Source organism: Podarcis tiliguerta (genome assembly GCF_965153285.1).
Source record: "Podarcis tiliguerta genome assembly, chromosome: 9".
NCBI lineage: Eukaryota > Metazoa > Chordata > Lepidosauria > Squamata > Lacertidae > Podarcis > Podarcis tiliguerta.
This window is the reverse complement of record NC_139542.1, coordinates 31,797,248-32,085,605: the sequence shown is the minus strand read 5'-3', so window position 1 is coordinate 32,085,605 and position 288,358 is coordinate 31,797,248. Positions and strand designations below refer to the sequence as shown.

General features: G+C 41.3%; 1 protein-coding gene and 2 long non-coding RNA genes across 13 annotated transcripts; 1 reads left to right on the top strand and 2 right to left on the bottom strand.

The window, feature by feature from the left end:
- Nucleotides 1-53,610: 53,610 nt before the first annotated feature.
- PCDH10 (protocadherin 10) lies at nucleotides 53,611-108,970 on the bottom strand. Of its 9 annotated transcripts, XM_083457160.1 has the most exons (7): nucleotides 105,389-108,970; nucleotides 103,126-103,184; nucleotides 102,389-102,495; nucleotides 90,026-90,331; nucleotides 68,513-68,534; nucleotides 65,475-65,550; nucleotides 53,611-56,247 (listed from the first exon to the last, which is right to left on the bottom strand). In XM_083457160.1, the coding sequence occupies exons 1-6, from the start codon at nucleotides 108,044-108,046 to the stop codon at nucleotides 65,508-65,510; spliced, it is 3,195 nt and encodes a 1,064-aa protein (XP_083313286.1). In that variant the 5' UTR covers nucleotides 108,047-108,970; the 3' UTR covers nucleotides 53,611-56,247; nucleotides 65,475-65,507. The 9 variants fall into 9 exon arrangements, with proteins under 9 accessions (XP_083313286.1, XP_083313287.1, XP_083313288.1 ...); XM_083457161.1 differs by lacking the exon at nucleotides 65,475-65,550; XM_083457162.1 differs by lacking the exon at nucleotides 68,513-68,534.
- A 4,841-nt stretch (nucleotides 108,971-113,811) lies between these two features.
- Nucleotides 113,812-122,693, top strand: LOC310685437. The gene is made up of 3 exons (XR_014515256.1): nucleotides 113,812-113,904; nucleotides 118,790-119,017; nucleotides 119,448-122,693. It is a non-coding gene; the product is annotated as an uncharacterized lncRNA (long non-coding RNA).
- On the bottom strand, nucleotides 117,699-248,600 carry LOC310685454. Of its 3 annotated transcripts, XR_014515281.1 has the most exons (4): nucleotides 248,512-248,600; nucleotides 192,294-192,329; nucleotides 187,275-187,449; nucleotides 117,699-117,759 (listed from the first exon to the last, which is right to left on the bottom strand). It is a non-coding gene; the product is annotated as an uncharacterized lncRNA (long non-coding RNA). The 3 variants fall into 3 exon arrangements; XR_014515282.1 differs by lacking the exons at nucleotides 117,699-117,759; nucleotides 187,275-187,449 and adding an exon at nucleotides 152,193-152,331; XR_014515283.1 differs by lacking the exons at nucleotides 117,699-117,759; nucleotides 187,275-187,449 and having other exon boundaries at nucleotides 192,137-192,329.
- Nucleotides 248,601-288,358: the final 39,758 nt, after the last annotated feature.

Below are 288,358 nucleotides of genomic sequence, written 5' to 3'. Positions count from 1 at the left end.
TAGCAATGATGGCTATACACTGCCTCCACAGATGAAGGCAGCAATGCTTCTGAATGCACAAGCAGGGAGAGTGAAGTTGCACTCAGACCTTGATTTCAGGCTTCCCGTAAGCAACTGGTGTTGTAGAAGAGCAGAGCAAGCATTGGCGAGATACGTATGTGTTTGTGTATATATGCACACACAACAAACAGAGCATATCATAGAAACATAAGTATGAACAATGGACTTACTTATATGTGATTGTTCCAAGGAAATGTTTGGCTGGTAGTAATTAGGTACACGGTAAACCACATGGCCCATGTAGGACTCATGTAAAATGTATTTAATCCCATCCACACATCTCTAGGGCTTCTGCCCAAGTTGATCCCTTCCTCATCTTCATGGCAAATTGGCATGGTGGTGAGATTAAAGATCTTTGCAAACCAAAGGGTTATTGTACTTTGCTATCCACCCACGACAGTTATGGGAGCTGTTGTCCTTCAGATATTGTTGGTCTACAACTCACGTTATTCCTGGACTGAATGTGGATCACCCCAATCCTAATTTGACCCTCTAGTAACAATACCATGCTGGAAATATCCTGTGTAGCCAGTATATTCTCATAGCTGACATATAACAAGAAATAATTGAATAGAACTTGGGGAGAAGATAAGCTAAGAAGACACCATTCCATGATTTTAGCAACACAGATTCAAACAGCCAATATCTAGATTGCCCAGTCCTGTCATATTTATACTGATGCTATATTGTCCAGGAATTACAGTAGGGATACCTTTACCTATTATTTTTCAAGCATCATTTTCTGGTTCCTTATTTTTCAATCCACTCAAAAGAGCATATCTACTAATGGTGTTCTTTTAAATAGCAAAAAGAGATAATGGTTTATTATTTAAGTAGACCAAAGCACAGGCAGTTATAGTTTGGAAACATTTCTTGCTCTTGTTTTGTTAGGAGACAGCAGCAATTTTAGTTGACATGGATTGTTGTGGCCCATGGAGCTGGAAAGATGTATTCCGCAAAATGTGCATATACAGTTAATAGCAGGATACAGCTGGATTATAAAATGCCATTGCTGTTCGTTATTAATAGAAGAAATAAAATAATAGCTTTATTTATTTGCAATATGTTTCTCCCACTTCTGTGCACAAAAAGAAAAGATGTCCAAAGTAGCTGCAATCATGAAAACAACTGTTCAAGAACAAATAGCTACAAAAATAATGTACAGCAGAGCAATAAAGAAATAACTCCACACAGGGCGGCTGCTTGTGTATCACCAAAATAAAAGAAAATACATCAGCATAAAGGAGGACAAAAGAAAACATAGGTTTACATAAAATGTGCATATGGTAATTTCTATGTATAGATGCACATTTAAAAATGTTATCCCATTGTAGTGAAGATTGTCCTCAGATGGCCAGCATGTCTGCTACGGAGGGGGAAGAAATTCAGTGCCGCTTGCATTTAAAGGCAAACTCACCTCATTTGCACCTTATTTAGTTCTTCAGCTAAATGATGTGCACAAAAATGCATACCCTAGAATAAACTCTGCATAAAAAGGAATAAAAAGGTAAAGGACCCCTGACAGTTAAGTCCAGTCGAGAACAACTCTGGCGCTCATCTCGCTTTACTGGCTGAGGGAGCCGATGTTTGTCCACAGAAAGTTTTTCCAGGTCATGCGGCCAGCATGACTAAGCCGCTTCTGGTGCAACGGAACACCAAGACCAGAGCAGCACATGGAAACACCGTTTACCTTCCCACCGGAGTGGTACCTATTTATCTACTTGCACTTTGACATGCTTTCGAACTGCTAGGTTGGCAGGAGCTGGGACCGAGCAACGGGAGCTCACCCTAAGGCTCAGTGCCACCCGCGTCCCTAAAAAGGCATATATCAGTGAAAATTGCACACAAGCATGTGCATATTATGAGAGACTTGCACTCAAACCCTGATGTTTCTTTTTTTAAAAAAAGAATGCAAACTGATGTGGAAAAGTGGAGAATTAAAGACTGGAAAGATAAGAAACTGAAATGGATAGATTTGCACATCCATCATGCCTACTCAGTCTGCTATTGATTGTTAGGCCACTTCAAGGTCCTACTCTCCCTTTTTAAGGCTCTTCATCTTTTAACCAGGACAGCCCATCAAATCAAAGACTGGTTATCAAAGAGAAGTGTATTCTGTAAGGTAGGACACAATGCCACTCCAGCTCCATGTCAGATTGGCTATGGGGCAATTCTTGAAGCATCGGCTCTCCCTTATTTTTCTAACCGCAACTCATGCCTGCAATGGAGTTCTTTCATTGCCTTATCTTTGGGGGTGAGGCTTGAGGAATAAAAACAGAATTGAGCTTTAAAAGGCCGAAAAACATACTCCTGGTTCTGCTGTTACAATTTAGAAGCTGATCGGCACTGTGCACAGTCATCTTCAGCTGCAAACGTATCCAAGTAGTTTCCTTGGCCCTATCCAAGGAGAGAGGACTAGGTATGTTTGACAGCAGAGGAGAGAGAATTGCCTGTGTGGGGATGCAGCTCCATCACTACTCTGACTCCTTTTTTATGCCTGTCTCTCTACATATCCTTAAGCTTCAGAACTGGGATTACTCGGGACTGAACAAGTTGTGATCAGGTCTCCTGGGAAAGAAGGGAGATTGAATGATTGACAGTTGAATCGGCAGCACATTCTTTCCCCCATGTATTGCAAAGGCAGGGCTGGCCAGCCTTGCTCTGCGGAAGGAGAAACCACTGTGACCCCCTGTTTTTGTAAAAAAAAAATATAATATCTGTTATGCACTCTAAAAACGGCTCTCTTCTGTTGTGGCTTAGGCACTCTCCTGCAAACTGAGATGTATGATAACATTTTATAGCTAAGCTCCTTTAGGATAGAGCCTGTCACAACAGCAGCTCCTGAGTTAAGAGGATGCCTTAAAGGCACAACTGCTGCCCGAGCCATGTCACCACTTATATACTCTTTGCCGCTGCAAGTATATGGATAGCTGGAACTTGGTACATGTTGCCCGTTGGGATATTTTTAGACGATTTTCATGCAAAAGTGGCAACGTGTTTCTACTTCGGAAGCCGAGCAATGCGCTGGGAGGAGAAAGAAAGCATGCTCAATTTACAAGCAAACTATGCTAATGCCTGCTCCGTGGAAAGGGAAAATACAGCAAAAAAAATGTATCCATTTTTAAAAATCTGTTCTGAATGGGAAGATCAGGAAGTCCTGAGGTGATCTGCTGAATAAATGCCAACCACATAGGTGAAAGCTGCCCAGTGGCCACTTTCAATTACGCTTTCACTTTCTGCATTCACAACACGCAATTAAAGGATCCCACAATAATTCTTTGCACAAATCAATGCATCAACTCTCAAACCCTCCCCCAAAATGACTATTCAGAGTTATGAACCCAAGTGCATATTGGGGAAAATATGCCTTGACAGAAGTGTTTTATTTTGTTTTGTTTTTAAAATCTTTTAATTTTGTTACATATAACAATACAAATGTTTGTGAGATACAGAAGCAAACAATAGCTTGCCTGTTTGACATCATATGTTCAACAACTTAAGAAAAAAATGATGCAGAGTGGGGAAATGGTTATTGCAGAGAGATGAAAATAATGCTGCAGATAATAAGATCATGATTTCCTGCAAGCACAATGAAGCAGTCAATAAGTCCTAGAATACCATCAAATCCAGGGGGGGAAAATACTTTGCAGGAACTTGTCAGCCACATGCTTGTCTTTTGACATAAGTCATGAGCAACTACCAGGTAGCTGCAAAGTCCATCGGTTTGGCTTTACCCCTGGAAACGTGTAAAGAATAAGTGAGTTTTTTTCAGATACAGATACAGTGGTACCTCGGGTTACGAACCGTCCTGCTTCAGGTTATGAACTCCACAAACCCAGAAGTGCTCCAGGTTGCAAACTTTGCCCTGGGATATGAATGTAATCCATTTCTGGGGCCACGGGAGGCCTATGTAGGGAATGCGCACCTCTAGTTAAGAATGCTTCGGATTAAGAACGGACTTCTGGAATGAATTAAGTTCATAACCTGAGGCACCACTGTATATAAGACTTTCTTAAACCAAGTATCAAGGGGAAATGCCAAGGTAGCCATCCAATTTGGGCAATGGTTAGTGGCGGGAATAGAATACATTTTTAAAAGAAGCCAGACTCAGCACTGGGAACTGTTTGTGATATAGATCAAAGGAATAAGATGAGGGTGGCCCTGCAAATCAGTGGCTCTTCATGAGCCCAGATGGCGTATTATTTTGTGTGCACAGTTCCTTTGAAGCATAAGGAGACAGGCAGGGGGAAAGATAACTTTAAACCTTGATCCATAGTAGTCTGTTTTATTATGATGTCTTCCGTCAATGCCTTAATGGCTATACTTTGCTATTTTTAAGTCAGGACTTGGCAGAAGAAGCTGCTCCTGCAGAGGCAGTTGATTTCCAGTTGAACATTATGGTGCACAGCTGATAGTTCAGTGAATGAACCTGGAGTGTGGGGGAAGTTATCATTCCCCTATTCCCTCAGGACACTCCCTATTGTGCCTTCAGACTACATAATGCATGCTACTCCCACATCAGGTTGGGTTAACGATGTGGATCAGCCAGGCCAAAAATATCCCAGGTGTCTGAGCTGTTGGTGACTGATGCATCCCTGCAAGGCATCTAGTTACTGACACCCCAGGGCCACTAGGAAAGCGCCCACTACTAAAATCTAACCAAATGTAAATTCAGTGATCTATACTCTATACAGGTTGACAGCAATGACTAGTTGGTAGAGTCAATACAGTCTCATCCTTTAAGCTGCTGTATCAGAAATACAGCTTTTCTGATAGCTTCAGAAACAGCTGAGAGTATTTGAAGAATATAAAGGATGAGATAAATTCTTGGAGAATATGCCATTTATTAGCCATGACAGCTAAAAGGAACTTTTGTGCACAGAGGCAATAGATATCAAAAACAGCATGCGAAGGCTGCAGCTGAACCATAGGAAAGCAGACACTATTATGCATGGCTTCTGATCAGAGCATCTAGGCATCTGTCTGACTGGCTACAAGCATGACTGCTGGGCAGTGCTACATCTCTCTTAGATCACAATGTCGCTGCTCATTTCTACCAGGTGGAATCTGGTTTGAAATGATTTTAACTTTCCCCAAAGAACCTGGGGAGTGGTAGTTGATGAAGCTGTAGTATGCAAAGGAGTGCTAAATTCCCATTAGAGATCCCACAGGGCTAAATAAGAAGTTATGTTTACTGTGTGAATGCAAGTAAGGCACATAATTTTTAAATAGCAGCCGTAGAACAGCAAGAGATGGAGAGGCAGAATTTAGCCCTTTCTTTCACTGATTGGGTCCTGATGAAAATCCCACCACCAGCTCAATGAACAATTTCCCCCCAAACTGCTATTTACATTGTAAAAAGCATGCATGTTTAATTGCAGTTATGCAATTAATCTCACATCTAATTTAAGCCATTTTAAAATTATAAATCCAGAGACTTCCTTGTTTGGGAACCATGGTCTAGATTACTGTTTATTGAGCAGTCATCATGGCTGGCTTGAACAAAGCAGAGGTTATACAAGGCCTATTCCTTACTTATCATTCATTTGGATTTGTTTGAGGGGAAGTTATATGTCTTTCTGACAATCAATTGTTATCCCAGCCATTTTAGTGTAGTTCTCCATCACTTTCCTAACTACAGAAGTCCACTGTTTGGATAGAGAAAAAAAGGAATTTGTTGTAGCAAAGCCCTCTAATGCGCCTTAACTGCAGAAAGATAAATATCCATTATATGATTTGATCTCTCCTGTGAAATAGTGACAGTATGGAGGCAATCCATAACAATGAAACAAGTATGAAACTGGTTTAAACGTGTAGCATCAACATGCCCTTCCTTGTTTGTTCTTGCATTTCAGATACTGGAGCAGAAAACATTGCAAGAGCATCATAGTGTGTGCTGGGTCTTTCCCTAGATGAGACAAGGACCATCTAGTCTAGCATCCAGTTCTCACTTTTGGCCAACAAGACCCAGAAAGTGGGACCTGAATCCAAGAGCACTCTTCCTACCTATTGTTCCGAACAGCTGGTATTCAGAGACATACTGCTTCCAACTATTGAAGAAGAACATGACCTTTGTGGCTAATAGTAGCCTTTAACCTCACTGACTTAGTTTAATCCTCTTTTAAAGCTTGAGAGCCATCACTATGTCTTGGGGAATCAAATTCTATGATTTAACAGTGCACTGGGTGAAGTAGTACCGTACTTTCTTTGTCTGTCCTGAATCTTTCAACATTCAGTCCACAAGTTCTAGTACTATGAGAGGGGGTGGACTTTTCTCAAGCAACTTTATCACTTCACGCACAGTTTTATTCATGACATTGTCTGCCCAGTTTCCTTTCTTTGAGTATCCCACATCCTTTCTTGCTTACTTAAGTTTCAATGCCTTTGTGCTGCACATCTGCCTGTGGTGGATGCTACGGATGGTGACTTCTCTTCAGAGATATGCGGCAGTTCATGCTAGCTTTACAGTATTGTTCTCAGGAGCTCATATAGCACCACTTTCCTGGCTGTTTGTTCTTTCTCTCTCTCTCTCTGTCTTCACTTCTCAAAATATATCTGCATTGTCCTGCATTTTATCTGTGTCTGTTTTATTATTTGAATGCAAAACACCGAATAGTTTTGTCTTTTCTTGTTTGTTTTCAGTAAATGCTGAAATGTTGTGCACCAATAATTCTTTGAATTTCTTCTTTTAAACCTAGTGGACTATCATTGGAACACACTCAGAAAATAAATGGGACACCACTGATATACTTACAAAGTTTTGTTCCATAATGTCAGAGGTGGAGGACCTCTGGCCCAGTGGAAAAGGTGGACCTCCAAGCCTCTATATCTGGTCCTCAGAACTCTTCCTACATCATACCGCCTCCCCAGCCACACTGCCTCTCCCAAGACCACATCCCATTATTGGCCCAATAGCAACAGAAACTTTATTCGCCTCAGCCGATGGCCATAGTAACAAGAGAACATTACAATATACAAGGAAGTAAATGGAAATTAAATATAAAAACACAGTTTAGGGTCATGAATCAACGGTCAGATAATGGAACTTATTCTGATTGGATTGGCCCAATTTTGCATCTGGCATGAGCGGTTTTGACTAGCTGGAATGTGTCCTTGATTTCTGATAATGCCTCTTGCTTGCCTGAATGGAGGACAAGGAGAGGTTTGTGGGTCTATTCACTATTAAATATAAATTTAACTATCAAATATAAACCTTCACCAGTGATGCAGGTTACAGAAGAGGGAGGCAGAAGTATGTCGTTTGGGTGGGATGCATGGGGTGCAGCACACAAAGCCCTGAAGCTGCAAGGCAGAGTGAAGTGGCATGAAAAGGGCTTTGTAACAGCCTTGATTCTGAGTGAGGCAAAACAAAGAGCCTTTTAGGTGAAGAGTCTGTGTGCTCCACCCCTCATGCCCCCCCATGACACAATTCTGTGCCTCCCTTCGTGCTCTTCCTCCTCCTTCTGTGGAGGGGAAAGAGAGGGAAGCAGCCCCAGACTGGTGGCAGTGGCCTTAGCATGGCGGGAGTCTTGCCCCAAGAAGAATATTATTTGGGGAGGCACAACAGGCCTGAGACCCCTACAGTTGGCGCCTATGAAATCTGCCCTTTTGTCCTCAACATTGCCCCCCCCTAAAAAAAACCCCACATTTTATTGGATGGGAACGAAGGAACCTGCTTCCTTAGAGTTGGCATCTATGAGCCAAAACGTGACAGATTTTTTATAGATACCTAATACCCTTTAGGTGTAGATTTTCTTAAACGCAAAACAAAACTTTAAAAAAGAGACTAAACAGCCTGATCTGAAATATATTTATGCAGAAGTCCCAGTGTGTTTTCAGTAGATTTTACTTCCTAGTAAACAGCCCTAGGATTGCAGTGTTAAATGTGACTTCTAATAATATCTCCCATTCTCAAATGCCTTTGTTAGTTTCGCTGCTCAGTGAGGTGGAAATATCCCTGCAGATGGTCTTTACAAAGAATGAAAGCACTGAAGCAGCTCTGAGGTGCTTGAGCTTCGTCAATTGCATATGTTGCCTGATTAGTGAGTGTATCTAGCAGATACATATTCAAATAGTGTCATTTATCCCTCCCAGAGAGCTGTGCACTGGATGACACCAATGGGTTCTCATGCCATCATTGCTTTAACTAAGCAGAAAGTTAGCCTCCACAGTGCACAAATCTTTCAGTAATTTCCTGTAATTCAGCCTGGTGGCACTGGCATTTGGGAGAAAACAGCTGAAAACGAGATGAGACACAATGGTATGGGTGAACTGTAATGTACTAACTGTTTACAAAAGAGCTGCAGCTGAAACAGGGATGGGTCGTCACTCTCATTATAATTGGTATTGAGTAAGGTGGCGCTGTGGGTTAAACCACAGAGCCTAGGACTTGCCGATCAGAAGGTCGGCGGTTTGAATCCCCGCGCTGGGGTGAGCTCCCGTTGCTCGGTCCCTGCTCCTGCCCACCTAGCAGTTCGAAAGCACGTAAAGTGCAAGTAGATAAATAGGTACTGCTTCAGTGGGAAGGTAAACGGTGTTTCCGTGTGCTGCTCTGGTTCGCCAGTCATGCTGGCCACATGACCCAGAAGCTGTACACCGGCTCTCTCGGCTAATAAAGCGAGATGAGCACCGCAACCCCAGAATTGGTCACGACTGGACCTAATGGTCAGGGGTCCCTTTATTTTTTTAAGGTAAACCAAGCTTGGTCTCTGAGTCTGGAGAAGTTATGACTACACTTTCCCCAGAAGCCACAACTTCTCAGGCAATGAAGGGGCCTTCCTGAGTCATCCTCTGTAGGCCCCACATCTCTAGCTTGGTGGCCATGATTGACACCAAAGGGAACCCTTACTCTGCTCCCCCCACATCCCAAAGCCTTGAAGGGCAAGCCTCCTTAAAGGTGCCCCAGATTCTGTTTCTCCAAACGATGCCCAAATTGTCACCATATTAGCCTACAGCAGCTGCTCAGATCTGATTGCTATCAACAAATATAAAAAAAGATGAAAAATCCTGCAAACATAGGCCAGTACTGCTCATGAACCAATTTTTTCTCCTCAGCACAGAGTGACCAGTGAGCCTATACTACTACCATGGGAGGTTCAGCAGACTCAGGAAAACTGGAGAGATGGGGCCATGGGGTGGCATAGAATCAGGGCCAGCCCACCCATGAGGCAAGGTGAGGTGATCACATCAGGTGGCAGGATCCACAGGGGCAGCAGATCCAACCTCTAAGGAACACATTGCCTGCTGCTGCTGCTGCTGCTGCTGCTGCTGCCGCTGCTGCTGCCACAGTCACTGCCACAATGGCAAGCAACAGATGCAGTGTGCTCCTTGAAGACTGGATCTGACACCTCCTTGGCATTCCCCAATGCTGCCTCTATAGCAGTGTCTTGATGAATTGGAGGTGCTGCTCATCGTCTCCCATCCTTGTTCCCATTTAGATCTTTAATCTCCATTCCACTTGTTCCTGATGTAGTTTTTCAATCACCCCTTCCCAGGTGGAGGGGATCATTTTTTGGTTTGCCTCAGGTGCCAAAAATGTCTTGTGTCGGCCCTGCATGGAATTACAACTTAGCCACACTTTTGCTTGACCTATATTTTGATTATTGCGTGAACCAATTAATTTCCCTGGGTCCGAGAGCTTTCCTTATCATTCCATGGTTGTGCCTTGTGAAAATCCAGTCTTATCCGCTGAATTGAAGGTCCATTAGGCAAAATCTCTCTTTGGATTTTCCACATATAGGTTCTGATTTAGCAGGTAAGATTGGATTTTCACATTGAACAATGAGAAAACCTCTCTGATCCAAGAGAGATTTATAGAGAGACAATGTGGTCAAAATATGAGTCAAGTGGAAGAGCCCCTCCTCAAGCCCCTTTCTTCACAGGTGCGTATTGGCATTACATACATCTGCATGTTTCCTCAACATGGCTTGTTCATGGGTACACAGACACACCCTGATACATGCAACTTAACCCTCGCCTTTCACTGTGGTTTGTGGATGGGAAAGAGGGTAGCCTGCATTCTTCTCGTGCTCTTTCTCTCATGCACACTTTACTTTATAAACATCGAACTGTGAACCCAAGCTTAGTCAAAATTAGGCTGCGTGCATGACTTCCCCCAAAGAATCCTGAGAATTGTTGTTTGTTAAGGGTGCTTGGAATTGTCGTTCTGTGGAGAATAGACTATAGTTCCCAGGATTCTTTGGAGACAGCAGTGTGCTTTCAATGCATTATGTGTACACAGCCACAGCATATGCCCATTCAAATTTATAGAACGTATGCTAGTTATTGCCTAATTTAGCCCCACTGTTTTCAATGGCATAGTTATAACCACTTTTGTTTTCAATATTTTAAACAATGAGTTTTTTCCTGATATTTTGTGCATGTGGATTCTCTTTAAAATAGGAACCGTAAGTTAGAATGTATTTGTTCTTTGTTATTCTTCTCCAGCCTCCCAAACTTACTAATGCATCTAAGTGGATACTTCCCCTGTGACCCATATACAACCACCATTTTCAAACATAACCATATAAAATGTTCACTGCAGAAGAAAGATGTATAAGTTTGTATAATGTTACTTAAGACTATACCTCCTACAAACAGCAAATGCATAGGTTAAGAGAATAGAGCGATTCAAATGGATTTCAAGAGCTCTCTGTGTCAACCGTCAATATAAATCCAAAAATGCTACTGTTGACAGTAATAGCAAGGTATTTTTTATAGAAATAATGCACCAGGGCTTTGGGCATGCCACTTTCAGCAAATATAACTATACATTCTTAAATAACTTCAAATTCACATTACTGTTTAGGATTGCCATGGGATACACGCACCAAATAAAAACATACTTTAAAGCATGTGAAGGATGAAGTTCACATTTTATTCATAGCAAGCAGTCGGCTCCCATCATGAGATTTTGTTAAAAGCTTTGCCAAATCTGTATCGGGTTGTTTATTTGTAAGAGCCAGAACAAAGGATAAGAGAGAATATTTGATAAAGACTGAATGTCAACTACAAATGTTTCAGGAAAAGCTCCCGAGCCTACTAGAAAAGGAACATTTTGATGGCTGCCTAACTCACATATGATATGTGAACCGCCCTGAGACTTCCAGGTATAGGGTGCTATATAAATTCAATAAATAACAATAAAATAATTTATAAACAGCAGAGAGAGAAAGATCATGAGATCAGTTGGTGATAGTGGTTCTCTCTTTCCACCAAGGCTTTTCTGCTTCATTATGTGATGCCATTCCATGATCCAAGCCTAAACCCCTGGATTAATTCCATCCCAGGACTTCTGTTACTCCGGAAAGACAAGAGCCATTCCATTGTTAATTGACATGCTAGCAGGAAAAGGGACTTTTGAGAAGTCCCTCACCCCTAATTTTCTATTTTTTATTTGTAGCCAGACATGCCAAGACTTCCACTTGACTTGGAACCCAGATTGTGCAGGGCTCTTGGTCATGAGGAAGTCTTCACAAGGACAGTTTCACATGCAAAGGCTCTGATGCTACAGATGGTCATGATTTCCTTCTGAAGGCTAGACGTTGGGGCTAATTGGCACAACCCCAGTCCTGTGCTGAGAGTTAATGTGGACTTGAACTAAAAGAGATTCTAGAAAGAAGAATAAGAGATTGCTCACGGTTGTATGGAGGAAAGGAACCCAAGCATCAAACATTTACATCTGCATTCAGATTCTTTTTCCTAACGGTCCCAGGTCTTCTGACTACAGTACATTGTCTACTGCGTCATTTTCTGTGTGCAGAATTATTACACAAACACACACACATATGAAATTTTCCTATTAAAATTACATACTGAATACACTACAATTACTTGCACTGCAGGACAGTAGAGAGAAGGAGAGATACATTTCCATAAGTGCTTTGGAAACAAAGAAAAGTGGCAATGCATTCTGAACTGGTATATAAATTTATTGGTTTTTAAGATACTATATATTAGGATACTTTCGAGAGCCTCCCCAACTCTTTTTCAAGCACCTGCCGTTTCAACATTTCAATATTTTCTTTGGAACTGATAATTAGCATGCCAGTGCATAGCAGCAGTGACAGGTAAAATTATCCTTTAAGAGCATTAAAATATTCTCTGGATAAACTATTATATTAAAATATGTCTGAGCAGTATTTTTTTTTCCTTCTGGGTCATAAAATTATTACTTTTAGCCAGCAAAAATTACTATGAATTAAGTCATCATTTGTATTTTTTTATAATTTAGGTACAATATAGTCTTTGGGAAAGGAAAGTGCTTTAAAATAAAATCCCTTTGCCCTTTGAATGCCCTGCAAGCTTCAAAATATCGGCTGACAGACATCCAAATGGAGAAAAAGGATGTTTAGGTTTTTAAGGCATTGCAAAGCCAAGACATCTTCTTAGAATTATGTTTAAGCATGGCTTGGATTTAATAGCATGCATAAACAGGCTGCTTTCAGACAGTGACTCTGTTTGCCTCCCCCAATTTAGATTGTTATGTACTCAAAAGATATAGCACAGGAAAACTACTATCCATGAAGGTACTGTGACACATCATAAAGCATATTAGAGAGAAGGAAATTCTGAGGCCATGGTGAATTGAGTATTCTTATTCATGATGCTTGATTCTCACAGGACATATGGCACCTGTGCACAACCTCACTCACCTGTCGACATGATAGTCAAGGGGATCATGGCAGGACTAAGACAACATAAGAATTATTGAACCGAATCTACATTGTACATTGCTTTCTTAGATGCTGCCTTCCACCCTTCCTGGCTCAAGTGGGCATACAGGAAACAGGCGTGTAGATAAAGTCCAATGCCCCAGTCTGACAGCCACAATTGTCCTCTGAACCATTCTGGGCATATTTCCCAGAACCAAAAGCAGAACTAGATGAAAAGTTAGCAGACGATGCCAGATTTCATAGTTTCATGTTACTACTCACCACCACCACTGTGGGCATGCCTCCGCAGACATCTTTGCCTGCACCGCTTGGGAGAAGCCCCTCCCAGTGCATTCCTCATCTGGACACCCAGGAGACATACACATGTTTGGGGAGTCCGAGCCTGCATCCGAGTCCAGACTCCACTGCCCTCCTGTCAGCCCAGTGGACAATGCTATCCAGACATGCAGGGCAGATGGACCTAGGAATGAACAAAACAATATTAATAACTGCACCTCAGTGCCGCTTCCGCACATAACCCCTGTATTCATCAGACTTCCAGCGACCCAGATCCTTAATCCTGTCAATGGACAGGCCCAATGCGCAGCAGTAGTGGCCACACCAATACGGAAGGAATGAGGTGCTTAATCACTGGCCAGCAGGCCACATGCTGCAATTGCCTTATGCATCACTACAGCAAATTGATGCCTCTTTAACAAGGTCATGTCCTCATGAAGCAGGAAGGGACCATCCCCAGGTGGGCGAAGTGACAATATCTCTTGGCATCTTTCACTTGACAAGGGAGGTGCTTACCAGTGGCATGCAGCCTCTCTTGTCCAAAAAAAGATCTTAGGTAAGGAATGGTGGAACTCTGGCCCTGAACATATTGTTGACTACAATTCCCATCATCCTTAACAATTTTCTATGCTTACTGGCACTGATGTTGAAGTCCGGCAACACATGGAGGCACACAGGTTCTGTATACCTGTCTTTGACAGATCTGAGATCTTATAGATGGACTTGTTGGAGATTCAGCCTAGGACTATTATACATGCTAAGAATATGAGCTCTTTCTGTATCTGTCTGTCGGCCTGACTGTCTCCCTCTCCCTTTCTGAACGATGATAAAGATAAGATTGTTTTTCATACAGGATTACATACATGCTCACCAATGAAGCCTTTACCATTGAAGAACCACACGGAATCCTTTCACACCTGGAATTATGGCAACATGCTCCTGCTCACAGAACATGACTTCCAAACAGGTTGACATCTTCGCCTCTCTCATTTTGCAAAATCAATTATTGTTTTGTGTGATTACTACTTGAAGCCACTCCAGCCATTCACTTCTTCTACATAGACAATATCCAACACTGACACATTTTTCAATTTCAGTTTGCAGCATTTCAAGGCATCCTGGTGATTTGAAAGACATAGCACAAGATTAGATTTTTGGCTGTAATATGCCTTTGCCTAGGTGTCAGGGTCACGAAATAGCATGATATGCCTTTCAGAAGCATTGCTATACATCACAAAATGCTGCTGACTTTTTTATGCTGGCTTGCAATACATACAGTTTTTGTTCTACGTTGCACTTTTATACCATAATAGCCCTGAAAATGCTGCTAACATTTAATTAGGTAAGTAAATGATTACTATTGGAAATGGCAATGCAGATAGAGAACATCTGGGGCTTAGATGATTCAAATGCTTTTAAAGCAAACTTGTAACTCACACAGATTTCTTTACATTACATATATATATATATATATATATATGCTTTCGTAGATTTTCACGGGTACAGGAATGCAGGTTTTGGTGTCCTCGGGTGTCTTCCCGTGTAAAAGTTGGGGTGTCTAGGCGACGTTTCGACGAGGTCTCACTCGTCATCTTCAGGCTGGTGCTTTCGGCTTCTTGTTACTGGAACAGAGCAGGATCTCAGTGTTTGAGTTCCTATAAATACTGTTGAGGAGGTGTGGTGTATAGCCTCCAATGTTCTGGGCAGAGAGGAGGTTCCCAGGCTAGTGTGCCTTTTCTTCTTTTGTTCCTTAATTACTTGAGGGATATCTTGAGTGATTTCTTGAGTGATTTCCTGAATCCCACTTAGGTGGGTCATTAGGTGTGGATTAGTTGCTAAAGCCTTCGTGTCTTGAACTCTTGAACTTTGTGAAGAGTTTTTCTGAGAAGATGGCTGTACTGCACTTGGTTGTGCTCTGGCTTGGCTTCGTGTATAGGGGCGAGCTGTGGTTTTGTGGCCTGTGCCAGCCAGATCTGTGTAGGGATTGCAGGGGGGTGCAGCATCCGGAGGTGCCACCCTGGTTTGGCTACTGGATGGTGTCTGTAATTTATCTGTGGAGAGGGTCTGGGTTTGGGTCTGGTGTGGTTGATTGGTGATGGCGTTCTGTGTGCCTCTGGATCTGGTGTCAGATTTTGTGGGGAGGGCTAATTTCCAGATGTCTGGCAAGCGGGATGTGTCGTCACGCTTGTTCATGTTGTGAGGGTGTTTCTCTATCTCGATGGCTTCCATGATTATTCTCTTGTGGTGATGTTCCATGTTAAAGAGCAATTTGGAATCTGCAAAATTAATTTCGTGTCCTGTTTCTTTCATGTGTTGGAAAAGAGAGGAAGTTTTTTCTTCTTTTTTGACGGCATTCTTGTGTTCTGCGATACGTGCATTTATTCGTCTGTTTGTTTGTCCAATGTACGTGGCTGGGCAGACTTTGCAGGGTATTTCATAGACCCCTTGGTTTTCCAACTGAATTTTATCCTTGACCTGACCAACCACTGCCTAACCAACACGTACTTCATCCACAATGGACAAAGATACAAACAGATAGAAGGAGCACCTATGGGATCACCCCTCTCACCGGTCATCGCTAACCTGTACATGGAACACTTTGAAACCAATGCTTTAGACAAGTCAGAACACAAACCCAAACTTTGGCTCAGATATGTTGACGACACCTTTGTAATTTGGCCACACGGGAAGGAAAAACTGGATAGCTTCCTCACACATCTCAACAGCCTACACCCCAAAATACAATTCACTATGGAAATAGAAGCCAACAACCAACTTCCCTTCCTTGACGTCCTAATCTACAAAAAACCTGATGGCTCCCTAGGACACACTATCTACCGGAAAAAAACACACACCAACCGCTACTTACATGCACAATCACACCACCACCCTGCACAAATAAACTCCGTAGCCAAGACTCTCATCTCCAGAACCAAACGCCTGGCTGACGAAGACCACTTGACAACTGAGTTACAGAATCTCTCAAATGTGTTAATTGCCAATGGATACCAGCAAAACAGGGTTACGAAGCTAATCCAAAAAGAAACACCCCCCAAAAACCAAGACACAGAAGAAAACAATGGCATAGCCCTCCTTCCTTATATCAAGGGCACTACAGATAAAATTAGCAAAATCCTCCATAAACACAATATCAAAACAGCCTTTTGCACCAACCAAAAAATAGCCAATATCCTCAGAAACCCCAAGGATAAAATTCAGTTGGAAAACCAAGGGGTCTATGAAATACCCTGCAAAGTCTGCCCAGCCACGTACATTGGACAAACAAACAGACGAATAAATGCACGTATCGCAGAACACAAGAATGCCGTCAAAAAAGAAGAAAAAACTTCCTCTCTTTTCCAACACATGAAAGAAACAGGACACGAAATTAATTTTGCAGATTCCAAATTGCTCTTTAACATGGAACATCACCACAAGAGAATAATCATGGAAGCCATCGAGATAGAGAAACACCCTCACAACATGAACAAGCGTGACGACACATCCCGCTTGCCAGACATCTGGAAATTAGCCCTCCCCACAAAATCTGACACCAGATCCAGAGGCACACAGAACGCCATCACCAATCAACCACACCAGACCCAAACCCAGACCCTCTCCACAGATAAATTACAGACACCATCCAGTAGCCAAACCAGGGTGGCACCTCCGGATGCTGCACCCCCCTGCAATCCCTACACAGATCTGGCTGGCACAGGCCACAAAACCACAGCTCGCCCCTATACACGAAGCCAAGCCAGAGCACAACCAAGTGCAGTACAGCCATCTTCTCAGAAAAACTCTTCACAAAGTTCAAGAGTTCAAGACACGAAGGCTTTAGCAACTAATCCACACCTAATGACCCACCTAAGTGGGATTCAGGAAATCACTCAAGAAATCACTCAAGATATCCCTCAAGTAATTAAGGAACAAAAGAAGAAAAGGCACACTAGCCTGGGAACCTCCTCTCTGCCCAGAACATTGGAGGCTATACACCACACCTCCTCAACAGTATTTATAGGAACTCAAACACTGAGATCCTGCTCTGTTCCAGTAACAAGAAGCCGAAAGCACCAGCCTGAAGATGACGAGTGAGACCTCGTCGAAACGTCGCCTAGACACCCCAACTTTTACACGGGAAGACACCCGAGGACACCAAAACCTGCATATATATATATATATATATATATATATATATATATATATGAATTTATAGCAACCATTGCTTAATTTATACATAAAATATATAAACTGAACTGGTGAACAGCCTAGACTAATTAATTGGTTTTCTCATCATGAACTGCAAATTGAGAGCTTGGTTTCTTATGACAACCATATTTTTAATTCCAAACTTAAACAGAGGAACATTAAACAGAGGAAAGGGCAGAAGCAAATGAGATGGCACAGAATTAACAAAACTGCTAAAGGGGGTGCCAGTAATGGAACTGTTCATGTTTCAGCCTCATATACACACCTGAAGCTGCCTTAGAATGAAGGAGACCACTCTGAACTGAAGAGACTGACTTACGGGCCTTTCCTATAACCTCTCACCATACCAGTTAGCTGGAGATGGCCTCTGGACTTCCTGCACATGGAGCAGATGCTCTGCCACTGAGCTATGAACCTTTTCCCATCCTCTAAAGCTGCAGCCCCCATTCCAGATGTATGACAACCCTAGGCACAGGTCTCCTGCAGTTGGTTGTGACCTTCCTTCACACGCCGCACAGCCCACCTGGAGACCTGATTGCCACAAAGGCCATGTTCACACCATACATTGAAAGCACTATGATACCACTTTAAACACTTATGGCTTCCCCCAAAGAATTCTGGGAACTTTAACATGTTGCGAGTGCTGAGAGTTGTTAGTATACCTCTTTTCCCCTCCCAGAGCTACAATTCTCCGAGTTCTCAGTAAAGAAGGATTGACTGTTAAACCACATCTATGTAGCTTTCTAGTAAGGATTTCATTTTTTCAGATTTTCAGCTGACCATAGACACCCTTAATAAACTGCAGCTCCCATAATTATTTGGGGGAACCTATGGTGTTTTAGGGTTGCAGATGGCACTATGGTCTAAACCACTGAGCCTCTTGGGCTTGCCGATCAGAAAGTCGGCAGTTCGAATCCCCATGACGGGGTGAGCTCCCGTTGCTCGATCCCAGCTTCTGCCAACCTAGCAGTTTGAAAGCAAGCCAGTGCAAGTAGATAAATAGGTACCGCTCTGGCGGGAAGGTAAACGGTGTTTCGGCTCGCTGTTCTGGTCTCGGTGTTCCATTGTGCCAGAAGCGGCGTAGTCATGCTGACCACATAACCCAGAAAAACTGTCTGTGGACAAACGCCAGCTCCCTCGTCCAGTAAATCAAGATGAGTGCCACAACCCCAGAGTCGTCTGCAACTGGACTTAACTGTCAAGGGTCCTTACCTTTACCTTCTATGGTGCTTTAAGGTGGTAACATAGTGCTTTTAATGTAAGGGGTGAATGTGGCCAAAGTAAGAGAACATATGAGAAAACTACAGAGGGAGAAACACAACAAGGCATGGCTGCCTTTTCTCCCCCTTTTCTGCAAGATGGGTAAATGCTAAATGTTGATTCAGGAAAGGCAGCTACATGGAGTGCAGGAAACTGACTCCTTTGTTATGTGCAGAACTCTCAATAGAGCTAGTCAATGTACATTCCATCTTTGATGTGTGATAATTTTCAAAGGAGAGTTTGCATGGATTTATAGAGATAAGAAAATCAGAACTCTCCTCATTTAGTTTGCTACAAATCACATCAGCACCTACAGCTCTCTGTGATTATTTATCTGCAAGCGACAGCATGCATTGTTTATTACACAGCCTGCTCATGAGGTATATTGCATTTATGAATTATATCCCCAATTAACCAAAGCCATGGAAAGTGCATCAGTAACATATGCATGGTTAAAGCTTCTAATCTTCAGCCACATGGCTGCACAGTATATTTCAGGTCATGCTGAAACCTTGAAAGTGCTGCAACTAAGGGATGCTCATTGAAATTGGCCAATTCGGAGCTTTGTAACGCACCCAACAATTGGGAACACGGTAACAACTTGCGATTCTTGTACCTGTGATTCCTCTACTTGCGATTCCTGTACCTGTTGTCTTTCAGCCTATGACCAGACAGCTGTTGTACATCTGCTTCTGAGCAGAAACTCTGAGTAGTGGAGGCAGAAGGAAATGGAGTGGCCTGATCAGTAATGGTATTCAACCTTTCTGTTGAATAGACAGTGTTCAGTTAATCAGCCTGGGTAAGATTTCCTTAGGCCAATCATAGACAGTGGCTTTGACAGCTTTCTGATTCAAGAAATCCACTACTTACAACATCCTTGATAGAAAGTCATCTAGACTCTGCTTAACAATATCTAATGAAAGGGAGACCACCCACTTCTGGGGCATTCTTCCTAATGCTTATTCAAAATCATATTTCTTGTAATTTGAACCCATTGTGTCAGGTTTTACCTTCCAGAGCAAGAGAAACCAAATTTGCTCATAATCTATGGGACATCCCTTTAAATACCTGAAGATTTCCCCTCTTAATCACCTCTTTCCGAGGCTAAAAATACCCAGCTCCTTCAACCTTTTCTCACAGGATTTATCCATTTCCATCTTTATTACCCTCTTCTGGTCATGTTCTTGGGTCCATATCCTTTTTAAAGTAATCCAACCAGGAAAGAAAGATGCCTGTATGCTGATTTCAGGGAACCATATGCAATACAGAGGAGGCTACATTCACAACGTAGGTTGAAAGCACAAATATGCTACTATTAATATGCCTGCTATGTGGTGTTGTGGTTAAGAGCGGTAGATTTGTAATCTGGGGAACCGGGTTCGTGTTTCCGCTCCTCCACATGCAGCTGCTGGGTGACCTTGGGCTAGTCACACTTCTTTGAAGTCTCTCAGCCCCACTCACCTCACAGAGTGTTTGTTGTGGGGGAGGAAGGGAAAGGAGAATGTTAGCCGCTTTGAGACTCCTTCGGGTAGTGATAAAGTGGGATATCAAATCCAAACTCTTCTTCTTCTATTATAAATATTGCCAAAATCTCAATGTATAGTACTGAATATTGTCCTTCTGCCAGCAGGTGAAGACTGTTTTTTATTCTGACAGACCTATGGGAAATGACTGGGTTTTTTTAAAAAAAGAAAAGAAAAAGAAAATGGCTTTTAATAAAGTTGTTTTGTTGTTTTTCTTTTTATTATCTGTAATTTAATAGTTTCATTTTATGTTGTTTTAATTTTGTTACAGTTTAATTATGTTTAATGACTATCTGTTATATATTTTTAGCTTTTTGTACTTTAATCTCTCTGCTTTTAATTTGTGTAAACTACATTGAGTCCCAATCTAGGAGAATCACATTGAATAAAGAAGAATACCATTGGCCCCATTTCTGTTAGTCTTCCTATGTAAGTAAAATCCCACAGAAATTCTTTCAGATTACTAATTTAATATGCACAAGCACTAATTGGTTTGTATTCCAAGAGTGTGGTGAAAAGCTGCAGTCTTGTCCCCCCCCCTCCATTTTTTTAAATGTCAAACCTGAATCTTCAGTAGCATCCTTGCTATGTTAACACTTGGCAGAAATTCTGTAGTGTTCAAATAAGGTTTTAAGTCAAATATCTAGAAACAAATGAAAGCTAGAGTTGAGCAAACATCCTACTGTTTGCCTTGATAGTTCAGCCGCTTTCCCAATGATAAATGGTTATTCACAGACTAATGATAATTCTCTGAGCATGAATTCCCAACTTTTCCGCAGCGGAGTGGAAATTATTTTCTATTAACTCTGAAACGGCATCTGTTTCTTTTACGTCAGTTGCAAAGATCTCTAGAGGAGTAGGTTCAATGTCCTGCTGAAAAGATACGGTTCTGTCTCCTGCAGGGCGCCCCTCTGTACAAGTTATTACTCTCCCTGAGCACTTTGGGAGTAGGGTGACTTAAAAGTCTAGGGAAATTTTTTGCAGAGAGTAGCACTTCTGATGCAGAACTGAGGAAGAACAAAGGGATACAGTGAATACTAGGTGACTCTCGGGGGAATCCAGCAGCAGTGAGTAAGCTTAAGTGTAGCTAGTGAAGTACAGATGAGTGAGAAGCAGCAGAAGTTGAGATCTAGCTTCTAGATGCCCTTTACCTGGATTGTGGAAATGAGTTATTGACAGGCGAGCTATTCTTCCCCTCATTTTCTTAATGGCTCTAGATTTTTCGATGCAATGGAAACCATTTTAGAAGTTATCATTTTAGATTATTAAAAATCTTAGGCCCACCTTCATGTGCCCCTATTTACAAACATTAGGCAGATGTGCACCTGAAGAGTCTTTTTGGAGGTAGTGTCCCAGCTTGGTGATGGCATCCAGAGCTCACTTTCATGTTTTCTTTTGAGGCAAAGCTAGACATGACACTAATTTTTCATTTGCAGTTGCACATGGTTGCTATAAATCCCAGGGGAGAAGCTCCCATTTACACCAGTGGGGACTTCTGTCCTAGAACTAGTTGGTATTTTGGAGAGAGGGATTTTTTTTCAAGACACAGGTTACTGTCAGGGATTGGGCAGAGGAGGAAAGGTGGAGACCACCTCCCCATCCTCACCCTTCCAGGGAAGAGGGAGACATTACAGATTTACAACAGGGGTTTGAGGGAGGTCACAGCTCAGAAGCAGATGAGGGGAAAGTTGGGAAATTGTGGGAAGCCAGAGCAGCTAGCTGACACATCATTAGAAAGCATTCCAGACCCACCATCTCCCAGAACCCAGCAGGTTTTAAAAGTAGAAGAGCAAAGAGCTCAAAGACAGAGGGCACTTAGCAGCACCCGTAGAGGAGGTGATGATGATGATGATGAATGAGGAAGTGGGAGAGACAGGGGTGGAGATTATCCAAGAGGCTGGGTTCTATAGCATCTCTCTGTAAAGATTGGAATAAAAAAAGATGGTAATAAACTTTTCCTTGTCTTTATACTTTCCTGGGCAACCAGCCGGGAGCCGCTGACAGCATCCTGCCAGTTACCCTTCCTCATCATATGCCTCATTCCTTATGGAAACTGGCCCACACTTACTCAGCCCATAAAAGTCATCCAAGCAACTGATGTCATGGTACTTCACCTACAAACCTTCAAAGATTCTTAATCTGAGCAATACGATGCACAGGGGGATAGAACTAAGTAATGCTCTGTTACCTTCCATCTGTCCTGTACCTGTCTTCCTCTTGTAGCTATTACCACCTTCCCTTGTTCCCTATATTTTGCTTAGCTCACTTGGACTCACTTCTTGCCTTCTCAATTTCACTTTGGACTATGCTGTTAGTCAAACCCTATGACGGCTGAACTTTCCATTTTGACAGCCCTGGGTCTGTTCCACTGGAGGAACCTGCCAGACCTGCCAGACCTTCCAAGGGGAGAAATGTAGCTAAATCATCTTCTAAATAGACCTTCAGGTCAATGTGACATTGAACTGGCTTGTGGACACATAAACATGCAGAGAAAGGATTGTCCAGACAAACATAACGTTATAAAAGGAGTAAGTTAAAATATGAAGGGAAAGTTGCCTTCTGACCTTTATCTTCATAAGTGATAACTTTCATATAATGACCCAAAGGTTAGCTGAACTGAAAAGGTCACCTGTCAGTTCTCACTATGAAGACCCCTTTTCTAGATGTTCGGCTCCTGTTCGTTCTAAACACCTTTTCACTGTACTGTGGTGTGTGTGTAGTTTATTCCAAAGTAAAATTTCCCATTCTGCTCTTTAAAAGAATATGGTTGAATGACACCCCAATCACTGAGTGAGGGAAGGACATTTGCTGCTCCTCTTCCAAACATGAAGGATCACTGACTTCAGATGGAGGACAGTACAAGAAATGATCAGAAAAAGGCTGCAGTGAAGTGGGTAAAAGAAAAGTAGGTGGCCTTCTGGCGATATGCTTTAAAGTGTTGAAAACTCCTTGGGGATAAGTCAGTGCTGTGTGTACAAAAATGACGTTCCAGAATTAGGCGTTCAAAAAAAGAAGAAGAAATAGCTGGTGCCTGGGTTAGGAACTGATAGATCACTACAGATGGTTTAGGTTGTTTGGTTTAATGGGCCGAATGTTGCCAGATGGCCAAAGAGGTCCATGAAGTGAGACAAATGTTAGTTGTTACAGGGGTGTTCCACTATTCTCTCAGTAGCAGTAGGTAATGGAGTGATATTGAACCTAGGAAGAGAAACCAACTGGTTCAATTAGTGTTGCATATAGGAAAGCAATAAAAGCAACATGGCAAGAAGACAAGGAGTAAAGAGGCCACGTTTTGCACCAGATGGTTGGTTAGTGGCATATCTAACCTGAAGCCATGTTTCCACAATTTTTTTATATAAAAAAACCCCTCTAATACATGTTATAACTAATGCAGCGCTACAGACTGCTTCAATTATTTTTCTCAATGGCCAAGGGTTCTATTATATTAATATTAGTATTTGCACAGACTACTGAATTCCAAATTCATTGTACGTTGTCCAGGATGCGAAATAAATAGATAAATAAGAATAAAAATGAATTCATGACAATTGAAAGCACATCCTTCACTTTACATTGCTGAAAAAAAAATACTTTATTTTATATGTTACCTGAATTATTTATTCAGTTTCTAGACAACCCAAGTATGCAACAACACAGCACAATATGTAAAGACTGAAATTCAGATAGCTCCTAGATACTGTCCTGTTACAGTTAATTGCTGCTAATTTTTATAGTGTTCACATTCCCCCACAGCTGCCCCCATTCCCACTTTTTTAAAAAACGCTTTCTTAAATTCCTGCTCATTCCGTGTGGAATTCCTGCTCCTCAGTAGGAATTGAGTAAAAAGATTCTGGAGTAAAAATGCCTGTGAGAACATAGCTACAAACAGATGGCTGTGCTGTGGCCATAACTGAAGGGGCTGACTACATATTACACACAAATGCATGTCTCAGACGTTAGAAGAAGAGAAATATCTTGGCGGAGATCAATTTGGAACCAAGGAGGAAAGGGATTACAAAGTCTTTCCCCAGTGACTATTTCCCTGTTCCTAGCTTCTAAGGCTGTTTTTCTTTCTTTAATTTATTCAAGTATCACATAGGTTTCTCTCACATAGGTATGTGTGTAATGTGCAGTAGCCATGAAACAGTGATGGGAAATGACTTTTTGTTTCAAAATGACAATATAACTAACTTTGTTCTGCACTATTAGTCATTGTTGCTAAATTGAGGCCTCATATTAAGAAGCAATATCAGTGGTGTGGCCAGAGCTTCAGCCTCAAGATTGAAGAACAGGACCCTGCAGACTAGGATGCCTCCAAATGGCCATTCAGAGAAGAGCAGGTGATGGGGGAAGTGGCAAACAGGCCTTCTCCTAACACTTCAGCTGATGCTTCTCACAACACCCTTTCTTCTCATTTATAAAAGCATGATATACCGTATTTTTCGCCCCATAGGACGCACTTCTTCCCCTCCAAAAATGAAGGGGAAATGTGTGTGCATCCTATGGGGCGAATGCAGGCTTTCGCTGAGAGCGAGAGGGGTCGGGTTGCGGAGAGTTGCCTGTTCTGGGGGCTGGGGTCGGGGGAAGCTTGGGCTTCCCCCGCCACAGCCCCACGCCTGAGGGGGAAATAATTTCCCCCCCTTTATTTCCCCCCCAAAAAACTAGGTGCGCCTTATGGGACGGTGCATCCTATAGGGTGAAAAATACGGTAGTTAGGAGTCAGCCAGTTGGGCTTTTACATGGTTACAGATGCTCATCTGTATTGTTTTTCTTTACAAATACTGCAACAAAATGGTGCTTATTCCCAAGTAAGTGTGTTTAGTGTCAGGGTAGTAGAGATTAAAATGTGGAACTGTATGCATTCAGAGCATTTTTTCAAAAAAGCAATACAAAAGGTTGGCAAACTGTTTACTTGCTTGTTTGTTTGATCTATGTATGCCAGATGTTGGGACAAGGGCTTTCATGTCCTCCTTAAAAGCTTCTGGAACCATCTGGCTGGACCCTAATGGGGACAGAATGTTGGATAAGGTAGATCTATGGTCTTATCCAGGAGGGTTCTTCTTATATTCCTACACAAGGCCCCTCAGAATGAAAACTGGGACAAATTGATAAGACAATGTAACCAACTGATGTTGAAGAAGCTGCCATGTCTGCTATATTGAAAAGGCTCAGAATGTGTTAGTGGTTCCATGAAAATATTACCCAGCCAACACTAGAAAACACTTTTTTTTCAGGAAAATATTCATCTGTCTGTCTTTACAGCATGTAATGTAATTCTCCTTCAGTCTAGAATGTTGATAACACCTTAAATGTGAGGGGAAACTGACAGTATGAAAAGCTCTTCTGATCTATGCGGCAGATTTAGTTTGTTGTGCCACATGAAAGGGCCAAGCCTTAGAAGCAAATGAATTCCTTTCAAAGTACCAGGCCATGTCTTGTTTTGTTTTCATACCCTTTTTAAAAAGATGCCCATGCTCCCATTCAGAAAACACTTCAAGGCATTTGCACTCTCTAGACAGAACAGATGGGTATTGATGGACATGTTTTTTCTAGTGAATGTGAGGACTGTGAAAGGTTCAGTTTCACTTTGAATAGAATTAAATCAATGGAAAGGGGCCCATTTGGTTGAAGGGCATTGGCAAAACAACTTCAGACTGTGCTAAGCCACCGCCACCCACCTTCTTACTTGCAAGTTATCTGTGTGGTGGTGGCACTGCCTGTCAGGTTCCTCCTCTATGGTCTCAGCGTTGCCCTTGTAGAACTCAGCCATAAGGTATATAAAGGCAAAACTAGAATTTGTTGGCTCTGCCTGTCATTGGCTATGGCACCACCTACTGTTGATTTCCCTCCATTCTGTCCTACCAATCCCAATGAGCACCAGCTACCACTGAATGCGCTTGGTGCTGTTCCAAAGCTTACACCAAAGCAAAGAAGGTTACACTTCTGAAGAACTCCCTATCCAGCTTGGCTCAAAAACTGAGAGTGAATTTATTGCCTAATGAACCAAAGGTTGATGCATAAGACCAATCTTAGCACACATACATACACTTCTGAGACTTTTTCCAGAACATCTGCCAGAGCACCAGAGTAATCAATGGACCTTCCTTGCCCTGAATGAATATGTATCTCTGCGAGATTTCTCTGATGTCTTCTCCCTTCCACCCCTTACACTTAGGGCTGAATCACTTCAGCATGCGATGAGACTTTGAATATCACTAAGTTCACTTTCTCACATCACTTGATGACTCACATATGATTGTTTCATCTGTCTCCACTGATAACTGTTGTGTTTGAACTAAGATGATGCAGCAGTAATACCCTATGGCAGTAAAAAGAACATTATTTGACCTCTAGAGATTAACATGCGTATGTGAGCCTGTCATCAATAGACCCATATTTCTCCCCTTCGCTCCAAACATCATGTGTTGTTATATTTTCTGCTTGTTCCTTTCACTCTCAGAAATAGGAGGTCCTTTGCTCAAGCTACAGGACAGGCCTGTACATTCTGTGGTCTTTCAAGCAAGGAAGCACCAGCTCAGCTGCCATGGCAGCTGGGCAGCCATCTCCTTAAACTGGTGTACCTTTAAAAAAAGAAAAGTGTGACAAATCATCCATAGAGTACAAGAATGTTTCTGAAGCATCCCACCCAGCTTGGCTCAACATTACTATAAGTAGATAGCAAATGGTCTACAAAATTATGTTCTGAGAGCTGTGATTTTCATGTCACCCTATGTCGAAATCCTCTCACTTAATCTCTTTTCATTCCCACAACAGTCCACATATACAGGCTGTTTCAGCTTGCATTGTCCCCTGTCAGCCCATTTCAGAGGCCAGGACAACATGTGCAGCTGCATAGCTGTTTTCAAGCTATCAAATTAATTTAGGGAGCCTTTCTCCACAGTGTTTCCCTGCAATCTTGCCTGTGTGGTACAGAAGAGAACCAAAGAAAGCATGTGGCAAGCTAGTATTCAGAGCAGGTGCCCAAGCTCCACTGTGGGGCATTCTGCACAATGACATATGTTTTCAGGAAGACTTCAATTTATAATGGTAGCAAATGGGTACACTAACAATACTTGCACAGGTCACCTAACTGAGGCAAAGCATAGATGTTAGAACCAGTCTTTAAATGTCATTTTACTGTTTCTCTTGCACCTCTAACCCTGCTTTCTAGAGAGAAGTCCTAACACAACTCATAAAAAAGATTCTCACACAGCTAGGGATCACAAATACAGTGTAAACATAGAGTCATTCCTGACCTGTTATTTACCCTGCCATTGTGTTTGTGTGGCTTTGGTTCTTGAACACTCCTGTTGGAAAGAAAACATACAATTCTCAAAAAAAGTACTGTAGTGAAAGTGTGTGTGTGTGTGTGTGTGTGTGATTAAGGGACTTTTAGTCCCAATAGAAACCACTTTACAAGTAGCTGCATTATTGTGTGCAACAACATAACCATTTTCTGTAAAAATAGAAGCCTGCAGAGAAACCTCTTTAAAGTTATTAAGTGAAGTTACTTTGATCAGACAATTTCAGAATGCTCTGCAAGACAGTTCAGCATGCGGGGAGTCCTGTTCCTTTCAAAAACTGATGTGTGCCTTCCTTTTTTCAAATGTGTTTGAGCATTCTGGAACTTTCTGTTCTCTGTCTCTCTCTGCATCCAAAGGAAGATGTCAATGATGAATTTGGGGAGCTAATCCAATGGGTAAAGTGTGTGTGTGTGTGTGTGTGTGTGTATCTTCACACACACAGGTCTAGCCAATGCCTGTTCCACCCTTCTGTGACACCAGAGCAGATAAGCCAATGACAGCCAGAGGACTTGTCTGCTAGCCCCGCCTTTGCTTCAACAGACAAAAATGTTGTTGTTGTTGTTGTTGTATACACAGGCTTTTGACTATTAACTGATTTGTAACTGTGTTCAGTTGGCTAGATTACAGATGCAACTTTATACGTATTATTAATTGACATAACAAAGTTATATTAGAATACTCTTCGAGAAAAAATAGAAACGAACCATAATTACAATAAAACAGTAGTGTATAAAGACATTATTGTATTTAATGATATAAATTTCTGGTTTGGTTGTTGGGGTCCCACTTTCAGAGGCATTTGGCAAGTACATAACAAATACACAAGTAAATAATTTGCCGTAAGTTCTGATGAACCAATGTAGGAAGATTTCAAAGAAAATGCAGAATGATTTAGGAACTTCTTTAATTATAGAGAAGAAAAGTAGATTAAATATTTTCTCATATTAGACTTTCTCACATCCCATCTGCCTCTCTAGAACCAACGCGGCAATCATGCTTCATGCCAAAGTCTTAATGACTCAGTTACTTCCCTCTTTCATGCTATGAGTCATCACAGGACCAATTCAGTTTCAAGTATTATCAGTCACTAATTGGAGGGTTAGTCTTACAAATGAAATATAAAGCAACATCTTCAGCATGTGGGTCATGCAAGAAGCTGAACAGAAAGTGCCTTCAAAAAGAAGGACCAGTGCTGCGATATACACAAAGTCTCAGCAACTGTAACAATTAACATTATATAGTTCCTATGATGTAGTCTGCAGGCTTCTTTCATTCTATAACTTCAAAACACCACAACTCATATTGCTCGTTATTAGCTTTGAGCATAGTGTGACAACTTCTGAACTGCCACAATATAAATAGGTGGGAAATTATTTCAAGAGCCTGATCTATGCTCTGCAGTGCAGTATCAGCACTGATATTCAATTCAGCAATTGCCAAAGGAGTAGTGGTAAGGCTGTAAGTATGTACTTCTTTTTTTGGCAAGACAGAGTTTTCACTGCACAAAGCAGATGAAATTTCAGAGAATTTGCAATGTGTATATTTTGTGTGTGTCCTAATATACATTTCTATAGACATTCACATATAGAGAAAGACTGGGAAAACTTGCCAATGCACTTCAAGTTTCAGATGCTGTAAGTATTAGCTATTGGTTATAGGCAAATACTTCTGAGAATAGCCACGGTGTATTAAATGCATTGTGAAATTAGTTTTCACTAGCCAGATACTTTCCTAGACACCCATCCCATCCCATCCCATCCTAGAAGCAGTGTTGTCCAATGCCCATTGGGAGTGGTAGGGTAGAAAGCATAGAAGCTAACAGCAGTTGCAGCCTTAACCAGTGATACACATCTAAGTCTACCATTGTACTCCATCCTTGCCCCATGCAGAATTCTATAAAGGTAGCTCTGAGATGAAGGAATCATCCAGTCATAGAACTGTATAGTTGGAAGGGGCCACAAGGTTCATCTAGTTCAGGAATCTTTTGCCCTGTGGGGGCCTCAACCCATGACCCTGAGATTAAAAGTCCCATGCTCTACGAACTAAACTACACCCTTGAGTAGTTTGTAAGCAGGCAAGTGGGGCTGGCTGATGGCAGACTGAAGTTAATGGGGCATTGCCCTGTTCACCTTAATAGACCAGCCTCCACTCCCTAGAAGATGAACATACAATGTTTTTTTCCATCATTTGTGCATTGCTGTGCATCATCATCATCATCAAAATCATTTTCATTATTTTATGCAAACTTTAACAGTGCCAAAGTAAGTTGATATCGAATCCAAAAGTCATAATTATTACCCACACTAGCTTTTCTATTTAAAGTTAACACCACTTTGAAATAATTAAATGTTTTGCTTTAGTGTTCTTAGTAAGTTCACACTGCTATATAGTTCTTTTTTCTTTTTGCTATTCTTGTTGCATGGATATTTGGATACTTGAGGATTTAATCTGGTCTGTATTTTGAAATGAACCGATCTGATCAACGCATAATGGGCGGATTGCACTGCAGCTGCAGCTGTCCTTTGGATATCACACACCACCTTTTTCAGTGTAGTTCTCACTTCAAAATATGTATTTTTAGATTGATAGATTTGGAAACGTCTGTTTTGAGAGAAAATGCATTTAGAAATCCGTATTTTGTGGGGAAATACATTGAAAATATGTATTTCAATAAAATGGATTTTTTTAAATTTCACCTATCCCCCTTTGTTTCCCACCCCATTTCATTGTTAAATTTGCTTTTTTAAAAAAATAAACATGAATTTTCATGTGGATTTAAAGCAGAATCAGTACTGTATAGACATGGACTCATGAAACCAACATAAACAGGAAATGGGTGGATTCATCCACTCTTAGTTTAACTATCAGCATACTGTACCCTCAAATCTCTTAATTAGTCTGGGGAATTGGTCTTGGGAATGCATTCAACCTACATACCAAATAAGCAATGAAATGTGCTGGTTGAATATATGTGGATACCAATTTATGTATGATTTGCCGAATCTTCACAACCTTTTCTTCCAACCCTTAACAAGCAGAAATGTGTTCTCTGTGATATCGGTTGCTTCCACCATTGCTCACAAGCCGGGAGGCACTTTTATCCACTTATTCACAAGCCAGGAGGGACTTAAGAACTACAGGATATCTTGGGAGGAAAGAAATAAGACTTCTCAAGTCTGCCAGCCCCTGTCACTTCTGCGGCTGTATACCAGGTAAGTCTATCTCAGTCTTCCAATTCAAAATATGTACTTGAAAGTTTCAATATAAAGCGAGTAGAGGAAATAGCTGTTACATTAAATACATCGCTGACTTTTCTAGATAACACTGTTACAATCCTGAAATGCAGGTGTGGCTATAGGAGGGTAGCATTGAGGGAAGGAACAGTAGTGATTGCTGTGATAATTGTGCACAGTGACAAGCCTAGGAGAAGGAAGTGGGATAAGCCTAAGCAGAGAAAATAGGAGAAGCCCATAGGACAGGTTCCTGTGATGAAGAATGCAACCTATGCCAGCCATTTTTCTCTCGACAGGTTTGTGAGGGCCTTTTAAGTTGTGGTGCCTTGTATGTGGACTCCTCCCTCAGAGGTGGCTTGCTTTTCACCAAACCTTTTCTGTCACCAGGAAATGCCTTTTTAGGTGTCCAGGCCTTTCAGAACACACATGAAACGCTTTTCAAAGCATGTTTTTTTTCTGATCTTGCTTCTGTTGCCCTGTTGATTTTATTGTCTCTCATATTTTTAATGCCTTTTGCAAGCTGCAATTTATAAACTCATAAATTGTTTAAATAAATAAATGGTCAGGAGAGGCTTAATTTTTTCATGGCTTAATTTAGGATCTTTATAATTGTCATTTACATTTTTAATGTATTCAGTTATGTGATAGATGCGTTAAAAGAGTAGAACACTGCCAAAATAGACAAGGGAAAGAAAATGGAATGGGCAGTCTGGGAAAATGAGAAAACAAAATATCAGCCAATTCCAAAATGTTTTTGATCAAGATTCCCTTGCTGAGTTTCATGTTATACTATACTTCAAAAATCTTCCAAAAAAATTGATATTCTGGGTGACTTGAGTCCTGACTGTGACAACATTTTTAAGACCATTGCAAAACATATCAGTTGAGTCAATATTGCGTAGTGGATTGAGTGCCAGACTAGGAGTGAGGAGACCAAGGTTTATATCCCCACTCAGATATGAAGCTCACTGAGTTACCTTGGCTCAGTCACAAACTCTTAGTCTAACCTGTCTCACAGGTTGCTTTGAGGATATAATTGTGAGCAGGGAGGCTTGTGTGCTACCTTTTGCTCCTTGGAGGAAGGATGAGGTATAAATGAAATGAATTAGTAGTAGTAGTAGTAGTAGTAGTAGTAGTATTTTGCCACCCATCTGACTGGGTTGACCCAGCCAATCTGGGCAGCTTCCAACAAAATATTTAAAACACAATAAAACATCAGTCATTCAAAGCTTCCCTGAACAGGGTTGTCTTTAGATAAATAACACACACACACCCCTTGGCAAAAGAACTAAAATAACTATTTCTGTTTTCTGCTCAAGACAAAAGATTGTGCTGCAACTCCTCTGAAATCCATGATGCCTGTTTTTGCCATTACAGGAGACAAACTCATATTTACGGACACGCAGATGTGACGGAAAACCACTTACAACACCTCAGGGGGCTTGTACATGCTTCAAAATATATGTTTTCCTCACCCGTGCTAGTGGGCTCAAAATGGTGAGACTCAAGTTATGCAGGAAGCATCATAGCTCAGTGGTAGAGCATCTACTCTGTATTCAGAAGGTCTCAGGTTCCATCCCTGGCATCTCTCAATAGGGCTGGGGCAGAATCTCCCTGCTTGACACCCCAAAGAGCTACTGCAAGTCAATGAAGAGAATACTGAGCTTGATAGACAAATGGTTTGACTTGGCATAAAACAGCTTTCTATGTTCCTAATTTGTAGTGTTACAGATTTATACAGAGTGTGATGTTTTAATAATTTTGGTCAGTTATGTATGATTTCCATTTGCAGTACAAGTTGATACTATCCAAAAATGTCTATAATATACATAGCCATTCTTCTTGTCATGTGTCTCTTAGCTTTCTTGTAAGGATTTCTTTCTTCAGATTATCAGCTGATTTTTATTATTTTATAAGTCTTTCTTTCTTTCTTTCTTTCTTTCTTTCTTTCTTTCTTTCTTTCTTTCTTTCTTTTGAGTGGTGCTTTGTACTCATCACTCCCCTGCTCCCACGAAAGTGTTATCATTAAAAATAAGTAAATGTCAGCATTTTTTTCTGGTAACAGCATCCGTTAGAAAGAGGAGGAAAGGACAAAGTGTTGGTTAAAAAAGAAGTGTCCAATACATAAAAGGGATGAAGAATTTAAACAGATGGTATCATTGGACTATATATATATATATGTAAATATATATTGAAACAGCCTCCAACTCGGATTGTGAATATGACTCTCAAAGCATAACTGCAGACAGTTATAAAAATAAAGTGACTGTGAAGAACAGTTGCTCGGTTTCGTTTTGTGATAATGTGCTGTGCTGGTCCTTTAAACCTACAATTGGAAGTGAGGAGAGAGCAGAGGAGTTTTTAAACAGGAACTTGGCCATAGCACAAAGAGCGATAGAAACTTTCATGCTCAGTTTGTCAGCTTGCCAGTCCTGCTAAACTGCAAATGCAGTACAATGCAGTACACCCACTCCAAAGTAGTACATCTACAGCAATGTTGGATTTGGGCCATTAGTGTCATGGCAGCTATCCTTTGGAATTTTCTCCCTTTATATATCAGGCAGGCGCCTTCTCTAGTGTCCTTTTGGTGTCTATTCAACACATTCCTCCTTCTGCAAGCCTTCTAAGTGGAGACTTTTAATTTCAGTGGGTATCTGTATTGGATTTGAATGTAGATATTTATTTTTTTATTGCAGGGATTGGGGACCTGTGGCACATCAGCCTTAGCCAGCATGTCCAATGATCAGGAAGGATGGGAGTTGTAGTCCAACAAATATCTGGAGGCCATCATGTTGGCTACCCAATTTAGAAGTACTTGTGCACGACCTCTTTGCATGCTTCTCAGCTTGTAAATGGGAGATGTACTCTAACAACTGAAGGGCCAAAGGTTCCCCATCCCTGGTTTTTTATTGTAGAATTAACCTGTGGCCAAAGTATAATGCTTCTTTCTTGTGTCTCTTTTTGCACGTTTTACATAGAGTCTACAAAAAAGAGAGGGTGATTTCATGGAGAGAGGCAAAACAGATTTCAAAAGAAGGTGTGGGGGTTCAATCTCATAAAATGATTAAAGAACTGCCTTGTAAAGATCCCTTTGCTAATCATCGGTGGGAACAAACACTGCTCACTCTACTGTTTGGATTAAACTTAGCATATGCACAGGAGAAATATGGTACTATATCAGGCAGGTGTAGATGCTTGGTTGTACTTCTGCAGGGCCAGCTCAATGCATTTTGGCACCTGAGGTGAACCATAAAATGATGTGTGTGTCCCACCCACCTGCCAAGGAAGAAGGGGGGAGCAAAGGTGTACATTGCAAACAAGAGCAGAGTGGAGATCTGCATTGGGAACAGGGGAGGGGCAATCACATTGACATTACCTGATGGTTGAAGTGGGAATCAAAGGCTGTCATGGGGTTGTGGGGAAGAAGCCAGCTGAATAATGCCAGGCATGTGCAGAGCCCAGGAGACACCAGAGGGCAGCCCCTGCTATTTCCTCCCTGGAGATGGGAGAAGACCAGCAGCGCCTCCTGTTCTCCTTGAGGTTGCTGTAGAGGTGGCATTCTAGGGGGTGCTGAGGAGGAGGCAGATCCAGCGTCCAAGGTGTGTGCCACAGCTGTCATTGATACAGGGACAGTGGCGGTGGCAGTGCATTCCTTGTTGGCTGGATCTGCTGCCCCTGTGGATCCTGCCACCTGAGGCAGTCACCTCACCTTGCCTCATGGGTGGGATGGTCCTGCACTTCTGAATGCAACAGAAGCTGGAAAGGCAACCAGTGAGGTACAGTTGGCATTGCCAATGATATATACACAGTAAACACAAATGACTTACCTACAATTGAGAGTGAATCCACGGGGTAGATTACCTTTGGGTGCACATTGGTGTTATGCTATGGATGCAAACTGCATTCTGCCCTATTCCATCTGCAGTGTGGAGAGGTAAGACTGAAGTATCAGCATGGTGTTTCTTTCTCCCTTTTTAAAGCCATTCAATTTAATTATTTGGTTGTTAACACCTAGAGAAAAATGATGTGGCCTTCCCTTTGTTCAATAAAGTGCATATAAGTCTGATTTCTTCCCCGCTGACATAGTGATCCCTGAACACTTCATAGTATATTTATGCCTTCATTTCGGCAAGCCTGTATGGAAAAACACAGTATGACTCGACATGAGTGGCTACTTTTTAATTGGCATTTATTCAGCTTTCTCTCTTTTCACACCTCTGGTTTATAAGTCTGTGTTAATAATTTCATTCCTTGCATTCAAAACACTTGACTTTGCTCTCAAGCTAACACACCTTGAGTTAATCAGGTTGTTCTCAACACAGGAGGGACCTTCTGGTCTGGATATCATGGGGAATTGATAATAAGCAGCATAATGGTTTCATTCATTATCCAAATATTAAAAAAAATTCAACAGTGAAATGATCAGACTGTCCCCATTCCAGTTTCTATGACACCTGCCCAAATAATACACAGACTCCAGCAAAATATTTATTTATGACCTTGCTTATTTATTCAGGTCATGTCACTGAGTCCTACAATTGTTAAAACATTCCCTTCGAAAATGTGACACTGGTTCACTTCCCATCAAAATGCATGGGTCTCAGGCAGGCAAAGCATTTTGAAGATCATGACCAAAGCATTTTAAAAGAAAACTGAAGTTAATGTGGGTTATTCTTGGAAAACCAAGCCTGCATTCCTATGCACCCTTTTGCTATGAACACAATGGAACTTACTCTTGAGTAGACATGCATAGGATTTCACTGTAAGCGACAGAGCTCTGGCTTTACACATGGTGGCGAGTACAGCACGTTTCTGATGCACCTAACCTCCTTCCATCACATGTGAACCAAAGCATCCAAATGCATGCAAAATCATGTCCCACCTGTGCAATCCATCTGCCTGCTCTTGGTAGCCAGTGTTTAAGGTTGCAGCCTAGAGCTTATGCACATACAGTGGTACCTCGGGTTACATACGCTTCAGGTTACAGACTCTGCTAACCTAGAAATAGTGCTTCAGGTTAAGAACTTTGCTTCAGGATGAGAACAGAAATCGTGCTCTGGCGGCGCGGCAGCAGCAGGAGACCCCATTAGCTAAAGTGGTGCTTCAGGTTAAGAACAGTTTCAGGTTAAGTACGGACCTCCGGAATGAATTAGGTACTTAACCCGAGGTACCACTGTATTATGTTTAATTTAATTTATTTCAAAACATCCTGTGCTGATAAGTGTCATTATATACTTTAGCTGCTAGGTGGCATTGGACACTGTTGTGTCAGGGTAGAGTCAACTAATCTCTGTCGTTTCACAGAATCATATAACTGTAGCATTGGAAGGGACCCAAAAGCTCTTCTAGTCTATCATCCTGCAATTCAGGAATCTCAGCTAGTTCATACATGACAGGTGGCCATCAAACTTCCGCTTAAAAACCTCCAGTGAAGGAGAGTCCACCACCTTCCAAGGGAGTCTGTTCCACTGTCGAACAGCTCTTACCATCAGAAAGCTATTCCCCTCAACGCTTCTGTAAAAGAGGAATGCAACATTCGTCCCGGCTAACCTAAATAGCCAGAACTATTTACATTTTCAAGAGGCATAAATTGCCTTTGTTGTATTCTGTTCCCTTTTTTATGTTGTTGCAAGTCTGCATGCATTAAACAGATGCTTGATATATGTGACAGCAGAACAACGATCTCGCCCCTCTGAGCTGGGGAGCCAGATGTCTGTCATGTGGATCTCAATGGACATGAAGCCTTGGCTCTGGAGCTTCTCTCTCAGTCCCCAGATGGAGGCCCAAGTGGAGATGCCATTCCTTGCTTGACAGCTTAGCTAGATGATTCTATCACCAGACCACCAGGCCTGAATTCCCCCCTGGGGCCAGGTGCCATTCTTAAGGGAAGAAAGCTAAACATGTGGGAGAAGATCAAAGGGAGTGGACATGCTTTATTATTCTTGTTTCACTAAACATCCATTCAGCTTCTGGTATAAAAAAGGCAAGATAAAAATTGGTAAGGCTATCCATAGGCAGAGGGGTGTTTTCTGTGTGCGAGTGTGTGCTACTCAAGACAACCTTTGTGATTGTATAGCTCCTTCAATAATCTGTCAAAAGCTGCCATCACTGGGTAAAGAAGAGCTGTTCATTTCTGTATCTCATCTTGGATTGATGTATGTGCCACTTCCCTCCCCCCCCCCCTCCTTCAGCTCAGGATAACATTTGCCCTTTCATGTTCTCAGTTTAAGCCACTGGGAATTGAGAGAATTTCAAAGGATAATTATACCAATCTGCATATAAAAGGCTGGATGTCCTACAGAGGCTTCAGTCGAAAAGCAAACTCTTCCCAAAGATGAAAATGAGAAATGAGAAGTAAATCCCAAAACTAAAGATTCAATAAAGTTAATGCATTTTTCATCTGATGGGGTGAATGTGGGTTTGTAAAATGACTGGGAGATTTGCTAAGCCACTGCCTTGAGTCAGTCTTCTGACATAAAAAGGGAGCTGTAATGGGGCCCCCAAACTCAATCTCTCCCTTGGTTTGCGCTAGTTTATTGACCTTCAGGGCATGCTGGAAGGCATACTTGTTAGCATTAGATGAGAATGAGAATGGAGGGGTTCTGTTAGAGATCCTAAATGGGATACCCACCCCCACCCCATTGAGATATTGTTAGGTCTCCTGAAGGGAGGCTAAAGAGTAATGTGATCAAGCTTGAGTTATTTAAGAATTGCTAGTACACATCCATACTAGGGAGCGCACATTCTTGTGATTTAAGTCTTGTTGATAATTTTAATAAATAATACATTTTAAACTTGCATTTACTATATCTATGCTATCAGAAGTACAGGAACACCCCACATTTTATAGTAGCAGCTGCAAAATGGCATTCCAGCATATTGGATTAGGAGACAGGCAACCTATCGTATGACTTGAGAACCTCATTTTCACCTCTAGGTTTGATCTAGGGCCCCAACCTTGCTTTTGGCTTTATTTTTTTATTTATTTAAAAGCACTTAATATTTCAAAAACCCCTAAGTGTTTTTAGTCTGGTCAATATCATCTAGCGTTAGCAAATATTTTCTTTCCATTTCATGTAAAATAAGCAGGCTTTGTTTTACATGAACTGAGCTGCTGGGCTATTACATTCCATGATTTAAGTCACAGGCTTGGACGGGCTTTGGGCTTGTGTGATCTGCTGTGTGTGTGTTTGCTGCTAAAACCTCAAGATCCACCAATCAGAGCATGGTACAATAGAAGCAAGCTTACGATTAAAGAATTCTCCATCCATGAGTTTGCTACAAGTCCTAGTAGAACTAACCTGACCTCAACGTCCTTCTGTACAAAAATCTCCTCCTTGTTACCAGCAAGAATCCTTCATTTCAGCAGTATAATTTAGGGACAGTGGAAATCATTTCCCCCAAGTCAACTATTGTTAAACAATTAAGAATATGAAATCCTTGACAATCTATAACAATTCTACCAACTACCGTAATCCGATCTGCCTTCTGTTCTCACCTGCTTTCAGATCACCTGCTGAGATCCTCCTTTGTGTGGAGGGTTTCCTGCTTGGCAGGGGGTTGGACTCGATGGCCCTTGTGGTCTCTTCCAACTCTATGATTCTATGTGTGCTGCTTCTTCCAGAAGTAGGGTGGATGCTAGTAAAGGGCCTTTTCAATTTTGGAATTTCCTCCCCAAAGAGACCTGCCTAGAACTAATATTGTTCTTTTCAGTACCAGGCAAAACCTGGTGACCTTACATTTACAATTCTAACATGTGGTATAGTCTTGCTTTTATTCTGCTGAGTACATTACACTATACTTTATTGTGTTTTAATTGTGGAATGCCCTAGAATGTAGATATAGGTACCTAAATGTTTTAAATATCTTCATCTGAGAGTCCTGCCCCATTATAAAGGGCTTCAATTTCTATGAGCAGAACAAAATATTAATATAGCAGAAAATAGTAAGTTCTCTTTCTCCTCTTTAATAAGAATATGGAAAAGATGCTGAAGCTAATTACACTGGCATTGTTTTCAGTGTGGTTGGAGACAAGAATAGGCAGATCTATAGATGTGAATTTTAGCTTTGCATAGTACGCTACACACCACTCATGCAAAAGTCAAGTGTTTCTATAACCACCTACATCTTTCCATACGGCATCCAAGCAACCAAGCAGCAGTATCACACCTCAAAGACACATTGCCACAAAGCAAAAGCATTTAAGGAGGGTGCAGAGCAGGGTCAAGAAGGCGTGCAGCCTGGGGAGAATCATATGGGCTGAATAGAGGTCTGGCAGACCTGAAAGTCCCTACTCTTGCTAGAAAGCCTGGTCTGTGAATGCAACAGAATAAAGTGGGAATGAAGAGGTAGGATTTTGAGGTATCAGAATGACAGGTAGAACTTCAGATTGCAAGTACCCTAGTATGACATGCATTTCTTTCTTTTTGGAAAAAAACAATTTCCCCTTAGCAGTAGAAAACTAGTGCAGTTGGGGCTGGACAGGTCTAGAAGTTTCCCCACCTTGCAAATGTGCTAGTGTTTTAGTTTTACTCTCAATGATCCCTCCCCCTTATTGGTAATGATCATTCAAAACAGCTATTTCACATTTTTATAGAATTTGAAAGTTTCGGATTGCTCTTGAACCTCTGTTCTGAAATGTGTTGATGAGCTGTAATAGATGTTGACTGTCATTTCTGAGAGCTATTTTTTGCATTCTTTTTGGGAGGAGCCTCTGAGCCTGTTTTGCAGTTGGTTTAGTCCTTGTACAACTCCAGCAGAAGACATCTGTCCGTGATCATGCAAAGGAGAAAGGGCATTAACTCTGTCTCTTTTGATGTCTGTTGGTTCTGTCTAATTGTGGAGTGATTTTATTATGACCCGAGACCTGGGTCTCTTTCTGGCACTGAGCGGAATCTAGCACAGGGGGCATCCAATATTAATTAAGCCTTTGGGGTAGATTACCATCTGAAGCCATTAACCTTTAAACAAGCTTTAAAATGCAAAGTTGAGAAAAATCAAAACCAAGCAAAATAATCCAGTGCTCAGAAAATGTTTATGATGGTTCTGTTCCTCATGGGAGGCACAGAATTGTTTAGTCTGACCATCAGAAAAGCAGGCTTTGCAAATGAAATATGTTTATATGTCACAAACCTTGTATATTCCAGGAACTATATAACTGAAGGCTGTTAGCACAAACGTGATGCAGCACATGGTGATCCCAGTCTCCAACATGAAAATGTGCCTGCCTGTGCCAGCTCTTAATTACTAGCTCATTAACACTCAGGTGTCAATTGCTGGTGGCAAAGGCAATACCCAAATGGCATGGTTGCTGTCATGCACAATGTAATTAAATTGACCTCAGCGAAAGGAGCCCAGCAGTTCCCTGATACTATTTGGACACTGGTTTCAGGCACTATTCACAATAGTGTAATTTGGTGAATCACAAAGTGTAATGAGGGAATGACTCTGGAGAGCAGAAAATTGTACTTGCATATGTAATAATGACTTTAAGGACAATTAAAGGAATATAATCACTGCTGTGTTTTGTTCCAAGCTAGTAAGTGCAGTAACTAGTTGATTTTGCATTGTTGATTTAAAGCTCTCGATGCTATTGGGGAGTGACTTTTTAAAGTCATTTTAAACCCTCAGGATTAACATTAAATGTTTTAACACTAATTGAAAAAGTCTTTAGTGGTTCCACTATAGGCCCTGGCTTCTAGTGGGTTATCATGAAGCACTTTTATTTGCCCATCACCTCCTAATTGATAGTTGTGGTGTGTGTTTTTTCAGACTATGTGCACTGCACTTATTGAGGATGACTTTTTAAAATAAAAAATGCATTATTGCACACATGCACATCGCTGAGAAACGTTTTCAATTGAAACACAGTTTACATCCGTCTTCTTTGGCAGGCTGGAAACTGATTCCAGTTACATTCCAGCTAGATCTATGGAGAAGCTGCCTTGTGATTTGTGTCCTATGGAGCAGGCAATAACTGACCACCTGGATGAGCCTGATTTAATTCCCAAAAGCTTATGGGTGGGGCAAACCCAGGTGGAAACTGGAGTTAATTCCTGATTCCTTAATCAGGCTGGGCCTTGGCATTATATACAAAGGATGTAGAACTGGCCAAGAAGGAGAAGGATCTTTCACTGTAGCTGTAGCTCTGAGCAGGCAGGGGTGAAGCAAGCACACTATTCTATCCAATGGCTCTGTTAGGGTTGGACAGAAGTCCAGGGCCTTGCAATGCAAGGGTGCCAAATGACTATCAGAGGAGGCAACAGCAGAAGCTCATTGGGCAAATAATGTGACATTGCCATCGGAATCAGAAAATGGTGCACCAGGGTTGATGTCAATGACTGCTACATATCTTCCTTAAACATTTAGGCAGGTTTGTGCACTACATTTATTGTGCAGCTCCTCTGGCAGGGAAGAGGCAGAGGCTGGACACGGCACCTCCCGGCTCAGCTGGCCGTTTCATGCCACGGTGGCCACAGCAGATGGAGGCTCCAGGCACTTTGGCACGGCATGGAGGAGGCGGGCAAGGGCGGCGAGCTGATGCTGCATCCAGCCTCCACCTCTTCTCTGGTGCCCTCCAGAACATGGCGCCCTGTGCCACTAGCCTCTATGGGTAAGATGCTCCTGACTACACAGCAAAATGCTGCCGCTGCATGCCAGAGGCACCACGGGTAAAGGAAGGTGTTTGGCATGGCTGGATCCTCAACAGAGGGCTTTGCTGAGGAGTGCAGCCTCCTAAATAGCTGTTTCTTGAAAAAAGGGACTATGGACAAAAAGAGTCTGATACTCATTTCACATCACTACCTGGGAATCTGTGGGAGGGAAGCAACCAGGTGGCAGCAGCAGAGCAGCCAGGGTGGGACATGATGGGGCAGCAGAGGGTAGAGAGGATGCCCAAAGAGCACCTTGCCCACTTTCACTCCAACCCAGACAGCTACTTACTCCCCGAGTTAATTTCCCTTTGACTTCATGTGGATGTTTGGGCAACAGGCCCCTCCTTGATCATGCCATGATAGCACTGCATTTACACTAGTGTTTATTACCAGGTTGATATTGCTACTAGTGTTGTGGTGATTGTTTGATGACAAAATGAAAGGGGGGCAGTGAAGTGCCCCCTGAGTGGGGCATACAAATATACCTTGTTGTTGTTGGTTTTTTTATGTGTTTACAGCTGGACTTGGTTACTTCTGTTCGTTGCCTTTTCAGGGTCACTTTTTCCCTTTCACCATGTGGCACTAACCCACTTAGGCAGATTCTAGTCCTTTCGAGATATTATTTAAATGTGGTCATGTGGTGCAGGGCAGGTATGCTGGTCTCTCCCCCCCCCCCCACCGCCCAGCTTTGAGCATGCTTACAAGCAGTGCTTTTTTCTTTAAAAATGTTGAGGGGTACTCTCATTTTCCTACTCATATTGAAATACTGCCCCTCAATGAGGCCAAATTTAGATTCACAAAATGTTTAAGTGTATGCGTACCCCTGCGTCATCCCAGAAAAAAGGACTGCTTGCAAGCCTCTCCCTGGGAACTTCCTTCTTCACTGATCTGAGTGGAAAATCCTGCTCCTACAGGAATTCTGTGTATGGTTTGAACCCCCAAAATAATCTGGTTTGGGAGCATGGACTATAAGACATGCTTGGGTTTTTACACATTACATTCAACAGGTGTACAATCTGTGTACCTGTGTACACAAGTAGTTGAGCTGTACACTTATACATTTATTCACATGTACTTGGAAGCCCTAAAAGGCACTCCCAATCATGCTTTGACAGTGGAATGAAGCCTGCTGCACCAGCTGTTCAAGCAAGCTCCCAAGGGAAAAGCAGAAAACATCTTTCTACTCTACCACCTATCAGCTCTGCCCACCTGTTAAATTTGGGCTACAAGGCTGTGACTGGATAAGGATCTGACCTACAGAGCCAAAAAGGTTCTCTTTCCCTGCCATACAATCATTTAAAATCTGGTTCTGCATGCTTCTATTTCTCTCACCTAAGAAAAGAATTCCTCTCTACCGGGTGCAGCATGGCTTGTAGTACCAGAGTGAATACAAGCAGAAAAAATTATTATCCTTGAAAAAAGTGCAACCCATCTCATAAAGTGTTTCTGAGCTGGAAAATAAATAAAAGAGCCTTTGTTTTCCTTGTGAATGATGTAAACAGATTTGCTGACAAGTTTATGCAAAGGGAGAAGTCATTTCCAGAGGCATTACAAAAATCTAATGAATAGATGAAAGCATTTTCTTGATTATGTATTTATTAAATATTGAGAAATCTGGGGGGGAATGATCTAAAAGAGGGAAGGCAGGGAACAAAAGGAGAGCACTCCCTTGAAGAGTGACAAGCAGTCACACAGAGATGGTTTCCACTGAAGTGCTAACAGCTCCTGCAGGTGGGAATGAGCATGCTGAAAGGTACCCAGCCTAAAAACAGGAGGAAATCAACACCTTTTGGTTTTTCCCTGGAGAAAAACTGCTTAGGTTAGCTTCAATAAACAGTGCTAAGCGAGAGAAGCAGAGATGAGAAGAGAGGAGGGGTCAACACACACACACAAATCAAAGTTAGGATATTATGAAGATGGGAATCTTGTGGGGATTTTTTTTCATTTCTACAAGAATGTACAAATGAGCCCTTTCTCTACCCATCTCCAGGGCTGGCATAGTCCCCACTCCCACCCCTTATGGGAGCATTTGGATCCTATGTACTCACAGCAACTTCTGCAATGCCTGCAAAACACCCACCTTTTTGCCCTCTCCAACATCAGAGCCTGACACAGCTTTATCGCTGAGGTCTGCAGATTTAGACCTCCCTAAGAACAGACCTCTTTCTACACCTTCAAAGAGGGAGATCTGAAGAATCTTGTGTCCCTGGGATGCCCTCCTGAAGACCACCAGCTTGCAGCCTAATGTATGTTTTTAACAGATGTATGTTGGGGGGAAAGGGACAAATTATATAGCAATTTTGCTGCCATCTTTTAAGGTATATTATTTGTTTGTTTATTTACCTGCTTGTCTACTTACTTAGTTGCTTGGATGGTTATCGAAATCTGTATTGCTTCCTGGCCAGATTCCCTGAAGCAGCTTACAACAAGTCACAAAAGACAATCTCGTTGAAATGTTACAATTTGAAAACTGAAATGGAAGGCCTCATTTTGGAAAGATTCTTTTGCAGAAGGACGTGATAAAGTAAACCACTAAATGAGAGCTTCTCCCAAGATTGTGCTGGTTTTATTGGATGTATTTAAAATGATACAAGGACTGCAGAGAATGTGTGATTGGTTGATTCACTTATAATGACAAGGACTGAGAAAAAGGCAAGGACTAAATGGAAAAGGGAAGGAGCTCTCTATTGATGATTGACTGAGGGTAATGTGGGGCCCCGGGTGGCGCTGTGGTCTAAACCACTGAGCCTCTTGGGCTTGCCAATCAGAAGGTCAGTAGTTCGAATCCCCACAATGGAGTGAGCTCCTGTTGCTCTATCACAGCTCCTGCCATCCTAGCAGTGCAAGTAAATAAATGCGGCGGGAAGATAAATGGTGTTTCCGTGTATTCTGGTTTCTTTCATGGTGTTCTGTTGCACCAGAAGCGGTTCTGTTGCACCATGACCCGGAAAGCCGTCTGTGGACAAACCTCGGCCTGAAAGCTAGATGAGCACCACAACCCCATAGTTGCCTTTGACTGGACTTAACCGCCCAGGGGTCCTTTACCTTTACTTAACCTTTTATTGTGGTGCACCATGCATGAAGGCTAGAACTTGATTAACAAATAATGGAAATTTATTTCTAAAGTTTTGGAATAGACAATTTAGTTAAAATAGATCATGTTATATGAAATTATATTGGCATTGCTTGGAGATATATTCTTAATGGGAAATGTGAAAATAATATATTTATTTATTTATTTTAAAATGGTGTTTTTTTTTTGGGGGGGGGAATCACTCATGGATAGAAACTGGGGAGCAGAAAAAGAAAGAACAGGTAGAAAAATAAAAATTAAATGCTGAACACCCAACAGCTACAAAACAAAAGCAAACAAAATCTCATCTGCCTTTAATGTCCACACTTTCAAAACTGTATATAGCAGTTTAAAGTTCTAAGAGGCCCACTTTATGGTCATTGCTGTTTTGTCCTCTAGTGGAATATTTTATTGCTTTGCTTTTACTGACTCAGTATCTGTCCATGCTGTTCTAAAAGGTGAAAGTAACTGGAGCTGCATCTGCAATATGGCCTGGAATTATTATTCTCCATGGAAGAGCAATTCCCAATAAGTGGGTCATAAAACAATAATGCTTAAGTATTTTTAAAGAAATATTTCTGTTCCCAAGATTGCATTAGAATTTTGGTCCATGCTACACTCCTCTATTCCAAGCCTCCCCTATCACCTCAAGGTTGCGATTTTATAAATGCTTACATGATGTGAGCTAATCCCACCAAACTCAATAGCATTTACTTTTGAGAAGACATGCATAGGCTTGCACTGTTACTACAATTTTCTAACTAATCTATTTGCAATTATCTTTTAGAATGTCTGGACAATTGTCTTTCAGAATAACCTATCAGGATGATAGTTGGGTATCTTCTCTTGCATTCTCAATTTTATGCAACTGTTTCAAACTCCACAGATTGTTTGGTAGGGTAACTTTTTTTTTTTTTTTACAATGTTTTCATTGCTGATAAGCAAAAGCCTACACATGGCAGCTAATAGTACCTAGGGAAGTAAACAAAACCCGAACAAATGGTTAACTTCGCTTGTTACTATACAGTTTAGTGCTACATTTGTTTCCACACAGTGCGCTACTATATGGCACCATACAGTTCCTTGGCCAATTTATCACTATGCCTATATAATGCATGGATTTTAGATTGTCTTCTAATGCAGTTCAGGCACAAATAATGGAAACCATTAGAGCAGCTAGATCAGTGATGGTGAACTGGTAGCTTTCAATATGGTGCTGAACTGCAACTTCCATCATCCCTGAACACTGGGCTTGCTGGATGAGGCCAGTGGGGGTTGGAGTCTAAAGCCACATTCCCCATCCCTGAGCTAGGGTGGAAGAATACTGGTGCTTTGCTTTCCTGATTTCACAAGCTTTAGTTAGCAGCAGCTGAGTGAAGGATGTATGGAGATAATCATAGGTAGGTATCTGTGGAACTGAAATCTTTTTGAATTCCTGGCCTAAGAAACTGATCATTGCACAACAAACATGGAGAAAGGTAGATTTGTCATAGTGCTATCTGGACTAGCTTTACTAGTCTGGTTGTCTAAACAATCATGCATCTCTGTGGCAAGGCAACTTTGTATAATTACCCAACTCAGTTGAATCTTCAGTTTCTAACCCATTGGTAGAAACCTTGGCCTCAGTCTCAAGCCTTGTCCAAAATGTATATTTCAAACTTGCAAATTGTGCTGTCTAGATTGGCTCTGGGCAGATGACTCTTGCTCAGAACTTCACTGAGGCAATCCAAATGCATTTCTTGTGCATATCATGACCCTGTTAACCCAATGGATTGATAACTTGGACTTAATCTGCAGTCTGAATCCATATTTTGTCTCAGCCTTCATGGCCGGAATCCTGACAACACCATCATCATCATGTCTCTTATCCATCAGCCATTAGCAGAACAAAACCAGCCACAAGGCTTTTCTCGAACTTGTTCTCGACTCTTACTGTTCCCAGGTGGAAAAGCATAGTTTAGCTTTGTCTAAGGAAAAAATGATCTTCAGTCACACACACACACACACACACACACACACACACACACTGTTTTAATCATTTCAGGGAAGGTGAATGAATCTGAATAAAATATGATTGTGGGAATTGCACACTGAACTTGTGTGTTTTTGAGTTTACATATTTTAACAGCACACAGTGCACACGGTATGTTAAATATGCTCTAAGCTCTGAGAAGAATTAGTTAGCAAGTCCCTTTCACATAACTTAAACATTCCTGGGGAGAAGCTTGGGAGCTGCATAAGGTGAGCACCCGCAGAGAGACAGACAATCATTTCTTCTCCTCTGCACATCAACAGACACTTGCCCATTAACACTCACAGTGAGAACAATCCAATCTTAATAAAAAGTTAAAACTGTGCAATCAATCACACCAAGAAATAAAGCTAAAGGTGATGTGACCACAATACATTCAGCTCTATGCTAATTTAAAAGCCTGTGTTCTACTTTAGGCTGCAAGCCTATGCCATTTACCTTGGAGTAATTCCCTTGAAATTCAATAGGACTTCAATAGGACTGGATTATGTTGTGAAGAAACCAACAAACAGTACTGTCAAGTCTCAAGAAGCTGTTCGAAGTGGATTAATGCTGGCATAATGAAGTGCTATCTTTATTCCTGGCAACAGCACTTCCACAATGACATGGAGATTTTTATTTAAAAATACTACTTTAGACAATCTGCAAACTCAGGCAGATGTGTTTCTATTGTCCCAAATTATTGAATTTTGAAAATAGTTCCTCTGACCCCGGATGCTAAAAAAATTCCCTGGTGCTTTCTCTCTGAAATATTGGTAACTCATCCCTGCAACGTCAACACATACATAGAACTGTGCAACTGTCTGTATACCACAGTTCAAACATTTTGTTCTTTCACTGCAAACCTTAGGGATGCTTCAAACCTAACAGATTTCCTGCACAGATGTTACTTATGTGTAATAAGAAAAATATGCATACATATGTCTTTTCTGATATACATTATATATGCAGCCAAACAGAGAAATATACAAACATCACACATACTCTTTGCTAATACTCTAAACACTCAAAAGGAAGATCTGTGCAGGGAATAATCTGTTACTCATTATAATGCATAGCCACCTCCATAGGCCTAACATGCTTCTTCCTACACAGATGTACTTTCCAGTTAGTAAATTGGTCATGTGTGAAGTAGCCCCTAGGGTCAGGACAGAGATTAATCTAGGGGAGGAAATATTAATATAGAACCAAATAAATATAGAACCAAATAAATGTAATATGGCTTCTACATGTGCATGTCCCACTACCCCTCAATTTCCCAGGTGCAGCTCCCTGTGGGTCCAGGGACCCCTCGAGAGCAGCTCTGGCATAGCATCAGGAGCTGAAGCCAGAAGCAAAAATAAGCAATGTATTGAGAGCACTCAGGAGAACAGGCATTGATAGATAGATAGTGTCTATGTGATGCAGGTGAACATTATAAGCAGCCTGAAATTCCTGTGGCCCATGGTTTTGATGTATCTTGAGACTGTTTCTACCTACATGCAGGAACATACAAAAACTTCTAATTTCTGGTAATAAAGAAAAACATAACAGAAACACCCATTATCTGCCGCCCCCCACCCATATACATATACACCATGCACTCTGGTTATCTGTAGGACCACAGTGAGCTTGCTGGGGGGAAATGATTGTGTGCACAGCCGTCATTGCTAGGCATTTGTTCACTGTGATTCAGAATGCTTAGGACAGAGATTAGGAACCTGGGTCCCTCCAGATGTTGAACTAGAGCTCCCATCATCCTTGACCATTAGCCATACTGGCTGTGGCTAATGGAAATTGGAGTCCTAAAACATCTGAACAGTCACCAGTTCCCCACCCCTGGTTTAGGATAAAAACTCTGGCTAAATTGAAACAATGGAACATGATTTCTTACAATTGATATTTTACAGAGAGCTCGGTTCTATTTCACCTCAGTAACCTAGATCCTAAAAAAACAAACATCATCTAAATAAAGAATTCCATTGTTGACGAGATTACACTAGATTAACTGCTTGTTTTCAGTAGACCTTTGACCTAGTAAGCCAGAAATGACAATATAACAATATAACTATCCCATGGACAAATGCATTGTCCCTGCTCATACTTATTCTTAAAAGTGTATATCATTTCTACCTTTGAAGTCGTTGAAGAGAACTGTACACAGAGACCATTGATTTATATGCCCATAAGACTGTGATGGCCAAACTTGGCCCTCCAGATTTTTTTGGGACTACAATTCCCATCATCCCTAGCTAACAGGACCAGTGGTCAGGGATGATGGGAATTGTAGTCCGAAAACAGCTGGAGGGCCAGTTTGGCCATCACTGCCATAAGAGGACACACAGTTTCATGGACTTTATTAACAAACTCAAATGCTAAAACAATTTCAATTTGAGAAAGCTGTCAAAATATACTTGTGCATGTGGCACAGAAGAGCATGTACAAAGACACAGATAATTAAGGCCAGCCCAATACATTTGGGCAGATGCTGTGAACAACAAAATGAAGCCAGCTTCTGCCAGGGAAGAAGGGGTGCGTGAAGATCTGCATCAGGAACAAGGAGATAATAAAGATCTGGGTTGGGAACAAGGGTGGGGGGAGACCAGCAGTGACTCCTATTCACCCAAAGGCTGCTGTACAACAAGGGTGTAGGAAGGGGGTTGTGGGAGGTGCAGGGGGTGCAGGTCATTCCGGGTGTCATCCCTGAGGGGGTGACAAAATGGCACACCATAAGGGGGGGGGCACGTACCGCGGGGCCTGGCCTGCAGTGTGCCCGAGCCACACGTCTCTCCTGGGAGTGACGCAGTGGCTCAGCCCCCACACTGTTAAAAACGGCAGTGTGGGGCTTGCGTACGGCAGGTAGACTCTGTGGGCAGCTCACTGCAGCGCCCCCATGGGCAGCTTGCCCCGCCCCCATGTCTGGATCACCCTGCTCCTGTGAGTGCCGGAGCAGCTAGCTACGTCCCTGCTGTACAGATGGCATTGCAGGAGAGAGCTGCTGAGGAAGTGGCAGATTTGGTACGTAAGGAGCATCCCACAGTTGTTGCTGCCACCATGGAACAGCATCCCTTGGAGACCGGATGTGCTGCCTTTGTGGATCCTGCCACCTGAGGTGGCTGTCTCACCTGCTGGTAATCAGCAATGGACTGTGTGTGTGAGGAAGACAGTATTTATGTGCACACTTCCATTTATACCAGAGGCATATTAGCAGACACGTGGGGTGCAGGATAAGATGGGAGAGCTCTTGAAAAGATTTTCCATCCCTGGTTATATGAAGTCTTATTGGAATACTGGACAGATTACACCATTTTTATACTCCATTTAATCCACAACTCCCAGATACATTTGGTCCACCCCTGAAGTTTATTATTAATTTCAGGATTGTGAACACAACCCATTAGAAGCTGCTGTTGACCAAGGCACATCAAACTTAATGGGAATCACACCTTTTGTTGGGATGTAACAGTATTTCATTTCACTGAGGCTCACATGTAAAGCCTACAACCAGGACTTCGCTGTTCCTTTCAAGAATGGTATCTATGTGTGCATGTTGCTTTCACAAGAGTCCTGCAGGTACATGAATCTGTGTGTGCAACAGGTCACTTGGATATGAATTGATGGATCAAGGTGCTTGGCCAGTAGCGGCCTTCAGGAAACTTTGCAAATTTTCCATAGTGTGTTAGAAGACCACCTGCCACAATGGTGTTGCTTTACCTCCACAGTTGGGATGCAATATGCCTATAAATAGCAAGAAACACATGTGGCGGAGAGTTTTACTACACTCAGGTCCCGAATGCAGGTTTTCTAAAACCATCTGGTTGGTCACTGTGAGAATAGTATGCTGGATAAATTTGTCTTTGACCTGATGCGGCAGAGCCCTTATGTTCATGGAATAATGACAAGGGCCAGTTAAATCAGATCATTGGTGCTTCCAGCCCATTGCTGTCCAAACTGAATGGCAGCATTTTTATAGGGTTTCATACAGGCATATTTCCTGTTGCCAGGGTATGAACCTGGAAACTTCTGTATGCAAAGCCTGTGCTCTGCCACCGAGCTAAGATCCTTCCCTATATATGCTGTGTGTGTGTGTGTGTGTGTGTGTGTGTGTGTGTGTGTGAACCATGAGTGAGGCAGTCCTAAATAAGAAAAAGAATGTGTAGATGGGCGATAACTAAAATAAATAAATTAAATTAAAGCTTGACTGTGCTTAGCAAGAAGCATATTGAAGTGTGTTCAATTGTATTTAGGCTGCAATCCAAACTCCCTGCAACCCCTGACCTTGTGCCTTTTTGGAGAGATGGATCCACAGCTGCTTCTGAAGTCTCATGGGTATGATTACCATCTTTCTTCTGGCAAAATACAGGGCGGGACATCTTTTTTTCTTCTAGTGCTGAGGTGGTTTCAAAGCAATCCATTAAGATCTATTGCAGCCTAATAGGATGGCTCCTCTGGAATTTGTCACACACGCATGCACACATGCGCAGATAAACATGAATTTGTAAATCTGTCTGTGCTCGACTACCCAGAGCTTAAAGACATGACCTTTCACACACGTTTTCAAACACATGCATTTGGAGAGGATCCTTAACTGGGCAGAGAAAGAGACCTGAAATACAGGACAAAACTGTATCACTATAGGACACAGCATTTTACATTGAAATATGGGACTACCCTGTATTATACAAGACATGTGGCAACTCTACTTATGGGAGCCGCAATGGAATGTGTGAGGCAGGACCATCGGGTCCAGACTGGGCCCAATGTCAGTTTGCAAAGCTGTGAGACCGGCTTGGGAGTCAGCAGGTCCTCAGCCAGCTCAGTCCCTTCCCTGCCCCAGAATGCCCTATTTGGGGCCTCTTCACTGGTTTCCACTGGTGGGGGTGCTGCCTGCCCACAGATCTGGAAGCCAACTTGCTTCTGCTCAACCCAATCCTGGCATAAGTGGTGGTGATGGTGGTTGGATTGTTCTCAATTAACTGAGGTTGCAGTTGCAGCTTAAGCTACATAACATAAAAGGGCTAAATCTTGTTTTCCACCTATTTGTTGGACATTTGAACTATTTGTTGGACATTAAAACCATGATATTAAACGAAGTTAAAAAAATTGCAAAGAAAGTATAGTTTGGAAAATGTTGCAATGAGAACTTTTGCTACTGACTTAACATTACGGTGAATGACCACAGATCCGTGTTAACAGCAGAGGCTTTGAAAGCTAAAGGTCCAAGGGTCTTTACCTGGCATCACAAGTAGGGCTTGGAAAGGATGAAAGCCTAGAGAGCCACTGCAAGTCAGTGTAGACAACACTGAGCTAAATGGACTAATGATCTGATTCATTATAAGGCAGCTTTCCAGGGTTCCTAACATGTCAGGCTGCATCTGTTTACAATCTCGGTGACATAACCAAAAGCAATTATAATTTAATTGTGTTGGCAGGCTCAAGGCAACCTACTCAGGCTTTAAACCTGGACCTGCTCAATTTTTCACAGCTGAAATCTCCTCACATTGCACTGGAGGCTTCTGTGAAATTTCTGGCAAGGTGCAGGAGAATCTTGCCGGACAATCAGATCAGATCAAATGCAGATCCTATCAGGGGCTTGCTGTTGAAAGGAGGAAGCTGAGGTTCTGTGCCATATGCAGCTCTGTGAATCTGGGGCTGAAATACTAAATGCCATTTTACATACTTCATCAATATTGGAAAACTTAAACATCGTTCAGAAACTCAAGGAATTGTTTAAATTGTTTATTTTTACTCTAGGGCAAGATCCTCAAAGTAAAAAGAGAACAAAATAAAATATATTGGCTTTTAAAACCACCCTTCTGTTATGGGATTTGGGGCCCATTCATGTAATTTTGATGAAAAATCCAAACCACACACACACACACACACACACACACACACCTTGATATGCTATCTAATAAGTGGATGCAAACTATTCTAAAAGTAGCTGCATGTTGTCATTCCAATATCCCCCTCCAGGCTGCATTGTTGTCTACCATGCCAGAGAAACTGACATCCTGTAGTTCCTTCAAAGAGTCCACAACATACTTTTCTCTTGTACTTGGGTGGTTTCCCATCAGGCAGCTTACAAGTCTTAAACCTGCTTAGCTTCAGCTGCAGAACTGCATTTGTACCACGTCAGATATTCTATACCTGTGCAGGCATTTGGCATGCAGAAAGCTAGACGGATCCGTTCTCTTTAAGCAGATGTTTGGTTTTAGTTGTGTTGGATAAGTCCTTTAGGATCATACCTGAAACTTCTATATCTTTCACAGCAACTTCTCATACTGTATTGGAAGCTGCTGTGAATGTTTCCCCAAGAGCCTTGGGATGAGTGAAAGTGCAGAGAATTAGGAGTTTTGAAAGAAAATCAAATTTCACATTTGATGGTTCACAAGGAAATCAGAAAGAAAAAATCCCAGTTGCCTTTATGCCTACAGCAAAAGTGCATCAAGTCAACAAACTTAGTATTTAAGCTATTTGAATATTTTACACTCTTGTCTATGCAATAGCTACAGCAGAGGGGGCCAGCATGATGCTGTGCTAGTGAAATTGGACTACGACTTCCTTCTAACCCAACCTGTGCGGCCAATGGTCAAGAATTATTAGAGCTGAAATCCCATAGATCTGGAAGTCACCTCATTGGCTGCTGCTGAGCAGGAGGAATATGCTTAATTTCTCCAGCAGGTCAAATTTCTCTAAAATTGTTTCTTCAAAATGAAGGGGTTTTCCCACATCAGTCCATGTGGTGAATTGTTTCACTTGCATAATGTGCTATTGGTTTTTAAAAACATATGTTGGGTTGCCACCAGGCCACAAATACCAGAAAACACTCTGCTAGGGACACATACCAGAAGACACCTTGTAGTAGCAAAACGTAATCACTGACAGTAGTAGATCAGGCTACCCCACAACCAGATGCCCTCCAGTCGCTGTTGGACTACAAGACTTATCTTCCATGAATGACCCTTGGTCATGCTGGCTTGAGCTGATGGGAGTCCTAGGCCAAAACATCTGTAGGCAACCAGGTTGGGGAAGGAAGTTGTCCTTGAACCATTCCCCTTTGTAGTAGTTAGCATCTTCTGTTTAGGCATCTAAAAGCCCAGCTTGATCATGTTTCCATGCACAAGTCTCCCACTGACCTCAGTTGCATTGAGCATATACAGAAACAAGAGGATAAGGAAAGGCGAAAGCATGAAATGAATTGATGCATGCCTATGTCTTCTACTCATAATCCATTATAGAGAGAGAGGGAATAAATGCACTAGAAAAGACAGATGAAATAACAGCATTATGAATACTTTCCCCAAAAAAGTTGCGGGCAAAATGTGAGGGAGATTTTCAGTAAATAAAAACACCTTTAATAGTCTATAAAAAAGAAAAAGAAAAAGTGATATTTTTTTTCTCCACAGGACTAGAAACAACCCTAATTTACAGTATACACCTCTGTATAGAGAGGCTATAAAAATAAAGCAAAACCAGTTCCAGGAGGGGCAGTCCATTTCTTGCCTTAAAACCACGCTCAAGTTGACAGATTTCTTCAAATGAGATATTCTTCACACATTTCATTATTCCCCCCTCCCCACCATAAAACTTAACAAGGCATATAGGTGACCAGAACTCCCATTACCTAAAGCTAAAGAAGAATTTACGGCTGTGTTTGCTCAAATTAATAGTTAATTTGTGTGCTTTCTTCTTCTTCTGTGATTCATATATAATACACATTGTTAAATGGATCCCAAGAAATCCCTGTCAATATATAAATAATTTAGAAATATGCACTAAAAGTATTTAGCAGGAATATTTTGTTTCGTTTCGTTACGAGTTTGGAAACTAACATTGCTTATAAGTCAACAACTTTTGTACACACAGTTCCCATTCACACAATGGGAATACGGCAGAAAATAATTGGCGGAATAAATTCTTGTAGCTACTACTGGTGTCAGTCTGCTCTGCAACAATTTGCAGCTATTGGGACTCTGATGCACTTACACACCTGGAAGTACAAAGATATGCTTGCAAACAGTTACCCCCGCCACAGAAGTGAATGAGGACGTCTCCCTGCAGGGAAGCTTCATGTGTGCATTGCTGTATACACAGACTCAATAATAATAATAATAATAATAATAATAAGTGTAATAGTATTTTCACTCCCCCCACCCTTACTTATACCGAGTCATATATACCCTGTGAACAGAATTCATTGTCAGCAAGGAAGCAATTTTATGGTCCTAGGGTATGAACCAAAAGCTTCCAAAATAAAAAGAGTGGATTCTTATCCTTCATTCAAAAGGGCACTGCATCCATTACCTCCAACTGAAACACAAGACATGCTTTTATGGTTGTTGTTTTCCTGAACATTTGACAGGTAGTCATCAGAGAGAAAGAAAAAGACAGTAGCATTACGACAGAAAGAACCAACGAAAAACCTCACTATATTTGACCTTTCTTTTTTCAATGGTACTTGTAATCAGAGGCCATGAAAGTAAAGGAAGCCTTTACTTTGTAGCATTTTGAATTTTTGACAATTTATTCTTTTTCTGATAAAAATATCCTTTCTGAGACGCTTCAAACCATCCAAACTACAAAACGATAACACAGGCAGGACTAACCTGCTTACCACTGAAGCTGGTTCTGACTATTCCTAACTTCAAATCGCTTTTATGTTAAAGAGAAATTAATCAAATTAATGGCTTGGCAACATGTATGACTTTGTGGTTGGTCTTTCTTTGAAAACCACTGCAAGTCAGCATGAAAAGATGTATTTGTGCAAAACAAGGTTAAAGGATGATATATGTTGTCAGCTATGAGTCTGGTGGCGCATGTGTGTGGGGGGAGATTGCCTTAAAATAGTTATCTTCACTTAACATCATATCTTACATTGCAAAATGTACAGACACCCAGTGTACTCTTTAACAACATATACATGTGAGTTTATAGAGCCTTTATAAAAAGTTTTTTGATTCCAAATTAAAAACCATAGAAATAGAATCAAAATAATGGAGGTTGATATATATACTTCGATAGTACATAGTCAGTGCTCATTTTCATAATTATTGACAGCTGTATCTTTGGCATTGAAAATTCAGTACAACTTTCAGAAAAAAAATGTTGTTGCTTACAGCTTTTTTTTTTTTTTAACAAGGACAAACAGGATTGACCAAAGTACAAAAATTTGGGAAGTATTATTAAAGATTTATTTTATTTTTAGGCAAGGATAATTTAAGGACCCTGAATTACCTTCTCGCTTTAGTGTATGGTGCGGATTGTATGAATTCATTTAAAAATCAACTAAATGGTACCACGTTTCCCGGAAAATTATATGTAATATAATATATATATTTTATATTTATTTAGAAGCTTTGAAATAGTACAGTAAACACTTTGCAACACGGTGTATAAACTACAGAATGTCTTTGATATTTTGTGGGTCTGCAGATTAACAACATTTCCATGACCCACAGGTGAAAAGAACATGATTCACAATTTCTTTTGTAAAGTTGGAATAGTCTGGGGGACACTTGATCACACAAAAATAATATAAAACAGTCAAGTTTAAAACAGTGATATTGCATTTATAATGCACGTTTCCTTTTTTAAAATCTGTACGATTGGCTTCTTGTGGCGAATATAAACATCTAAAGGGCTCAGTGACATTTTGGAGAGAGAAAGAGAAACAGAGAGCGATATAGTGCTGTAAACAGGCACACACTGATCAGGGAGGCAAAGTCAGTTGCCCCTTGAAGTTTCTACAGTTCCATACATTTCAACTCATTTCTCAGGCCTGCTGAGAGCAATTAGGTCCTATTATTGGCCAAGATGTCTCCAACAGCACAGTAAATCTTCAGTTTTACACAGAATCGGATGGCCAAGATAATGACGTTGAAAAGTTGATGCTTTTGTTGGTCGACTTTTGTGCAAATCATGCTGCTTCAGGTAAGTCCCGTAGAATTGACTAGCATATCCTTTTCCGTGCTGTGGGGGGAAAGAAAGAAACTTCTGAGAAAACAAAGAATAATTCTGTGGCATGTTAACACATAGCTGGTGCTCTATATTAAACAGAAGAAACAGCAGTGGGCAGAGTTCAGTACTCCATAGGTAGCAGTGATAACTGGGCTTTAATGTTCTCTTTCAGTAGTTTTCCATTTTGATAGGCAAATAGTAAAGTTGTTACAACAAAGTGGATGTGGTTTAGCAAAGCTACAGTGTTTTAAAGTCCCATTTGTAAAACTGAAGATATTTGAGCATGTGCTTTCTTCCCCACTGAAATCAACAGGTCATGCAGCATAAATCTAGGTAAATTCTGTCCAATTTCCATGGGGGTTTGCTCCCAAGTATATTGAAGCATCACAAATTTCTTGATCTGTATCAGATCATGCTGAATTTTAGATTTAGCAGAGGAGAATTACTGTGATTTTACATTACTGAAACCCAACTGCTTGTTATGACTTCTCTGGTAGCCCTGGTTATAGCTACCTATGTAGAATTGTAACCTAGACTGAAGAACATGGACAATCTATACAATGTATTGTTCCAATCACAATCTATTTCTGCATGATAGTTCTACTATTTCTAGAGCAGCTTGCCTCATCAATCTATCATATTCAGAGCTGGTAGTGCCAAAATTGCACACCAGACAGACAAGGGGAGAGTGGCCTGGTTCACATATAATGCTCTTGTTTATCCCAAGATTGCATTATTGTATTCCAGATCCTCTTGTTTCATGCCTTTATAGCTTGATTACATGTCTGGGATGGGGTGGTCTAGCATACTATGGTTAAGGATGTGTACTGGGTTTGCACAAAACACCAAGAAATAGTTAAAGCAAACTACGGTCTGTATGCCAGCAACAAACCATGGCTTTATACTGTGGTTTGTTCACAGTAAAGAAACCCTAGGTAAGTTGCTGGACAATCAAACAAACCATAGTTTAAAGAAACAAAGCTTAGCATTATGTGCAAACCAGGCTAGAGAAAGCTTTTACAGTGGTATCTCTGGTTCCGAACTTAATTCGTTCCAGAGGTCTGTTCTTAAGCCGAAATTGCTCATAATATGAGGCACGCTTTCGCTAATGGTGCTTCCCACTGCTGGCGCGCTGCTGGCGCATGACTTCCGCTCGCATCCTGGGGCAAAGTTTGCAACTGGGAGCATCTACTTCCAGGTTAGAGGAGCTCGTAACCCGCAAGCGTTTGCAAGAAGGACCGTACGTAATGCGAGGTTCCACTGTACATCAACCACATTCACCTTGAAGACACTAAAAAAAATTTCAATGAAAACACCAATTCAAGAGATATCAGGTATAGGATATCAGGTATAGGAACCTACACTGGAACCAGGACTGGCTGGCTAACCAATAGCAGTTCTCTAGATTTACGAGTCAAACTTTTCCAAGAACTGCTATCTTAGGTACTTGGAGTCACCTGAGATTGATAGTGGGATACTATAACTTCAGAGCCAGTGAGCCAATGTCTCTCCTAAACCTACAATCGTTGGTTTAGGAAATGACTGCTGGAATCCAAGTGAAATGGCCAGTAGGATTATACGGGAATGCAAATGAAACAAATGGACTTGAGGAACAAACTCCACTTGTTGTAGGCTCTGTGGTACTCTATTTTTCGATAAATAATCTGGTAGGCCATGACAAGGATTCAGTAATGCTTTTTGTACATTTTGGATGATGAAGAAGCGCACTTTCACTTCAATATAGCATTATAAAAGTAGCACTTTGAAACCAATTTGCTTTCTCCTTTCTCCTATTTGCTAAAGCTAAAGATCCCACAACAATCTTAAACTGGTTTTCCCTTCCTTTTCTAACTGAACCATTATCGTAGTCACCAACAGATATATGTATTTTCTGGGACTGACAGAAAACGAAAATATGTTGCACTAATCCCACCATTCAAATCCAGGCATTTACTGTCATGCTGAAAATTGACCTTCTTTTTTGTAGGTGAAAAGGGCCAGCGCATTAGCAGACGGGTATCCAAATCTGCCAGCTATGCTGGCTGTGTATTGTTAGCACCAGACATCAGCTATTTTGACTGTAATTGGGAGCAAAGGTAACAAACAATTTGTAGCGGCATTCAGAAAAGACACCAAATCAAATTCTCATCTGAGTCGCATGCCTGCAGCTAAGATGAGAAAGAAACTTGCTCTCTTGAAGTGTTCTTTTTGAAAATATTACACTTGTGTCAATACACGGTTTGCCATCAAACTATCAAAGGCCACATGGAAGAATCATCATTAACATGTTTTATGGGGTGAAATTTAACCTCCAAGGTTTCAGTGTCTTCAGATTATAAGGTGTGGGTTAAAAAAAACCCAGCTTCATTATGAGGGAAGGAAATACAAAGAAAACCCTAAAACTGCTTTAATGAAACATTGCTACATGGCAATAAGTTATAACTTTTTTCAGAAATATTGTTGAACACTCTAGTTTGTTTTAAACCTAAATTGCTTTGAACCCTAACTTGTTTCAAACACATTTTGATATTGTGTTTTAATTGTTGTAACCCACCCTGGGACCTTGGGGTGAAAGGCAGGTAATAAATTGTAATAATAATAATAATAATACAAATATGATCCTATCAATAATTTTAAAAGAAACTATGGCAAAATTATACAAAACACACTAAAAGGTTGGAATAATATTTAGTCCTAAGAATATGCAGCTTTAGTATCTATTATGTTTATACTTGTTTATTTATTTTACCTATGTCTTTATTTGCATTTTACTTTTATGTAGCCTGTTATTATTTTTTACTGAAGGGCAGTATAAAAAAATACATATCTGCATATTTTTATTTATTAAAAATAAACAACAAATTTACATACATCCTTTCCCCCGAAAGGCTTACAATATATTTTGATGTTATCCTATTGTAAACTAACAATAAACACAATCCAAATAAAAACTAAAATAAACAACGAAAAGCAGGAAACTCTTAAACCTATATAGGATGCTCTATCAATGTTTATCACTTGATAAACTTGATACTTTATGGACTGCAGGTGAAAGAATGAAACTCTTCCACTGAAAAGCAATAGGATGAAGATTCCCTTCCTTCAACAGGAGCTTTCTGGCTATTTTGGAAGGCATGATTGGATGTAGTGGAGACACCATTGGGCTTTCAAAAAGGCATTGTTTAAACATTTTATATTGAATTTTAAATGAACAAAATACATGATGATACTAACTGCCTAGAATCCAATGAAATCAGTTCTATGAGGACAACCCTATTAGCAACAGTCCTCCATCCCACATGGTAGCAAGTTTTGAAAGTAAGGGGAGTTTTAAAAGGAGTTTGTGATATGGTGTGAGGATCAGTTGCTCAAACAAAGAGAAAAGACCCCACTGAACTTGCAGAACTGTAAACTGCAGTTTGGATTTCAGTACTATGTGGTAAGCTACTAGAATTGGAAAACTGAATGTAGACTCTGTTCACTATGTATTGGAATACAAAGTATGAAGCAAACTGAGATACAGTTTCCTCTTTGGTGTGGCTCTACTTTACATTTTAAAAAAGAAAGAGAATGCCTATTTTCTTGAAGTGTTACTTTTTGCAACATCCTACAGCTAGTGTTGACATCACAGTAGCCAAAGCCATATGGAGAATCTGTTGTTTAGGTGGTTTGTGAGATGGAGGTGTTGGGATCAAAGTAAAATGTGTTTTCATAACCCACAGCTGAATTAATACATGCAAATCATGTATTTGCAGAAGCAGAGACATCAATAAATCAAGTTGTCAGTGGATGTTATTGTTGTGTCCAGTTGTAGTCCCCCAACCCCTCACTCACACCTCATGGAAAGCACTTTGATCCTGGAAAGGCCAGATATAGAAAGTGATTCTTCCAATTTCCCTCTTCTCCATCCTACCTCACACTGTGCCAGTTGGTCTCTGGTCTACAGTCTTTGTGCAGGGTTTTGGGGGTATGAGTGCAGGGGCCTGAGAAGGGAAATTAGCAAAAAAAAATCCTTCCCCCTCCAGAAGAGGAGAGCCAGGGAAGGATGTAACCCATAATATCTGATCTGAGCAAAATAAAACAGGAGGAGATCCATGATCTCTATTTTTTTAAAAAAAAACTATTAAAAATACCAATGCAGGAGAAAAAGAATCAGGGCATTGGGAATTGGAGGTGCGAAACCATTCCTCCAGATGTTTGCTTAAAGGTAAATGTAAAGGTACCCCTGACCATTAGGTCCAGTTGCAGACAACTCTGGGGTTGCGCGCTCATCTCGCTTGCTCTATAGGCTGAGGGAGCCGGTGTTTGTCCGCAAACAGCTTCCGGGTCATGTGGCCAGCATGACTAAGCCGCTTCTGGTGAACCAGAGCAGTGCACGGAAACACTGTTTACCTTCCCACTGCAATGATACCTATTTATCTACTTACACTTTGATGTGCTTTCTAACTGCTATGTGGGCAGGAGCTGGGACCAAACAATGGGAGCTCACCCCGCCATGGGGATTCAAACTGCCAACCTTCTGATCAGCAAGCTCTAGGCTCTGTGGTTTAGACCACAGCGCCACCTGCATCCCTCGATGTTTGCTTCCTAAAGCTCATATTGTGCCCCCTGGAATGACACGTAACAGGTTCCATGTCTTTTCCCCATTGGGGAAATTGGCAGCTTGTAGGGGACATTATATTGGGAAAACAACACAAGTTCTAAAAGCTGATGTAGCCCTGAACAACGAAGTCTCTTCTGCCATGTCAAAGACTGATAGTAATTATGGCATAAGCATTTAAGGATTACCATTCACCTTGTCTGATGAAGTGGACTCTGCTTCATGAAAACTTGTGCTGTAATTAATTTGGCAGTTTTTAAAGTACCGCAAGACCCTGTTGTTTATGTTGCAACACATTAACAGCTATCTCGCTGGAAACTGCACCCCTGAACTGATTTACCACCCTGGCTGCTTTTAAGATTAAAAACAAACAAAACCAAGAGGCCCTCACAAATAAATAGCACAGAGGCTTTGATCCAGTCTCTGTACAACTTTCCTTGTGGCCACTTTTATCCTCACCTAGTTCAGCTGCTGCTGTAAAGCTAAGTCATTGTGAAGCTTCATTCCAAACAAACCACAAGCTGTAACCAAGGTTTGTTTTATGGCTTACCTCTCTTAATTTGTCTTGGGGAGACAAACCATGATCTTGGGTTTGGATGGGATGGTTTAGTTTACGGAAGCACAGTGGCAGCAAAACAAGAGGAAGAGCAACACGGTTTGATCTTCTTTCTGGAAGACTCACTTGTGCTAAGTTATGGTTTTGCTTAGTGTTATGTGCAAACTGGACAACTATTTGCTGTTGGGGAAGCCACTTATAAAGCACTGACCAAATCAAGCTTTATCTCTATCTTCTATCTATCTATCTATCTATCATCTATCTATCTATCTATCTCTCTATCTATCATCTATCATCTATCTATCTATCATCTATCATCTATCATCTATCATCTATCATCTATCATCTATCTATCTATCTATCTATCATCTATCATCTATCTATCTATCTATCTATCTATCTATCTATGATCTATCTATCTATCTATCTATCATCTATCTATCTATCTATCATCTATCTATCATCTATCTATCTCTCTATTCACACAATTTCATTACAGCAGTGTCATGACAATGCTGAATATCCCTTTCCAGGGGGCACTATCAATTAAAAACCAATTTAAACACTCATTAGAGTATGCAGTTATTAAACTAACAGACTGTAGGCCTACTTGATCAGATCCTGGGACAACAATTCCTGAACTCACTTAATCCTCTGGAATTTAACAAAGTTAGCATGTAATCCAAGGGTGAAGACTGTGACTCTACAAATATTGCTGAAGTCACATCATCCCTAAGCACCGGGCCTGCAGACTGGAGCTGATGGCAGCTATAGGTTCTCTATCCCTGTTATAAAACAATGCTTGCGTAGAGTTGGAAGACAGACAATAATCCCAACAAGAACACTCCCTTGACATCATGGGATGAAGATAATGTTAAAATGATCATGTGGGCAAACAGCAGGGTCAGTATTACTTGAAGAGATGGGGGTGGAGTTCTGTATAGTTCAGAGAATGATTAAAAAGCTTCTGGAAACCAGCCTGACCATATGGATGGGGCCTGATTGTATGGGTCTTTCCAATGAAAATTGGCATCATGGAAGAAGAGACGGGCTGAAAGTCTCACGTAGTTGAATCCAGCCCACAAGGTTAGGGCATTTGAACATTCTGCCAGTCTGCAAGAGCTGCTTATAAATAAACAGCTCCCCCACAACTGGGAGAATCTCTAAAGATTCAGAAACTCTATGAATCCTGACAGTGTAAAACAGTATCTGATTTATTATCAAAGAAAGAGAGACAAAAAAAATATTATTTAGTTAAAAACCAGCATACTCTATTTAATACTACAAGTACCAATAGGGATAAAATAAAGTAAAACAAAAAGGTAAGTAAGTAAAACTGAAGGCTTAATAATTTAAATGAGAGATAAGAAGTCTATATATATATCCAGTAGGTAAAAGTGACTGATTTTATAGGCTGACGTGCAAAATTTTGTGACTAATATTGTAATCTCTGGTTTTCTATCTTCTAGAAGTAAACTAGACAATTCAAATTAGAACTTCTGGACAGTCTTCTAAGCAATGTGGCAATAATCTTTCCACGAGCATCCTGGTAGTAGGGGCAGAGTAAAATGATATGGTCTTAATTACGTGAATGTTCTTAATTACTTATGTGGTCTTAATTAATTACGTGAATCACCAGTATCTGTATAAATCTGATTAAAGACAAGTACAAGCTACACATGTGTTTTGATCTTGCATGTTTTTGCTGTGAACCACCCTGAGATACTCAGATGAAGGGTGGTATACAAATTAAATAAATAAAACAAATAAAAGTAATTGTAAGATATGGGGAAAATGTTAGTTTCAATTAGTGATGCTGTCAAAAGGTCATAAATGGGGAAAGGGAGTTGGGAATCAGTTCTCCCAGTTTTGGACATCTAATGCCAATAACAAACCAAGCCAACACCGCACCACCACCTGAAGTTTGCACTTAGCTCGTAATGGGCTTGGCTGTCATCTTTTAAGCCAATAACTGCTGCCCATTTCTTTCTCTAACCAAGCTTACCAAATAACGCAGGGAAGGAATTGCATCTGAGTCTCCATGTTGGCCTTAATGGCTAATGCACCTACAGCCACCAGGAAGCAAGGGAGATGTAATTGCCTCTGTATCTTTAGCAGAAGTGTAATGAATGCACCTGGCCATGTCTGCACACCCATCCTGCAATACTATGCAGGTTTGGTTTGGAAAGGGAAGAGACAAGAGCAAAGGCTGTCTGGGTAGGGGTTAGTGGCAGAGAACTTCCTGGGTCCTGATGGTAATGAAGTCCAAATTAAGGTGTTTTAGTGAAATCCAGATTGAACTAAGTCTGGGGAAGCTTGCACATTGCTAACTACAACCACATGAAATGTAATACTTAGTGTGTTCAATATATCACTTTGCTTTTCATCAGTTAATGAATGATTACCGTATAGATGTAAGCATCTGCACAAAAATCTTTGAAAAAGAAATATTATTACAAATAGTTTGAAAATGTCAAATCACAATAAAACAACTAACCAGTATTTCCTTACAATTGCAAGAAATAGATGTCAATGGCATGCATTTTGAATATTGTCACTATCTCAAAACCAACTGGGTTCCAGGAAACATGATGTTTACCATTCATTTAGTTGCTGCATGTATACATAGGCAACAACTGCTAAATATTGGAGTGTTTTGGCAGTCAGAGCCATAAAAAGGTAAAGGTAAAGGGACCCCTGACAATTAGGTCCAGTCGTGACCGACTCTGGGGTTGCGGTGCTCATCTCGCTTTATTGGCCGAGGGAGCTGGCATACAGCTTCCGGGTCATGTGGCCAGCATGACTAAGCCACTTCTGGAGAATCAGAGCAGCGCACGGAAACACTGTTTACCTTCCTGCCGGAGCGGTAACTATTTATCTACTTGCACTTTGACGTGCTTTCGAACTGCTAGGTTGGCAGGAGCTGGGACCGAGCAACGGGAGCTCGCCCCGTTGTGGGGTTTCAAACCGCTGACCTTCTGTTCCTAGGCTCTGTGGTTTAACCCACAGCGCCACCCGTGTCCCCATACACACACACAAAAAGCAATTTGGTTTTACTAAACCAATGAAGGATGCGTAGAGAGATTCACACAACAAATGGAGTTGAGGTATGCACATTTAAATCCATTTAGACCAATGGGAATAAACTGGCATTCATCTAAGGATTTTGATTTACCTTTATCATCATAACCATCATAACAAACACCACCACCCCTGCAGATCTTGGGGATTCATGGAGAAGAGATTCTTAGACATAAGCTGTTGTAAGAAAAGTCCCTTCTGAGTCTAATCAATATTGATTTTTTTTCCTCGAGTAATAACACACTTCTGCTGGGATTTTATTTTCCTTTTTGCTTGGTCTCGAGGATTCACTGTTTGCCTGTGGCTTCCATATAAGTAAAAATGCTCTTTGGAATCTTGATTAAACTGCCTAAATTTAACTGCCTAAATTTATCTATATAAAAATATGATGCATGTTCATCTGTTGTAAACTCCTTCACTGCTTCATTAGTTTGGCCATCAATGGGATGATACTGAACAGTTATTTATATTAAAAAAACAAACAAACACCTGTATTTAAATTCTTCCAGTTTTGGAAATTCAGCAGTTCAGAGTACAACGATGCCTCTATCTGACCGTTTCTAAATCACCTCATAAAAAATAATTATGCCGCTTTTTAAACTCTTAATTCACCATACAACGAAAGTTAGCCAATATCCTGCTGAATTAATTCCTTTCCACAAAATTTAAGAGAGCTTTTTTCCACTCCAAACTTCAAGTGGAAGAATATGACCAGCCTCAAAGGTGGGGTCAGACCTAAATGTCTCACTTTTCAGCAGGCAAAGAAATGTGCCTGCACGAATATCTGTCTGAACCTGTATTATTATCCTTACTTTACAGTTGGGGAAATAGAGTCAGAGAGGTTATGTGGAAAGAAGGATTGCCATGTGGTTAAAGCAGGAGATATGAAGACAATATATCTGAGCTATTTCTGGCTTTGTCTTGAGGTTGGGGGAGGAAATCATCACTAAACCTCTCTGTCCATGATTCCCCCATCTGTAAAATGAGAATAATAATGCTTACCTATCTCACAGAGGATCTGCTGGCCTTAAATCACTATTCTTTTATAATCCACTTTGAGATCCACAAATGGCAAGGCCTAGAGAGGCGGAAAGCATAACGGTTATTACAAGAGTTCACATCAGAAATAAAGAATTCTAGCTCACACTATATTGAAGCTTTTTACAGTATCCTCATTATGGTTCGCCGAAAGAGAATCAAGAGGATAGCTTTCTGTTTATCCCTTGAGTCTGATGCCTTTTTTGCTTCGTTTCTTATTATTAAATCATTAGCAAAGTTAAATAAAATTGCTACCATATTTGCACAACAAACTAGGTCCTGTAATATGTGTCTGGGGGGACAAGGGATTAACAATCAGTTACACAGAAGAAGCAGGAGGAGAAAAGGCTTTTTAAATCTGTTCGTGGGTTTTCCACCTTAACACATTTATTCTGAGAAGAGTTCGGATATTTTAAAGGCACAAATCACAGTATGGTATATAAAGCAGTTTCTGTCCCAAAAGGTGATGGATTTTAAGAGCTGCACAGAGAGGACAGGATGTAATATAATACAGCAACCACCAAAAAACATAGCAAATGTATTTATAACAATGTGTTCATTTATTTCTATGCATGTGAGAGTCTGTAAAAAGGCAATGACAATATGGATAGGAGAATCCATCTAATGAATCCCATTATCAGCAGGGAAATGGGGAACCCTACTTTTTATTTAAATGCTTGTATATAGTGATCTGCCAGATTAAAGCTCTATCCCTAGGTACTTACTGGATGTAAGCTTCATTGAACATAGTAGCTGTTCAGATGTTCGGCCATGGCTCCATAAACCACGGTTTATGATGCATGACCACATGCCAGAGCAGTATATTCCTCACTTTCTTTGATTCAGAAATCCTGGCTTGCTTTGGACCAGAGTCACCCATTGCATCTGAATCAGGAAACTCTCATTTAATGTTGTTAAACAAATCAGAATAAGAAACCAAGATCTGATCTTCAGCAGATCCTGCATGCAGCTTGTTCACAACCTGTGGTCCAGAACTGTGATGCTTCACAAATAGACATTTAAATGTCTGGAAAAATAGCCATAGGGATTATTTGATCGAAATTGGCAAGAGAAAAATGCAGCCCTGCTTATGGTAAATGGCAGCTTGTGGCTGTCCTCATCTCAGTAAGTTAGATCAGGGAAAGGCAAAAGATTTCTTCCTGCCTTTGTAGAGTTTTCATACAGCCCATGTTCTAAGCACAGCATGTACAAAAATCAGCTGCTGCAGCTCAAGGGAGTCTATGACTCACAATTAAGTATTTATTCCTGTTCAGATCTGACAGTGCAGTGATGGAGTATTTGGGTCATCCTTTGGGGGCTCCTGGCTGATACTAGCAGGAAAGAACATTGCAACCATCTCTTCCAAACACTGAAGCAGACAACTTGCTACTTGTGCGGAGCCAGCAGCCGACAAGCAGCAGAGAAAGGCTGCTTCAAACCATATTTAAGATCAAATAAAGAGCAGATTTCTTTTTTGAAAATGTTGAAAATGTACAATGGTAAAAGGAAAAGTTAAGCTCCTTTGTACATTCAGGAGTCCCAGGGGACTTGTACCCAGGCTAGGGAGAAGCATATTCAATTGTGAATCCAGGGGAAGGACTTTTGAAGAAATCTCAGTGTATTGAAACCCCAAGGATTTTGCAACAAATGGCAAAAGCCCCGTATCCCATAGCCAATGTTCATTTAAAGTGGGCTCATGATGTCTCAGATCTGCTGGTCACACAAGAAGCTCTCTCTTTCTGCTTTCCACACCCTGGCATTTTCCTTATATGGCAAACTTGGGAAGAAACATTTCATTTTTGGCAGACACGCTGTCTGTAGTGTTGTGTGTTTTTTAACATCTGAGCTTTTAAAGCATCACACAGCATTATGGAGGCCCCCACTTCAGTTCATGGCACCTAGGAGAGATCTTGCTTCAGTCCAAATATGTCCCAGAACTGTCTTAAATAGCCCACTTTGGTTTAGGATTTGTCAGAATCCAATGCACGCCAGATCCCATCCCAAAACACATCAGGGCAAAGATAGGGAGGGAGTGATGTAACTTGGAAGACGTAACCTCTACTTCACAAAACACTAGAAGCAGCAGCCATTCCACAAATTCACTCTTCATTTCTCTTCAAAAGCAGCACAAAGGAAAGCAGTCCAGCCATTTTAAAAGCATTCTGTAGCCAGACACGACAAGACAAGACAAGACCACCCTTTAAGAGAGCATGCAAAAATGTGGAAATGTTTATAACAATAGAGGAATTTTGTCAGCTAAAGGAGCACAGTTCCAAATGTTTAAAAAAAAAAGACATTTTACTATCATGTGTTAGGAACACCAGAAGCTGCCTTACAGCGAGGCAGATCATTGGTTCATTTAGTTCAATATTGTCTACACTGACTGGCAGTGACTCTAGGAGTTCAAGCAAGAGTCACTCCCAGTTGTACCTGGAGACTGAACCTAGGAAGCATGTTCTATCACTGAGCTATTGACCTACATGATGCAAGCGGACAGCCAAATTTTCTTGAATGCCAGCGGTGGTCTCTATAGAATAGATTTCTGGGACAACTGATTTCTATTTTTTAAAAAAGATTCAGGAGCTGATGTCACCGTTATTTCAAAAAAGACATACAAAGGATCTCCTGAGATCTGCATATGGCAGGGATTGTTTTATAGAGACAAGAGAATATTCTAAATTGTCTTGGATGCTTTAACGTACAAACAAACTGCATAGAAGAGCAGCTTGTGTATACTATGTAAGTGATATGAAGTCAAAACCTGGATAATCTCAAATGTGGAGCAACGGCAGAATGGGACTGTGCAAAACAGTGGGATAAATTTAAGGAGGGTTTGGACACCCTGGTCAAATAAAAAGAAATCCTATGGACGTTTTAAGACCTGACACCAAACCATACAGCATGCAAACAGCCTGCAGAACACCCATTCCCTTACTCCACAAGGTGGAAATGGACCTGGATAGGATGGAGGAACATGGCATAATTAAGGAAATCAAGCCTACCTTGTGGTGTGCACCAAAGTTCCTAGTCATCGGGGGAGAGGTGGAAAAAAGAAGAAGATCTGTATTGATCTTTAAAAGCTGAATGAAGACGCACTCTAATAAAAAAATATGTACTTCCAACACTAGTATCTTTCCCAAAAGTGACAGGAATAAAAATATTTGTCAATTTGGATACCTCAAGTGATTTCTGGCAAATCCCTTTGACAAACCAGAGTGCTAAATTGATTACATTCATCACACTCTTTTTGAAGGCTTGCCATTTGGAACAACAAACGCTTCCAAAAATTTTCAAAGAAAGGTGGCAAAACTCCTTAAGAGATTTAAAAGGAGCAATTGCCCCATGGATGGGATCCTAATACATGGCACATCAATGGAAGACTATGACAAAATCCTGGCAATTGTTTAGTATTAGATGCATGAATCCTAGCTAGGAGAAACACGTTATTTTGCAGGATGAAAGAAGAGTCTATACAGAAGCTGTGCTTACAGGTACCATATAGGGTAGGCTAGTTTTGAACATCTATCATTTTAAGAGATTTCTGCCACCATCTCTTCTCTGCATAGAACCCCTGGATAGTCAAAAGAGGTGAAAAGGAATAGGGGGATCATATTCCATCTTTGAGATGTTTAGCTTGAGTGGCAAACAGGTGGGCTCAACCAATTAGATGAGCACCATGTGGCCAGAAAGGAACTCTTGGCACCTTGTGGGGAGCTAGCAAATGAGGTCAAAAAGGTGTTAATTAAAAGGAGATTGCTCAGGCTATTCTCTGGTACTCTGCCATATCAAAGGAGCTCTCATATCAAAGGAGGTCATTTATTTGAAAGTGTCAAGAAATACATGCATCTACAATAGCACTGACTCATAAAACCTTTCTAGGAATGGAAAACTCATTAGACCATTATTCACAAGCCATCTCAACAGAGGACTAGCCACCAATCTATTACTGAAATGTGTAGCAGCCTAGTTTTTGAACCAGATCAGGAAATCTAAAGGAAACAACCTCCAAGTATGTTCCAGGATTTATTCAAGCATTTATTCAACATCATTGGTGGGGAAGCAGGATATACATCTAAGAAACACATAAATAAAGTCATGAAGTCTCAAAACACAAGTAGACACTTAAAAAGTCATTCTGCGCCAATCAAACACCAGTTCTTTTTTCTATCTAGCTGTTAACAGTGCTACTCAGCAGCACGGCATTATGAAATCTACTACTAAATCTGTGCATATTGCTTCCTTGCAGTTTAGTAAACAGTCTGTCCTAAACAGACTCACTTAGTTTGCTAGTACAATTTGGACAGGGAAATACCCAATGCCTAATTTTGGGACTACAGATGATCGCTCATAGCTACAGCAATAAGGCCAGACTGTAAGCAAAACCTAACCTTACATTTCACTACCTGAGAACAGCAAAGTACCCAAGCCAGCTAAGTTAATTTGGCAGTTGAGACAGCAAACACCATAAACTCCGAAGGCATGGTGCGCCTTGCCTGAGGTTAACACCTTCCTGAAGCTAAGCAGGTCTGGGTCTGGTCAGTGCCCGGGTGGGTGACCTCCTGGGAGCAACATGTACACCACCTTGGGTTCTATGAAGAAAGGATCCATAAATGGAAAAATAAATATAAATGTATTAAAGTGAAATATTAAAATAATGAAACAATATAATAATCAATCAATAACAAATTTCTGTGTTTCATGTCACACGAAATCTACTGCCTGAGATAGTAGCCTCATTATGGTTAACATTCACACCATCAGAACCTCTCCATTATCTAACTAGAGTTCCTAGTGTTCCTTGGGGAAATCCGTAACTGTTAAAGTGGTACAAGAGTGATTTAAACTTATGGTGTGGATGTGACCTTTGCCTAAAGGTAGTGCTGCCTCTGTCTGTTGATACCATTTCCATCCAAATAGAAACCTCAGCATTAGTCATTATGTGCTTTACAACTAAAGCACCAAACAATCAATGGCCCAGTACATTACTGTTTCCCAGCATGATGTCCTCTGCTATTGGGTACCTGTTTTCCAAATAGATTTTAAAATCAGCTACCCCCAACATTGCAGACAAACAGATTCCCATTAGTGTTGAGACGTGGGGATGGAAAATAAAATAATACTAGCTACTTATTTCTCTCAGGACAGTAAAGCATATCATGACGAAGGGCAAGATACCTGTAAGAAGGCGTTGCAGAGCCTCACTTGTCTCCAAAATAAAAAATGAATGGCCAGAATCCAAAGACCTGTCCAGGCTTTCACAGGCAGAGAAGCTGTTTCCCTTTTGAACACCACTCGATAAAATGATGTGGCTCAAGGCACATCAAAACATCTCTTCTGATTTTTTGTAAATGTACGTTAGGTGTATTACTTTAGGGCATGCCAAGATGAACATTCAGAACTGCATGAGTGGCATCTACTCTTCAACTTGTTTGTGTACTGGAGTAACTTTCTCGACGGCCCAGAACCCCTACCCAGGGGGTGGGGGCTTGCAGTGGAGAATGAAAGGAAATAGGATGCTATCAACATGGATGGTTGTAAAAGAGGGTTAGATAAATTCAAGGAGGACAAGGCTATCAATGGCTCCTAGCCATAATGACTACACTCTACCTCCACTGGCAGAGGCAACATGCCTCTGAATATCAGCTGGTGGGAATTACAGGTGGGCAGAGAACCACTGTGTTCATGTCCAGCTTATAGGCTTCCCACAGACATTTAGAACAGGATGCTTGACGAGGTGGGCCACTGGCCTCATTCAGCAGATTTGTCTTAGGTTCTTGTGTTCTTGTCATTGAGGGCTATGGATGACTGCTGAGCACTTGAAAAATTATGTATTCTCTTTAAGACTACTTTCCCAAAATAAAAACAGATATGCTGACAACTGGTGATGCTGGAATACGTATACAATGTTGGTCCTTATAGCAACATTATTCAGTGTTTGAAAAGCAGCTAAATGTAGCAGTGAAGAGCCATTTGAAGACTTTTCTTACCGTGACCCCTATGTGCACTGTCACAATGCTAGTTATTTAACAATACATTTCCTGCTACATTTCAAATGAAGAGCAGGAAGGAATTTCCACTTTGGGGCTCATGCTCTGAAGGCAAGGGTGAAGTTAAAAATAGGCATGTTGCCACACTTTGCAGAATTGGTTTTATATGTTTTCTGGGAGCCCTGAAACACACACAAGCACAAAGCAAATTAGCAGAAAAATGAAGCATGATGAGGAAAGGAATGAGAAAGGCATCAAAGATGGCTGCATGATGTCAAACACCACAAGATCAGAGCTGACTATATGAATGCACGCTAACTATGAGATCCGTTGTTGTGCAGCGATTATAGTGTAAGACTTAAGACTGGAGAGACATAAGTTCAAATTCTTGGTTCACTGAGTTACTGGCAGCATAGAGAAATACTAGATAGGGAAGGCAAAGAAGCGCCTTTAGAAATATGCAGTAGGAAAACCTCTCAGGCTGTGATCCTGGATGAACTGAAATATTAAATACCGAAGAAAATTCTTAGTTTTCATCTGGTAAGGCATGAATTGTATGCGTACTGAAGAAGAAGCTATGATACACTTCAGTTTAAATGTATTCATAAATGCTAATGCATACTGGAATGTGACCTCTCCTCCACCTCTCCCCCCCCCCATCTACCCACATATATTGAGGTGCACTGTAGATGTGGATAGATGTGCACTGTCTCATAAAATGTATTAATAAATCAATAATGCATGTGAGAAAAGACAGGGTATAAGGTGTTTTTTGGTTTGTTTTTTTAGGTAACTAGCCCTAGGAAGCATAAACACACACCTCATATACGGTTCTGTGGGCATGCTGGAATTAGTATATTAACAGTTTTCAATGCCTTCCACATTTCGTTTCTTCTTAAAATGGATGTGAAGTATAAGCTGTTAAGGTAAGGTGCCATGTCTTAAAATATACTCGAAATATGGCTTATGTTGCCTCAACATTCTAACAAAAAGTAATTTTGAGCAGTTCTGCAGCTCTGGATTTTAATATTAATTTGTTTTTTTAACTAGCTTCCAATCTGTTGTGGTTTTTTTAATCTGCTCGTACTTGATTGTTCTATTGTTTTCACTGTGGTTCTGACATTACATGGTATTTTACATTGATTTTTCACCCCATTATATTGATTAGTACTGTCTTCTCATTATATCGATTAGTACCAGAGAAGGAATAACCGTTGGGAAGAGCACAGAGAGAAGAAACGACATTTGCACCTTTAGCAGCAAACCTGGAAGCCTTCCTCTGCCCCACCTGTACTAGAACATGTCTCTCCCAATCAGTCTCTACAGCCCCAGCAGGCACTGTAACTCCCCAATAGTTTGACTTTTTCATTGTCTCCTGTGAAAGATGGATGCCAACAACTGTGTACTATGTTATTAGCCGCTTTGGGAATTTTTAATGTCTCTGCATATAACATTTTGTAAGGTCATTTCAAATGTGCATTAGTGGGATTATTTCCTTCGTCAAAAGCTCTGGTTTTGTTTGTTTTGAAAAAAACAACTTTGAGAATTAATATTCTGCAGTTCAGTGGTGAAACACATGCTTTTGTAAGCAAAAGGTAACAGATCTCCTGACATCTCTAGTAGAGCTGGAAAAGACTCCTGTTTGAGAGCCACTGTCAGTATTGAGATTGTTGGTCCAAGGTAGCATCCTATGTTCCTCTGAGCATGTGAGCTATCCACATAACCAGTACTCCTTGCCATCACCTATACTCAAGTTTTCTAGCATTCAAGGCACCTACATGGCTCTGTCTGTTACACACCATTGGCATAGCATAGGGTTCAAACTAAGTATTTGATAAATGTACAGCATGCAGCTATTTTTTCTTATTTAATTATAGGTAGAGGGGACTGAGCAATGACAAACCTAGACACCATCTTAAAAAGCAGAGACATCACCTTGCCGACAAAGGTCCGTATAGTTAAAGCTATGGTTTTCCCAGTAGTGATGTATGGAAGTGAGAGCTGGACCATAAAGAAGGCCGATCGCCGAAGAATTGATGCTTTTGAATTATGGTGCTGGAGGAGTCTCTTGAGAGTCCCATGGACTGCAAGAAGATCAAACCTATCCATTCTGAAGGAAATCAGCCCTGAGTGCTCACTGGAAGGACAGATCCTGAAGCTGAAGCTCCAATACCTCATGAGAAGAGAAGACTCCCTGGAAAAGACCCTGATGTTGGGAAAGATTGAGGGCACAAGGAGAAGGGGATGACAGAGGACGAGATGGTTGGACAGTGTTCTTGAAGCTACCAACATGAGTTTGACCAGACTGCGGGAGGCAGTGGAAGACAGGAGTGCCTGGCATGCTCTGGTACATGGGGTCACGACGAGTCGGACACGACTAAACGACTAAACAACAACAACAAAGTGGGGACTGAGATACTTACTGAAAAGGCTGCATATGGGAAGGGGGGGTATTGCATCCTTCCTCTGCATTATTGGAGTTAAACTCTTTACCCACCTAAACAGTTAGGAGTCTTAAAAGAAAAGGGTTCCACTGACACAAAGGGGAGCATTATTCTTAAGGCTCCTAGCAACATGTAGGGGGTGGAGGTTCACTCTAATCATGCTGAGGTGGTGAGATATAAGCCGTACCTCCCTAGGAGCTGCCTTCCCCATAAGGGTTGACCCACCATGTCTGTAATTGAATAAGAAAAAAACTACGGCAGGTGCTTAGCAGCGGCATGCTACATGTCTAGCAAACATCTAGTTTGTCACGTGGCTTCTAGAGTAGCTGAGAATAAAGTCCAAGACTCACATATGAAACTCTAAAGTAAGCTGGCCATGCTCACCCTGACATGTACAATTATTTATAAGCTGTCTAAAAATCAAATGAGTGCTGTGAGCTCAAATGAGAGCTGTGAGCATCAGCTCTCTGGGTTGTGCAATAAAACAATGATTGAAGTAATTGCTGTTTTCTCCCCCTTTGCAACAAACATCCTTGCTTTCATCTATATAAATATATAAATACAACAGATCATTTCATCTCTATTCAGTGTACCAGTGGTTTTGTCCATACTCAAGAGGTCAAAAAATAGGGGGGGAAAGCACATCCAAAAGCTATCTTGCCTGCAGCAGGAATAAAACCCTGTCCTTCATCTTGCTGCATGTAAGTGCATGTGTAATATTGCTGCCCAAATCAACTCAAATCCATTTTGGTGACACTGATACAAACATAAGCAGGGATGCAAAAGGCACTGATGGACATAGCACTAACCATTCAGAGCTTTTTATCCATCGAAATGACTTTGATGCTGATGCTGTTACCTCCACCATCAAAATGGGGCAGATGGCTCATCTAAATGCAAATAGGTCACTTTTTCTGTCAGAGCATATTTGTGGATACTGGACCAGCAATCAAGTGAATTTGCTAAAAGGGGTTATGAACAAAATTCTGCAGACAGACAGACAGACAGACAGACAGACAGTTTCGTCAATTCCAGCACAGAATACGTCCTAGCAGTCTAGATGAGTCTGGTAGTCTAGGTTATTCAGGCAATCTCATAGAATTCTGATAAGAGACAAGAAGTCCTCTTTATGTTAGCCTTTTTGTAAGAACTACATTCTGGGGCTAAAATCTAATCTGCACTTACCTGCAACTAAGCATCACCGAACTTGCCACTGAGTTAATATTCATTGGTCTATGCTGTTCATATGAATTCATTTCAAACACTTAATACCACTGATTTCCCTTAGGCGAGCTCTTGACAATTAAGCAAGCATTTAATGTTTAGAATATAATTTTGTGTGTGTGTGTGTGTGTGTGTGTGTGAATACACACACACTCTCACACACAGTCATACCTCTGGTTGCGTTCGCTTCATGTTGTTGGATACGTCTGGGTTTCGCCCCGCGAGCACGTGCAGAAACAATCTGCGCACTTTGCATATGGACAGAAGTGCTCTATTGCGCTTTGCGCATATGCAGTAGCGACACTCTACTTATGGACTTTTTGGGGTGCGAATGGCACCCCAAAATGGGTCGCATTCGTAAGTAGAGGTACCACTGTATGTATGTGTGTATGTGTGTGTGTGTGTGTGTGTGTGTATATAATGTGTGTGTGTGTGTGTGTGTGTGTGTGTGTGTGTGAATGAGACAAATCTGATCCTGATATTCCAGATGCAGCATAAAATGTTAGTTTTTTTGTGGTCAGTAGTGTGAAGTAATGTACTTCAACCTATTCCTAAATTTTCAACACCCGGGGGAAGGAAAAAGTTGTGTAAAGAAATACATAAACAATTATCCTGACCATGCTACACATTCCATAAAGTACACCACAAACTCAACAGTATATCGCAAATAATTACTGCACACTGATATATTACTGTACATTTGTATTTGAAATGTCACCTCTGATGTTGATTATCTTGCGACAGCTATCCCATGCTTTCAGAGGCTTTAACTGATTATTCAGTGCTTCTGTTGTGGTGACTTCTTTAAGCACATATTAGCACATATTCAAGATCTCTCTAACTAGCGGCAACGTTTAACTAATTGCCAAGCTTGCATATAACTCCTCAAAATACCTGCTAAAAGAAAAGCTTAAAGAAACTTTCTAGAAGTGAGATAAATGTGACTGCAATTAACTTGGAGTGCAATCTTATGAATATCTATTCAGACTTAAGTCCCACTAACTTTGATGGGGCTTACTCTCAGATAGGTGGGTATAGGATTGAAATCAAAATGTATTAGCATAGCTTTTCTACATCTTCATGTAGCATCATCCCTACCCTTTTCCTAAATGCAGATCTTCCACTCTATTCCCCCAATGTAAACAACACAGGTGATAGGCAACCAACCTTCACCACATCCTCCTCATGTTCCCAGATCCTACAATCCCATGTCCTACCATCTCAGCAGTCTGTCCAGCAGGGGTGATGCATCTCATTTTTCTGCCTGAGGTAAAACAAGAACGTGCTGCTGCATCATTTCTGCAGCCTCCCTTACCTGGATTGCAATGCCTGTGAAACAGTGATGACAATGACGTATTCTGACAAAATTTCGTGAGACCTTGTGTGAGTTCTCATGAAATTTCTGCCACTCAAGGCAGCTGCTTCACATTGACTCATGGGCAGACCAGCCCTGCGGTCCAGATTTCAAGCCAACATGCCTGCATGGCACTTTCCCTTCTGGGCCCTTGAGATTTTTCACTTCAGTCTACCTTCTCTCATTGAAGATGCCAAAGGGCATACTACTACAGTTCTGCCCCTTGGAATTATCAGTCCATCACATTTTTTTGGGGGGGGGGGAGAGGGGAGACACAAGCTCTCATTACTTATAAAGCTGTTGCTATTAATAATATTATTGACTTGGCTCACAAAATTGACTCAAAGTGACTTACAACACAGTATGAACATGAAAACAAACAAATAAAAACTTTAAAAAATCATGCATTTAAATAAAAGACAGGTTTTACAGGACCTGCCCATTAAAAGAGGCCACAAATACTCAAAAACATGTACTAAATTGTGTTTGGAGTTCCTGCTTGTGACCCAATACACACATTGCAGCTACTAAGCAACTTCTGCCAGTTATGAAGCCACCATCCTACCGTATTCTTCTTTATAAATCATCCAATTGGGGCTACATGGTGACCACCTTACATTTTTTTTTTTTTTAATGTATATAGGGATACATATACAGTTTGTGGGACGCGGGTGGCGCTGTGGGTTAAAGCCTCAGTGCCTAGGGCTTGCTGATCGAAAGGTCGGCGGTTCGAATCCCCGCAGCGGGGTGCGCTCCCGCTGTTCGGTCCCAGCGCCTGCCAACCTAGCAGTTCGAAAGCACCCCTGGGTGCAAGTAGATAAATAGGGACCGCATATTGCGGGAAGGTAAACGGCGTTTCCGTGTGCGGCGTTGGCTCGCCAGAGCAGCGATGTCATGCTGGCCATGTGACCTGGAAGTGTCTTCGGACACTGCTGGCCCCCGGCCTCTTTGAGTGAGATGGGCGCACAACCCTAGAGTCTGTCAAGACTGGCCCATACAGGCAGGGGTACCTATACAGTTTGTACAATAAACATGTCATCATCTCTGCTTTATTTCTTTTATGCCATTTATTAAATATAGATTATTTCAGTCAAAGCACACAAATATTTGCCACAAGGCTGCAGAAGAATGCTGAGATACCAATGAAACCAGTATTTCTTTGGCCTCCATTGGCATGGGCAGCTGAAAAAAAGGCCCTCCAGCTATTCCATCTAGTCAATCTAAGATGGTGATCCGGAAGGATCCAACCAGGGCCAACAGTATGCTGATGTGGTTAAGTAGCAGACTCAAGGGAGCTAATAGAGGAAAGAAGGCTTCCTTCAGAAAATGGAAGTCATGTCCAAATGAGAAAATGTATACAAATTTTGGCCAAAAAAAAAAAATGTAAGCAGTCAATGAGGGAAAAGAAAGAAAGAAAGAAAGAAAGAAAGAAAGAAAGAAAGAAAGAAAGAAAGAAATCTAAATACATTAAAGCAGGAAATTGGCTAAGGCTGTGGTTGGACCTTTGGATGAGAAGGCAGTAGAAAGAGGAAAGGTTAACTCACATCCCTGCCTCGCCAACTGATCCACTCTGTCACATAGGAGTAAGACCACCTACAAGCAATAACTCATGGAAAGTGTCCTTGCCCTTGTCACATCCAAAAGAAGCAACCCAGAGGGGTACCATTCCCTTCAGAGTTGATCCTCTGGATGTGGGTTGTCAGTGGGTGTTCTCCAAATAGACTTGTATCCTGGAAATCATCTACCGCAATGGAAGTTCTTCCTTTTCGTGTGTAGGGCTAGTTCACCAAACCATCTGATTACTCCACCAAGCTGTTCTCCAGATGCAGTAGAAAAGTTATGGAAAAGCTAACATTCATAGCCATCACCTGTCCAGCCATAGTCCTGCTACTGTTACCTATATTCTTAAAGTAAACCCCACTGCATTTTACAATGGAAATGCGACGTTTTCCTTGCAGCACTAAGTTTGCTGCTCAGTAGCAGTGAAAATATATCCCAAAGGGTTAGCTGAATAATATATGCACATCAAAAGACGAGTCTCTCATTTTTTTCCTATATTTTGCTGGATATTGGCATGGATCCAACATACCATTGCAGTCGTGCCAGAGAAGATTGAAACATACCCTCCAACATTTCTCCATTCTCTCCCCCTCCCTACAAGCACACACACATCTGGCCACATAAAAATCCTCCCCCAGGCAATCTGAAGCGTCAATAGACATTCAGGTGCAGCTTTGCATGGACTACAGTGCTATAAAAGCCCAATTTCAAACCTAATGTGATAAAAGTCTTAACAAATCAATTCTGACCCTATTCAATTATCAACTTAAAATACAATTTCTGAAATAAACATTAACACTTGGGGGGAATGAAATGAAAAAGCAAAGAGTCGATCTACATATTTGGGGAAAACATGTTGTGCGCTCCTCCAAGAACAGTAACCAATTTAAAATGCAACTGGTACTGATGGTGTCCGTGATTTCAATGCATTTTAAAAATCCCTGTGTATGGAAAGTTAACATGGCAAGGAGAATGTTTTTAGCAAATCCTTCTGTCTGGCACTCAAGTTTTATTCATGCTGCAAGTTCCTTTTTTCTTCTTTTAATCTGCAGGAAGCATCAACCCTGTTCAGGTATGGTGCCTGAAGGACGTACGTGCCAGCCCTCCTTGCAGTGCTCCTGCCTGACCTTCCCATACAGTGGTACCTCGGGTTACAGGCGCTTCAGGTTACAGATGCTTCAGGTTACAGACTAACCCAGAAATATTACCTCGGGTTAAGAACTTTGCTTCAGGATGAGAACAGAAATTGCGCAGTTGCGGCACAGCAGCAGGGGGAGGCCCCATTAGCTAAAGTGGTACCTCAGGTTAAGAACAGTTTCAGGTTAAGAACGGACCTCCAGAACAAATTAAGTTCTTAACCAGAGGTACCACTGTACCATGAAGAAGTTTGAAGGCTCCCATACTCAACACAGGAAGGTGGGACCTGCATGCACCCTTTTCTTAAAGGTACAAAATGAGTTCACATATCCACAATGATGCTTTCCATCCATGCTGGCTGTTATTTATTACAGCACAGATCTTCAGATAACAGCATTATCATAATCCAGCCAGTGTTTCCTTAGACTTCTGCACATTTGAGTTACTCGTCCCTATTTTCTTCTTCTTTTTTTTGTGTCACTTCTTTATCCGCTTTGGTCTTTGATTTTGTGTTCAAAAGCAAAGCAATTATATCGTGTTTTGAAGTGCTATCCTATCAAATTTCAGCCCGTCCTTCTAATTTATCAAGATTATAGAGTACTTAATTGCATTCCGCAAAAGATTTGCAATCCTTTCCAAGCTTGTATTGTTTAAATATGTGATTAGCATACTCTTCACTGCAATGTCTAAGTCACTGATGAGTCATATTATGCCTGAAATAGGCCACTTGTTATCCTCTTCATCGCTGACACTAGGCCATCATAACAACAATTAGTGTGCTTTGTTACCGCAAGCTATATTTCTGAGCTCTTGTTTTATTTAACTACAAAAAGGTACTGACACAATGACTTTGATTTGGAATTGGGCAAACTTAACGCTGTAGATTTCTGTGCCCCACACAGGTAGGCCTAACAAAATGTTTACTGCCTCCTGGGTTTAAGATGACAAAAGGGGCCAGACAGCTCTGAATCTTTGTTAAAGGACAGGCTACTACAAATATAAACAACTCAATTCTTTTTATAATTTATTATTTAAAGGCAGTTTACATAAAAGAATTCAATTCATTTTGCTTCTTGTAAAATCACAAATGAGGAAAAGAGGGTACTGAGTACCAAGAAGGAAAGGAAAACATAGCCACCTGGCATATTTAAGCCATTTAATGTACATTCTGTCCAAGCTAAATTCTGCTAAATACATTAAATTCTGTACTAAATTAAGAAATGATGGGCCAAATATCTCTGCAGCACCTGCCATGTGCAGGCTGTGGCTAGCTAAGTCTCTGTGTTCGCTTGGGAAACCTGACAGGCTAAAACTGTGGCAAAATATTTATTAAATTTATATCCCACCCTTCCACTCAAAGGAATGCAGGAAGAGGCCCATCACTCCCTCCCTCACCTGGTATTTGTTGGTTTAACAATAATGATGCAATTGCTAATCACATAATTAATGCAACACAAGGTGCTTGGTATTTTAAAGTTTTGCCTGAGGGCAACTTTCACCTTTGGCCAGCTTTGCATGGGACACTTGCTAACTATGGGTTGGGGGACACACACAGAGAGGCATATAGCCTCTTCTCTCTTTTTCTGATCCATGCAGATAAACTGTAGATGGGACAACTGTCTCCACCCTGCTCATCATATGGTCAATCTGATGACTGAGGAGGGGACAATTTGCATCTCCATTAGAATTCCCAAGTGCTGTGTCTACTTTGACTTTTTGTGCCAGTTTCTGCCCAAATTGGTATGTTCTGGGTGGGTGGGTGAAAAAAAGTGCTTGGAGTGCCAGATCAGAGCTAGGAATTTACCACATCAAATGCAATGTATAGTATGCTATGTGAAGTTGTCAGTTGGTTCAGAACATGGTAGCTGGAGTGCTAACTCATTCAACGCTTGGGAGTCCCCTATTACAACAGCTGAATTGGCTTCTGGACCACTTCTGGGGACATGTTGAAGTGCTGAATAGTAGTAGTAATAGTAGTCATTAATTAAATTTGTATAATGCCATTCATTGAAAGATCCCCAGGGCGGTTCACAATAGAAAAACATAAAATGAGAATACAAAAATACACAATGCAACAAAAACAAACCAATAACCCCCCCTCCCAAAAACACATTCAAACAAACCCTCCTGCCTTTTAATTAGATTCTGCTTTAGTTCCTACTGTATTCCAGATAGATTGATTAAAAATGTTTTGCTGTAGAATCACAGAAATGGAGGGAATCCAGTAGTCCTCCTAGTCCATCTCATTGCAAGATGAAGGAAATCCAGAGCTAGAGAGCATTCCCAGCAAATGGCTGCACAGCCTCCATTTGAATTTCCCTTTCAAGAGAGCCCACCACTTCCCTCAGTAATCTGCTTCCATCACTGAACTTCTCTTACCATTTCTCCTAGTACTCAACTGAAAACCATTCTCCTGTAAATTCAATCCACTGAATCTAGTCCTTTCCCCTGAGGCAGCAACAAAAAACCCATTTGACTTCACCTAGGTATGACAGCCTTTCAGGTATTTGAAGATTGATATCTGTTGAAGCTGGATGGACAGATCCTGAAGCTGAGGCTCCAATACTTTGGCAACCTCGTGAGAAGAGAAGACTCCCTGGAAAAGACCCTGATGTTGGGAAAGATGGAGGGCACAAGGAGAAGGGGACGATAGAGGATGAGATGGTTGGATAGTGTTCTCAAAGCTACCAACATGAGTCTGACCAAACTGTGGGAGGTAGTGGAAGACAGGAGTGCCTGGCGTGCTCTGGTCCATGGGGTCACGAAGAGTCAGACATGACTAAATGACTAAATAAAAATCTGTTGCAGCCAGCAGAGAGAGGCATGGCCATACACCTGACCTTCCCACAGCAGGGTCACTGCAGCTTAGCAGGAAGAGAGAGAAATGGGTGCAGTGGTGGGTTTATTGAGAGTGCCAGATCGGCTTGGCTGATGTGCCCACACAGTACAGACTTCTCCACCACCTCACTCTAGCAAGTTGCTGCTGCATAGTCAACTTTGCCTTTCTCTCTCCCCACCCCTCACCTCTCTTGGTCTTCTCTTCTTCATGCTAAACCTATGTAGTTCCTTCCATTTTCCCCTCACAGAAACAAAGTTGCTTTGAGAATTTTCTGCTTTAAAATAAATCAAAACGCCAGTTCACGTATGCAAATATGTTTGCCAAGAAACTGCAATGTGTGTGAATATTTAATTCCAATTATGGGAAGCAGTTGCTCATGATACAAGCCAGGTGGGTGGATAGGGCACAAAATGTATCTTTGGTTGTGAAAATGTCCCTGAACGTACCCCAGATCTAAAATACATTTAACTCAGGCACAATCGCCTGCATAACATGCTCATCACAACAGCCCACATGTCAGTCATGAGAGTGAGGCTTTAATGTGGATCAGAAGCAAGTCACAGAGTAGAAAATGCATGGTAGATGAATGACAAATGTAATGCATGTTAAACCTAACAACTTTGTTATATTGAAGACTTTAGTACTGACTTATTCATGTTCTTCATTATGTAATGTAGCACTTAACTATTTTCGTTCTTACTAAAATAGCGTCGGTAGTCATTTAGATAGATAAGCTTCATTTTCTCCTTTTTAGTTTTGACACTACATACATCCTTTCCCATTTTTCTCTACAGGTACATAAACTAAATACACACTTATGGCAAAGTGAATGTTATTTTCATTTGTGCTTTTAACCCCACAGATAAATCTTCTGCTTCACATTTTGAGAAGGCTGCTCTCAATCACTATGCCTCAAATATTATTGTGTGTTCCTCGCCACTACCTTCCCACAGATGAGCAGTAGCATAGCACTATATGATTTACTGTAGAACATTATTAACCAAAACTAACACAAGTATTTTATATGGTGATTACACAGGAAACTGACTTTTACATGGTTAGACTATTTGCCCATTTGGCTGAGCATTGGTTAAAGCAGTCTTTGCCAAACTGGTGTCCTGCAGCAGTTTTTGTCCACAACTTCCATCAGCTCCAAGAAGACCTACTGGCTGAGTTGAGGGAAGTTTTAGTCCAAACCATCTGTGGGCACCAGCGTGACAAAGCCTGGCCTAATTTGACTGGCAGCAGCTTTTCAGGTTCTTCCAGAGATCTTTCACATTTATTGCTGCCTGATCCTTAAAAACAAAAACAAAAGGAATGCCAGGAATTTAACCTATGCAAAGCACATGTTCTACCACTATGATAACATCCCTTTGCTAATGAAGTTTGTGTAACTATTATCTTTGGTATAAAAATGAAATCTAGTTTTGAATAACAGAAACCAGGGGAAGAAGGTTTGGATTCAGATTTAGGACAACTAAATCTCTTTGATTACAAATCATAACCCATTCACAGTATTTTTTTCCTCTCAACCGATTTGTCCAATGCAAGCTTGTATTCCTATGCATGCATAAACAGGGGCCTCTCCAAGAGCTAGTTTAATTCTCTGCTCTTCATACAGTTGCTTCTTCTGCAGATCGAAGGTAGTTGAAAGGAAGTCTTCTTAAATGAAGGTGGATGTTTTGGAACCAGGGACCTTAAGATATTAGTGGCAGAGTATTAGGAAAAACATAACAAATTAAACAAATCAAAAATATGATACCTAGAAAATATTGCTGAGAGATAAATTAACTACTAACAGCTGGGTTTCCTCCTTATCATACAGATCCAAAAACAAGAAAAACATTGCAACAGGAAGCTCTACTGTACACCTTCTTGAGATCAACGGATTTCATACTCCATGAAAGGTGTTCCATGCAGAAAGGACAAAGATAGATGGTATTTATGGGGTTGTGGAATGCTCAATAAGAATCAGTAATGCTAATGCTTAAAAATTTCTAGCTGTTCTACCCTGTTAACTCATGTTCTCCCAAATTAAGAGCAACTATTCCATATCCTAGTTGTGATCTCCACTGCTTGAATTATAGTAAATGAAATCATTATGACAGCCTCATTTTAGTACTATCTCAAAACTGCGGTGCAGTGCCATTTTTCAGTAAGATATATACCTGAAATTCCGAAAAACAACCATAACAATCCATAATATGCTAAAATCATTCTTGCCAATTTACAGAGGTGATGGTAAGCTGTCAGACCACGAGTTATGGAGAATGTGGAAGCTGGCATGCTATTTTGTGATATTTCTGGTTTGCCTAATACAGTTGTTAATTTTCAGTTTCTTTGTGCAACTAAATGGTTTCTTGAACTATTAGCACATATATAATTTCTCCACCTTTTTGTGATGAACTAACATTATCTATTCTTGGTTTTGCAAAGAAGCTTATAGTCATTGTGGTTGAAAGTACTACGCAAATGGCACTGAATCATCTCTGTCCTTGCTGCATTTTATAGAGACATCATACTGCAAAGTTCTCTTCCGCATATTTACCACACAAAGCAGCTCCTGCAATAGCTGCATAAAATAGCTGCTTTTTAAAACTAGAAAAGTGGATATATTCCCCTTCCTGTTTTTCTTTGATTTTTCTTGTTCTTTTTGAGCGGAATTCAAAATATTCATGGAATAAATATTATTTATATGTAATTTTATTCCCAAAATGAAGTTAATTTTCAGGATATTTCAACATAACTATTTCCTCACTGCCCGTTATTCCAACCATCCCATGGCTATGACCTTCTGAGAGGGCAAGTAACTGCTTCCTTAAGATTACTAACAAGAGATAAAATATGAGATAGAAAATCTTTTCATACATTATAAGAGTTTAATAAATGATTTTTACAAGATCACATTATTACAACCCATAAAAATGAACAACAACACTAGTTTGGTATGTGGAATTTTTTTTCAATTTGTTTGTTTGGTTTTTTTGAAAAAAGATTAGTTTATTTATTTAAAAGCAGTGATTTTTAGAACTGCAGGCAGTCCTATGCATGTTTATTGAGAAGAACATCTCAGTATGGTCAATGGGGCTTGCTTCTGCTAGGTATGGTATGCATAGAATTATAGGTTTAATATCTCAAAATGCAGGTGGACTAAATGTGGGAAATTCTGCACATAGTATATCTGGCATAGTAAAAGGTCTCTTTTGCATCCTGATATGGTCCAGACACTTACATGAGTTGTTATTTTGAAAGCTTGTCTTCTCAAAAGTTTTTTTCTGACCATGCCATTATCCATGGCCAAATTACAGGCTGTGGTTATAACATCTGAATTATGTGGTTTCGTCTGAGTAGCATAATATTCCCACTGAAGTCAGCAAGGGTTTGGTTCAAATACAGAGGATCTTTAAATAAAAGCCCTGTGTGGATTCTGCTTGTTGCCATCACAAATTATAAAAGACTTTCTTCATCCTCACTTTTAACTGCAGCCTCTTTAACTGCAGAGGGGCACTGACCTTCAGGAGTGACTTTCAAAACATGTGGCGGCTGTGAGACGGGCGATCTGGAAAGACTCAGCCTATGCTTAACTCAAAGTTCCCCAACCTGGTGCCCACCACTATTTTGGACTACAACTGAAATCACTCCTGACCAATGGCCATGCTAGCTAGGGCTGATTGGAGTTGTAGTTCAACAACACCTGGAGTGAAACCTTTCCTATCTCTTCAGCTGGAGAAGAAGAAGAAAGGCTTTTCAATATATGATTACATTCTACCTGACTTGAACAGACCAGAGCCAAGGCTATATCAAATACTTAGCATCAACTCCGCATCTCAAGTTTTATAGGCAGATGCCAACTTGAGTCTAATAAAACGCCCTTTGGTCACTTTTCCCAAAGGCTGGACAAGCAACCTGAAAACCTTTTTTAAGCCAGCTATCGATCAGCACATCTAGTTTCAAGTTTTGCCATGATTAATTATCTCCTTTAGTGACTGTAGAAAGTCCAATTCAATAGGACTTGCCTCTGAGATAAATTCACAGAACTTCCGTTTTGGTCTCAGTCCAATCTTAGAATCCCATTACTGTACTTGGTTTTTGACTCTTTAATATCATTAAATAACTCCAAAAGAATAAATATCACATTTGCTCTTTTTTTAAGGCTCCAGACAGGAGAGTTTCATAACCCTAGCTGGAGATGTTGGAACTGAGTGCACACCACTGAGCTACAGAGCTTCCACAACATACCGTTATTATCTAGATACTTACAATCTGGGGCTAAAATTATATGTAACAGTCTCAAGATTCTTTCTGTCCATATGGGAGAAGGGGACAACTTCCCTGCCATTTATACACTCATTACTGTCCCCTTTCCCACTCTATTCCCATCTGGTTTTCCACTTCATGTCCTTTAATCCTTTCTGCTGACTGTCCTCTCTGCTTCAAGAGACTATCATTCCTACCATTGCAGGAATAGTGCTTTGCATCTGTATGACCCAGAACCCATTTGCCCACATTTTGTCTTTACAAATGTTGCCAGATAGGAAAAGGACTACTCTTCTCTTAGACATTTCATGTCTCTCAATCCTTATGACGTCTCCTGATTTTTTAGTAGTGCCATTCTAAATGGATGAGATTTGATAACCACAGCAATTATAAAGTATTGCAAACTGAAACATTTTCCAAGTTTAATTTATCTAGAACAAGGGACAGGACTATTTCTGTTGGAAATAAAGTCAACTCCCCCCCCCCCTGAAAATCATATGCAACGGTTGGATGAATACCATCTGGTATAAGCAACTTATTTTTATTTAACGTGTTAGTATGTTCCAGCACTTTGTCACTTGACTTCTTATTCTCAGATGCGGCCTCTTAATTACCTGACATGAACAGATAAAATGAATGCAACTGTCATAACAGCTACTTTGGAATCTGCTTAATCTTATGAGTTGATCTCTGCTAAACTAATTTATTTTTATGCTGTTCCAACTACCTTTTAAACATGCAACTGCTAGGCTTGGGCATTTATTAGTTATGTGAGATATATGCTATATTTTATTGAGTTAGCTGTAATTTTCATATTTTCTATATTCTGTGAAGCTCCATTCTCTATACTCTGTGAAGCTCTATTTAGCATCTTGAAGTTTTGCGGTGCAGAATGTATATGCCGCTTTTACATTTCTGGTTAAGTATACATTCTTTGGCTATCACAGGAGTGGGGAAACCATGGGCCAAATGTGGTCCCTCACACCTCTCTATATGGCCCTACAGCTCTCCTCGTGCCACACAACCTCTTCAACAACAAACAGTCCCGCCAGGCCATTCACCAGCTCTGCTTCACTATCCCTGAGCTTTCATGATGGGATTAAGTCTGCAGCTGCTGCCTGTTGCACTGCAGACCTCCCCGCCCCCTGTTATCATTTCTCCAAATGTATGTTTCACAACAAATGTTTCCCATGTCAAAGGCTGCTCAGGGAAGCATTTTCAATCACACCCAGGGGCTTCTGCACAGGCAGTGTGAGTTTGGGGGCAGCTCTCCCTCAATCCTAGGAACTGGCTTCTTGGGAATTATTAATAGAGTCAAAAGTCCCAGTGGAAATACAGACTGAAGTTCTAGACTTTATCCATTCTGTTTCTGGGATTGCTTTGTTCTTTATCCTTTGAATAATTAAACTTGTTTAATAATATGCAAATAATATATTTCTCTCCTCCCATCCTGAAGCTAAGAAATAACACAATTTAAACAATAGGCATTTTATTTGTAGGGTCAAGTATGGCTGCCCTCCCTCCCCCAGCTGCAGACATGGGTAGAATACCTTGCTTTGTTAAGAGTTTTCTAAATTAGCTTTGTTTGTTTGTTTGTTTTAAATCCCCTTTGTAGCTTTCAACAGCTCCTTGATACTTTTTTGGGGGCACAATTTGCCCCAAGAGAATGTTAAACTTAATTAGCCTGTGGTCACTATAGCTCGACTCTAGTTACCACTTGAATAAACTCGGTTGCTTCTCTTAGAATTGCAACTGAGAATAGGCTCTCTCTCTCTCTGTTGGGTTCAAAAAAGAAATTGTTCATTGTAAAAGATTTTCTCAACTCTATGAAATATCGTGCTCTTCAGTAGCTGGTTTCTTCTCCTTCACCTACCTCTCTCTCTCCCTCTAAAATAACTCTTGCTTGTTATGAAGTTCAAAATCTAACTTTATACAAAAGAAAACATTAATTGCAGGTAGGGGAAAACCTGTCTGATTTTAGATTTAATATAGCTTTAGCCTGAAGTCTAGAAACAAGTCTAGAAGCAAAAAAAAAAAAAAAAAAAAAAAAAAAGCCCTGAATCCTATTCCCCTTTAAATGTCTTTCAGATACCACCAACACATTGCACAGGCTTACAAATCTTCAAATGTGCATCACAACGTATTAGAAAATAAACAAACTAGAGGGGCAGCTATGTAGAGTGGTCTAAGATTTAAATCATAGAATTTTAATCATAGAGTGGTCTATGATTTAAAAAGGCAGAAGCAACAGGAACAGGCTGAATTTGGATGATAAACCTCTTATAGCTGTTTGGCACTGCAAAGTTGCTGTTCATTTTCAGCCATTAGAAGAAAAAAGATACACTACCTTCACTGAACAAGCTCAGGCATCACCTTAAAGAAATGTACAATGCTACAGGTCTGAAACATATGACCTAAAATCATTAAAAGGTTATTAGGAATGCATGGCTGAAGTAGTATCTCTAGAGTGAAGGGTGCATTTGGAATGGCTGATCTGCTGAACAGTGAAAAAAAGATCTGTCAATCCTCCTCTAGATCATTAAGTTCAAAGGTAAGCTAGCAGGTACAAGAAGTACAACCAGATGGTGTTTTGGCTTTTTTCTTTTTCTTTTTGGAACAAGTGATGTGCCTTAACATCAGCTGCTAGAAACTAAAATATACAAAGCTGGAATCAGAAGCTTCTGCTATGTCTGGCTTCTTAGTCTAAAAGCTAAAATAAGCATAAATAAAGCATAAATTCCCACTTTAAGATGGGATCCCTCTAGGACAGAACTGGGGAGGGGAGGGCAGAACTGAGAAAAGGAAGCACTGCTATATTGCATTTCAATGGTGACATTACCACTCTCATCAATTAGATTTGCTTTTCTTTCTTTCAGAAAGATCCCTGCAACCTTTGCAGCCGCTGCACTTCCTAAATGACGGCACTGGTTTTCTTCATTTCCAGACACACAGACTCATCCTAAGCACTTATAATCAAGGGAAGACTTTACGATCTCCTAATAAAACATAATGGGCCGGTAAGCATCGCAATGTAGAATCTCGGGCCAAAGAGTGATTTCAAGGCACTCCACTTGGCAAGGAAATGAATAAGGAATTCTCCTCTTTCACCTAACCCTACGCACCATCTTCTGTATCACACACAAGCACCATCATAGTTACAATGGCCTCAAGAATTCAGAAAGCTCCAGAAAATATTGTTAAAAGTTCATCCCATGAAGGATGGTCAAGAGAACAAAAGGCGATGGCAGCAGCAGCAGCAGAGAAATATGAATCGGAGAATGAATGCCAAGCCTTGCTCAATGGGGAACAAAGCAGCTGTTGGGTACAAAACAAGTTTTGTACCACAAGTAGTCCCAATGAAGATGCACCACAAACAGCTTACAAATGTGAGGAAATACTTGTCTTGCTAACTATTTACTTTTAAAAAATTCATTAGGGCAACAGTTCCAAAAACAGCATTTTAAAAAAAACAAATCCATCTTCAACAGAGTCCTAGAAGTTACAAACTTAAAATGCCATAGGCATTTTCTTTAAAAAAATAATAATAATATATCAACATTGTTCTCTTCAGTGGTTCTTAATCCAAAGGGATTCAGGGCTTCTTCCCCCCATTGCCTCTGGTATACTGTTCTATTCCTAGCAAGCACCCTGGGGAATGGAGTTTTATTCCCATCAAGGGAAAACTCTCTAGCAGCCTTTTGAACAGTACTTACTCAAATATGGTGGTTTGTAAGGCGCTCGTGTATTAGACAGCAGTCCATCCAGTTCCTTCCTCTCCAGAGTGCTGTGAAGGGCCTTCTCTTTGCCAAAGGTGGAGAAGGACCTCTCTGCCCCTGGCTGGGCTTCTGGTGTTTCAAACACTTCAGTGTCTGGAACAGAGTCCATACCGGGCACATGAAGATTGCTGCGGTAATCCGCAGCTTGGCGTCCATCAGAAGGGACAAAAGAGGGCATCCAGCACCGATCCGAGTGGCCCAAGGCTTTACATTCCTCCGTGCAATTAGAGAAGAGATCCATGCCTACAAGCAGGAAAGAGAGAAAAACTGTAGATATAATCTTCAGCATCATGACCAGCTGCTGATAGATGTATGGTGATCAAAAAGGAGCTGGGTGTTTTTTTTCATCACCTTCATTCTCCCAATAAAGAATCTGATCATTCAGTCTTCAAAAGACAGCACCTTCATTTAAAAAGAAAGGAAGTGCTAGAACGCTCCACAAATGGCAAAGCAAGCATAAGATGACAGGAAAGATTGTTATTATATATATAATAAAATCTTGCGAACTTCCTCCATCAAGCTATCTGGGAGCTGGTCCCACTGTGTTTGATGGTAATGGCAGTGGCTTGATGCCCAACAATCGTCAACAAAGGGTTAGTATGACACAAAAAGGGTGGCATAGTGGGGAGGAAAGATGAGAAAGGGATGTAACTAAGTGGAATGAAATTCCACTTGTTCGGCTAGTGGAAAATGTCAATATACAGATAGGCTAAAGATTAAGGACTTTATTTTGGAGGAAGGAACATGACCTAAAAGAGCCAGCCTTTGGCGCCATTTCTTCCAAGTTATTTTTTCTGCTACCATCTACTTTACAGTCCCTTAAGCCACATTAGTAGCTATAAAAAAAGCCTATTGTGAAATTACTCTAATTAGTGGCACTAAGGGTAGCTGAAGCCTGATGCGACACAGATCCAGATACTATTGACAAACGTGTTAATGCTTACTCTATACCAGCAAACACTGGTCCCTGCCAACATGAAACTGTTTGCTTACAAATCCTTTAAAGCTATTAGAATTCTAAATGACAAGTGAGACTATCTTCCGATAGGCATTTCAATAGACTGATTCCTTTAAGGCACTAGGACAGGTTTCTCGAAGGAGCAGTGATGGCTGAAGTCGTTAAGAGTGGAATGGAATAACCAATGTTTGCTCAAGAGTGATATTACTGCATGCTTAAGAATTCAGTGGTCAAAAGTTGTTTTTCATGGCTTTGCTTGGAGAAAGAACTGAAAGGTTTTAGAGCTGAATTTGTACATGTAACAGTGGAAGAAAGCCTCGTGTTGACTTGGCTGGACAACAACAGCAATAAAATCACGCCCCCCCCCTTCCCTAACACAAAGCTTACCGCTCCAACAAAACACCAAAACTCATTAACACTAAAGATACTGTTCAACACCAACAAAATGATCCACACAGCCTGGCCACCATCAGATGTTCATCACTGTAAGCCGCAGATCGTCATTTCCCAAACCTAGAGCCAAGACTCACTGGCATTGCATCATGGCAGCCTTGCAAGTCAGTTGGCAGGCTGCGGACTGCAGAGAAAGGAATAATCTGCCACAAGACCTTTAAAGTGTACAGCTCCTCTGTGTCAGGATTCGAGAATGGCAGCTGGTTCCTACAGATTACATTTTCCTGATGAGAAATGTCTACTATTTTTAATGCAATAGAAAAGACTATGTAGCCACTGTCCTAAGTCAGTATCAGCTATCCCCACCCACACTACCCTCCAAGGAAAGATTCATATTAAGAATTCTGCTGCAGCTTTTATAAGTAGAAGCAGTGTCTTAGCAAATTTTCTGCAAATAAGGTATCCCACCCAATTACCAACAAGTGCTTGATAACTAGAGAAACACAAGGGGATTTGTCTCAAGATTAATCTCACTTTATAATGACAGTTTTATTTTAAATTAAGCTTTGTGCAATACAAAGTCTGGATTTGACTGTAACCTTCTACTGATAATTGCTATGCAGAAGTCTGGAAGTAAATTACTAATCGGTGAGCTGTTGAGGAATGCAAACGTGAACGGCAGCTGGGATTAAAGATTTAGGGGAGGAATAGCATCCGAGACATACAAATGGTTTGTTAAATAAATGGCTAGCTTATTTCTTTGCTGACACAATGGTAAAGAAAAGGGGTGGACAGAAAAGGCATTCTGAGACATTTTCAACATTTCTCCAGCAATATTCCTCTCTTTATATAATAAATCCGACTAGTAACTTTCCAGCAAAGTTACTAGTTGCAATTGCAATTGCAAAGCTGATTTTTAAAACATAGCTTAACATTTATATTTCATAAAAAATGAAGCAAATATAAAGAAATAAGTCATAATATTATCCAGAAGGATTTCAAGTTTCATTACAGTCACAATCTCTGTATTTGTTCAAAAAGGCTTCTGAAAATAAATTTCAGTTTTGGAAACTGACACAAAGACATGAGAAAACAAGTAAAACTATATTATATTCCTTGTCTAGGTCATTCCTCCCCCAATTCAAAACTACCTGTTTGCAGTTGTGAAACATGTATGAAATTGTAAACTCCTTTGATTTTCGCTGCTAAATGCAGTGAATTAAACATGTTGTACAATGCTGTGTAATAATATAGTATAATGCAAAATAGGAAACTATATAATAGCTACTATAAATAGGTATAATCAAACCCTAGTTAAGCACTTTAAGTTCCCATGTCATCAGGTAACTGATAATAACAGGTGCTATCCAACTGAGTGACATTCAGGATAGACCCATTGAAACAACAGACTGAAGTTACTTTCGCGCATTGATTTCAATGGGTCTGCCCAGAACATGACTAATGTTGGATATCAGCAACAGAAACTTTTAAAATGCTTTCTGCTCAGAAAAACTACCATGATTTCAATGGGCCCTACTCCCAGGGGTATAATGTTTGTGATTCAGGTGCTAAACTTTGCCTGAGTCACAGCCTAACACACACACACACACAACGTAAGTTAGGCAAGCATGGATTTAAGGGCTGTAGCCAATGGCAGGTTGCACAACCAAAAGTGATTCTTCAAACCCCGTTTCCACCAACTTCTACTGCCAAATCCAGTGGTGAAAACTGGGTGGCTCTCCTTGTGCTAGCAAATGTGTTTTTGTTAGCATAAAGCCAACAAAACCCCAATTGTTTAGCAATAGGAGAAACAAAATGTCTCTCCCACCCAAACCTTGAAGACTGAAATGATCAGACCATTATATCCTACAATACAATAAAGAGAAATGAAGATTCTGGTTTAGAAATTGCACTGGCAAAAATGCAGACTTTAATTCAAGTTGTGCATTCTCCCATTTTTAAACAGTCTATAACAGGGTGACATTTTACCAAATGGTTTCTAACAGGTGTTTCTTCATGGTGTCATAATGACCTAGAATTGGAGCAATAGAAGCACAGCTGGTGATGCATAGATTCAGTAAACAGAGAGATTGTGAATGGCTCAGTGTCTGGGAATTGAATTGGCTCTGGGGTGTTGTTGTTTTTTTAGTTTTTTTCCAGATCAGATTGCAATGTAGTTTTATGGCAAGCTAGCAATCTTATGCACGTTTACTCTGAAGCATGTCACACTGTATTCAATGAGACCTATACCCTAACCGGTGTGTTTAGGATTGCACATTCTGTCACTCTCATGTAATATTTAATAATGAAAACCTTTTAGAGGAAGAAACAAGATTTGGCTTTGTGCTCTACTTTACAGAAAGAGAGACTGTATCTACCATCAGGGAATGTCTGCTTCCACCTGCTATGTCCCATTCTCCTGCCTTGTTGTTGTTTAGTCGTTTAGTCATGTCCGACTCTTCGTGACCCCATGGACCAGAGCACGCCAGGCACTCCTGCCTTAGGAGGCTTTATCAGAAGATGACAGAAGGACAGAAGTTGGGGAAGGGGGTGGCTAGATACTAATCTCATTGCCTTAGGGTTATTTTCACAGTTTGTCATATGCCTCTTTGTAATTTATGCCAGGAATGTGGAATCTTCTTGCAACCCAAGGGCAACAATATCTCAAGAGTGACCTTCTGGGAGCCACGTACCAGTGGGGTGTGTGGCAATACACGCCACTCTCCACCTTCCATCTAGGCAAGCAAGACGTATTGTCACAGGTAAAACCACAAGAGGAGGATGCAGAGAAGGTTCAGTGAGGGGTGGAGCCTGGGGAAGGGGTGTGGCCTGAATCCCAAGGACCACCTACAGAGGCCCGGTGGGCCACATTTGGTTCCCAAGCACCTGCTTTATATGCTGTCTTAATTTTCTTTGATATATTTTGAATGAATTGTTGCATTGTGTAGTAGGAATATTATAATTGTTGTTATGCACCATGTCTATTGTACTATTGCATTGCAGTTTTGTTTTCTGAAACAGCTCTGAAGACAGATGTAGAAACAATCAGTCATAAAACTGACAGATTTTAAGCGCAGTGGCTTCAAATAAGTGATTTAAAACCACCAAGCACAAAACCAGTTTTTTTTTAGTTTTATAATACCATTTTCAATTTATGCAATGTCTTTTTATGGCATGGAGTGTGTATTTAGGATAGAGGGCAACTGCTACAGTGTTAGGTTGGGTTTCATATACCATCTATTTCATTACATTTATAGCCTGTACCACCCCAAAAGACTGAATGTGGGTAACTTCTCCTCTTGCAAACAAACAAAAACCCAGCAAAACCAAATAAACATGTTTGTGGCATATGATGTTCCGGAAATCATAGTAATTATACATTTCTTTAGACTTGGAGAGCTATTTTGCAAGAAACAAACAACTAGTCAATGAATGGCTGGTGTTATCACCAACACTTGTTGATTTACCACTAAAATACAGCTTGTTCACTATTTGGTAAACTTCAGTGCAAAAGAGGCCTGCTAAGGACTGAAGAAGTGGTTGCTTCCTCTGAACTTCTCAATAAACCAAGAATCCCGTTACTGATTTATATATAAAGGAAATGTTCAGTCACTCAAACACTTCCATCTCAACTTTGTCATAAATCTAACATGATGTGCAGTCTCTCTCTGCTAACTTATCAATTATTCCTGCCAAATCTACATTGGGGGAGATTGAATTAAAAATGGTAATTGAATTTGGAAAAAAGGAAAAATTTCCATTACATGTTAAACTGGGATTTTAAAAGTAAATGAGAGTTATGGATTTTCAATGACTGTGCCAAAAGGGTTCTTCTAACAACTAGTACAAGTTACTTGTCAATAATATCCCTCAGTATATCTCATTTGTTATAAACAAAAAACACGAGCAAACAAACAATTTGTCCCTCACACTCCATCTATATTTCTGAACAATTTCCACTGCCACTAGCCATATCATGGGGCATAAACTAGGGAAACCAAAAAGGCCATGATTATAAAGACTATGGTCAACAGTAGTATTGATTGAAGTAACAAAGGGGTATGTTTGAAACTCCTCCCGCAGTCAACACCCAGTTTGCAAGAGAAGTTAAACAGGGAAGTAGGTTTTAACTATGTGTGGAAGTGCAATCCCATTGAATTCAATGGGGCTAAAGCAGTCTAGCTATTCACAATAACGAAGCCTTTATAAGGCACTCAAGTTTACATGAAATAACATGATTTGCTCTCAAACATTAGGCATTTTTGAGATTTGTTCCTTCTTGATTAAATTAAATTAAGAGGAGAAAGAGAAAAGTATGCACAGAAAGCCTCTAGAGATTTTGAATAATCTTCAAAGTATCAGTCTCTAATTATCCAATTAAAAATTGCAACTGTAAGTAATAAGTATGCCAGACTTTCTTTCCTCCTCCCCTCCTCCCACCCGCCAACTGCACCTACTTTCTCCAAAACAGTTACATTTTTAAATAATAAAAGGCACTTCCCAGCTCTTTGGCAGCAAAAGTAGTCTTCAAAGTTTGTTTTCAACTACATGCATGTTTTTCCATCTGTGCTCTATGTCACCGCAAGGTTTTCTAGATATTACAGTAACGTCATGACAGAATCTAGACCAGTAGATTCTGAACAATCTTAAGGATAGCATCTACAGGAAAACAACTAAAAGATACAAAAGTCTTCCTAGAAAATAAAAGCACCAAAATGATATTCAAATCAAGGAACAACCTGGGATGAAAAATAAGAAATAGCTATCTATGCTCCTTTGGAATTTTGGCATTTTCATTTCTCATTCTCCACACAGTAACAGCAATGCAATTCTCTTTCCAATTCCCAGAATTGAACCCTGTTGGTTCTTATCTGAGCAGCTAAGAATTGTTCCTTAAATCCCTTGACAAGAGAATCCTGCAAAATTAAACACACACACACCTTGGTCATTGGCTTTTTAATGGCAATTCCCTTAAGATGCTCAGATGCAAGCAAAGATTTAAAAACAAAAACTAAACATAAATCCTTGCAGTACAGCCAATCACACACTGGACAGTCACTCTATCCTTGTTTCATTCACATCTGTGCCCAAAAGCAAAGCCATAAATTTTGTCTACAATCCAAGTCCATTTTTTAAAAAAATTCTGTACTGTAGCTATGTTCAAGTTTAAGGAGATCCCTTGCCATTTTCTTTCCCTATGAAAAATCTAGCCTTCTCAAGTCAGCGTACTCTTTGTATGTTTATTTCGTGAACATCTAGACGCAATGAGGTGGTGGCTGAGGTCCAAGTCCTGGCAGACAGGTGCTCATATCACACAGCATAAATGCAAACAAACACAGAGAGTGGTACTTAGCACCTATGCTGGAAGTCTCAGAAGAGGAGCCAAGAACTTAATTACTCATGGATTAAAAAAAACACCACACACACACCAAGAGAGAGGCATACATACACCACTAGATGCACTCCTAAAAAGATTTACCTTCAGGAGATAATTCTACATGCAGAAAGTGTTTCTTTAATGGAGCACATCCTGCCAAAAGCTACCACAATTATGTCACCTGAAGTCACAATCTAGCACCCTTACTTTGTGTCAAATTTATTGTCTACACTAAAATTACGGCATGAAGATTAATTTGTTGACTTTGGGGTCTTTCCCCCCCAACCCTCTCTCTCCTCTTGTTGTACTCTTCCTGTTGGATTCTTTTTTTTACTTTTTATTTTAGACTCTTGAGATTCCTCCCCCCTCTAAAACCCCAATAAAAACATTTATGCGGGGAATATACTGAACAGTCCAATGATTTTCCTGAGCTGTAATTGATCTCAATCAAATAACTTGTCCACAATACTTCAGTGAGTTACAGCAGGGAATTGGACTCTTTTGTTTAGATCATATACCATTCCATCTTTCAGGAAACAAAATACATATAATATTATGTTGTACTGGTATAAAGCCATCGGTGTCCATGATGCTTTACAGAGTACAAGAAGGCAAAGCCATGTCCAGTGAGTTTACAATCTGTAATTCAACACAGAGAGATGGAAATTCAGGCAGTATAAACAGAACGTAAGAAAATAAGAGAAGCCCTGCTGGATGACACACTCTGTTCTCATAGTGGCTCACCAGATGTCTATAGGAAGCCCATAAGCAGAACATAAACACACTGGGAAGATGCTGGTCCTACTCAACATAGACCCATTCAAGTTAATGGCTATAACTAAGTTAGACTCATTAATTTCACTGAGTCTACTTAAATACTTAAATACAAGCAAACAGCACTCTCCTACACATGATCCCTAGCAACTGGTGTTCAGTAGAACAAGTGGCAAGTAGTCACTGACAGTCTTATCTTCCTTGTTGTTGGCACCCTCCTTGAATATGACTAATAGCCTTATCCTCTGCAAATTCCTCCCTTTTCAAGCTGTCCAAAGCCAGATTGGTGGCCATCACTACATCTTGCAGTAGCACATGCCATCATTCAACTATGGGATGTGTGAAGAAGTGCTTCCTTTTGTCCTTCCCAAGTACTGTACAGTGGTACCTCGGGTTACATACGCTTCAGGTTACATACGCTTCAGGTTACAGACTCCGCTAACCCAGAAATATTACCTTGGGTTAAGAACTTTGCTTCAGGATGAGAACAGAAATCGTGCTCCGGCGGCGCGGCAGGAGCAGGAGGCCCCATTAGCTAAAGTGGTGCTTCAGGTTAAGAACAGTTTCAGGTTAAGAACAGACTTCCAGAACGAATTAAGTTCTTAACCTGAGGTACCACTGTATTCCAAAATTCAGGTTTGTTGAAGGGGACTGGGTTGGGTTCCAGCAGCATAAGAGAGTGAGAAAATTTTTTATCCACTTTCTTCCCACCATAAATAATTTGATACCACGAAATCATGTCCCCTGCTGACTCCTCCCTCCCCCCCCCCATTTAAAAGCCCCAAACTTTGTAGCCTGGCTTCATAGGGAGGTTGTTCCAGTCGCTTTCCCTTTCTACATAGGAAAATAATATGGGATTCTTTCAATTACATATACTGAGGAGGCAATCATAGACCCACTTATCTGGAAGCAAGCTCCATTTAACTCAATGACTATACATCTATAGGACGGCACTGTTAAGCTTAGTTGCATTAGGTAATGGGTTGTTGTGCTGAAACACTTAATGAAAAAGGGGGAATCTGGGTATATTTAGTAGCTGTATATAGCACATTCTAAGGGTGGTATTCTAAGGATACCAATTGGTATCCATCAGCTAACAGAAGGCTTCTGTCAGTGGAATGGGGAAGGAGGTAATTTTTGGCCCCCATTTCTCTCCAAATCTTGCTTCAGGGTTTTGGTGGGCCCCATGGAGAAGACCTGGGGACACAGGGAGCTATAGCTGGAATCACCTGCCTCTCTGGTCCACTAACTGCCTTCCATCAACTGCGGGACACCAACTGTATACGACCTTTAATATTTGTATATTATTTCCCAGTGTTTCCAGCACTTCACAAGGATTATCTTGCTGCAACACTTACAGCAATCCTATGGTGTACCTAAGTATACTGTGTGCATATTTGAAGATGAGGAGTTAGATGCTGTGAATGGCTTGCCTAACGCTACCTAGTGAATTCACAGTGCAAGAGGCAGGATTCACACCAGGTCCATTGTTGCTGTGCATCCCTGCTGGCATTACCCTAAGAACCATTTTCTCCAAGCTTGCCACAAACACCTGACATCTCTAAAGTGAACACTACAGCATTTTCGTCTACCTGATGCTAAACACAGGGCATAAACGAAAAGGGCTTGAGGGTTTATGTATTCCCCCCCCCCCTTAATTTGCAGGTGACTTCATTTATTAGCAGTTTTAGATCACTGATGCAGTGCTATTATGCAAGCACTTCTGGAATGAGATGAAACTAAAGAGAATCAGGAAAACAAGCAAAATGTGAAGCGAGAGAGCAGCATTAGGAGACATGTAGAGTGAAAATGAACTATTTTTAAAAGCAAAAGTGGAAGCGGGGATTAGAAAGACATTGTGGTCATTTGCTACGGATAGAACAACTTCTGCATCCATAAATAAATAAATAATGCAAGCACACAAACCTGTATATGTAAATAAGTGGATAAGAAGACGGGAATAGTTAAGTATTCTAGCTTTAGCCTCTTATTTTTTATATTTAGAATACTGATGAAGTTGGAGTCTGAAACACTTAACTGAATTCATTTATTTATATATTACTATTTGGCTGCATCATATATAGAGCCTTCTTCAATGCAGTTTAATTTTGTTGTTTTTCATTCATATATATATATATATATATATATATATATATATATGAGAGAGAAAATATATAGTGCCCTTGAACACTCCTCTAGATCGTTGTTAGCTACTAGAGTTCAAAGAAAACTAGTTCCCTCTCTTTCACAGAATAAACCAGGCAAAATGGACGGGAGTGAGAGTGAAAGCAGGATCCACTTGTTAGAAAGGGTGCTAGGGAAAACGTGACCTATGTGAAGAAAATGAAAGTCTTGCATTAATCAAAGAGCTTAATATATGTATCCCAAAGTCACAGGAGTAAGGTGAGATATTCCGGGACACTCCATGAATACGGATTTACACAGTGTCAGTATACTGCAAAAATCCTTATGCAAAGCAATAGCCATAAATGCCTAGCAGTAATTTCTCAAAACTGGTTATTTCAATTATTAACTTAAGTCAAAGTTTCAATTCAAAATGTTAAATCTAATTAGACTCAAAAGAAATTGTTCAATATAATTTATTCCTCTCCACTTTATTTGCGCAAGCCTGTAATTTAACAGGCAAGTCTACAAGTCAAGAATACCACAGACCATGCGTTTTTTTAAGTAAATGGATCAGAATTGGTTTAAATTCAAGCATTTTAGCTTGTTGGGTTTTTGTGTTAAAATCACAAATAACTAGATTAAAACAAAATGAAGCCTTTAAAGTTTGGACCCTATGTTGTGAAATAAATAGCATCAATGCATTAGGGCAATGCAAGAACAGATAAAAAGTCTCAGGTCATCATAAATACCCTAATTTCAGATAATCCATTAAAAACACACAGAGAACAGCAACAACAAAAAGCTAAGTGTAGTACACTGGTAGATGCTTCTCAACTAAAATGGCTTTTTGCTTGATGTGCATTACGATGATTATATTCCCGCATTCTGCCTCTCCATTCCAGGCCTTTGTACAGATGTTTATTCTTTTCTCTCCTATTTGGTTATTATGGTTCATTATGTTGAGAGAATAAACTGATTGAAATGTTCAGAGAGATGAGTACCGCAATAAAATGTGTGTTGGGAGGGGGTTGGAAGGGGTGGGGAGGAGGCAGACAGGGAGATGAGGGCAAGGGGGGATTTTATCATGCTTGAGCACTGCTGCCTCTGAAATGATGCAAAGGAACTAGGGGTAGCTTGGAGGAGGAAGAAGCCTAAAATGCACATATCTGGAAGTCGGGGGTAGGGGGAACCATATGCCAGATATAGAGACAGAAAAGAGAGGCGGGGGAGAGAGAGCGGCTCTGTGTTCCGATGTAAACTTCTGGCAAGAGCTGGTTTGTTGTCAGGTTCCCAGACACAAAATAGATGCTCTGTTCACTAAGCATGAAGCCCTGCAAGGAGCAGGGAGCTCAGAGGCTCTTGGCTTTCCTCAAGTCTCATTAGGTCTGCATATTAATGACTTGCAGTAATATAAAGCAGCCCTTGAACAGGCTTTCCTCTCTCCCCCCACCCAACCCCATCTTACAACGCGCCCAGGCTTCTCGTAGCAAAGGAAACAACACACTTGGAAGAGCAAAGGGCTGAAAAACCAACCAGCCAGCCTCCACTCAGTCTCTCCGTGCTTCTGAGGAAATTGAGTAGGGTGGGATTCACCTTCGTGTCCTCTCTCCAGATGGTTTGGGCTACAGCTCCCATCAGCTCTGGCCAGCACTGGCTGGGGCTCATGGGAGATGTAGTCCAAAACATTTGGAAGGGACCCAGCTGAGGAAGGCTGTTCTAGCATGAGAGACTTACACGCTTCCTCAGAGGATCACCTTGAAAGGTGTGGCTGTAACAACCAACAGGAGGCCCCTTGAACTTTTGTGACTTGACCGTTATTAATGCAAATATTGGATTCCAAGACCTCAGCTGATGACAATTCAGAAGCAGCTGGCACTGAATACTGTAGGGTGTGCATAACAGCCATGTAAATGCCAAAAGAATCCTTGCTCCTCTCAAACTGGTGGAAGCAGCTCCACCACAAGACTATGCTCTCTATTCATCCAGAAGCCGGTGGAGATCAAATCACCATGTACCACACAATCATGAATCCAAATATCACAATTAGATGCAGCCCACTTATTGGCTTATAAAAGCCAGGTTAACGAGATAGAAAGTAGCATCCTGCAAGTGCATCACATCATCACATATTCAAGATACCCTGTGAGAAGCTACTGATCACCACACACGCACACACACACAGACCTTCACTATCCAACTGTCATTCAATCATGACTCTTTTGCTGCCTCGCTTTTTCTCATTCAAACCCCTAGGGGCACACTCCCTGTGCATCACTCAACAAAGCCTGCTATCCAGTTGATGCTGCAAACTGCTTTGAAATCTTCTCAACAGCTTTTCAGAAGATCTTTTTCTGCCTGCTCCCAAATGTGTCAGTACCTCTGTACCTCTAATAGGCAAGGAAAGTCCACCACACAGATTAACATACCAAAACTCTGTAGCTCTCAAGAACAAGCCAAGGTTATGGTGTGTGTTTTTTTTAAAATCGCACACACATAAATATGTATTAAATGGAACACTCTTAAAACCCATCCATGCATCTGCAGAAAAAGACAACAAACACTCTGTATCCCATTACTTTCAGGCCTATTATTTATTTATCTATCTGTAATTGCCCTTGCTGCCTCGCTTATTAAAAGATCAAATATTTAGATTCCCCCTTATCAGACTTACCAGAGGATTGACCTCGATTAGTGGCGTCATGATCGCTGTCTCCTTGCTCACTGTCTCCATGACCACTGTCCTTAGAGCTTACTATGTCTGCTTCCTGGAATGCAGAACTAGAAACATAAAAAAGCGCTTAATATTTGAACACCCAGGAAAAAGGGAAAGTCATAAAACATTCTTCTGCCATCACATGGCCACATGTGGAGCTGCACTCAGCCAGACCTCCCGCTCACAGCACTGATGTTGCTGTTGCTGATGTTGCTGTTGCTGAGAAGCTCTTTCCATCAGAAACAAAACTTGTACTTCCAGGCATTAATAATCCATCTGGACAGTCAGTAGCCATTATTACACTGCCTGTGCTACAGAGTTGTTATGAATAATTTGGCTGAATTTGCTTAAACTGGGAAGCTAATTTCTGCACAGAGAAGTCAATACTATATGCCAGTTCTTGAAGAGAGGCTCATAAGTATTTGAGGCACGTTTCAGACCAGCACAAAATGAGATTCCACTCTCTTTTCAGGTAATCTCTGCAAGACCCACCAAAAGCCATAATTCAAAGGTGTTCATTCAGGGCCGATTTATTTTGCTTAATGTTCCTGTCTGAACAAATTCATTTTTATATTCCCCAGCTATTATTCGACATCTGCAGTAAACACATTTCCACGTCCTCCTTCATACTTGCTGAAATACATCTCAGGTTGTGCAAAATTAGGGCCATAATTTAGGAAATCAGGAGGTCCTACCTGTTTACCCGCCGTGGTCTATCAACTAGATAACTGAGCTCTGCACGCTGGTGTTTAGTCTAGAAAAATAATTAGAAAAAATAATTGAACTCCCAGTGTGTTTTTTGCAGGCAAAACCAGTTTATGTATCTATAATTATTATAATGGATCTATAAGTGCATTATAGTTAAGCCATATAATACCCAAGAAACAAGTATCACTGGTGTATATGAGTTCCTTACTTCCCTTACATTGGCAAGGACTGAAATATTAGCCCTAAGGCAAATAAACAAAGATTACTCTTGAATCCCATGCCTATACTGAATAGCAGTGGGTGAAAAATGTCAAATGAGGTACTACTTATTCTGAATAATAAACCTACAATTTGAACACCACTGTGTATTTCATTGCAGCATATGGAAAGAAGAAATACAAATTTATTTATTTATTTAAAAAAAAGATGAACAAGGAGAATATTTCTTCTTAGGTTCTAGAAGAACAATTTTTCAAATATTATCAAAAATTCTTCATTGGCTTCTCCAAGGTGCAAAACACTGTTTTCTCTCAGTAATAGACACAGAGAGTATACACTCAATTAAATACCCAGCAGACCACATTTTAATCGAAGAATGTTAAGTCCAGATTATGTGATCTGCAAAAATTCTTTACACACCAGGGTAACACAAAACATGCACAATGTGGCAGAATGTTAAGCTTTGATAGAAGCTTTCAGTTGCATTCTTTTGAGATGGTTCTTTTATAACAAAAAATGCTTCATATGGAACCACTCTGCTAGAGTCATGAAAAGTTAATTAATAAATCCTTAATTCTTGAATTAATTAAAACTGCTGCCTGATAGTTAGATGTTCATAACCACAAGAAACCCCACCACTCTCCCCACAACCTTAATCATACAGGCAGGCACTTTGAGATATAAATGGCAGCTTTTTAATTAAAACACACACACACACAAAAAAAAAAACTTTACTGCATTGAATAGAAGCATCATTACAGAAACTATTTCAGATTTGCTGTTCCTGAAAGGAGCAATAAAATAACTAAAGGACCAAACGAACAGCAAAAAATTCCCTGACATGCATGGATTGCTCTGCACTGAGGGAAAATAAAAACTGGCAGCTGACCCAGGGCTGTGTTGCTTTGATACAGAAAAGGAAGAAGCTAGGCTAGCTTCATTCAAATGCACATAGTGTGGGCGCTTGGCTGCAACCATTTCTAAGATGCTCCCCAGTGCACAATTGCTTCTGCCTCTGAAAAGAAGCTACTTACTGGCTGAAACCAAAAGGTGCCTCAAAACACACAGAGTTGTCCAAGTAGCCTGCCCTGCATCAGGATGGAGCAAGATGGATATTTAGGAGGGTGTGTGTGTGTGTGTGTGTGACTGAGAGAAGGTGGACAAGGCATGTCTACACAGAAGTAAGTCCCCTTATGTTCAGTGGAGCTATTCCCCAGGTAACTGCACATCATTACAGCCTAAATAACAGTGAAGGAATTAGAGATGGTGCAGATGAAGGAAAGCTGCACTGCAGTTTCATGGCAGTACAGTGGCTGGAAATGCATGTGTTGCTGGAGAGAGGGCATAAATCAGCTGACTACTCATCTGCTACTACTTGCCACAACTGTAGTAGTAATCTACAGCCCACTTACGAGAACTGAACTGAGCAGCAGGTTGACAGTCTGGAGACCTGAAAGCATTTGAGCAGGGAGATTATAAGGCAAGTCAATGCTAGTAACACCTAATACCAGTAGTAATACCAGTAGTAACATTAATAATTAGATAAAAATATGCAACCAGTTAAGTGAGAGTTCTATGTGCAGCTGCTCAGGAGTGAGCCCCCTAGAAGGCAATGGGACTTACTTATGAGTAAATATTTGTTTACTCTTCACTTGACCACCTTGGACCTTCCACCTGATTTGTGTATCAGGTTCCAACACTGATAGTTGGTAACTGTTACAGCTCAAGAGCCAGTAAGATATAACAGGGTGTCAGACTAGGAGCAGGTGACACCTAGACTTAAAACTCTTCTCACCCAAGAAGCTCATTTGGTGACCATCATTCAGCCTGGTCTACCTCTAAAGGTTGTTGTGAGGGAAAAATGGGTATGGAGAACAACATGTGCCCCCTGCAGTTCCAGGGAGGAAAGGCAGGCCTGTTGTAAGTCTAGCAAAAGATAGTGAGGGCTACAGCAAAGGGAGGGGGGTAGTGCCCTGGTAGTAAGTGGCTCCTGAGGTTGTGAGAAGCCCCGAGGGCAGCCAGACGCCTTACCTCGCTGGACAATATACTGCCATTGGAGATGATGTCGGGCTGCTGGTCGGTGTATCCCGTGACGATGGCCCCGCAAGGGTTGTGCTCGGCGTCGGTGCTGCGGGAAGGGCTGCAAGGCTTGAGGAACATCAGGTCGGTCTTGGCCGACTCGGGGGTGAGGCAGACCTGGTAGCAGTAGTTCTGGTTGTGGTGGTGGGAGCCGAAGCTGGCTGACTCCTCGACGGGCACCTGGGCCGGGTTGCTGGGTACGTTGGAGCTCTGCACGAGCATGATATCGGACTTGCTGAGCTTCTTCTTGCGCGCCCGCGCTTGGCGGCTGCAGCAGGGGCAGCAGCAGCAGCAGCTGAGGCAGCAGTCGCTGGCCAGGCACGTGTAGATGTTGAGCTTCTTCTCCTTCTGGCAGCGCACGGCCAGCACGATCATGGCCAGCAGGAAGATGAAGGAGACCGAGCCCAGCGCAATGATGAGGATCAGAGTCAGGTCCAGGGATGTCTCGCCGCCGGCGCCGCCCCCCGAGCGGCTGGGCCGGTGCTCTCCGCCGGGGCCCCCAGCGCCCCCGGAACCCAGCCCCCCGCCTGCCCCTGCGCCGCCTCCGCCGCCTCCCGCGCCCGCGCCCTGCCTCTCCACGGCGCTGTCCACCAAGACCACGTGCAGGGCGGCGGTGGAGGAGAGCGGCGGCTGCCCGTGGTCGCGAACCTCGATGACCAGCTCGTAGGGCCGCTGCGCGTCGCGCTTGGCGGGCACCTTGCGCGCGGTGCGCAGCTCGCCCGTGCGCCAGTCCATGCGGAACAGGCTGGCCTCGTTGCCGCGCGCGATGCTGTAGGTGAGACGCGCGTTCTCGCCATCGTCCGCGTCCACGGCCGCCACGCGGGTCACCAGGTAGCCCGGCTCGGCGCCGCGGGGAAGCACCTCCCGCGCCGGCGTGCCATTGCGCCCGGGCAGCGGGCTGACGATGGCGGGCGCGTTGTCGTTCTGGTCCACCACTACGATGTTGACAGTCGCGTTGCCGGCCAGAGCTTGCTCGACGTCGGGGTCGTCGGGTCCTCCGCCTCCGCCCGCCGCGTCGCGGGCTTCCACTTGGAAGCTGAACTCCTTGAGCTGCTCGTAGTCGAAGGAGCGCAAGGCGTACAGGAAGCCGTTCTCGGAGTTGATGGACACGTAGGTGAACACCGACATGCCCTGGATCTGGCTGTCAAGGATGGAGTAGGCCAGCTGCGCGTTGGCGCCCTGGTCGCGGTCGGTGGCGCTCACGGCGTAGATGTACGCGCCAGGCACGTTGTTCTCGCTCACGTACACCTGGTAGACTGGCTGCGAGAAGCGCGGAGCGTTGTCGTTCACGTCGCTGATGCGCACCTGGATGGACTTGCTGGTGCTCAGCGCCGGCTCGCCCAGGTCCCGGGCTACCACCGTCAGCGTGTACGCGTCTCCGCCGGGCTGCTCGCGGTCCAGGGGCCCTTCGGTGACGATGGTGTAGTAGTTCTTGAAGGAGCTCTTCAGGCGGAAAGGCGCGTCGCCCTGCAGCAACTCGCACTGCACTTGCCCGTTCTCCTCAGAGTCGCGATCGGACACGCTAAACAGAGCCACCACGGTGCCCGGCGCGGCAGCCTCGCTCACGGCCTCCTTGACGGTGGAGAAGCTGATCTCCGGCGCGTTGTCGTTGGCGTCGAGCACCCGCACCAGCACTTTGCAGTGGGCGGGAACGGCGTTGGGGCCCAGGTCCTTGGCTTGCACGTACACCTGGTACACGCTGCTCTCCTCGAAGTCCAGCTCGCCGTTCACCTCGAGGCGACCCGTGCGCGGCGAAATGCCGAAGAGCTCTCGCGCACGGGCCGAGATGTGGCTGCTGAAAGAGTAGATGATCTCGCCATTCTGGCCCTCGTCCGGGTCGCTGGCGTTGAGCTGCAGCACCAGCGTGCCCGGCGGCGAGTTCTCGGGCAGGGCGACCGTGTAGACGGGCTGCTCGAAGGCGGGCACGTTGTCGTTGGAGTCCAGCACGCGGATGGTGAGCAGGGCTGTGCCCGTGCGCTGCTGGGGCTGCCCGCCATCTACGGCCGTCAGCACGTAGCGGTGTACCGCCTGCTGCTCGCGGTCCAGCGGCTTGGAGAGCACCAGCTCAGCGAAGCGGTTGCCGTCGGGCTGCGTCTGCACGTCCAGCGAGAAGTAGCCATTGGGGGTGATCTCGTAGGTGCGCAGCGAGTTGGTGCCCACGTCCGGGTCGAAAGCGCTCTCCAAGGGGAAGCGGGTGCCTGGCGTGGCGCTCTCCGAGATCTCCACCGTCAGGTCGGGCTCCGGGAAGGCGGGCGGGTTGTCGTTGATGTCCAGCACTTCGATCTCGACGCGGAAGAGCTCCAGCGGGTTCTCCAGGAAGACCTCGAGGTGCAGCTGGCACGAAGGGCTCTGCTTGCAGATCTGCTCGCGGTCGATCTTCTCGTTCACGTACAGCACCCCGGTCTCCAGGTTGAGGTCCAGGTAAGGGCTCCGCGAATTGGGCACCGTCTGGAAGCGGCGAGCGGAAAGTTTTGTAATGTCCAAGCCCAGATCTTCGGCGATATTCCCCACGAAAGTGCCATGCTCTTGCTCCTCCTGCACCGTGTAGTGAAGCTGCGAAAGGGCTCCCTCCACCATCCAGATTAAGGCAAAGACGAATAGCACGACCATCTCCAAAAGGGGAAAAGAGATTTCCCCCCCTCCCCGACGCTAACACTTCCCCCTTCTCCAGGAAAAGAAAAAAAAAACCCTCCTCCTTCGAGAAACACCGTGTCTGTGCGGGGAGGGAGGGAGGGGAGGGAGGGAGCGCCAGAGATTGATGGGAGCTTTAGAAAGGATTTATGATTCCTTTCCCTTCATGTTCTCTTTCCTCCCCCATCGCCTTCCTTTAAAATAAATTTAAAAATTGAGGTGGGGGTAGCTGGGGGAGGGAGAAATATCACCCAAGATGGGCACGGGAGGGAGCTAAGCCGAGCTCCCACCTCATCGGTGATCTTCGCAAGAAATGACCAACTGGAGGCAATAGGTAGGTGGCTATATAGACACAGGAGCCCGCTTTAATTTATTCCCAGAGTCCTGGCACTGCACCGCGGCAGCCGGAAAGGCGCTGGAGGCAGCGGTAGCCACGGCAAATCCCGAGGAACTGGTCGGTTTCAAGATTGTCCTCCGTTGGGCTTCCTGGTCGGAGCGGGAGCGCGGAAGGCTGCGGGAAGAAGCGATGGGCATGCCCCCTTCCGATGAAGAAAAAAGCATGAGAGACGGGGAAGGTCCTCTCTCTCTCAAAACATTTTTTTAAAGAGAGCTACAAAAATATGACAGCCAGCGGAAGGATGGGGAGAAAAGCGGCAGCCCCAAACTTTAAATTCCCTGAATTTCTCCGGGGCTTTGCTGAGATGCTCTTAAATCTCCAGCTCTTCCTTGCATGCCTTTGCGCTCAGTTTCCTTCCGCCGTCTCCTCCTCGGCTGCTTTGCCTCTTTCTCGCTGACTAGCAAGCACATTCACTAAGCAGTGCTGCTGCTGCTACTGCAGCTCCTCGCGCTAGCTCGCCCGCCCGCCTCCCGTCCCGAGCTCCAGCTCCCGCGATCTCGGCTGGCAGTTTCTGAGCTCGGAGCGCTCGGCTCTTCTGTTTTTGCGCAGCGACCTGCTCCTGCCAACCAATCGCCTCGCCGTCACAGCCCCAGGGCGGCATCCCATTGGATGTGCGGCACGTCCAGCAGCTGTCGTCACGGAGCAAAGAGGGAGGAGGAGGAGAAGGAGGGGGAGGGAGGGAGCCCGGGAGAACCCTGCGCTCCAGTCGACTCGGCGCGAGGGCGCGCGTGCGCGCCGGTCTCAGGCAGAGAGAAGAGCCCTGCCACTCCCGAGGCGCTTGCCGGGGAATCTCTGCCTCGGAAAGTTACTATTCCCCTGTCGCGGCTCCTGAGCGAGGAGATCACCTCTCGTCATCAGTGCAAACCATGACGCTAATAAACAAGCTGCTCCGTGGAGATGGAATTTCCACCTGCTGCCGACTTTCCCTTTCGCCTTTGCCTATTTCGGTACCTTTCTGCTCTGGAAAGCATCGCCAACATGGGAAACTTGACATACATTTCCCTTACTTATTTTTCTTTTCCCCGCGGTTTGATTTTCCTTTGCCGGATCGCCTTTGACGCGCAATGGAGAGCCACTTGGAGTTTCCACCAACTGCCTGCTGTGCCTTTTTTTTTTGGGGGGGGGGGGTCCTTAACAGCAAGCATTTATCTTCTAATCGATTTCACAAAACAAGCGCTCGCAGAGAGATGATGACACTGAATAACAATATATGGTGAACAAATTTATCCACAGGCCACCTATGCTACTATGAACATCGTACCCTCTATGGCTCAGCGGCAGGGCAGAGCAGAAGGTCGCAGGTCCGGCTGGGGGAGTTTCCTGTCTGAAATTCTGAGGAGGAGTTGCCAGTCAGTAGAGATCATCCTAGACCAATAGTCTGACTCGGTTTCTATGTCTAGCCAAGAATCTGACGGGATGTGGTTTTGTTGTTGCTTTAAAAAACAATAATTGTAGATTAGAGAGCCCATCCGATGCAATCAATATTCAAACATATTACAAGATCATACTACAAGGGTAGCCAACATGGTGCCCTCCGGATGTTATGGACTCCAACTCCCATCAGCCTCAGCCAGCCTTGCCAGTGAGCAAGGCTGATGGAAACTGTAGTCCTTAACTCCTGGAGGGCACCACGTTGGCTATCCTGTGTTTCCGAGTTTAAATATAGGTGCTTAAATGGTTATAACCAGTGTCCCGTGCTAGAATTGTAGAAGTGGGGAGCAGGGGTGCCAACTTGAATAAAATATTGGGGGTCTCCCAGGTAAGCCCCACCCTGCATAATCGATCACATGACCCAGTGCGCGCCCCCCCCATTTGAATGGCAATGCTCATCAACTTGAGGAACCCTGAAATATTTTATGGGGGTGCAAAGACCCCTTGCCCCTTAGGAGTTGGCTCCTGTGGCTCATTACCTTGTTAACAGCCATTCTAGTTACTGATGAAAGATTATGGGGCGACATGCTTTGGCTAAAACTTGGAGTGGGAGGAGTGAAACTAGTGAATGGACGGACTACCAAACTTTTTCTCCCACTGTCGACGACTCTAGCCTAAAACAAGTATCCTCAGAAGTTCTGCCGAGTTGAATGGAGCATCTTTCCGAGTTGGGATTTCTGTTTTGCTTTTTTAAAAGTGCTTTGGAGGCAGTGACGGTGGAAGAGATTACGATCAGCGAGGCTAAAAAAGCGAACTGGTGAAATCCCCCGTTCGACGCCCCGCGGGACAGAGTCTGTTTACTACGATTGGCTCTCCTACCTTCGCGCAATGACTAAAGACTCCTTTACGCAGAGGAATTGCACTATAGCAACTGAACGTAGGTGCTCCCTTGGCGCAACGCTGCCTTGCTTTTGCGCCTTATTGTTGCACGTTAATCTTTGAACTTCCCGGAGCCGCGAGAGGCTCCCACTCGCCTCCCTAAAAGCATCTTCGCGCTGGAAGGAAAGGACGTTCCCGGGTCGTTGTGTCTAACACCCCCGCCCCCCCGCCCACTCGCAGAGCGTCATAATTTATTACATTTGGGGAGCGGAATCAAAGAGAAGAGCGGCCAGCGGTAGGAAGTGGCCTGTCAAAGTGCAAAATGCAGCTCAGCAACTAAATGCTCTCACGTCATTTTTACAGTACGATCTTCTATTACAAGGAAGTAAGCCCTTGGGCTCATTCTCCGGTGAACATAGGCTTGAAATCCTACGCTTCCCTTACCTGGGAGGGAGCCCTATTGAACTCAACGCGCTTACTTGCGAGTAGGCGTGCATAGGCTTACACACTGGGTAGTGCTTCAGCGAAGCTCCTCGGTCTGAAGCAAGGGGTTTAGGATTGCAGGGGATGGTTTGACGTCACAGGATGGGAAATGTACCCACCAGTCATTCCTCCAAGTTGCCCTCACGTCTTCCTCTAAAATCAATGCAGAGTCAATCGGAAATGGCCACCGAAACTAGTGCTCTCGGGCTAAAAGTGGATGACCGCTACCCGATTGCTCCGGAGTAAGTGGCTTGTGAACGGCAGCCTCCGTAGACCATTCCCACAGTGCTTCCAAGGGCTACCTTGCTTTCTAAATACACATGCGGGGGCGGGGGCAATGCATCCGTGTGTACACAGATTCGAACGTTCGGCATCTCTCTCGAAGTCGATTCGAATCGGCTTCTCGGTCCCCAGCCGCAGACGCGGAGATGAGGCGGGCGCGCGCGGGCGCTTTTCTTTATGATGCATTATAATTTGGGGCTGGTTGCTTGAAAATGTACAAGCGAGCCCTTTGGCAAAGCATAGCGCACATTATCGGATACCTGGTGTCCTCTGGAGGAGGATAGCCTTTTGATCTGCAGCCGCTTTATGCCTTGGCTATAAGCCCGCTCATTAATTCGGGCCGAGGGTCCATTTGCCCAAGATGGTGTAAAAGCGCAAGAAAGGATTCCGGAAAGGATATTTGAGGAGCAGTGGCAATATTAGATTGGGGACGGGGCTGGTAGTGAAAGAGGCATGACCCTAGATCTGTACAAGCATGACTTCCCCGTGTATAATAGTCCGTCTCCGACTCCAAATAGCCCCAGCCTCCTGGGGAATCTTTCTTTTCGCGAAGACGGCTGCCGCCGCCACGGCCGTCTCCCTCTCCTCCTTTCCCCGCCTCGTCTGCCTATCGCCGCCAGCCACCCATTTCTAAGCATCCTTCCCTGCCTAGCTGCGCGCATCCTTCTCTTCACTGCGGGCTGCTCTCCTCCTCCTCCTCCGCTTCTTTTCACGTGAATGGGTCCTCCTGTCTCTGAGCAGTTAAAACCCTGGGTTGCCTCTCTGCCAGCAAAAGAGGGTGGGGGGAGCGACAGACAAAATGGCTAGTCCTTTCACAGCTGCAGTAAATTTACGGGCGGCCAGACAGAGCCAAAAGGAAAACCGCGGCAGCGTCACACGCTGGCAGCAGGGGAGGAGGGACCGGGGAGCCGGCTGAAAAGGGACCTGTGGCTTATAGCCGGAGAGGCTGGTGGGGTGGGAAGGGAGCCTGCAGGGTGCCTATTTGAACCTCCCCACCGGATCAGAGACTCTGCTGCACCCTCAGCCTCCGTTATGTACTTAACGGGAAAGAAATCGCCGTCGATTTCAACACCCTCTCTCCGGACTGGCAAGGGATGCGCGTGTGCGTTGGGTGGCGAATGCTTATCCGGTTTCCTCTGTCCTGGTTTTAAAACGCTGTCTTATTGTGGCACCTTGGTTGCCCCGAAGAGAACACCCGAGCCGCCCCTGCCTGTGTGTCAGTGTATACACGCGCGCGCGCGCACACAAGCGTGCTCGAAAGCTCAGTGTCTTTGACTCCGACGCTTAAAAGGAGAGGAAAGCGGGATGCGCCGCCGAGAGATGGATTGGACGGGTCTGGTGGTAAATAATCCACGATATCTACCGCCACGACGTTTTAAGTTTCCTCCAGCTCCGCAGGGGAAGTGGCGCGCGCGCTTGGCAAATGTAAGCAGCAGGCTCCTCCTAGCGGCCAGAGCGAGCCACTGCTGCAGACGTGACGTTTCGTCGAAAGAGTTGTGAGTAGCAACAGCAGCAGCAGCAGCAGCAGCAGCAGCAGCAGCAGTGTGGCTCCTCCGTCCGTTTGTGTGAACAACTCCCCTGCCTAGACCTCCGGCTCAAACAACCCTCCTCTTTTCGAAAGAGCCTATTTGCATTTGTAGCTTCGCCTCTTCAGCGGAGAAGCGAACTCCTCCGCGGAGGAGGCCGCACTGCATGAGATTTAGTCCCCTTGGGCTTTATAGCCTCTTTGCTTTGCTTTATAACCATTGCTTTGCCTTGGCTCTGTCTCCCTGTCTGAGCGTCTTCACCTTCCCCTGGTCCCCCCCCCCCTCGCCTGGACGTGACTCTTCCCCCTGTCCCCTTTCTTCCTTTCTTCCCCCCTGTCCCCTTTCTTCCTTTCGCGGGCAGCGCCCGCCGATTTACGAGGAAAGGGGAGTTACATCAGACAGCTGCTCGGGTGGGATAACGACAGCTATAAAGCGTCGAGGTGTATATAGTGGTACCTCGGGTTACAGATGCTTCAGGTTACAGACGCTTCAGGTTACAGACTCCGCTAACCCAGAAATAGTGCTTCAGGTTAACAACTTTGCTTCAGGATGAGAACAGAAATTGTGCTCCGGTGGCGCAGCGGCAGCAGGAGACCCCATTAGCTAAAGTGGTGCTTCAGGTTAAGAACAGTTTCAGGTTAAGTACGGAGCTCCGGAACGAATTAAGTACTTAACCCGAGGTGCCACTGTATTATAAACAGCACGGTGCAACTCGAAGGCAGTTGTGGCCACAGCACAACTGTAAACCCCACGCCCCGGCGGCTCACCAGCATCGTCCTCGAGGGAGCACGACCCTCCAAAAACAGGGCTTGAGGTGCTCCTAAGCTTCACTCGCCTCCTTCAGACCAGGGTAACAGAGTTACTGCGTCACACATGTCCGGATCACTTTTGGATCTTAAGTGACTGATTTGGGTATTATTATTATTATACCTTGATTGACCCTCTCTCTCTCTCTCTCTCTCTCTCTCTCTCTCTCTCTCTGTGTGTGTGTGTGTGTGTGTGTGTGTGTGTGTGTGTTTTAATACTGCCACAAATGTTCCTTTTCAGAGTTCTGGCAAAGCGGTGAGGTGGACTGGAGAACGGACTTTCTGTCTTCTGCAGCCTTTGGGAGAAGGAGGGGGGCAGTTTGTTAACATCTGGATAAATGGCTGCTTGTGGTGATTTAACATGACTTGAAAGCAATCTGTTCCTAAATCCTCTTATTATTGTGGCATGGCTCGGGGCTTGGCGAGAGGCGTTTTTCCGAGCAATTGAGGAAAAATAGGAAATCCAGATGGGATAATAAAAACAGGCATTTTCCAAAGCAAGAAAAAGGAAGAAAGGGGCTGGGGGAGATAGTCCAACTAGGATAATTAACCAATAAACAAGGGGCAAGGAAAACACACAAGCATCTCTTCGGGGAAATTCATGTGGGTGAAGAAAATAAGAAATGTTAGAGTAAAAGATAAGAAAAAGGCTTGAAAGCATACTGCCCGTTGACCATAATGGAGTACCGCACAACAGCATTGAACCAGAGACTGCATCTCCCATCGCCCTAGACCCGTGGTTCCCAATGTGGGGCACATGCCCCACAAGGGGGCAATTTGATTTATAAGGGGGGCAATTTGAGAATGAGTTATTAACAGTCAATGGCCTTTTAGGCTTCCTCCACGTGAATAGGAGTTCACTTTTTGAATAATAAGAATTATACGTCACGGGGCGGGGGGAACACATCAGGATTTTGGGTGGAGCATGGCCCCAAAAAAAGGTTGGGAACCACTGCCCTAGACCCATTGGGCATGCTCATGGCTGGTGCTGATGGGAGCTGGGAGTCCAGCAACATCTGGAGGTTCCCCATCCCTGGCAAAGAGACTCCTGCAGACTTCTTCACTATAATTGCCTCTTCTCTGTTAGGTTGAGGGTGCACAGAAGCAATGTGCACAATCTCAGAGAGCCAGCGTGGTGTAGTGGTTCAGAGCGGTGGACTCGTAATCTGGGGAACCGGGTTCGCTTCCCCGCTCCTCCACATGCAGCTGCTGGGTGACCTTGGGCCAGTCACACTTCTTTGAAGTCTCTCAGCCCCACTCACCTCACAGAGTGTTTGTTGTGGGGGAGGAAGGGAAAGGAGAATGTTAGCCGCTTTGAGACTCCTGAAGGGGAGTGAAAGGCGGGATATCAAATCCAAACTCTTCTTCTTCTTCTTCTTCTTCTTCTTCTTCTTCTTCTTCTTCTTCTTCTTCTTCTTCGAGCTACAGCCCCTACCCAAGGATGAAGGAACAGACTTCCCAGCCAGTTAGTATTATTCATTCATTCATTTTATTTGTATGCCGCTTTTCCACACACACAGACACACAGACACAGACACACAGACACACACACACACACACACACACACTCACACACACAAACGTTCAAAGTGGCTTGCTGCAATAAAGAAACAAGATATATTTTAAACAAACACTACAACATAATTTCATGATAACAGGGCAAAACATAACCGTAACGATTTCATAACATAGCAAAATAATAACTTCTTAAGAACATAGTAAAACAATGGCAAATATAATAACATATAAAGACATATTTCAGTACTATAAATATAACAAGATTACCGGTACTTAAACCACATGCAGCATGCAATAGCAAAAATAACAAGGGAGCATCACAGTTTCACTTTAGTCCTAGAAGCATCCCTCCGGTGATGTTGCTCACAGTCCCTCTCATTTGGCAGCTTCTTATAAGGCTTCCAACTCCTCCCATGATTATAGATGTAGTGCAATTGGTTTTTTATGTTTTGTAAGCAACTTAGAAGCCATCTGGGCACTAAGAGGTAGATAAATTAATTAGTATAGTAATCACAATCCCTTCACAGGTATGCTATAGATCAGGCATAGGCAAACTCGGCCCTCCAGATGTTTTGGGACTACAACTCCCATCATCCCTAGTTTACAGGACCAGTGGTCAGGGATGATGGGAATTGTAGTCTCAAAACATCTGGAGGGCTGGGTTTGCCTATGCCTGCTATAGATCTTGTAGTTGTTGGCATCTGCCTGTCATGGGAGACAATGGAAGTGTGTGCCTTCAGGGATGAATTCGAACCACTGGAGAGTCACAGCGGCCGATATGGGAGAGGCATGTGGGCAGGAAGGACAACCCATATTAATGCAGGGGTGAGTAACCTCAGCCCCTGGCCCCAGCCTCTCTGTCTGGCTTAAAGGATACTCCCCACACCACATCCCCTACTCCAGGCATCGGCAAACGCGGCCCTCCAGATGTTTTGAGACTACAATTCCCATCATCCCTGACCAGTGGTCCTGTTACCTAGGGATGATGGGAGTTGTAGTCCCAAGACATCTGGAGGGCCAAGTTTGCCTATGCCTGCCCTAATAAGCCACACTCACTTGCACCAGGCCCCTTACTAGCCATGCTTCGCACACTCCCTCGCCTGGCTGGAAACCAGTGGCGTAGCGTGGGTTGTCAGCACCCGGGGCAAGGCAAGTAATTTGCGCCCCCTAACCCATGGATTTGCGCCCCTTAACCCTAACCCCCAGATGTTGCGCCCGGTGCGGCTGGCCCCCCCTGCACCCCCACGCTACGCCACTGCTGGAAACTGCCCTTGAAATTTGAATGTGCTTTTGCTTGTTTATTTGGATGGAGAGGTGTGTGTGTGTAGAAAGGTTAAAAAAATACAGTTTTTTCTCTATCTATTTTTGCCTCTCATGCCACCTACCACAGGCTCGTGGCTACCAGAAGGTTAGCCAGAAGATGACCTTCAGGCTGATAAAGGGTTCCTTAACCCTGTATGAAAGAATGCAGTGGCATTGTGTCCCCAGAGAGCATGTTTGGCCATTAGTACTTAGATGCCATCCTGGAGTGAATGGAGGGTAATTTGTGGAATGGAGGATTTTATTTTTACTTTATATATTAAAAAGCTGGGTGTTGTAGGCAGAGAAAATTGAGTCACTTAGCTTTCACTGTACTTTTCTAGATGGTTATAGTGAATTATGTCCTCCAGATTGTTGTCACTGTATCTGCATATTCATCATTACAGTGGTACCTCGGGTTACATACACTTCAGGTTACATACGCTTCAGGTTACATACACTTCAGGTTACATACACTTCAGGTTACAGACTCTGCTAACCCAGAAATAGTACCTCGAGTTAAGAACTTTGCTTCTGGATGAGAACAGAAATCGTGCTCCGGCGGTGCGGCAGCAGCAGGACGCCCCATTAGCTAAAGTGGTGCTTCAGGTTAAGAACAGTTTCAGGTTAAGAACGGACCTCCAGAACGAATTAAGTACTTAACCCAAGGTACCACTGTATTATTATTTTTCTAATTCTCCATAGGAAAGATCTGATTATACCTTAATTCAAATTTTATTTATGATGGAGATAGGTTGGAAAGCTTATAGGTTTTAAACACACACACAAAGTTCTCGTATATAAGCATTTCGTAGGAAGTCGCACAATCTTGTGCACATTGAGCCTAAACACCCAAACTATGGTCTTGTGCAATTCCCTGTCATTTCCATGTAGTTCCACAGGAGGGTACGATCTCAGTAGATTATACCTAATATGCATAAACAAGGCTTCGGGGTCCACGAAGACTCTGGAACTGTAAAGGGCATTCTGCGCATCTCTTATCTTTATTTGTCCAAGCACCATGGTTGGGCACTTCATTCTCATATAGTCTCAGTTGTCAGACAGGGCTGGGCAGCATTTTGTTAAGCTTTAAATAGTGAATTAGAAGCACTGATGATCTGAAGCAGCCCCCTAATGCAAAATGACAAATTGCACTTAGGCAATACATGAACAAGAAAATGATTTATGGATTTTCACGATGGTCTGAGCAAATGAAGGCAATATGAATTATACATCCTAATGCTCACTATATCATTTTCTAATAATACTGTTGCAGCTGCGAGGCTGAACATGGCTCTCTTCAATAGGGGCTATTGATTAATAAGAAGTCCAGGCCTAGTTTTACAGCACATAAGCCTTCTCTCTCCTCTCTCTCTCTCTCTCTCTCTCTCTCTCTCTAAATGCCAGCACCAAATGAGGTTTTCTATTTTATTTTATTTATTTCTTCATTTCTGAGGCAAGTGACGAAAATCGACCCCACCGCCACAGTTCCTGTCAGCTCCTCCATATGTCATCGTTTTAGGCAGCAATTACTTCGACAAATGAAGACTAATCTTTTGCAAAACCACATTTTGCTCCATGCTGCCACTTAGAAATGCAAATAAATGGTTCCAGGCTGGTAAATCCACCTTTCAGATTGAAATGGAAAATTAGCAACAGATTCCTCCCTCCCTTGTAAAGTGCCTTGGTCTTCTTGATCATCATTTATCTCCTTTGCCTCCAGAAAAATGTTTTCTTTGCAATTATCTAAGACTTTGGCATCACGAAAAGATGATTTCAGCACACGGTGTTATTCAACTACCCTTTGTTTTTGTAATGGAACATGTGTGCCAGCCAATAGAATTTCCTCTCCCCTTTATTTTCTGGGAATCATCAATGTCCGCAAGACCTAAATATCCATAATTTTCTGATTATTATCAATGATCTGAAGAACAACAGGTGGAAAATGTCATAATCTCTCTTGATCTTGGATTTTACTTTCAGGGGTATTAAAAATGAAAGCAATTGATTGATCTACCACTGCATTTTCCCACTTCAACAAATGGGTTAATCCATGGAAGAAAGCATTCTTGAGTAATTTATATATCCCTGTATGAAAAAAGTCCTTTGAATACATGATGCTTAGAGAACTTTTTCATACCTTACCATTTTCTTTTTTCAGGAGTCAGCAGTTACTCTGCCTTTATGGTGCCTGGAATGGATGCATCAAACAGATTTAAGTGTGAACACGAAGTAATTCACACCACTATTTTCTAACTACAACATGACCCTTTGGCAATCTTATTTTGGAGGATATCCACATGGAACCCATTTTTGTGACTGAATCAAAATAAGCCCAGCAGCCTGTGCAAACGAGATGTCACACAAACTGGACAGAAATCACTTCATGGTGAGAAAGCAGTTGTAACTTGCTGAAGAATAGTGGCACTGTGGCAGCTAGAGAACAGTCTCTTAATCAACTTTTCACATCCCTTTCATGGGAAAATCTAATTTGTATTAAATCATTGATTCTGAGTCGAGACAAGACAATAGTAATTTGTAATTGTGACTAGTATTAGTGAAAGGATATAAACCTCAATGCCCTCGAGAGACGAAAAGATTTAAGCTTAACCCAAATATTTTGAAATAGATTTTGTTTAAATGGGATGGAAGACAGTATTTTACATCTGTGTATCTTTTGTTGTGAGATAGCTATTCCAATGAAGATCTTTTGTGAGGAGAAAAGGCAAGGGTCGCAAGTAAATCGTACTCAAATGGTTTATTAGTTGCCTAGACATGTTTAATTTGTATTAATTTGTAGCTCTCCTTTCTTCTGGCAGGGCTTTGGAAGAAGCATAAATTCAAGCAGGTAATGGAGATGGTGTGATGGAGAACATTTCACATAAGGACGGAAGATTATCTCTACTAGATCAGATTAAAGGCCTATTTAGTCCTGTTTTCTGCAGGGGCCATCCACATGGCTGTGGGAAGCCAACAGTCATGGGATTCTTTCTCAGGAACTGGTACGCATGCCTCTGATATGTAACTATCATGTCTAGAAACCATTTACCTGCTGTATTTATGCCTATCAGATAAAGGCAGGGACAATCAGACTTTGCTCTTGCATAGATGATGATAATGATTTTACTAGACTCTCCAATGTGTTTCTAATACTGTTACCATGATGCTCTTGGTTAAGCATAACCAAGGAACTGCACTAGGGGTAATAGCCTGTCAGTGATCTCCTCTTTTTATGAACTTCGACTTTACTTGCAAAGCAGACATGACCGGAATCACTGTGAAAATTGGATTGCAAGAAATGATAATACTGAAACTATTTGGCTGTCAAAAGATCGCTAAATGCAGAGACTTTCTCTGCTTGAAGGATCATAAGCAAGCTAATAAAGTTTGCACCAATCATCCTTGAATTTGGACTTTGAAAGCTCTGGCAAATACTTTTCCCCTAGTACGTTCTCTTTAGTTACACAATAATATTGACCAGAGGAGGAAATTACTTGAATTCCCCAAGTGACCATGATGCACAAAAACATGGCAATTCAATTTCAGACTCATGCAACAAATCAGGGGTTGTTTGTTTTCAGTCCTTACAATTTACAGAAATATTGCACCTTATTACTCCTTTAGGTTCAAGACAGGTTCTGATTCATTTGACTGAATAAGTAAATGTTTCTTAGGTTTCTCTTTTTAGTCTGACCTGACAGTCTAGCATGCTACATAAAGTAAGGATTTCAAACTAAAATCTTACTGAATACTCTTTGAAGCATACATGCTCTCAGTTACAATGGGAAATTCTGCTCTCGCTGTAGTTTCTCCATTAACATTAGATGTGGTCTTCCTAGCAGTTCTAAGAGAAATCTCCAGGGTGTCATTACTCAGCTTAATTTTAATTATCTAGGCTTACAAAACAAACAAACAAACACCCTGGTCCTGTTTCAAGAGGATTAATAACTGCTCTTAGTGCAGGAAAGATTACCAAAATCAATGATGTGATTAGGATTGTAAATAAGAAGAACAAGCTGTTGCCATATTTTAAGAAGTTGCCTTCATGTCTAACAGCTCAGTCTACATTTTGCTGATGGGGTAGGGTGATTGGGTGGGCTTGGGCAAACAAACAAAGAAACAAAAACCTTGGTTCAAACCTTGTGGACTGACTGAACAGGAAATTACCTGGAAGGCCAAATTTAAGGTTAATTGTATGAGATGGAAAAGGTTAACTACACCTGTTACCACCTATTCTCCTAAAGTTTTCTTAATTGCCTGTGATGAGACAAAAAGAAAAAGAAAATGGGAATCTACATTCCTCTGCAGTCTTCCAAGGAAGTAGGCCTCATTGACCTGTATGAAGTTTACTTCTGCATAAATAGGCTTATTCAGACTGTACAGCTCAGTCCATTGTAAGGAACTCTATGGTAAATAGCACAGGGTGGGTTGATGTCAAGCTTGTCTGTACATGAGACTGGTCCATTAGAATGATTGAGAAAGTGCCCTATCAAGCACATCTGCCCACTGCCTCCTGACATCAGGAGGCAACATGTGGGTCCAGACGGAAAAACGGTGCCACTGGCAGCCAGCCAGTGGTGAGTGACCCAGGATAGGGGACTCCATTGCACTGCTCCTCTCCTCATCAGCCACCTGAGGCAAAAGTCTCACATTGCCTTTTGATAGATCTGGCCCTAACCCATAGTCACATAATTAATACTGGTCTGGGGTAAATGTTTCCACTTACAAAAAATCCCCTTCCACCTCTGATTTCTTAATGTCTTGCCCTAAACCCTGTCACAATTATAGGGAGTGGAATGATATAACACTTGTTTCATGAGCGGGGCGTGTTCGAGAAGAGCAAATACATTTTCTTCTCTTGAATTTCTAATGAGGGCATGTGTTACTTTAAATCACATAAGGAGACTGTTTGTCTAGTAATCTAGCCAGCTCTTGCTTGTAGCCTCTTTGTCCAGTTTAACTCCACCACTAAACCTGAGCCATTTTTGGGTTTTCTTTCCCAACATGTTGATACCAGATACCTGCCTTTTCTCTCTCTCTTCTCTACACATCCTGTAAATAGTTCCTGTATGAATAATGCCCTTGTACTCCAGAAACTACAAGCAATTATTTCAATCTGATTTACCCAAGATGGTATGTTTCCTGTCCTTACTATTGTGGCCTAGTCAGTAACGCTGTTAGGTTCAAATTTTGGTAGCTTAGGTTCGTGATCTATCTCCTGTTTTAGTGGCAAGGCAAGCCCTACCATTAGAAAGAGCAAGGTGGCTGTCTCAGCCAGCTTGTGCTGAGCACAGGGCAGTGGCAGTGAGGTGCTGAAGGACATACATGGGTTAAGCTAGCTTTCTTCCCCTGGGAATGATGGAGGACACTGCCCTGGCCTCAGCATTAAAGTAAGATTCAACAGCCAGCCCAGTTGGCTTCTGTATATCAACTGGGGGATGAGACACCCTCTTGTCCTTTATTTCAGGTAATAAAACACCTTGTCTGGTCCTGCTTGTGAACTCTGTATACACAGGGAGACTCTCAAAATAGGACTGGAGAAGAAACCTTAATTCCATGCTACAGCTTAAATGTTAGTTAAATGAAGTTAATGATGCTTATCTTTCTCCAAACAGGGGAGTGTGTGAGAGTGCACAATCATATGTGTGTGTGTGTGTGTGTGTGTGAAAGAGGATGTTCTGGGATGTGTGCATCAATATAAATAAGAGTGACAGAACTGGGTTATATCTTTAGTATTCCAAATGACATTTGACGATGCCTGATGACAAGGTGACAAAGGTTTTCCAAAGTGACTAGTCATCTCAGGTTTTGCATTGTTTGAGTGCCTCAATTGAGTCCAGCTTGCCTAGAAATACCTCTGTTCTTTTCTTTTCTTTTCTTTTCTTTTTTCTTTTCTTTTCCTTTCCTTTCCTTTTCTCTCTAGATGAGACCCCGAATGGTTAGTTCTTATCAAAATAGCACTGTAAATAGAAAATAATGAGGCTGATGACATTCAGCCACCCGAGTTTTATAGAAACCCAGCCAGTTGTGTGGGGTATTATTATTATTATTATTATTATTATTATTACTACTACTACTACTACTACTACACTAATCAAAACACAAAGGGATATATATATATATATATATATATATATATATATATATATATATATGAATGAATCATAGAGTTGGCAAGGATCACGAAGATCATCTAGTCCAAACCCCTGCAATGCAGGAATCTTTTGCCCAGCATGGGGCTCTACACAACTACTAAAGATGCAGAAGGCCTGCCCCCTTTTGCATCTGACCACTCTAATCACACAACTGTAGTATCAAATCATATGTATGTTGTCAAAACACTTCATTTCCCCCTATACATCTGCTTTTCAATCTCTCTCTCTCTCTCTCTCTCTCTCTCTCTCTGGCATTGGTGAATTTATAAGGAGAGGAGAAATGAGAGCAATAGAAATACAAGAATAGGATTGTTGCATTCATTTTGTTCTCTTGTATGAAAGTGTTCCCTAACAACAAAATGTTTTTTACATGCCTGTTTCATTAATGCAAATAAGAAATAAAGGAACCTGACTGAGCATGTATCACTGTTTGCCTAATGAACGAGTTTTCCCTTGTGAACCTTGTCTGCCCTGCAGCTAAGTGGCCTGACGTGGTGAATATAACTTTATCCTCGGCAATTAGAGTCCATTCTTTTATTTTCATTTTAATCTTTAGGGTTAATTCATTTTTAATCAGGAAATACTTAACTAAAACACAAAAGCGTATTGTGCATGGACCTGCTCAAGCTCAGTACATGTCACAGCATGGCTTTTATAACCTAATTTAGTTTTGTAGATCCGAGGCAGTATCCTGGCAGCAAAGGGTGTGTCGAGGTCAAGGAGTCAGCAGACAGCAAGAACTGATATCTTTGTTGCTCAGATTGGTGAACTAACCTGACCCAGAAGATCTTACAAAGGTCAGGATGAAGCACTTGTCCTGTGGATTTCCTTGGCTGGTGATCTTTGTTGCCTGCAATTAGGGACGCTTGAGGAACTTTTGATCTTTGCAAATTACAGGACGAACAGATCTAATGTGCACCTCCCAGACTAATGTGCAGATAGCGACAAAGCTATCCATTGGATTTCTCATTTTTCTGAAGGTTGCAACACATGTTTTGGCTCAAAAACACACCAGATATGCAGTTAATATGTGTATTTTGAGATAACATACATTTTAAATTACCTATGTAACTGTGAATTCTTGTGTGTTTAATGAAGAAACAATATGCATGCACGGGTAAACATCCTTTTTATTATAAAGCAGCCTTTCTCAACCTTACTTCCCCAGATTTGTTGGACTACAACTCCCATCATCCTTGACTGCTGGCCCTGCTAGCTAGGAATGATGGGAGCTGTGGTCCAACAATATTTGGAGACACGAGGTTGACAAAGGCTCTTCTAGCCTGTGCTTCATTGGTTCATAGGGTGGGCTACAGTATAAAACATATGCAACAATTACACAAAGAGTCAAAGACAAGTATAAAAATATAAAGCACCGGACAAAGACTTGAAACAGTCAGTAATGGAAGAAGCTGGAAAGCCAGTTATTTAACAACCAGTCTTGCAAGAATGCATGGGTGAATGGTATGGCTTCAGTCAGTACAGAGAAGCAAATGGCATCAGTGCCAGATGCACTTCAGAGAGGAGAGCATTCCACAATCACAGTACCATCATAGAGGTGCCAGCACTGTACTGTGTCACAATATGCTTCACTCAGGGCCAGCCTGACCATAAGCCTTGCTGAGGCAGTCACCTAAGTGGCAGGCTCAGGAGAGCTGGCAGCTGTGACAGACCTGAAAAGAAAAGAGATAGGCATTCTCCTTTACCTTTTCCACTCCTTCAGCTGCAGATGCAGTGCTGCAAGGATCTTGCCACTGCCCGCCTGGTGAGGGATCTGGGCCTGTTGGCTCCACAGGCTTTCTCCAGTTGTCTCAGGCTGTGGCTTCCTACAGGGGCCACCACAGGTCAGAGGAGGAGAAGACACACGAGGGCCCCAGATGCCACCATTCCTGTCACTGTCATCTGTGCTAGCCCCCAGCACTGGCCCCAGCCAATGAGCGAGGGGCTTTCCTGCTGCTGAGTCACCTCAAGTGGCAAAATGTCTTGGAACTGGCCCTGGCTCCTCCCAAAGGTACATCAACAAGTAGGATCTGGGCCAGATATGGAGTGATATTTGAATGTGGCATAGAGTGATATATGTATTGGTATAGTGGATCACTCCAGGTAAGGGTATACAGGGTACGTTTCTCCTGTTTATAACTCAGGCAACCACTTTAGCGCCTGTACAGCCTAATACACATTTCTTTTCCTTTTCTTTTCCACCCACCACCCAATCATGGTTGAAATCTGAACAACATTCAGGTTACTTCATTGAACGTGGAAAGTGCAAATGAGGCTCAAAGGATCATAGAACATTTCAATTGCTTCCTTTTCTTTCAGGGTTCACATTACTCTGTCAAAGATAGCACAAATGAACTCTCATTATTTATCATTATGAAAATTGTTCCCGTGGCTGCGACAGTGTAGGTAGCTCAGGTGCTGATGCAGATCCCTTATGTCAGAAAGAAGTACAGTGCTGGTTTAAGAACTGCTAAGGAGGGGGTGGATTATGGTATATTGTGGCCGCAAGTCCCAAATCCACATCTTCCTATATCTGCTGCTCCCCAGATATCCATCTTCTCTAGGAGTGACCATCTATTCCAGGAGTTGGGAACTGGGAAACTCATGCCTGAAGGCTAAATGTGGCCTTCCATATCTATCTATCATCTATCATCTATCTCTATCTATCTATCTATCTATCTATCTATCTATCTATCTATCATCTATCATCTATTATCTATCTATCATCTATCTATATCTATCTATCATCTATCTATCTATCTATCTATCTATCTATCTATCTATCTATCATCATCTATCTATCTATCTATCTATCTATCTATCTATCATCTATCTATCTATCTATCATCTATATCTAGCCATCTATCTATCTCCATCTCCCTCTGAACTCTTCCTACCCCACTCCCATATCAGGACACGCCCCTTTCACCATACCATACCCCCTTTGGTCCTGATTGACAGTCTCTTCAAGGGTTCTTTCTTGGTCAAAATGTGTCCATCAACTGGCTTGGCTGGATGAAGAGAGGCATGTGTTGCATGTGGGTGTAAAAACCTCTGACTTCTGACTGACTGGAAGGTAGCCCACTCTAAAAAAGCTAGAGACACATTCATTACTTTGCCCACCTTTGCCCTCTGGCCCCACCACCATGTGGCCTCTGGAAGACAATGTGGCCCTCTGGCTTCAAAAGGGGATATATTTGGTGGGCGCTTGTTGATGTCTATGAATTTGTTTGGATTGAATTTCCTGAGAAAATTCCTGAGAACGGTTTGCATTGAGTGGGGCTTAAATGCAGGCTGATAGTTGCAACAAATTTTTAAAATGTTGGAAATGGTGTTGGTGTTGGAAAAGGAAGTTGATGTGTTAGTTTCTTAATTCCTACTGAGAAGAAGCTCCCCACTTCCATGGCACCTTTTTGCCATGTCATATTTTTTACCTCTTCACATATTACCACACAAGGTATTACCACACAAAGTATTTTTCTTTCCTAAGAGTATTGCCTGAATGCCAAATTACCAGCAGCAGTGACATGGAAATCAATATGGTAAAGGTGTAAAACAGCTGAAATGTGCCTGACAGCATCCTTCACAATGTAGAAACTGATCTGTAGAAAATGTAACTTGAAAAAAAGACATTGCACATACTTTTGCAAACCAAGAAATCTTTAATAAAAAATACAGTAAAATAAAAATTAAAAAATGTTTTAACCACTTGGAAAAAAAACTTCAAAATTTGAAGTTAATTTTGGTAATAGGCCCTTTCCCTGTTTTATTGTACTGTATATTCTATGGCAGGCTTCCTCAGCCTTGGCCCTCCAGATGTTTTTGACCTACAACTCCCATGATCCCTAGCTAGCACGACCAGTGGTCAGGGATGATGGGAATTGTAGTCTCAAAACATCTGGAGGGCCGAGGTTGAGGAAGCCTGTTCTATGGCTTGTATTTCTGCTAATACAGAAGTGTCCTTCATGTGCTATAAATGTCAAGGGGGCTCCAGGTGATTAAAAGGAAGTGGGGCGACATTGCTCCCTTTGCCCTGAGCTCATGAGCTTCCTTGCCCCCAGACTTCTGTAAGATGAGCACAGATGCCTAAAAAGAAGAACTCTGGGTGCAAAACCTTCTGTGTGATCTCTTCTTCTATTTAACTATCCACAGTCAATGTGCAGATGTTGGAGGGTATGGGGCAAGGAGGCACATTCTGTGTTGGAGATGGCATACGCAGTTCCACTTCCCCTTAATTATGTGGCATTCCCTGCATGAGTGCAATTGTGGCTAAGAAGTCACAGAATAAGCATGAGAGAAGCAAGGACCAGTTAGAGGTGGGCAGCTCAATAGAGTGCCTAGACGTTGCTGTAGTGTGTTGTCTGGGAGAAAAGAAAGCAGAGACTCTTTCCTGACCAGAGAGTGTTGCATGGCAGTACCAAGCAGAGACATCACCTTGCCAACAAAGGTCCGTATAGTTAAAGCCATGGTTTTCCCAGTAGTGATGTATGGAAGTGAGAGCTGGACCATAAAGAAGGCCACTCACCGAAGAATTGATGCTTTTGAATTATGGTGCTGGAGGAGACTCTTGAGAGTCCCATGGACTGCAAGAAGATCAAACACATCCATTCTTAGGGAAATTAGCCCTGAGTGCTCACTGGAAGGACAGTGAAGCTGAGTCTCCAATACTTTGGCCACCTCATGAGAAGGGAAGACTCCCTGGAAAAGACCCTGATGTTGGGAAAGATTGAGGGCACAAGGAGAAAGGGACGACAGAGGACGAGATGGTTGGACAGTGTTCTTGAAGCTACAAACATGAGTCTGACCAAACTGCGAGAGGCAGTGGAAGACAGGAGTGTCTTGACATGCTCTGGTCCATGGGGTCATGAAGAGTCGGACACGACTAAACGACTAAACAACAAAACAACCACTGCTGCAGTGACACTTTAATGCTTTTTTGTTATTCTTTCATCCAGCTGTTTTTGCCCTGAGCCTCCTGACCAGGCATTCCAATGCAACAGCAGTTCTACAGCTTTGCCTTTCTGAAAGTGGTGGAAAGGCTCATCAATTCCTATTTTATTTTTCTTCCCAGTTCCTGGTACACAAATGTGCTTAAAGACTGTATTTCTTAAACACCCACACCCACACACACTTGAACAGTTAACTAAAGAATAAGAAATATATAATATGTTAGTTCTACCCTTTCCCCTCTGTTACGCGCCCAGAATTGTTTTCAAATAGTTCTAACAGAATTGCTTCTCTCCATTCACTGTCATTGGTGGCTGAGTTAATGGGACTGCTGAGGAGTGGACTCAAATCAATAGAAAACTCCCATTCATGCCAATGGGCTTTTGATCAGCCTCTCATTCTTCTCCAAACTGCTGACTGCAACTGTACCATGGTATGCCTGGTGCTGACTATGCAAGGTGTTTGTTCTTCTGCTTAAATGGGGAGAAGGTGGAGATTTACCAACAGATTGTTTCTTTGGAAATTTTGTTTTAGTCTCCTTGCAGCTGTTTATATAAAGAGGATATAAAAATAATCACACATATATTCCTTAAAAAATAAAATGGTGCTTTTGCATTAAGGCATCTCAAAGCTGAGGCTAGTGCAATTCTTGATGAAAGACGATCAGCTAGGGCTTATTCTGCAGTAAACATCCATTTATCTCCTGTGAATAGGGAGTTAGCATAAAGTGATCACAAGTTGGCAATAAACCAGGGCTTATCTTCTCTTTAACATACAGGTCATATGTTTAAAATGGAATTGGAATATTACCATCTTTCCTTAAATTGACAAATCACTCTCCTGTGTTAATCTTCCATATATTAAAAAGTTGTTTGGTTGGTTATTTACCCACATAATTTAGCATACCCCCCTTCAGCTTAAACTGAGGATAGCATACAATTAAAGAGATAAAAGAGACTGAAACATCAATTAAAGCAAAAACTAAAGGCTAAAAACAGAAGCAAACTAAAAAGGTAAGGCAACTGCAATTTCCAGTAAAAGCAGATGAGATATTTAAAAATCTGGGTAAGGAAAGATCTAGGTGAAGCTGGGTAAATTGAAAGGTCTTTGCCAGGTATCCAAAAGACTTGGCTCCAGGCCTTGATCTTGTGGGAAAGAGTTCCATACATGAGCTGTCACTACTGAAAAGGCCCTTTCCCTGATTGCCACTTTCCTCACTATAACCAGAGAAGGGTCTCTGCACATGATATTAGTACATGGGCAGTTTGTAGGGGGTTAGGCAGACCTTCAGATGTTGGAGTTCCTAGATGCACAAACTTCAAATGTTAAGACCAGTATTTTGAATTGTTCTGTGAAATGGACTGATAGCCGGTAAAACTATTTAAATACTGCAGTTGTGTGTTCTGTCTTACAATGATCTATCAGCAGTGTTCAGGACCAATTGAAATAACCAAGTAGTTCCGAAATGCAGCACCACACATATAAAGAATGTGTGTCTAAACATTCTTTTGTCTAAACAGTTGTCTAAACAGGATCATACAAGAGCACAAGTAAGGTAGAGGCAGCAACTGGCACAACACCCACAGTGCCACAGATGCCAGTTGGGCATCCAAAAACAAAGCTGGATCTAACAATGGGACTCCCAGACCTGAAACTTCATCATTTAGGGAAGTGTACAACTCAATCCAGAATAAGTTGAACACCCCTTCCTTGGTTCACTACCAACCTTACCTCCATCCTGTCTGAAATGAGCTTCATTTTATTGCCCTTTATTGAAGCCATTATGCATATCAGATCTGATGTAATGTTTCAAGTGCATCACCTAAAAAGAAACAGAGCTGGGTGTCATTAGCACATTGATGACACCTCACTCCAGATTCCTGGATGCTCTCACTCACTGGTTTCATGTAGATGCTAAACAGAACGAGATATGAAGCAGAACCCAGTGGAATACAACAGCAGAAGTATCATGGGCAGATCAGTGAAATTCCAGAACCACTTGCTGGAACTGGCTGTCAGTGTGCAACCAATTGCCATCCAATACAACTTCTTCAGAACAATGGGGGGCATGACCAATAGTATCAAAAGCTGCCAAGAGGCCCAGGAGAATTTTCAGGGCTGCATGTTTCGGTTCTTCTAACCTAGGTTATCAGGATAACTAAGTATCAGTACCAAACCTGGGATCCATATAATCCAAGAATGTCTGAAGTTAGCAATTAAGGGTACATGCACTATTGATTAGGTGTTTTGGCATCAAACCAGAAGCTGGTGGAATGGATAGGAAGACTTCACTCATAAACAAAGTGACCTTTTCCCAGGAGGTCCTTTGCTTTGATATGGCAGGAAATAGGTCATGCAGATTTCACAGTCACGTTGAGTTTCAGTTAACATTTCAGAAAAAAGGACTAGTAAGCCCAATAAATAATAAAGTACCAATAATTAGACTCCCCTCCTTCAGTGGGTCACCAGCAACAGGCAGAAAAACAAGCACAGTATTGACTGCTTGATGGGTGATGGTGGTTCTGTATAATGGGATACAAAATTTATCCAGGAAGTGCTTCCAATCCTTTCAAAAAGCACTCAATCTCAGAACGCAGAGGTAAGGACACTGACTATTCAGTACTACTAGCGAGGAAGCCACTTTGAATTCTACGTCAACTGAAGTGCTAAGGCAACTCCTAGTAATTGATACAAGAATTGGACTAATGCATTGCGAAGGACCAAGGTTTGCTTTGCTAAAGAGGAACAAAAATGTTTTGCATAGAAACATGGAAATGGACTCCCTTCAGGTTCAAAGCATAACAGCTGGGAATGCAGATTACTAGCGACTGTGTGGAAAAGTTTAATTTGCTCCTGTAAACTTATGAAATCAGGTGAAATTTAACTTTGCTGTGAATATTTTTCCAGTTCCATAAAACACAGAGACACTCATCACCCACCCCCACACTAACATTGGGCCAAGTGTTTAAGTGAGCAAACATAAGCACATCATCATTAAAGCGTCCACCAACAAACCAAACATTGTGGTGATTCACAATGTGATACACAGTTTACAGCTTTGTAATGGGAAGGGGGAGAGAGACAGAGTGCTGAGAAGATTTCCAAACTCTTTCCATTTTTTTCCACCCAAAAGTCAACTTTACACACAAAAACACCATTGACAATTAATCTCACTCTTTTCCTCAATGTCCTCACCACCCCAGAATAAAAACATATTAATGGATCTATTCAGTAAACATTTACTTAAACTAGACTTCCTGCATTTCCACAACATCAAGAAATATGTTTTTATGGTTTTTCTTTTTGTTTGTTTTGTTATTGTACTGTCTTTGTTTGTTGTTGTTAACTGCCTTGGGCACTGTGTTCAGGAAGGGAGAAAACAAACAAACAAACAATAATAACAAACTCCTCAAAATAATTTATGTAATAACCTTGAAATTTACTCCAAACGATCCCAGATAAATTCGCTGCACAGATAACATCTGCTTCCTGGCCCCAGTCTGGATTCAGACTTAGTCACTGTTAGAATGGGTCTACTCTAAAAGTGACTCAGGCTCCAACCTTAACCCTACCGACCTGGGATTAAGCCCCACTCAGTTCAGTGCACTTGAGTAGACATGGTTGGGATAGCAGTGTAAGTCTGGATCCAATCGATTGACTGTAGTATCAGCTGGGGACCCTATCCTGAGAATCATCATCATCATCATTAGTAGATTTTTACACCACCCTTCATAAAAAGAGCTCAGGATGGTTCACAAGATAAAAATACAATATAAAAGCACAAACAAATAGTTAAAACTTTTCTCCACAAAGGAAACAAAAAATACAAAAAAGGAACAACTGTGTCCCTTTTGTGATAGAATTTCATCCAGTATCTTCTAAACTAAACTTTTGCAATTACAGAAAACTACCCCTTGGCAGCCACTTCACAACATCTTAAAAAAGCTATAGGTATACTTCCTTGCACTGCATTCTCCTTGTCTCCAGATCTATGCAAATGACTTGTTAGAGCTGAACCAAATCTGCCTATCATAAATTCTGAATGGCATCATTATAAATCCAATGGCCAAATTTATCTTAGGGGGAACTTATCTTAGGAAAACGGTCACCTTCAAAAGCAGAATGGCTGGCAAGACCTATTACATCACCTGCAAGCCCAGCATTGTAATATATGTTACAGAGTGCAAATGCCCTGGATGTCGCATGCAGTATGCTAGGAAAACATCTATGGACCTTTGCCCCATCCGGAAATCACAAGTCAGCAATCACAGCATAAATGCTTGAAGAGCCTGTTGCAAGACGTTTTAATATAGGTGACCGTATCCTTTCAGATATATAAAAAAAGCATTCCTAATTGAAAAGTCATCCAATCTTGGACTAGTGACAAATGTGGGGCAGGGGGCACATTTCTTAAACACCCAGTGCCCTAAGCTGGAGGATAATACTTCAACTTTCACATTTTATTTTATTTTATTAAAAAAACCACTTGTATTGTACATGCACACACACACATTTTTTATCCAAGTTGCTCCAGGTGGCTTACACATTACTCCCCTCTCCATTTCACCCTCACAACAACCCTCTAGGGTAGATTAGGTGGAAAGGTCGTGACTGGCCCAAGTTCACCCAGCGAGCTTTACGTCTGAGTGGGGATTTGAACTCTGGTCTCCCAGGCCCTTGTCCGGCACTCTAGCCACTACATCACATATGGCAGATATCACTATCTTGCGTATTATCTCCAGGAGGATTCTTAGAAATATCGCCTTGGTTACCAGTGCTCAGTTTGAAATCCAACTCTAACCCTATTTACATATTATATGTATGTAGGGGTGGGACACCTATCTCAGGGGTCAAATGCAGTTTTTCAGGAAGACGTTTCTATTTGGCCTTAGAGACCCTGCCCACATGTCAGGAGTCCAGTCCCCGGCTTGATAACACAGTGAACATAATTCATTAAAAGGATGATTTATTGTCAAAACAAACAGATAACTCTGGACAGCTCTAACACAGCCTCTGCCATCATCAATCATGATGACTCGTCTAAGGAGTCTTTCCTCTTACACCAACATAAACAGAACCTATGATGCTTACATTTCTGATTCTGTTTCCTGTCATACACCCTCCCCCAGTGACAACTCTCAGGGCTCATTGGATCTCCTCCAACTTCTTCCTGAGAAGACAGACTGTCAATCTTCTCTTCCGTGCCTTTTCCCTCACCCTGAGAGACCTGGCTGAGATCCTGCTCACCCAAGATAGTTCCCTTGCCAACTTGCATTCCAAGGGACGGTGGAGTTACCCCTGTCTGATGTGAACTCTCCTCAGCCTGCATGTGATTTGACTCTCTCTGTTCTTCAGCAGGCTGCAACCTTTCGCTTAGAGCTGTCTCAGTCCTGACACCATGCAATGCCCCTCCCCATGGGTCATGCCATCCTTGAGTACTTTCCCCGGCTGGAGTATGCCCTTGAACTCTTGCTTGCCTGAAAGGGGGATGGAGAGATGGGGAGCATGTGTGCAGAAGCCTCCAACCTGCTGTACAAAGCTAAGAGAGTCACATCCATTGGTCCTCCCACCTGCACCCAACCTTGGCCACCACTAATATGTTGCCTCCAGAAAAAGGTTCTCCATCTCTGATGCTAAGCTTCTGTGTCAATAATGAGAAGGTAGGTTGTGGTGATGGTTCTGCTCCCAGTGCCACAAGCTTTCTTTTATCAGCCACTTATTTACATATACATTTCAGAGTAGGTGTGTGTGTGATTGCATCCCATGAGGATTTAAAATCCAGGTGGATGCAGCACTATTTCATTGTTTTTCACATCATGTATGCATCTATTAGCACATACACACTTTTCTATATTCTCCACTACAGTTGTTATGTGATCATGAATAAGCAGCAAAGCAGTCCCTGCAACTGGAATGGAGTCAGCCAGCTGCTAAGATGTGTTCGAGTTTTTATTAAAAAACCAGAGCACAGCCAGCAGCTGAATCCTAATTGTAGCAATTCACATTTATGGAGTTTAAAAACCTTTCTGGTTTTCATCCGAACAGGTGGATTTTCCACTACTGAGGGAGACTGAGCAGAAATTAACTAGAGCTTAGAAACAGTTGCATTCTTTTAGCTATATTGTATTTTCCTATTGTCTGCAGCGTTTTGATCCAGGAAAAAGCATTATGCTTATGAACTGGTGATGTGCTTCAATTACAGTCTCTTCTCCTCGGCAAATATTGGAAATAATGATTCTTTAAAGAAATAGTTTTCCTTCTCATGTGAAACTCTCTCAAACATAGTCAGATCCTGAGCCAACCCTACATTAGGCAGAGTGAGGAGCACAACTCATGTGGCAAATGCAGAGCAGTTGTGAATTGTGTGTGCACCTTGTTCTGAGCCACCCAAGCTAGCCTGCTGTCATTAGGTGTGGTCCCATAGCCAGAGCTGAAGCATGTTTCAACTACCAGTCTGGTCAGCTTTTGAACACAGAACAGGATATGTTCTACATTATCCTTAGCCCCAGGCAGCATAATATCTTGGGCTAGCCCTGGTGAGGGCCATCTAATCGAGCACTGTCTACGCCAAGATCTCAGATGGAAGACCTTGGTGAAGGGAGATGCTGAAGACTGAACCTGGGACCTTCCATATATAAATGTGTTCGTGGTAGAAATCCTTTCAGAACCAGGGGTGAAAAGATGTCATGCTATGCTCTCCAAGGTTTTTATAAGCATTAAGAAAGGTTAAGAAAAGTGGAGAGAAGCAGCAGCCAGTTTTGTCCTACTGGATAGGAAAAACACCCCATATTCATTTTAAGTCCGTGTAGTCAATATGTTGACTCTAAAATAAGATAATTACTATTTTACTACTTACTTCGTACAAAAATATGCATGAAACTCTTTAATTTTGGACACACCTTGACAGATGAAACTGTTCAAAATGGGGGTATATAGCATAAGGTAAGTTTGGATCTATCTATCCTAGAAGGATATCGTCAATCTCTTAATAATACTGTATGAAAGGCAAGTGAATGTTAAAACTGAGATAGATCAGACACAGGGTAGTTACATGTTTTGGCTTCCACCTTCCACAGCAAAACATTAGGGATTAATATTTGGGATGGAATAACTCTAAGAAGTGTGGTATGTACAAGAAAATTAGACAACATGTGTTGTCTTTAATCTTAAATTCCTGGTTTGATAGGACCCTTTACTCTATACATCTAAAACTTCTATTTTCCTTCTAATACCCCTTGATTTGATGGTTGCTCTGAAGCAAGGATGGGAAATCTGTGGCCCTCCAGAAGGTGATGGATTACAACTTCCACCATCTCTGATCATTGACCATGCTGACTGGAGCTGATGGAAGTTGTAGTCTGAAAATATCTGGAAGGCCGCAGGTTCCCCAACTCTGTTCTGTAGGAAATAGTTCTAAGTCAGATAAGTTGTGTCTATGAGAAAAGTCTTAAAACAGCTTGCACACATGTGTGCACCACACACACACACACACAAACACACACATTTTATATACATACACCCACTTATTCTATCTAAACTATGTATAAATGCCTACTATTGTTTTACCAATGTATTGGGCATGGAACATAGATTAAACAATACTAATAGTATTAATATCATAGTTAGATGTACAGACAGAAAGGAAGTATGTGTACCTATCTGCCCATTTTATCCACTTCTACTAATCTGTACAGTTAGGTTTGTACTCCTGACAACAGTATCATAATGATTCAAAATCTGAAATATGGAATTGATATGAGGGGGAAATGCAATTCCTTCCACTTTGGAAAATTCAAAGGGAGAATAACATTTTTTTTGAGAGAGAAATTAAGTCAGGTCATGTCATTTTACAATGGTGGTATGGAACAAACAGAGCAAAAGAACAGCTGCCATTTTAGTTCAATAGACCTTGAACCCCCTTGTGATACTGTTTGGAGCCTGCAGCGTAGGAAGAGTTGAAAGGTCTATTGTAAACGACTCAAAATTCTATTTATTAATTAGACTAGTCAGAGGCTGCTTTGTATTTGAAACAATGACTAACCTTTATTCCTGGGGTGTAGCTAAGCCCTTAAGCTAATTTGATTTCCTGCTTTTGCTTATATTTAACAATACTTTACCTTTATTTAGTTATTGCTCTGGATTGAACTTTCAGTGTTTAGATTTCCCTTTTATGTTTCAGATTGCCTGCTCTTTGAAGAAGGTGGGGGGGGGGACCCATCTCATTGTAATGGCATTAAGGGTTCGACCAGATGGTTCCAGCCAGGTACACGCCAGAGAGCTATCCAATAAACACATTTCTCTCCATGCCTGTGTTTATCTCAGGTCATTGAAACAGGAGAGGGGAAACAGTTGCATAGCTAACTTACAGGCTAGAGAACAGTTTTGTTTTTTAAAGTCCTATCCCACCATTTATTCCCTTCTGCCAGCTTTTTCTTTCTTTCTGCATTTCTTCCAGCTGGATTGAAGAACAGAAATAAACCACCAGGAGGGAGAATTTTAGGGGTGAATTGTTGTGTGTGGTAGGGAAAGAGTTAAACACCCCCTATTACCTGTTGGTTTGCTCCTATAAATGGCCTGTTGTATTACAATTTTCTAGCAAAGTTGTGGTGAAATATATGTCTGCCAAGTTAATGGGATGTTCAGTACAAAGTGTCAATACAGGGTGTTGTCAGGACATGGTGGGGTTCACAGCATCCTTGGTTATTTCAGGGTCACCTGCTTCTTTAAAGTGGCTGCAGTCCACCTTGGATGCAGAAGAGCAAGAGGCTTTTTCTCACACTCTGCCGGTTGGACATGGACCAGCTGCAGCCATAAAGATCTAATAAAAGGTTCCTGGAGTCAATGGGCTCACATTATCATGTGAAAATAGTTGGGGCAGGAAAGAAAGGAGTGTGAAGGTATCATGAGTCATAGGAGAGACTGATCATAAATATCCATTTCAGAAGAGACTGATCTACATCAGACTCCTTTCTCCTCTCTCCTTGTCCCCACAAAAGCCCATAGCAAGAAGCTTTAAGAAAACCCTCTGAGGACTTTCAAGCCAGAGGCAACACAGAGTTTGAAGCTATTGCTCCAGATCTCTTTCCAAAGACAATATGGAAGAAGACTACACCTCTTGAGAAAGTTTGCCCAAGAGATGAGACCAGATCTACAACATTCCTCACAGCTACTAGTGCAAGAGTGGGCAAGCTGGTCACCATTCTGTGATCCACTGTTGGGTGGGCCCACCTACTTGTCAATCAAGTGACATCATAATTGCATCAGGTAGATCTGAGCCCACCGGAAAGCAGCAGGACTTGCATGGGGTGATGGATTTAAATGGTGTTGAATGCAAATAGTGCACTCCTGAGAGTTCCTTAGCAGCAAAGCCAAATGTGAGCCCTGCTACTTTCAGCAGGGATCAGATCCACTCAGATGGACACCCTACTTCCACCCAGGTTGCAGCTCCCCTGACATGCCACCCGCCATGTGTTTTGAAGTCCAGTTTTCATCATCCCTGGCCATGTCTCACTATAGTTGTAGTCCAAAATATCTGGAGGCATCAAGTTGGAGAAGGCTACTCTAGAGCTTCTTTGTACCATCTTGATCAATGCAGAGCAGACTGTCTGGGTCAGGTTGCCATGCTAATGCTGAAGAGGTGGAGAACATCCCAGAAATATTCACTTGGGTGACTTTTTCATTTGTTTATGCATACACAAGTTGGTGATTGCACTGTGCATTGTTTGCCTTTTCTATTCTATTCCACAATTGCCTTTTTAATTATTGTTTGTTGTGCCAATGAGATCTCATTTCTCCCTTGAATTTGTTACCACAGAATACACACACAAATTTCATACAGACAGAGCAAGCATGCATTTGCAATACCAGCAAGGAAGAATACAAAATGTTATAAAGCTAAAAAGCAATGTTAGAAATGTGTGCTGGGGGGCGGGCGGATCCCATGAGGACTTTGGAAGTAAGGAAAAAGGCTAAAGATACTGTTGGTCCCTTGACTGCTAGAAAAGGTTAGGGTTTTTTTTTTATTAGTTCTGTGCTACAACCTGGCCTCCAATTTCCACAAAATTTTCTTCACCTGTGGAAGAGGCTTCTGTTTTTCTGACGCAGTCCCAGGGTGCTTCTGAATTATTTTAGAATTCTAGTGGGTGTGGGGTTGAGCTTGCATTTCATTGCAAGATGCATAAGGTCACATTCACATCATACATTTAAAGTGCTATGATGCCACTTTAAACAATCATGGCTTTCCCTAAAGAATTCTGTAGTTCATTAAGGTTGCTGGGAGTTGTTAGGAGACCCCCATTTCTCTCACAGAATCAAAATTCTCAGAGTTCGTATGAAGAGGGGTTGGTTGTTAAGCCAGCCTGAGAAATGTAACTCTGGAAGGGTATCTGGGATCTTCAAACAACTCTCAGTACCCTTATTAAAATACAGCTCCCATAATTCTTTGGCGGAAGTTATGACTGTCTGAATTGTGCTTAAATACAGTGGTGTCCAAACTTTTTTCAAAGAAGGCCAGATTTGATGAAGTGAAGGGCAGTGAAACCAACCAAGAAGAAGAAGAAGAAGAAGAGTTTGGATTTGATACCCTGCTTTATCACTACCTGAAGGAGTCTCAAAGCGACTAACATTCTCCTTTCCCTTCCTCCCCCACAACAAACACACTGTGAGGTGAGTGGGGCTGAAAGACTTCAGAGAAGTGTGACTGGCCCAAGGTCACCCAGCAGCTGCATGTGGAGGAGCGGAGACACGAATCTGGTTCACCAGATTACGAGTCTACCGCTCTTAACCACTACATCATACTGGCTCTCCAAGGGGTCGGCCAAAGTTGTTGATGTTTTCTAGGATTGAAGATGTTGAGCCACAGGGGCCTGATTAAACTGACCGGTGGCCCGGATTAGGCTCCCAATAAAGAAAAGGCAAGACTCAAGTACCGTATGTTGGGTTGAACTAGGGTCATATTTTATACAAATGTCATTGGAGGGTAAACCATGTGTGGGAGCAAGTCTAATTCCACAGAACTTGGGCAAGGCCATGACTTGATCATAGCCCCTTGCACAAGGCCCAGCCTCAATAGGGAGACTTTCCAGCCCTAGCCCAGCAGCACATAACTCCTGGTAGGTGAGTCCAGGAAGCAGCACAAGTCACACAACCTGAAAGGGCCTGGTACGTCCCTCATCTCCAAAGGTGCTCATCTGTTCATCTTATCATCCTTCCATCTCTACCTACCTGCCAAAATATGACCAATTTAGCCTGTTTAGCAACACTAACTTCTAACACACTTAACTCCATGATGTAAGCACAAAGGAAGCATAAATTTCCTTTCCACATGAGCCAAATTGCTGATAAACAAAGAATTCCTATTCTGCCTCAATTGCCATACTCCAATAACATCTAGAAGATGCCTTCTTTGCTACTCCTAACTCAGCACAACAAATACTTTTGCCCCAGCCATGATCACTTTCTCTCCTTTATTATTTTTTAATGCAATCTCTTTTCTCATTTATTGATGGGATATGATGAAAAGCACAAAGAAGAAATCAGCAGATATAGAAAAGACCCGGCTGCCCAGTAATTTGCTTGTTTTTTTGTCAGAGGAAAAATAGTTGTATCAGATGATGAGCAGAATTGCTGCACATATTAAAGATGGGTCAAGAATCATGATAGGAAAAGTCTGTCACATAACATGTGGCTACCTTGCATGAGAAGTCATGATAAATCAATCCATCTTTCTAACTCCTGATATGCAATGCATCAACTGCCTTGGGGATATGTGTTCAAAAAGCAAAATATCAATCTAAAAATAAATAGCTACATCCCCACCTCCCTACCTAACCATCCTTGCATGCTGGTGGATGTAGAAATCCCAGAGCCACTAAGACAGCAAATTTAAGCAGATTGAGAGTTTGGCTCTCAGGGATACTAAAAATCATCAGCATAAATTAACCAAGTTATTCATGAGAGATGAGTAAGATGAAGAGCTTTTAGTAAGTAAAGCATCACTTCAATTTGAGGGTTTAATTTTATTTTTAAAAAATGTGTTAGTAATGAAATGAGTGATGTAAGAGATACTTTTCATATGTTATGATTCTATGGAAACCCAAGGTGGGGCAGAAAGGCGGAAATGGGGAATTAATTTTCAAAATGGTGAAGCAAGGCTTGTGAATGGAAGACTGAATAGTGATTATTTGATATCTAATATTATTTCAGTGCTAATGTAAGCATTTATTTTTACAAAAGGAATGCTAATGATCTTATAGAGATGGGGAGAAACAGATAGATATACTAGATGCAGCTACATTTCATATTAGCAGGTATGAGTGATTATATCAACTTCTGCCTTTCTGTTTCTTCTGTTTTCATATTTTCACATCAGTTTGTGATTCTTTTTTTTTAAGTAATCATAAAAATTTGCCAACATTTTAGTGTGAATTTCTCCTAAACTGCAATTTTGTCTAACAGACATATCTTTGCAAAGCAATTTCTCCTAATGGAACACAGGTTTGCATGTTATTTTCACTGATTTATGTATTTCCACGCACATTTACCCTAATATATGTGGGAAATCCAGCCTCATATAACCAGCATGCTTAGCTCTAGTTAATGCAAAAAGGGGTAAAGACCATAGAGTAAGCTGTTTTGCCATACTTGACTAGGTTGACTATGCCCCCTCTTGTTGAATGAGGAAGGATCAGCTAGTTTAGAAACATTTTACCAACTTCTGTAACTAAGGTTTTCTGCTTGAGATCTGTTGCATGGGAAAACACATTAAGCTGACCTTTGACAAGTTTGTAAGTAAATCATTTTGATAGCTTACCAAACTGTGTGGTCTTTTCTATGCTACAGAGGGAGAAAGGGGAAGCCTTGTAAGTGACTTCAAGAGGGGATCTTTTAAAGGTCTAACAGCCTACATTTTCATGCTTTGCTGCATGTTTTGTGCTTTTTAAATATCTGCTGGGGCTCTCTTACCAGAGAGTGCTTGCCCCGTGTCTGGGGCAAACTCTTTTGTTAGCCAAAACCAACCATAACCGACAATATGCAGTATGTACTTTTGTATACATTACTTGGCTGGACAACTGCCTTGCAAAATTCAGAACTTGTTTTTTAAAAATTGCATTTTGTTTTAGAAAGTGTGGATCAGGTAAATTCACCTTTACATGTGAAGTTAATCAAATCCCTCCCCAATCCTGGCATGTTAGCATATGTAACCAATGGCCTGATACCTTAGAAAGGCAAATATCATTTGGGGGATGGATTTGCATTAGTCGAGGTGCTTAACACTTTCACTATCCTGTTTATCATGTTAAATCTACCACAGTGGTTCCCCTGCATCTGGTTTGTAAGGACAAGTTCAGAGTTACTATAAGGTTCCTTATGGCCTTCACCAGTACAACATAAAGGCATCCATGTTCTTCCTAGTATATATTAATTGAACCAGCTACTCCGGCAATATATGAATAGTATGGGAGACTATAGAACACTGCACTCCTGTCTAGATTAATGGGCTACAGAAGATTAATTAATAGATAAGAATTTTTTTGAGAAACAGGTTTGGGTTTTTTGCTGAGCTTGTAGTGATTTTTAACAGATGTTGATCTCCTTTAATATTTTGCACAACAGCTTATTTCTTTCCTAACCACTCAGTAAGACTAAATGAAATTCCCCATCTGTATTTTATTTTTTTCTTCTCATGCAGATTGTCAAGAATCTAAGCTCATGTTCTCTTCTCAGTATTGCTGGATGTAAATCTGCTAATATTTCCAACTCCATGTCAGAAAACTTTAGGGGGTGTCCTGCTCATACCTTTTGTATTTCATCTTTTACTCTGTGACATATACAAGCCAGTCTCATATAATTTATTTGAAGTCTGATATATATATAAAAAACACATGAAACTTAAACTAACCCCCAAAAATGCACCTCCATGTTTGGCACTATGTTGGTCTTTCAAGACTGATACACATAGGCTGCAGATGACCAGTTGTCCTTCTCACTTGGCAAGATGGTACAAAAGGCTTACTAAGGAGCTACATGATCATCTTATTAACTTATTATTTAGCACTTGTTAAATAAATGTCCAACCACCTATTGGATCATCTGACGGATATTGGCATATCTGAACAATGTCATATTTGACCCAATTACCTATACTTGCAGAGATCACAGATGATAGTGGAACATCCGTAGGATATGACCCCATATGCTACAGAAGAAGCCTCATTTGTGCATCATTAGAGAAATCTGAATATTGAATGGACTCTGCAGCCATGCTTATAAGACAAAACCATATTGACTTATGAGATGGATGTGGCTTCCTGGAAGATGTTTATCTGAAAAGTTTTCTTGTTGCATTGACTCCGTTGATTCATCTAAGGTGCGTACATGTCACTCTTCAGATAAAAAGTTCCAGGGCACCTCATGCAATCACATAAAAACAATAAAACATTAATAAATACAAAATAAAACCTAGTAATAAATGCCACAGAAATCAACAGAAGCAAAGCTGAGGCATAAAACAGAACAGAACCAATAAAGCTATAAATTTTAACCAACTGTGGCAGGAGTATGGCAGGAACTGTGTCCCCCAGCTCTTATTAGCCCCAGTCAGTGTGGCCCATGACCAGGGATAACCAGAGTTGTAGTCTTGAGTGCATACACATTCAGTTTAACTACAGTGATATGCTGAATAACCTACACAAATAATAAAAAAGTCATTGCCTGGCAGTGGAAATATATCAGATTTGAAACCAGGCAAACCTCCCTGAGGATGAAGCACCACATATGAAGCATCAGAACTGAGGAAGTACTCTTGCAAGTCACTGCCTGGCAAACTTCAAAGGGCTTGAAGGAGAGTCTCCAATGATAATCATAAAGTTCAAGCATGATTCTGAAGAAGATAGACCTTTAGGTTGCTAAAAGCCCTAAGCCATTTAAGGAATTAAAGGTAATTGCCAGCACTTTGAATAACAGAGAAATGAATCACCAGCCAGTACAAATGTTTAAAAACTGGTGAAATATATATTCTGTGAAAGGTCCCAGTTAGCAGTCTGCAGCTACCTGAAGTTGATGAGAAGTCTTCGAAGACAACCTTGCATATGTTGCAGTAGTCTAATCTGGAGGGTGCCAAGACATAGGTAAATTGTGGGCTGGCTATCTCTGAGCAGAAGCGGTCACTACTGGTGCACCAGTATTGGCTAGTAGAAGATGCTGAGTACCAGAGATTCATTTTGGGCCTCCAGTGGTAGGACTGGAATTAAAAGCACCCCATAATCTGTGAATCTGACATTTACTTATTATATTCACGGGATAGTCCAACTTCATTTCTGAACAAGTTGGACACTAGCTCAATGGTCAGATGAACTACCCACAACAGAACCCCCATCTTCTTTGGGTTGAGTTTGAATTATCTAGTCCACTGGTGTTCTAATACATCAATCTAGCATCCCCACTGCCTCACCTGAATCTATGAAAATGGTGTCATGTATTGAAGTCTGTGCATAGTATACTCTAGTGTCAACATGTTGAGAAGCAAATTGCTATATGGATTAATGTGCATTAGAAAGCAACATGCCTGCAAAATGGAAAACTGGGAGGAAATAGCTTTTGGTGTGAAAATGCAATTACTTCATTTCAATTTAATATTTGAATTTAAGAAGATCTGCTTAATCACCACTGCTGCTTAAATGTGGAGTATCATTGAAATGGAATACATTTGTGTTCATGTGTTCCATGCAATTGATGAAAATATAATATGCTGTTCTTTTTCTAGCAAAAAAATAAAGAAAATCCATTAGAGCCAATAATAATGTGCTGTCAAGGAAAACACTGTCTTTTTGTCTTTTTTTTTTTTGGAAAGAAAATGTTTGGAGTTCCTGTTACAGTAAGCCATTTCAGGCAATCCAGGAAAACAAGTTTTGGAGAGTCATGTGCTTGCTCATGTAACCTTGTAGCCAATTGCCTGATAGGGTCACTCTTCATTGCATGCCTGAATAAGCCCATTAGGTTTGAAGAGACTGCAGAGAATATATTTTTTAAAAAATGCACCAGCAATTCAGCATGAGGAAGCACTGAAAATATTTGCTAATGCAAAAGCTACTGGAGATGTTTTAGACTGACTTTGATCAACACATTGTCACTAACCCTAAGAAAGTGCTAATTTTGGGAATGGAGGAGAAAAACCAACACTACCCAGAGTGAATAGTGATGTTCAGCTTAGTTATTTAGTTATTTTGCAAAAAGTCCACAACAGAGTTTGCTCTGTGGAGCTCTCTCATTGCCCTACATGATCTTTGGCAGGGTCAGGGATTTAGGAATACAGTGGTACCTCGGGTTACATACGCTTCAGGTTACATACGCTTCAGGTTACAGACTCCGCTAACTCAGAAATAGTACCTCAGTTTAAGAACTTTGCTTCAGGATGAGAACAGAAATCGTGCTCCGGCAGCGCGGCGGCAGCAGGAGGCCCCATTAGCTAAAGTGGTGCTTCAGGGTAAGAACAGTTTCAGGTTAAGAACGGACCTCTGGAACGAATTAAGTACTTAACCCAAGGTACCACTGTACTTTGAACAAGCAAGACTTAGCAGTGCTGTTATCACAGGGCAAGAGTCAGCTAGCTAGGCAAATACAGAATTCCAACATGGGTGAACAACTCTTTCTTGATATTCCTCTTCCTTGATATTCTGATTCACTGTATAACCTCAGAGTGTACAGACCATGTTTGCAGTTCAGAGCACCAAATCAGTTGTCCTAGGATGAAGCCTATTTTTACATGCAAGTGATAAATCAGGAGTACCACACTTGTTGGATCTGCACATGGGAAGCATGCACCTGTGGCAGGTAATGACACTGCAGTATGTGCAAACCTAGCCAAGAACAATGGAGAAAGGGAATGTGCTGTAAACTAAATTTCTGGTGGTGCTGCTAACACTTGAAATATTTTTTTCTTAAAAAAAGCATACCTGAACAGGGCATGGTGGAGTGGTTCTATAGCATGATAGGGAACCTGTAGCCCACCAGATGTTGTTGGATCCAACTCCTTTCATGCTTGGTCATTGAACATACTGTTGATGAAAACTGGCATTCAATAACATTTGGATGGATGCACGTTCATCATTCTCTATAGAAAAGGGGCTGCACTGTATTGATTAGGAGGTGAAATGCAGAACAGGCTCAGCATTATTTCCAGGTGGTTGAGCTTAGGAATTTTTAACAATTTTTAACATGGTCATGTGATGTGTAGAGCCTTTAAGAAATGGCTGTTAGAGGAGAAACAGTCTTGCCCTTACTTATCTAGCAAATGATCACAAAGCCTCGCCCATCTACCGCCGGTCTGGAAAATGCTTCTGATGCTTGCCCTCCCCCTTCAGTTGGTAAATTTGGTGCCAGTGTGATAATGGATTTTGTCCTTTGTTTTGCAATATGCAACTCAAATTCTGTGCATGAACCATCAGCTGTATTTATCATTGTACATCCCCATCAGTAGTGAGTATCTGCTTTACTTGGAAATTATACATGCTCTCAAGATTATAATCAGCTAACTTTTCAAATGCATAACTATAACATTATTGCACTGAACATAATGGCCCACTCCTTTCATAGTACCTGATCTTTTCCTTTTATTTTGTCTACTAATTGTGGTGTTCCTCCAACTCTTTAGAAATCAATTATGTTTCTTGATTTAGAGCAGCTGCTAGATTTATAAACCAGTTCCTCTCTAATAAGATTACAAAAACTTCTTTCAAGCTGGCTTTAGCTGAGCACGGTAGACATCAAAGGTCACTTGAGTGCAATTTCTGTACTACATTGAAACCATATGCTACATTTTGACCCAACAGCCATAAATTATGTCCAAACAGGCTATTTATTACTGAATGCCCAAACATTTTCTATGTGATCAGAAAAGTATTAATCTTTCATGTTCTCCATCGTCAGATAAGACAAAATTCCTGCACATATAAGACTATCAAAGGGTTATGCTAAACTACTTATATATGGCAGGTTACTTTTCTTTAAGTAGGAAATAAAACATGGACCTTTGACCAAATTGGTAAACTACAGTGGAAAGCAGAGAACAACCCCAAAGCTGGAGTTTGGAGATAAGCCCATAGCCCCAGACTGGTTTATTAAGGAATTGTCCTGATTTGCTTGCACAAAGCTTTCATGTAGGTAAGATTCTATCTGGTCTTTATCAAGCATACATTCCTATTTGTTTGCAGGGCAATTATAGGACAATGAGCATTTGCCCTGCATCCCTCCTAATTTGCTTCAAAGGGCGTTTAGACATCTTCCTGTTCCTTATTCAACCAACACTTTTCAATGCATTTTCTCGTCACTTTCCAAGCTGCAAAATGCCCAATTCTTTCACAGCAGATTTGTTGCACTAGGGATACAGAACCCTTTAATCCAGGTTAGCTGCAGAAACCCAGCTTTCCAGCTTGCTTGAATCCCTCCCACAAAATAGTGACAAATCTGGATACACCCTTAGAAAGTACTTGAAAAAGGCGTAGCTCAGTGGTAGAGCCTCTGCTTTGCATGGACAAGGTCCCAGGCTCAGTCCCTGCCATTTCGAGGTAAGGCTGGGAGAAATGGCTGACTGAAATCCTGCAGAGCTACTGTCAGTCAGTGTAGGCAAATCTGAGCTGGATGGATGGATGGTCCTCTTCTCCCACAACATGCTGTTATTGGGGGGATTATCCTGACCCCGAGAGCTGATTTGGTGCACATTGGGCATGCACGGGGGGGGGGGAGCAGAGGGGGGAAAACTCTGTTGCAGTAGCAGGACTTGTTTTGGCTCTCATTTGTGAGACTATTTAGATGAATACTGCTCAGTGAACCAAATTTAGTCATGTCTATTACCCCCTGGTCCCATCACCTCCTGGCAAATAGAAGGGGAAGAAGTGGAGGTAGTGAGAGATTTTACTTTCTTGGGCTCCATGATCACTGCAGATGGTGACAGCAGCCACGAAATTAAAAGATGCCTGCTTCTTGGGAGAAAAGCAATGACAAACCTAGACAGCATCTTAAAAAGTAGAGATATCACCTTGGCAACAAAGGTCCGTATAGTAAAAGCTATGGTTTTCCCAGTAGTGATGTATGGAGGTGAGTGCTGGACCATAAAGAAGGCTGATCGCTGAAGAATTGATGCTTTTGAATTATGTCCCGTGGACTGCAAGAAGATCAAACCTATCCATTCTTAAGGAAATCAGCCCTGAGTGCTCACTGGAAGGACAGATAATGAAGCTGAGGCTCCAATACTTTGGCCACCTCATGAGAAGAGAAGACTCCCTGGAAAAGACCCTGATGTTGGGAAAGATGGAGGGCACAAGGAGAAGGGGACATCAGAGGACGAGATGGTCGGACAGTGTTCTCGAAGCTACCAGCATGAGTTTGACCAAACTGCGGAGGCAGTGGAGGACAGAAGTGCTTGGCGTGCTCTGGTCCATGGGGTCACGAAGAGTCGGACACGACTAAACGACTAAACAACAACATTACCCAAAGAGTGAGTTGGACTAGCATAGGCATTTACTTGTGTGTGTGTGAATCTACTTGCTGTTTAGTCTCAGGCAGCAAAATGACTTAGGTTGTCCCTGGATGGATAGTACAAATTGGTTCACAGTTTCATGTATTTGCTGCCAAGGAAACAAAATTATATTTCCTGAAGATTTTGTTTGGGGGTGGGAAACCCTTTAATTTTATACAAAGGGGGGGGGGAGAGAAATCAAATTACTTTTGTTCCCATTGATTTGTGATCTGGAGCCAGACATAATTACCATAAGCACACTAAAGCAAAGTCTCGAAAAAATCAATGCATAGCATAATACATCCCAATGTATTTATATTCTCCATAAGGGGAATTTATTGCACTCTATGATTCCTTGTTAGCTCTTCAAAGGGTAGAACCAAGATGAGGTCCCTATTTAATACTCTGCATGTAAGGAAATTACAGATAGGAAATTGCTAGATAGCTGGTTTCTAATGCTGCAAAAGTCCATTTATATCACCTGTTTGTTTCAGCATTTTTCCTTCCTTCCTCAAGTTTTTTTTTTAAGATATCAAAGGAAATTAGTGTAATGATTGTTATGCAATTAGACAGAAATCCTGAAAATAGTAAGCAAAATGGAAAGCTGCTGTGCTTATAACAGCCACACAATATTACATCACTGCATTTTGGTAAACAGGTATTATTTCCCATATATATGTATATGAAATTATGAACAGCATAATAAAGGAAATAGAAAATTAAATGCACAAAGGAATGGTGGCAATTTGCTTTTATTGTATGGGTTGCTGTCATACAGAAATTGGATCAGGGGAAAATAATTGAACTCAGAGGTTTGTAATTATAAAAAAAAACCAACCCACATACAAATGTGAGACTTTATGTATCCTTTCTGAACAGGTTTTTAAATGACTAATGCATGCCAGGAAATGAATGGAATGCATCAAACATAAATATATCCGAAGCAGAAACCAAAGCAAAGACTCCTGCAGAAATACTGAATTTTGAGGTGTCTTTGTGTGAGGTAGGAGCACTTTAAGACAACATGATTGCGTGGCATGGTTTATGCATGCTTAAAGTAGGGATAGCCAACTTTTGGGTACTGGGAATGGGGTCCGGATTCAGCTGACACTGCCCTTGTTAGCAGCAGTATGGAAGAGGCCACCACTAATCTGACAGGTAATGACCATGGTGGCAGAAATGTGAAAATTGACTTCAGCCCATCAGTTGACCAGTCCTGCTGAAAGCTACTTGCCGCAAACCTTGAGCATTTCTTAGTGGGGAAATTAGAGCATTTCTAGTCCACATTTTACATTGTTTCACAGTGGTGTATAGTCATTTATAAATATGTACATACCAAATGTTGAAATCACAGCACAAAATAAAATTCAGTTCATAATCCAGGGCAGAGTTAAAATTATAAAAATCTGTGGGAATTAAGCACCAGTTTAAGGCCTGGTTCCAATTCATTTCACTGGGCCTTGTGCAAAAGTGTCTAGCATTTGTTAATTTCACTTCACTCTCCACCAAGCAAAGTCTCTGAGTTGAGGTATAGTAGAAGCGGCGAGAATACATATATCACTAGGGTCCAAAAAATATTTATGTTTGATGTAGCTGCCTTTTATGATTGCCACAGCCAAATCAATAGCCTAAACTGATACTCTTGTCTTCACTTTCCAAGCTGCTTACTACACCTGTCAGTTATATGACAGGTGGGGTACCTCATTGCCTCAGGGCAAGATGGTTTCTAGACAGTCCTGTAGTGGTAGGTCAAGGAAGAAGGCACCTGGTCTAGCTCCTACTTACTCCAACAAAGTAGGAGCTAGACCAGGGAGCCTCGATTAGCTGGCTTGGGGAGGCAGTGCAAGGGCTGGGTGGTGGTGGTCAAATGTACAGTAGCTGAGGACCACCCAAAAGGGCCTTGAGGACCTTGTTGGACCACCCTGAGCTGGACACTGGGCATCTGACAAGCTGCCCTGTTTGGGTTTGAACCTAAGTAGAGCAGGAAATTCAGAAGGGAAATTGGATGGTTATGGGGCAAAAAATCCCCCACCCATTTACCTTAATTTTCATTCCTTCAGTGGACGTTCACAGTCACAGCAATCATATCCATTCTGAATTTTCTCATTGTGCTGGAGGGAGCCACCCAATTGCCCAGGCTCTCCCGATCTTCTGGTGTTTCATTCAACACAGTAGAGACTTACAGGAAAGTGCAGCTAGGCAAACTCTTCCCTAAATTCTATTCTCATGCTAAGATCCAATTTAAAATGGATGTGCTCCTCATGATAAGAAAATAAAAAGAATTGTAGGATCAAAGTGGATGGACGCTGCAGTGCTTTATGTCCCAAATACAGTTTGCTTTGCCCTCTTGTGTGCATATTAACCACACATGCATTTCAAGCATTTCTTACCATTTGCATCGTTCACCATCCTTTACAATCAAAAGATGTTATGCTTGTTGTTCTAATATTTTTTAAAAAATATTTTTTATTAAAAAATTTCTTGGTTTACAAAATTATGTGCATTGTCTCTTTTTCAGGTTGTAAAATCTTTTCTACAGATCAGTTACATTTGTTATGAGACATTAGTTTTGAGTACAGTATAAGGTGGGGGAAGAGGGGGGATGGGGTAGTGAAACTTACATTCTTTTATATAGTGTACATGTGGGGTTTGATGTCAGCGTCAACTGGGTCAGTTTTCTTTCTATTCACTTATTACATTTCCTTGGCAGTGAGAGGTATTGGGGGCAGGGTGTGGTTGGTTGTCTGTGGTTGGCTGCAGTGAGGTTTGTTCGCATCTGTGAGAGGGTGGGGAGCTTGTTGGGTCAAGTAAGCCAGATCAATTCATATGCCATCAGTGGGTTCTTGCTGTTGTCTTGTTGTTTCAATATTGAATAAACATTATCCAGAATTTGATTAATTTATCTCTCTGGACGTGTCCATTTCTCATTCTAACACTGCTACTTTGATTTACCAGTCCTATAATCTGCCTCTTTTTAAAATAGCATTTCTCATACCCAAATAATGTATCCTGCCCTTTCCCTCTAAATTGCAATCGAACTGTAGACTAAGTCAAGATACTGTCAACTGAGGGAGACTGTATTTATTCTTGCTTTTCATTTACTCTGTGTAATTTACTTAACATTTGTCTTATCTCCCTGAATACTGACAGCGTTATTGTTCATTTGCAATTATTTAGTAATATTGTTGAAGACTGGGGAGAGATTATTTTGTTTTAAGACCAGGCAGCATCAGAAACAAACAACAACTGGACTCTGTTGGGAACTTCTCCCTACAGATACAGATATTAGATGGTTTGATTAAATGAGGGAAGCTGGAATAAAGTACATCTCCAGTCTACAGTCTTGTTACAGTGAGGTAAGTTAGTGTTTGTTAAGATAACTTAACCATCAGGTCAGTTACATGTCTACCAACATGTGTAATGTCAGACAAAGTGTCCCTCTACAAGTAGCTGCAGTTGGGACTTCTGTGAGCCAGCAATTTGTACTTTTTGAACCAGTTTTTAATCTTATTCACATTAAGAAATAGAAGTACACCACTTAGCTGGGGGTGTTGATCAGGCTGCCCATAGCCTTTTGGCTCTGTGTGTAGGCAGAGAACCTCCTGGAATTTTGATAAATGATATCCCTAAAGAAATCCTTGTGTGTTCATATCCAACTGTTAAAACAATGTTAATAGATGTTTGGCCATGTCTTGCCTTCATATATTCTTGGCAGATGCTAATATCGGGATGTAAATGCGTGGTCACTTCCAGAAACAGCAGCCACCTATCTAGATTACTTCTGCAATGTTTGGTAGAACTTAAAACTTAGCCACACTTACCTGTCCTATGTGCTTTCCTGGTACTGTCCACACTTTAAACCTCCAGTTCAGAGTGCCTGTTTGTTTGTTTTCCTTCAGAGCTTTCCCCATGAAAACCCACTCTTTAAAGCTGAATCAGAGCAAACAGCAATCGACATAAAACCCAAATAGCCATTTCCTCTAATTCAGCTTTAAAGAGTTGGGGGGGGGGGGCTTGGGGGGAAAGCTCTGGAGCAAAAAAAAAAAAGTGCACTCAGACATGGAGCTGTCTTAATATGTGTCTGGATGTCAACACATTCTGCAACTCCTGCTACCAGAAGCAGCCAATTGTATGAAGGAGCAGCATAACTTAACATATTAGAGCATGAAGGTCCCAGGCTTAACTCCTGGCATCTCCAGGTGGGGCTTGGAGAGACCCCACCTGAAAACCTGGAGAGCTGCTGCCAGTCAGTGGAGGCAACGGTCCAATGAGCCCAAAGGGGGAACATGGGGTTCATACATTGATGTCAGAAGGAAGGCTAGATGTATATTCTCATGTTTAGTTTAGTGCACAGAAGAACTTCATTGTCAAAAAACTTTATTTGAAGTTTAGGGTTAACAAATGAACACCTTTCTCCTTTGTCAGAATCTATGCTAGATCACAGGATCTGCATGTGAGGGACTTTGGTATCCTCATTCTTTCAAGCTGAGAACTGAACTGTGTCTCAGCTTGATTTCCAGCACATCAAGCAACATCTTAAATGCCAGCCTTTTGCTCGTTCCTATTATACAAGAACCATTTTCTCCCTTCCTCTGAGTTATTGGAAGACATCTGCACTTTTATACACAAAGCTTTTAAAAAAGCAGAATGGCTTTCAGTAATGTCTCACTTTTATGCAATCGACTCTTTAGTGTCTTCCTAAATCTTTGTTGCCTTTCATACTGGAATAATGTTACAACATCTAATTTTTAAAAGTTCTGCTTTTGTGGCTGAATGATTCATGGATACTTTGGTGTCGATACTGAGCACATCGTTAATACAGCATATTTTTCAGTGACATACAAACAACCAGTTGGCAGTCTCTTAGAAACAGTTCCCATATATTTTCCATTTTCTTTTATTAGTCCTTCAAAAACTCTAAGAAAACAGAATTAATCAGAATGGGGAGGGGAAAACATTTCGAAATGTGAGATATATAGTCCATCAGGATAGGACTGCTTATTATGGACTCTGTAGAAATTCTTGTAGTAGAGGTTCAAAGGTTCATAGCCAAACCATCCTTCAACAATAAGTTCAGCTGTTCTAAAGCTGTAACAGAAAGGGAAATTAAGAACATGGCAGCAGATCATATTCTGGTATCTTGCTGAAATGCAAGACGTTTGCACACATACAAAACCCCATTTGCACACACATAGAAGCCTCTGTGCATAAAACATGGGTACACATAGACTCAAAAAAAAAAAAAATCAATCTGCATAGGCTGGAACAGGGTGAGCAAACATCATCCAGGTTCTTCATTGTGCATTGATTCTACAGTTTTGGTGCATCTGAAAAGAACCAGAAGGTGGTGAATGAGAAGGCATCTCATCATTTCATCAGATTTAAAAGTTTGGTGTCCTGGCTTGGAACTGTTTGTGTGCTGCTACTGAAGACCTTGGATTGTTTAATACAGTGGTGCCTTGGTTCTCAAACGCCTTGGTTCTCAAATGCTGAAAACCTGGAAATAAGTGTCTGGTTTTTGAAAGATTTTTGGAAGCTGAACATCCAGTGTGGCTGTCGGCTATTGTTTCTGGGGCGCTTGCACGAATCAGAAGCTGCGCCTTGGTTTTTTAACATTTCGGAAGCCAAATGGACTTCTGTCATTTTTTGTCTCCAATGTATCCAATAGTAGTCCTACTTAGAGCAGGCCAATTGAAATAGATACATATAATTTACTTATGCATATTCGTTTCCATGGGTCTACTCTCAGCAGAACTGAGCTGACTATAATCCTGTGTTTCTTTCTTTTAAAATACATTTTTGAAGCTTTTTTTTTAGCAGGAAAAAAAGAGCAAAAATAAATAAGGACAATAAACAATAATTATAAACTTGAATCCAAGAGCTCGGTAATCAGTCTGCTGGAATAGATGTGTTAGTGGACCAGTGGTAACCTGTCTGCTGGAATAGATGTGTTAGTGGACCAGGCTTGCCACATATTCCTTATTTCAAAGAAATGGTACTTATTTAGTATTAAAATGCGGCATTCATTTTCATGCTAATAAGGAATGAAATTTATTCCTTTTAATTCATTCTGGCTCAGACTGGTTGCTGTGCACTGTAAACGCAGTTACAAAAGGGTTATTGTAGGTTACAGGACTCCATAAATCAGCCCCCCTAAGTCTATCCCAAAGGATACGGAGCAGATTGCATTGCGGGGTGGGGTAGAATTCATTGAAGTTTTTTTTATGTGTGTTATGTGTGTGTGTGTGTTAAATGAAACTATCAACAACCTTTTGGCAGAATTGAATGAAATTTGCCAGCATAGTAGCTCCTTCTGCAGGGATGAATCCTGCCATATTTCAAAAGGATGTCTGCAAAGTTTTCGTTTTATTTCTTTTCTTCTTTTTATTTGCAAGGGTTATCTTTATGGTTTTTGGTTGTTTATAAAAGGATTGATTATGAAAGAATATTATTCTGTTCACAATTTGTATGGGAATGCTTACTTCATAAATATTATCCCTAGGTACGAAATCTCTGGTATTACATAAAAATATGAAATTCAGGGGTTTTCATGCTGGGCACATTTAAAGCTGGGGAGTGGAGGGGGAGAACTAAAAAGAAATAACTTCCCTCATTGTGAATTTGTGAGCTATGATTTTCATATGAAAATGGCATTATTACATTAGTGCTCCACCATCTTTCCTTTCTGGCATTTTACTTATAAGTCAAGGTTTGAGAGAAATATTTCTATTTGGCCCAGATATGCCTCCTACAGCACTCCAGTATGCTTTGGAGGCTTCCAATTGAGTTTAGAGAAATTCAGAGGTATCTCATTTAAATTGGCACGAACTCCAAATATTTTCAAATCATCCCAATTTGGTTCAGGATTTGATATCTATCCAAATTTTGTACATGCCTCTGCTAGAGAGACCATTGGTATGATTCCACATAAGGCAGTAATTCCATGCTTTCAGCCTCATTTTATTCACTACCAGTTTTTATGGTAGGGAAACGTCAATGTTTATACTGCCAGTGATCTGAATCTCTTTGGATTTATGCCTATTTCCCTTTTATCAATGAATAAAACTGGGCAAGGAATTCCTTCAAATAACTCCCTGAAAATATACAATGCAGAAATGTACATGCAATTTTATTTCCTGTGATATTTTTATTCTTTGTGCATATCTGTTGCCTTCTATCCACCTTTGTTTTGTGTGTCTTTTGTATGTTTTGATGACCCCCCCCCCCAATGGAAACTGACTGAGATTCTCATTTCTCACTAAGATGGCAAATGACTGAATACCAGGAAAGTGCCTGTAGTAAGAGGATGGCAAAAGTTCAGACTGATGACTCAGGGCTCAGCAGGCGAGCATTTCATATACCGCCAGTGCTCTGTGACAATTGATACACTGGCTCAGGGATGAATTGCACTTTTCTTTATCATTGCAGGGCAATGAAGAGTTTTGTTTCAATGATTTTCTGCCACTATATGAGAATAATAGGGTCTGTGACCGCTAGTGCAATAGAAGAATAAGGGTTTCCTCAATAAGTTTCCAGCGATAGAGAGTAGGTACCACATTGCTCTCATTTCACATTTTGAAAGATGAACCTTTAAGGTTCATGGAAGCTTAAAGCAACAAGCAACTGCAGACTGTGAGGGTCATTTCTCTCATAAAGCACTTCAGTTTCACCACAGAACAAGAGCATGTCAATGACCTACCTAGATGAAGGATAGATCAGGTTGAACGACATGTAATGGACAAAATCTTGAATGCTATTTGCACTTACCGCAAAGGGCAGAACAATACTTATTTGGGATGGAAGGTGAAGGGAAGAGGAGAAGGGGTGAAACATCATTACATGGCAGTAATCTGTCAACATAAAGTGGCTTCATGGCTTAGAGCTTTTGATATGCAGAATGACAGAAGGGTAGTGAAGCCACATAGGTATAGCAAGTACTTCTCTTGCTTCAGCACAATCCCCCTTTCTGATCTCCCAGACAGGTTAGCTCATCCCATGCTACTTGCAAGGCCAGTAATAGAAGCTATATGGCAGCCAGCCAGGAGGACAGAGGTGAAAAACTGTTAGCTGAAAGAGAGATGGAGAGAAGCCTTCCACAGGCGCTGAAAAAGAATATTTAAAAAATGTTGGAACAAAGTGTGGAGAGACCATGGCACCAGCACACTATCCTAAATAGCCACGCTCCATTCCAGATCTCACCACATTGAGGTCAAAATGGGATTTGCCACACATTTGACTAAATATATTAGGAATCCTCCCTAAAACTGGGAAGCCTGTACAATCAAGGTTCCCAATCATGGGGGCAATTCTAAGCATGTTCAGCCAAATGAGTAAATAATTCCACTTCATGCCTTTGGTCTCAGTCTACAGAGGTCAACATGAGATGTTGGGAATGGGGATAATGTATGGGCACCTTCCTGCTTTCTCCACATTTTGTTCCTAGGCACCTTCTTTGAACACCTAGAGCAGAAATGGCCAAACCTTTTGAGTCCATTTGCAAACTGAAGTTGTAGACACCTTACGCAAACCACAACAAAGCACTCACTGCAGAATATTTGGGTAACTACAACAGAATGCTTCTTTCAAGCCTTGGTTCAGTGGCAGAAGGGGGCAGCAGAGCGTGCCTTGATGGTGCCATGGAATGCCTCTGTAAATACTTGTGTGCCCTCAGCTAGAGTATTATGAGGGAAAAAAGAACCATTCAAGGGAAGCAAATTTATCTGGATTTAAAAGTCCATTCATTAGTACACTTCGTTTGAGATCCCTGAAATATGAAAGTTTGGCGAAGGTGAATCTGCTGCTGCACAAACTGCAAATACTTTGCAAATCAGGAGAGGAGAAAAGCAATGACCTTTGCAGTTAAAAATCATGAATATATTTTAGAAAGGTAATGACATGTCTATCTATCACTGAAACAGGAGGCAGAACATGGGCACAAAAAAATTAATGATTATTTGTAAACCTCCTTAAAGATTTCCAAGGACACCTCATGTTACTACACACTGTTACTTGGAATATGAATGGCAGAAGTTTAAAAGGAACAACCAATAAAAAGTTATGCTCAAATTACCTTGCCCTTTTGGTGAATATATAATTATCTAGAAAGAGGTTTTGTAATGAACAGTGTGATGAATGTGCTGTGTTCCGGATCATATTTGCTTGTTTCCTATGAGCTTGAATGACATAACTCAAGGCTCTATATTTGCTTATGCTAAAGCCACAAAAGGGAAGAATTCTCATCACAGTGAGAGACTTGCTATACGGTGCTGAAGCTCTGAACAGAAGTAACTCACATACACATGTGTTTATTTAATTGTTTGATTTTTTAAAAAATATTTTTACCTTTTTGTACAATGTTCAGGGTGGCTTAAAAGAAAAGAGTTTAACCCCTCCCCTTTTAAAAGAAAACCACTTTAACATCATTTTAGCTAAAGCTGCAATAGCAAAAATAAGTTCCTTAGCCTACTCTAAATAGGCTTTCCTGAGAAGCCAGATCTTGGATGCATGTTTATTTGGGCTTTTACATCATATGGCAAGCCTGCACAAGGAGAATCGGGCTCCCTGTTTCACACAGTTACCCACCAACTCATTGAGGATGACAGGGATGTGTGATCAGGGCTGGATCTACATTGATCTGGAAAAAGCTATAAAAATGCTATAAAAAAACTCCCAGTGCAATTTCCCATTGGCGAAAGATCGTTGTTCTACAGACCAGGGCTAGCATGCTAATTTCTATACCCTGTACAGATGTTAATTTTACCACTTTCCTGAAGCTTTCTTAGTATTTCCTTGAGCTTTTTTATTATTCTTATTTCTGGGGTACTTCTTTGGTAATTTTGAACTGGGCTGTCCAAAGAGAGGAAATGCATCATAAAAAATTGGATCAAAAGAGGATAAAGATCTGCATAAAATCTGCATATGCTAATTTATAGGTACAGAGGCATATCCTACAATTTAAATTGAAGTACAATACAAGTCACTATAACATAGGGTTACCATACACCCAGGAAATCCCAGACATGTCTTCTTTAGGGGGGCCTACATGCCCATGGGGAGGAGGGTTTGCAATTGTAAGCAAATGTCTGGATTGGGGGGGGGGGAGTTTAAAATGTTTGTGTGTGCATGCAGGCAGTTCGGGTTCAGGCTCTGACTCTGGCACAGGCAGCTCTGGTTCTGTTTCGGGTTCTGTTTCGGGCAGCTCTGGCTCTGTTTGGGGCTTTGTCACGTGTGGGTGGTTCAGACACGGGTTTGGTCTCAGTGGTAATGGCCAGCCGGAGGGGCCTCAACAACTTATTTTGTCCAGATTTTTACCTCTGGAAATACGGCAACCCTACTATAACAGGAAAGACTGTGATGCAGCCCACATTTTCTCAGTGGTTTACAGGCAAGACCTATTTCCAAGGAACTAGGGAATGGTAGTTCTGTGAGAGAAATAAGGCCTACTAACACCTCTCGGCATCCTTAACATACTACAGCTCTCAGAGTTATTTGGGGAACATCATGGCTGTCTATCTGAGAATGCATTTTAATTCACCATGGGTAGAACTGTAACAGCAGATTACATCTTGCTCTTAGGAAGGGCCAATTCTTACTGAAATCTTGGCTTGTACCTCTTGTCATGGGAAATTGTAGAGATTAATAGTGACCCAACAGAATTCTGTAAACAGGAATGAATATTTGAGAAGCAATAGCATGTGGTCCTAATTGGCATCTAAATAAATGCACAGAGGGAGGAAAATAAAACAGGCTATAATAGGAAGTCATTTTTCACCTCTGCTGAAATATCACAACAGCATGGTTGACTTGAAGCTCAAACCTTCAGCACTAGAATATAGCTGCTCTATGAAGTTATTAAAAAACTTGCTCTGTAATTTTTTTAACTAATGTAATTGAAATCTAGTGAAATAAGATGTTAAGATGTTTCCTTGTAGCTGCAACATTTTTTATTTTATGTTACTGGTGGTAAACTAACATTTCTTCTTATTCAGAAACAAAATCCCAAAATGGTAACACAGAGAAAAGAAAGTGAGTGTGTGTGTGCATGACAAGGGGTGGGGTGGAACCCAGCCTTACAAAGGAATTCTCTTTACAAAGATTCCCTGTGTTGAAAGACTTAGTCCACCTTTTGCTCTGCCAATTTACCATCCCTACTACTAAAATTATCTCATAATACTGAAGTTTCTCTTGAGTTCCATGTTTTTCTGTGTTTATCTCACAAAAGCTTTGCCAATGATCTGTGAGGAAGGTAATTGAGGCTGTCAGCTTATCTCACAAATCCAGGAGAAAAGGAAGACATCAAAAGATGAGTTTAAGCAATACATGCTTCTCAGATGATCATTTTCATGTCAGACTGGCTACGCCCCTATTATTTTCTCTTTATTTGCTGTTGCAGAGAGGCTCTATTATAATAAAGTACTTAACACTTTCCTGGTGGCGGTGAGAAAGGACACACACAGATGTCTGAAGTCTTCTGGGGCCTATTTTCAAACTGCTTATTACAGAATTCTGGCATCCCAATGGGAAGTTACCTTTTGAGTCATTGACATGACTCCAATGCTTGACAAGCATCCCTAAGGCAGATGGTAGTTATGGGACCTTTGGTGACTTCTGCTGCTTCCATGATTAAAATGATAGAAGGAAATGGTGAACTGTCATAGTGCTATGGGAATTTCTAATGCATGCTGAAGAGGCAAGACACATTGCAATGTGAACTACAACATGGGAATATAAGAAGCTGCCTTCTACTGAGCCAGACCATTGGTCCATCTAGCTCAGCATTGTCAATTCTGGCTGGTAACAATTCTTAAGGTTTTCATACAGGTATTTCTCCCAGACCTATCTGGGCATGCCAGGGATTAAACTTGGGACCTTCTGCATGCAAAGCTTCTACCCCACAGCTACAGTCTTCCCCTTCTAGTCCATTCAAGGAATGGAAGAATAACTTACAGACCCAAGAGGACAGAATCCAGTTCTATAGTGGACACAGTCCTGCTTCATAGGCCATAAATGTGCTAATTCTCGCATGATCTGCTGTGTTTTCTTTTAGCCTACAAGGAGCCTTGAGGTACACCAATGAGTTTCAAATTTAAAAAACAGGAGGGCAACCTTGGCATCACTTAACATCACGGTATCACTTAACAGTGAAAGTGATCTTGAGTATGCACCATTCCTGAGAAACACTTGACTGGGGACTGACTTTCTTCAGCTTGGTGCAAGTTATTCAACCTCTGAGCATGTTACTAAAGAGAAACAAATAAAACAGAAGGTATACAGACCTCACAACCCCCTTAATGGCTCTATATGTGCTGTGTTCCAGCACCAAAGTGTGGAGTTTGGAGCTAGAACTATTGAGTCCTGTGTTTACCCTCCTATACATGTCCACTGTGCACAAGCTAAAATGGATTGGGTCCATTGGCTGAGATCCATTGTAGCAAGGTTGGATGTTCATGCATGCAATGGGACTGCTTCTTCCTTTTTTTGCCCCTACAGCCCTTGTGCAACTTAAAATTCTGTTGTAGAGGGTTGGGGGCCTATCAGACTTTGGGGGCACACAGGGGGGCTGGAGAGAGGGAGAGACAATAAAATAAAATAAAATGGGGAGTCCTATTGCAGAAGCAGACTTCCATGCCACAATTGTTGTTGTTGTTGTTTAGTTGTTTAGTCGTGGTCGGACTCTTCGTGACCCCATGGACCAGAGCACGCCAGGTACTCCTGTCTTCCACTGCCTCCTGCAGTTTGGTCAAACTCATGTTTGTAGCTTCGAGAACCCTGTCCAAACATCTCATCCTCTGTCATCCCCTTCTCCTTGTGCCCTCCATCTTTCCCAACATCAGGGTCTTTTCCAGGGAGTCTTCTCTTCTCATGAGGTGGCCAAAGTATTGGAGTCTCAGCTTCACGATCTGTCCTTCCAGTGAGCATTCAGGGCTGATTTCTTTAAGAATGGATAGGTCTGATCTTCTTGCAATCCATGGGACTCTCAAGAGTCTCCTCCAGCACCATAATTCAACCATGCCAAAATGGGTAGACATCATTGTTGTCCCTCGTTACACAGCACATAGTGGCATAAAAGTAATAAATATTGATTAATTAAATGTCTTTCAAATATGCAATCATGTTCGTGCTGCTAACAACTTTATTGTGTAGTGCACAATGCATCTATCAGTGAGTCTTTTCCCACTGGTGACGCACCCTTGATGTTCTTGCATTTCCTATTATCTAAACATGTCACAACTTAAAGAACATATTTCTTGCCACACCTTGTCCTTCAGCTCACAAACTAGTTTTTCTTCAGACCACATTACAACTTTACTTTACTTACAACTATCACATTAATTAAAAAGTACATATCCCTAGTACATACTCCTCCAACTATTCCTTTACATAGAAATTAGGTAATTGGTTGAATTAGTTGTAACAAGTCGTTCTCATAATGTCATAATGGCTGTGTAGAGCACAGAGGATTCTAGGGCAATCTCCCATAATGGCACTAATCAGAGTCTGATCTGTTTAGCTTCCTTTGGCATTCTACACATAACTAGCAAGCTCATTTTATGTGCACCATCCATACACTTGAAGGTAGGTACTGGCAGACCTGGGGTAACCTGAAGGCTTGCAGAAGTACAACAAAATCTTTGACAGGAGGAATAACAGTATGAACAGAGAGCAGCTCAATGAGGACTAAGCATGCTCAGTGACCATGGAATTCTGACTTACTATTGGAGGGAGGAAATGAAAAGAAGGTGAAAGAGGAGTGGGATGGGGTATCCTAGAAAAGGGCAGGGCTGGCTGGCATACTTAGGATGAGCTTTACACACCACAACATTTTGCTGCAGGTACCTCTTGGTCATGCTTAGTACATAAATTGATGTAATTGTTTATACAAATATGAAGCTTCAGGTGACCTCTCCAACACATGGTAGAGCACAAGAAGGGGGCTTGGGGGCTCTGCAAACTAGACCTGTGCCCCATTTGTGACATGTCCAATGACCATGCTGTCCCCCCACCCCCACATAGTCATCTGGCATGTAAAGGGATTCTGTGCAGATAGAGGGTTCTTCCTTGAGTGAAGAGTATCAGCATACTGCTCTTTAATATCTCATCCAAATGTATGGGTTCTGTAGGAGTATAGCATCTAGATCAAGGGAAGTAATAGTGCCACTGTATTCTGCTCTGGTCAGACCTCACCTGGAGTACTGTGTCCAGTTCTGGGCACCACAGTTCAAGAAGGACACTGACAAACTGGAACGGGTCTAGAGGAGGGCAACCAAAATGGTCGAAGGCCTGGAAACGATGCCTTATGAGGAAAGGCTAAGGGAGCTGGGCATGTTTAGCCTGGAGAAGAGGAGGTTAAGGGGTGATATGATAGCCATGTTTAAATATATAAAAGGATGTCACATAGAGGAGGGAGAAAGGTTGTTTTCTGCTGCTCCAGAGAAGCGGACACGGACTACAAGAAAGAAGATTCCACCTAAACATTAGGAAGAACTTCCTGACAGTAAGAGCAGTTCGACAGTGGAATTTGCTGCCAAGGAGTGTGGTGGAGTCTCCTTCTTTGGAGGTCTTTAAGCAGAGGCTTGACAACCATATGTCAGGAGTGCTCTGGTGGTATTTCCTGCTTGGCAGGGGGTTGGACTCGATGACCCTTGTGGTCTCTTCCAACTCTATGATTCTATGATTCTACTGTATGTGTGGAAGTGGTGCAGTGACAGGGCTAGCCCATAAAGTCACAACCTCTGTCACATACTCTTTCAACACATAGGGGGTTATGGTAACACGTAATTTGAATTATGGTCAGGGTAGGGCATCCACACAGGACCAGAATCAGAGGTTGGCCAGGCCAGATACTGACCAAGGGTCCCTGGGGCTCAGAATATGTGGGAAATGGATTGAGGATTAAATATGTAGATTTAGATCTAAACCTCTTATCCCTCATGTGTGGGAGAAATACAAAAGGTAATCTGACTGTGAAGCCTTTTCAGCAGAGTAAAACACTTATAAATTTTGTTGTTGTTGTTTAGTCTTTTAGTCGTGTCCGACTCTTCGTGACCCCATGGACCAAAGCACACCATGCACTCCTGTACATCTTATTAAAGGCTGTTACTTTTTTATCCCTTACTTTTGTGGTCTGCTGACCTCCCCTTCTTCACCCCAGTTTCAGAGAACAAACCACACATTTTTAGTTTACTTACATTTCAATGCAAGCAACATATACAACAAAAGTAGTATGAAGAAAAAAATACTTTTAAAGTTACAATAAATACTTCTAGGTTACAAAGAGCTTTAGTCATGCACGTCTGGTCAGCTTGGAGGCATGGTAGAAAGAGAGAACCTCCTCACAGTCAGAAGGAAATTTGATGCATCATCTCCTTTGTTGCTGAGTTCCTGCCCAGAGGAAGCAAAGGAAGTGACCACACACAGAGTGTCATCTCTAGGAACTTCAAGAACTCTCTGTATACTAGCCCTGTCCTTGTCTAACAGAATATGCACCTGTAATTTGGGTTGTAAACCCCAAACAGAAGGGACTCACTGCCACTCAGCACTCGTTGCTGGACCTCTGGACCCATTTCAGCATTGGGAAGGCATCCACCATGTTACCAAAAGCTAAGTAGGCTCAGTCTATAGATTTTATGGATCTACATATGAAAGATAAGCCCAGGTGCGAGGCCCTTTGGCAGCACTGTGCTGGGAGCCCTCTGCACTCTGGCCCTGCATCTATATTATGGTTGAACTAGGGTTGGAAAGAAATGCCTTTAGTCAAATCAAGACTGCATGAAGAACTTCACAAGGCAGCAATGGGAAGTTATAATAGCACAGAAAGCATCTTTAACAATCCAATTTCAAGTTTACGTATCTTGCAAAGGTAGTATAGATTAGCGAACAAGTTAGTGTTAAGTGAATGTATTCAGAAAACTATTACAGCATTGTGACTCTGCAGATATGAATGGCATATATGGGATAATTAGGACACATTCCTTAACATGCTATGGAGCAATTTCATAAAACTTAATGGGACTTAATTGTGAGTAAAAGATGCTTAGGATTGTTCTGCATGATTTCTCTGAAGAGAGAACACACGCAGCGATGGGTGTAACCACCAGAAATGCTAGCATTGTGAAATAGCACTTTTGCTTATAAACAAGGTTTTGTGTTTAGTTTTAATTGCTCAATAGTACACACATCACTGCCAGGATCTGCTAACATTCCTGTGAAATTTTAAATGGCATGTTAAGGCATATTATTTGTTGCCACCCATAAAGCAATTATTTCCTATCCAGTTCAGTCATCTAAATTTGAGCTGCTTACATTGCACCATTAGTCTGAAATAATTTCCCCTGAAACAATGTGATCCTGTGCAAGAGAAACTTACAATTGCTTTAATTGACTATTTAATTAAACTAAATGCATAAGATGGGGGAAAGCCTTTGGACTCTGACTCTCATTTTTTGCTAGAAGGCTAAGCATGTGTTTTATATTACTGCCCCAAGAATTTATTAGATACAAAACTTAGTTCATTTATGTTTAACTGATTTGCAGATTGGGCTGTCAATGGAAGCGACAGGACTATGTCTTTGAATGCACCCAGATCAAGCAAGGGTGAGGATGGTGCATATGAAACTAGACTTTAAGGCATGTTCTATATCTGCAGTAGGTAATGCCTGGGAGTAAGAACAAGTCAACATCTCAGAACCTGGGGTGCACATGTGATGATGTCTTTGTAGGAGGGATGCTGATTCCAGGCACAGACTGAAATGACTAATCTGGGAATATGGGATCAACCTGTGTTGGAATGAGGTAGCAATCCCCTTGAAAGATCAGGTCCAGTGGTATCCTCAACACAACCTTGCTGCTTGTTGCCCAAGTGGTGGCTGTGCCCCGGTGTGTGAGTATCTTTCTTCATCTTAAGCTAGTGTGCCAGCTGGGGCCATTTCTGTGTGGGTTGGATCAAAGTTGACATGCTTTAGTTACACACAGACTGGATGACTGTGATGTATTTTAAAAGGGGCTGCCTTTGAAGAGTCTTTGCAAACACAAGCTGGCCCAGAATTCACCAGCAAGGATATTGACAACGGCTAGTTCCTAGGAGCATGTGACTGACTTCCAGTTTGCTTCAAACTGTTTACTGCTTTTAAAGCCCTAAATGGTTTGCGACCAGGAGACCTAAGGGTCTGCCTCTTTCCCTACGGTATTTTAATTAGTGCTGCTGAAGTTTTCATCAAAAGTAGAAATGCAACTAGCTGGAAAATGGGAGCAGCCCTTAGCTTTTGACATGCCCAGGCTATGGAACTTCTGTCTAGTGAAGTGTCCTCTCCCTGGCCAAAATGTTTGTTTCTGATGGCTTGTTTTGAGTTGCCCCTAAGGTTGCTTTAATCTGTTTTGTCTCTGTGATTTATTATTATTATTATGGATAGAGTGAGTTCAAGTGCTGCCTTTCCACAGTGAGCTGTGCCCACTCTCACCTTCAGAAGATGACAGAAGCAAAGGAGAAATGCTGGGCAAGTCCTCTCCCCCCAGCCTCCTGTAAGTTCCACCACCTGCTTCAGGTCTTCGCTTTATTATTATTTCATACTCTGTGAGCTTCCATATGCATTGTTTTACAATGGTAAGGGAGGATGCAAATACACTGAAGAAACAAACAAACTTGGGGCCACAGGCATGAGGTACAATTAGAATAATTTTGCTAGCTGAGGAGCTCAGAGGGACAGTCACGAGGCCTTGAATGCACCCCAAAAATTATTTTGCAAGGTCAAATGAAGGCTTAGGAAATCCTGTTAGCAGCCTGTAAAGTTTCCCATTTCTCATAAGGTAAACAGATTTGACAGCACTAGCCTTTTCTTTGGCAGGAGATGTACCATTGTGCACAATAGAGAAGTTCCCCAAACGAGATCACATATTTTCTCTCTCTGTTTGTCTTGCTGTATTTCATTATCACAGAAATGGATTGTAAATTCATTTGTTCCCTGTAGAGAACATTAGCTTTACATAATTTCATCAAAATGCAACATCTGAGGTCACTAAAAACAAATGAAACACTCTGGTTACACTCGTGTGTAGTATTAGACACAGATTTCTTTCTGGAAGGCTGAAAGTTGAACATTTCTGTATGTGTATTTCCAAGTAGCTCATACTCACAGTAGATCCATTGACATCAGCAGAGCTAATTCCATTGATGTCAATGAATTTGCTCTGAGAATGATTAACACTGTGTATCACTGAATATGTAGGAAGATCAGATGCCACTTTCACACACCCACCCACATCCACTTTCCTGATTCCACAGAACTACATTATTATACTTGCTTAGGCACAGACCTGAATCACAAGGCTAAGGCGACAAAAAATTCTTAGGCTGCATATGTAATTTGCTAAGGGTACTGGGAATTGTACCTCTGTGAGGGGCAAACTACATTCTCTGTGGGAAGTTGTGTGCTTTAAATGTGTTTTAAATTTGTGGTGTCTACACAGCCTTGCTTTATAATATTAAGTCCAATTAAATATAAGCAATATTATTAATGCCAGATGTGATTCAATTGATAATGATGGCACAATGAAATCTGTAACAACAACAACAACAACAACAACAGACCCCATTAGATCCTAGGGTGGGGTACCACAATAAAAAAAATGCAAATTAATAACAATTTACAATTAGAAAAATAGAATGGGACTAAAAATTACAATATGAAAGTTTAAATTAATAAGGCAATACACTTGGATCTTTGGTGGTGGCGGCGGCATGTGTCACTTTTTTAAAAAGCCAATTATCTTGAGCTATTATCATCTGCATTTCCTAATCAAGAGTTCATAATCTTATATCACACCTAGCAATTGTCAGTTCTGTTTCTACTTATGTGGGTTCTGAGTTCTGCATACCTCTTGAAGCATTTGCTTCATTTACATTGCAGAAAAGTACCGGAGGGCATGATATGTGCATGTATAACCTTTCTCTCAGGCATAGATAGTTCATTCGTGAAATCTTTAGTGTTATGAATGGGTGCTTCCTTGTCTAGGCAAGGCTTTTTGGTTCAGGAAATTAATTATGCTTCAATATATAAAGGAACTTCCACTTTTATAATGGTTGTTTCTTCGTTGAGTGCATTATTCAATATTTACAGCAAGGAAGCCTTTTTAAGAGGAAATTTAATCAAAGAAAGGTGGCATTGCTTAAAAAGATGATTTCAAAACTACTTTTTTTAAAAGTATGAAATTAATTCTCATATTTTATTTTTAAAATATTTATATTTTAACTAAGTTTCTATTTGGGTACTCTCTTAATGCATTGATATACTTCTCAAGCTGATTAGAAAGTGCAACATAAAATGCAGAAGCAACAATGCGTTTTCAAAAATAAAAATAAACATAAGAAACCTGGATAAACATCTTTGGCTAGCATCAAAAGCTGAACAAGGTTGGCACCTGGGGGGCCTTTCTAGAAAGAAAAATCCTACAAACAGAAGACCTTACTGAGCAAGCAAACATTCTTTGGTTTCCATACATCTTTCTGGTTACCATAGATGCCAGGGACACCTGGAGGGACACCTCAAAGCATGAGCAGGTTGATATGAGTGTAGGCATTCCTTTAAGTACCTGTGTGTCCTAATACATAGAAATGGTTTGAATTGTGCTCAGAAATCGACCAGAAGCCATTGAAGTCCTGTCAGTACCAGTGAGCTATGTTCCCACCAATTGTTCTCAGTCAATTGCTTGATGGCTGTATTTTGAACTAACTGATGTTTCAAAGGAGTCTTCAAAGGCAGTTCCACAAAAAGGACGTTACAGTAGCCAGTCCTACATAGTTCCAGAGGCTACTGATGTACAGCAGAGGTTGAAGTTGGAATACCAGCCTAAGCTGATGTAAGGCACATGAAGAGTATCCCATTCTCCAATGACAAGGCTGAATCAAGGAGCATCTGCATACATACTCCCCACCCCTAACAACAATGATAATCCTTTAGGGGGAGCGCAGTTTCATCTGGAAAATACTGAATGCTATCATTTTGAACAAAGGAACCATCTCTGACAGAACCTCTATCTTGCTGGGACTGAGTTTAAGTTTATTGACCCTGATTTATCCCATTATGGATTTCAGCACATCCACTGTGTCACCTGAATCAAGTGAAAAAGAGAGGCAGGGCTGAAACAGAGCTTTGGTACGCTCCCCCCCCCCCCCAAAAAAAAAAACCCCACCAGTTTGGGGGCAGAATTCCTGCTATTGATAGCTGCTTCTGTGATGAGCCAGGATATCCCTTTTAAATATATAATTACTGACCACCATTGCTCCTATAACCATTTTTATCTGGACATGGTATTAAGGTATCATTGTTTTCTCTATCCCATTTATCCCAGAAGAAAGATAGCATCAATATACAGCTTTGGAATACAGCATGTTAGTGGTGTGTCTTGTCATTTGTGCATTACGGGAATGTTTCTGCTGAAGCATTGGCAGGATATACCTGAATAGTCTTTAAATTACCATTGTCACTTAGTAAGATCATTGTCTTTCATATGCAGGTAAACACCCAAGCCTTATCTTCAATCTTTGGGTGTCAACACCCGCTTTCATCAGTAAATCCTACTGCATCCTTGTGAAATAACTGAATCTACTTTAATGTTTTTATTCACTGTCTCTCCTCTTCCACAAGAGATAAACACAGATTAGAAACATTCATTTTATTTCAAAAGTTAGTCCATCATTTTTTTAAAAAATAAATAAATCATGAAGACAACAGAACAAGTTGTTTTTATCTGGGGGGAGGGGTGTTCTGATAATTTTATTGTTTTGTTCTTTTTGTAAACCACTTTGAGGTTGCTGGTTGTTGTTGTTTTTACAATAAATGGTATATCATTTGTGTGAAATAAATAAAACAAAACAAATAAGCATATTAGCAGATCCCTCTGAAGCTACCACTTCTGTTATCACTCTACTATCATAGTTTTGGATGACAGCATTGTAGAATTGTGAAGTTTTGTAACATCCGTTTATTTATAGATGGAAACCCATTTTAGCTGTGAACCTGAACTCAGCGACCAACCTGAATCAAGGTGGAAATAGCAGGTTCTGTATCGATATCTGTATTTATATGAAGTCCCACCTCTGCAGAATGCCTTTTAGAGACTGACCCTTTAACTTCACTACATCAAAACAGCTGTAGGCCTACAGTTTCCACTTGGCAACTGGTGCTTGCAGGCCTGCATCTTTCTTCCAACAGTGCAAAGTACCAGTTATATTTTTATCATTTTATTGCCATGGAATATGGAGGGAGGACCCTGCTGGTTTCAAGATTCACAAACATATAGAAAAAGCAAAGAAGAGCAAAACTTTGCCCATGTTTCCTTTTCATTTCCATCCCATTTGCAAGATCCCAACTTTTTTTGACTTTCCCAAAACTTCTTTTAAGTTGTTTCTAGGGCTAAGCCAAAGTGGTGTTTGTGTACACACACTTTTTGTGAATAACCATTGGCAATTCTGGGGAACTAAAAAAAAGAGAGAGATGGAAATGCTTAGGTGCTGATTATGATCCCATTGCAGAGTTAACTAGACTGGCACCTGCATGTTCAGACCCAGAAACCTCCCCCCCCTAAATAAATTCACACGTGACTCAAATTTTAGTTTGGTTTTTGGCAGAATTTAGGCCACAACTTTATTGATTACAGAAAGTGAGTGGTTGCATAGGCTCTCGTTCGACTAGCTCCCTGACATGAAGGTAGCACTGACCCGGGGTTCCAGCATAGGTCAGCCAAAGGTGATCACCTGGATAGGCAGAAAGTCGGGAACAGACTATGTCCACCACCCAGATGACCTCCTGGACTCAGGCACGGGCACAACCCCCTCTCAAGGGTTGACCAAACCATTTGAGTCCCTGGATTCCTTTAACGGAATACCCTTCACATAGGGATGGCGAGAGTGTTCTCCCATTCCTATCACCTGAACCAGAGCCTATACACCACACGAGCACCTGTGCTCGCCACCAACCACTCACACCTTTAACCAATCGCTTAACCACACTGACATGGAGGTCAGCCACAAATCATTTCCAAGTACAGACAGATGAACCCCATCAAGCCTGTAAAGGGATGCGTCATGGAAGGTAATGCCCGGGTGACGGATCACCGTCCCGCCCAAAGCCAGAACATTCTTGGCCACTGAGCTCTGGACACACCTCCTGGCCCTCTCAGTGGCAGCTGGGCATCAGCTACCTCACCACACACATCGCTGCTGCAGCTGCGACCAGAATATTTTGAGTCCAGGAAGAGCTGCCTTCAACTCTTCCAAGTCCTCCTGCATGCAGGTAAATTGCTCTTTCTCGGCTGTGCAGAGGACACGCTATTGCCATTCCGAATGCACGCACTGAAAGAGGAAGCTCTGGTTCACGTGCATGGGTATATAAAGGTCCCTCGAGCCATTTGGACTGTGCCCCATGGGCCAGATTGAACCCAGTATCGAGGGACCTACCAATCGGGTGTTGTGGCTGACCAATCTTACCCACCCACAACATAGGGGTTCGGTGTCCTCTTTAAGGGAGGACATGATTTCCTATGTTTCCAGTACAGCTTGGCAGTCCCTCACCTTCCCTGACCAATTTAAAGAGAGGTCCTAGCAGCAGAGGTCTAACAGAGCATACAGCCACACCCACAAACAAATTCACAATCAAGTCTTTAAACAGCTCAGACAAGCAACCAGTCTTAATCCGAAAGATACAAGCTCACTCTCTTCAGTCTCCTTCATCAATCCCGCACAAGTACTCCTGTTTACAAGTCCTGGTCACAAGGTCCCAGAGACTGAAAGCAACTAAGTAGAACTACTGTGACTGCATGCGCCCAAACATGATTGGCTGTATAGTTCCTTGATAATGTTATCATTGTGTGTTCCCTGACTGGCTAGGATCATTTGGAAAACAAAACAACAGTATCAAATAGAAATGCAAGAACTGTGGATTGCTTTCAGCTGCAGTGAGATATGGTGCTTTTAGGGGTTTAGAGGAATATTTTAGAGTCCCACCTCTCCAGCAGCCATGTAATCCTGAAAAATTTCCAAGGTAAAAATTCAGCTCAAATCTATTTGCTTCCTACTTCTTAGTGACTCAGGAAATAGGAAGTTCCAGTATGGTTTTCCATGATGGTTTTAAAAATATGCTTTAAAGGTAAATACAGTCCCAAACGCCGCAAACCCGGAAGTGATTGTTCCAGTTTGCAAGCGTTCTTTTGGAACCCAAATGTCCAACAGGAGCTTCCTGCAGCCAATCAGAAGACGCAATTTCGTTTTTTAACATTTTGGAAGTCAAACGGACTTCCCAAACGTATTCCGTTCGACTTCCAAGGTACAAGTGTATACACATTGAACATTACAAATATGCAGATAGCAATACATAGATAGGCAGACCCATACACCCCAAAACCAAAGGAACAATTTTCCACAGCGTCAGGCTTTAAATAAATTATTTCTGTTTCACCATCCAGATCCAAACTCATTCCCCGGTTCTGGGTATGCTGACCTTTAACATATTGTGACTGCTCAAACCATTTTCATAATCTTTTCCCATACTGGAGATGAGCCTGAACAGACCATCCAAATGGCCCAAGTGATCAGTTATTGTGATTGCCCATTAACTAGCAATCATTAGTGGCAAAGCCATGCCAAATCTAAAGGGAGCATTTGACTAATAGGACAGCGCAACACAATGCAACACTTAAAAGACAACCCTCTTGAGATCGGCATTTTAAGATTTGCTTGAAGGAAACATAAATTGATTATAGAGACTTTTATTTCACTGCTGAGCATGAAGCAGGCTCAGAAGAGGAATTCTGAAAATGGGCTTCTGCATCTAGGCGTCTGAAGGCTGTTTCAGTGGGCTGGAGCAATGTGTAAACATACCATGAGAAATCTGTTTATATATAAAATAATAATATTTAATTCAGCTAAAATCCATGTAATTAGCATCGGGGGAGATGTAGCACTGAAAACAAATTAGACCATTATTTTATTTAATCATCTGTGAAGGGTCTAAATAATAAATGGTTTCTGGGGATATCCAGCTGCCCCACATCCCAGTAGGGCTCCCATGTCTTTAACAGCTTCAGAGGTGGCAAATATAAGCAGATGACTTTTTCTTTTCTGGCATAGAGATTTGCTGACTGAGAAAAAAAATCTGGCAGCTATTTTTAATCTCATGCCTTAATACTGTAGTTTAGCGAGGGTTCTCAAAATGAAATTGCCACTTCATGGTGCATTTTGGGTTTACTACATCATTTGCTCATAGCAGGAATGGGGGACACATTAAAATTGTCCTCTCCTAGCGACATATAGGGACACGGGTGGCGCTGTGGGTTAAACCACAGAGCCTAGGACTTGCCGATCAAAAGGTCGACAGTTCGAATCCCCGTGACCGGGTGAGCTCCCATCACTTGGTCCCTGCTCCTGTCAACCTAGCAGTTCAAAAACACGAAGTGAAAGTAGATAAATAGGTACCACTCCAGCGGGAAGGTAAACAGTGTTTCTGTGTGCTGCTCTTCCTCGCCAGAAGCGGCTTAGTTATGCTGGCCACATGACCTGGAAGCTGTACGCTGGCTCCCTTGGCCAATAAAGTGAGATGAGCACCGCAACCCCAGAGTCGGTCACGACTGGACCTAATGGTCAAGGGTCCCTTTACCTTTTAGAGACATATAAATTCCAACAGATTCCTGAATTTCTTGTTGAGGTCCTGGCAGGGTTTTTTTTTTTAAGGGGGAACTCACCAGAACACAGTTCCAGTTGCTCTCAGGTGAGTTCCTGCACTTCTCAGGCAGGTGCCAATTGCAATTTTAAAAGAAAGAGGGAGCAGTTCATGGTGAGTACTGGCACCTCTTTTCCTAGAAAAATAGCACTGGGTCCTGATCTCTCTATGGAATTGTGACATGTGGGTGGTAAACACCATGCAGTACCATTAGGATATGTGAGACTGGATCTAGAAGGGCAATGTCTACATGAGCCATCCTTGCTCACTATTTCACTTTAGTTGGTCTGTTGGAACTGAAATTTGAATTTGTAAGTAACTTGATGCTCACAAGTTTACTGCAGAATCTAACACAGCAGTTTGCAGAAAGCTATGCCTTTAAGGAGAAATTATAAAGTTAATAAAAGAAACCTTTTTAGGGAGATGTTTTGCATTTTTTAAAATATAAAATATGCATTACACTACTTTTTAAAGTACTTTCACTAAGGAAACATATGTCTTGTTTGGAGTAAAAAAACAAACAAACAAACCCAAAAGCTTTGTTAAAAGAAAAACAATTAAATTGTAATTAACCGAAACCATGAATTATGGTGACAAAGAGAGTAGAGATGGTTAATCAAAAAGTAATGAAAAGTGTAGCAATTGTATGTTAATTATTCTTCCATTTCTCTTTATCCACACCAAAAAGAAACAAGTAAATTCTAGAATGACTCATAGCCTTTTCAAAATATAACATTGAAAAAGCTGAGTCTTGGTAAAGTTTGAGTAACCTTCAGTGGTTTTGCTCAGCAAAACTGTAAACAGCCATTATGTTGCAAAGGGAGAACTATTATCCTCATACTTTTTTTACACTGGTAGAGGGAGATCTTGGTGTTAGTAAGTGCTTCACTGTTGACTGGATAGCTGTTCCTGGTATCATTCAGGACCATTCAGGTAGCAACTATTTATTGAACGGTGCTGGCGCCACCTCCATCCTTCACTAAATGTGAAGTTAAGAATTCTAATTTCCTCCTTCTAATTGACACACAGCTACTACTGGCAGTTTCACCTAGTGAACTGTAGCAGCAACCTCTCCTGATAGCCCTTCTATCATAACATTCTCTAGAAAGCTATGATAGTGAATGATAGCCTCTCTTTTCATTGTTAGGCATATTATGTGTATATATGGTTGCTCCATAAGGAACATGTGAGATCACTTAATCACAACCAGGAGCTACAAAACCTTTTGATAAGCAGCAATTCTGACACAAAGGGTCTCTCTGATAAAGCTTGTCAGCACTTGTCTGTTAAATGCAACCAAAGTCAACCACAGCTTGAGATGCTAGACTGATAAACACTACACGTGCTTCTCAATTTTCTCACTTTCAGCACTGCTGCGATGTCCATCTTCTGTTGCTACTTCAAAGATGGCAAAAGTAATCTTCCTGCTTCAGTAGCATTCTAACACCTTGTGATTGCAAAGCTTTGATACCTGGATTTGCCATGTGATTTAAAATTATAAATGGGTAAACATCAAAATGTGCTGCTTCAAAGTAGTCCAATGACACCAAATTCCATGCCATAAACCTAATATCAACATAATATTGCATATATATATATATATATATATATATATATATATATATATATGATTGCATTTCTTTCCAAAGCGGCACTAAAGTCATAACCTATGTGTGTATTCACAGTTCTTCTATGCCTGTGTTGCTGCACCTTGTGGTCCACCAGATATTGTTGATTCCAATTCCCATCAGCCCTAGCAAAAATGACTAATGGACAGTGATGATGGGAGCAGGAGATTAGCAATGGCTGACCTATCCCTGTTCTGTGTATACAGTGGTATGTATACAGACAACAGTTTACAGTGGACAGTAGAGCTGCAGAAGCTCCAGTGACCCAATCCAGGTTGTGCCAACCTGGGTCCAGCCTCAAATCAATTTGCAGGAAAGGCTAATGTTTAATTTGGGAGAGGGGAGGAAACACATTGTCTCCATCCCTGTGTGACTGCACTGCAGAGGAACACGGTGCAGGGAATGCACAGGTGAAGCAGTCCCCTGCCGCCAGCAGGACTGAGTCCTCCACTTGCCAGCAGGAGAGAAAGAAAAATCCAGCCTATTTCCCCAGTGCACTCCCTGCAGAACGCAGCAGAGTTTATTCTCCTGCTCTTTGCAGTGTGGTTGTGGGGAGGGTGTTGGTGCAGGAAATACACTGGGGAAATAGAAATCACTTTTCTTTTTCCATCCTCATGCAGGGCTCAGTAGTGCTCTCTGGCTGCTGCTTCTCAGCAACCATAGTGCCTTTGAACATGGACGTTCTTCATGACAAACAGCCATGGACTCCCATGTCACAGAGAGCACAGTGAAAGCATTCTCATTGAATGGCTGGAGCTGTCTGGGAATGCCATGTGCACACGTAGTGATGGAATATTGTGGATGTGTTTGAGATTAAGATACGAGCAGAGGCATTGAATAAAGCTGGTTAATTTTCTCGGTTTAGGGATACTTAATAGACTCATAGATTGTCACAGCTTTGGGGACTGCATTATTTGGGACTTCTGCACAAGCAAGGCCTGTAGCTATCCGCTTCCTCCAGAGCCATCAGTATATATCATTGCTGCCAGTTTTCCCCCTGCAGACAATGACATATGCAGTTTCTTTGTTCTGGTCTAGGCAGCATCCCAAAGGTTGCTAATCTATGACAAGAGGGAGATGGACTTGGCAGTAATTTGAACTGTATGTGATTTTACAGCAATAATCACATGTTCAGATGCACAACATTTCTGAGAAATAGTGGATTGAATAATATGTACATTAAAATATAATTGTTTAGTCCTCAGTCTATGTCAAGAATCAATTTTTTATTTGAATGGCCCTAATAGTTATTGTTCAAAGAAAGGGGTGTGCGTGTTCAAGCCCATCTTTAAATAGCAGCTCTTGCTCTTGGAAGTTCCAACTCAGTCCTAGCCCAACCTGAGTGGTAAGTGATTATTGGAACCTGCACAAATATACAGACACTTTTACAGGGGTGCTGACCCTCCAGGGCCCTGGGTGCCCGAACACCCACAAATTTTAAATGAAGGGGCTACCCCCCAAAACATCCTCTCAGGTATGCCGCAGGTTGTGCTGACATCACTCACGTATGCCACAGTGAGCCACAGCATGTGCTGGGCATCAGTTGTCACAGGGCCAAGGCAACACACTTACACTTTTATATAAATCACAGAATTATATTGAAGAGTACCTCATGTGTGGGCATCTGTAGTTCATTCGAGGTTTGTTGAACTTATTTCAAATAGCTAGGATTCATACATCAACAATCATTAAAAGATTAGCAATTATTTATCTTAGGGTTTTTGAGGCCCAAACTAGAACTTTGATGCACACCTGTTCACAAATTCAAAGCCAATGACACAATATTTACCTCAAGAAAAAAAAACCCCTTCCAGTAGCACCTTAGAGACCAACTAAGTTTGTTATTGGTATGAGCTTTCATGTACATGCACACTTCTTACCTGTACCTCAAGAAAGTATGCTCATCATGGAGGTGAACTGATATCTTGAATTAGAATTCCCATCAGGAAATGTGCATAGTTGCCTGCTGTCAGGCAAACTGCCACATATACATGGCAATACATTTGTGTAAATACAACTTATCTTCCTGCCAGTACCACCTAAAGGCTGCCATAATTGGACTCCACACAAGTATGCTTATCTATCCTAAGCATTTCAGAAAACTGCTGCTGTACTCAGGTTTTGCTTGTAGGTTTCCTATAGGCAACTGGTTGGCCACTCTGAGAACAGGATGTTGGACTAGATGGGCCATCGGCCTGATCCAGCAGGCTCTTCTTATGTATTTGAAAACTTATTATCCACTGCAGTCTTACATCATGCATATATACAGTCTACTGATGACAGGTTTATGGGTTTATGGTTCAGCACTATTTGAGTTACAGCCCCCTCAATCTAGACATTTCTTTTCTAAAGGGAAAAAAAAATCTATCAAACTGATTCATCTCCAACTGCAATCCCAATGAAAATAATTTATGCTTAATTGCATCAAAATCAGGCCTGCCTTCCATCATTTCGACAAACTAGTACAGAGTTGCCCATTAGACTGTTTATTTTAAGACCCATTACTCATAATTGCATAAAACTTTGTCCCTCTTTCACTCTTCCAGATAGTACAAAATTACTCATTTGATTCAAGAGATATTACTCTCTGTTCTTCTGTTACTATATCACAGTGCATTGTGAACATTAGTATTGCCTTTGGCCTCCATAATTAAGCTATTAGTTAATTGGTTCAGACCTAATCAGAACACAAATTAACATACAATGTTGTCACAACATTGCACCTCTTTTCATAACAATTAATATGTCTCTCTCTTTGATGGTGGTTGTGGAGAACCCTTTATAATTACTTCATGTTCTGCCTCACTGCAAAACAAATCTGGAACCCCACACTTTACCAAACAAAACTGAACATTTACCCTCTGTCCTAGAATTCATCAAATCTATCACTATAATATTAATAATTATTTAACTGAAGCATATAGTGAATCCAGAACATAATAGAAATTCAAAGAAGATTGACACCAGGGCAGCCGTAACTAAATACACTGGTTGTATTTATAATAATTTACACAATGGATATTTATTAGATACTAGATTACAGTGTGCATCGCCTTTCTGGTAGTAATTTTTGCGAGTACCCACTATAGAACACTTGTATCATGTCATGAATGTTCATGCATTAGCAATCTTTTGCGGTTTGTGTGTGCATGCACATGAATGTTGAGGTCATCACACAATAAGCACTTGTGAATGTTATGTTCAAAAATAAATTGTTTTCAAGCAACGTGGAGACAATCCACACAAATATCCCCCATTGCTACTATTAAACGTGTCTTGACTCTCAGTAAATATATATATATATATATATATATATATATTCAAGGTTATCTAAATGTTGATTGCCTCCATGTATCATGTATGGATGGACCGAGAAGCCAAATTCCATTCTACAGTGGTACCTCGGGTTACAGTCTCTTCAGGTTACAGACGCTTTAGGTTACAGACTCCGCCAACCCAGAAATAGTACCTCATGTTAAGAACTTTGTTTCAGGATGAGAACAGAAATTGTGCTCCAGCAGCGCGGCAGCAGCAGGAGGCCCCATTAGCTAAAGTGGTACCACAGGTTAAGAACAGTTTCAGGTTAAGAGCGGACCTCCAGAATGAATTAGTAAGTTCTTAACCTGAGGTACCACTGTATTTCAATTTAATTAGAACTCAGTCATAAATATGTTCCACCTATTTCATTTGGTATTTATTATTATTATTATTAAAACCCATGAAACATATGCATTCAAACTAGGCATTTTTGTGTGGATTTTGTATAGTTTTTTACACTTTTTACATAAAATATGCAGCTATACATAAATACACTTTCCCCAGTGTTTTTCCGATACATCTGCCTCATTTTTGTGTGTACTGTTTGTACAGTGAAATTGCATTTTGATATCTGGAAACATGCATAATCTGACTGTGTGTTTTATTGTGAAAGCAAGTTTCAATCTCAGATTGGTTTGGACTGCTTTGAGAAATGGACTAAATAAATTCCTCCTCCAATGGCATGAGAACACGAAATGAAAACAATTCCCATTCATTCAGAACTGAGTTTATCCAAATATTGTGCGTACGAAGCTTACAATTAACACAGGGCCTTATTGTATCATGTGTATTACAGAGAACATTAGAAACCTGGTAAATGTTGACATTTATTGGCAATGCTTACAATTTTTATGAACCATTGGGAAATCTATAAAAATTCTGACATTTATTTTTGTACACATTGCATTGTTGCAATGAGACTTATAGTTCAGCTTGGGAGGGAACATTTGGCAGTCTTATTGAAGATCTGGATTGAATAGAATGGGATCCCTCTAAGCTTTAAAGGGAATTCTTTCTCTAAAGGAGAATACATGACTGTATATTATGGCTTTGGCTTGTGCTAAAGAAGTGCAGAACCAGATTTTCAAAATTAGGCAAAATATGCATGTATGCAAATCAGGTGTTTTGTGTGCATATGGCAAGTTAACTATCTGGCTTTTGGCCAGGCAGCTGTATGTTGAAAGAAATTAATGTACTGAGTAGTAATTGTTTAGGGCTATATCACTGGAGATCTTTCATGCCAAGAGATGAAATAGCTTATATACTGTCTCTCAAAACAGTTGTGAAATAATGTGATAAGTGAGCAGCCTAGTCTACTATGTATCAGTGTAGATGAAGAGGAAGTCTGTGTTTGAGTCTAGTCTATATCCCAACTGAGATTTATGTTCAAAGTGCAAGAAAACTGAAAATTATTGAATCTGTGACAAAGCAAATATAATGCATGAGTCACTCAAGAAACACACACATTTAAATATGATTATTTTAACTCTCAGAATTCTTGAATTTGAAAGTACATGGAAATAAAAGTGCATTTCGATTGTGAAACTAAACATCTAGTGCAATTAGGGGTTCAATATTTGTAAATATTGAGCCCTAATGACTCTTTTCGGACCTTCTCACAGTCCTCACCAGCCCTGCTTTGTACCCCACTTGAGTACAACTTGAGTGCTTTTACCTGGCTAGAATTTGCTTGGATGAAGGTTAGAGAGGAATGTTTGAATAACTTAACAATTATTACTCTACCTACATTTGATTTTGGTTCCTCTCACCACTGGCATGTGGGCCCTGGGAACTTGCCTAGAAGGGAATACAGCTCCTGGGAAGGAAAATGTTCTATAACTTTAATAACACTAAGTTTAGTTTACCTTTTAGAAACCTATCTTCACCACTTCCTCATAAATAGCTTCTTGTTAGATAAAAGCAACAACAATCCAAATTTGAGGATATATCCTTGTGTGTATATAATATTTGTTGGTACACATAGCCTTATATATAAACTTAGGCTGCCTTCACAGAACAGTTTTATTCCGTTTCCCTAACAGTTAATTTCAGCATTACATTTGAGCTAAGTTTAGCACTCATTTCTGTGTTATTTGATTTTAGGGAAAAATACCTTTGTAAATAACACAGAAATGAACACCAAAATTCTGCCATATTCTGCCATATTTCTGGAAATGGCATTTACATCGTGTGAAGTATAATGCCAAAATGAAGAGTTAGGGGAATGTTAGAGAAAACAGAATAAACTGCAGTGTGAATGCAGCCTTAGATACACAGTGACTTCCACACAAATGATAGGGCATGCTTTAAAAACCATTTTATGAACACACGCCTAAGATAGATTAATCTTTCATGAGTTATGATGTGTAAGCTGCTCAAGCGATTCATTAATTTTTGGGGTAAAGAAAACCAACATTTTCATAGGCAGATGGCACTGTTATTTTGGAAGAGAAAGCTGGAGTCAACGAGAAAAGAGTGTGATCTATTGTTTGCTGTGCATTCAGCACTACAGGGAAAGAAGTATGGGGAAATGTCAGCATCTGCAACATCCACAGCAGCAGGTACTTATTATCACATGAAGTCAAAGTGCTTAGAGAAACCACAGTTTGTATGTCCTTTTAATTGTGCCTTGCAATCGTGATACAGTCAAGAAAACAAAGTTGTTCTCAGGGAGGAAGAAGACTCATAATAGGAGACAATGGCCTAATTGTCTCATTGGTTGGAGGCGGGGTGCTGCAATGTGCGATGGATAAAATTTGCTTGCAAAGAAGCAAACGCTGTGATGTTATTTCAAATGGTCAGCACCATTATTTTAAGAGACAAAAGGAAAAGTTTTTAATAGACGCGGTAAGTCCAGTGCTTTTTTCACCTAGAAAAATAGGTGCTGGTACTCACCACGAAGTTGTTATAGTATGTGCCACACTTTTGAACAACAAAAAAGGGTACTGTGTATCCTTGAGTGTCCCCTGGAAAAAGCACTGGTTATTAGTAATAATAACACAGTTTGCAAATCACTTCCTCGTAACATAATACATTCCTGTATGTTATTTTCAGAAATAGATACATTTTTATGCACACTTTACAGAGTGCATACACCTTATGTACAGAGGTGGGGAATGACTTATAGACCAATCTTGGCCTGCCAGGCCATTTTTCCCAAACCAAGTGCATACACCTATCAGCTGATGTCACTGGTGACATCAGCTGATGGGCAAAAGGTCAGGTTTTTATCCTGCATTGGCTGTGCCACCCTTTTCCTAGCAGGAAACATAATCGTGCGGGTTAGGCACTGGGATGTAATCTCCACTTATCACCCGAGATAGACAGAGAACCCAACAAACTGTCAGACTAAGACCAGAGAGACTCAGGATCAGGTTTCTACTCTGTCATGAAGCTCCCTTGATGTCATTGGGACAGACTAACCTCCTTACATGTTTTGAGGATAAAGTAGAGAGGGTGAACCATATTTGCTGCCTTGAGCTTTCTGGAGAATGAATACGATAAAGTTGAGATGAATTATAATGAGAATCAGTTTTTTATCCAAGAGATAGGATAGAAAATTGTCTGCACAGATTCCTAAGTTGAAGGTTGATTTGCAAATCACTGTCATAGGCAATGCATAAGATAATGTTTCAGAGTTCTAGATCACACCAAGAGCCTCCAGGAACACAGGAGGCTCCCCACTTCAGTAATTTATGGAGGATGATGTGGATGCTGAATAGGTCAGAAGTATGCACATTTTCCAGCTTGTGTGTTGCTTGTAAGTGCAAGTAGAATGCCTGAAGAAGGCTTATAAAAGTGTGTGATCTGAAAGCAGCCTCTACATTCCAGATTTCATCTCTTTCATTTCTTTTTTTTTTACTTCCGATGAAAAATGGAAAGATGACTTTGAAGCCTGCAAATGAAATAAAAGATACTTTCCTAAAGATAACCCACGTTATTTCAAGGCCATCTATCCTTTCAGAATCAAATGTCTCTAGCATACCACCGAAGGTTGAAGACATTAGTCAATTGTGAGAGTTGATGTCACTGGCATCTATCTCAGCTATACATGCAAGTAAATTGCCTGCCTTCTCTCCACAGATAATTGGCATGTGTGCACTGTAAATTATCTTTCTTTTAACACCACTCCAGCTGAAGCTAACTTCAGTAATCTTCTTCACACCTTATGGCCAGTAATTTGTCTTACACTGTGCACTTAACCAAGCTACACTCTGCTTTGGAAAATCCTTATATTCTAAAAAGAGCCATTCATACCCTCTCAGTACAGTATGTAATTTATGTATGATAAGAGTCAGAAGTGAGTCTATAAGTGTTGAGATCATAGAATGGCTTGCAAATCCACATAGATAAATTTACAGATAGATAAATAGATAGATAGATAGATGATGATGATGATGATAGATGATAGATAGATGATAGATATATATACACATATTTAGTAATAGTGCCAACATATTAAAAATCCAGTAAGGCTCCAGTGACAGGTTAGAAAGAACATGTAGCTCCTGCAGACCTTCTAAAATCTCCCCCATTATGTTTAACTCAAGCAAACATGAGGTGAATTGGCATGGTTTTCAAAGTGATGGCACCTTGACCCCACTTCATTGGCTGCTGATCTTTTACAATGAAGAACCTAAAAATCAAAATGTCAAGAGATATGATACCTATAAATGTTACCAAATATATATATATGAAGAAGCGACATGTATCAATGGCATAGGAAAGATCATTTCTGGATCAAACCAAAGCCCTGTGTAGTCTAGCATCATGTGTTCACAGTGACCAACCAGATGCCTCTGGCAAGACCTGAAACAGAACATCAGGGCAACAGCTCTCTCTTGCAGCTGACTAGCTACTAGTATTTGGAAGCATACTGCCTATGATCTTGGTGGTAGCATACTTATTCCGAACGAGAAATATATGCAGCATTCAAAGTTTGCACTGTGGACTATTGAGAGCAAGCCATTAGGGAGCTGTCCTTTGCAAGTTGCCCATTGAAATGAACAAGAGTTGTGCAAGAGCACACTAAATTCAATCAGGGATACAGAGAGGGGGTGAGAGAAATAACAGCAGAACAGGCAAAATCCTTTAGGTCAATCTTTCCCAAATTTGGGTCTCCAGCACTTTTTGGATTACAATTCCCATCATTCCTAACCACTGGTCCTGCAGGCTAGGGATGATGGGAGTTGTAGCCCAAAAAGAGCTGGAGTCCCAAGTTTGGGAAACACTGCTAATAACAGTTTAATTTATATCCTTCCTTTCCTCCCAAAGGAGCCCGAGACAGCACGCAATAAAACAATATAAACATCTTAAAAATATGAGGGGAAATTTCATGTCAACAGGTGTATCTTAGGAAGAATCTGCTGATGAATTTGCATGAAAACATTTTTTAAAAATGCATGGAACACTAGAGACCTGAACTTAAGATTGGGGAGGGGAGGGGGAGAGAAACTGAAATTTATAGATGTGGCCATCCCTATCATCAACTAAATCAGAGAGTGCTATTTCCACCCTAGCAGTTTCTTTGAAATTTCCACCATTTTGCTGAATCACTTTTTATGAAAAATCCATAAGTTTATGCCCTATATTTCAGTGTTTTCTGTGCTGCTGTCCTATCTTTACTTTCATTTAGGGAGGGTTTCCAGGTGATGATCTGGAGAAAAAGCAGGTAGCTTTAACCTCACCAATCAAACCGGAGACAAGGTAGTAGCAGATGTTCCTGCTCATTCCCAACTCTGTTGTTTTTCACCAACTTCTCCACCTCTGATAGGGTGGAGAAAAGCTGTTGAAAGCAGAGGACCAAGGCAGACAAAAGCACCAGAGAAGGATTGGTGGGGGTAGCAGTGATTACTTTGTCTGCCACATCACTGGCATATTTAAAGATAAAGCTCTCATTCTCTTGCTTGCAGCCCATTCTTGCACATCAGTGAACCCCCTGAGTACAGCTCAGATGGAACCAGAAATCAGCCAGTTCATTCTGCAGCGATAGCTTCAAACTACTCACAGCACTGCCAAAAAGCAAACAACACACATACACAAAGCCACCAGAAGGTAAAAAACTGTGACATAAATCATTGTGTGTATGAGTCATCAATCCCTATGCTTTATTTTAATATATAACTGACTAGCATAAAAGACAAAACAAATGACTCTCCACTTGAAGAATTCATTTCTGTTTGTTAGTGCTTACAGTGTGACTGTGACAGTGAATGAGTGTGCATCTTTAATGTAGCCATTCTATCTCCATTTTAAAAAACTCAAAAAAACAGGGATCACATTCAGACAATACTTGCTAGTCATGTCTGATTTGATCCATCTAAAATAAAAGATAAGCCTTTTTTTTTTCTTTTTTTTTGCAATGCCCCATAAATGTCCTGCTGCTCTCTCTGTCAAGTCAACTGCATATCTTGGTGACTTCGATGTAAGCTAATGAAGCTTTTCTTACATTATGGAGAAGCTGTCCCCATAAATATATAATATTGGGAAATGTATGCAAACCCTTTATTTTGCAAAATGTGATGGGATGGACTTTGCTTGCTTTCCTGCTTTCCCCAGGCCTGAAAGAGATGTGAACAGGAGACTTGATTATGAAGGTCAATGCTCATCAATACTTCCAGGGAAGCAAAGGGATTGTCAAGATGAAACCCTGGAAAGATGAATTGTACAAAAATTGTGACCAGAGAGGTTAATAATGAGAGGTCTTATACACTTTAAAACAGGGAGAAGTCATGGCTGGAGATAATCTGTTCTGCAAAGTGTACACTCTTGTTGATGCCCATCTTAGGCTAGAGTCTCTGATGCCTTTTGAAATCAACAACAAAAAGAGATGTTCTCTGTTCATCTAACTTATCAAAGCAAGCCTTGCCTAGGGCCTTATTCCAGAACAAAGAAGAGAAGAAATGATCAAAGAGACTGGACCCAACAGGAACCAGACAGCAACAGACTAATTGGACTTTCTCTTGCCTCCGCTCATGTGGTACTGGCTTTATCCTGGTTCTACTAAATTCATGCACTTTTGCAGCTGTTTTGCAACACTTGGATTAATTAATTAGCATTCTACTTTCAGGCAGTAATTTTTTGTTGTATCACCATCTGAAAAGCAACACCTCCAAATTAGTCCATAGCTGATAGTTGATTTTAGGCTGTAAAGCAGGGGTAGTTAACCTGTGGTCCTCCAGAGGTCACTGAACTACAACTTCCATATTCTCTGCCCATTGACCATGCTGACTGGGGCTCATGGGAATTGAGGACTAGGAACTTCTGGAGGGTCAAAGATTAGCCACTCCTGATGTAAAGCTCTAAATGGCTATTGGCCAGATTATTTATACCAGGGACGTCAAACTCCCAAGAGACTGCAATCTACTCACTGTATAAAAGAATGGCAGTGATCTACCCAGTGTCAGTTTTTGAGCTTTTTTTTAGGGAGCCAGAGTCGTTGATCAAAAGGTCAACCAGGATCAACCAGGGACATCCCGCAATCGACCAGTAGATTACAATAGACCTACTGGACATGCCTGATTTATACCAAGTGAATTACAGCAGTCACAGTAGCAGCCAAGCTATGGGATGACCTTTCAAGAGAGGCTCATATGGAACCCACTTTGTACTATTTTCAGTGTCAGAAAAAGTTTATTTTTTATTTTTAAAGGGGGGGGGGGAGATTACAGGGCATTTTGGAGGTTCTTAATGGCTTTCAAAAGTGTTGAGATCTGCTTGTGAGTCTTGTATTGTTTGATTCTGTTCTCTGATGCTTACAGTTTGGAAAAAACTTTTTTATTTTTATTGAAGGATGGGAGAGGTTTTTGTAAACCATCCAGAGAATCTTGGTTCTGGTTATACCAGGCAAAGGGCCTTCTTGATAATGGTGCCTGCCCTGTGGAACACCCTCCCATCAGATGTCAAGGAAATAAACAACTATCTGACTTTTAGTAGACATCTGAAGGCAGCCCTGTTTAGGGAAGCTTTAAATGTTTGATATTTTATCACATTTTTAACATTCTGTTGGGAGGTGTCCAGAGTGGCTGGGGAAACCCAGCCAGATGTGTGGGGTATAAAATAATAATAATAATAATAATAATAATAATAATAATAATAATAATACATAAATTACCTAGTACCTAGATGAATCTTCCCAAGCAAGAAAGCCAAACTGAGATTGGGAAATGAGGCAAAGGGGAAGGCAGAAAGCCAGTTCCAAGATGTGCTAGAAGTGGAAAAAGGGGAAAGGGATACTTTCATTTGCAGGGGTGGGGGTTGGGAGAGGACATGGGCGTGATTTTATTTCATAAGAACATAAGAGACCTGCTGCATCTAGTCCTCAAGGACTGCTTCTCCCCATATGATCTGACCTGGACTCTGTGTTCATCATCTGAGGTTGTTCTTTGTGTGCCTCCTCCACGTGAGGTCTGGAGGGTGGCAACACAAGAACAGCATCTTTCTGCAGTGGCAGCCCATGTACAGAATCCTCTCCCCAGGGATGTTCTCCTGGCACCTTCATTATATATCTTTAGGTGTCAAGTGAAAACGTTCTCCTTTGGGCTGATTAATATCCCACAGCCTAATAAATGTGTTTGTGGGAAGGGGGTTATTGTTTTGTTGTTTTTGTTTTAACTATTTATTTGTGCTTTTACCTTTTATTTTTATCTTGTGAAGTACTATGAGATCTTGTGATGTAAGGCTTTATATAAATCTATAATCATCACCACCATCATCTAGCATTCTGTTCTCACAGTGGCCCATGAGAAACCTACAAACGAGACCTGAGTATAACAGCACCCCCCACACTTGTGATTCCCAGTACACTGGACCCTCCGGATATGAACTTAATTCATCCTGGGGGTCCATACTTACCCTGAAAAGTCCATATCCGGAGGTGCCGCTTCTGCACACATGCGCGACGTGATAGAGCACTTCTGTGCATGCATGTGTGGCAAACTCTTGCCGCATTTGTAACTCAAAATGATGTTACCCGAAGGTAATGTAACCTGAGGTACCACTGTAACTGGTAATTCATAGGCTTACTGCCTGTGATAATGAAGCTAGAACATGGATGTTAAACTCGCCTATTTCGTCTCGTCCAAACAATTAGGGTCATGTTGTACTAGCATACAGGGAAGAGAGCAATATAGGAAGAATTATCTCATAATTCTAATTCATCACATTTCAGTTGTCTAGTCATTATTGGTATTCACATTCTGTACAGCTATTCCTGTGTTTCGCTGGTTAGCATCATTTTCTCTTTAAGCATTTATGGCTGAGTATGCAATGGCATCTTCAGTGCATATTTAAACAGCTCTCCACTTTTGGGTGCTTGATTGGTTGGATGGATTACAAAAAAAAAAAAAAGAAAACGACAGAAGTGCAAGAAACAATTGATGGCATTTATTTTAAAATCTACAGATGCTTGCTGATATAACATTGACTTTAGCTCAGAGAGGTAATTGCAAACAGCAGGGAAAAGTCTCACAAATAAACTTCGGCTCTAGATTTGATTTAGAATGTGCTAATAAATGTGAATGTAGTGGCTGCCATTAAAGAAAATAATCTGGAGGGATTTCTAAAAATACGAGCTTCTGTAAAGCAATTTCCTGCAGGGTACATAAAATCATAGCTTCTAAAGGGTCTATTTTCCAGGCAGTTCCAGTTAGTTAATATCTGGTAACTAGCACAGGCTTGTTCTCCATAGCCAGACATTTGTCTTTAAAGCAATGATTGCTTCTAAATATGCAATGCAGCATATATTTGGGGTGATTTAAAAGGGTAAATAGCCCATCATACTAGAAGGAAAGCAAACAAGGCCTGTTGAAAAGAGAACCAGAAGTTTAAAATACTTTAAAGCACATGAACATTTTTTACAGGACTTCATTGAAGGGGTTGGGCTGAAACCTGTCTTCCAATTTATAAAAAAGCTTTATTCTCCCATGAAAGAGACTTCTCTTTGTCTATGTTCCATTCACAGGGCACATTTAGAATGTTTTTAGCATTGAGTTTAACTTTATCATCCTGAGACAGCCAAGGGCAGTGTGTAGGTTTTTCTTTCCATTAAACATTTATCCAGCACTCTGCAGCCTCCCTGGCTGCCCTCATTTCCTGATTGGAAAAAGCCCCATGAGAGAAATTACCTCATGATGCTTCCCCACAGGCTTTAATTGAAATGTGGGAGGTTATTGGGGCTGACTACTTAGCACCTGATATCCTTGTACTTACTGGTTTTGTTTTTAAGTGAAGTTCTTACTTCCCTTTAAAAAACCCTAAAAAGACTTTTCTTAAAACAAAACAAAAGCAAGCAATGAACAGCGGTCAGTTGGATGGGATAACTCTGATTACAGGAAAGCCCAGCTGAGGATGTAATGGGATTTTTAGGAAATGCAGATACCTGGGACGGCTGCGGAAAGCAGACCACTGGAGAGATGATTTGTAGAATGAAAGTACACTCACAAAACTGCTCAGTCATCTTGAGCAATAAAAAACCCACTCCTTTGGATGTTTCACCACAATTTCTCCCTCTCTTTTTAAAGTTTCTTTTCTTTTCTTAACCGATGGAGAACAGCCTAGAAAGATACAGAAGAATTTTTCAGTGCAGTAGTAGAAGGAACCTATGGTCATGGAATGTGAATTTCTGTAATCCTACATGTTAAAGGCCACATGGACTTGTTATCCCAGTGGGATGGTATCTGGCCTGTTCAAATAGCAAACATTAACGTTGCTTGTGTGAAGTGGCTTGTATGAAACTGAAGCTCATTGTAACCATGAGGTTCATTCTTGAGGCAGCCCTGCACATGTTGTGCATCACAAGTCCAGTGGCCAGCTCCTTCAGAGCACTCAGACTCCTCCACTGTGTGCAACATCACATGCATGTGATTCACGCCAGGCACCACCCGAGCTTGGGGGCAACCTGGTGCCTCTGGTTATATGGGCATTTTTTAACACAAGTGCTCAGTTGTGCAGGTCAGCCACCTGATGGTTGGGATAATGTATAAATAGGGCCAAAGAAAATTCAGAAAGGTAACAGGGTATATATAATTTTATGTAGTATGGACTGTATTTGGGAGTGAAGAGTGTATGTGATGAATCTGTGATTACACATCATATGCAAAGCATGCATAGTTGTTTCCAAAGAACTTTCCATGTAAATGGCAGGAAATGAAGGAAACACTTAACGTGGGATCAAGGTTACATTGCTACGGGGGGAAATAAAAATTCACTTCAGAATATTTCAATCATTTCATTTCACAACTAGGATAATTTCTTTTCACATGTTTGAATGGAATGATCCTGTCTCTAATTAAACTTTCCACTCTCACATCACATCACCACACCACACAAACACCTGCTGGTGTGTGTTTGTGTGTGTGGTTTTACAAAGTTGCTAGATACTTTTATACTGACAACTTGAATTACATAGAGGAGTGTCTTCTGAAATATTTCAAATGTTAGGAAGAATAGTAAGTCTCTCCTCTGGGTGGACACAGTTATATAAGATGATTAACACTTGCCTCATTCCAAACCTGCTGAAATCAATAGTTGTCTTTCCACCGGGAGTTATATCATGCCCTTGCTGCATACTTTATATAAAAACAGTTGCTCTATTATTATTTTTTCACATTCTTTCAGCAGACAGAAGGGAATGCAAATCAGGATGTTATAAGCATTTTTATTTCTATTTTTAACCAGTGATCACCAACTTATGGCATAACTGAGGTAGAGGCTTGATTCTTTTGTCTTTTCTATATAAAAAAAACATCCAATGGAACATGTTAATTCGTGTTCCTTGTTCTTTCTTTCTTTTAATCATTATTCTTACATTCAGGAAGATCGTTAAATCTCTCTGACAATCTTTCGTGGAAGCCTGACATCAGTTCTAATTACGTGCTCACTATGTGGAAGGTTTTTATGTAATTGGTTCTTTTCCCCCCTTTAAAAAAATGTAATTCTATTGTTGACTCTGCTTCCTGTAACTTCCTTCTTTTCTAGGGTATCAGTTGTCATTACTGCTCTTGAAGGTATTGCAGATTTTAATTTTTTTTTAAAATCCACTTGTATTTCATATAGAACCACACCTTTTCCATTTCAACTGCAAAATTCTATCTGGTTTTCTGAATACAGAGAACAAGACTCTCTGCATACCAGACACACTAGCTTGTCCCTGCTTGCATGCATATTTTTCAAATTCATTATTCATTTGTCTTTTGCTCTCAGGCTAGACAGTGATCTACAAATAGTTTCTAACAAATGGAAACCAATCTGTTTATGGTACCCACTTGATTGTCAACCACTTTGATAGAAGTTTAATTGAAATGAATCAATGGTTTTAAAGAAAATACCAATGGCAAGAATACAAGGCTACATCCAACAAAGTCATATTTTGAGTAGTCCCACTGAAATCAGTAGATCCCTAGCTCCTTTTCACATGTACTGCTAGTAAGCCAGATGTTCCCCCATGTTATATTTGTGCAGCTGGTTCATCCTGCCTAAGTGTAGAACCTTACATTTGTCCCTATTAAAATTCATTTTGTTAGTTTGGCCCAATTCTTCATTCTGTTAAGGTCAGTTTGAATCCCAATTGTGTCTTCTGCCGCATTAGCTACACCTTCCAGTTTGGTGTCATCTGAAAATTTGATAACAAACACTCAAGTCCTTCATCCAAGTCATTTATAAACATAAAAACAGGCTCAGGACAGAAACTTGTGGCACCTCACTTGTAACTTTTCCCCCATGATGACTGAACCAAGCACCCCCCCCCTTAAATCTGCCTTTGCTTCCTCTGTGTGTTGTACACGTTCAATTGAACACAGAATCTCCTATTTGCAGCGAGGCTGATGCAAAAATGCAGTCAGATGTGGATTGCATTTTGTGCCATTGCTTTTCAGTTGGAACTCACAGAATCATCAGGCAATGGCTAAAATGCAGAAGGAGCCCTGTGTATTATCCCTCTGGATAAGTTTTTCAAACAAAAAGAGACCAGGAAAAAGTGAAGAGTAAAAGTTTTACTTTGTAATTTAGATGTGCATACATCTTTTGAGAAAAGAGGCAATATTTTTTTCCTTCTTTCTTTCCAAAAGATTAAATGTTGGTGAATAAAAGTTAACCGAGTACTAGAAAGCAATGCTAGAGGCTGTTCTAGATGTCATTGTAAAGCAGTACAAAGCGATAATCATGTTAGGAGATGTGGAAGCAAACCCTTATCCTACAGGCAAGACTGAATGGCAGCCATTAGGAATGGCCAATACGGAACACAACATTTTCCTTCCTCTCAAATGTTCAAAGCTATGATACTGAGGCAAATAAATATCAGAAAAACAGCATCTTGACCCTTTGCTGTTCCTGCTTCTGGGAAATCTAGGGAGGTCCTTGAATCAGAAGACAAGCTTCTCAAGAAGAGGAACTGCTTGTTTGTTGGCTGAGACTCTACCTTCCTGCCCACTTTATTGCCAGGGTGGTACACACTGGTTATCTCCTGATTGGACCAGAGAAATGCACTCTACATGGGGATATCTTAGAAGGTGACTCAGAAACTACAATTAATCCAGAATGCAGCTGTCACACTGGTGACTGGGAGCAGCTGCTGGGAATATATAGCATGAGTCCTAAAAGAACTACATTGGCCCCCAATCCAAGCACAATTCAAAGTGTTCGTGTCAACCTTTATAGCTCTACATGGCTTCGGACCTGTATATCTGAAAGTGTGTCTCTTCCCCCACTGTTCAGCCTGGATACTGAGGTCCTGTTCCAAGGGCCCTCTAGTGGTTCCCTCATTGTAAGAAGTGAAGCTACAGAGAACCAGACAGAGGGCCTTCTTGGTAGTTGCACCCACTCTGTGGAATGCCCTTCTGTCAGATGTCAAAGAATTAAACAACATCTAAAAGAAGGCCTGTTTCAGGAAACTTTTAATGTCTGATGTGTCTCTCACCCAGACCCTCTGTATCTAGTTGGAAGTCACCCAGATTGGTTAGGGTATAAGAAATGAATTATTATTATTATTATTATTATTATTATTATTATTATTATTATCTGCTACTTGAACTAGTGCAGGGTTAGGGGATCTCAGGAACCAAATGCAATCCTCCAAGCCTCTGTTTGATCCTCATCTCTCATTGTATGCTGAGGATGACCCACTCTGGAACCACCTAGTTAAGGGCAGGCAACAAATATAGCATCATTATTATTACCCATACCACACCTCATTCCTCAGCTATGCACCCTTTGCCCATGCAACACCCCTCACCTGCTTGGCATCCTCCTTGACTATTTCTGGAATGTGTCCTTGAACTCTGATAATACATCAGAAAAGCTGGGAAAGGCTTAACAGTGGTAGAACATGCAGAAGGTGCCAAGTTCAACCCCTGGCATATCTAGGCAGGGATGCAAAAGACTCTTATCTGAAACCTGGATTCACTGTCAAACAATGTAGACAATAATGACCTCATTGGACCATGGGTCTGACAGTTTCATATCTTATGTTCCTCTTGCCTGAACTTCAGTTTTTTGCTCCTGGGATGTCCCACCAGCAAACACTTAACAGTAAGCAGAGTCTGGAAAAGTATGTTTACCCGTGGCACCAACTTGAGCAAAACATTGAGGGGAGCCAGTGTCATTCTCCTTCCCAGTCGGGGGGTGGGGTGGGGTGGTTAGCCTGTCATGCACCCAGACAGGCAGGGCGAGCATCAACAGCATGGTTGGGGCACTCATTCTGCCTTCTTCCCTCCTTCCCTTGGTTGGCTGGACAGGCACACTCTTCAGCCCTTGGGCTCTTCAGCCCTTGGGCCACCATTGCAGTAGTTTCAGGGGTGAAGTCCCCTGAGGAGGTTGCATTTCCCTGCCACGGGAGAGCACCACATCCACTGGCTCACCTGTCTGCATGTTTGTAGGAAGCGAGGGAGGCAGGCAGGCAGGTGGGGGGATAAAAAATATTGAGGGGGCTGTGCCCCCAGAAGAAAAGTATTGGGAGGGCAAATGGACTCTGCCCCCTAGAATTGGGGTCTATGATTTTTACATAGTGCCTCTGGCCCTGAGGTGGCATAGTCTGAAAACTGAAAAAGACAGAATTGCATAACCCTGAAGCTTAATCTATCATGGCCTGCTAGATATTTGGTAACCCTCCTATTTTTTGCAGTCCCAGATAGGAAGTAAAAACTAGTAGCTTTATTGAGTCCCATGAATATTATGGATGGTAACTAGGTTGTGTTCAACTTGTACACCAAAAGTCTTGTAGGCCGAGCTGATATGAGGAAACATAGAGAACTTCAAGGAATATATTTGGATTGATCACATACAAGAGATCAAGAGTGCTGAGAACAGTCCTGCATCCAAAATAATTCTCTAAAATATTCAGTACCATTAGACATCAAACCTCAAACCATTTCTTCACACAGAAAGGAGAACTTTTAAGCTTCACCTTGAATTTCCAGTCCTCCTTGAATTCGGATAAGACCTGCAAGGAAAATGGAGAATGACAACGAATGTTCTTTGAACCAGTCATTTATCTTGGTTTAATAGGCACTAAATGTGTCCTTTCTGTCTCCAAATATCAAGCATTTGAGCTTTTCATTTGAAAGTGATATTTGTGCCCACAGCATATCTCAGTAATTCACTTAGGGCAGTTGAAGCAACATTATGAACATTTCCAGGAGAAAAAAGTCCTACCTAGCTATATTCTAAAGCTGTTCTGTTTTCTACAAAGAGAGTAGCATTCTAAAAACCCATTTATATTCTGTAATATATTTAAGCACAGATGCTCTTATGTGCTGCAGAATTCTGTCAATTTTCATAAAAAAGGCTTCAGTTCTGATGCTTACCATGCTTACCTAGGTCAACATTTTATTATTAAAATTGGATTTTCCTTTCAAATAGTTGCATTCCTAATGCCAGCATCTATTTATATATCTTAAAGAATAATACGTCACCTGTTCAATATAATGTTCAGATATGGTTCAGCTCATAGCTCCTGTTTCCAGTTTTTGCATTGATGACATGCAGATGGTACCTCAGTATTTGAAATGCTGTTTCTCTTTGTAGGAAAATCAGTTTCTACCAGCAACACTGACTGAGGCTTGTAGAGGCTTCTCTCCACACTGTACTTTGTTTTGAGAAACCCTAATCTTCTCACTGGAGAGCAACTGGACATCTCTGCTCAGGAGCCAATCAATGCAGCTTATTAATCAATTTGAGTGATTTGCTGTGAAACAGCTTCTTTCTCCCTAGTGTGATGTGCTTAGTTCACAACACCCCCAGATCCCCTCAGCTAGTCCACAGAGTGAGGCAGCTGAATCCTGATGTGAAGGTAGAAAAGCATGCCCAAGTCATAGTAAATTATATCCTAATGCCTCTGTAATGAATCCCAAATTTGCAAAAACACAAACCACCTACTGTTTGCGAGCTCTGTAGTGATTGAATTGGCTAGCTGGGGATGCATCTCATTTGAAGAATGCTTTGAATAATGTGGCCTTGATTTTATGAAGCCTTCTTGAGAGAAATGGCATAAGAGAATGCAATTAATCAAGAGTAAGATTTTAAGACTTGATGGATTGAGTGGTTGCAGTTTTAAATGTAAAAGGAAGGCTCATTTTCAAGATGTTGCTAATTGTAAATCACACCCTGAGATGTTTTGTTGGAATTGCAACTGCAGTTGAGAATCATTGTTGTTTTCAATTTGGTACTTGTATTTCAATATAAAAACGCTATATATTGTTTTGATGGTTTCTCACAATTTTCTTGATTTTTAAAAATTGAATGCCCCGTAAATGACCACCAGCAAATCTAAAATCAGATATCCTTAATGTCTATCACAATTACTTGCATAAAGAAGTTGTTATACAGTGGCTAACCTAAGTAGCTGCTAAGAATTATTGCTACTCCATAAACATTATTTTCCATGTAGCTTTTGTTACAAATTCAGTTGAAGTTAATGAGTTTTGACTAGTGTTATGCTGGGCACAATCTATTGTGTTTGTGCAGACCTAAATTAAATTGGCTATGCCAAAGAAAAGAGGCCTTACTGATAGACTGTAAGGAGAAAATCCACAGTAGGGATGACTGAATTGGTCAATTTCAGTTTCTTTTTATCAGGGGTGCTTCTAGGCTTGAGGGGGATGAGATGACAGACTATTGTACTCTTTTCTTGTTTCCCAGTATCATTGACTTCTTTTTTTACCTTTGTGGTTGTTGTAATTGACAGTGGCCAAACTATTCCCTCTCTCCCTCGATGGCTGGCTAGTTGGGTGGCAGGTAGGGAAGCTGGAACATGTGAGCAAAGCTTCTGGCTGGTGTGCACTGCAAAGCAAATTGCTGTGCCAGCCAGCTCCTCTGAGGCTCCAATTGCTCCTCATACTCATTTTAAGAATACAGTGGTACCCCTGGTTGCGAACGGGATCCGTTCCGGAGGCCCGTTCGCAACATGAAAAGAGCGCAACCCGCAGCGGTGCATCTGTGCATGTGCGGGTTGCGATTCGCCGCTTCTGTGTATGCACGTGATGTCATTTTGCGCTTCTGCCCATGCGCACGTGGCGAAACCCGGAAGTAACAATTTCCAGTACAATTTCCAGCATAACCTGAAAGAACGTAACATGAAGCGGACGTTACATGAGGTATGACTGTAGCTAACCTTAGTGCAAAAGTGGCAGTGAGCTCTGCCAATGAGACACTAGTTTTGGTATTGTGGGAACAATGATGATGCCAGAGTAGCAGGGGGCAATCAAAGCCCCCCTTAAACCCAGCGTCCCTGCTCTCATTGCCCCTGTGACCCAAATGGTAGTGTCTAATTGGTGTGGTATCACTGCCGCTAGGAGCATAATAATGTAAACAAGAGCCTGCTAGACCAGGGCCAGTCACCTATGTTGTACAGTGGTACCTCGGGTTACATATGCTTCAGGTTACATATGCTTCAGGTTACAGACTCCACTAACCCAGAAATAGTGCTTCAGGTTAAGAACTTGGCTTCAGGATAAGAACAGAAATTGTGCTCCGGTGGCGAGGCAGCAGCAGGAGGCCCCATTAGCTAAAGTGGTGCTTCAGGTTAAGAACAGTTTCAGGTTAAGAACGGACCTCCGGAGCGAATTAAGTACTTAACCTGAGGTACCACTGTATAGGTTCTCACAGTGGCCAACCAAATGCCTGCGGGCAACTCTCAAGCAGGTTTCAAGCAACAGAGCACTCTTCCCTCCCGTAGTTTCCAGCAACTGGTTTCCAGCAACTTCTTCATCTTTACATTTTTGGGCAAGTAACATTCTTGCCGCTGCAGTTGCAAGTTTGTTGTTTAGCATTTTGGGGCAAAGTTTTTTAATTTCCCTGGACTTTTTATTTTTACCAATTTTTGCCAAGACACTGTATTCTGGATATGTTCAGGAAATGTATGGCAGATGCACGGCAACCCTATTCTCTGTTTACCGTTTTTACAACCTTATGTTCAATCTGCCTCATTTCTGCATTAGTTCATGATCACCCTTCCCTCCCCAAAAGTCCATGCAAAATGTTGTTCTTGTTTTTATGCATATTTCTTCTAATATGCATATTTTTGCAAGCAATTTTCCTTAGCATAATCCCATTTTTTGGTACAGTTTTTACTAAGATACACATTTTTGTGTGCATGAATATATAAGCTTGGTTGTTTGTTTGGAGAACTTCACCACAAAATTTACAAAAGTGCACATTTATAAGGGTTTTGGTTTTGGTTCATAATAGTGTTTAGGCAATGCAGTGGAAGTGTGAATGGAATGAGTTTATCTCCCATCCCTAATTCACAGAAAATATTCACTCTTCTGTGTTTTCCATTGGTTCCAATGGCTGGCAAACTACCGAGCTCAAAATGTCAGACACATAAGAAGGCAAATGAGCAAAGCTCTTTTGTTCCAAAAAGCAATAAAATGGGACTTAGAAAGACCTCACTATTTTTCTGTTTCCCCAGGAGAGGATTTTGCCTCAAGTTTTCATTTGCCATAGCACAGGCTCATCAGAAAACAGGAGGACAAGATGTATGGTGATCAAGGCAGGGCAAATTAACCTCTTAATAGGTTCTATAGACCTAGTATCCTTAATTGACTCCATTCTGGCCAATGGGAAAACATAGGAACAAAGGTCGCTGTCTCACTCTAAATCAGACTACTAGTCTGTCTAGGCCAGTATTGTCTACAATGACTAACAATGGCTCTCCAGGATTTCAGAAAGAGTTTTCTCCCAACCTTGCCTGGAGATGATGGGGACTAAACCTGGGACATTAGCAGTTCTATTACCGAGCAACGATCTTTTTCCTAAACTGATGGCGCTGATATACACATATTTCTATAGAAAAATATGTAGGTTTAGGAAGAGGATGGTGGTTGGTTGGTTGGTTGGTTTAAAGATACAGGGAAATTATCCTTCATACCACATCAGTTTGCTTTCAGCCCTCTTTCTGTTGTGAAACAGCACCTTCTGCAAGCCCAATTCAAGCAACCTTATTCAAAGCTATAGACAGATTCTAACCTCTCAGTTAACAGGTCCACAAAATCCTAAGCACCAATTTTTTCAAGTCCTATATAGGCAGGTTAAATTTCACAATATAGCCATTGATTTCTTTATTGAATGCCCTTGCAGCATCATTTTTCAAACAATGATATTCTTAAATGGAGCATGTGCTACTTTTGATTTTAGTTTGGGATCTCAAAATGTGTTAAAACTGTCAGATTTTCTTTTTGCTAAATGGCAGGAAGAAAATGAGACCAGAAACCTCACAGCACAGAAGTCTCAGTTATAGATCACTTTCTTCCATACCTTTAATTTGCTTTACATCAAATTCTTATTTCCCATAGAGAAACGTAAGTGCCAATGTACTCATTAGAACAAAAATGCTGTCTTATTTTGGGGTGTCCTTTTAAAAATGTGCAATTTTACAAGTTGCAGATGGAGCACCAGGCTCAGTCCTCATGAAATCAGCAAAGTTTTGCCTTCAAAGTGTAGGCCTGTAAAGAATGATGTCCTTACTTTGAAGAAAGCATATAAAGAAATTTCTCACAGGTGTGTGTCTGTAACTACTGTAGAATACCACTTTGAGGTTTTAATCTGTGTCTACAGATGGCAATCTATAGATACTCCAGAACATTTATGCTTTTGTACCTTTCACATGTTGCAATCTCTGCACCAGACCTAGAACATGGTGCCAATAATCTCTTCAGAACAAGACAATGGTTAAGGCTTTGGGGAAATGACAGTCACAGATAATACGCTTGCTCATATTTGAAAACTGCAGGCATTAGAAGCTATATATTGGTCGTATTTTTCAAACGATCAAGGTCTTCAGCTCCTGTTGACATTAGCAGAGTTTCTTGGTGCTCATTGCTTTTGAAACTGAAGCCATCACAGTTAGCAAATGTATATATTTAGCTCCTGTGATGCTTCTGTAGTTGAGAAAAGTTAGAAGTGATTGAAAATAGTTTTTATAAAACTAATCTTAACAATGGCACCAGATGTGGATGGGGCGTTTTTTGGAAGTGGGAGAATGAGAGATATCAATTCTTTATTCTATTAAAGGTTTCTAAGAATGACACTTGATATTATCAGAGAGTTTAGTGCCAAGTAAGATAATTAGGTGAGTTGTAGAAGATCAGGTGATAGAGAGATGATTTCATTTTGTATTAAATGCCATTATAATTTCCATGCTCTAAAATCTCTGATGTCCCTTTCGATGGATCTGCTGTATTAATGCAGAAAGGAGAAATGTGCCCAAAGACCAGTTAATGCATAGTTGAATGACACAAAATGATATCCAGTTATCCCTGCCTCAGGGATAAAAACTATGATGTGGTTGTGTAATTTATATCCTTAAACAACAAATCTCTGAGGTGGGCAGGGCAATGCAACTCAATCTATGGAATCTATGTTTGAATTTCTGTATATCTCAGGCACTATCTAGGAAACAGTTCACAATAAGTAAACATTCAGTCAATATTTGTTATTAATCAGACCATTCTGGAAGCTATATTTACTTTTTAACTGTACATCTGAATCTCTATTAACTCCTGTTAACTTTTTTCTATCAATCATGCTCCAAAATATTATTTTCATAGGCTGACATTTTTACTCCTCAGTAAGCCCAGTGGTGTTCAGTGGGATTTTATTGGCTGTGCTAGCATATGGGACGTATCCATTCTTAAGGAAATCAGCCCTGAGTGCTCACTGGAAGGACAGCTCGTGAAGCTGAGGCTCCAATACTTTGGCCACCTCATGAGAAGAGAAGACTCCCTGGAAAAGACCCTGATGTTGGGAAAGATTGAGGGCACAAGAAGAAGGGGACAACAGAGGACGAGATGGTTGGACAGCATTCTCGAAGCTACAAACATGAGTGTGACCAAACTGCGGGAGGCAGTGGAAGACAGGAGTGCCTGGCGTGCTCTAGTCCATGGGGTCACGAAGAGTCGGTCACGACTAAACGACTAAACAACAACAACAAAGCATATGGGACAAGTCAGGTGACCACCATTAAAAAATGCCATACCACTCAGGAGACATAAAAGGGTAAATGAACAAATTAACATTTAAAGAAGAGATAGTCCACATTATAGTGGTAGCTAATGAACACTTGTCTAAAGCAATATTTGCTGCTGTAAATTAGTTGTCTTATGCACATTGTTGACTAAATCATGAAATAAAGTTCTGTTCTTAAACATGTGCAAGTCTTACATGACAATATACAATCCTATGCAAATTTTCTCTGAAGTAAGTGTCATTTCTTCAGTGGAACACATATTGACATAGACAAGTGTAAGAAGTTTCTTTTGTCTTATATGGTACAATTATTCATGGAAAATATTGTTTCTTGATCTATTTTACCAAAACACTTTGAAGCAAATTTGAGGTCTTCTTGCCTTTCCTAAAGACCCGAAGTTGACAGAATCTGATTGCAGTCATCTGCACACTTAGCTGTGAATAAGGATCAGTTGAATAAGATGAGCCTTACAACTCAGTAAACATGCATAGGATTGTACAGTTTAGCTGTGATCCTTAGCACAATTTCTAGGGATTAAGCCCCACTGAACACAGGAGAACTTTTGTTGTTGTTTAGTCATTTAGTCATGTCCGACTCTTCATGACCCCATGGACCAGAGCACGCCAGGCACCCCTGTCCTCCACTGCCTCCCACAGCTTGGTCAAACTCATGCTGGTAGCCTCGAGAGCCCCTCCAGCCCCCTCTCCCGCTAAAAAATAAACAAGAGAGGGAGAAAAGGTTTTTTTATGTGTGGTCAGGGGAGTTTAATATTGCGGGCTAAGAGTGATTAATTTTCATTACTTGATTGTCCTCTGTGTGTACACACTACTTTTTATAGGTCCTACCTTCTTTCCAAGATAGACAGAGGAAGGGAATCAGGTTCTCTTCACAAATCCAGCTTCAAATAATTACAAAATCTTCCACCACTGTGGATTTCCAAATCGGCATGTTGCGTGCATTGCTGTATAATGATTCTCTTACTGGAATTTCTTTCACAGCATGGCTTCTAACCCATAAGTGGCATACTAGTGCTTCTTCATCCTTTTCTTTTCATTTTTTTCTGATGAAAATGGTTGTCATCTCAGTGTCCACAGGTTGAAAGGCTTTCACATTTTTCCTATAACCCCAGTCAGCAGTTTTATATTGCAAAAGGGGTGGGGGGAATTGGCATAGACTTCATATTTCTAGGTCTGCTACTGTGTACCTAGTAGCCAGTTTGAGAAGCATGCTGAGTTTCTATTGCTCTTCCCATGTTTTTTACCATTAGTGTCTTAGAAAAATTTCTCCAGCACAAGAAGCTGTAATTGCAGCTACTTGGTGACCACCTGAGAAAATTACCTTTACCATTAAAAGTGAATGGATGAAAAAGGCTCGGTTCATCCTTCCTCTACAAAAACATATCTCAAGCAGAGCACAAGCATCAAGGTGATCTGGGGAACTGAATGGGGTTTCACAGGGCACTTAGATATCTTTGTGAATGTCAATATTTTTCTGGAACAATATTCATTAAGAAAAGATAAATTTGTATCCAACTAAATTAAGAATGTAAGGGTTGTATCCAACTAAATTAAGAACATAAATAGGACCTGCTGGGTCAAGCCAATGGCCCATTTTGTCTAGCATCACAGTCTCACAGTTGCCAACTAGGTGCCTATGGGAAGCCCAAAAGCAAGACCTGACTGCAACAGAAATCTCCCTACCAGTGATTTCCAATAATTGGTATTCAGAACCATACTGCCTCTGAAGTTCTACTCCGCCCCAATGAAATCAATTTACTTGTTAGTCATGAATTTCAATGGGTCTGCTCTGTGTATGGCTAACCCTGGATACAATCCCCAAAATGAAAAATGCTACTTAAGAAGAAGAAGAAGAAGAAGAAGAAGAAGAAGAAGAAGAGTTTGGATTTGATATCCCACCTTTCACTCCCTTTAAGGAGTCTCAAAGCGGCTAACATTCTTCTTTTCCTTCCTCCCCCACAACAACCACTCTGTGAGGTGAGTGGGGCTGAGAAACTTCAAAGAAGTGTGACTGGCCCAAGGTCACCCAGCAGCTGCATGTGGAGGAGCGGAGACGCGAACCCGGTTCCCCAGATTACGAGACTACCGCTCTTAACCACTACACCACACTGGCTCTAAGTAAGAGACAGGCAGCCTAAATATGTTTTAGAGATTTATGTCCCCAGATTTGCAGTGTCCCTGGCTGTAGTGAAATTATCGGAGGGCATTTCTGCATAGAGGGAGCTTGGCTACACACCATTCTCAAAGCTCTTCATAGCTCAGAGCACAGTCTAATCTGAATAGCAGCCATAAAAAGGGTATTCCATCAACATTTTCAGTTCCCATCGACTGATTGCTGCTCTGAGTCATGTGAAAAGGGAAACACTATACCACGTCTTGTTATATTACAAGATATTGTATGGGCCTCCAGATGTTTCAATCCAGCCATGGTTAAAATAGTTGTGGCATCCAAGTATGGTGGGGAAATGTTTCACAAGGATTGTAACCATTATTGTATCTGGCCTCCCTAAAGACTCCTCCACTCTTTAAATACTTCTGGAGATAATCTAGTATTTGTTACCTAGCCATACAGCAGAATTCCATTCCCCTGGTGACAGTACTGACAATAAGCCCCAGGCAAAAAGAGCATATGCTCAACAAAGGAGTGGGGGAAAGGAACAAAGCCTTGATATACCAGAGTGTAGAAACCCTCCTCCAGAGATTTAATTCAAATTGCTGCAAACTTGTGCAACCTCTGCTGCAGCATCTGCTTTCACAAGTCTCACTTCTCTGCTAGAACAATAGTTTACATCTACTAAAATGAGCAGGTTCTATCTGCATCTTCACTTTTGTTTTGACACAGAGACATGCCAGGTTGAACAGACCCCCGTCACTCCTTGAATGGATGGACACACCGTCTTCAGTTGAGCTGAAGGCATATGAGAGCAGCAGGGAAAAGAATATGCCAAAGAGTTGGGACAAGAACCCAACCCTCTTCCACACCTTTATAGCGAAGGTTTCAGAGGATGAGCTGACTTACTGGATGGTGTCACACATGTTCTTGTGGAAGGACACAATAATATTGTGGAGTTTAGGTGGGCATCCTGTCTTGTTGAGCAGCGTGAAGACTCCTTTATGGCAGATGAGGTCAAAGTATTTCATCAGGTCTATGAAGGGGATGTATAAGGCACAGCTCTGCTGTTGGAATTTCTCTTGCAGCTGGTGCAGCAAGAAAATCATGTAGACTGTTGACCTCTGAGATATAAAGCTGCATTGTGACTCAGGATAGATCCTGTCGGTGAGCAACTGGAATCTCTTGAAAAATACATGGGCAAAGGCTTTACCCACAGTACTCAGCAGGGAGATTCCACAGTAGTTGTTACAATCATGGCAGTTACCTTTGTTCTTTCAGAGGGTCACAATGCTGGAGTTGTGCATGTCTTGTGGCATAGATCCTTCTTCCCAACACGACAAGAGTAGGCCATGGAGGCATGTCATGAGAAAGGAATTGAAGCCAGCTTTCATGTTTTCAGGGGTGCAGTTTTTCTGACTGTTGGTCCAAAGGCTTTCTTCATGCCTTTGTACATTTTGCGAGTATTGCCAGCATCAGCAGCGAGTTGAGTTTTCTCACACAGCTTTAGCCAGTAGTCATTGGCACATCATCTGGCAACCCACAGGGCTTTCTCAGTGTAGCAAATGTATTTTTGCAGGGCGCATGCTTGTAGTTCACAAGAGCCTTGCGCTTTGCATCAATGTTCCTTTTCCCAGCCTCAAACCAGTCAGGGATCTGCTGCTCTTTTTGGCCAAAGGCAGACAGAGCTGTGTTGTAGATTCCCTCTTTTTTGAGGTTCAACCTTACGTTGACGCTATATCTGGGGCAGTTCAGTAGGGCTTGTTTGGCAGAATCAGAGGAGCAGTAACAGAGTTCAAGTATGACAGTTGTCACAGTGTTGATTCAAGTCTGTACTTTCTGCTATTTGCTATGCACCCTCTCTGACTGGAGATGGCTCTTTCTTGCCACCAGGGAGTGATCTGTGTTGCAGTTGGCACTGTGTAGGTCCATGTGACACAAATACAGTTAAGTGCTGATTGCCTGCTGACAATCAAGTCCAGCTAGTGCCAGTGGTCTGACCTTGGATGTCTCCAGGACACTGGGAGTTTTGTCTTAGTAGAAAAGAACATGTTCATGATGCAAGCACAGCTCAAGCAGTCTTAGTTCGTTCTAGGTATTAATGAATATAGTTTTTGCCTATAAGGACATCTGGCAGCTAAGCTTGTGTTTTCTTTGCTGCTCTGTAGAAATACTTTTGCGTGACCAGGCGGTGACAGTCCCAGCCCCCAGGGATCATAAGGATGGAATAATGACTCTGACAACGTATATGGAATTAAAATTAGGCCACAACTTTATTAAACTTCCGAATGTAAGAAGCTGTTTCTCCTCAACATCAGCACTTGCAAAATGTAGCTTCAAAGTGACATTAATCTATCTACTGGTATTTATCAATGACATCACAACAGCACACTCGTGCTTCCTGAAAATCTTGACTGTTCTATTGAAATCAAACCCAACTGCATGTTTCACCACACTTTATCTTGCATAAATAAAATGTTGCTTTATGACAGTCATTATGCCTAAGCAATAAATCTGATTGTGTTTATCTTGCCATACAAGATCTGGCATGGACATTCTAGATGGATGATGTTCTCATTGGAATGCTACAAAACAAAAATGGAGTGAAGGAGGAGCAAACACTTTAAGGGGGGGGTGTTGTATTGAGAATACAGGCTGGCATCTCAAAGGAAAAAGAGTGCATTATGTGCTATTAATAAGTAGAAAGTTTCCAGGTGATTTGTATATCTTTCTTATGACTGAAATATCAAGAATTCACGAAATATCTGTTCTACTTATTCTAAGAGTTCTGGAAGTTGGTCATTTTAGATCAGTGCTAGAGAGTGCTGGCAATATCTTTCTTTCTGATTACAAATTAGACTTACAGTGGAGCTCTTTCTCCATGCCCTCTTCCCATTCTGGTGTTTGCTTCATCCCTTCCCAACTTTATGGTAAGTTTAGCGATATTATTTTCATTTTCAGCAGACACTTACTTCCACTTTATTTTTTAAAAGTCTGGTCTGTCAAGGTGCCACGAAACAGTTCAGGGGCCCTTCCTTGTACTCGTGCAGATTCCAATTTGCTTCTGATAAAATATCTGCAAAGTATCTTGCTTTGGCTCAGGATGCAGAATTCATCCAAATCCAATTTGTACCTCTAGTATAGTCACTAGTTGGGGGTAAACTGTATTATCTGATTATTGTAGGAGTGGAACAGGTCTACTCTTGACTCTCCCATTTATCTTGAGTCTGTATAGGATTGTGAGGAAACATGCATTGCTGACTCTTCCACTTTGTTTTTCAGTCCTACTGTGTAAAACTGGTTTTCTTCCCATCCTTTTAGATGCAATGTTCTCACTAATCTTTTTATTTAGTAGTACATGAATTTGTTGATCTTAAAGGTGCCATAGGATTCTGTTGATGTTTTGGCTACAACAGCACACTTTACCCTTCAGGAATTAATATATTCAGGGAATATGTTGCACGAAACTACTTAACAGGGTACCTTATTTTTCCTTAGGGAGTGTATTTTCATACTCTGGGTTTAGTACTAAAGCACCAGACATACCACATGAGAAGTGCTTGGGTGTATCTCTGTATGATGGATGGGTGTATCCTTAATAGTGTGTCAACAGGATAGGCAGAAATAGTGAAGAATGATCAGTGCAGCAATTTTGAGTCAAAGGAGAAAATATATGCTATAAAGCATACACTTTTAAAAAGAGTTTTCAAATAACCAGCAATATTCAGGAATGGAATTGCAAACTTTCCCTCCTAATGTGCATAACATGCTGGATGAGGTCCTCAGCTGCAGTAAATGGGCATGAAGGTATGGCCATTTACACCAGCTGCCCATAATAAAATTGCACTGTCAAAGAATTTAGCATCATAGAATTATTCCACCAGAATAATAAAACAAACCATCATAGATACCACTTCCCCTCCAGTTAGAATCTGCACTGGCTTCATTGAAAATTTTCTCTTTATATTAGTGATAGAGAACCGTATTGTTAAATACAGTCTCATGGCAGCTAACATGAAGGAGGCTTCATTCCTTGGATGACAACAAACTGGAAACTCCCACATACTTCAAAGATTTCACCAAGTTCTTTACTAACATTTTCAAAAGGGTGCGGCTGTGAGAAATGTTCACAGCATTATGGTTTCAGCTATTAGTAGCTGCTGGTGGTTATCCAAACATTTCACATGCATTAAGATAAAATTAACACCCGCAGCTCTTCCAGCCAACACCCAACTAACTACAATAAATGAAGTCTAGCCACTAATTCCTTCCATACATAATGTTAATATCTTTGCTGTAGAACCTTTACATTTTAATAAGCCTAATGTGACTCTGATCCAAGTTTCTTCTGGCAAATCCTGCAGACTACAACTGTAAAGTAATTACAGCTGATTATTTAACAGGACAAATAATATTTAATATTTGTTGAGTTTCAACAGGATGCTAGGCACTTTAAAGAACACAGATGTCAAACCAGAGCCTTTACAATGTATATTAGGTGGAGAAGAGGAACATAAGAGGCTGGCTTATAGTGGATCAAATTATTTGTCAGTTTAGCCTAGTATAATATACTCTGACTGGCAGGAGTTTTCCAGGAATGCCAGCAAAGGTTTCCCTGAACCTTTTAAATTAGGCTCCAGGAGGGAACATAGGATCTTCTGTATGCAAAGCACACACAATACTGGTAAGCTATGGTCACTCTCAGCAGCAGTCAGGGGTTGACAATAAGGATGGGATGGAAGGAAAACAAACAAACGGTAGTGGATGATAGTTAAGTGTTGCCAGTGAGGAAATAGCCCTTTTCTCCCTTTTACTGAAAAGAAATTTACAAGACATGAGCATGGCTGGAACGATTCAGATGAGGAGCCAACATCAATCACAAGGAGCAGTATTGTAAAAAGGGTTATAAGGCACCCCGATTCCCACTTAGGACAGTTTTAACTATGCCCCAACATCTTGTCCCTAAGAAGCTCCATTGTGACTAGGGAATGTGAACTAAGTGATATCTTAGAGAACCAGGACAAAGACCAACCTTTAACTTCAGGAGTGGTTCTTGCCAATTATGCAAAGAAGCTTGATAACCCCAGAATATGCAGATGCCTGGTTTCTAGTTCAGTCAAATTGCCCAAGTTGTGCCCACTATTCCGACATTTCAAAAGCCCAAATTGAGGACACTGCATACCTGAAACACTGCTATCCCCAGCAGCAAACATATTTATAAGTACTTAGCCACTAGCAGCTATCAAGGTTAGGAACTTCCACCCAATAAATTGCATTTAGTTTTTACTCCAAGCTCCAGCATTTTCTTTGACTTCTAACTCCCCCTCATGTAATCTGCCTCCTGGTGCACAGGGACCCTTAGCTAAAGACTCAGACATGCCAGTTGCATACACATGTACATTTGTGTGCAAGTGTAGATGGGGATGCACAGTAAAAGCAGTATCTATTCTAGCTTCCTTAAGAACTAACAAAACATTCAAAACTCAAAATCCATCAGGATGAGAGAGTTTGGATTTGGTGAACCTTGGCCTTTTCCATCTCAGTCGGGGCTCACAAATTGTAAATTCTTCACCCTGGCTGAACCAGTGGAATTTAAGGTAATGCCAGTCCCTCCCAAAGGGGTGTTTTAAAGGTGTGGCAGGGTCATGCTGGTGCTGGTACAGAGCAAGGAGAGACTTATACATATTCCAAACCCTTTCAGCTCTATCATGTGACCTACTGACCTGACAGAACTAAGCTGGCAAAAAGGTGGTGTAAGGAAAATTCTTCTTATTACAAGCTGGACCTATAAGTCATGAAAGAGCTGCCCCTCCACTTCATGATTCTTGTGTTTTACTTAAGCTAGATACGTAAGATTCAATTTTGCAAGGCTGTTCTCTCTCCCTGCTGACATTTCCCTTAAATGCAAAATATATATTTTACCCTTAGATGGAGTGAGTGGGAGTGGGACACCACAAATACAAAACTGGATAATTTTCATATCATCTTAGCATAGTACTATGAGTCATGCCACATATTCGGCTATCAGTCATGAAATGTACAAAATTCAAGTGGAGGAAAATGAAGTGATATAAGTGCAATACAGTCAGGTTGTGTATCCACAGCAGTGACCAGAGGATGAATGGCCACTGGGAAGAACGCAGAGGGAAGAAATGTCATACACCCAATATAGCAAAACCAGATGCCTTCATCTGCTCCACCTGCAATAAAACATGTCTCTCCTATATCAGTCTCTACAGCCACAGCAGGTGCTGTAACTCTCTAATGATTTGACTTTACCCCCCTAGGCGCATTCTTCCATTGGCTCCAGAAATAGATGGATTTTAACAACAAAAACCACCAGTGTGTTGTTGTAGCTGTCTTCAGCAACAGAAATGTCATTCGAAAAGAGGACCTGATGATACAAAGTAGTTATATACTTCCTTTTTTGGTAAATAGAATGAAAATTGAGCAAATTTGTTTAGTAAACTTACCTAATTATTTGTAGTTCCTTAGCAACAAAGCTTTCTTTCTTTTTTGAACAAGTCCATTTCAAATTGTCACATGTAGTTTAATCCATTTTACTCTATTATTATTTTTAAATAGCATTGCACCCTAGCATTGTACTTTCCTTATGATATATTACTGTGCTATAAACTGAGCTCATGACTCTTCCTCACCCATGCCCCTGTTTTCCCATAATTCAGTCACTTTCTCTAAACATTATCCATCCCCTCCCCTGATGATTTGTTAACTTAGTTTACCAAAATGAAATTCATAATCAAAAAAGACTTCTGAAATAGCAAGAACTCCATCTGTTCTAATGGAGTGTGTGTAATAAAAATGTATGGCGCTGAACACCTCTACCATTTTTTTAAAAGGTCAATTTTAAAAATATTGCAGTAAACATTAGACCAATTAACACTGGTACTGAAATAGTTTCAGGCCTTATGTTCTTGCACTTGCAGATTTATGAGCAGAGATGCTGTTGTTTATAAATTGCATGTATACTTAATTGTATAGAATTCTGCTTCCTCATCAAGTTATGTAAGAATACTCAGGCATCGTTCAGCCTTTATATTGTTAATTTAGGCCATGAGAGGTCTCATTTTGTAACACGTTATTACTTATTTCTCTCAACAGAATTATCTTGTTTAACTTGAAACAAAACAATATTTCCATTTTGCGTAACTTCAATGAGACTTTTTAAATGTTGCAACAGGCATTGTCTATATGATGATCACTTCCAAGTATCCAGTAATGGAATAGTTAACAGACAACATTAAACATGGCACCACCTAATCACGGGAAGAATAATGTAATTTACTGAGTGGAATTTGTCACTGGACTGTCTAAAGAAATGCACACATTGAACTTTGTTATAGTAAGCAAAGCCAAAATGGGGGAAAAAAGTGATTTATTTATTTTGTTTGCAAAACAAAGATGACGTAGTGAAGGATGCTATCAGAACCCCACTCATGCTATGTTGCCATTGCTGCCTGTGGCTGATGGAGTACATTCCACAAGCACTTTTCTTTTGCTACAGGCAACAGTGGGAGAGAACACACTGGCCCCAGAGAATGGTCTTAAGGTGTAAAATGCAGCAGCTTTGCTAAAGTTCAGCAGGTCTGGGTCTGGTCAGTTCCTGGCACAGATGGGCTCATCAACTCAGTGTATAGCATGAATTTTAATCCCCCTTTAAGCCATTGAAGCTAGTAACCATCACCACATCTTATAGCAGCAGATTCTATAAATTAACTATGTGCTGTATGAAGGAGGATACCTCTTCTTGTCTGTGCTGAATCTGCTGCTAACCAGTTGCATGTGATGACCCCCAGATTCCAGCCTTGGGCATCCATGGGATGAATCTGTTGTTGGAAATAACAGTTGATAAATAGTCCTTGCTAGTAGACAAGGGCTCTGAAAGTGCTTGGATTGAATGTTTGCTCAAGCATGACACTGTTCAGGGTGCAGAGGCTAAAAATGCAACAGAACTCTCTTCATAGATGCAAAGTTTTTCTTATCAGTACCATTATTCAAATGTGATATAAATATGTTTTGTTTGTTTTGTTTTGTTTTTTAAAAATCTTGTTACAAATGTCATCATTCACACTTCATTAAGAGGTAAGTCTGTGAATTTTACTGCTCTCTCAAGCCACTCCCCCCCCCAACCCAATGCTAACTTTAAACTATTATTGAGCAAAAATGAGAGTCTCATCTGAATTCCATTCTTTGATAACCCAAAATAACAGATGGTCTGTTCTCCTAACCTAGTTATTATTTATCAAGGTCTCTTGGGCTTTTTAGAAACCTTGCACAATATTCTGAGAATAAAGAATATTTTTCTCAGTCAACTCCTTATGCTATAAAGTGTGGAAATATGTGTACACTAACAACAGATTATGGATTAGCATGACCAGAACGCAAAACAATAGTGCAAATTGCCACACACAGATCCGCAACAGATATATCTGATCATACCTTTGATCATTTTAAAATAATTTCCTGGCTGCATTATGAACCTTCTCAGCAACACCCCTGAAATAATGAAAGCATTGTAATTGTCAAAGTTGAACATCTTTTCCTGTGCTGCTCATGTAGTGAAACAAATTATGTGGGCCATATTGTATTAGGTTTGCACCTTGACTTGGTTATTATTACAGAATTGAATTTTGTGCTAGGTACTGTACAAGGAAAATAAACAAAAGCTATAATGAGACCCTGCCAATGGCTGACAATGTAACAAGCTGTGTTTTGTTTAAAATTGACAGCATTGTCTTCTGCTTCATCCACTTAATTGAACCTGAAAATATGACCTACTGACTAACAAGGAGTAACTTCCATACGGACAGATGTTTTTCTTCTGCTTGGTAGATTAGCAATTTATGTGTTAAGCTTAGTATCCCTTTGAGAACGTCACTGAGAACTTTTGTCATTGCTTAATTTTTTAGCGTATTTGTTTAATGAAGTTTGACGCTGAATAGTTCAGTTGTTTTGCAATAGATTTTTAGATGGGCCATTAAGAAGAATTAAGGAAGTGATTTAGGCAAGTTGCAACATTCCAGCCAGCTAGGCAATTTGAATGCTATTGTCAGTTTATGCTATGTCATTTGACTGTGAGTTTACTGCAACACCTAAATGCTATTCATCTCCTGCTGGCAACACAGAAGATGAAAATAGTTGCTCAGAATTAAAAGCTAGCATGGTTTGAAACCAAAAGATAGCTGATACATTAAAATAATAGCAATCAAAAGTTGTGCATGGAAACAAATATGTGTTTGTGCCGTATGTGTATGGATGGATTATGTTAAAAACTTAGTATGCCATCTATCTTCTACCAAGTGCACAGATCACAGAGGAGTATTCACTGGAGGGAATAGGACCAAGTTCAGGGACTATAGGCTCATCCCTCTCTCTGTTGGTCTCATACTCCACGGGCTGCTGTACTATCCATCAGATATATGCGCAGCCCACCCTATGATCAGGAGCTGTGACTAGGCTACTGCCGGTGGTTCCCCTATTGACCTAGACCCATTTCCATGCATGATTCAGTATATCTGAAGGAGCATCTCCACCCCCATCATTCTATCTGGACACTGAGGTCCAGCACAGAGGGCCTTCTGGCGGTTCCCTCACTGCGAGAAGCCAAGTTACAGGGAACCAGGCAGAGGGCCTTCTCGGTAGTGGCGCCCTCCCATCAGATGTCAAAGAGAACAACAATTACCAGACTTTTAGAAAACATCTGAAGGCAGCCCTGTTTAGGGAAGCTTTTAATGTTTGATGTATTACAGTATTTTAATATTTTTTGGGAAGCCGCCCAGAGTATTATTATTATTATTATTATTATTATTATTATTATTCATGACATGCAACAGATGCTACCCTGCTGCCTATAGAACAACTGTCCAAGCCAAAGGAGCCCTGGTGGGGTGTGCAGTTTACAACCCCATGCATGTAACATTTTCAGGAGCTACTCCATCTCAAAATGCTGATCATGGTTACATGGAGTTGTAGATGGAGATGCTCCCCCCTCCCCCCGCGATTTAATTTGGCTTCAGTTTCCCTGAGGGCAAGACTGTTGGGGGGAAGGAATGATGAGGAAGTGGCAATGAGTACTTTTGTGATGCTCCCTGGCATGTTAGAGTCGTTGCAATGGAATCCGTGATTAGGACCGTGTGCAGAGTAGAAATGAATGTTCTCCACCACAAAGCTTTACAGTGTTAAATCTGTACAAATAAACATTACAAGATGTAGCCCCATCTTTGTTTTTATTCCTTAATGCAGTTCAATACCGTATTTTTCGCCCTATAGGTGCGCACTGACCCCTCTCGCTCTCCAGGCTTCAGGAAGCTATTCACAAGCCTTGGGAGCTCCGCGGGAGTTCCCATCGGGCTCCCAAGGCTTGCGGATAGCAGCCTCCAAACCTGACCTGGTTTGGAGGCTGGCGGTGGGGAAAGCAGCGCTTCTCCCCGCCGCTAGCCCCACAAGCTCGGGGGACAGCAGAAAGGTGGAGCGTGCCTTCCTGCTGTTCCTTGACCTGGTTTGAAGGCTGGTGGTGGGAGCTGCCTGCATCCCGAAGCCTGGGGCGCGCTGAGCCACGCGCCCTGGGCTTCGGGAAGATTCTGCAAGCCTGGGGAGACCGGCGTGACTTCGCACCGGGCTCCCTAGGCTTGCGGATAGCAGCCTGTTCTGGGGGCTGGGGTCGGGGGAAGCTCGGGCTTCCCCCGCCCCAGCCCTGCACCTGGGGGGAGGGGAAATAATTTTTTTCTTCTTTATCCCCCCCCCCCAAAAAAAACTAGGTGCGTCCTATGGGCCAGTGCGCCCTATGGAGAGAAAAATACGGTACTTTCCTTTCTCTGGTCCCAAAGAGAGATCCTAAGCAACTCGCTTGTATCATCATCATGCTTACTTGCTACTACTACTGTTGCTGCTGGCTCCATCCATGGCAAAGAGACTGAATTCTCAGGTTTCACCTTCCTGCTGTGAGAGATCTGTAGCTTGGCTTTCTGGTGACGAGTCATCAATTAGTCTAAAGACTGAAATGGAAAAATGCCCAACCTTTCCTTGCCGCTTTTGCCAGAATGAAACCTCCTTCCTAATGAGAACTTTTCTTCATAGCATTTTAAATGCAATGCACTCAAACCATATCATTTTATGGATATTATATCTTTATATACTTTTGTATCTTTAACATGTTTATTAGGTCAAATAGCAGGAATGATTGATCACAAGAGTTGCCAAGAGAAAGGTGGTCCAAAATGGTTGGTTAGCCCATGAAGGAACCAGCCTATTTGTCCAAGTGGTGCTCCTCTTGATTGGCTCAGCCCAGAACCATAGAATCATAGAATCATATAGTTGGAAGAGACCACAAGGGCCATCGAGTCCAACCCCCTGCCAAGCAGGAAACACCATCAGAGCACTCCTGACATATGGTTGTCAAGCCTCTGCTTAAAGACCTCCAAAGAAGGAGACTCCACCACATTCCTTGGCAGCAAATTCCACTGTCGAACAGCTCTTACTGTCAGGAAGTTCTTCCTAATGTTTAGGTGGAATCTTCTTTCTTGTAGTTTGGATCCATTGCTCCGTGTCCGCTTCTCTGGAGCAGCAGAAAACAACCTTTCTCCCTCCTCCATGTGACATCCCTTCATATATTTGAACATGGCTATCATATCACCCCTTAACCTCCTCTTCTCCATGTCTAGTGGGCATTTATACCCTTGATTTAAAGCTGGGACCCTGTGCATATAAAGCTAGGCTTTGTGCTACAGACATCTATGAATGGGTCTTGGGATAGGAAGACCCCATTATATTCTCTAATGTGCCTGACTCACGTCTACTGCTGGGATGGTTAGAGAACTGCTCTGTGAGTTCCAGGATTTCAATCTTGTTTTGCCACTGAGAATGACTGGCTGCTTTTCCAGGCATGCAAAAAGTGTGAGAGAGGCATATGGCCCTCACTTTCCCCTACTGCAGTTTGAACTCCCATTTTGTGCTTCCTTTCTAGCATTCCCATGTTCTCAGAAGTTTATGGAATACCAAATTAATGGAGGTTAATAAAAAATAATCCCCTAATGCCATTGTCAAGCCTTCACAGCCTTGAAGATGAAGAATTAATTGAAGGTTTGTTTGCTAAAGATAAAAATAAACCTCACAAAAGACACAGTTTCATTTTTCTACCCATGAATAATTTATTGTAAAGGGAATGAACTGTTTGAGGCACAATTGAGCTCAAATTCAGAATTTTTACATCTCATTGAATTTAATGGGGGAAGATTAGGCATATGCATACATTTCTCACATTGTAGTGAATTGAATGGACCTTAAAAGTGCTTAACCTGGCTAGATCATTACTCAACACTAAAATCCTATACATGTTTCATTGGTACCAAGTCTTAATGTGTAAGATAATATTGTTATGCCTTTAGTCCTCTCTTCCTATTGAATAGGCATTTATTTACAGGGTTAACAGCACCAATCCTAAGAACATAAACAATAGTGCTGCTGGATCATATTAGAGACTTTTGTAGGCCAAATTCCTGATTCCCTAGTAGCCAACCAGATGACATGTCAGATGTTCATAAGCAGGGCATGAGGATAGCACCTCTCTCTTGCTGCTGTTCTCCAGTAACTGATATTCAGTGGAATGGTACCTTTAATGGGATGTCAGGTGTATTAGGGGAGGGGTAGTACCTCTGATGGGACACGTCATGCTTCTTCTGGGATAGTCTGTCCACCTTTGGTCCTCCACCCTGCACTCAGCTCTCACTTGTAACTCCTAGATGTAAGCATGGGACAGTGGCTTTGATTGGCTGGCTAAATTAGGTGAGGGTCACGGGTGAGTATATTAGGTGAGGGTAAACCAGTGAGTTAGGGACTCCCCCTGCATGCGAAGACAGGCAAATTAAGCGGACAAGACCAATACTGGGTCCAATAGTCAAGAAGGCGGTTTCTGCACGTGCTCCAGAGGGAAGTGAGGAGCAGGTAGGGCTTGTAAACCTGGAAAGCTAGCTCATATAGGAGAAGGAAAATTTTGACCCTAAACTTCCACTGCCCTGTGGGATATCTTTGGGAGAAGAAAGGGCTAAGGAGTAAATCCTACAAAAAATCCAGAGTGGAGTCCCTAAGATGGTTGGATGGCGCCTTGTATGTCTCCTTTCAGCAATCCCTGCAGCCCAGCTGGTGTCTAATGTATTGCACTGCTTTCATTTAGTCTACATCAGTTAAGCCAAGAGGAATGTCTTATTATCTGGGCAGCCCAGGACCTCCATACACACTGCCCAGGCTTGCGTCCTGGGGATGTCATTTTGGTGCTGCCAACACAGCAGTTTGACTTCATCCCTAGAGGGGCACTCCATTGTCTCTTGAGATGGACAGATGCCAACAAAAACAAAAATGTGCCTCTGATCAAGGAGGTACTATACAGCAGTTAAGACTAGTAGCCACTGGTAGCATTCTTGTCCATGAACTTGCCTAATTTTCCTTCAATTTTGGGACTGTGAGGAAGTGAACTCTACAGTTTAAATATGCACTAAGTGAAGAAGGACTACATTTTATGTGTGCTAAATCTTCTACCATTCAGCTTTATTGACTGACCATGGGTTCCAGGAGAAAAGGAGAGGGAGGGAGGGAGGGAGTAGATACTGTGGTGTAAGTCCTCCTTTGCAGCTCAGCCAGAGCCAACCAAGATGAGGCTGGTATATGTCCTGCAGAAAGGGTGTTCTGGAGTTGGAAGAGAGGGGGACCTATCCCTTTTCCAAACTCTATTCTGCTCAGTCACACATGACCCACTGGACATTACACTAGCAAAAAGGCTGGTGCAAATCAAACTCTAATACAAATGCTTCTTCTTTCTCTGCTAGGCTTGGGCTTGCTTATGTGGTAGTAACCCCCCTCCTGAACCGAGTTTGGAATAGTGGTAAATTACATTGCCATAATTTACTCCAGCTGTATTCCTATAGTTTGGATTACTAAACTGCGGATCTAACATGTGGAAAAACTATGATATGGGATGTGCTGCATTTGTTTTTCCCCCTTGCAGATTTTCTGAACTTGTCCAGCGCAACAGTCACATTATTGTTTTTTCAGAATCATTTGAAACACCCTTATTGAAAATTCACTATTGTCGGTCATTATAAAGGCAGATGAAGAAAAAATAATAATGTTTTGGGTAATTTTTATACTGACTTAAAAATGCTAAAAGATTACTAAAAGGTAATTGTTTCCTTTGTGTTTTTTTCTTAACACAAACATGTTCCAGTGCTAAGCATGGTGTTACTTTTATTTAAATCTCTGAAACATCACTGGCAATCTGGATCAGATTTTCTTACCCATCTCTGCCAGATTTGCATTATGAAAAGAGTGTTACTGCCCTAGGGCAGAGCCTTTTGCATGTTGTGTTTCCAGCTGATCACGGATTGTGATGGTGGATATTTGTTGCTTTAATTGCAGTTTCCAGTTCTCCAACTGAGACCAGGTTTCTACCACAAACATGATCATGCCTGGAGCTTTGGAACAGGGAAAAATGTAGGGAAAAAGGGGAGAAGATACAAATGAATGGCAGCTCGGATTCAGTGAGCACATCTTTCTGGAGAGGATATGCATATTACAGTCTCTGAATCATCTGAGCAAGGACAGAAAAAAACTCAGCAGGAATATCAAGTAGAGTTTAGAAATATTCAAGGCAGTCAGGTATTCAGTTTTCTTTATGAAGGAAATTGCTGGATATTTATGTAATGTTTGTCACTGTCTGCTCATTAAAAAATATCCGTACATGTCAAATAAGTATTAAGAGGGTACAAAAGCAAACATTAGCAGTTCCAGTTCCAAACAAGAGAAAGGGGTGTTTCCTCTCCATCTCACTGTAGTTCAACCAAATGCAACTGAATGTAAAGCTGTTTTAATGAGGCATTTGATGCAAACTTAGGTATAGTCATCCTAGTTATAAAAATACACATTTGTAGTAGTAGCTGTAGTAGTAATATCTTCCAGTTTGCATGGTGAGCTGCTGCCCACAAATGGCACAGTCTGTGACCTGATCTATACATGCAGCAGAACGAACTCTTAGAGGTGGTATGCTGGGATGTATCACACCAAATTGCAGGTGGGAGAAGCACAGTTTTGAATCCTATAATCATTAAATTGTAGAGTTGGAAGGGACCCCGGGCATCATCTAGTCCATAGGTCAGCCAACTTTTTCAGCTGGGGGCCGGTCCACCATCCCTCAGACCATGTGGTGGGCCGAACTATATATATTTTTTTTTTGGGGGGGGGGGAAATGAACAAATTCCTATGCCCCACAAATAACCCAGAGATGCATTTTAAATAAAAGCACACATTCTACTCATGTAAAAACACGCTGATTCCTGGACCATCCACGGGCCAGATTTAGAAGGCGATTGGGTCGGATCTGGCCCCAGGGCATTAGTTTGCCTACCCATGATCTAGTCTAACCCCTGCAATGCAGGAACACATCTCAACATACATACAATTACAACCTCCCCCATACAATTTCAAACCATACCAGACCCTGCTTAGCTTAGGTTTTATTGCTGTACCACTAGGAGGTAATAACCCTGTCGTGAGGGGAGCACATTTTAGTACTATTTTAATGTAAAATTATTATGTGTTTAGAGTTATGAATTATAACAAGTTTTGGATTGTGGTTAGATACCCCAGCATGACATGAAACATGAAGAAAAACTGTGTTGGGATAGATTAGGCCTCAGACCCCTGTGAAGGTCACAGCATAAGGGGTCTTGGCTGCTAGCAGAAACCGTGGTAACACTTACTGTAGAAAGCAGCACCTCTGGAAGTCAACAGCACTAAAAATGAATGACGCTGGTATTTACTGAGCAGGGACTAATCTAATTGGTGTTCTGAGCATCATTTTACAATGCCTATTGGTCTTTGGGTAAAGACCAATAAAAGAAAGTTCCGGAGCAGGGGAAGGGAACCTTTTTCAGATTGACAGCTGGATTACAATTTGGGGAACCATCTGGGGGCAATATCCCACAGTGGTGGGTGGGGTGGGTGAAGCAACTAATGCAAATATTACTTTTGTATACCGTAGGCTCATTTCTACACCAACCCTCTTTATCCTCCACTGAATAAAGCAACTTCATTGGAGTTTAATGACAGATTCTAGCCTGGGACGCGGGTGGCGCTGTGGGTAAAACCTCAGTGCCTAGGACTTGCTGATCATATGGTCGGCAGTTCTAATCCCCACGGCGGGGTGAGCTCCCGTCGTTCGGCCCCAGCTCCTGCCCACCTAGCAGTTCGAAAGCACCCCTAAGTGCAAGCAGATAAATAGGTACCGCTTTATAGCGGGAAGGTAAATGCCGTTTCCGTGTGCTGTGCTGGCTCGCCAGCTGCAGCTTCGTCACACTGGCCATGTGACCTGGAAGTATCTTCGGACGGCGCTGGCTCACGGCCTCTAGAGCAAGATGAGCATGCAACCCTTGAGTTGGACATGACTGGCCCGTACGGGCAGGGATACCTTTACCTTTACTAGCCTGACCAAAAAATGACAGGAGGATGTGAAACAAGGCTAGTGAGGGGATGGCATTGGGAAAGTGGTTGTGACCAGGTAGAAAGGGGTTGGAGAACGACATTTGGCCCCTGGGAATCAGGTTCCCCATCTTCAAGCAACAGATACACACACAATAACTTGCGCTCAGGGTGAGGAAACAAAAGAAACAAAAGAAAACCCCACAAATCAACCCATTGTCCTTCTTTTCCCCACCTGTTTCTGCTTCTTCCTAGTTATGTTTTAACGGTCTCTTACATAGAGAGTAACATCTTTGTGACAATAAATTAGCCCAGAAAGAGAAATCTTCATCTACAACTATCCAGAACCAAAACGGAGCTATACAAAAGTACTTTTTTTTTTTTTTTTTTTTTTTTTTGCAAACCTTCACACAAAATATTGCTAAGATGTCCTTTTCTTTGTGGCATTTGACAAAGAGTGCAAAGTTAATTACTACCAAATACAGTAAATCAAATAGGAACGTTTGAAATAACCATCTGCTGATTTCACCTGAAGCAAAATATACACTATGGAATAAAACAAACAGATTGTGGCCTATAGATTACCCCGCCCCCACGAACAGCAAAGAGCATTAAGTTAATACAGCATTAGTTGGCACTAGTGCTCCAAGAAACAATTAAAGAAAGGAAGATTTTCAAATGTGTAGCTTATGCAAGATTAATAATAAGAGAAGTGAAGTGCTTTGTGAAATTCAGCATGGTGTCAATGACATTTAGGAAGAAACATAAGTCTTTTGGTTTTGGTTGTATTGCACTTGTACACAGGCCTGTAGCTAAGTTTAAAAGATGAACATTGCTCTTCCCCACACCCCAAATAGATGTTTCAGGTTTATCGCTTCAGTTATTTGGATTGGATTTGTTTAGACAAGCATAAAGTGCACCTTTTATTACTTTAAACCTGTCCAAAAATGTCAGAGTTACCAACAAAGCAAATTTTGGGATGCTAATCCAGTTCCTTCATTTTAACATAAATCTTGTTGGGGGTGTGCTGCTCATGAGTAAAGGCTACACCCCAGTATCATTATACTTGTCTGTCTCTATGAGCTGGAGCAGGAAATATGAAGCAGGAAGCCTCCTCTATTTGTAGATGTTCCCTGCCTGGCATGATTTAGAACCCCCGATTTCCAGGGTTATAAATCACATAGGGAAACTCCATTAGTAGAGGAGGCTCCCCACTTCAGACCTTTGCCTCCAAGTCATAGAGGGTAAAGAGGATATCAACACTTTGGGATACTCATTGATCTGTCTCCATCACTTGATGGAGGTCCCATTGGCAAGGCATGCCTGTTTCCAGCACCAGCTGTTTTGCAAACTATAGAACTTCCTGGAGAGGGAATTGGCAACCATGATCCACGCCATGGTAACCTCTCAATGGGACTTCCCCTGAAGATGGTTCAGAAGTTGTAACTAAGTTAGCAGAACAGCCACCATTTTGCATCCTTTATAATCAAGCATCATTCCAGATCACTGTGCGAGTGTATGTGGGGGTGGCGCAACCAGGTAAGATAGTCAAGTCTATTTGGCAAAAAGTCTGGAAAAGGGTAATGTGAGAGATAAAAAACCTGGGTTTTTCTCAGGAAAATCAACTCTTCAGGAAAGTGCTGCAGGAAAAGTATTTGCAGTGGAACCTCTACTCACGACCACAATCCGTTCTGGAGGCCCGTCCTTATGGCAAAATGGGTCACTGGGAGAGGCGCCGTTGTGCGCAAGTGCAGGCAATTGCCGCTCCTGCATGTGCGCAAATGGCGGCAAACCCGCTGGTTACTTCCGTGTTTGCTGTGGTCGCAACTTGGAATGTCTGCAAGTGGAGGTGGTTGTAAGTGGAGGTTCTACTGTATTAATTTATATGCTGCTTACCTGCCAAAATTGCTAATAGGTGGTTTGCAAGTATAAAACCACTTTAAAATAAGGGCTTCGCATAATTCAAATACACTATAAAACAGTTCCATCAAAACATTGGAATAAACACACATAATTAAAATGTGCAATAAACAAGGCCATTAAAACAGCACAGCGATTAAAGCAGCGGTTAAAAGAATAAAAACAAGAGATGAGGAAAATGCTCATCTTAACAGATGCAAGCAAAGAAAGCACTCCACAACACTAGTGCCACCAGTGAACAAGACTGCCTCCATGTTAAAAAGGTAAAGGGACCCCTGACCGTTAGGTCCAGTCATGCCCGACTCTGGGGTTGTGGCGCTCATCTTGCTTTATTGGCTGAGGGAGCTGGCATACAGCTTCCGGGTCATGTGGCCAGCATGACTAAGCCGCTTCTGATGAACCAGAGCAGCGCACGGAAACACCGCTTACCTTCCCGCTGGAGCGGTACCTATTTATCTACTTGCACTTTGTGCTTTCGAACTGCTAGGTTGGCAGGAGCTGGGACCGAGCAACGGGAGCTCACCCCGTCATGGGGATTCGAACCGCCGACCTTCTGATCAGCAAGTCCAAGGCTCTGTGGTTTAACCCACAGTGCCACCCGTGTCCCAGGTGGTAAACATGGGGCTGTGGCTCAACCTCCTACATTTCATTTTTCTTTCTTACACACTTTTCATACTTGGTTGATTTCTACCTATATATCAATTTTTTTCAGCCTATTACAGGGCGTATAAAGTTCACCATGTCCCCTGATGCTGTTAACCCTTGCTAGAAAAACTTACAAAAAGGAAATATTTACTTGGGTTGGCCATTATAATGGCCACTTAACCAAATTTCAGAAAGAATTTTCTATTCAGAGCCGTCTTTTAAATAGCTCTTTTATTTACCAGTTGAATTGAAGGCACTGGCAAATCTCACAGTTGCACCTAATTGTTCTTGACTGCACATAAAATTACTAAAGGCCCAGCTTGCTGCATGCCAGAACATGATCTGAGCTGCCACTGAACTGACAGATGCTATTCCAGGATGTTTGCAAAGAGTCCTACTAGATGCTTATCAAGTTAGTGAAGTAAGTCTGTGCCAACATCCTCATGTGATATGATAATTATGGGAAAGCAGAGATACTTGCAACATTTGAAAACAAGGGTCACGCTAGATGGGATGCTAAATGCATCACTAGGTTGCATATCAGGGATTTAAAATAAATAATGGGTGTGGGGAAGTGATTTTCATCGAGACAGCAGCACAAGGAGAGTGGGATTCTTAGTGTGAATTCTGCCCATCCTAAGTTGAAGTATGAAAAAAGCTACTTCTCCTGCATTTGGAATTTTGAAAAGGCAGCCAAAAAACCATTGTAATCCATGTAAGAAAAACCACCACATCAATAAAAAAAACTGAGCTGTGATAACGAAAAGTGGGGGGGGGGGGAATAGGCTCAACATTTTTTGAAAGCAATCTGTGTTTTTAATAGGTTTATTTTAACCATTCCCCATCCCCCTGGCTCCTGTAAAATAGTTAAGTATGTCGAGAGATTCTGGATCTCTGCCAAGGTATTTGGCAGCCATTAGAATTTTAAATGATATATTTGATGTGCCTTGGCAGTTGAAAAGTTACAGTAATGGCTGTCTCAGATACAATAGGGCTTTAAAATAAAGATAATTGATTTGTTTTTTTATAAAAAATAAAAACAAGACTAAAAAAACAAAACAGCTTATTGAGTGCTCCAGATAGCCAATCATGTTACTCATACAACCTTGTGGATATGTACTCCATGACCTAATGATTCACTAAGGAACAGGGAATTTATACTGTTTACAAAGGAGCAGACACACTGTCTGCTGATTTGTACCGGCAAGAGGAGCAGAACAGAGAATTAAGGGACAATCTGGGAATTTATCTTTCTGGTGCCATACAGTACATCCATACTCTACTAGACGAAGGCAAATTATGACATTAGCCCTTCACAAGTTACTCTTGCTTCGTCTCATTGATTCATGAAGGTTTTTTAATTTACCTTAAGTATTTAGAAATGAAAAATGCAATATTGGTTCAGCATAAAATAAAGTATGTGATGTAGGGTTTTCATTTTAAAAAGTCAGCGTAATATAATAACTCTTCAATTATGACAGAAGAGAAGCTTAACACTAGGAGTTGCACTGATGAGCAGATTTAGTTAGATCTGGATTCATTGTATTGTAAAACAGACTGTCTCGATCTGAGATGCTTCATAGGTTGCCCAGTTCAACTCATCAGTCCAAGTCCATGTTGCTTCCCTCCTTCAATTTCACTGTTAATATTCTTTTTTACTAAAAAAAATTATATAACTCACCCTTTTGGCAGAAGTAGATTGATTTTTTTTAAGGAACTGTAGCTCCCCCAGAATAGATAAAGCCTGCTGGATTGCAGGCAGCAGCCTCAGGGTTTTTTGTGTTTGATACATCTAAATTATGATATGTAGTTTATAAAATTAATACTTACAATTTTTAAACTGTTGGAGAAAAATTGGAAGAAATTTGCAGGCAAGTCTATTCTTTTTGGGGGAAATAATCCTAGCAAACTTCAGAAGAATAGCTGCAGTAGTTTTCCTGCAAGAAGACTGTCAACATTTTGGGATAGTTAAAAAAATATATATTTATCTTTCGTTGGTGTTTCATGACCAATTGATCTGAAAACTGCAGACATGACCGAGGTGTTATTGGGTAAGAAGCCTGCCAAATTGCAGAATAAAAGGTCCAGAGCATTTTGTGTTATGCACTCGCAGACAAGGCCTGTCAATCACAGCACAGCTCTCCCACCATGCTGCTTCCTCCTCCAAAGCATTGGGATTGGAGTGCACTGATAAAATAATCCCCTTCGATTGCAAAGTAGACCTGTCAGTCATGAAGGAGTTTCCCCTAACTCCTGACATTTTTCTAGGGATGGGATGTAAATTTTGATTTTACAAAGCTACTCCATCTTCTCACATCCTGACATTAATTTTTTGAGGACACTTGATTTCATCTTTTTATTTAGTGTCTGGATTCCTGAGGAAGACACAACACTTCAAGGGCTTTCTGCCTTGACTCATGCCTACCTTGTAGAATCCAAAAATTCTTTGAAGGCACCCAACCTCAGCATGGGACGCGGGTGGCGCTGTGGGAAAAACCTCAGTGCCTAGGACTTGCTGATCATATGGTCGGCGGTTCGAATCCCCACGGCGGGGTGAGCTCCCGTCGTTCGGTCCCAGCTCCTGCCCACCTAGCAGTTCGAAAGCACCCCTAAGTGCAAGTAGATAAATAGGTACCGCTTTATAGTGGGAAGGTAAACGGCGTTTCCGTGTGCTGCACTGGTGCTGGCTTGCCAGAGCAGCTTCGTCACGCTGGCCACGTGACCCGGAAGTGTCTCCGGACAGCGCTGGCTCCCAGCCTCTTAAGTGAGATGAGCGCACAACCCTAGAGTCGGACACGACTGGCCCGTATGGGCAGGGGTACCTTTACCTTTACCTTTTAACCTCAGCATGCTATGGAGGGTTTGTACAGCTCTACTCAACACTCTAAAGTCTGTACTCAGGGAGGAACACATGTGCACTTTATTAACTATGAGTTCATTTATAATACTTGAAATTGGAAGCCTAGGCATAGAGTCATAAAATTGTAGAGTTGGAAGGGACCTGATGGCCGTCTAATCCAACCCGCTGCAATGCAGGAATCTCAACAAGATCATACATTTACATCTGCCACCGGCTATTTTAAAGATGCAGGTACAGAATTGTACATGTGTGTAAACATAATATTTGATTTCTGTACTGAACATGTTACAAATGGAGGATGGCATTGAAATAACTTTTACTTAGAGAAGACCCTCTGAAACTAATGAACCTAGGTTAGTCATGTCCATTAACTCTAATGGGTCTACCCTGAGTAGGACTAGTGTGGAATACCACCCATAGTGTTTGATATCAGCCTAATTTTATGATTAAAGTTGGTGTGATAACAAGTAACAATGAAGCTTGCAAAAACATTTGCTGTAGCCAATATGTTGATTTTTCTGTTGCATTTTTCGTATGCCCTAGTTTTGCTTGGGAGGAGACTAATGAGAAAATGGCCCTTTTTATATAAGCCAAGGAGCTGATTTCATATTTACATGCTTTAAAATCATATAGAAAAGAGAAAACCATTCAGCAGATCAAGAGCAAAATTGAAAATGTCAAAAGTTGTGGAGCACAGAACAATAATTATCAAAGTACATCAGGTGTTATTAGAACTTTCATAGCTTCCTCATTGACAGCCAAGGTAATGAGAACAGAAAAAATACAAAATTAATTTATTTTATGACAAAAAATAGCAATGAAGTGAGATGATGGCAGACAGTTCATATTGTTAAAGTTGTCATTTCCTGTTGAAATTCTAGGGTAATTTAATAGCATAACTAAATAACTTGTTGGAACTCCACTTTTCTAACTGTGTGCTCAAGAACACAGTCAGGCCCTGGTACTAAGGTTAACATTTTGTGGCTACAAGAAAGAGGTGGACATTCAGTCTGGAACAAAATTCCACTGCTGTATCACCAGTGTAGACATAAAACTAATACAGTGGTACCTCCGGTTACGAACTTAATTCATTCCAGAGGTCCATTCTTAACCCAAAACTGTTCTTAACTTGAGGCGCGCTTTCACTAATGGGGCCTCCCACTGCCACCGTGCCACCGCTCACATCTTGGGGCAAAGTTCGCAGCTAGGGGCATCTACTTCCGGGTTAGCAGAGCTCGTTACCTGAAGTGTTCATAAGGAAGATGGTACGTAATCCACAGTTCCACTGTATGGTGATAATTGAGAAGACACAAAATCTCCAGGCCAGAAACACACCCTTCTAAATACAACACTCTCCAGTAGAGAGGTGAAACCTGAGAAAGACATTTAGTGTTGAGAAAGACAGAAAAGGCTTCATTTGGGCTCTAGACCTTGTCCAAGTAAATTGCTCAGTTGGAGCTCTCCAAATTCTGTAACTCTGGACTACATCTTTTTACTTTAATTATGATCAAAGTTTATTTATATACCACATTTCCCACAGTGATTTACAAAAAAGAAAATAAAAGAAAGCAAAACAGATATAAGTTCAAAATCTGGAATAAAAAATACAATATGACTACAGCACTAACAGGTCAACAAGTTTTTTTAAAAAAAAATCATTTAAAATATATAAAAGAAAGGTGAGCATAAAGTTTGTCAATAGGTCCATTAATATCCCACCAACTAATTATAATAAGAACAGCTCCCCATGCCCACACTTTTATACCCAGACTCAAAATTCCAGCGGAAAAACCTCACAGCTCATTTGCTTAGTTATGACTGTCCTGAGTGGATGCAGCCATTGCTGGATGTCATATAGACTCTCTGACACCTTGGAGTTTTTCTGTCAATGAACAAGTCATTTACGCCAAATCAAAGAATATTGGAGGGCAGAGAACATAAGAAGAGCTTGCTGGATCAGGGCAATGGCTCATCTAGTTCAGCATCATGTTATCACAGTGGCTGATCAGATGCCTATGGGAAACCATCAAGCAGGTTTGGAGTACAAGAGCACTTGCCCCTCCTTTGTTTTATAGCAGTAAAATAATACTGCCCATGAAGGCAGAGCCCAGCTATCATGGCTAGTAGCCATTGATAGCCTTATCCTCTGTGCATTTGTATAATCCACTTCTAAAGAGTTGGTGGCCATCCACTGCCTCCTGCAGGAGTGAGTAAAAGGTAAAGGTAAAGGGACCCCTGAGCATTAGGTCCAGTCGCAGATGACTCTGGGGTTACGGCACTCATCTCGCTTTATTGGCTGAGGGAGCCAGCGTACAGCTTCTGGGTCATGTGGCCGGCATGACTAAGCCACTTCTGGTGAACCAGAGCAGTGCACAGAAACACCGTTTACCTCCCCGCCGGAGTGGTACTATTTATCTACTTGCACTGCATGCTTTTGAAATGCTAGGTTGGCAGGAGCCGGGACCAAACAATGGGAGCTCACCCCATTGTGGGGATTCGAACCACGACCTTCTGATTAGCAAGCCCTAGGCTCCGTGGTTTAACCCACAGCGCCACCCACGTCCCTTGCAGGAGTGATTACCATAGTTTAACTATGTGCTGCCTGAAGAAGTATTTTCTTTTATCTCTCTCTTGAATCTTCCAACCTTCAGCTTCATCAGATGTCCATGAGTTCTAGTGTTATGAGAAAAGGAAAACCACTTTTCTTCACCCACTTTCTCTAAGCCATGCATAATTGTATAAACGTCTATCATTTCACCCTTTCTCTAAACTAAAAAGTTCACAGCACTGCAACTTTTCTACATAGGGGAGTTGCTCCATCCCCTTGATCATTTGGGTTGCCCTTTCTTCGTAACCTTTTCCAACTCTAAATATCCATTTTGTGGTGAGGTGACCAGAACTGTACCATTTTATTTTCAATGCCTTTTCTAATGATCCCTAACATAGATTTTGCCATTTTCATGCCCGCTGCACACTGGGTTGACATCTCCACTAAGCTATATACTATGACTCCAAAGTCTCATTCCTGGTTTGTCATCAACCGTTCAGAAGCCATGAATGTATATGTGAAATTAAGATTTTACACCTAAACATGCATTACTTTGCAGAAGTATCAATCTGTCTGTATTCTCCACCAAAGGAACTAGCCTGGCTCTCTGTGCTACTCCTCGGGCCAGTCTACTCATGCATGAGCATTCTGCCTATGATAAAGCTCTGTGCTTGGGCATATAGTTAGGCTAAGAGCAAATCCTGTCCAAGCACTTCCCCATGGTCTATGTTGTTGGCTACAGGTGCCTCCTGAGCCTTGGAAGACCCCTCTCTTCAAGCAAAGCATGCCAAGACATATATCTGGCTTCACCATCAAAGTTCCTTACTGTGTCTTAACTGAAACTCACAGTGGCCAATGAAGTCCAGGCTGACCATTAACTGTCCATTCTTCATTGGCTAGAATCTCCAACCAGTTAGGGTCCATTTTTTACCAGACCAATCAGAATGCATTTTCCTGATCCAGGCCCTGCCTATAAATTCTAACGTGAGAGGCTTTCCCATCTCTTTTTAGAACTTGTGACCAATCAGCTAATGCTAAAAAGTCCTGCAGCACAGTAGCAGCACAAGGCCTTGGACTCTGAAAGTTACACTCTGGCATCACCAAAAGCCACAGAAGTCCATTTCAAAGTACAAAACATAAACAGATATATACACAATATTTCCCTCACATGTTCAGGTTTTCTTCATCCTTTTCCCTCAAGAGACCTGCTCCATAGTTCAAGAATGTAGGATTTAGTTCATATGTAGCCGAGCTGATACTTAAGGTAGGAAAGTCTCTTACTGCTAGCAAACTCTCAGCTTCAAAACCCCACAGGAAGACCATAAAACATCCAGCCACATTAGTGAAGGCTCCTAGATAACTGGTGCTAACATGTGAAGAGCTGGTTCAGTGCTAGGGAAGTTAGAATCCTTTGAATTGGGTAGTGTGGGTAGAAGACTATAGAGTTCAGTTTCATACTTGAAAAATTATCATCTAAATAAATACAAGAGAAGTTGTGGGAGTACACCAGAACTTTAATGAAAAACCATGTAGAGCTTCATCTTATCTATTAACTTTCCATTTTCCCTGTAGAAATTGTTTCTGTCAATATTTTATTATGACAGGGGATGAATGGGGAGGGGGGAGTGAAGTCTAATCTAAGCAGATGTTGCCATAAATGGCACACAGCAATTGAGACTACTGAAAGGAATCAAGAGATTTCTCCTCTTTTCCATGTTTATGCTAGAAGTAGTAAAATGATTCATGAGGGGGGGGGAGTAGGAAAATGAGATGCAAAGCAGTTGGAGAAATAAATAAAGCACTGAAAATATCTCTTGGACATTATTTGGGATTGAGATTACCACTGGAGCTTAAACAATCAATGCATTCATAGCCAACAGAAAACAATAGAAATTGGCATATTTATTATAGTCATGAATCGATGGTCTTATCTTCTGAGATATTACAAGGTTGATTCATTCTGACAGGAATGAAGGAATGTCTTTCAAGCTGTTTCTCCATTACTGATAGATCAAATGAGTTACACCATGTTTCTTGTCAATGAGGTGGATGAAAATACTAAGGGGTAACGGCTGCTGGTAAGGCTAGATTTAGCTTGGTAAGCAAAAAAATGCAACTCAGTAGCTATCAGTCCTTTCTGATTAAAGATCCAAAGCTAAGCTTTGATGAAAACTTTTTCTTGGTTCTTTGCAATATAATTCTACATCCCCTTTATATAGTTTTATAGTACTGAACTACACAGTATACTTTTAAAAAAATCTATAATTTATTAGAGTTTTTACATTACTACAATAAAACAGTATTTTTCCTTATTTCCCCACTCCCAGCTCTCCTCCCTCCACTTATTTTATTTTTAAAAAACAACAACCTTAAAGCACACTTATTTCTGATGCCTCTGATATTGTTTGGATGAATTTCTATTTCTGTATGGCTGCTTGTGGCAAATTGCATCTCCAGCAATCAACCGTGGCTATGATGCCCATGAATTTAAGGCACGTTTAGTGATATTGAACACATTCCAGAGTAAGGACCACTATTTTATTCAGAGTAAATATGTTTGAGATTGGGCTGAGGTTGTTATTTTTAAAAATAAACGACAAAGGCCTCTATGATTCAATGGGCAATTGACCTAGGACACAACATAGATATGGCCTTTTGAGAGAAATTGTGGAAAACAACAATACATTTCTTGGCATGCTATGCTCTAAAATAGAATCTACAAAAGATGATATATAGATGGTACTTGACCCTAGAAAACTTGTAAAAATGTATAAAAAGGGAACCAATTTACATTGGAAATGTGAAGAGATTGAAGGGACATTTATGCACATGTGGTGGGGTTGCAAGAAAGCCAAAGAGTATTGGGAGATGATATACTCAGAACTAAAAAAGATGTTAAGGGTCTTATTTCCCAAGAAACCAGAGATGTTCTCACTGAGTATAGCAGAGGGGGAAATACCAGCAGCCAGAATAATTTATGCCCAATGGTGGAAGGACAAAAATAGACTGGCAGAATAAGCTAATAGAATAAGCAGAGCTAGCAATGTTGATTGCAAAGATAAGAAATCAGGATGAGTCTGATATAAGAGAAGAGTGGGAATACTTTGGTGAATATTTAAAGAAATATAACAATCAGATAAACTTCAAACTGTGGTTAGATATATGAGCAGCAGTTAAAATAAGCAGAAGTGGAGTAGTAATTAAGGAAATGCAGCTTAACAAGGACAAAATAAGGTCCCATGGAGGGATGAGTGTGGAAGTCAAAGAGTGTAAGATAAATGGTGACAATTGTATAACTGATGTACTAAGGTATGTAAAATGCATAAATAAATAATTAAATAAAGAACCGAACAACAATTAAAAAGCACCTGAATTGTTAATTGCAGTGAACATGAGGGTTGTCTAGTGTTGTTGGCAATATGTGAAATGACATGAACCACAATGGAGTCTACCTACTGAGAAACAAAAAAGTTTCATCTAAACAAGTCAACATTTCATACATTTACCTACGACAGAAATACATTACATTCCTCACACAACAGCTCAGCAATACAAATAATCAAAACTCGGGGTGCCAGTCAACTGAAGCAAAGATAGAGATCTTCCCTGACTTAAAACACATCGGTAAATTAGACAATGAACAAGGAAGCAGAGCATATAATAGAATATTTAATTTGCGACTGAAAAGATAGTTATTCAGATTCTCTTTGGTACAATTTGAACAATTCTTGCATAAATAGTGATGCCCCCCTTCACGTCTGTCCTTCTCTGCAGTAAGGATTTTGTCGCAAATCCATATTCTCATTTAATATGATGGAGAAAATGATTTTCATAAAAAAATATTTCTCTTTCTATAAGAATAATAACTTGGGATTACAGTGGCTGTAGATTTGGATTTGAACATCTCTCTTCGGACAGTCTATCATTTCTTTGAACACATAACCATATACTGTCAATGTCTCATCAAGTAATTTGATCCATTATAAACTAATTTGTAACATGTGGAGTGAGGTAACATAGGATCCTGATTGTTTCAGGCAATTACATTGATTGACAAAAGGGTTTTAGGCTATGCTGGCATGTTGTGGCAAATTATATATTCAGTGAGGAGCAAAATGTGAGTATTTTTATGTTGCTACATTACAAAAATGTGTGTGTGTGTGTGCACGCGCGTGCATGCAATTTCCAGCAGTTTAAAATTATTTTTATCATTAGTTTTCCTGCATGAATATAGATATTTGTATAACTTCTAGGCTAAATACATTTCTCCATGAAATACCTGAAAACATTGCCATAATTTTAGGAGTGGCTACGTCCAGGACCAGTCCAAGACATTTTAGCAACTGAGGTCAACTACAAAATCTTCCCCATGTTAAGCCTGTGGTCTATTAAGACCCCTATATACTTTTCACATGTTCCACTAACAAGCCAGATATCCCACACCTTATATTTGTACAGCTCATTATTGCTGTCAGTGCAGAACCTTACATTTGTCCCTATTGACATTCATTTCCTTTATTGGGCCCAGTTCTCCAATCTGTTAAGGTCATATTGAATCCTGATTCCGTCTTCTGTGGCATTAGCCCCCCTCCCACTTTGCAAATTGGATGTGCATCCACTGAATTCCTTCAACCAAGTCATTCATAAAGCCCTTGAAGAACAACTTGTCCAGGACAGAACCCTGAGGCACCCTGCTTGTCACCTTTTTCCAGGATGACAAGGAACCATTAGTGAGCACTCTTTGCGTTCATCCAATCAACCAGCCACAAATCCATCTAACAGTTACCTCATCTAGTCCCCATTTTACCAGCTTCTCTGCAAGAAGCTCCTGGGGTACTTTGTCAAAAGCCTTGCTGCAATCAAGAACATTACATCCACAGCATTCTCCTAATCCACCAAGCGATCTAATAAGCTTGCATCAAAATAAAAAATAAGATTCATCTGGTATGACTAGTTTTTGAGTAAGCCATACTGGGTCTTAGTAATCACAGCATCCTTTTCTAAGTGTTCACAGACTGGATGTTTTATTAACTGTTCTAAGACCTTTTCTGGTATCAACATCAAGCTCACCAATCTGTGGTTTGGCTCACCTTTGGCTCATAATTAGCTTCAGGTAGTGAGTGAATTGCCCTCAGTCTCATACACCTTCATACCAGCTGTATTCCTTGGAGTCTGGATCTGCTACCTCTGTGGATCCTGGCACCCAAGGCAGTTGTCTCACCTTGCCTCATATGCGGGCTAGCCCTAGTTACTTCATCACCATTAATCAGAATGGAGGCTGTGATGCATCTCAGTATCTGAGTGGTGAGAGACTCCAGGGGTGCCAGCACTTATCCAGGGTTGTTTCCTTGGAAAGAAGGTCATAAGACATTGTAGTGTCTCTAGTACATATGGTTTTATTTACACAAATATACAACCTAAGCATAAGACGGAGTGTTAATGCTGTGAGTCTGACCAACAGATCTTGCTTGTCCATTAAGTTTCAAGTAAGGTCCCGAAAGTCACAGCTTTGGATTCCCCAAGCTCCCAGCTTCAGACCAGACCTAAAACAACGACCAGTCCTTGGCCTGTTGTCCTCTTATCCCTAGGATGGTGCAGCATTCTGCCAGGGGAGGTGAGGGGAGTCTTAGCCCTCCTGAAAGAATATCACCACTCAGTTGTCGCTATGGCAACACTTCTGTTCTTAACCAGCTCCTCAGGCATGTAAATGGAGTGCTTACAGGCTTGACTGGGAACATAAACAATTCGGTGCAAAGTAGCTGTAAAATCAATGACTCACATTTGCGATACAATAAAACACAAAGGATGAGATGGTATTTCATAGCTGTCTTGTGTACTTAATGGTTTGGGAGTATAGCTTTGGACAAGAGCTTCATAATCAGTGCAGAGATATATTAAGATTCTCCACAAGGTTACCATGATTTATTTTGATTTCTTATGAATTGCTTCTTCTTTTTACCTCCTAAATGTGCTTAAGAAAGCACATGTGAAACTGGTCTTCACATAATATTCAATTCACACTAAGTCAGACCTTCAAGTTCTGCAAGCCATATGCTAGTGTCACCAGTTCCCTTTATATCAGCTTGTTATTCACTGATTGACTGGCCCACCATTTATTAACTGCAACAAACACATGTACCAAATGGTGCTTTTCAGCCAATGGTAACTCACAGAATGCCAGGCAGTTATGCGTACCACAAGATGAAGAGCACTGGCCACAAACAGAAGCAGAAAATTCTATCTAAATAAATAATAATAAACTATGTTGGAAACTCAAATGATATTATAATGGCTTAATTTATTATCTTCATTATTTACTATTGACAAAATGAAGATGGGAGGGGAACTATGGAGAAAATGTTTGATACACCCATCAATGATATGTAGCTGGCTTCTGTGCAATTCCATTTTTGCAATCAGCCCAAAATACAGTGAAGTTAGACCACATAAGATATGACCGATTTGCCTGCTGTTTGATATATATTTTCAACATTGAGTGCAGTACACAGTCAAAATGGGGAAAACTACTCACTACATTCAATCCTACACACACCTGGGAGTAATTCCTTTGAACTTAATGAAACTTATTTTGGAGCAGATAAGCATAGAATTGCACTGAAAGAATACTAGAGTGTAGTTGCCAACTTGAATTGTCGCCACTTCTCCTTTTTTATTTATGTATCAGAAAGACTGGGTTTGTGCCTGCTTTTTAAAATGGATGTAAAGAAGAAACAAATGTAACTACAGAAACACCTGACAGATGGGAAGTACTTCAGGGAACTAAGGCCAAAGGATAACCAATACTTCATATACAAGCAATGAAAGGAAATAAATAGCTGACACTTTAGTCTCCAGCATATCCATGGAATGAATTACACAGGTCACCGGGTCTGGATAGTGTTCAAATACTCAAACAATATTGTACAATAATTAAGAACAGTGTGGGGACTGGAACACTGGCAAAGCATCATGTTTCAACAGAGCATCTTCAAAATAACAAAGGAAAATGTGCTGCCTACAGAATGAATTATGTTAATGGAACATTCAAGCAAAAGTATGTGGTATTCAACATGGGGTCAGCATTAAAAGATCATGAATACATTACTATAACAAATAGGAAGGTAATAAGTTTTTTTAAAAACAAAAACAAAACAAAAACTAAATGTAATTAACAACATGCACATTTGAAGGCTAAAGTGGCTTATTTGAAATGCTATGCAGAATTTCATTCTCTCTGCTATTTTTTCCAGTCTAAGCAATAAGAGATCTAAGTATATCCCACCCCAAGAGAAAGCCTTATTAGTGTAAAAGGATTACTAAAAGCTCCCTGTCCCATTTTTATTTAAAAATGTATCACTATTACCAGAATCCTACACCCACTTACCTACAAGTAAACCCCAATAAATACAGTGGGACTTGCTACTCAGTAACATGCATAGGATGTATGGAAATTTTCAATCCTGGAAATGTTGAGATCTGAAGACTTGCGGGTCAAGGGGATAGTGGGGGGTCAAACTGCAAGATCCAGAACTTAAATTTTAGACAAAACGTTCAGTTAAAGCTCTTTGCTAGCCAGTACTGGAAGCAGCAGGAGTTGAGAAGCACTTTCGTGATGATAACAAGCCTATGCACAATAGCAATATCCAGTGCCAACCTCAAAGAGCTTCTCCTTCACTGCCATCACTGTTAGCTGAAGACGAGGAAGTTAACCCTATATTGAAGAAACAGGTATGGGGAGGGGAGCTGTGGGGAGGACAAGTGGGTCTTAGTCTTTTGCACTTCAGATGATTCAAAAAGGCTTAGAGTGCAAGCCTATGTATGCTTAATTAGAATTAAGCTTCATTGTGTTCAGTGAGTCTTCCTCCAAAGTAAGGGTGCATAGGATTGCAGCCTTAGTATGGCCCAATCAGGCACAATTGCTCATCTATTTCAGTACCCATAGTCCAGAAGAAATCCAGACTTCAATATGCAGTGGCCCCTACCAGTCCTTATAGCCAACGGAGTCTGTTCTAGCTGCTGATGAACCTAAACTTTCTGCCACATGTTTTTTCCAACTATTCTCCATCAATTAATGAGGAAAGAAATAGAAAAGAGGAGATTAAACAGTGAAATTTAATTATGGGTGAGGTGCAAGACTTTGTTATGTGAAGCTTACTTTTAAGGTCATTGAGCAATGTTTTGTGAGTGTCATTCCTTCCCATTCGGTACCCTGCAGCCTTCCTGGGTGCTCTCTTTTCCTGAAAATTCCATGACATCCCCAATGGATTTACCTGTAAGCACAGGAAAATGGGAAGACCGCTTAATGTGCACCTAACAGCTGTACATTGTTACCTATTGTTTTAGGTCATCGTACTTTTAAAGAAATCAGCAATTATTAACAATAAAAGATAAGAGAAAGGCTTCCCTTAAAAATAACATCATTGAGCACACTAATTCCAGACATTCTGTAAGCAGCTTCACAGGCTTCCTACCTGTCAATTAAAGTTCAGGGAAAGACATTATAATGCATTATAAGGTAACTCATCTGATGGGGCTTTTCCAGGACAGGAGGAATAGGCAGCCAGGGAGAATGCAGGATGCTAGAATGGAGTTTAACCTATTGCCAGCTTACAATAAAACAAGCTATACTCTGTACCCACCAATAATCTGAATAAATTCTGAAGTGCCCTGAGAATGTGTCAGTAAAATAGAAGCCTCTTTCATAGACAGCACAATTGCGTTAACCTAGGGGTACAAAAAGGTGTCCCTTGACATGACTCAGATGTGTCAATACAGCACTTGACTACTTGAATTTGAAAGAAGACTTTGGAAGGATATTCCCTCCCCCTATTTTAAACAGTATGCTACTAAAAAGCAGAAGGCACAGAGTAGGAGAAATTATAAATAAAAATGTGAATAGCACCTAAATTCCCCCCCCCTCAATATCTGTTTGTCTTTCATTTAGAGGGTGGGAGATGAAAAACAATTAGATGATGCATTCACTTTGCTAGGCTGATTAAAAGCTCATCAAGGGCCTCAAGTGGCGTAAAGTTTTAAATCCATTGATTAAATTTGCATCTCTTGTTTTAGAAGTGTTCATCCACACAGAGTGCAACCTAAACAGCAAAATCTTTTGCCATGTTAGGTATAGATTTATAACACTTTAAATAGATTGATCAAAACTGGTGTTCCAGTTTTGAAATTTTGAAATACCAATTTGTGCTGGATTTTAACAGCCCCGTAAACCAATGCTATCACTGGAAGGCATATGGATAAGAATGACTCTGTGGATAAGAAAGGAAATATGAGGTATTTGGTTTTGGTTTAATTAATTTTAGTCTAGAATTTATTGTTATGTTGTATCTTAGAACAAGTGCATTCAGTACTCTGGAGCACAAGTTATTCCCATGTGGTGGGAATAGAAAATGGCTTTTTCTTGGGACAGTCAACAAAGAGCAGTTTTCCTGTTAGCCATAGCCAGCAGAGAGCTCCAAAACATCCTAGTGCTCTTGCAATTCAGCATTTAAAGCTTAATATCAGGGGTCAGCAACCTTTTTCAGCCATGGGCCAGTCCACCATCCCTAAGACCATGTGGTGGGTCGGACTATATTTTTTTTTTGGGGGGGGGGATGAACGAATTCCTATGCCCCACAAATAACCCAGAGATGCATTTTAAATAAAAGGACACATTCTACGATGTAAAAACACGCTGATTCCCGGACCATCCGCAGACCAGATTGAGAAGGCGAATGGGCTGCATCCAGCCCCCGGGCCTTAGGTTGCCTACCCCTGCTTAATATTTTGTTGTTATTTTTTGAGAAACAATTTTGATTTCAAGGGATTAAAATATTCAGGACACCACATGAAAAGGAAAGAAAGAGAAAGACAATTTGTTAATAAAAGGGAAAGAAATAGATAGACATTTTTTTTTACTAACAGTGGTCCAAATATCAGTCACAGTGGTCCATTTCTCATGTTATCTATATGTACAATGCACACATGAGGCAGTGGGGAGCCAAACCACAACCCACACTCCTGCTGGTGCAGCACACAATGCCCATGCATTTGCTGCAGTGTCTGTAAAAGTCTTAGGACTGAGGTGTTAATTGTCTTTTGTCGTGTAACAATGTGCTGTATTGCTGCATATTTCTCTGTGCTAAAATTTGATATGTTAGCCCAGACAACAGATGAGTTTTACACCCAATTTATGTTTGCATGCCAACTGAAAGTAAAGTTGACAAGGTCCCTTGCAGTGTCAGTAGGAATTGCAGGGAGCCAGTTCATAAAGGTATTTTGCTGTTGTTTAGTCATTTAGTCGTGTCCGACTCTTCATGACCCATGCTACATAAAGAAGTGTTTGTGGCTAGATTACACTGAATTTCTGAGTATTAATTTTTCACTTCCATATAGGTGTTGGCAAAAGTGATTTCTTAAAAATAAAACTTTTGCTTTTCAACACTTGACTGTTCTGGGGATGGGCACAAAAGACATGAATCAATTCAACACAGGAGACCAGTGAGCAGGCTCTGCCATGGTTAGCTTTCATTTTCTATAATTAGCAGCATCATAGAGCTGTTTTGAAGAATTGTATTAAATAGATCCTTCTGTATTTAATGCTTCTCAAAATACCATATGGTTTTTTATTAAGCTTCTTTTGATATCAAAAGATAAATATATAAAGAAGAGTAGGAGGAACAAGCACCACAGAATTTATTTAGCAGTTTGGTGGAATTTTAGGATATCTTATTGTTGGAAGGTGGCCAAGAGAAGTAAGTGTATTTTTCCCTGCTGTAAACATTTCTGTGTAGAGCTGCTCTGACTTCACACACTTCCTGATCAGAAAAAGCCCAGTAAGAGGCAGGGGCGGAGGAAAGGGGGTGTGGTGGTGGTGGGGTCACCCCAGGTGTCACCACTGACAGGGTGACAAAATGCCAGGCGGCACTCACCGTGGGGCCTGCAGCACGCCCGAGCTACGTGTCTCTCCTAGGAGAGACACTGTGGCTTGGGAGTGTACAGGCTCTGCGCTGCCCAAACGATCTGCCCACTGCCTCCCCCCGAACTGTAGGGTGGCTGAGTGGAAGGAGGCAGGCAGACTCTGGAGGCCCCGCAGTGTGCCCCATCCTTATAGGCGGCTTGCCCTGCCCCTGGGTGTGCCGCCCCAGGCGCCCGAGCAGCTTCCTCTGCCGTTGATAAGAAGAGTTGCTTCCTGATGTATTTTCCCAGGCTTTAACTGAAGCATGGGCACCCAGGAGAGAGCCAGTGTGGTGTAGTGGTTAAGGGGGGTGGACTCGTAATCTGGTGAACCGGGTTCACTTCCCCACTCCTCCACATGCAGCTGCTGGGTGACCTTGGGCTAGTCACACAAGTCTCTCAGCCCCACTCACCTCACAGAGTGTTTGTTGTGGGGGAGGAAGGGAAAGGAGAATGTTAGCCGCTTTGAGACTCCTTTGGGTAGTGATAAAGTGGGATATCAAATCCAAACTCTTCTTCAGCAAGGCTACAGAGTGCAGGCAACAGGTGAGATGATATGCATAATGAAATAAAAGACACTCACAAACACCGCTTGACCACCTCAAAAGTAAGGTAAGCATAACCCTACACATAAGAAGACAATTCATTTTCTCATTAATGGGAGAGAAAGAATGGGGGGAAATGCAGATAGGAAAGGCACAAAGTGGATCTTTTGATGAGTAAAATAAAACAAAACTTCAAGACACTGCAGGAGTTCCTCATCATGAATCTTCCACATCAAGCCTAGCTTTTTAGTAATGTAAAATGAAATCCCATCCCTCACAAACAAACGAAGTTATATGCATATGAATTGGTATCTTCAATTGGACTTACGGACATAAAGAATATTGGATTGTTGGCATAATACGAGTTCTAGAAGATGGTACAGACAGTTTCTCTGAAATAGAATAAATACAAAACAGCACTGGGCAGTTGCAATATTCATCCATTACAATCATCCTCTTAAGAATGTTGGCTATTGATGAATTCTGTCTGACAAAGGCACAAGATCAAGACACAAGTAACAATAGGTTAGTGAGTAAGGAATACATTTTCTGGAAATTGTCATTAGCAATTTGCTATGGGAATGGGAAAGAAAAATACCTTACTGAAAATCAAATATGCTCTTTGCCTTTTAGACCACTTAGCAGTTTGAAGCATTGACAGAAGAAATAGACATTTATTTTTTTCAGGGAAGGAAAAAAAAAGGACAAAGGAATCGCTAAGGCTGCCACATGCTGCTATAAATCATTATTAAATGAAATGCAAATAAATCCAGAACACTTGATCCTGCAGCTCAAACCAATGCATTGAGAAGAGACAAAATAGCTGAAACTCCACTGCAACATTATGTTTTGTGGTGTTACACTGATTGTGCGATCTGATTGGGATGGCAGACTGACACACTGGCCTGTATTAATGCAGCTGTGCTACCAGCTGCCCCTTTAAAAATGTCAACAACCTGATGCCAATGTGGTGGAGTAGGAAGATGATTGACTAGGGCGTACTTTCCATTTCAGCTCCTGGATACACTAAGTACAGCTATGAACTAAATTCCCCTAGTGAGATTGGAAGAAGAGGCAGTAGAGAAGAACAGGCACGCTTAACTTTTTATATACCACCATCAGTGTAAGTGGCACTTTATGGAGCAGCATAAACAAAAGGCGTGTCACTGATGAGTTTACAATCTCAGTTTAGACAGTGAGTTGTTAAAGACAACAAGGGAGGAAATGGAAGGAACAAGGAGAAAACAAACTGCAGAAGAGAAGGAAAGTGTGAGTGGGCGTTGACAACGGATGAAGGCAGCTGCATGTACGTCACATTTGTTTGAGTTAAGGAGCTGGACTAAAGGCATAATCCTAACACCCAATCTACACTGCTGGTTTTTCCCTACCACCAGGCTCCACCACCCAGGGGAGAGATCTCCCACCTCAGAAGCCCACACTGTACCTACCAAAGGCATGGGATGATTGTTAAATACTCAACAGAAGGAATCCTGTCAGCAGAAGTCCCTGAAATAGTGCATTTCAGGAGAGGGGTGTACCAAAGCAGACAAAGGCTGGATCCCATGCCAATCCTGCTTTGCCCAAGCCCTGAAGTGTCCTATTTCAGGGCCTTATTCTGGGAAGATCCCTGGATCATCTGCCAATCCATTTGCTGAATGGTAGCAGGAAATGCAAACCTGTCCACTTGGGTCTGTCTGGACTGTTAGGAGCTGGCACGGCTTCAGATGCAGCAGTGGTTTTTCTTCCCTGATAAACCCCAGAATCTTTCAAGATTGTTCTGGATGAGACCAAGGCAACGGCTTCACAGAAGAGATGAGCTGAGAGTTGAAGAAACGAATGTGATGGTTCATTATGGATATTTTGGCTCTGCTGAGAAACCAGCTCATCTTTCAACTGTCACTTACTGTTAGCCATTCTGTTTGGTTGCAGCAGAGGAAGAGATGGGGATGAGGCCTGTCCCATCAGCTCTGCTCAGCAACCAGGTCCATTTAGGAACTGCTGCCTGAGTTTGCTTACTTGAATCTTCCCTTATCACCCCTTTCCCTGTTTGTGTTGTCTTTTAAACAGTAGGTCTGTGTTTGTTATTGATCTTATGTAGCTGCTCATGGATTAAACCAATCAGTTATATGCCCTATATTAAAATGGTTCATGTCCAATATATCAGTAATGTTTACATCATCCTTGTAAGGTAGTCCTGCATACTCAGTTTATGTAAGGGGAAAGGCTGAAACTAAACTGAAGCTGAAAACTAGTGGCTTGCTTAAGGTGATTTCAGTGCTGAGATAGGATTATACAAAAGAATATCCTCCTGAGTCAGGTTTGAAGGTGGACTTGGAGTGCTGTGAAGTTTGTTTGTTTTTCAGTCAGAGAATTTTTTAATACCTTACATCTCCCTCTAGTTTAATTTATCTCAACTCTCCAACTCATACTGCATTTCTCCTTTTTTCCACACATCTCTCTAGGAAAATTGAAGTCAGGTACTGGAGCATTTATGTCTATAGATGGCAGCCCCAGAGATTGTGAAACAAAAGACTCAAAAAGAAAATTATATACAAAATAATTCTAGGCAAGAAGATTTCCACATAAGAAAATTACACCCACAAATCTACCTTGAAATGTTTCATTTGGAAAGAGTTTGTGTTTTATCCAAGAGGCAAATTCATTTTAAATGTATTCGCTTCATGTATAGCTAAGGTACAGAATGCACATTTAAGTAACAAAAAATTAGAAAGTAAGGTACACTAAGAAAACAACAACAGAAGTGTGTGGGATTTCTTTTTCTACTTCTTTGGCATCTGCTTGTATTATTAAAAGATATAATCCACTATATAAAAAATGTGGCTCTATAATCTTCCCCCTGAGTAAAAATGAATTATATTGACTTTAGACAATGGCGTATTATAGAAGAGTGTCAGTTCTGTACTTAACTCTTTCTAAACTGCCTGCAGTGCATTATAGAAGTAGAAAGGGCACACAAAGCGTTAATTGATTCTGTAATGGTGGGGAAATAAGAAATCATAAGGTTAGGACGAAAGCAAGGGAAATCTGCTAAAGTGATGTATAAACTGCACTGGAGACTAAGAATTTGAAGATTCATTTGATTGTGTCTGAGCGATTCATGATTATAAGATTAATAGAATACATTTTAAATGCCAGCAGCTAGATGGTAGTCATACACAACACTTTTTCAAATATATCCCTCTTCTGATTTTGTTTAAAGGGGTAAAAAAACCAAGATAATGATTCAGTCACTATCTCCAATAGACTATCATTTTATCACACACTAGTTTTGATATAAATTATGCAAAATTTGGGATATTAAACAATACATTTTGATTTTTTAAAAAAGTTACATTTGGTAATATTAAGAGTTCTATGGCTAACATGAGATGTCACATTATAATGTTATAATCAGCATTATATGGGTTAGATCCATAGAAGACAGTGAAATTTTGTTTGGTCAGTGAGACTTTCCTGGTTTTTCCTTCCCTTACAGTGCCTATGCCCCCATGAATCTACTCCTGACCCTGTGGAATGAAGTAGGCTGTGGGGACAGGGCAGGGTGGGGTGATGGCTGTACTGAGATGGGGAAATTGAAAGAATTCAGCAGGATTGACTTGAGCAAGCAGATGTGGTTTTGGATTCAAGTCAATAGCTTTTCCAGCTATTCCACTGTTGTACCACACTTGTGCAGAAGGCACAATCTAAAGCAGGGGTAAGCAGTATGGTAGATGTTTTGGAGTTCCATCATTCGTGGCCAAATGTCATGCTGGCTGGGACTGGTGGAAGTTGGCACCACATTGGCTTTCCCTGATTTAGAGAACTTTTCCTATTCAACAAGTCTGGCTTCAGGGTTTGGTGGCTTTTGGGAACAGGATATCTCTAACCCCTTGGCCTCTCCCTTTCCTCCATAGGCCTGCCCCAGTAGGTGAGACTGCTTTGGGGTGGGGGGCATTGTCAGCACTGCACCAAAGGCCCCCTGAAGTCTGAGTTTACCTTGGCTGGAGGTAAGGTTTCATCAATGCCAGTCTGCCTCAGTTGATCAGCTCTCCTGAAGCTCTACCTCTATGGTCCACTTTCCTAAACTGCTCAGCACCTTCTGAAAGGACTGGAACATTTTGAAATGTATTAATTGGCATTCTTACTGTCAGCCCCATATACCCATATACCCAGTTGCCCCTTGTTTAGACTGCCATTGGCTGTCTCTTGCTTGGATTAGTTTGGATGGCAGGCATGAGGCAGATTGTCACCTCTCTCCAGAGAGATCTGAGCATGGGCTCAAGAAAAACCACATTTCCAGGATGCTGCTGTCCCCAAATATATACCTTTTTTCCAATCCATGGCATGAGCAGCATACAAAGTATTTGTCGAGAGCAGACCAGGGTAGCAGGATTGCAGCAGGATGTTCTGGTGGTAACCATTATTTTCAGCTATGCTAAGGTAGATTTATGGTAAGTGGGATCCAGCAACTCTTAGGATAACTACATATCATGATCTCTAGGCTTTGTGCCTCAGCATGTTGATACCCTGGAATACTCCAAAATGACAAACATAAACACATGAAAAGAGCTTGTTGGATCAGACCAATCTTGACCAGCATTCTATTCTCAAAGTGCAACCAGATGCCTGTGAGAAGCCCACAAGCAAGAACTGAGCACAAGAGAACTCCCCCTCCTATGTTTTCCAACAAGTAGTAATCAGAAGAATGCGGCCTCTGACCGCGGAGGGAGAGCATAGCCATCATGGCTAGTGGCCATTGATAGTCTTCTATGCATTTGTATAATGCACACCTCCATGTTAGTGGCCATCATAGTCCTGTGGGAAGGTATTCCATAGTTTAACTACATCCTCAACCTTCCAACATGCAGCTTCATTGGATGTTCAGCGTTCTAGTGTGTCAGGGATTGGACTGAGGGGGACGAGATTGAGGAGGAATGGTGGAGACAGTCCCCCCTCCTCCTGAACCTTCCAGAAAAGAGGAAGGCAGTATTGAATTACAGCAGTGGTTTCAGGAAGGTCACAGCTCAGATACAGGTGAACAGAAGAGTTGGGAGGTGTTAGGAGAAGAGAAGGGGGAGACAGAGCCAGAGGAGCCAGCTGACATGTTATCGCTGGAGAGCATTTCTGACCCCCCCTTCTCCCAGAAGCCGGCATGCATTGAAAGTGGAAAAGCAAAGGACTCAGAGACAATTAGCCCCTGGCAGTCACCTTAAGGGGAAGTGCTGTTGCTAGGAAGGGAGGGGTGAAGAGCCAGCGTGGTGTAGTGGTTAAGAGCGGTGGACCGGGTGAACCGGGTTCACTTCCCCACTCCTCCACACGCAGCTGCTGGGTGATCTTGGGCTAGTCACACTTCTCTGAAGTCTCTCAGCTTCACTCACCTCACAGTGTGTTTGTTGTGGGGGAGGAAGGGAAAGGAAATTGAGACTCCTTAAGGGGAGTGAAAGGCAGGATATCAAGTCCAAACTCTTCCTCCTCCACCACCTTCTGTTGGACCAACACCATTAACCTAAGAGGCAGCATACAGAGGCACTGTGAAGATTGAATATAGACTCGGTAAGAGCTTCCTTGTCTACTTCCTTGGCTGTCTGCCATGAGAGGGGAGAGGATTGGAATTCACTGAAACCTGACACAGTGTTATGAGAGGGGGGCAAAGCTTCTACTTTCTCCTTGTCATGTTTTATACACGTCTTTCATGAGAGTTTCCATATTTCAAAAAGTGAAAAATTGCTGAGCTTTTTCTAGTTTTGCCCAAAGTTGTTGAACTTTTTTTTGGCAAAATCGGCAAAATTGTTTTTTAGCTGTTTTTAAAGAAAATCAGCAAAAAACCCCCACTGCTGACATACGTCTAGATTTTCCTGGACATTTTACCAATTTCTGCCCGGACACTGTTTTTGAGTGCAATATTTCAAGTATGTCGAGGAAATTCCGGACATATGACAACCCTATCATGTCACCTCTTATTTGCTTTTCCCACCTTGGGCTACATAACGATACAGTGATGATCTGACACATCTGTCCTCCATGGCTGGTGGGTCACACATTTGTGCAGGCCTAAACTACCTGCACTGTGCTACCTTCTCATATCAATACCTTGAAAATATGTTGCTGCAATGGCTCCCCTGTGTCTGTCAAAGTGCCTGTATTGATTTTTCTTAGAACCGTGTTCAATTGGAAACCTAAGCTTTATAACACACACAAAGAAAGAGAAACCCCTAACCCTATGATCTTGCCTAAACTCTTCATTGACCTCTGTTTTGTCTGACTACAAAATGATGGTGATAGGTAACTGGGAAGAGGGACATTATGGATACTGTGCCCTGAAGAGAAAATTATTGGAAAATTATTCTTCAGAGAGTTTCATGTAGCATGAGCTCTGGTGCTATTTTGAGGCCACCTTTTAAAAAATCTCACTGGACATCTCATTATATAATCTAAATTTGCTTAGATTATGACTGTGTTTGTTCTGATGAATTTTTTATGCCTCTGTTTTAATTGCTGCTTCCGCTGTTTTATTCTTGGAGTATTCATATAGTTGCTGTTTTTATTCTCTTTTTTGTAATCTTTCCCTGGGAGTTTTTAACCGAAGGGTGGCATAGAAATCTTCCAAATAATAAATAAAACTGCAGCAGAACTTTTTGCACTTCCAACAAATGCATGGAGGTGGGGTGTAAATTGAGATTACACATCTGATGTTCTGAGTAGAGCTATATGCATAAAGTGGAATGTGTATAGGTTTTCTGCGCAGGCGACATGCACATAGGGTCTATTCAGATGTTCCATAAAAGTTCTGAAATGTTGCTTTTGGGAGTCATGATAGCAGGTACTATCTCAGTTCCCTCCCTTCACACAGTCCTCAAAGCTGTGAAAAGGAGTACTCACTAACATGTCTGAGGGCTGAAACAATTTCAAACAGGAGTAAGAAATCTGACACCTGAGATGTTGTTGGCCTCCAGTTCCCATCACCCCCATCCAGCATTGTCAGTCACGAGGGATGATGGGACATATAGCAAAAGAAGACTGGGAGAGCCACAGGTTCCCCACCCCTAATTTAGACAAATACCCAGATGTTTAGAAGGTTCACCCAGTCTGAATCTCTCCAGGCGAATAAAGATTTAGAAATGTCTTATTTTTTATTCTGCATGCCAAGAAATGCAAGTAATCATGTAGCCATATGGCAGTTGTTGTTGTTGTTGTAATTATTATTTATTTCTCTTATTTTCCTATGCTAACATTTTGTTTTGAGATCAAGAGCCATTTCAAAATAGAGTTGTTAACAATACAAAATGCTGCCTGTGAACAAGAAAGAGCAGAGGATCAGTTCCTGGCGTCTTTGTGATGCTTAAAACGAGACAAGAAAATAAGCATGCCCAGGTCACTCAGATAAGCCTGCACACTTTAATTATATTTTTACCCTTTGCCTCTATGAATGTGTATTTTCAAAGTAATAATAAATATTTCCAAAGTCATCTTTCTGAGGTTTTATCTTTAATAAGCTCCATACAATATTCTGTCAGATTGTTATTTCAAAAGCTTTAAAAAAGAAAGAAAGAAAGATTGATTTAATGTAGTCTGGGCACTAGCAACAATCAGAGTGGGCAGAGAGTTTTTGTGGGGTGTTCCAAGTTGGTGAGTATGGTTTTCTTGATGTCAAATACATCATGACTATTTTGAGTAGGCAGAAGAATATTTTGCATAGGTTAAGTGGGGTTCCTATTAATAATACAAGCCAGGTTCCTGACAGTCAAACATAATGCTGTCTCTGCTAAAATAAGATTCATCGTGTGTGCAGGTTCTAATAAAATAAAATAAAAAATCCTTTCAGTAGCAACTAAGTTTGTTATTGGTATGAGCTTTCGTGTGCACGCACACTTCTTCATATACGGTCGATGGACTTCCATTTCATGCGGCTCAATATGGTGCCTTCCATAGTTCTAGTTACAGGTAGGTAGCCGTGTTGGTCTGCCATAGTCGAAACAAAATTTAAAAATTCCTTCCAGTAGCACCTTAGAGAAGTTTGTTATTGGTATGAGCTTTTGTGTGTATGCACACTTCTTACCTCAAGAAGGTAGTGAAAAGATTTTTTTTTTTATTTTGCAGGTTCTAAGATAGGCAGAGCTGAAAGGTAATGGGCACCAGCTCAATCTGTAAGTAGTGATTAAAATTATTTTGAACCAGATTGTGCTGGCTTCTTTTGATTGATGCATGGGCTGCAAAGGTTTTACAACCTGGAGAAAATAGTGGTGCTTTCTGTTCATTAGGCATTATGAGAACCAAATACTGAGCCCTACTAGCTAGGCAGAATTAGGCTGGTTCTGGATGGCTTATTTAACTGAGCATTCTTCCTGATTTGGTTGCAAAAAGTTGGGATTTAGACAAAATGTGCTATTTATTGGGTGTTCATTCTGATATATATTAAAAAAAAAAAATTGGCAGGGAGGTTCAGAGATGTTGTGTTAAGAAAATATTATCCTATACTCTCCAGGGTGTTTACTTGTGCATCGAGGTCCCCGAGCCACCCCAACAACTCACACCACACACATCAATTTTTGTTTAAGGTTTTTGGCATGAATTTGGCCACAACTTTATTTAAACACACACACGTGAGTGGTTACCTAGGCATTGGTTACGACTATCTGTCCTTGCCCCAGAGACAGAACTGACTTCCGGATTCCAGCGGAAGCCAGTCAGGGAAAACAATATTGGGGAGAAATGAAGCTGGGCATCAGTCCCTCACTTCTCACCCTCATGCCCCCGGGGGCTTGCCCGGCCCAAGTCCGATGCCAGGGACTAGGACGAAAGGATGGCAAGCCCCTGGATTCCTTTAAAGGAATTCCCTATGCAGCACCACCATTGGAGGGGTAGGCACTTACCCCTCCACCAACCAATTTTAACCAATGCCTAACCACCAACCTTACAAGCTGTGACGATTTGCTACAGAGTAGGCAAAAACCAAATGGCAACAGCCAATCAGTCAAATGGACAAAATTCCTACCAGGCCCCTGCCTCAAAGCAGACGACCCCATGGCAGCCATAGCAAGGTCAGAGGACAATGAACGCCCCCCCCCCTTTTCAGGGAGGGTGGGCGGGTGATTCGGTACACGCAGCCCAAAAGAAAGCCCCAGGCTGCGTGCCCTGTATTTAAGCCCTCTAACCCCTCCCACCAGTTTGTAACATAACAAACTCTCCAGCAACACACTTTTGCCCAATCACAGCTCCTGGCCAAATATTAGCCAAACAACAGTGGGGTGGTCTTTAGGCCCCCACCGCAACACGTGCTCTCTGTTATGGAGAACACGCTTTATCACTTTCCTTACTGCAAGAAGTGTGGAATTTATTTTGCCTGGACAGGCTTGCGGGGAGGGGGTGCAGGGAAGTAGGTCTGTTGTGCAAGAGCTCTAAATCAACTTTTAATTATGGAACCTGACTTTGCTGGTATATGTCTGAATATATGTCTGAATATGCCCCAAAATATTGACAGTCTGCAAACACCCATACTTGTACACTTTCCTGGAACACGGCCACACTATGAGACAAAGAGGAGAAAATAAAATGTTACAGAAAATGTTAGCAAAAGCACAATAGCCTTTATTCCCCCCGCCACACATTCATAGATGAAGGATTAATGGCAGCTTCTAAAGGTCACCACTAAACATTTGGTTGATACATCCAAGCAGGAAGGGTCATGTGCCTGAATCCAGAATGTGCTTTTCATAACGAAGGACATCAGGCTTCTTATATTATCACAGAACTGGGGGCAAACACAAGCATTCTTCTTCACAATTAAGCCAGATTGCTACATTCATAAATATTGAAAGATTTCTTTAGCACTGTGAAAGCAAGTGCCTCTTACTTAGAAGCAAATCGCATCAGTAGCTTGATGATGTACAGCAGACTGCCCACAAAGAGGCACTCATGGATCTAAAGACCTATACTGCATTGTACATTCTGCTTCAATTCTGACAACAGAAACACATTGAAATGGCAAAGTTCCAGGCATGCAGGGCAGCTGTTAGCTAACACACAAATCGTTGGGCTCTCATAAGTAAATATATTGATAGCAGCTGCCTCAATTTCCCCCCCAGAAAAGCCAAAAGTATGCCTCAGCTATTGCAACCCTAAAATCTACCGAACATGAATAATGCAAATAAGAAAAATGTTGTGCTGCTATGTTGATTCAGGAATGCTTTATATGCTCATTAGCTAATGCATATTATAACTGAACTCCTAGAGAAGTCCGTGTGACAGCCCCATGAATGCCAAATGAATGTGTGATGATTAATAGTGTTTCAATGAATATCAAATGATTTTTTAATGACTGAACACTTAACATTTTACTGTTGATTCTTGCAGAATACAGAGGCTCTCAAGAAGCTGATCAGAAATGACAATAAGAAAAAGCTGCTTGAATTTAGACACAGGGTGTCCTTTTCCAGAGAAAGGTTGTAGAGTCTATGACACTTCATAATTTCATTGTCTACTTGTGGCATAGTTAAAACAGCAACAATAACAAACCTGCAAAATATCAGTGAGTAAGCTCTAATCATCAGATTATTTAATTCACATAGGATTTTCCCCCAAATTTGTTTTAGTTTATGAACCTTTGTATTTCATGTGTGTATCCCCATGTAAACTCAAAAGTGCCATATTATGTCCTACTGACTTTGGTGAGTCAGGTGCACAAAGCAGAACAGCCTTCATTAGCCAGCTCAGTGCCATGCAGATGTTCTGGACTGCAAATCACATCAGTCCCATCTTGAAGGCACCAGGTTGTCGAAGGCTGAGGTGGAGCTTCATGTCATGCGCCTATGAGGCTGGGATTTAAGAGATTGGGATTTAAATAAAACTGGAAAGAGTCAATAATAAAACATACAGCTATATCTCAATGACCAACAATATCTAATATCCTAAAGCAAAAAAATATATTAAGGACAGAGGGATGAATGCACCAATGAAATTTAATATCCTATATTGCCTTGCAGTTAGCAGTCTTCTTATCTAGGTTCCTAGACCCTAAAAGAGAATTCTGGATATGTTTTGAGTAGATAGGATGAAGTCCTTTATTAAGTAAAGGACAATCCAATAATTAACACATAGCTTAGGTCAAAGGGAAAGGTCAGGTATAAGCTGAGTGCAGAAATTTCTCAGTGAACTTTAATATTCCATAACGACAATTTAATAAAGAAAATGGCTGAGATCCAATGTGCAACTTTAGATATGCCCAACTTTAGATATGCTTCCCCACCCCTTGAACAGCATACTACCATGTTTTTGTTGTTGTTGCTATTTTATCAGGCATATTCCAGCCTTTACATGTTAAAATATTAAATGCTGTATGACAGCTTTCTATTTCAGTCTTCTATTCCAAACTCTGTGTGTGAAGCAACAAAACTTGCCTCTGCAAACTGTGACATACTTCCTTTTGAGCTCTTACGTAACTGCTCTACTCAATGCAGATTGCCAGTGAGGATCCTCTACCCCTTCAATCTGTGATGCAGATAGAGGTGGGAGAGAAACCTCTCACATGGACTGGGGATGCCAGCCTACACAGGTTGCAGGAGAGAGATCTGTACACCTAGCCCCTCTTCAAAACTTCCATCTGGGCATGTTCTGAAGACCAAATCCACATTTGCAATGCCAAATGTTTCAGTCCCCTGCATCTGCTTTTGGCTCTTTCTTTACTCTTGTGCTTTCTCTGCACTATGCCTCTATGATATCAGGGCTGCTGAGCACATGCTTCACATGCAACAAGTTCTGGGATCAGGTTATGTGAAAGTCCCAGATCTGAGACATAAGAAGCTGCCTAATACTGAGTCAGGTGATTGGTCCATTAAGCTTATCATTGTTTGCACTGATAGTAGTTTTCTATGGTTTCAGACAGGGGTCATTCACTGCCCAACTGTAATGGCCTGGGTCTCTCCCACAAACGCGAGACCACTCCGGCAGTCAATTATTTCAGATTTATTGCTCAAACAAACAAACAAACCAGGTCGGAACTCGGCTAATTGTCATCATCCTCAGATAGCAAAGTTGCTGGAACTAAGCCCCACCCCCTTTTTCCCCAACAGGAAAACCCCCCACCTTCTCTTCCTTTCCTTTTCACGCTTCTCGTAAAGTCTCATGATCTTACGAGATTTTGGAGAGGGCAGTACCAGTATTCCTGGGTGTGGAATTTAATTTATTTAATTTATTCTGTCTGGCCTGATAAGCTGCATTCTTTCACTCTGGCTCTCCCTTCCCTTATCCCTGTGACCAGAGATCAAGTTATGGCTGCTCCTTGCCCCTTCTCTCTCCCATCTGCATTCCATTCTTATCCGCTCTTTCTCTATGCCAGTGTTCTCATTCCTTGTCAGTGAAGGAATGTAGCTGACACCAACCTGGAGGTGCTGGGGAACCTGCATGTAAGGCAGATGCGCAGCCACAGTTCCCCAATGCCAGACCCTGATCCAGTGCTGTCAGAGTAGACAATACTAGGATAAATGTTAAATAGTCTGGCATGGTAGGCAGCTTCCTATGTTCCATGGGAAGCTCAGTCAATCATCCCCAAAAACTTCATTGCAATATATATTACAGCTAACTGTAGCAATATTACCACTGTCCCTCCTTCCTGAATCTCTTTGGTAATCGTCCTAATGTTTGGAAGATCACATTGCAGTAGATGGGTCATTGATTATCCCCTGTGTTACTATTTGCTGCTTTAAGTGGGTGGCCATATTGACAAAAAGTTGCATACTATAGTGTATTGCTGTCTAGTGAGCTCATCATCTTTTTTCAGGCCATTAGTCTCTGTTGTGGGTAACATAGTAGGCCATAGATTACAAAAATAGCACACATCTCTCTACCTGCACCATTTCTGGCAGACAACTAGCTTCTCAGTGCATCTATGAGTAATTGCTTGTTTAGTATTGTGGTGCAATTCCCAGCAATGTGTTTTGTCAGCCAATGCAGTACTATTCCTAATATCCCACCAGATTAGATTTATCACATTCATAGGAGAATATGCACCAAGGGAAAGATTTATAATTTATCAGAAATCTCCACTTTTAGCTATCTTTATTTCCATCAACAGATCAGTTCTAGAGCATATGGTAATCTCATCCATGAAAAGCATAATAAGCTTCAATGTGGCATTTTCAATTAGCTCCAATTTTTGTGCTCAGGTGCTAATTATGTATACCAACAACTATGCCAAACTAACCTAAAGTTCTGCTCTGAAACGTGAAATTGCACAGCTCTAAGCTTAGCCTGTGTTTGGATAAAAATAGGTTTCTTTTCTTAACAAGTATAATTATAGGGAGAACCAGCTAGCTTTGTGTTAAGAACAAAACTACAAGGACAACTGAAGAACAGAAAGGAAATGGACTTTATGTTGAAATGCTTTATTGCAGAAAGTTACCGTGCTCAAAACTTTAACATGAATACACCAATAATTCATTTATTTGGTTATTTTGGTCATTTTGGATCAATACCTTTCAAGAACATTGTATGAACACACAAAAACACAAATTTATTCTGTCTTTAAACATTGTGAGGACCTCCTGGATCAAGAATCAGCTCTCCAAAATTCTGAGCACAACCGTCCTATGTGGTAACCAATAGAATTAAGGTTAGATCATTTCCCTCGACATTAAAACTTCAACCAGAATGGCCACTGGCTCTCCTTAGCACAAAGGGATATAAAAGTTCCTGTTTGGCTTTGGGGTCTTTCTAAATCAGAGGTTCATCTACATTCCCATAATAAAGCATTCACTTAAGTACAGATGCATACTCTGCAATCAAAAGAAAGGGGAATCAGCACCAGCCTATTCTGTAACTAGTGAAGTGGGTGGCGCTGTGGCCTAAACTACTGGGCCTCTTGGGCTTGCTGATTGGAAGGTCAGAGGTTCAAATCTGTGCAATAGGGTCAACTCCCGTTGCTCTGTCCCAGCTTCTGCCAACCTAGCAGTTCAAAAGCACACCGGTGCAAGTAGATAAATAGGTATCACTGCAGTGGGAAGGTAAATGGTGTTTCCATGCACTCTTGCTTCTGTCACGGTGTTCTGTTGCACCAGAAGCAGTTTAGTCATGCTGGCCACATGACCCAGAAAGCTGTCTGTGGACAAACACCTGCTCCCTCGGCCTAAAGCGAGATGAGTGCCGTATCCCATAATCACCTTTCACTGGACTTAACCATCCAGGGGTCCTTTAGTTTTTACTTACTTATTCTGTGACTACTACTATGCACTAAGATTTAGCAAGCAAAACCAGAGAAAGGCTTGCACAGTGCTTGCAGAAGAAATGATATTCCACCCCCACCTCCAACTGACAGGGCACCCAGGTCAAAGAATAGTTTTTGATTGACTCCTCATATGCAGATGCAAAACAAAAGTATATTTCAATAGTAACAATGTGGTGCAGGAAGGACAGCTGCAGAACAAGGAAAACGGTGTTGTGCCCATCCTAGGGAGACGGTCAACTGCAGAATGCATAATGTGAGGTAATTTAATTTAAAGCACATTTTCAATTCTATGCTAATAAGAAGTGCTTCTATTTTCATGACGGAAATAAAAGGGGGGGAAATCAGTTAGGGTTGAGCAAATATTCCGCCATGAATTATTTATTGGACAAGTTTTGCCCTTTTTGTGTGTGCTGGTAGGATATCCATAAGCAAATTGTAATTTCCTCAAATTTCCCTGTTGTTTAAAGTTATTCCATCAATTTCCTCTCGTTTTGCTAACTCTGCGGAGTGATTGGAATATATTCCTCCCAGTGCCTCTCATTTATTAATCAGTATTCCAGCTGTGTGGGTTGTTCTGATTGTGTGGCAATCACACAACACTAGCAGAGAGAGAAGTCATAGTGTATCTTTTCCTTCGTCTCTCTGCGTAAAGAACCAAACTGATATTTTCCTGCCTGTTAGAAAGATTTTGAAAGCAGGGTGGCACTCAGGAAGAATCAGGTAAGGTTTCCAGACCCATTCCTCCCCCTTCTTTAAGAAGTTCTTCAACTGCAGCTTCTCCAGTCACTTGAACACTAACGAGAGACGCTATATTTTCAGGACTCTAAGCAGCCACAAATCACTCAACAGGATAGGAAATTTGATAAGAATGGAAACCAGTAGACCTGGATGTGCAGCCGTGGAGATTCCATAGGACACAAGGGCAAGGATTCTGTATTGCACTGAAGATAGACTCCCCCTTATGCTGTGGGAGGTTGGATTGCATGGAGGTCCATTGGTTGAGTCAGCCTCCCACCAGCCATTGAATAGGTGGGGAGCATCTTTGCCAGCAAGGGTTGAAGAAAGCCTCGCAAAGGGATGAGGCCAGGGTGGAGTTGAGGCAGCCTATGGTCTGCTGAATTTCAATCTTGTCCCACTGCTGTCACAGAATGGCATCTGGTCCAATCTGGAACTGGTGTACAGGTCCTGTCCTGTCCTGCCCATACCCTCTGCAGTGAGTTTCCAACTTCTAAGCAGCTCTCCCTTAGCAGTGTTTGGAAGTTTTGACTGCTGCTGTAATCAATTGCTAATATTTAGCTATAATAAAGGGAAGGGCTATTGCTGAGTGGTAGAGTATATGCTTTGCATGCAAAAATGCCCATCTTAAAGCTCCATTTCTCAAGGTATTTCCTGGAAAGGCTTAAGCCTGAAACTGTGAAGAGGTGTCCCCAGTTACTGTAGACCAGGCATGGCCAAACCTGGCCCTCCAGCTGTTTTGGGGCTACAACTCCAACCATCCCTAGCTAACAGGTCAGGGATGGTGGAAATTGTAGTCCCAAAACAGCTGGAGGGCCAAGTTTGGCCATGCCTGCTGTAGACAATACAGTGCTAAATAGACCTATGGCCTGACTCAGTATATGTCAGCCTCCTATATTTCTAGCTATGCCATGACAAGTTTCAAAACTCTGTTAATGGAACAGGAGTAGGGCAAACCATATTTTATGGTGAATGGAAACCCTACTGCTGGAAACTATCAAAGGCAGCCAAGATTAAATTCTTGTCCTTGATTTCATTCACACATTCTCCCTCTTGTGAATATTTATCTTGAAGCCATGGCTACGTTTTCACTGTCACACACATCTAAAAGTTCTTTGCCTATTTACACATTGCCATTTCTGAGTGATGGGACAAAATGGGAACAATATTTATTTCTGTGTGTGTGTGTGTGTGTGTGTGTGTGTGTGTGTGGAGGGGTTACTGTATGTATTATATCCTGCCTGCTGGATTTGAACAATCATGGGAGGTTATTTTCCCTGCTGAATCAGGTCAATGTATGTCCTGCATAAACTGTTGTTCCTAATAAGCACTCAATAAGCACACATGATGCAAGTGTGTGAAATAGTCTTATGTACAAAGTTTCCCCTTCCATACCCTGCCTAGTTATGCTAGAGGAGAAGAGGTTAAAAGACCATTGTTTATTCACAGAGCGAGTCAAAAATGAAGAGAAGTGTAACATGCCTCATGAGCAGAAAACCATTAAAGTTGTTATTATTGGATATTTCAGTTTTCCTGTATGACTGAGAAACTTTTGACAAAAGCACAATAAAAATAACAAAAAAAATATGGATGAAGTTCCTGACCTTCTGTGTCAAAAATCTTAATAGGACTGGACCTGTCCAATCTCAGAGAAAATGGGTACCTCGTAGATTAGAAATTGAAAAAAATAATAATATGGTGCCTGTGACCCCATGATAGAATTCAATATCATTTATAATCCTAAACTAAATGTCACATCACAGTGTTACATACAATCTCAGATGTCTAATCTAAAAAGAAAAGAAAAGAATGATTTGCTTTCAATTAGTAATATTCTCTTTGGTTCCTTTTATGGCACATTTATTTATATAAGGATTTTGATTGCTGTTCAATGTGCTCAGCTACACTGGGTTTTACTTGTAATGTTATTTGATTTATTGCTTAGAAATATAGAGGAAAGAGAGAGAGAATGGAGAGAATGGGATAAATAATATTAAGTGATTTCTGTGATTAAGCACAAAACTTGATTCATGGATTATGCAGCAGTTCATATCCATTTATCTATCTTCAGATTCCACTGGTATCTTAGCATCATTGGACTCCTGGGTAGCCTCACTGGTTTCAATAAGCCGAAGACCTCTCAGCCATGTATTGTTTACAGATTATAAAAGTCAGATGAATTGCCCTCACATAGAATTGCCCACAATTCAGATGAATTGCTCTCATGTGGAAAGGGAGAGGAATTGCATTTGCAAGTCACATCTCTAATGCTGAAGAGTCCACTAGTTATGCCCCTTCCTAGGCGGCAGACATTTGTTGTTAGTAAGAATAGAATAGAATAGAATAGATAGCATAGAGCTATACTCTCATACAGATGTACACAGATACTTCTCTTTTATTATTTTTATTTATAATTATTATTATTATTTTAAGGGAGCAGGAACTCTTATTGACCAGAGTTGCCTCTTAAATGGGGGTGCCTTACTTTCTCATATCTGTTTGCATTTAGCCCCATAGGCATGGTTGCCAGTGAATGCATAAGCATTGTAGGGGCATGGGTTGAGGACATGATCCAGCTCTCATCTCGTGTTTATTTACTAAATGTGTGAGAGGACTGATTTGAACACATAGTCCAAAAGTAACTATGTCCAAAACTAGTAACTAGTCCAAAAGTAACAGGTGCTTCAGTCCTCAACACATTTGTCAAAGTCTTAGTTTCAAGGAGCTTTGCAGTATTTACTTCTGAACAAACCAGGTAAGGATCAGGCTACTTGCTTCTTCATCTGTTGGAGACAGGTGACTCATCACCACCTCCCCTCCCCTTCCCAACCTGTCGTTAATCTTTGTTAAATTTCCCCACCAGAAATGCACAGGAGGGTGAATATCACAGGTACCAAATTCAAGGAGACCCTTTGGTGGTCACAAGCAAAACTATAGCTCCTTCCCTACTACAGCTCTTTAAAGGTAACCAGCAAATTAAATCTAAGGAATAACTCTTTAGGTTTTGCACTTAAAATATTCTGTGTTAGACTATGCTCTCCAAAATCCACATTTTGAAGAGGTGTTTTTTTAAAAGGCTTGATTTCAACCAAGGAGGCTATTCTGCCTTTATATGTGTCTCAGGGACTATAGGAGCCTTGTCTACTTCCATAGCTTTCTTTGACTCACTTCTATAAAATTCTGAGGACCATGGCAGATCAGTGATCTGAGAAATCAGGGACTGGATCTCCATTTCTCCCCTAAGCAGCCATTGGGAGCTCTATTTTTTATCAGAAAGATGGTGATGGGGTTTTGCACTTTATCCATCCCACCCCCCATCTTAACCACCTACCAAAAGCACTGAGACATCATCATTATAATAAAGTCTTTACTATTTCCAAAAGAGAATAGCAGCTTCAAGGGGCTATATAGACCAGTAAAATATAACAGAGAGAAGTATCACCCCCCTGCTCAAGCAGTAACACTACTTGATTTAAAAAACTGACACCTCCATGTCTTTTTTTAAAGGGAGAAATCAGGTAATCTAAAATATAAATTTCCACATTATATCTGCAAGGATTTAATTTAAGGATTAACCTTAAATCTGATTTATAACAAAGGCCTGCAGAAAGCTCTTTCAACTGTTCCACAAGGCTGGGCTCATAGAGTTGTTGAATTGCCATTTAGGTCAATGACCACCAGACACCAGAAACAGGTCATAAAAAGAATTGATTATAATAACCCCAGTACAGAAAGAGAAGGATAACATGACATGTCAAGGTACATACTCACAAATGCATGCAACAAAATAGCTAGCAGCTTCTGTAGATGATGGGACTTTACCTCCAAAAAATGAATTCTAAGGAAAAGACACCCACTTGGCCTTAAGCTTGTACATTCATACCCTAAAAATTGTCAGTGCCACCCCTCTGGAATATGTAATTCATGAGCATCTTACTAGTCAACACAAATCAATGGGCTGGTGTACCACCTTCTCAGAAGCCATGTCCATTTCTAATTTTTGCAGATGCTATGAAACTGGCCAAGTTCCTCTTTCCTCCCACTGTTCACTATGGAGCAAGGATGAGAAGATCTTGCCGGATTAAAACTCCCATCACCTATAATCATTGACCATGCTGGCTGGGGCTGATCAGAGTTGGAGTCCAATAATATCTGGAAGGCTACAGGTTGCCCCTACTTGCACACAACAATGGAAATAAACAGTGAATGAAATGTGGTTCAGTAGGATAGGCTTTCTGCAGAAGACTACATAATGACACAGGAGAATACAATATTAGTGAAAAGTCTGGAAATGTTCCTCAACTTGACTGGATCTACCATAACTCTTTCTGAAGCCAGATTTTTAAGCCAGTATCTTGACTTCTCTGTGTGGCAACCTCATTTTCAGCGACACATGAATTTTTACAAGTTGTTGGATTTAATATTCTATTTGTGTTTTTCATTCTGTGCTTCTTCTATTACATGCTCCTTCACCAGCATTACTACTAATGACTTTCTCTCCTTTTCATCAATAAAAAGATGTGCTCCAGAGTGACAGCCAGATCATCTGCTAGAAACCAATTCAAGGTTGATAAGACAATACAAAAGAGAAAGGAAATTTATTCCAGACCAGCGCCTGCCACATCTGTTCACGGTGAAGGGGAATAAAGATTTCCTTCTGCCTTCCATTTTAGAAAGATAAAGTATCTTTTTCACTTGCTTGAACTAAGACAGCCATATTACCATAAGCCATAACTAGTTCATTCCTCTATAATAGCTATACCAAAATGCATGAAAAACTCAGACAGAGGATAATGCAAGCAGTTTGATAGGCAGAATGAAATAGGGTCACTGATAAGTGAGCTTATCCTCCAACAATTGATTTCATGGCTATGCTTGTCCACTATGAATATCATTCTCCATCTCAACCACAGAACAAGGCATTCATTTGCAACAGAGCATTTGATGTGAGGAGCTCTGGTAAAAAAAACACATACTGCACTGACATTGAGGAAAGTGGTAATAATTGTTCTTTTGTTCTATGGGATATCCACATGTGTCTGACCATTCCTCTGGATATTCCTCATATGTGTGGTATGTTAGACGTGAAGTGACAAAAAGTATGCATATTGGGGAGTAAACAATGATTTCTTTTCTGAAAAGTAAAGTGGATGACTTCAACAACATCCTGGAGGACCTCCATCTCTTAGCTGGACAATGGATTTATTTGAATTTCAGTTTCATGCATGTAATACAGAAAGGTAAAGAGAAGATCTACTGCACAATGTCCTGTTCTAAAGGCAATCTGCCTCAGAAAGCGGTGGTCTCTCTTTCACTGGACATTTTTAAGCAGTGGTGGGATTGTCATTTGTCAGGGATTCTTTAGTTGTGGTTCCTGTATTGCTGGGGGTTGGACTGGAATTCCAATTCTATGATTCTATTATTCATAACAACACAACTGAACGAAGGGACGGAAAATATTCATTGTGTTTTAAAATGGCTTTCACTGCATGTTTTCACAGTATACCCAGCATCACAGAAATGATTTGGATAGCCACTCCAAAAGTCATACACACAACAAAAATGGCTTTCCAAATGAAAAGTGCTACTCAAAGATATCCCTAGGGCTGTATACATGCAACATTTTCTGACAGGACTTACACTGTAGTTATACAGAATAACTGTAGCTTTACACAAGTGATATTGATCCTCAGCCAGGAAATTTACAAGACCAAACTTAGAAGCAATTCTTTTGAGCAGTAATAAATTATATGGTGTATGGTGAAGTCTTTCCAACTGTATACTGTCAGTGATAGGGGAATTGGCTTGGCAGTTGGTGGTTTCACAATGAGAATGATTATATTGTTATTGCTTTATTGAATAAGTATGATTCTTTCACTATGTGATATTACATCTAGCATTGTGGTAGAGGTACATCATTTGAAGTCTGCTTGTGGGGCTAAGTAAAAAGTAGTGGTATTTTATCCCCAGATTTACATTTGGCCCTGTATACAGATCTCAGCTGAGGGGACTTCAGGCTTATAGATGGCTTTATTGGAGAAGCCTAAAGTATCTAGTGTTTATCCTATCACAATCTCCACCCCCCCACCCTGGTTAGTATCCATTTTCTGGTAGTTATAATGGTGGTGTTGGGGGAAAAGGGGAAGCTCAAAAATGTGTGCTTTATTTTTGTTGCATTGAACCTCCAGCTTCTTTTTTTTTTTTAAGTTAAATGGTAGGTCCCAGGAAGGAGCAGCAGATGGTTAAAGGAAGGCACTACAAATCTGGCCTCCTGGCAGTGGTTTTGCTATTGAATAGCAAGATAGTGTGGGAGTAGGGCAGGGCAGTGGCAAGGGCAGGGCAACTTGGATTCACTAGCAGAGCCAATCTCCCCCAGCTCACTCCTGCCATGACCAGCCCCCCCCCCCATTCTTGTACACAGTAGCTCCACACCACCACCACTCCAGATTCAATGCCTGAAATCTCCAGGCCAGCCGAGAGAATAGAATTCCACCTAAAATACCAAAGAGCTGCTGAAATTTTAGTATAGAGAATGTTAAGCTAGATTGACCAGTGATTAAATTCAGTATAAGGCAGCTTCCGGCATGGTGGCTGTAAGGTACATAATTTAAGTTGTATATTGTCAAAAATGGCTGAGGACACATCCCTTACAGCTGTCAGAACATCCTGCTTATATAGTTGAGAGCAAAAGTTACATTTGCTCTGGGTTGTTATAGCTCAAATTAAATTTTCTAATAGTAGATATAATGAAATCACATGACAAGGGAAAACTGAATTTATAAGCTGAAGAATTTCCTCCTGCCATTTCCGCCATCACAAAACTTCATGTACTGAACATAGTCAAAATTTATCATTGACGAAGGATATTGGGCCTACCAACCCTCATCCAAAAATGTTAATGTTGGGATGGCAATTCAAGCCTGAACAGAGTAAATGATAGTGTTTTAAACATTCTAGTCCCTGTACCCTAAATAATAATTCAGTAGGAAAATTTTATTGGTACTTATCATCAACAGTTAATCAGTATTTCAAACATCTGCTTTATCGTTTCTGCTTCTAAGCTACAAAGGTTAAATGCAGAGGTTGTTTACAAATGCTTTCAAGCTTTTTAATATGTGTCAAATTATGATAATGAATACTTCTTATAGCACTTACTTAGTGTGCATATGGCACAATCCAGAGTAAATAACATGTCAAAATCCCATTGAAATAAATGTGATTAATAAATATGTCAATGGGGCATGGGCGCAAACACAAATTTATCTCAATTGCATCCTTAAACCATTATATAAAAATCTGTGGCCACTGAAGCTACTTGGCTGCACAAAGGGGCATCTGATCATTCCTTGCCAAACAGATGATCAGCACTGTCATCAGTATGCAGATGATGAAAGGTTGTTGGGCTCAAAGGTTTTACACTCCACTGGTTATCAGCACTGTCAGAACTGAAAGGCAGGTGGAATTTCAGGGTGCAGAAACCTGATTCATGCACCTTTCATCTGTTCTGGATTCTAGCCAAATCTTTCATTCCCACAATGTTCTGAGGCTGTTTCTTAATATTTCCATTTTATTGATCGGCAATTCATTGCTCAGATCCAGAGACCTGAACAGTGAATTCAGGATTGAATTTTGATGTGGACCGAAGTCTCCTCAGTCCAAGTACCATGATGCAGCAATGTACCACAATGACTCTCAGTCCTGAACATGACGTACAAGGTAATTCACAACCCTTTCAAACTCAGAAAAAGAACAGATTGATATACTTTTGAAATGATCATTGCTCCTTCAGTCCAAACTAGAGGTGAAATTAGTTGGGTGAATGGCATTCACAGCAGCATTAAAAAACAGAAGAAAAAATCCAAACAACACCCCCCCCCTAAACTCTTGTATCACCCTATTAATCACTGATTTGCAGATTAGGGCCACATGCAGATACCATCTTATCAGGGGCCTCTTCCATACATTACAGGAATTGTGTCTTTATTGTTGTCGCATGCATCCAGGGAACTCATTAAGTATTAGACATGTGCCATCTCTTGTCTTTTTGATACCTATCAAAGACTTTCCTCTTTCAAGAAGCCTTTTAAGTCAAAATCCTTCCCAGTCTGCCTCTGTATTGGAATTATTTCAAATAAGTTTTTAGATGGCAGGAAGAGTGGGATATAAATTAACAACAGTCACCACATGGAAGGAATAGTATAACTGTGGAAAATAGGGAGTTTAGCCCTATCCCTCATCTACTGTGGTCCCAATAAAAAATTTGCACTCTCCAGCCCTGAAGTGGGGGGGGGGGGTCCCGAGCAGGTGGCAGGGGTCCATGGGCCAGTAAAACGACCCCCATGGGCCACTTGAGGCCCATGGGCCTTAGGTTGCCGACCCCTGCTTTACTGTGTCCCCTACAATGTTATAGATATGAAATTAGAGCAATATAGATACAGAGCAGTGAGCAAAGATACCTGCAGAGGGATATACATCCACATTACGGAGTGGGGAACCTCAATGTGACAGAAAAACCAACGAGGAATCCAGCACTCCACTTACTAATCCCTTACTTGCTTAACCCCCATTGAAGTAAAATAATAGGAGTTGTGTTGACAAGGGACCTTGAACACTGTGCTAAGGAATTCATTGATCAGCTAGCTAAGCACCTAAAAACAAGCATTAAAGTCAATTGCCGCTTTTGCTCATTTCAGTGAATGGATAGAACTCATAAAAGAGAGAATCAAAATAAAATAAATTGCTTATGTTACAAAGTGTAAATTGATTCTAAGCATCTCGTGCGTTATCTCCCAATTGGGATAACAGTGTAAGATGTAAGCAGTAAATTGAAGCACAACTATTAAAAGAAGAACAAACAACCTACATGTATTAACTACTGAAATTTGAAATGAAAGCTTAAATCCTAAAACATGTGGCAGGGCTGGAATATCACGAGGCAGGGAGAAGCAGGTGTATTAAAGTAGCTTATTTTGGTTCGATTGTTTACTTTATTGTTGTTGTAATTATGAAGAGGACAACCCGACTCTTCTCTTATGCAAAACAGTCCATTGCCAGTGCATGTCACTTATGCATTGTGTTCACCCTTAAGTCTATTCCATCATGGTTCTGCAATTGATCTGCTATCTTTTATATTTTAAAAACTGCACAAATTGCCTTTAAATATTAATTAAACTTGTGTTGAAAAACTTGGTGGGTTGTTGTTGTTTTTTACCACATACATTTGTTTTGTCCCTTTTCCAGTCAAGAATTGCCCTGGAACATTCAGGAAACAGAAAAACTGGTAGATAATGGAATTCAGATCCACACATTAATCTGGGAGGTACAGACTGGGTTGCTATCATGCCCTTGGGTTCCATTCTCTGTCCTTGGAAGATTAGAAGGCTAGACATACAGAATGGGAGAGGAAATTGCCCTCAGGGACAGCTCTAGGTATCCCAACTCACCTGGAAACAGGAGATCAAAGGAAACCCATTGTGCCAGTCTGTGGTCATAATGCGCTCCTCTGACTCAGACTAATCCAACTCGGAATCCACAGTGGAACCACCATCTTCCTCATTCCCTCACAGCTGATTACAGTTAAAGCGGGCTGATGCCCTTTAAATGTGGAGGTCCCTCTCAGTCATTGAAGATCAAGCCAGAAGTGAAGCTCCTATTTAAGGCTCAATCTGAAGATGACTAGTGCTGAAACAGCATGTGAGCTCTGAGCTTACAGAGTCTACATCTTACCCAAGGCTCTAATATAGATGTTAGTGGAGGTGCAAGTTATCATGTTTATTCAATAGATACTGTAAAGCTGATTTGGGAGTCAGGGATATCTTCAGGTCAGCTGCCCTACTGTTTGAGCTGAGAAGACACCTGGGAGACAATGAGGATATTTCCTGGGAACAGTTTTCAATACATAAGCTTTATTAGTCTAGCAGTATGTATTAGTGATGTGTTTCAGCTATGTGCAGATCTGAATTATGAGAGAAACTGAGGTGATTTGAGGCAAACTCCCACATTCCTGAGTTTAATCTCACCATTACTAAGGAGGGCTGATGTGAAATGGGGAGTTCCCAACCTTCTGTGTAGTTCTACTGCTTCACGCCCCTCTCCAAGTTAAATGTGGAAACTTTTAAATACCTTTTATTTTCTAGCAAATGAAACCAGTGACCAGGGATATGTCCAGAGCTTAGGTGGGTAGAAATGGCATTTTGTTTTTGTTTGTAATTTGACTTAAATTCAGTGCACTATTTCCCCAGTTCACTCCAATCACAGTAGCTTGGGAGAGGGATTTTGAAGTAAATAAGCAATACTGTTCTTCATGGAGGTCATCCTCCTCTGAGGTTTGACTGCAACAAAGCATGTTCTCCCTCATGGAGAGCACGTGGAGAGCCACCCCTCATGGAGAGCCACCCCTCTGTTGCCAGGCAGGGTTTCTAAAGAGGGCCTAGGGCAACAATTGGATGGCTGGGTTGCTGGGGTAAAAGTTATGTTGCAATTTGGGTGGGAGGGGTAAAATGTTTAAATACTCTGCACGCAGCCTGGAGCTTTCTCTGCTGCGTGCAACGGATCACCCACCCACCTGCCCAGCCGCCCTTGAGTAAGGGGTTGTTGCATTGACCTTGCTATGCCTGTCATGGGGTCATCTGCCGTTGGGGCAGGGGCCTGGTAGGAATTTTGTCCATCTGGATGATTGGCTGGGCCATTTGGTTTTTGCCTACTGCGTAGCAAATCATCACAACTTGTAAGGTTGCGGTTAGCATTGGTTATAAATTGGTGGAGGAGGGGTTAGGATAGGCTGGGCCTGCCCCTCCATGGTTGCTGCGGAAAGGGAATTCCGTTAAAGGAATCCTGGGACTGGCCATCTTTTCGTCCAATCCCTGGAATGGACTAGGGCCGGCAAGCCTTTGGGGAGCATGCGGATGAGAATTGAGGGTCTGTGACTCAGCTCCATTTCTCCCCGACTTGCTTTCCCCCACACTGTCTTTCGGTGGTGCCCGGAAGTCAGTTCTGTCCCCAGGTGGGGGGACAGATAGTCTTAACCAATGCCTAAACAACCACTCACGTTTATGTATTTAAATAAAGTTGTGGCCAAAATTATGCCAAAAACCTTAAACAAAAATTATGTGTGTGTTGTGAGTTATTGGTGGGGTGGCTTGGGGACCTCGACACGCAATAGCATGCAAGCAATAGAAATTGGCTATTGGGTTCACCTGCTACTTCCTTGCCCCCCTAAAAACCACTAACACTGTAACTCTGTTTCTCTCTTTCTCCATGGAGGTTACTCCTAAGAAGAGGTAAGGTAGGAGGAGGTGGAAAGTGTCTGCAATTTTGCAGCTTTGTTTCCCAAAAGTACTCCCCCTTATTTCCCCAGTTTTAACCCCCACCCTCATTAACAAAAAGCCCTGTGAGAGGGAATACGATTTTAATTTTCCCACTCAAAATGGTGATCTCTGCCCTTAAAGGAGAACCACTGCACCTATCTTCCTGAAATTTTGCACCCCAAACCTAAAAATATGTGACTATGCCTGCTATTTACAGACATCAAATTTTAAAAGTCCACCCCCTTCACTCTTACCCACAGATGAATCTGTCTGAAATTTAACAGGCTTAATGCAATTGTGGCAGCAAGTGGGGAATATTTTGTCTGCAAATTCCATCCATTTATGTGGGGGGGGGGGAATAGGTAGCAGTTTTGTAGATTTCCCATTATAGTCAATGGGTGGGAAACAGAGCTTCTGATTTAATATGACAGATTAGACAAGAGGATAAGAAATCAGACACAAATGGTACAGAGTGGATCTGAAATAGATTAGTCATCTTCCAAACCACTACAGATAAAAGAAGAATATTGTAATCACTGTATACCCATAACTGTGTCCATTTAAGGCTTTTAATAGCTATTCCTCTTCAGTCCATTTGGAAACTATTTCTGGCTAACACAACTGCATTTGGAGTGTCCTCAGTCTGAAAAATAGTTCTCCATAGGACTGATGCTTGGAAATGATCCAAGACAACTTGGGTATACGGAACTAGTTGCCCTGTTCTTTGGATCATGGCCATCAATTCCAAAAGTGGTTAGCATAAATCTTGATTTCTTGCATTAATTGATTTGTTCATTTGAATGCTAACTCTATTTCATTACTATGCTTCATTTACTTTAGTGTGTTTTATTACCTTATTCCATTTGGACTTTCAAACATGATATTGAAAAATCAACTCATAAAAGCCCAGGAGTTTTAAAAATGATCACTCACCCAATTAAGCAATATGCCCTGTAGCATGTGCTATGATAAACAAGCAATCATAAGTTTCACATCATCAAATAAGCACATTCAGTGCTTCATTACATGTAGTATCATTTCACAGAATCATGATTTATGATATGATGATTTTATTTCAGAAATTATTGATTTTATGATTTATTTCACTATGACTTGATTGCATTTTGCCAGAAACTTACATTAACATCAATATTTAGTCCCACAAAATTAAAAACAAATCAATTTCTACAAAATTCACCGCATATCAAAGTTCCAGTAAATAAACTGAGATGTGAAAGGGTGGGAGTGAGGAGTCAGTGCTTTTAGGTCTTCTACTCTTGGTTTCTGCATACTGTGCTACATCTGAGTTTAGGATGAAGATGCATGCCATTATCATTATTGGGTTGTATCTAATTCTAGTCATCCAGTGCTAGTCACACTTGCTGTAAACCCAGATAACTTTCAGTGGCTTTACTCTGAATATAATTTCGTTAGAGACAACCCATAATTATTTCACACCATTGTTTGGCATGGAATTAGTTACTATTTAATAAAAAAGATAGAGAAAACAAGTTAAAGATTCAGTGATAACATGATAGTAATATTCCTATGGAAACCTGGGGAATACCATGGAAAAGAGCTCACAAATTATAATTATACCAGGCTATAAGAACAATGATCTGAAGTTATATCAAGGTGGTATGATACCTGTTGCAACTAATGCTATAAACAAAAATATAGAAAAATGAGCTGGCAATGCACACACACGCATATATCATCACTTCAGCATTCCTTGTGGGATTCTGATTCATAAATGACATATGTTATTGTTAAGGAAAGGCTGTATGTGCCACATGGCCTGCTTTGCAACCTTTAAGCTAACCTGCTGCTCCCAAATGTAGTGGAAGACCTTGTCCCATTGCCATTGTTGTAGAAAAATGCCAGTTGGGTCATGTGTATGGTAGAGGGGTGTCATCTATTCCTTTGCTTCAGGTAGCAAAAAGTCTTAATCCAGTCTTTGTGCCACCTCAGAAATGTTGCTACACTAACACAGAGGAAATAAAAGACAACAACCAAAAATAATCAGTGTCTGAATTTCTTGTAGCTATATCTAGCATTCACCACAATACGGTGCATTATAGAGTATGGTATTGTATTTGCGCTCTCTCTCTCTCTCTCTCTCTCTGTGTGTGTGTGTGTGTTTGTATATACATATGATTCAACAGCTTCATTCTTATTTGTCTGCTTGTATCCATAGGCATATTTCTAAAGGTTACCATTCAATATTTAATTCTGCATGTATTTAGAAAGACAAAGATTTAATAAATTAATGCTTTAACTAGCTGATATTTCAGCTGCTACTTTTTTTCTTTTTGCCGTAAGAACCCATCAAACATTTACAACGTAACAAAATCCCTCCAACCTACAGCCAGTTTTAATAATGAATTCAGAGTCAAATCATCATCAGCAGGTTACCATTTTTCTTACCATTACATTTGCTTCCCCTGAGCTCTTGAGAGAGGTGAAGCAGACTTGGCCTGCCTAGATATATGTTATCTTTATGGGGATTCAAACACCAGGGATTTTTTTTAAAAAAAATCACACCTGCTAGAATACTGTTATTTCTGGGAGCTTAATGGTTCAGTGAAGAGCTGCCACATGCTACTCTAATGGAGAGGGTTATGATTTGCCTAGTACCATTTGTTACATCATTTACTCTTTCAATGTTCCTCTGTCACAAAAAGACATCCAGACTTTACTTTTAAATTCATTGCTTAGCATGTATTGAGATGCTGCAGAGCTAGGTACCTATGAAAGCTGTGTGGCCTTAGAATTCATTATTAAGATCAGGCCAATCTTGAGCCAGAAAGAATGTCATGTATGCATAGTAATCACACACAACCAGCCTTTCAAAAGGAGATTAAATAACAGAGGGGTTGAGTAATCATCCTGAAAAGTAAATAAAATAAAATAATGAAGCCCTCTTCAACCACTTGCAATTCTGATATGTTTTCTGCATAATCCTGAAAACATTGGATGAAAAAGGACTGTATGTTATATTTGATTTGAAAGATTCTCAAGAGCCCATACTATGCCTAGAGAGTAATGAAAGTGCATCACTGGAAGAGTAATATGTATCACAGCTAGGCTGCCACTACCAAATCTTTAGAAATTCAGGTCAGTGAGGAGATGAGACTTGGGGCAGGAGGAGCATGAAACACACTTGTCCCATTTGCATGTTGGCGTAAGGAAACCTATGGAACTTTGGAGTAAGAAAAGATACTTGTGTTCCTTTGCAACATTGTTGAATTTGTAACCGTCATCTTTCCCTCTAAAATGCATATTCTGTGCATCATATTTTTTTGGGAAATGGCAACTGTCAGTCATAGTTGTCACTGCATTTGTGTATTATGGCTGTAATTTACTTCATTTCACTTTATTTGATTTCTTAGTTGCCTAATAAAAACATTTTTCTAGGCAACACACACAACTAAAACAACCGTATCGGGACATTCCTCTGGGCCAATCCCGCAAAACACTTCGACCCACATCCGTAGATGTGAGTACGCATTAGCAGAGTTCAGCGAAAGCAAGATTGTGTTGGATATGTACCGTCAGAGTCTTCATTTACAGCAAAGAAAACAAAAGCATCATGACGACCAGTGAGCTGCGTCACACAGCTTCTCACATAGACACTTCCCTCAGAAGAAAGATAGAAAACAAAGAGTGGAAGTATCTCAGACTGACTTCAATTCCCATACAACAGCAGTATAGAAAAGTAAACATAGGCTCATATGATCCAGCAATGGAAAATGAAATATACTAACAAACCGTTGCCTTACCAATAAAACCCAGCCGGCAATCAGAAACAAACGGGATCATAGGAACCAACTCTTAGGGCTGAGATCCTTTCACCCTCCCCAATAACTTATTTGAAGGGGATATCCCCCAAAGGTGATAGGAATTGTATCATGTGATTGATTATGAGGGGTGGGGCTTACCCACCCGCCCAATATTTTATTCATGTTGGCACCCCTAAACTGGATTATATGTTAGCTCCCTGTGTCCTTAAGTGTAAATTTTATAAAAGATAAATGGCCAGAAAGCTCTTCCTCGATCTAGATTGGAAACCTAATGTGAAGGGGAAGAACCACAGTCCCTTTGCCTGCCCCCAGGTTCTCCACGCCCCCAGCAATTTACATAGAAAGAGAAACATTCATCAGTGGGAGTTGCCACCCCCAGGGCTACGTAAACAGTTGCTGGTGATGAGGGCAATCCAGACCAGGACCATAAAGTTAGCACAAAGACTTCCCTACCCCCCAGGCTAGGGTTGATCACACTCTTTATGTGCAGTTTGTGTTCATTTGCCTGTTGCCTTTGTCCATGGAGTTTGGAAGTGAGAGCTGGACCATAAAGAAGGCTGATTGCCAAAGAATTGATGCTTTTGAATTATGGTGCTGGAGGAGACTCTTGAGAGTCCCATGGACTGCAAGAAGATCAAACATATCAATTCTTAAGGAAATCAGCCCTGAGTGCTCACTGGAAGAACAGATCGTGAAGCTGAGGCTCCAATACTTTGGCCACCTCATGAGAAGAGAAGACTCCCTGGAAAAGACCCTGATGTTGGGAAAGATGGAAGGCACAAGGAGAAGGGGACGACAGAGGAAGAGATGGTTGGACAGTGTTCTCGAAGCTGCAAACATGAGTCTGACCAAACTGCAGGAGGCAGTGGAAGACAGGAGTGCCTGGCGTTCTCTGGTCCATGAGGTCACAAAGAGTCGGACACGACTAAACGACTAAACAACAACAACAATGTGTTCATTTGGATTTTTGTTTGTGCCTGCACTGATGGGAACATATAAGGAGATATGCTGGTCATCATTCATACCCATCCCCTGCTATCTAACTTTTTCTAACCATTAGTTTTCAAAACTTAACAATTCTGCACTATTAACTAGAAATTCAGCTAACAAAGCATGGTTTGCCAGCAGATGTAACAATATTATAGCTTCTGCCTTTTACAACTCTTTTGAAATATATGGAAAGTTGTAAGCAACCTGCCATGTGTTTCAAATACAACCAGCAAAATTGCCCCACATGACTTCATAGTTAACTAAGCTGCGAGAACCCTTTTTTTCTGTCATCTAATTTTCTATGTGCAATTTTTGCATGGAGGAGCATTCCAGTCATGTGATTTCCTGCCAGCAATCTGAAGTACATTTTAGACATCTAATTTGCTTCTGATAACTAGTCCTAGATTTCTAGCCTAATTCATACTTTTCTGTTTGTTTGGGCCATATTGTCTCCTTCATTTGTTTTGTTTTTTCTCCATTTATTTTCTAAGGCTGGAAAATGTTAGAAGCAAGAAAACTTCCTGCTTACACACTAAACAATGTTATGGTCAATAGATGCTAATAACCTTGTTGGTATTTGTGCTAAAACCTATGCAAACAAATCTCTGAATAAAATTCCACACTGCACTTCACAGTATTTTGAATATCTTGCTTTGTGACCCAAACCAATCTTTCATATTCTAGCTGCATAGCAAAATCACATTTCAAACATTTCCCCAACAATATGTGGTTGTTTATTTTTTACATTAGCATAAGGAAATTGTACATAAAGTGTGCAAACATAGTTCTACAGATGCATATCTTGTTGATTACAATGGGATTTAAGAATGTATAAGTCTGTTCAGAAATGTGCCGGTGTTTTATAAAGGTACTTTGAAAAGGAATTTAAAACCTTTTGATAAACCATGATATATAATTGTCTTAGATTCACACTCTGCATTCTTATGCTAATAAACACTATATAGTTTTATATTGCTAGTTTATGATAAGCATTTGATTTGCACATAAGATGTCAAAAAGACCAGTATTTTGCTCCCTGCACAAAAGCAGTGCCTCTTTCTATTAATTAATTATTCATTCATTCATTCATTCTCAGATCAAATAGATAATAAAAACCAATGCCAGATAACTGTGAGGCTAACAGTGGGTTGGACTTATTTTCTCTCAAGGGATAAAATAGCTCACTGCATGATGTATATTGCCGTCTTTGGATTTCATTTCCCCCTTGGGTCCTATTTTTACTGCTGCTACCCTTCCAGCCAGGGTCTGTATAGACTGTTGCTGTACAGCAAAGTCAACTGAAAGGTCTTCCCCAAGTTCTCAAAGCCTTAGGTTTCCAGACTTAACTCAAAATGTTGCACTTCATATGCAAAGGGCAACCATACATTTAGCAAATCATGAAAGTACTTTCCCCTCTATCTTCCTTAGGAATCAAAGTAAATAGCTGAAGCTTAAATGTATCTTAGCTCTCTTTACAGTCTTCAGAGCTCTTGCTGCTCTAAAACATGTCATTGGTGCTGCTAATTGAAATAATTATGCTCAATGCCTCCCTGATTGCCTCTATTAAGTGTTGATGGCCAAGGCCAGAACCTTATAACCCAGTTGTATGTATTGCTGCACTGAATCAGGTGTTTGGGTCCTTCCATTAGGGCACAGCACAACCTGTATTGCCCCATACCAAGCATGGGCGCAGGGCAGGAGTAAAGATACATCAGAGAGTAGTATCTGATGGTCTAGATTCAAGCAGATGTTTTACAACTTTCCTATTAATTGACTGGAGAAGGAAGAAAAGAAGCCGAATAATCTTCGGCTCAGCAGACATCTCTACTTCTCATGAGCAGGTGGCAACAATACTGGTGGGAGATAGTTGGAGTTGAGTGTGGGAGAGTGTTTGACTGGTGGCAAGGTTAGTGGAATAGAGTGGGGTCAGCATTGCTATTTGTCATGGTTTGGGGATAAAAGGTGAGTGAATTTAGCTTACATGTATTTATATGGGTAGAGTAGGTAGGAGCGATTGTATGAGCCAAAGCAACATCTAACAAAACATATAGCTGAAACCACATGCTTCTGCACACTGATTTATTGTAAAACCTTTTATTACGTCCAATATCACTAAAATTGTTGAATATACAGGATCTCTGTGTCCTGCTGAGCCTCCCCTGAAAAGTGTTACTGTGATTTCTCTCTCTTTTTGTCTATGAACTCATTAAGTTGACTGGGGTTTGTAGTCTTTATAGTCTTTTGCCAGGCAAAGGTTTTTGCCAATATAAATGTGAATTATCACAATGGGCTCCCAAAGCCTAACCTAATCAAGTTTTGCCAAACAGTCCCCCCCCCCAATAGGTGATGCATTAATTCAAGGGCTGACAGATGTGAATGCTTTCCACCGTGTTTTACATCTCAGTGCCAAATATTTGCATGAATGCTTCCATTAGCCACATTGCTACAAATACCATTGTGCTGAAGCAGCAAGATGATACAATCCATTGCACAACCTTCTACCGTGAAGCAGCTCTTTAAGTTGGTTGTGTTAGTTACTTTGGAACCAATGATCTGGAGATGTCAAAAATAAAGACTTACAAGAACAGCCCTAGGTGAAGCTCTTGAGACAGCGGCTGTAACATTTCTGTTTTTCTCCAACTGTTTGCTTATAAAAGGCTCTCCACTGGCAGTTTCTGCCTCATGGGGATTTCTGTGTTTGCTTAACACCACACTGTAGTATTGACAGCAAAGCTCCATTATAAACAATGTACCTGAAGGTAAGTGGAGTTACTTGAACTATAGCATGTGCAATTACCTGGTAGGGTAATTCTAAGACTTTAGGGATTAGCACAATGGAAAAGGTCAACGATGGGTGTTAGATCCAAAAATGTCTACTAGAAAGATTTCTTGCTTGGTAAAATTCTGTATGTGGTTGATGTTTCATAATTGTCCTTTTCACATAAGCTACTTCTATAGATCTGGACTATTATATCTATTTTTGACAACACTGAAATCATGTATCCAGAGTTGTATAATCAGTTAGGGAACTGGAAAACTACACAATCATCCCATAAAATAATTCCATACCATTACAACTAACTTTTGACATCCCATATGTTATAGGGTATAGGTATAGTTTCCTGGTTGCTTCCATAGCAGCCATTTTCCATGGAGCTAACCACCCCTAATTTATTCACTCATATTTTTATGGAGAATCTAGGAAATAATGGTGCTTTCTATTCCGTTTTCTTGTGCTTCTTGAGACCTAATTGGTGGCAGCGGGTAGAAGGTAGGTAGGAGAAGCTATATTGTTTTGATATTACCCCTCCTCACTCATGCTAGTGAGTAAACAGCAGAGCACATTCCCTTTGAGCTTATTGGAAGCAAGTTGATGATTCATTACAATCCTTTAATTAAATCTGGCTTGTCCTGTCTGGATTGTTTCAGGTAAGTTTCCCATTTATTTCCCTCTTAAAATAATAACAACACAGTCTTCATTAAAAGCAAGAACAAATTTTTACTCACATTCAGTTGAAAGCATTAATCTAAAAGCAGGCTTTATATTGTTCTTACAGTGACTTTCTGCTTGTAGGCTACATCCTATGTGAAGGTTGAGCCATGCACTGACTAAGAGCCAGGAGAGTGAGAATCCAAGAGTAAGAGTCCCAGAGAGATAGTAGCATGGCCAACCCTTTTATCTGGTCAGCTAGGCTCATGCCCATCTACCTGGTCACACACACGGGAAGGAAGCTCCAGAGCAGGTATGACAGGAAGTCCTCCTTGTCTGGAGTCACATTCCTCTGTGCGTCCATTCTAGGCAACAGGAAAATGTTGTACTTGATTACTCTAGTAATGCATCCCACAGGATAAAAGGGGCTTTCCCACTTGGGCTAGCTTCCCAGCAGCAGTTGATGCTGCCACTTACTGGGAAAGAAGGGGGTCAAGTCAGCACCAAGGTTGAGACTAGTTGGACACAATATAATTAAAGTTGGAAAAAAACCTGTGCCTGTATTAAAAGCTGTGTCCTTACAGATCAATTACTTCTTCATTAACTCCTGTTCTGTGGGGGCTTTAATCACTAGTTTCTCTCACACAAACATACAGAGGTACCTTAGGTTACATACGCTTCAGGTTACAGACTCTGATAACCCAGAAATAGTGCTTCAAGTTAAGAACTTTGCTTCAGGATGAGAACAGAAATCGTATCCCCCTGGGTCAGTATTGCCTATCCATTGCTTTATCCTGTCCACTGAGACAGTTACTGTATCTATTTTACAGTGGAAAGATTACTTACATGTTTTCCCTACAGTTTGAGGTGATTTGCTAACATTAATAAAGAAAATGGCATGTGGAAAATTTAGAAAAACAGGCAAAAAATGTCTGCTCTCCCCTGCCACAAGTAGGCTGGTCACTTACACATTGCCAGAAAGGGTACCAAGAAAGACACGATTTTGTATACACTTTGCATATGGCTAGATGAATATTTAGAAACACAGTATAATTAGAAATGGAATATATCCCACCACAGTGGAGACAGCTGTGACCTGGTGACTTGTGTTCTTATTTCAAATGCTAACTATTTATGGGCAACTTTAAGACCCCCCTGCTCTTCCTTCTCAGGGTTCTTTATAAACTAGATATGGTTTGCACAGCACTTCAAATACAACTGCTTTCTGACCAGCCTTCAGATAGAGCAATGTGCCCATGTACTTACCCTATATCGTAATGTCATTGCTGAGCTCAGTGGAGTGGGAGACCATACAACAAGAAGAGTCTGAGGTGTACTTGCCTGAAGGCAGAATCAGCATCCAAAGACATGTCCAGTCCAGTCAGGTAAGCAGCAATCAGCAATGGTCAGATGGTCCAGGGCTTAGGGAATCTGATGGTCACAAAGTCAAGGGTCAAGACGAGCGGGAAGCAGCAAGGCAGGACCAGGAACTACAGACAATGTTACCAGCATCTAACTGCTGCTGGAAGCTCTGCTTAAGAAGGCTGAAGCCAGTTGGTTCTCATCAGCACCCTCTTCTCTGAGTCCTTGAAGGCTGCAGGTGGAGTCACTCCACCTTCTCCCCCCTTCTGGCTGCCGTTCAGTAGGCAAAGCTGACTCCTGGCCCACGACACAGTGCTATGGCAGTAATATCATTAAACATCCCATCCTGGTTGCTTTAACTCCTGTGTTTACATCTAGTTGGGTTCTGACCATGGAATGTAAATTCTGTCAAGGCTTTAAAAATTTGGTGCGTGATTCACTTAACCAGTCTTGTCAGTGGAAGCCCTGTACAAGGACTTCTGCTTGAGCAATGGGGCCTCCTCCCTCCTCTTTTTGCACCCCTGAAAAAAATTACGCAGGAGGGTCAGGAGAACCCCCAGAGGAGCATGAAGTGGAAGGAGGGGGCATTCGCTTCATCTGGCAAGCTGAAAAGCTTACCCTGACAGAATGATTGACACAGCATGACCTTGAATTCTTCCCATGAGTACCTTGACTGCCTTTCTGCAACTGCAAGGTAAGGCTCCTCAAATCTGCATTTTCTTTAAAAAAGAACCTCACATGTTTTTATTCCCCTATTCTGAATAAAAAAGACAAGCAAATCTTCCAAGTATCATTGTATACAATTTCCTCCTGTAGGGATGATTTGTGTGGAAATGGATCTCAAGTGACATTTATTAGTCATCTTGCTTTATGAGCTGTTCCTCTTAACTCACTCCATGGGGCTAGGAATAGAAAGAGTTTATATAGATCACAGCTGCAATCCCATGCCTACTTATGTAGGAGCAAGCCCCATTGAATTCAGTGGAACGTGCTTCAAAGTAAACATGTACAGAATTGCCCTGTAAAATGTAAAAGTGTGTGTTTTTAAACAGTCCACATGAAGAGAGAAAGTACCTGAAGTAACCTGAAGGAATCTCAAGTAAGTAATGTAGGTGATTATTTTTTACACATTCCAGAAAAGCAAAAACACACAGGAAGGTGGGGCAAGTGAGGGGAGTGGCCTGGGGAAAGTGGGTGTGGCTGGGGAAGGGATGTGGTTTGAGGTGACTGCTGAGGACCAGATAGAGATGTCCTGAGGACCCTGATTCCCCCACAACCAGTCTTAGGTTCCCAACACCCACTCTAAAATCTTGTAAGTGGAATTGTTCTAGTGGGTGATGGACCACTGTTATTTCCCCCCTTTATCTCAAAAACACATGAAAATGGATATTAAGCTGGTATTGACAACATTCTAATTCAGGCAACAATTTCCACGTTCCTCCATTTCAGTTTACTGACAGTTACTTTTGCTTTTTAGATACTAAACATATGTTTTGGCACTTGTTTCTGTGATGATAGGAAGGTGAGATAGTTTATTTCTTAACCCATTTCCACAAGTAGTTCTCAAGCCTTTTCAGAGAACATTTCCTTCAGTTCATTTTTGTTTCAAATTAGCATTTAATAGCTTTCCCTGAGAAAGCCATTCTGAATGTGTACTTTTCACATTTTGTCTCTTTAGCTATCAGCATACAATGTGATTTTTAAAGCAAAGCTGGACAAAAAACAAAATCTATTCAGATAGAACAAACCAACAAGAAAACACACAGGGCTATTTCCTAAATATTACATTACCCATAGAATCATTTTCAGTAGCCATTAGTTTTGCAAAATAAGTTTGGCAGTAAATGCTTCAGAACATCGGAAACTTCAATTGGTCCATCTAACTCAGTATTGTCTACACTGATTGGTAGCAGCAGCTCGAGGCTTCCAGATAGGGTTATTTCCTAGCCTACTTGGAGATGCTGGAGATTGAACCTGGGATAGATGCACACTACTGAGCTACAGCCCGTTCCCAATTTTACATTTGCACACTAAGCTAGTTTCCATGCACTCGCATGTCCATCTCTATCCAGGCAAGCAATAAGCATTATTAGATTTCAAGGTACATTCTAGCCATGTAGAAACACCCAAGGAGGTGCCAAGCAGGGCTTGTGAAGGTATGTGGCTGTGTGTGTGTGCATATCTGGTGCTCAGGAGTCCTGGAGGACTGCATTTGGCACCTGGGCTTGAGGTTCTCCATCCCTGGCTTAGAAGCTAGTAGTGTGTCAGGAGCAAAAGGTGACATCAACACTGCTGTGATAAAAAACCTGGATTAGCAGGTGGAAGGAAAGAGATCGTCCTAGCTCTACTCAGTGGCATAGCGTGGGGGTGCAGGGGGGGCCGGCCGCACCGGGCGCAACATTGGGGGGGCGCTCACACTCGCAGCTCTCTGAGCGCTAAAATCCACAGGTTAGGGGGCGCAAATTACTTGCCTTGCCCCGGGTGCTGACAGCCCACGCTACGCCACTGGCTCTACTCACTTCCCATAGCTTAAACGACTGTTCAAAATAGACTGCTGCTGAGCAAAACATGACTTCCAAACCCACTATTTGTGGGTGAAATTGAAAACATTTTGTCAAATATTCTCCTGGGAAGAATTGAAAAATTGCAACAGTTTTAGAAGAGTTGGGGTAGGGAGGGTTAAAAAGGCCATAAACTTATATCATGAGAGATTTCTGCTCACTTACAATATAATCACATCATCTTGAGTTCAATGGAACTTTCACTCAGGTAACCAGTCCACTATGTAACCTCTAGGAACTAGTCTGGTGGTTATAATATCTATAGGCATTGCTACATTGTGCCAATAGAACAATGAACCAAACTGTACATGACTACAGTATGTAGACTACAGTATGTAGAGGGCAGTGAAGGTCTTGTGTGAGTGCCTGGAGGCGGTTGGAGGTTGGATGGCGGCTAACAGATTGAGGTTGAATCCTGACAAGACAGAAGTACTGTTTTTGGGGGACAGGAGGCGGGCAGGTGTGGAGGAGTCCCTGGTCCTGAGTGGGGTAACTGTGCCCCTGAAGGACCAGGTGCGCAGCCTGGGAGTCATTTTGGATTCGCAGCTGTCCATGGAGGCACAGGTCAAATCTGTGTCCAGGGCAGCTGTTTACCAGCTCCATCTGGTACGCAGGCTGAGACCCTATCTGCCTGCGGACTGCCTTGTCAGAGTGGTGCATGCTCTGGTTATCTCCCGCTTGGATTACTGCAATGCACTCTACGTGGGGCTACCTTTGAAGGTGACCCGGAAACTACAACTAATCCAGAACGCGGCAGCTAGAGTGGTGACTGGGAGCGGCCGCAGAGACCACATAACACCGGTCTTGAAAGACCTACATTGGCTCCCAGTACGTTTCCGAGCACAATTCAAAGTGTTGGTGCTGACCTTTAAAGCCCTAAACGGCCTTGGTATATCTGAAGGAGCGTCTCCACCCCACATCGTACTACCCGGACACTGAGGTCCAGCACCGAGGGCCTTCTGGCGGTTCCCTCACTGCGAGAAGCCAAGTTACAGGGAACAGGCAGAGGGCCTTCTCGGTAGTGGCGCCTTCCCTGTGGAACACCCTCCCACCAGATGTCAAAGAGAACAACAACTACCAGGCTTTTAGAAGACATCTGAAGGCAGCCCTGTTTCGGGAAGCTTTTAATGTTTGATGTATTATAGTATTTTAATATTCTTTTGGAAGCCGCCCGGAGTGGCTGGGGAAGCCCAGCCAGATGGGCGGTGTATAAATAATAAATTAGTAGTGGTAGTAGTAGTAGTAGTAGCAGCAGCAGCAGCAGCAGCAGCAGGTAACCATTTCTATTGCAGTGGTACACTAAATTGCAGTGTGAAAACAATTTCCCAGCTGCTGCAGGTGGTAGCCATGAATGGCCATTTCACAAGGGGAGTACTTCACTACCACAATACCATTCAGTTCACAATGAACTTCCAAAATCTCATTAAGCTTAGATCTCTCTGGAAGCAAGTCCTGTAGCTGAGGAGTATCCACAAAATGTGTGTCTCTGCATGACTTTATTTCAGGGATTTTGTCACAGTCAATAAAGATATAAAAGTTATAGATAGACCCATAGACATTGTGGACCAAAAATAATTGTTTTAAATACGCGTGGCATTGTCACATCAGCTACAACAGATTGCAGTGCTGTTCTTCATTTTGCTAGCCAGCCAACCAGCTGTGCTCTCGTCTAAGACACCTCATTCCTATTCTCAGTTTTTGGTTCACCAACCCCAACAGGCAGTTGGTGTTCTCTGGCAACTGGCCACACTCATTCTTCAGCGGACTGTTGCAGGGTTCTCACTTAAATATTTTTGTCTTTCTTCCAGTGTTGAAGTTTCTCAAGCATCTGTATTCTTCTCTCTCACTTCGCAGTGCCTCTGCTTTTTGGGCTACACTCCTGTCACAGCATACAACAGCTCAGTTTGCTATTAGAGGAAAATACACATGCATATACAAAGTACAAATGAAATACAAATACTCTTAGATTTATAAACTGCATAAAAATCTATGCTGTATAAAACTATAAGTATTTCATTTTTTCCTCAACGCCTTCTCCTCATATGTTTTTACAAATATATCTGCAAATGAGACATGTAGGTTGGCAATGTCAGCCTCACTATGTGGGAATCCCTTGCAGATGACCACACTGCCTGGAGACAGTCAGTCACGTTGTGTATCCACAGTAGTGACCAGAGGAGGAATGACCACTGGGAGGAGCATAGAGAGAAGAAACACCATGGTGCATCTGCAACATCACAACTGGCTGCCTTCATCTGCCCCAGCTGCAACAAAACATGTCTCTCCCATATCAGTCTCTACAGCCACAGCAATCTCAGTAACTCTCCAATAGTTTGACTTCACCCCCAAAGGCACACTTCTCCACTGTCTCCTGAAGCAGATGGATGCCAACAGCAAGAAGTTGTGACATCACTACAGAGCTTTGCATTTTCCACTAGGAATGCAAAAATAGTTTCATATTCAAAATATAAATGACTTGCTATCAAACATTATTCTGTAGGTTTTATTTCTGTCAAATACATTTCATTGTGTTTCACTTCTTTAATCTTCTTTTCCAAAGCCCATGACAGAACAGGGGCTTGGGGCTTCAGAACTGCACAAAAGTGGTCTATCTCCTGAAGTTTTTGGAATTCAATTATGCAATGTCAAAATATATTATGTTAATATATAATTCACAAGCTAGGATGCTTGTCCCAAAGTTTCTTATAAGAGATTGAATGACGTTGCTTATTCATTGTTTGCTTCATATCCTTTGTTTCAGCCCATGGTCTGTGTACCCCAGTGCTTGGGTTCCATTTTTGGTGGAAAACCAGATATTAAACAGTATATATCTTGAATTTCTGAAGCCGCACACTTGCTGTGAGTTGAGGCTCTTAATAATCTCCGGGTGTTTGAATCTCAGCAGGCATGAAATACTGCAAGTCCACTGAAAACTCCTACCTTGCAGCCACACTAATGAATGTAAACTGAGGAGCCAATGCTTTGAGGCTCAGCTTCATTTCTTTGACTGCATTATTCAATACATGCTAACCATGAAGAGATTTCCTAACAAGATACTTGTCATAGAACATGATGTGAGGAAGTAGGCAACACAGACGATTTGCTGGAAGATAGCTATATCTTCCCTGAGTAAGTAGTCTCAGGACATTGCCTGAGGACATATCATAATAGCTGATACACTGAGATGCTGAAGTTAATTCTGTTTCAGAATAAGATATAACTGTAGCACCAAATGTTTTTGAACACTAGATGCATTAATCATGTATAAGAGATTTCCCCAGTCCCCCCCCCCCCTTCTCTATCAACTTCCATACTAACCTATCTCTCTTTATGGGCATTCCCCCTGTTGTGATACATATCCCACATATTATTGGTAATGCCTACAGATCGTGTGCAATTTTCTGTCAGAAGTCTTTTGCTGAATGCTAGTTTTCTGTCAGTAAGTCCCCACAATCCATGACAGGAAATGTAGACAATTTGTGACCTTTCATGGCCTCTCAGCTGTGGAAGTGAGCCTTCTTCATTGCCTATCACCTCTTCCTCCCACAAGGTCTTCCAAAGTTTTATTTATTTATTCTTTTTGGCTTAGGGGAAAAGATGACACAGGCTGGGAATGATGGGTGAAGCAGTTGTAATCAAGCCCAAATAGAGCTTGACCTTGACTCAGAATTAGGAGCACAACATTTAACACTTTGAATTCTCTCAGCTTGAAGTCTCCTTAAGAGTGACTCCTCTTTCAATGAGCTAGACATTTGTAAAGAGGCTAAATGAATTTCAATGGCTCCTTTATCTACCTCACTACATTTAAGGCAGGAAAAGCCAATGTTTTGCCCTCAAGAAGTTGTGGGACCAACTTTCATTAGTCCTAACCAACATGGTCAATGGTAAGAGATGATGTGGGCCATTTCAACCACATCAGGAGGCATAGGTGCCAAATCTCTGGGGCCCTGGGTGCCCGAGCACCCACAAAATTCCTCATGAAGGGGCCAGGAACCCACAAATTTTGGTGCCAGGGCTATGCACGCTGCACGGCACCCATGGTCACGGGGCTAGGTTGGCACCCCTGTCAGGTGGTCACCACACTGACAACCCTGGTCTAAAGGGGGCTCTCTAAAGACCCCTCAAATGAAGAGCAATTATGAGGCTCTAACTGTGAGGGAAGCAGGTCAATACACCAATTACCCTAGACTGTTTGTTGTCTTAAAGGTATAGCTTGAACCTCCAAGGTGAGGGAGTTTTAATGTTGTCAGTCAAAGCACCACCTGTCTTGTTTTTGATATATGGTGTATAACACAGCAAAGAGTTCCACATCAGCAACTGTCTCTGACAAAGGCTGAAAGAGAAATGAGGTTGTGAACTTCTGCCTCTCATCCACCCAAAAAGGTCCACCCCGTCTCTCAAAGAATGAAAAGCCTAAAGGAGAAGGTCTTGCCTTGGAGCATAGCACATCTACATTCTGACCATTCTCTCTGGGTGCACAGTCTGTGTTGACAAGTTGACATGGAGGCAGGTTCCTGGTATCAAGGGTGGCAGTTTCTTAGGTTGTGCAGGCCCTGTGAATATGGATTTTGGAGGTCCTGCCTTGGCAGTCTTGAACACAAGAGCCCGCTATATTTTAGGCTTGCTGTGTCAGGCCTAGCCATGGTGGTGGGGCTTGGGTTGTCTTCTGGTGCTGCTGTGCTAATGGACTGGACTTGTACCTCTGAGTAGGAGTCAGAACCCAGTCTGCTGCTCTGGGTTGAAATCCTATTGTGCTTCTCCAGTGCCACTTGGCAGATATAGCCAGCCCCCCATAGAGTTGGAATCCATGCTACCTCTTTGTGTGGGCCATTTCACTGATGCTCAGACAATGCTGCAGGAAATAGCACTCAAGAGCTTGGTGAAAGTGTTGGGCTAGTCTGCTTTGCCCAAGCTGTAGCCATCAGTGTAGCCACTAATGAATGCACTTTATTTGACTGGTAAAGGCATCCTAATTTTGTTCTGCTTCCATAGCAAATATGCAAATATTTCTGCCCCCCCTTTTTTATATAAAAAATGCATAGTAACTGTAGCTGTTTGACATGTAACCATCTTTGCTTAATGACAAACATTAAAATGATAGAAAGAGAATCCCCAGTCATTTTGCACAGAAAACAACAATAATCCTCTAGTACACGACCCAGCCCCCCATTCTCCTGCTATTTTAATTGTTAATATCTTTTCAGCATGCAGGAACAGTAATCTCTTCCTATGCTAAAGCAGTCAGCCTAATTGAAAAGAAATACAAGTCATCTGGAGCACAACTGAAATATTTGGCTAGGACGCAATCTGTCATTATCTTTCCATTGCCAATTTTAAATACGTATTAAAACAAATAGGGAGAGACGTCTTTTCCTTTCTCCTGTGGCATCCCTCCTCTAATCCTCAAATGAAGATTCCGCCCGATACCTGAGAAAGCATTCAAGTGTCGGCCTCAAGTGGCTTAGAGGCTGCTTTCTAAAAATAGAGGACTACCTTCCCTATCACAAATTAATCTCATTTGGAAATGATTTTCAAAATACAGTTTATGCAATGCAAATCCCTGCTCCCAAAATAACCTGTAGTTGCGGTTGCTATGCCCAGCCAAGAGATAAATTACTGCTCAGTGAGCTGTTTCAGAATGGCAACGTGAATTGAAGCTAGGATTAAGAGAACTGATGAAGCATAACATACCATGAAAGAAATAAAAACATTTTATAGGACATATGGGTATTATTGACAGGTTTCCACTGCTTTTTCAGATACAATGATCTCTCTCAGCAGGAGATCATATTTGAAAAATGTCTCATATGGAAAACAATATGATGCTACATTTAAAAGTGTGTTTGGACCAAAATATTTCACAATATGCAGTGCTTTTCTATTTAATTTGCAAAATGCACATTCTCATGCTGAACATTTATTTTCTCTGGAGATCATTCTTTCTAGTCTAAGAGAATAAATAAGCTTAAATTAGAAGGGTTGGCATCATCTTTATGATTCTAAGTACAATGCTCAGGTAGGCATAACATAGTAAATTCTCCTCATAGATTCATACATTCACCCTGGCTCTTGGTTCATCTCCCTATTAGAACTTCTTTTGACTCATTTCACTTCTTATAACATTTTAGCTCTCTAGGGTGCCTATGAGGGTATATGCATAAAACACATTTTCGTACCCCTAAAGGGAAGTATCCTGGTTTATTGTCAAAGGGAAAATTTATTATATGATTTGCCATTTACTTGGCAACATTTCTAGATGGGATCTTGCCAATACAATTTTTTTTTAATTAACTGCAGCCCATTTTCCACTTCAAATTGAACAAGTCATTCAACCCTAACAATATCCTATCCTTTGCTAAACCCAAGGCAAAGCAGTCACCATGGGTAGCATTTTCTTCATATCATTTAGCACAGAGCTTCAGATGCTCATCTGGAGAGTTGATACACATAGCAGGTAAGTGGCATGTAAAGAATACTACCTGTCAGGGCCTTGGGGAGATTGCTTGGTGAACTTAATCTCCCAGCTGCCCTGGATCTAACAACCGTATCTCGAAACAATTACTCAAAATCTCCTTTTGACAACAGTAGGCAGCTCTTTCAAATGGTTTATGCCATGTCACCTGCACACAATTTAAAGCAAAAACTAGCTATCTAAAGTTATTTGCCACAGAAACCACACAGATGTTTCCTGCATCACAACCACAAGATGTGTCCCAGCTGCAGCCATTTATTGGTTTGGTTCAGTGCTCTACTGAAATGTCGGCTTTGATCCATCTTCAGGTTCAGTAGCTGTCAACGATTGTTAAACAGAACAGGAGACAGAACTACACTTAGGTTTTCATTAAGACGGAAATAAAATCAGCTCAGTTGATACTGATTAAGTTTACTATTGAATCAAGCACTGGTCTTGGTAGACTGGACACTCCTTTAAATCTGAACTACTAGTGCTGAAGGAAATCTAGACTGAGAATGCATCGGGCTGTATAGTCAGACTGTTTATAACAACTAGTGATGAACGTGGGCTGGTTGCAATTCCAGAAAGAAAAAAAAAGTTATAGAGAAACAGTTTATCCACAAATCCTGTAATTATACTGCTTAAGATGCTGTATGTTGAGACACAGTCACACGACTCTGATTAAATACTGCTTGGTTGATGCCTATCCCTGCTGATGCTATAGTTCAGGCTTCCTCATATTCGGCCCTCCAGATGTTTTGGCCTACAACTCCCATGATCCCTAGCCAGCAGGACCAGTGGTTAGAGATGACGAGAATTGTAGTCTCGAAGCATCTGGAGGGCTGAGTTTGAGGAAACCTGTTATAGTTCCTGGAAAACTGGAAAAGCATCTGGACTGAGAAAAGTACTTACTGTGATAGGACTGAACTGAAACTATGTGTTCATAACAGAGCTCATCAGATTCATAGCCTTGGCCATAACCTTTCTGATCTAAAAATTAGACATATATGTACAGCCTGTAGCATCAGAATACTAGTTGTTTGAGTGTACACTGTGTTTCCATTGGAATGATAAACTTCCTTATCTTCATACTTTAGTTTGATACATAATGGAAATTTATCTGGTGATACTGTGTTAGTTGTACTCAGGGCAGATGCACTGAAATAAATCTAAAATTACTTGTCCATTTATTTGAATAGCACTACTCAGAGTATGACTTAGTTGAAAAAAACTCATTGTTATTATGCAATAGTAAATGACTCAGTTGTATTTTAAGTACCAAAAGAAGGAAAAGCACTTGTATAGCAGATTATTATTATTGATATTTTAACAACTACAAATCCCTAAATGAGTTTGCACAGACTTCTAAGTATAGTGGAAAATACAATAGCATGCTAATACTGTGATTATTTGCTGTGTACAGAATGAACCATTTATGAGAAATAGCTTGAAAGCTACCATCTTTGTTTGTGTCTGGATATAATTAAAGTTGGAAAGGCTTCATATGGATAATAAATCAAGGCTACAATCCTGTACCCACTTACCATGTCTTCTTCTGAGTACATGTACATAAGATTGCACCATTAGTATATGGGGGGAAATCAAGCCAAACTATTGCAAGCAACTCTGCCTTAGGCACTTTCTGTGACAAAAATTGAAATAAGAAAAAGCAGTGTACACCGAAATGGGCTGTACACATGAATATTAATATCAGCACTGAAATGAACAATATTTCAGAGCCATTAACTTTATGTCATCTATAAGAAAGCACTATACAGTATACTTAAATTAAGACTTGTAATCAAAGTTAAGATGTGTAACAGCAAGAGCAATTCTTAAACCAAGGGGAAATTCTTGTAACCATTGAAAGATGAAACAATAAAATGGTTTGACAGATAGGATAGATAAAGAATAACTTCAGTTATTGCTGGGTGAAGAACCGTGGAGGGCGTGTGTGGTCTAACACATGGAAAGGAAACGAAGTTTGACATGGCTGGGACATATCACCAGTGAGGAAGAAAGAACATTGACAGGCAAGGCACTGAAATAAAACCCCATAAGGGAACCTATTTAACAGGCTGGCTGCCAGTTGGAAACTGTGTTAGACAAAGAAAAGCCAGTCACTTTTGGGTCAAAGGAGAGGTCCTCTCCACTGACCCAGAAAGGATGACATATGTATCACAAAAGGAAGACAGCTTTGGAATAACACCTTTTTCTGCAGCCATTTGCCTTGGGTTTTTTCCCCCCTTCAGGTAAAATTAGTTCAGATGTGAAATCTGAACACTGACACACGTTAAGTACCTATAAATTCAACTGACTTTCGCCCACACCCATTATCTCATTTCACGATCCCGCTTGCTGCTTATGAACTCTTGACCTCCCTCATCGTTTAGAACCTCTTTTGTTTCAAATGAGGGGAAAGGTAAGAGCTACACATTTTCACTTCGGCTGTTATATAGTAACAAGAGGTGAACAGGAGAGTTGCAATGGCAAAGATTTATTGCCAACTCCAATGAGCACCCACAGAGATCAATTTGTTCAATCAGATCAAAGTAGTTTGCAGTTCTTTACATTGACAAACTTTGTTGATTTTGAATCAGTTATTTCAAGGGCTGAATTGTGGGAGAAAGAAGAATGAAGACTCCACCTTAACAAAGTCCTTAAAAACAAAACAGGTGTATGCTTGCTCCCACACCCACAAATAAGTACTGCTTGAAGGTGAAATTGTCACCAGACAGCAACACCATCACAAATAAATCAACACCTATATGACTCTAGTGCTTAAAGTTAACATTCTCTCTTCAGGAACACCCTATGGCTCCACACCTTCCCAAGGTGACATCTAGTGCTAATGTAAGTTACCAAGGTATTCCATTGCTGTACTGCTCAGTCCAAAAAATGACACTAGCTTCTCAAGAATTAACAAGTTATAAACAACTTTGATTACAAAAGCATTACTTAGCCAGGGTGACAGTAGCTTTGCAGGATACCTGAAAATATGTTTAAGAAGAAAAAGCACAAAGGATCTGTTGGCTTTTGCCTCATGCAAGTCATCCAAAAGAATGCAGGCAAACACTATTTAAAATACCAGCATCTCCAGCACACTTGGTACCTAACACTGAACCACTGTCTTCCTCCCATCATCATGCAAGTATGGCCAGTTGCCTTTGCAGAGGATGAGTAGAAACATTTTGATCCACACTGGCCATGCACTGTGAGATTAGGTCACCTGATGTATCCAAGATATGCATAGAAATCAGAAATAGCTCTTAATTATCAGAGACAGTGCTGGATATGGGTTATATAATATTCTACTAGCAAACTGAGAAAATCTTTGGACAGTGAAGGACCAGTTTCTCAGAGAGACTATAGGAATGTGAATCCTTTGAAGGTAGGCTTGCCTGCCTGCCTCATCTACCCAAGGCTTATTGACTCATGGTGGTAATGGTAATTCAAACTTTCCTCTCTCCCTGCAACTTTGGATGGAGAGTTCATAACTAAGATGGAGTCACCCATATAGTGAGACAAAGCAGCAGGTGACTGATCACCACCAATATATATCCCTCATGATACACCCACACTGGATGTATGAATACAGTATTTAAACATTATATTGAAGATCCTGACAGTTATAGTTATAGCCCATTTCAGTCCAGAACTTGTGTCTTGCTTTTCATTCTGAAGTTTGCTCATAGAGCCTGGAATGAAGCAGAATCAAATGGCTAGATCAGATGTTCACACTTTGCTCTTGATAACCGTAATATATGACCTACATGAATGAGCCATCACAAACACTGCAGATGGGGCAACACCTCAGATCTATTGCTCTTCATTGGAAGCCATTTGCATTCTGATGAGAATAATTCAATACTGCGGGACTTTGAACAAGTCTTAAGTCTACCTTAATGGGATATCTATCTGTGCATGTTTTAACCACTTCAGCAATACTTCCTGAGCTACTTTTTCAGTTCCTAAGACTTGGTTGTTACACGCACATTATATTTGCCTTACCCAACATTTTCAGGAAGGTGAACGCAACTACTGCACATCAATATTAGAAACTACATTTTAAAAAATCCACATCAAAAGCTATCATTCAAAGAGGTAATATTTTACAGGTCCCAAACTGTCTATACTGTGTATCTCTGGATGAAACTATACAAAATATGCCAAAGATATGGCTGCCATGAAAATGTATGCTGAGTTCTTTCCTTTCTCCAGAAATATATTTAGTCACTTATGCTGTGTTCTGACATGATCATGGCGTGCATTTTTCCACCCTTGTCAAAGTTCTTCAGTCAGGTCAGGGTAACACTTATAATGAAATGGATTCTAGTAAGGGCATGATAGATGTTTCTAATATTATGAATAATATGAACAGAATGGAGGAAGGAGAAAATTTCTCCCTCTTCCCAAATAACTAGAAAACTTTCAAGGTCACCTAGTGAAGCTGACTTACAATAAATTCAAGAAAGAAAAAAAGAGCACACATATTGGATAGTTAAAACATAGCATTAACTATTATAAAATATAGTAGTGACTATATTTTTACAGAACATTTTCCCTTATAGTCAAGAACAGATTTTGTATGCAGGAGAATATGCATAATAAACCCTATTCAGAATTAAGTAATTACTTTTTTGTGGGGGGGGGGGTCAGAAATTCACATCAGCTTTGGATACAGTAAACCACTACTGATTTAGCAAAGACCTTACCACCTTTTTTTCCACATCATCATTGCTAGGATTAGAAGGGCAACACTTAGGAAAACGTAGTGCATAATACTCCCATCTTCACATCCAAGGTCTGTTGATAGGGATTAGAGCAAAGCTTATTCATGAGATTTTAAATATTTACCATGTATCTATTTGTACAGGCTCACTTAAAAGAGGTTAAACACTTGGCTAAATACTCTTAGTGGTTCATTAGAAGTCTGTTTTAACAGTTAGCAAATAACTGTAAAGAATTATCAGCCATTACACCTGATCGAGGAAAAAGGCACATCAATAACTTTATTTTACACCTGGAAAACAGGGTTATAAACAGGTTTATGTATGTGCCTTAATCTGCCAAGAGAGGATCTATATTAATGTACGTTCTCCTTTGTTCAGATATTGGTTGGAGACAGAAAAAAATGCTAATGAGATATTTATATAGTCACACAAATACATAAGGAATCTGGCTATTAATTTAAGCAGGTAACCATCCAATGAACTATGAGTTTGTGAAGATTGAGGTGCAGACATTGCTCAGGTCTTTTGCAGTCATAAAACACAAATCTTTTGCTCAAGTAAAGATACTGTAGATAGCATCTAGTATGTGTTATTGTAAGCCACATATGACCATTCTTCTATGGCCATTATCTCATCATGGCTTGTTCATCAAAGTGCACATTCAGCTTTTTCTTCAGTGAAGGGTAAAGTAGAGGTTCCTATCTGATAAATCATGCAGATATTCAAGGGCCTGCTAGAATATGTTGTGCACTTGTTCTCCCCTTGCCTTTAAAACTCCAGGGGAAAACAAACTGTCACACTTTCATTTTGCTGGTATAGAATTCCTCCAGTACTAACCAAGTGGGGTAGTCTCTAATAATGTTTAGCATGCTTGTGCAAGCTGCCAGACAGTACCACAATATTCTCTACACTGGAAAGGCCTCTTGGGTTGTTGTTGTTTATACCCCACCCATCTGGCTGGGTTTCCCCAGCCACTCTGGGTGGCTTCCAACAAAATATAAAAAATACAATAAAACATCAGACATTAAAAACTTCCCTAAACAGGGTTGCCTTCAGATGTCTTCTGAAAGTCAGATAGTTGTTTATTTCCTTGACATCTGATGGAAGGGTGCCACTACAAAGAAGGCCCTCTGCCTGGTTCTCTGTAACTTCGCTTCTTGCAGTGAGGGAACCGCCAGAAGGCCCTCAGAGCTGTACTTCAGTGTCCAGGCTGAATGATGGGGGTGGAGATGCTCTTTCAGGTATACTGGGTCGAGGTCATTTAGGGCTTTAAAGGTCATCACCAACACTTTGAATTGTGCTCAGAAATGTACTGGGAGCCAATGTAGGTGTTTCAAGACCAGTGTTATGTGGTCTTGGCAGCCGGTCCCAGTCACCAGTGTAGCTGTCGCATTCAGGATTGGTTGTAGTTTCTGGGTCACCTTCAAAGGTAGCCCCACACAGAGCGCATTGCAGTAGTCCAAGCAGGAGATAACCAGAGCATGCACCACTCTAGTGAGACAGTCTGCGGGCAGGTAGGGTCTCAGCCTGCATACTAGATGGAACTGATAGCCCTAGAAACAGAATTGACCTGTGCCTCCATGGACAGCTGTGAGTCTAAAATGACTCCCAGGTCCTTCAGGGGCACAGTTACCCCATATAATGCTCCTCAATGCTCTACCAGTGCTGGATACAGGTTCAGCTTCAAGCACAAAGTCATAGGATCAGGCTGTTCAGTGCTACCCTGTTGACATATTAAAAAAAGTCACACTTTGACTTCTGCAACCATCTACATTGTCTTGCCTTGCTCTCTGACAGTATTCTTGGGCCAAGCCTTCACATTCTCCAAATCTCAGTTTCTCTATCTGTTTGTTAAGAGGCTAGTGCTTCAGCATGCAGTGTCAATTTCTCCATGCAGCACAACTCATCTGTATTTGCATGCCCATGTGTTCCGAGTTCTCAGAAGAGATAAACCATCCCAAATGGCTCACTTTTGCCAATCTTTTCAGTTTATCCCTATGATTGACCAAAGTGGTAAGTGTTTCTATGCTCCACTGAAGATTTGATCCCCAGACTTCGTATATTGTGAATAATCTCTCAGATAAGTAGATGGGAATGACAGATAAGGATTTGATTTTTTTCTGTCCACCAGATTCATGTTCCTAGATCAATATCTCAAGTCAATATAGGTGCCAAATGAACTCCAAAATCTTCCATTAAATCATGGTCCCAAACTCACCAGGGTGAAAACTTTTGCCATCAGTCAAGATCAGCAGTGCTAGAATAGCAGGATATTATTGCTCTGTTCTTTTTCTCTGGTGTTCTTTATTGCTACCAAGGGCTAATATTAATAACAT

What these genes read in the sequence shown, in the direction of transcription:
- PCDH10 (XM_083457159.1), bottom strand. Translation starts at nt 108,046, where the DNA reads ATGGTCGTGCTATTCGTCTTTGCCTTAATCTGGATGGTGGAGGGAGCC. An exon ending in GCAGTATATTGTCCAGCGAG is followed by an intron (nt 103,185 to 105,388) that starts GTAAGGCGTCTG and finishes TTATTTTTCTAG; the next exon opens with ACTAAACACCAGCGTGCAGA. An exon ending in TAATCGAGGTCAATCCTCTG is followed by an intron (nt 90,332 to 102,388) that starts GTAAGTCTGATA and finishes TCCTGCTTGTAG; the next exon opens with GCATGGATCTCTTCTCTAAT.